The 283124-nt window shown below is 37.6% G+C and overlaps 31 protein-coding genes and 1 pseudogene across 47 annotated transcripts; 14 read left to right on the top strand and 18 right to left on the bottom strand.

The window, feature by feature from the left end:
• Positions 1-1776: 1776 nt before the first annotated feature.
• On the bottom strand, positions 1777-4615 carry LOC113502031 (pyroglutamyl-peptidase 1-like). The gene is made up of 3 exons (XM_026883400.1): positions 4058-4615; positions 3605-3843; positions 1777-2185 (listed from the first exon to the last, which is right to left on the bottom strand). Exons 1-3 carry the CDS (start codon positions 4283-4285, stop codon positions 1999-2001), a joined length of 654 nt encoding a protein of 217 aa, XP_026739201.1. The 5' UTR covers positions 4286-4615; the 3' UTR covers positions 1777-1998.
• A 5078-nt stretch (positions 4616-9693) lies between these two features.
• LOC113502036 (dnaJ homolog subfamily C member 2) lies at positions 9694-13643 on the top strand. The gene is made up of 2 exons (XM_026883413.1): positions 9694-10807; positions 11287-13643. Exons 1-2 carry the CDS (start codon positions 9938-9940, stop codon positions 12274-12276), a joined length of 1860 nt encoding a protein of 619 aa, XP_026739214.1. The 5' UTR covers positions 9694-9937; the 3' UTR covers positions 12277-13643.
• A 2303-nt stretch (positions 13644-15946) lies between these two features.
• LOC113502073 (glutathione S-transferase 1-like) lies at positions 15947-25766 on the bottom strand. 2 transcript variants are annotated; one of them, XM_026883457.1, is made up of 8 exons: positions 25623-25762; positions 25149-25287; positions 24946-25004; positions 24720-24861; positions 24314-24507; positions 24078-24175; positions 23919-23995; positions 15947-16201 (listed from the first exon to the last, which is right to left on the bottom strand). In XM_026883457.1, exons 1-8 carry the CDS (start codon positions 25664-25666, stop codon positions 16133-16135), a joined length of 822 nt encoding a protein of 273 aa, XP_026739258.1. In that variant the 5' UTR covers positions 25667-25762; the 3' UTR covers positions 15947-16132. The 2 variants fall into 2 exon arrangements, 1 of the variants encoding a protein (XP_026739258.1); XR_003401332.1 differs by having other exon boundaries at positions 16136-16201; positions 23802-23995; positions 25623-25766.
• Positions 21210-23795, bottom strand: LOC113502045. Its single transcript, XM_026883424.1, has one exon. The coding sequence runs from the start codon at positions 22771-22773 to the stop codon at positions 21457-21459; it is 1317 nt and encodes a 438-aa protein (XP_026739225.1). The 5' UTR covers positions 22774-23795; the 3' UTR covers positions 21210-21456.
• A 360-nt stretch (positions 25767-26126) lies between the features above and the next one.
• On the top strand, positions 26127-27609 carry LOC113502109 (glutathione S-transferase E14-like). The gene is made up of 5 exons (XM_026883492.1): positions 26127-26276; positions 26578-26734; positions 26808-27005; positions 27077-27193; positions 27304-27609. Exons 1-5 carry the CDS (start codon positions 26200-26202, stop codon positions 27487-27489), a joined length of 735 nt encoding a protein of 244 aa, XP_026739293.1. The 5' UTR covers positions 26127-26199; the 3' UTR covers positions 27490-27609.
• Positions 27610-27652: 43 nt separating this feature from the next.
• LOC113501223 (epidermal growth factor receptor substrate 15-like 1) lies at positions 27653-57415 on the top strand. The gene is made up of 17 exons (XM_026882299.1): positions 27653-28101; positions 28544-28588; positions 30349-30483; positions 37167-37265; positions 38462-38638; positions 38827-38937; positions 39022-39270; positions 39384-39631; positions 39704-39842; positions 44800-44967; positions 45204-45293; positions 45370-45567; positions 45969-46151; positions 46516-46632; positions 46835-46933; positions 47335-47430; positions 50317-57415. The coding sequence occupies exons 1-17, from the start codon at positions 28075-28077 to the stop codon at positions 51142-51144; spliced, it is 3009 nt and encodes a 1002-aa protein (XP_026738100.1). The 5' UTR covers positions 27653-28074; the 3' UTR covers positions 51145-57415.
• LOC113502119 (Ig-like V-type domain-containing protein FAM187A) lies at positions 40627-43633 on the bottom strand. The gene is made up of 5 exons (XM_026883501.1): positions 43414-43633; positions 43015-43179; positions 42765-42843; positions 41508-41614; positions 40627-41226 (listed from the first exon to the last, which is right to left on the bottom strand). The coding sequence occupies exons 1-5, from the start codon at positions 43549-43551 to the stop codon at positions 41032-41034; spliced, it is 684 nt and encodes a 227-aa protein (XP_026739302.1). The 5' UTR covers positions 43552-43633; the 3' UTR covers positions 40627-41031.
• Positions 43882-44769, bottom strand: LOC113502130. Its single transcript, XM_026883514.1, has 2 exons — positions 44309-44769; positions 43882-44127 (listed from the first exon to the last, which is right to left on the bottom strand). Exons 1-2 carry the CDS (start codon positions 44493-44495, stop codon positions 43892-43894), a joined length of 423 nt encoding a protein of 140 aa, XP_026739315.1. The 5' UTR covers positions 44496-44769; the 3' UTR covers positions 43882-43891.
• Positions 57411-66493, bottom strand: LOC113502052. 3 transcript variants are annotated; one of them, XM_026883441.1, is made up of 3 exons: positions 65467-66493; positions 58758-58988; positions 57411-58119 (listed from the first exon to the last, which is right to left on the bottom strand). In XM_026883441.1, exons 1-3 carry the CDS (start codon positions 66217-66219, stop codon positions 57931-57933), a joined length of 1173 nt encoding a protein of 390 aa, XP_026739242.1. In that variant the 5' UTR covers positions 66220-66493; the 3' UTR covers positions 57411-57930. The 3 variants fall into 3 exon arrangements, with proteins under 3 accessions (XP_026739242.1, XP_026739248.1, XP_026739234.1); XM_026883447.1 differs by lacking the exon at positions 65467-66493 and adding an exon at positions 60618-61453; XM_026883433.1 differs by lacking the exon at positions 65467-66493 and adding an exon at positions 59262-60174 and having other exon boundaries at positions 57611-58119.
• On the bottom strand, positions 63262-65460 carry LOC113502087. The gene has a single exon (XM_026883471.1). It carries the CDS (start codon positions 64516-64518, stop codon positions 63727-63729), a length of 792 nt encoding a protein of 263 aa, XP_026739272.1. The 5' UTR covers positions 64519-65460; the 3' UTR covers positions 63262-63726.
• Positions 66494-69486: 2993 nt separating the features above from the next.
• On the bottom strand, positions 69487-71551 carry LOC113501231 (annotated as a pseudogene).
• A 33-nt stretch (positions 71552-71584) lies between these two features.
• On the bottom strand, positions 71585-73356 carry LOC113502098. Its single transcript, XM_026883482.1, has one exon. The coding sequence runs from the start codon at positions 72618-72620 to the stop codon at positions 71850-71852; it is 771 nt and encodes a 256-aa protein (XP_026739283.1). The 5' UTR covers positions 72621-73356; the 3' UTR covers positions 71585-71849.
• LOC113501239 lies at positions 72678-74117 on the bottom strand. Its single transcript, XM_026882323.1, has 2 exons — positions 73365-74117; positions 72678-72704 (listed from the first exon to the last, which is right to left on the bottom strand). Exons 1-2 carry the CDS (start codon positions 74115-74117, stop codon positions 72678-72680), a joined length of 780 nt encoding a protein of 259 aa, XP_026738124.1.
• Positions 74118-79345: 5228 nt separating this feature from the next.
• LOC113502136 lies at positions 79346-85657 on the top strand. Its single transcript, XM_026883527.1, has 3 exons — positions 79346-80786; positions 84397-84627; positions 85061-85657. The coding sequence occupies exons 1-3, from the start codon at positions 80028-80030 to the stop codon at positions 85241-85243; spliced, it is 1173 nt and encodes a 390-aa protein (XP_026739328.1). The 5' UTR covers positions 79346-80027; the 3' UTR covers positions 85244-85657.
• Positions 85658-86813: 1156 nt separating this feature from the next.
• Positions 86814-87446, bottom strand: LOC113501249. The gene has a single exon (XM_026882334.1). It carries the CDS (start codon positions 87444-87446, stop codon positions 86814-86816), a length of 633 nt encoding a protein of 210 aa, XP_026738135.1.
• Positions 87447-91029: 3583 nt separating this feature from the next.
• On the top strand, positions 91030-102878 carry LOC113502140 (nose resistant to fluoxetine protein 6-like). Its single transcript, XM_026883541.1, has 12 exons — positions 91030-91164; positions 93175-93314; positions 95711-96044; positions 96119-96236; positions 96775-96862; positions 98030-98196; positions 98694-98879; positions 99342-99515; positions 100484-100628; positions 101604-101790; positions 102150-102292; positions 102712-102878. The coding sequence occupies exons 1-12, from the start codon at positions 91083-91085 to the stop codon at positions 102856-102858; spliced, it is 1911 nt and encodes a 636-aa protein (XP_026739342.1). The 5' UTR covers positions 91030-91082; the 3' UTR covers positions 102859-102878.
• Positions 102879-104390: 1512 nt separating this feature from the next.
• LOC113502150 (nose resistant to fluoxetine protein 6-like) lies at positions 104391-111253 on the top strand. Its single transcript, XM_026883554.1, has 13 exons — positions 104391-104462; positions 105904-106043; positions 106588-106921; positions 107307-107421; positions 107569-107653; positions 108068-108234; positions 108309-108387; positions 108596-108699; positions 108911-109084; positions 109298-109448; positions 110065-110251; positions 110632-110771; positions 110967-111253. The coding sequence occupies exons 1-13, from the start codon at positions 104396-104398 to the stop codon at positions 111162-111164; spliced, it is 1941 nt and encodes a 646-aa protein (XP_026739355.1). The 5' UTR covers positions 104391-104395; the 3' UTR covers positions 111165-111253.
• Positions 111254-111330: 77 nt separating this feature from the next.
• Positions 111331-124173, bottom strand: LOC113502154 (nose resistant to fluoxetine protein 6-like). 3 transcript variants are annotated; one of them, XM_026883568.1, is made up of 13 exons: positions 123916-124173; positions 122549-122685; positions 117174-117326; positions 116630-116789; positions 116146-116263; positions 115793-115880; positions 115292-115458; positions 114783-114968; positions 114196-114375; positions 113670-113811; positions 112907-113090; positions 112403-112545; positions 111331-112030 (listed from the first exon to the last, which is right to left on the bottom strand). In XM_026883568.1, exons 1-13 carry the CDS (start codon positions 124067-124069, stop codon positions 111833-111835), a joined length of 2010 nt encoding a protein of 669 aa, XP_026739369.1. In that variant the 5' UTR covers positions 124070-124173; the 3' UTR covers positions 111331-111832. The 3 variants fall into 3 exon arrangements, with proteins under 3 accessions (XP_026739369.1, XP_026739377.1, XP_026739385.1); XM_026883576.1 differs by lacking the exons at positions 122549-122685; positions 123916-124173 and adding an exon at positions 118939-119206; XM_026883584.1 differs by lacking the exons at positions 122549-122685; positions 123916-124173 and adding an exon at positions 119134-119192.
• Positions 124174-128439: 4266 nt separating this feature from the next.
• LOC113502173 (E3 ubiquitin-protein ligase Nedd-4) lies at positions 128440-159091 on the bottom strand. 4 transcript variants are annotated; one of them, XM_026883596.1, is made up of 21 exons: positions 158405-159091; positions 152401-152480; positions 150096-150177; positions 149341-149379; positions 148819-148988; positions 147033-147189; positions 145816-145896; positions 145050-145165; positions 143808-143916; positions 140356-140961; positions 138652-138739; positions 138293-138391; positions 137834-137995; positions 137361-137485; positions 136815-136956; positions 136197-136406; positions 135537-135643; positions 135007-135140; positions 132822-133050; positions 132127-132296; positions 128440-131789 (listed from the first exon to the last, which is right to left on the bottom strand). In XM_026883596.1, the coding sequence occupies exons 1-21, from the start codon at positions 158564-158566 to the stop codon at positions 131687-131689; spliced, it is 3171 nt and encodes a 1056-aa protein (XP_026739397.1). In that variant the 5' UTR covers positions 158567-159091; the 3' UTR covers positions 128440-131686. The 4 variants fall into 4 exon arrangements, with proteins under 4 accessions (XP_026739397.1, XP_026739415.1, XP_026739425.1 ...); XM_026883614.1 differs by lacking the exon at positions 158405-159091 and adding an exon at positions 157435-157828; XM_026883624.1 differs by lacking the exon at positions 140356-140961.
• Positions 159092-166044: 6953 nt separating this feature from the next.
• LOC113502199 (CCR4-NOT transcription complex subunit 11) lies at positions 166045-172001 on the top strand. 3 transcript variants are annotated; one of them, XM_026883657.1, is made up of 11 exons: positions 166045-166205; positions 166284-166374; positions 166458-166549; positions 166928-167151; positions 167620-167780; positions 168197-168356; positions 168749-168880; positions 169194-169388; positions 169755-169894; positions 170365-170530; positions 171065-172001. In XM_026883657.1, exons 2-11 carry the CDS (start codon positions 166331-166333, stop codon positions 171191-171193), a joined length of 1443 nt encoding a protein of 480 aa, XP_026739458.1. In that variant the 5' UTR covers positions 166045-166205; positions 166284-166330; the 3' UTR covers positions 171194-172001. The 3 variants fall into 3 exon arrangements, with proteins under 3 accessions (XP_026739458.1, XP_026739450.1, XP_026739467.1); XM_026883649.1 differs by lacking the exon at positions 166045-166205 and having other exon boundaries at positions 166213-166374; XM_026883666.1 differs by lacking the exon at positions 166045-166205 and having other exon boundaries at positions 166213-166374; positions 168209-168356.
• A 3711-nt stretch (positions 172002-175712) lies between these two features.
• On the bottom strand, positions 175713-177724 carry LOC113502217 (acyl-CoA-binding domain-containing protein 6-like). Of its 2 annotated transcripts, none has more exons than XM_026883689.1 (2): positions 177001-177724; positions 175713-176661 (listed from the first exon to the last, which is right to left on the bottom strand). In XM_026883689.1, exons 1-2 carry the CDS (start codon positions 177631-177633, stop codon positions 175891-175893), a joined length of 1404 nt encoding a protein of 467 aa, XP_026739490.1. In that variant the 5' UTR covers positions 177634-177724; the 3' UTR covers positions 175713-175890. The 2 variants fall into 2 exon arrangements, with proteins under 2 accessions (XP_026739490.1, XP_026739479.1); XM_026883678.1 differs by having other exon boundaries at positions 175713-177096; positions 177552-177709.
• A 335-nt stretch (positions 177725-178059) lies between these two features.
• Positions 178060-185012, top strand: LOC113502224 (3-ketoacyl-CoA thiolase, mitochondrial). Its single transcript, XM_026883718.1, has 8 exons — positions 178060-178165; positions 181081-181247; positions 181570-181701; positions 182134-182398; positions 182597-182772; positions 183138-183332; positions 183664-183818; positions 184626-185012. The coding sequence occupies exons 1-8, from the start codon at positions 178147-178149 to the stop codon at positions 184705-184707; spliced, it is 1191 nt and encodes a 396-aa protein (XP_026739519.1). The 5' UTR covers positions 178060-178146; the 3' UTR covers positions 184708-185012.
• Positions 185013-186252: 1240 nt separating this feature from the next.
• On the top strand, positions 186253-189771 carry LOC113502233 (3-ketoacyl-CoA thiolase, mitochondrial-like). Its single transcript, XM_026883732.1, has 7 exons — positions 186253-186987; positions 187221-187355; positions 187494-187758; positions 187921-188096; positions 188301-188501; positions 188737-188891; positions 189152-189771. The coding sequence occupies exons 1-7, from the start codon at positions 186856-186858 to the stop codon at positions 189231-189233; spliced, it is 1146 nt and encodes a 381-aa protein (XP_026739533.1). The 5' UTR covers positions 186253-186855; the 3' UTR covers positions 189234-189771.
• Positions 189772-189862: 91 nt separating this feature from the next.
• On the top strand, positions 189863-193745 carry LOC113502219 (3-ketoacyl-CoA thiolase, mitochondrial-like). Its single transcript, XM_026883705.1, has 8 exons — positions 189863-189975; positions 190956-191122; positions 191271-191405; positions 191493-191757; positions 191948-192123; positions 192517-192717; positions 193071-193225; positions 193549-193745. Exons 1-8 carry the CDS (start codon positions 189954-189956, stop codon positions 193628-193630), a joined length of 1203 nt encoding a protein of 400 aa, XP_026739506.1. The 5' UTR covers positions 189863-189953; the 3' UTR covers positions 193631-193745.
• Positions 193746-194022: 277 nt separating this feature from the next.
• On the top strand, positions 194023-197254 carry LOC113502255 (3-ketoacyl-CoA thiolase, mitochondrial-like). Its single transcript, XM_026883747.1, has 8 exons — positions 194023-194195; positions 194618-194784; positions 194867-194998; positions 195310-195574; positions 195668-195843; positions 196085-196285; positions 196640-196794; positions 196935-197254. Exons 1-8 carry the CDS (start codon positions 194168-194170, stop codon positions 197014-197016), a joined length of 1206 nt encoding a protein of 401 aa, XP_026739548.1. The 5' UTR covers positions 194023-194167; the 3' UTR covers positions 197017-197254.
• Positions 197239-199400, bottom strand: LOC113502261 (probable protein BRICK1-B). Its single transcript, XM_026883759.1, has 3 exons — positions 199160-199400; positions 198499-198581; positions 197239-197589 (listed from the first exon to the last, which is right to left on the bottom strand). The coding sequence occupies exons 1-3, from the start codon at positions 199278-199280 to the stop codon at positions 197563-197565; spliced, it is 231 nt and encodes a 76-aa protein (XP_026739560.1). The 5' UTR covers positions 199281-199400; the 3' UTR covers positions 197239-197562.
• Positions 199401-199496: 96 nt separating this feature from the next.
• LOC113502243 (focadhesin) lies at positions 199497-210482 on the top strand. The gene is made up of 19 exons (XM_026883736.1): positions 199497-200154; positions 200374-200577; positions 200837-200996; positions 201356-201498; positions 202035-202186; positions 202544-203106; positions 203475-203579; positions 203969-204090; positions 204593-204796; positions 205221-205413; positions 205611-205704; positions 206192-206397; positions 207110-207352; positions 207863-208141; positions 208422-208627; positions 208965-209084; positions 209388-209580; positions 209964-210091; positions 210432-210482. Exons 1-19 carry the CDS (start codon positions 199874-199876, stop codon positions 210469-210471), a joined length of 3636 nt encoding a protein of 1211 aa, XP_026739537.1. The 5' UTR covers positions 199497-199873; the 3' UTR covers positions 210472-210482.
• Positions 210483-210924: 442 nt separating this feature from the next.
• On the bottom strand, positions 210925-214156 carry LOC113502269 (uncharacterized protein C1orf43 homolog). Its single transcript, XM_026883769.1, has 5 exons — positions 213711-214156; positions 213159-213312; positions 212600-212819; positions 212042-212210; positions 210925-211554 (listed from the first exon to the last, which is right to left on the bottom strand). Exons 1-5 carry the CDS (start codon positions 213867-213869, stop codon positions 211450-211452), a joined length of 807 nt encoding a protein of 268 aa, XP_026739570.1. The 5' UTR covers positions 213870-214156; the 3' UTR covers positions 210925-211449.
• Positions 214157-221765: 7609 nt separating this feature from the next.
• LOC113502277 (glutamic acid-rich protein) lies at positions 221766-250914 on the top strand. 6 transcript variants are annotated; one of them, XM_026883782.1, is made up of 12 exons: positions 221770-222223; positions 223883-224194; positions 229143-229321; positions 236627-236764; positions 237152-237260; positions 237714-237734; positions 238852-238943; positions 243468-244175; positions 249053-249175; positions 249603-249675; positions 250005-250057; positions 250495-250914. In XM_026883782.1, exons 1-12 carry the CDS (start codon positions 222067-222069, stop codon positions 250624-250626), a joined length of 2097 nt encoding a protein of 698 aa, XP_026739583.1. In that variant the 5' UTR covers positions 221770-222066; the 3' UTR covers positions 250627-250914. The 6 variants fall into 6 exon arrangements, with proteins under 6 accessions (XP_026739622.1, XP_026739583.1, XP_026739600.1 ...); XM_026883814.1 differs by having other exon boundaries at positions 221772-222223; positions 229143-229276; XM_026883791.1 differs by lacking the exon at positions 238852-238943 and adding an exon at positions 240298-240377 and having other exon boundaries at positions 221773-222223.
• A 2076-nt stretch (positions 250915-252990) lies between these two features.
• On the bottom strand, positions 252991-254412 carry LOC113502313 (NADH dehydrogenase [ubiquinone] 1 alpha subcomplex subunit 11). Its single transcript, XM_026883833.1, has 2 exons — positions 253830-254412; positions 252991-253098 (listed from the first exon to the last, which is right to left on the bottom strand). Exon 1 carries the CDS (start codon positions 254336-254338, stop codon positions 253832-253834), a length of 507 nt encoding a protein of 168 aa, XP_026739634.1. The 5' UTR covers positions 254339-254412; the 3' UTR covers positions 252991-253098; positions 253830-253831.
• A 368-nt stretch (positions 254413-254780) lies between these two features.
• On the top strand, positions 254781-256763 carry LOC113502320 (F-actin-capping protein subunit alpha). The gene has a single exon (XM_026883846.1). The coding sequence runs from the start codon at positions 254811-254813 to the stop codon at positions 255681-255683; it is 873 nt and encodes a 290-aa protein (XP_026739647.1). The 5' UTR covers positions 254781-254810; the 3' UTR covers positions 255684-256763.
• An 8287-nt stretch (positions 256764-265050) lies between these two features.
• Positions 265051-280611, bottom strand: LOC113501259. Its single transcript, XM_026882345.1, has 25 exons — positions 280594-280611; positions 279751-279921; positions 279417-279532; positions 278680-278875; positions 278198-278323; positions 276020-276235; positions 275490-275666; positions 274755-275183; positions 274336-274561; positions 273703-273878; positions 273189-273335; positions 272809-272916; positions 272341-272543; positions 271881-271963; positions 271505-271617; positions 271236-271374; positions 270698-270822; positions 270439-270561; positions 269880-270234; positions 269280-269437; positions 268671-268848; positions 268350-268513; positions 267927-268044; positions 267414-267607; positions 265051-267187 (listed from the first exon to the last, which is right to left on the bottom strand). The coding sequence occupies exons 1-25, from the start codon at positions 280609-280611 to the stop codon at positions 265751-265753; spliced, it is 5496 nt and encodes a 1831-aa protein (XP_026738146.1). The 3' UTR covers positions 265051-265750.
• Between the last annotated feature and the right edge of the window lie 2513 nt (positions 280612-283124).

Consider the following 283124-nt stretch of genomic DNA (forward strand, 5'->3'; position numbering starts at 1 on the left):
ATTATAAAAATATATAAGGTTACAGTAAACGTTTAAATATGCTAAGTAATAACACACGACTGTAATGTTATCTTAATTGTACCTACAACTACAAAATAAATATTTAAAAACAATAGGTAAGCGCTGAAATTGCATAATAATCTGAATGATAAGGAACGCGACGTTAAATAAATTAACTTTAATCTGTCAGTAAACAAAACTATAATAATATTTTGGAGGTAAGCAGACTTATGTACACTCAATATTTCAATATACATAATAGGTACATACAAAATGTGAAATGCGCGTGTCACGGTAACTCCTCCAAAACGGTAAGACCGATTCTTATGGAATTTTATTTACGTATTCGGTAGATCTGAGGATATTTAATGTTTTTTTCTGCATCATGATGATGGTCATTTTGATGGTCAGCCAGTAATCTACATGTATAATAGTAATTTACATGTATATAATATTATAAAGCTGAAGATAGATCGGCGTCAATTGATTTAAATAAATCTTGCCTTATGTGTATGTTATATCAGAGCCACGTGGGCTCAGCTTAAATACCAAGCCTACCAAGCAGACATATTGTAAGGAACGACTTTCTATCTAAATTCTATCTTTAATTTTTTCTTTGTAGTTTTCATATAATGTTTTGTACGACCGCTGTGGGGACATTTATGATATTGCTTAAGGATAATTACTTTATAATTAATAAAGGAACAAAGGAGGTCTACATAAACACTACGCTTCTTCAGAGTAAAACAAAAGAAATATGCAAGGAGAGTAAATAATAGCAATATACACAGGTGTTTTAATTTTTTTTCATTCTGTATCCTCAAAACATAGTAAAAACTGTCTGCTACCCGCGGCAAGGTGACACATTTACATTTAATTTTGTTGTGACGGGTTTCTCCCACTGCGAGTTATTTTGATAAATTTACGCGTTTCGCAAAACGACTCTCTTTCTTGGGATTGTGTGATTTTAACTTTGTCTGTTGGTGCTGGGGTTTTGTATTGACAAACACAAGGATATCTATAGGTTGTCATAAGTTAATCACAATAAATATAATCGCATAGTGGAGTTCTACCGATGATAGAGTCAAAATTGGCTTAGAAATCATGACCCGTTTCGTGTTCGTGTCGTCGCGAAATAGCGAACTAGCTAATTAAAAAACAGTCTAAAAATACAACTTCAATGAACATATGTTTGAATCTGAAACTAGGTAGAAGAAACTTCTTGGATAGGGTTTATTTTCTTTAGTAGAGTCAATAAAAATACTTATTGATATGTTTTGACATTAACTTACGGACGAAGTGGTGGAGTTTGTTGCGCCTTTTGTTCCTCACAACTTTAGCCTTTAGGAAGAGGTAGTGTCGACTCTCACTTTCGAAATCTGAATAGGATTTTTGAATTGTTTTGATACAATCAGTTAGAGTTTTTTGATTGAAAATAAATAGTACCAGTATTAATCAAACTAGGTAGGTAAATATTGTTCGGTTTTCCTAATCGGGATAGAAATATCCAGGAAAAGTAGAAAATGAAACAAATAGTCATTTTTATGAATATATTTTATAATAATAGTAGGTACATAACAAAGTTAAAATTAAACGTACGGCATTGCCTCCTGCTGTCATCTATGGCAGCCTTCTGAGGGCCCAACTGGCAAATCAGCGAATAAACTAATCCGTTCTGTTTTATTGTATTAACAAGATTGAGTTTCTCGATTTTTGCCAGGAACTGATCCGCACACTTCATAACAAGTAAATTTAATGCACAACATATTTGCTTTGGGCCACTCCTGTCCGTCGTCCGTTAGACAACAAGTTTGTCCTTGGTTGGACCATACGCATTAAACTTAAACAAAGAAGGTTATTCGAAGCATCAGAGTGAAGTTCTAAATAAGCGTGCAATTTATAACTGCGAGTACACCGAGATAAACAAGGTAATTATAATCCTTGTCATTATTATCACAAGCGCTACATGGCGTTTCATATAATACTGGGCGGCTTATATTAATTCTGGTAAGATCTAAAATTGTACAGGTCCCTGCTCTGCACCTGCCGGAGACAGATCTCGAGGATGCGTTCCAGGCCTGCAGCTATCTCATCAGTGGTGTACTGGTCCAGCGGAACGTGGATGAATAAGGTCTTCGACGCGTCCCGATGCAACGACTTGTAGTATAAATATTCGCAGAGGAAACTGTAACAAAGATTAATTTGATAGTAATACATTTTCTGAAAATACAGGTAGGTTCTGGGCGTTCTGGAAAACGCTGAAATAGTAAATTCGAGGCATGAGTCGAACTCTTTCACGTAAAATATTGTTTTACGTGAAAGAGTTCGCGCTTATCCTATAATATGTCGCATGTAGGATTAACAAACACAAAGAGACCCAGACTGTGGTCAAACATTCGTGCATCCCACCCATGTTTGTGCGAGCCTCGTGTAGGACTGCCGCTCCTCGTTCTACGTACCACTCGGCTGTCTTTATCTCAATTTTTTGATAAAAAGAATAATTGTTTAACTATGTAAACAACATTTGTTTACCTACATAGATAATCAATATTATGTAGTAAATCGGTCAATTTATTCTGAATTCTAGCTCTGACCTTCAATATCTACTGAATAATACATTGAAAACGATTAAGCAGGCCATATAGGTAGATAGATTGTTTAAAATTAAATAAAAATGCCATTCCAGTTTTTTTACCTGCTTCTTAGTACACACAAGCAAGAGTCACGACAATCTTAGAAGTCAGCCCGAGCATTAATAACCTCAACTTTCCTATAAAGTCTAGGTTATTTCGATAATATTTTCACCATTTATCATTTATCACCATAAACTGATGATGATTGAAATTTAACTTACTTTTTTTTAGTTATTTCGGATGAGTTTTCCGAGTTTATTTATCATATTTATCTCTAAATAATTGTTGCGATGTTTTCCGGTCGATTTTAAACAGTTTAGCTCTTCAAATAAGAATATCTCTTATGTTTTTTTTTATTATTATTATTTGACTTTTGACCATGCTGGCCACGTGTTTAGCAAGCATAAGATTATGTCAAAAGAAACAGATTTTATTGTGTTAATTGTGTGCATGTGTGGCATGACTATGTTGCACTGGCACATATGATTTTATAATAGTTATCTCAAATCTCAGCATTCGCCACTAGGGTAGGGACCATCACACTAATATTTCAAACTCCTTAGGTAGGAGACGCCTTTCTTGTTATGAAAGGCGTCTGACGGATTCCAGAAACATCACTACATGAGAAATTAAGAATAAATATTTTGTCATTCGTATTCTTTCGTTCTCGACAAGTAGTTACAATTGAAAAAAAATTTTTGGAAGAGTTTTAAAAATAACTCATCCGCCATTTTAGGTATTTCAGCCATGTTGGAAATAGAATGACGTTACGCGCAAAACTATGCATTGTAATCCCTGCATGCCTGCACATGTATATAAAATTTCAGCTGAATCAATTGAATATGTATTCAATAATGAGTTGCTAGAATCCACCAAGAAAAAAAAAGTATTTCAGTTTCTATTAACTTAAATGCTTATATAACGAGTTAAATGAGAGCTTTCAAAGAGATTGAAAGAGAGCATGTACTTACTTGCCAGCACTCTCCGATGTCCTGGTTTCAAGGCCTTCCAAAGGAGGTTCCATATTGAACTCCTTGCTCAGGACATGCACGTCCAGCCTGGTCTTGAGCTCGTCCGGCCCATTAGCAGTGCACTGGTATTCATCTGGAAGGATGCCGTCCACGTCATCTATCTCATAACCTTTTCTATTTGCTTTCGTTTCCAGTAGGAAGCAATCCGTCTGGTCTGATACCCCAACATGAATAGTCAACTGAAATAGGGATAGAATAAATATATTATGAAATAGTTTGTAAGTTTGATAATTATCTATTTTTCAGGGAATGACTTATAAAACTAAAATACACTTATTACATCTTTTTATCATGCGATCCTTTACTTCTAGAAATTTCTAAGACACTTGGTAAGAATGCAATGTTTTATAGTAACCTTAAAGAAATCTAATAGTAATAAAGATGTTTACTCACATCAGGTTGCAATTCCCTCCACAGTCTTGGCACCGATTCATCGACGTGCGTGTAGCGCACTTCTATTTGCTCCTTGAATAATTCTATGTTGTGTTTCATTTCCACTTCTTCCTTCCTGATGGCATCAACCCCGTCCCAGCTTGGGTTCCTGTCTATCATGCCGAAAGGAGCGAATCCCGTCATTAAAACTTTTCTGGTAATCATATCAAATGTAACACCGTCTTCCATTTCGGATGCGTCCGTAATGACTGCGCCGTGAACTGAGAAACGTGCGTGTTCGCCGATGCCGGAATACTGAATGAACGTTATCACTGGCGACGCTCCGTATTATAGATTGATTTACTGATACACAAAAATAATACAAATCCACGACGTTCACTTGCGTTTATCGTATAACCCGGTGCTGCAGGAGGAGAGTTGTGATTGTAGGAGTTCTGTCGATTTAAACAAAGGAACCACGTGCCGTATTTGACAGCTTCAATATATCACATATAATCTTTAGCCGGCGTCTGTGAAAATGGAATGATTGAGCTCACAAGAGTGAGTGCGGTTAGACCGAAAAGAAAGCTTAAACTGAGCTCGCTGGCAATTGTCTCTGGATATGTGACTAATTCCTTTGTCAACGAGGGGCCTACGTGCCTCAGAGAGCATGAACGTTCCAGAACTTGTGACACAAAGTTGGAGCACACGAATTGATTCTGAATTTAAGCGTTGTGCAATTGGCTTTCCACTCAAATTTTTAATACATGTTTCTACGAAATTGTTATCTTAATAAACCAATAAGACATTTGTTTTTTGATGATTTATAAAGTATTTTCTTAATTAGATTCGAACTGTCATTATAGTAACCTAATACCTATTTACTTATAGCCAGACCTTTTATAATTGAGTTTTACAGAGTAAAGTAACATCCGTGTTAGGTTATATTTTATTTTAATAAGTTATCTATCTACCAACCTACAATATTTATATAACAATAATAAAGATACAGTTTCACTATTACTATAATTTTTTATTATAAAACGAAGTGACTCTCGCAGGCAGCGTGGTCCTATATACGTATCTTTAGCGTAGGTACGTATCTTTAAAACTACGAATCAGTTTCGGATGCAGTTTTATACCATATTATCATACCATATTACCATGCCATAGCAGAGAAACACTGATAATTTTACAGATTTCTAGTTTGATGACTATTTTTTCCGGCTTTCCTTGCAAATTCTGGCTGAACCCAACAAGCTACTTCAAAATAATGCTCTACAATATTATAGATATACCTTGTGAAGGTCTACAAAACACCGCGACATAAATTCTATCGTTTAAGGTTCTATATAACCATTCTTTATGTGTTCTTTGTTATAAATATTATTTTTTTTGTTAATAGGGGAAAAATGCTTGCCATTACAAATGTTCAGTATTAAGCAGAATGGCCTTTTACTTTTAAATTAATTGTTAAAATATTTAAATTCATCCTTCGCAACAAAATAATTATCATTTGTGTGCACTAGCGAGGCCCGTTGTAGGCTTTTGGAGACCCTAAAATGATTTGCTATCAAGTTTCCGTATTTACCTCTTGAGTGCAGCACTACTCACTACAATTTTCATTCACGGGTTAACTTTATAAGAAGAGAGGACCCTGGTCCTTTTTAAAAGCGTGCACGGGGACGTGAAGAGGCCTTCTTGAGACCTTTAATCTAAAATGTGATGAGGCATCTACCCTACCAGGGATCATTCACCCCCGCTCTATGGGAGAACGGACATGAAGAATCCGAAGTAGATGCAGAACTATTGCTAGTATGTGTGTAAAAACAATTAGGTTATTATATCTATAAATGAGACATTTTATGTGGACCAGTTCCTTAGATTTTCCGGAAAACTAGGTACATTATGGCACCTGCCGTTCAAAACATAGAAATGCAATCAAATTGGCTGGTTGCGACTCGCCTACTCAAAAATAGGCCCCCCATTATACCGCCAAAGGTATTGGGAGGCGGAGAGATAGATAGGCTAAGGGTGTAGAGAGGTGCGACACCGATTTCACCAAGGCGGGTCCCAGACCCGGAGTACCCACAGTAAACGAAATCTTGCCTGAGTCAAACCTGTAATAATGGGATTTTTTAAAGAATGAAAGGTGCAAAGGTGCTCATTCACCGCATGTTGATAACCTGCCTTAGTTTTATAGTGGCTTGTCAGAATCAACATGGTAACCATGGCAGAACTCAAAAGACCTATTGAACTCCAAGTGCCAAAACTCTATTATTCAGCTTAAGTAATATAAATTGCGACGTTACAATCGATATAACCTATTTTGTTATGAAAGGTCAAATCTATTTGCACTTGAGTAACTCAGTTTCTCCTTTGCATACCTGTCGTCTAGATATCGACTTATTTTAGACTAGGCGCAATGTATGATGATTTTTCGATAACATCACTATTATGATAAATCATTGCCGCTTTTACTTTGTCAAATTTAATTCATTTATTTTGACGACATTACCTAATATATTAGATTTGAAATTATAATGTATATACCGTCTGTAATTTTTCGAAAATTGCATTTTAATCGTATACAAATTTTGCTATTTTTTAGGGCTCCGCGAAGCGTAAAACCGTATCCCTATTTTTGAGGTACTGCTGCCTGTCTATTTGACAAATAATTTGAATGTGGAAAATAAAATTAATAAAGAATAAAGAGACAAAGGAAATGTTCGGTGCAGTCATAAATTTGATGGGCTAACCATTTTTTATTCCGAATCTGTTTTTGTTTAGTCTATGATGTAATACGCAAACCACGTTCTGCGAGACTGACTCGCACTTGGCCTGTTTTCATCCTACGGAGTAAGCTGATTGTTATTAACATTCGGAAGTACCTATTGTTCTAATAAGAGAATTAATATCTAAGGTAAGTATGTCGTAAGCTTACGATGGAAAAAATGATTTTTCCTTATATTCTATTCAATGAAATATTCAATTTCGCCCAGTATTCGGTTACATTTTCCTAATAATTTACATGGTTATAATAATTTACATAATTATTATAATAATTTAAATATCATATAATAATTCTTCTCTCTCCCCACACTTTCAATGAGTGTGAAGAGTGAAATTATAGAAAATGTATTTTTCTTTTACAGCCAGTCCTATTATTGGTTGGAGGCTGAGAACTGCATGGTTTGTATTGTATATAAATTTTATTAGTGACTTTAATTTGAATGTGTGGACTATTCAGTGCAAGTTTAGTAAAAAATATTTGATCTCTAAAAATCCTTGAGCAGCGACAGAGAGATATTAGAAGTAAAAAAAACACATTTCCCCGAATGAATGAATAAAAAAATGACAGTTTGACAATTGTGGAGGCAAGGGCGGTAAAGCCTATACCAGTGATTCCCAAAGTGGTCCAGGCCCAGGGCCCACTGGAGACTTTCTGGGGGTCTACGTAGGCGTGAATAAAAAATGGGGGTCCATAAGAAGTTAATGGGATCCACGAAAATTTATCTGCTGTTGATAGTAAAGAGCAGAACCGCAAGCATAGTTTTTCTAAGGGCCTACCAACATTGTTTTAAGTACCTAACTAAGCAGATAATATTTTAATAAGGCGAGCAACTGTTACTTGTCCAAACTTGCGTATTCGATATTACGTACAATTTCGTGTACAGATTTGCAAAGCGCTATGCGCCCGACAATGCTTAATGTTTGTCCAGACATGAACTTGATCACATCACCACTATAAATACTTGATTTTCGACAACTTTTTTTACGTGTACTACTCGCTTGATCACAAGTGCTTGTATATATAGGTAACTCACTGATATTTACATTGTCTTCTTTCGATTTGAAGACAAACACAGCACGTTTTATTCAATTAATTGTTCACGAGAGTAGCACTGCCTCTCTAAAAAGGCCGAATAAGCAATATTGCAGAGCAATTAATTTTGTAATTTTTCTTGCAAACAACTACTAATTTTATAAAATAGTAATTTCATAATCATTTTAAATTGATTTCGAAGAAACTATTTTATCAAAACTTCTTCTTTCCATTCGGGGCTTGGGCTTCGATGCCAGTTTGTCACGTTTTAAAAATGCTGCAAGTGCAAACAAAAAAATACGCAAATACACGAAGCACGCGAACTCATTGATTTGATGAAATGTTAGTTATCGTTTTTATGGACAATTTTAGATTTCACACCTCCGTACACTAATTTTTATTTCTACTATAAAAATTAGTGGTAAATTAGGTAGTTTAAAATTGATACCGTTTTGTGAAAACGTCCATATTTGTCTTAGCGGTTTATTCGTTTTTTTTTACGCTTTATAAGCCGTAATTCTATTTCCGTAATAGTAAAATAATATCCTATGCTGACGATGGATACACAACCATGGATCATAAATCCATTTCATGAAACGGAAGTGGCCAATGCCATATTACAAGAGGCTGCTCGAGCTAAGCATCCATGAGGAGCTGAAGGTGAAATTTGTAAAGGGCTACCAAAGATTTTGGTTGCAAGCAGAAATACCCGAAAAATATCCTGGACAGTGGGAAACGGCAAGGAAATTTTTAATAGCTTAGCTTGCCTTGCTTAATAGCATAAATTGTCGAAAGTAGTTTTAGTGCCGTTACAAACCTCTTAACAAAAAAAGAGCAAATTAAACATCACAGAGCGGGGCATTTGCGGTAATTGCTTACAAAAAATTAAGTCAAACATTGATCGTGTGCTGACACTCCATCAAACTCCTTCTCATTAATTATAATTATGACCTGAATCTATAGTACCTTATTTAATTTTTCTTGTACCAATTTCTGTTTTTTTTGTAAATAAAGTGTTATAAAATGTACCATTTTTCGTTTTTATTTTACCTATCGAAATGTACGGACAGAACTCATAAGCGACATAATTTTTATTTTTTGGCGACTTTAAGAATGTGGTAAAAATGTAGAAGCAGGGGGTCCACCGAAACCAATAAAAAGTGGTCCACGAGAAAAAAACAGTTTGGGAACTACTGGCCTATACCTTATTACAAGCTTTGCTTAGTTTGAGACTAGATGGCTTCGTGTAAAAGTTGTGGAATCCTTACAAATATTATAAATGCGAAAGTAACTCTCTCTGTCTGTCTATCTGTTACGTTTTCACGTCTTAAACACTAAATAGTTTTTATTGAAATTTGGTACAGAGATAGAGTTGACCTTGAGAAAGAACATAGAATATTGAAACATATACATATACATATACATGAACATAGAATTGGAAACGCGATATAACCGACCTCGACGCGACGGGCGAAAAGCTAGTATAATATAAAAAAGCAAAGTATTTATTACTGATTGCTTTTGCATGTCTGCTTTTTTGCACTTTGCCGGTTTGCTGGTCCATTGCCGGCATTGCCGCGCATTTAATTGCCTAACGTTCGGAAATAATATTAGTGACGTGCACCATAGGTAACGAAAATCAACTATGGTCACAAAGCATCTTGCATGCAAATAAAATTAACGATTATAATTTTTTCTGAACTTCAATATTTACTATATAATATTCCTAGACTATATAATTTAAATTAATTAATGATCATAATTATTAAGAATTTTGTAGGCTATCAATTATAACCTTGAAATTTACTTGTTCATTCATTCATCACTTCATTCATAAAGGTCCGATGTAAGGTCCGACAACGTCTTTGGTTTCATCGCGCGTTTTTGTTGTAAAATGAACATTATTTATAGTAATTGTAAATGAATTAGTGTAACGAAACAGTTTTTATAGTTAATTAGATAATTTAAGGCCTGCATAACATAATAATAGAGTCCAGTTAAGGTACAAGGTGTTTACCTTGTTTATAGGTTATGTCAGTGCTTGGTCCATATTTCATAATTAAAACGAATTTAAAATGACGGAAGGAGACTCAAGTGAAAATGGAAGGGTAGTAGCAATCCCTAGTCCATTTGTGAAGAGGAAAGTAGAGTGCGCTGGAGCAGCATTCCTTAGATATTACAACGTGAAGTGCCATGGTGGCGATGCATTGTTCGAAACCCTCAAGTCCAGCGAAAAGGCCGAAGAAGTCGTTTTTGACGATGATGTGGAATACCTCCGAAGCTTGGACCCCAAGGATTGGAAGATGCAGGATCACTATGCTGTTCTGGGTATGAAAAATTTGCGGTATAAAGCCACCGACGACGAAATAAAACGTGCATACCGGCAGAAAGTGTTAAAGCACCACCCTGATAAGCGCAAGGCGCAGGGCGAAGAGATCCGTAGCGACGACGACTACTTCACATGCATCACAAAAGCTTACGAGATCCTAGGAACCCCTGTCAAGCGTAGGTCATATGACTCAATCGACCCCACTATAGATGACAATGTCCCTACACAGAATGATATCAAGAAAGATGGGTTCTTCAAGTCATTCACCAAACACTTTGAGTCTAATGCTCGCTGGTCAGAGAAGAGGAATGTGCCTTTGTTAGGTGATGAGAACAGTACCCGGGAACAAGTTGAGCGGTTTTATGCTTTCTGGTACGAGTTTGAGTCGTGGCGCGAGTTCTCTTACCTCGACGAGGAGGAGAAGGAGAAGGGTGCAGACCGAGAGGAAAGGCGCTGGATAGAAAAACAGAACAAAGCTGCACGGGCCAAGCTGAAGAAGGAGGAGATGGCTAGGATACGGAATTTAATAGATCTGGCTTATGCAAACGATCCCCGGATCCAGAGGTTTAAACAAGAGGACAAAGATAAGAAGTTAGCCGCTAAACGGGCTAGACAGGTATATTTGTCTCATCTGTTTGACTGTATCATATTAAACACTTATTGGTGCATTTTAATGTACTCATCATAATTCAGAATTGAATCTCTGTTGTCCTAAATAAGGGTATCATTAGATCATCTAGTTTATAGTCATAACTATATTGGATAGGTACAAAGAAAGAGAACTGCATCGACAATTTTTCTCTAGACCATTTAAAATATGATTGATGTATCATTTTCATTAAGATTTTATAATATTACAAGAAGAAGTTAAACAATGCAATTGTGGATTCCTACGATCTTTGTTTTCAACTACTGGAATTAAAAAAAAATATTAGCTAATCTTTTACTTGTTTAGCTTTAGACTCATACATTTGACTTACTGTTTATTAACCTAATCAATAACTTAAATACGTGTTTTTTTGTTATGTGAAAATAGTAATTTATTTCTGAAAGCTCAATTATTCTTTTTTAATATATTCTGTTGCTCAATTTCAGGATGCAGTACAGGCGAAAAAAGCTGAAGAGGAGCGGATTGTAAAGGAAGCTCAACTTGCCAAGCAGAAAGCGGAGGAGGCAGAGCGAGCGCGCATCGAGGCCGCGCGTGCCGAGCGCGAGCAGCTCAAGAAGAACCTGCGCAAGGAGAAGAAGGCGCTGCGGGATGTGTGCAAGGCCAACAACTACTACTCCACCACTGAGGAGGAGGCCGTGGCCCACATGGCCGCCGTCGAGAAGATCTGCGAAATGATGAAAGTTGTAGAGCTGCAGGACTTCTTAAAAGAGCTGGAGAGTAAAGGTAGAGAAGCCTTCATCAATACTGTCAAGGAGACAGAAGACAAACTAGAAGCAGAGAGAAAAGCCATATTTGAGAACCGGAGAGTTGAAGAGCAAAAAGCTAGAAAGGAGTCTGCACTCAAGCAGCCTATGGAATGGTCGGTGGAATTAACACAACTCCTAATCAAGGCAGTCAACCTATTTCCAGCGGGAACTAACCAGAGGTGGGAAGTAGTTGCTAACTTTTTAAATCAACATGGCACTTTTACAGATGAGAGAAGGTTTGTTGCTAAAGATGTTCTGAACAAAGCTAAAGACTTGCAAAGTGCAGATTTCTCTAAAAGTAGTCTCAAAAAAGCTGCCAATGAGGAAGCATTTGATCAGTTTGAAAAAGAGAAGAAGAAGGGTTATAACCACATTGACGACAGCGGAATATCGAAGAGCGACAATCCTGATAAACAAGCAAAGGTAGTCAACGGAGTAGTTCCACCAAAAGCAGAAGAGGTTCCAAAACTAGATGACAAAGTATGGACAAAAACTGAACAAGAACTATTAGAACAAGCTATCAAAACGTTCCCAGTTAGTACTCCAGAAAGGTGGGAGAAAATAGCCGACTGCATACCAAACCGTACCAAAAAAGACTGCATGAAACGATACAAGGAGTTAGTTGAATTAGTAAAAGCAAAAAAGCAAGCTGCCAACCTTGCAAAATAACATTCACCCCTACTAGTTCTGTATCAAATTGTTTACCATCCGCCACCAAGTAAATGACCAAAGTAGATAAATATGGGTATTGTAAAAATATATTTACATTGGTAAAATTATTTGTTGGCTTGTGACAAAGACATTTCAAGAGGTATAGAAATATTGTATAATATGCTTCATGAATTAGTAATTATGGAATAAATTACTGTTTTCTTTTTAAAGAAATTGTAAAGCATGTTTTGTTTACTTGGTACCCTGATTATGATTGAACCAATCAGCTTACAGTTATTAATTGTGTCTAACTGCTTGGTACGACCACATAGAATAACTCTAAATTATAATTGATGATTATGTACCTAGATGGTTTGTGATATTCAATTTAGAAGACAAAATGTTTAAATATTAAATGTTAAGCTTAGCTTGAAGAAGTCTAGTTACTAGCGTGGCGGTTAAAAGGTTTACTCTAATTTATTTCTCAGGCAAAGTAGTTTCTAGTTAATCTAACTGAAAAAATACAATCAGAGTTCCATAAGTATCCTTTGATAAATTGCCATATGAATATATATTTTGTTGCAATAGTTAATTTTTAATCACAATTCTGTGAGCTGTTATGACTCGCGTGCCCGTCTCGGTCGCTTGCACACAAATGACACGGTCACTTAGTACTCTGCCTGCCCCGTAATCAACATACCTGTTGTGCAAATACCACAAAGATGGGAAACATTTGTTAATTCGTGACTAGAGTGATTATATTTTACTTATTTTATCAACAGAAATGTTAAGGACCGTTTATAAATAAGAAGTGTTAGTCTCATCAGATAATAGGATTTCATTAATTTAATGAAGTATTGAATACATGATATCAACCTCTAATTATATCCAGTCGTGCCTACCGAGCGTGAAATATTCTTTATACAATAGACAACTATTGCTCGAAGATTGAAAGATAATGTGCTCATTAACTATCGGATAGAGATTATTATAAACAGACCGACAGTAAACTTAATAGGAATTTGTTTAATATAGCCTTGACATGCAATGTGAGAACTGATGCGATATTCCGCATAAAAGCTAGTATTTATTGAAATAAAATCTATTTTCATACCTTTGCATACTATTAGCAGAAGAAATGTGTTATTATATAGGTATCTGTATGTAGATCCAGTCGATTATTTATAGTAAAATGTTCATCAATTCTTCAACCATAAAGCACTTTCTCGCCATAAGTTGCAAAATACTGTGTCTCTGGCGGGCGGCGGTTCACCCAGGACAACGGACTGGCCGTTTCATTAGCAGTCACTACAAACTCACCACTACATATTTTTATATTTAATTTTATTTGTTTATTGTGATGAATATAGTCAATTTGAAATTTTCCTTTGTTTTTCTTTAATACTACCTACCATAAATCTACAACATTCTTTCGCACTACGACCAATATTAATTTCGACAATACTAGATTTCTCTAATGTGCCTCTCCTTTATCTCGAATGAGTACTTTTGTCTAAGACGGAAGTGAAACTGTGGATTTATTCCATTCCCAGGATTTGTATTCTCACCCTCAAAATAGCCCGACAGGGGTCAAGGGACCGCGACGAGCCGTCATTACAATAATTAGGCCCTACGATAGTAAGTTGTGCATTTCCGAAGCGGAGCATTCAGAGGTCGGTTCAAGGTCGCTGGCCGACAGGTGTATCTACAGTGTAGCTACTTGTTATTTATATATTCCATACGTGAAGTATCTTCGGCCACGCATACCCAAGGCCGTTATAGACATTGTTGGCTATAAGTTCTTAAAACTATTTATGACTGATGAATGATAATTATTCAGATATTTACTGATAGCTCTATAAAAAGAGGCGATGCATTTATAGATTCAATGATCCTAAATTCAAAATCATCTCAAATATTTCCATATTATATTATTTGCATTAGCGGAAGCTCCCTCATTTTTTCAAGTAACAGATTCTAAAAGCGCCTTGCTACATTTGCTCCGTCAAACAACTTGCCGGTGGTTTGCCTGTAGTACCTATACGAAATTTACAAAGAACATAGTTTGTATTTTGGATACTGCAGGGAAGTGCAGTGGACTCCCGTCGCATATTCATGATATTCTTTAGTTATACCTATTCAGTTTTTTTCCAAACTAAGGAGCATGTTTGAGTTTGAGGCAGGAATTCCCCAATGATCGTCTTGGTCAAAATTTAAGTGCTGGGAATGTGCGGATTTAAAGGATAAAAATAGCAACGTGTTTCCTTTTTCATCTTTTTCTATACTGTGCTATGAATTTTACATCTTTTACTGAACAAAACCTAGGTATGTACCTAAATAACACCTTGCTCCTCATCTTAGAAATTGCTAATTAAGTAAGTATTATTATGCTCATACGGCTTAGAAGCTAGCTATTTTTGCGCGTTTGATCCATGAATACTTTTGCTGGCAAGTGGCCGGTTATAGCTACATTAATTGTAAGTAAGTAGGTATTACTTATATCTAACGGGGATAGAAAGAAAGCGGGTGACGTATGGATCAGCTAGTAACTGAGTCATGAGGTAGGTCCACATTCAGGAAATGATAAAAAGAAAAAATTAGTCGCCTGCTCAGATTACACCACAGTTTAGCGAGGCCACCCCATCACTTACAACGTAACATCCTGTTTGTGGATAGTTTACATTCAAACTATGGTTTTTTTTTACTGCAAGTTATTTACCATGGAGCTTGGAGCTTTTGATTTTTAAACTAAGTTTCAGGAGCTATCTAATACATTATGTTGCCTTATTAAAAACAACCTCGTTGGTCATTATCAGCACAAAATCAAATATTCTGTTATTAGGATGTTCTCTTACATTGATGAATGGAACATATCATCTCAGTATACATACCAACAAATAAACCGTATTGCCAACTAGCAATAACAACGCAATACCGAAAATTACAGGCATTGTCCAAAATATTCGGCCATTTAAAATCGCGGAAATAGGTAGTAAGGACCAGTTCGTTAGTACCTATTTCGTTGCATAATTAGACCTAGAAAATTCATATTTTCCCCAAAACATGAGTTAGAGCTATCCTCGAACGTTGACCTCGCTGAGCGTTCACCATGAAATGAGGCTATGTGTATGCATTTGTTAGATTGCATTTCAATATTCTTTTATGTTACTTTATTTGGTCACGGCTCGGGTGTGTCGAGCATGCACTATCGGTGTTTCATATAATCGAAATAACAAATCGATTTCTGTCGACTGACTGCAGATGATTCAACGTTTGTACCAGTGTGTAGTAGATACCTTTTGGTCTAACGCATATAAGATTTAAAAAAAAAACTCTTGGTCATCACTTTCATTCCTCATTAGACACCTTACATATTTAAGAATATGTGTTGAGCGAAACTTGTGAAATCATAGTGAGCTTGCATTTTTCACCATCGAAAGTATCATAAATCTTATGTAAAGCCGTTACGGTAAAGGGCACTAGATAAACTTCAAGAGTAATGGGAGTGGCGAATAGTAACTGGACATGCACCTCCAATGTACAAGCGACGCAATCAAAATCTGGAGTCTTGTCCCACCATCCAATTACTTCTACATGACCGAACACGGTGAAAAGTACAAATATATGTGCGTGTCCGCTGTTCGGGTCGCTGCTATAACAAGCTGATTAGCCATGAAATAACACCACATCCTGTTACAAAATCAAGGAAACATTTATTCAGACAAAAAACGAACATCATATGACTGATACCAAAAGTTTACATGTACATAAAAACTATCAAATGTATGCTGATTTACAACGGCTGCGATTTTGGCTGGAGATGGCAAACTAAAGGTCATCGATATCTTCAGGTTAGGTTGCAGACTTGTGTTCATTAATGTACACCCAGAGTTCGTCGAACGTCCCTCGAGGTGTCCTTAGCTAACAATATTTTCGCCTGCAACTAATAAAACAACAACCGATTACATTTCGCGCCGACCACAAGACCGACGAACTCTAAGACATGATAATACGCAATGGAATAATGATAAATTAGCATACATGTCGCGTTATGAGCTAATTATATCTAGTGATAGCTTACGGTCAAGATACAGCTTGGCGTATCTAGTGAGTGGATTCGCTCTATTCGCTGTTGCTGGGAGGAGTTTGTAAACGGAAAATTTCGTCATTCCATATAGAGCAACTCTTAATAATCTAATTAACAATTAGCTACCAGGACTAGCTATCTAAGGCGTAAACATTTCAGCAGTGCCTTTGGATTTTCATCCCTTAATATCCAGTTATCTGCCACAGTTTCAGAGAAGAAAAGAAAAGAAAAAAAAAGTAAAAGCTAAAGACTAGTTATCGTATTATCTGGACATAAATACGTTTAAATGCGCGCACAGCAACAGCAAATAAAGTAAAATCTAGATCACAACTAAAACAGTGACAACTAGACTACCTATGTGATAGTTTACTTTAACATTAAAGATTATAAATATTCGAGTTTGGTTCGGTTCCACGAAGGCACGATCAAGGCCATACATTGCGTTTAAAGCTTACATTTATTAAGTACACATTACACCATTAATTTACTTATAAACGTTACAGGAATATTTTTAACTCGCACATTGCAATAGTAAGGTAAAACTTATCAATTCTGTAGTATATAAATATTGTTATCGTAAAATTGTTTTTTGATTTGTAAATAAATCTGTTCTAGTTTCGAGGATATTTTAAAGCACCATTGAAATCAGTTAACGTTTATAAGTAATACACCTTATAAATATATGATTTACATCATATTCTTATTAGAAGACATTAAATTTCGGGGTATATAATAGTGTACATATATAGTACTACTTGAAACAATACTGTCAGATAATATACAGAGAAGAAACAGATGGAGTGAGTATATTATGATATGAAGCACTTCCATTCTTACACGAATGTGTGAATGACCTTTATTATTATGTGATGTCACTCGCGGCGTGCGATGAATAGTCATTTATACGCTAGAGAAAGTCATTGTGAAAGCAATTATATTTTCCAAAGTAATTTGCTTATAATTCTTGTTTCATTTTTACATAATATTGATACTCGGTATCTTCAGTCGCACAATTATTTTCTGTTCATCATGGAACAATTGATCAATCTTGTAATAAGTTTCACTCGAAACTTTTGTGAAATTAAGTGAATCATTCTTCCGAAGTCCGAAGAGATTGATATTCTATTCGAATTTACGACTTAGTAAGAGACTCCAACTGGCTGCCAGTAACACACTTAAATTAAATATCATTGCTTTCCAGACCACTCATATCTATACATATAATAAAATTGTAGAAAAGTGAAAACTGTACATTGAATATTTTTAAAAAAGAATAATTGCAGGGTGGTCTACGAACGATTCCGATGCCGAAAATATGATTTTTAGAATTTTTGTCTGTTTGTCTGTTTGTCTGTTTGTCTGTATGTATGTCCGGAAAGATCTCGGAAAGTACTGGATAGATTTGATTCAAATTTTTAGCGAATATCAACAAGAGGCCCGGTCAACATACTTTTTACTTATTATCCCGCTTTTCGTTACAAGGGGTGAGCAGGAGCCTTTTATATCTATAAACAAATATCAAATTATCTCATAAACTACTGAATATATTTCGTTCAAATTTTGCATGAACCTTATTGTATACATGATACAACAAATATACAAAAACCATAACGCTACTATGCAGGGGACATGAGCAGTAAAGTTTTAAATTTTTGGACTCACCCGTAACATCGTGTAATGCAATTATGAGGTGTATTTTCACCCCATTGAGTAGTAGGCAGCACGGTCATCAATTTACAAAAAAAACATCACGCTATTTATCTTAAGACTTTTGGCAGAGCAATAATAGGATTTTTCGAAACTAAATCATTTTCACAAAATTAGTCATTTTATTCTCTTTCAAGTCTGATATAGGCCTACCGCGACTATTTCACAAGTAAAATAAAAGAATCATAAACTAATACGTTTTTTTTATGCAATTGTTACCGTAATCAGTACATTCTTGAAAGAAAGGAACATAATTATTTTTATTTTTATTGATGTACTAAAATGACTCAAGTTAAAATGTGGAATGCCGTAATATGATTTTATATTTATTTACGATAGGTTTATATACCTGTCTTCAAGATCAAAACATTCGTAGTGGCACTCAACCCAAAGTTGCATGTAGTTCACATTGATCTCATCTATAAATATGCAACAATAAATTACTGAACGACACAGTTAATTATTACCTTGGTTCATCTGTAACAACTAGCAACATAAATATAAACTTTCAAACAAAAAAAAGCCTTTCAAACAATGAAATAATGTTTTCTTAAATTTGTAACATTACATAGGCCAAAAGTATTTCGGGTAAAAAAGCCCTGAAGACTTGCATAAAAACTGCATAATAGGTATGCAATGTAAAGATCTATAAGACTAAAGCTATCAATGAATAGACATTATGTATCTATTGATAGAACAATGTCTACTGATACCTGAGATTTTTCATATTTTAAGGATTTGATCGGTCTACATCCGCCATTACAGAGACCGCACACGTGGTTTTTCCAAAAAAATCCTTTAACAATTTGTTGTAATCTCTATTTGTTTAAAATTTTCTTCTTTCGTAGTCTGGTAAAAACAGGGGAAGGAACGAGACTGAATGAGTTTCTGAGATCCCAAAGCTAAGCCGACGAGGATTAGGAACATATTTTTGGAAATTTACCCAATAAGGCTGATAATAGCGTGTAGCTATCAGCACTTACATCATACAATGTCTGGAAATTTCATTTTGGCTGTCGGTATCGACAGCGTAACCTCATAACCAACCTCACGTAGTCTTTATTTAAGTTCTATTTTGCAGTAGGGATGACGGTATTTTACTTCAATGATCGTCAGGTAGGTTATCTAATAAAACACTTAATTTTTCATTGTAAATTGGTACAGTAAATAGAACTCATGCGCATGAAGTCAATTTTATGTTCATATTTTGCTTTGTTGTAACATCACAAATTACACATATCCTATACTTTAGATTTTTGTCATTGTCAATTTAAAAAGAAGCGGATTCTGATATTTTTTTTATTATCACGCTATTTATTTATCAGCAATTTAAAGGCAAATCATGACCAAAACACCAGGGGGCCAAGATAACACGTTTACCAACTTTTTTATTTTGGAAATATTCCAAATGTTTGTGAGGAAGATCAGTTTTAATATTAAGAGGACAATCAAACATAAAAGAAACCGTTTATCTGGGCGCAATTTTGCAAAATCTTTTATCTTATGACACTATATAAAATCCACAGTTACCGCTCCCGACTCTCACTTCACCAGGTCCGTCCACAAAAATAATTTGACATCTTCTTTTATCTTTATATCGTCAGAAAACATCGTGTGTGAAAATAACAACTATCTGGCTATCACTGTTCCTGAGAAACAGCCAGGTGACAGACAGACGAACGGGGCCTCAGTAATATGGTTCTGGTTTACCTCTTTGGTTACAGTACAATAATAATTTTATGATACCTCATAATCACTGTCAACATCCGTCTAGCAATTTCAGGTGTAGGCCGTCCCAAGAACAGACGTGCTCGAAAATCATAACCCACCCAAATAGAAAATGGAAAACCCACGAAAGTAAAACATTTTTAGCAGAAGTGCTAAGACTGAGTTATACCTTCTGTTATTTTTTCCTACTTGCACCCCCCCCCCCATTTTTAAACGGCCCGATTTGTCAAACATGTCTTAACGAACACTTGCACATAATTCACGTTTAAATTAAAATAGTTCAATTTGTTCGGAAGTTATGATGTCACAGACAGACAGGCAGGCAGATATGCCAAAGTTATAAACGCCTCTTTTTGGGATTAAATAAGAAAAAGTCATTAAAACAACTATAAATATTTGACACCAGGATAGTATCGTAAACGATGAAATGTGTTTGATTCAAACATTTGGTAGTCTTTGAGCCGCTCAAGATTCCTTATAATTTAGAAATAAAAAATCAAGTTTCATATGTAAAAAAAAAGTGTTTCATTTTCAATATTGCATTACATTTTTGCGATGATCGTTATTATTAAACTTCATAGTTTTTCACATCTTGAAAATCACGCAGACAAAGTCGCGGGCAACAGCTAGTAATTATATAAAACAGTGTTGCTACAAGTAATCTGTTATTTTTAATCACCAATAAAATTATAATTTTGGACAATAACACAATCAAATATCAAATAAAAAAACACATGTTGAGCAAGTTATACAAGTCTTTGTAATTATGGTTAAGGCACTTTTGTGTCAATAAAAAATTCGAGATTAAAAATAGTATAATATTTTGTTAAGAATAGGTACTAAATAAAATACCTATCAAATAGAGAGACAGCAATTGAAATAAAACCTTATTAAAAAAAATACAAAATGGAATGTTTTTAAATAATTATAACTTACACCTAAGCAAAGGCACACACTGTCCTTAGATTATATTAAAATGGCTCATTGGTTTCTGCAGGTACTCTGCATGTGCCCTGTAATGTCATTCATGTTGCTACCATGAGTCACTCAACAGCAATCTCAACACATTATCATGGATAATTATTCACAAAGTAGCTTACAAGGAAAGTGGCCTTTGTATATTATACACAAACCAGGTTCTTATCCAGTACCTAACTTTTATTCAATAGTGGAATATATAGTAATCTGAGCAAGTGTTTGTTGACAAATATAAGGTGTTTTATAAACAAGTAGTAATGGTACTACAGCCTATCTCAATTGTTCATGTAGTTTAGATAGAACTTGACTCCAAGAAAACTTTAATTACTGCAAGTACTCAATTTAAAACTGAATAATATTACAGGGCAAAATATAAAGAATAAATACTTACTTAAAAGTACAAAAATAAAAAAAAGTCTTAATAAACATGCCAACAACAGGTCTTATTTCAATAATATAAGTTATTAAATGTTCAATATAATATCTTAAAACTCAGTGTCGGTCTTCAAATGTAATAAATTCAGAATCTGTATAAAACCACATTAAGGAGGATTGTTTAATCCAATTTAATTTGAACACAGAGGGACATAATAAACCAGATCACTTATCGATCAACACAAACCTAACCTAGCTTTACTATTATACTGACAAATTATTCTTTGAGACAATAGTTACACACAGTATGTTACCGTGAAATTTCACTGTATTTTGCATCCCTTCCGTTTCTTATTCATATCAGCTTGCTTACTCTTTTTCTTGGCTAAACCTTCAGCAGTAATGTCAGATATAACAGACAGTCTCTTGCTTGTGTCGTGGCGCTCCTGCCCTATGAGTGGGGGACTTGCATCTGGAGGGTACGTGGCACTGTACAAATTGTTGTTCTCACTGTAACTGTGGGGTAAGTTGGCTGGAGGTACACTCTCAGGCACCATGTGGTCAGTGGGATAGTGTGATGCTGGTCTGATACTCACTGGGTCTGGAAAACGAGGTTTCTTGCTCACTACTGGGGGTGGAGGAGGTTGTCTGTGCTGGATTGAAGAGTGGTTGCTTGGTATTTGCTTGTCATCAAATGATCTGGAGTGGACATGGGATGTGTTACTGCCTGAAGTTCCAGCCTCAGACTGCTGGCCGTAATACTGATTGGACAGCTCTAAAGACTGCAATGCACTTGCTTTTGATTGGATAGATTCTTTTTCGAATGGTTCGACATAGTTCAAATCAGAGTCTACAGATTTACACAATCTGAGTCGGTTTTCACGGATCATGTCCCGTGGGTTACTATATGCATCACAGAGAGTGGCTTGTGGAGTGGAGGAGGGTTCTCTCTCTAGCTGCTGCTGTTGTGCTGCCATTCTCTGCTGTTTTTTAAGTAAAGCTTTCTGTCTTGCTTTTTCTTTTGCCCTTTGAAGTTTCTTATATTCTCTTTCTTGCAGCAACCGTGCCAGTTCACCATCTTGTGCCTCCACAGCACACCTCATGTCGGCTAGCAGAGCATCCTGGTTATTGTCTTCATGACTCAGTTCTCTAGCTATTCTAGCATCAATCTCTTCTTGTTCTAATCGTTTCCTCATTTCCTCTAGCTCTGCTGGTGAAAGGCCCAGTTCTTCAGGGTTGAGGTCTTCAGCAGGGCCAGTACTGGCAGGCAGAGGAGCTGGCGGTGCTGCGCGAGATGAGCTCGGCTGCTGTAACATGTCACTGGTACGCTGGCGACGTTGCCTGCGCAGATTGATCTCAGCCATTTCTCTAGCGATCTCTGCGTCGATTTCTGCTTGCCGACGGCGAGTCAGGTCCCGCAGATGGACCTCATGCTCGATGTCGCGCTGTTCGTTCAACGCTATGGGGAAGTCTTCACGGATCTGCTGATTGCGGTACCTGTTCTCGCAGAGGTGCGATGAGATCTCGCGGTCCTGCAGGCGGTGCGCGAGCGCTCCGTCGGCGCGCACGAGCCACTGCTCGCGCAGATCCGTCACGTGTCCGAACTTGGGCATTGTGTCGCTCGCCTGGAACCCCGACATCGCTGGTGCGCGACGATAGAAAGTATCTTCTACACTTTCCAAATAATGTCAACTAACTAGAGCACTCTGAGTAAACACGGAGTTACGTTAGCGTAACGTAATACCAGTTTATTGTGAGTTAGCACGACACAAGTGGCATGGTGATGGCACCAGCCTCGACACTCCACCATTCATAACACTACACTGCACGAACCTTTCACGTAGACTTTCTTCGTATTCCGTGAGAATCCCCAGTGAACTTTTTACTTCTCCCCTGTGAACTCTTAAGTGAACAATGGACGGCAATGTTTGATAATCTACATAATTAATTGCGTCGAGCCTTCCTCACTCATTCATCCCTCCTCCACACCACAACAAATAAATTTATCAAATCGAAATAAGATGACACTATGACAGACGGACAAGACACGCATGACAGCTACAGGCTTGACAGGTGAATTCCAACCAAGTGATGTGATTAAATGAATGAAAACATGTTAACACTCATAGACAATCGTTTCTTCTAAATCGATTAGTGACAATCAAACCACATCTTTTTTTAGAATATTTATTATTATACAGTAACTAAAACTAATACACTTCAAGCGCTAAATAAACAAAATACAAACCTGTGTATTAGCAATATTTCTTTAGTTTCGTTTTTCTCTTTTTTTTTCAAATCATTTCATTATATTTGGATTCTTGAGCTCCATAATATTAGACTTAAAACTTACACACAACGCAAAATATGGGCATGACCGTGGCTTCTTTTTGTGAATACAAGCTTTACACAAATACAAGTGATTCAAGGCGCTCTGGCGTGTCACTCCTTTTTTATTTTCAATTAAGCATGAAACATACACAATGGTAACTACCTAAAGGCCATGGGCGTAGCCAGGGTAGGTTATGACACATGCCTCCCTTTTACTTAAAAGAAAAATATTTCATAATTCGTTGCCTTTGAGATTACTTCATTATTTTGCAATCCTTTATAAGTTGAAATATCTAATTTTACAGTAATGTCATCTATTTTTCTATAGATATTTTACCTGTAGGTTTTTTGTCGACGACCACGGGTGAGGCATGCACCGCAGTTTATTTTCAACCTCCAGCCTTTACTCAGACCCTGACTACGCGCATAGTTTTCTGTTTGCAGCGGAACTTACGATTCCCGCTAACTTCCGACGTCCCAAAGAACTCCTCGGACACTTGAACTCTGTCTCATCACTAACACAGCCGCAATCTAATGTTGACAAACACATTGCTCGTAAAAAAGTGTTCTTGATTTTTAAATATTTATGACTGTTGTACGTGTGATAACTCGCCTATTCTTCTCGAAAACTCGCTGAGTCCTTTTCTGTTGGCAGTTACGAAAAACAGTTCTTCCGAAACGCGGAAAAGCCAGCTTGAAAGACGCGGGTACCTTGAAATAAGACGACGTATGTTTTGTTCGTAATTCAAAAGGAATAGGCGTCTAGCATTGACTTACAGTTTCATTAATTACTGCGCTAGGCCTAACCAAATACTTACAGCTTTGATACGAAAGTAATATGGTACTTACTTGGTTTTGTCAATTGGCACGAGTATATTAAGTGTGCTGACGGTGGAAGCAAAGACAATGTCACTAAGTGTCGCCCAGCTGCCTCCGAACCAGCAGCGGCCCAGCAACATGCATTCTAGGTCTGCGTACGCGCACTCAATGTCCGCTATTTGTTGCGGCATTACAAAATGACAGTTCTCATAAAGAATAGGATACTGGAATGTAAAATAACAATTGATGAACATTTTAGGAATACAACTTTTCATATACTACCTACTCGAGAGCGCACAATGTAAAGAAGAGGGAAAGAATTGTCTTGTTTTGGTAAATTAAAAAAAAGAAGACTTAACTGAGGACTCAGATAAATCTCTAACACTAATTATACTTAATAGTCTTTTGGATTAATATAATAGTAATGTAAGCTTACGGCAGCTGCTCGGAACCGCGGGTAGAGGGTCCCGCTGTTGTAGTGCATGTGTTGATCTACTATGGATCGGCCTCCCGGGTCTTTGGGCAAGAGCCGGCCCGCGTCGCAATACCGCCCCGCAAGGTACGAGCAAATTGCATGGCTGGAAACAAACATAAGTAATTAGCAAATCCAAGTATAACTAAATTGAAACAAAGAGTATTTTACGTACAAATAAAATATTTACCTGTCGCATAGCACAAGCTCCCTGTCTTTAAAAACTGGCAATGTTTGTAATGGATTTAGCTGTAGGAAGAAAATAGACCCATTAGAAAGTGGAATAATGACATCGGCGCGAATAACTTACATCCATTATAGGATCCTTAGAAAAATTGAGTCTACGTCCAAATGATATGGGGTAAAGAATTGTAATGAATTGAAAGTTCTTACAACGAGCATTTCAGGCGTTCTGTGTTCTCCCTTATCAATGTTGATATCCACCTCCGTGATGCTCAGGTTCATGGAGTCGAGCGCCATCATCACCGCCCGGCACGCAGGACTTCTATCAGCTTTCCATAACGTGCAATGCCTGCATGAAACAAAGATCCGTTAGTCAAAAGCGATTAATCAAGAAGCAAAGATGCCACGAGGTAAAAAAAACCGCATTAATTAGTCACCTTTTGAAAAAGCTATTGTAAACCTGACTTTGTTATTGAGAACTTTGCGTAAGTATTCCATGTAGGAGTTCTGCAAATTCAGCCTATTATTTAAAGTGCACATGAACATTCGCCTACAGCCACCGGGCAGAGTATCTTGATTGCTAACTTGTATTTTAAGTTTAAGGTTAAAAACGTCAACTGGACGAAAAAGAAAATGTCTCTGCACCATCCTTTATTCAGACAAAACATTATTAAAATTACTCACTTTAGCCCAGTTTCTGTAATTTTCTTGCTCGCAGAAGTCCCCATTAATTAAAAATAAAATTTAAACTCGTGATTTTGAAACTAACACTAAACATCAATACATTTTTGGTGTCTAATTTTTGAAAATTGTACTTCACACATATTTTTATGACTTAAGTATTCTTTTTTGAGAAAAGTCTGGTAAAAGTCAGTTATTTTTCTAAAACTGCCAGAAAACGGTAGTATATTACATACTTTTTAGAGTTAGAGTTTGAGGGGGCATAAAAACCGAGAGCATCAGCTAAACAAGATATTTTATTTTATAATTAAATCAATCAATATCCCATATTTAAACAGAGCAGTGTGATTTTCTTTGTAATGACGCACGAAGGGGATTTAAATGCATTATGCAGGAGGTAACAGGATCCTGAATTTGATCTCCTCGTGCGTTATCAAGCGGCATAAATTTACAAACGTAAGGTGTTTTTTCTACAGCGGTCTTGTGTCACAGCTTGCTCGACATTCCTGCGGACTAGGCGACTCGTCAATAGCAACTTTGGAGGTATCTTGCTGATTGTATCGTGACAACATTATTCATCATGTCCTTATTCCGGGGTAGCTCTTGCATACGATATACGATACAAAACATGTGCCGCCCTTACAGATGTCATGTCAGGTAAGTTATGACTTCATAAATTTAATAACATTTGCTTGGTTAGAAAGTTAAAAAAGTATTTTTTGAGTGCAATGTTTGCGATACATTATTTACTTATGTAAAAAACTTACTTTTATTAAGTAAATCAAAGAACCTGAATGAGATACTTAGGTACCTTGATATAATGGTTTGTACTGAAAGTCTTTGAAATTACGTGTCCATCCCAAAAAAATTTATTTAGAAGTGATAATTAATCTTTTCAAACTAGTAACTAGCTTTATCTAAAATTTGTCACATTTATACTTAACTGTGTTTCTTTCAGAACATTTTCTGTCGTCAAGAAGCCCATTCTCTACGGAGACATCGCGTCTCCGCCGGTGAGATTTGCCATGATGACAGCCTCTGTACTGAACATCGACTTGGACTTCCATAATATCGATTTATTTAAAGCCGAAAATAAGACGGACTCTTACAAAAAGGTACATCAAATAAATAAATGTCTCAAAATAAAATGTCTGGATTCTTTGTTTTAATTGCTTTTTTTATTTTTAGATTAACCCTCTGCAGAAGATTCCGGCTTTAGCAGTGAATGACGATGTAATTTGTGACAGCCACGCCATAGCCTTATACCTGTGCAGGAGTGCTGAGGATTATGATCTATATCCTGACGATGCATCGCTAAAGGCCAAGATAGACGAGCTGATGTTTTTTAATTCTAGCGTTTTGTTTCCGATTGATAGTTTCGTTTTTGTAAGTTTGGAATGATACTAATTCTTGAACAAAGTCACGTTTATGTCATTAAAATATTTAAAATATTTCAGAGCGAATTCTTCGTTGGAAAGTGGCCTGCAGACGAAAGTAAGCTGAACGATTGGAATATCGCTCTAGATTATTTGGATCTGAAGCTTAGAACACAAACGTGGCTTACAGGAGATAAGGTGAGGTAACTTGCTAATCATTTGTATTGCATTAGCAAGTGTAAAATCTGTATACCAATGATTTCATATTTTGAAACTTGCTTTAAAATACACAATATTTTCAATTGCAGATGCGGCTGTGTGATATTTGCTGTGGTACTACACTGAGCTCCCTTGAAATACTTATTCCAGTTTCGGATCGACACCCAAATGTAAAAAGATGGCTGGACAACTTAAAAGCTCTTCCCTGTTTCGAAATCAATAGTAGGGGTTTAAAACGCCTGCAAGATTTTGTCAAATTAATTGGAAAAAAATAATGCATTGTTCAAATTGTCGATAACTTTAAATAAAACATCTGAATGTGTTTTAATTATTCGCCTCTATTGGATGCAAGTTATTTGTATTAACAGGTAGTTCATAAAATTATTTTCGTTTTTTTTTAGTTCACCATATTTTTGTTACAATTAAGGTTACTGAAAAACTTAAAATATTAATGCAAGCATCTCAAATATCAGATTGATAAAACAAATAAGAAGCATAATTTTAAATATTTTAATTGCTTAATCCTGAACTACACCAAACCTTTACTGTACCAATTTTTATCCTTGGGGAACATCTAAATCTAGTAATAGCTAACTTTTAATTTACAATCATCAATTTATGTTTTGTAAAATAAAAGGAAAAGACTTCGAAAATCTTACTCTTCTGCAACACTCTTTTATTTAATTTTGCAATTCGGCACGATTTTAGTTTAATCGATACCATAAGCTCCACATTATTTTTTAAATCGACCTGACTAAATACAAAAACAAAACGTTTCAGTTTTTGGCAGTGGCACCGCTTATGTCAAGTTTCTTCAGTCTATGGCCGCTTATTGATTGGTCGACGAGGAGATGTAAAAAATGGCTGCCTTGCCTTCTCCTACTCAGGTAGAATTATTTCGGATTTAAATAGTTAATACAATTGAAACGGTTATACTAGCTGTCCAAATGTGTAATTAAATAATGTATCTATAGTTTGGTGCAGTGCTTTATTGATATCGATCGTGAAAACATTAAAATATTTGACGTTAAAGTTTAGTGTACCGTGAATGGATTACGCTGCTTAATATTGTTAAATTCCAAGTTTAACCGCGTATATATTCAAACTCTTGCTTCTTATACACAGTGTAGAGTTCCTATGCGGTGTTCCAATAAGGCTTAACAAGGATAACGTATTCTATAACACCGTAATAATATCAGTTTCTCGAAAAACGTTGGAAATGTCGTGAGGTGTATTGAAATGTCACACCCATAGCCGTTCAAAATAAGTTCGTAAAGTAATATTTATAGTGAGTTATACGGTCTGAAAATGGGCCTTGAACGGTTGCAGGTGGCAGGGACCCACAGCGCTATATACGAAGCATATTATCATCAGGTAAGAGCTTGTATTCTTTTGTTAATTCAAGTAATTAACTTAATTATCATAGTTTATAGTAATTAGAGGCAGGACTCGATAATTCACGCCAAGCAAACATAATTTGCGATCTATAATCAATTTACTACTGTCCAGTAAAGTGAAGTTCTAGGCCAATGTCTAATGGGACAAATAAAAAATATGTATTGGAAAGTAACTCTTATTGGTAACATTATAAAGACCACAATTATGTTTGGTTCGGGTTTTCAGTTGAGTTTAATTCCAATCAATATTTTAGTCTCTTAAACATGGAGCTAAATTAACAGATGAAAACCCTCATTACAGTGTTTCTGTATCATTTAGAAGATATTACATCATTGCAATTATAACTATCAAAATATTCTAACACTTGCTAAATCCTATTTGATAATTTGTTTTGTAGTGAATTATTATCCTGTAATGGTGAAAAGGGTACTAATCTAGCATAGCATAGATAAGCATTTACCTGTTCCTAATAACATGTAATTGTTTTACATACAACCTATTTCAATTTATTCACACACATCCAGTGTGATAAAACATATTCCTGTGAGTTGAGAGATTGATTTTGTACCCATCAATTACTGCCCTATCTTAATATTGTCTATTTATTACATATATTTTTTATTAACCATTATAAAATGACTAAATCATTCAATCATCAAGTCATTATCAAATCAAATCATTTCAGCCTATCTGGGTCCACTGTCGGGCTGACCATAGGCCTGCCTCAAGTAGTTATACCAGCTGCTTAATTATTTTCTCAATGACAGGTTAAAAACGCATAACTTACAATCATTAAGATATGTGTACATTCTATTTGTATTTGATTGATTAATAATTAGTATCTTATCAAATGATATCCTACTGAAATTTTTGGCTTACTTTTTACCTCTTTCTCATTTATGAAGGATATTTTTCTAATATAATCAATCATATAATAACTTAAAACCATGTGCAATTATTGCTTGCCTTTTTGTTAACCTTTCTCATTATTTGAAATACAAACCCAATTTGATAAGTATTGAATATTTTTAATTGCCTCAAAAACCCCCAACAATCCTAAATACAATCAAAATCAAAATTTATTGAGTGAAGTTGGACTACAAAGTAGCACTTTTTGAATGTGAAAGAATTATAATGGATAGCACCCCATATTGCTCAACCTTCATCTCTATATCATTATATATCTTTATTATATTCTCTCTATCTCTGTCACTACTTTCTAATGAGACAGAGACAACATGATAAATGCTACTTAAAAGTAATTATTATTTTGCTATTATGCCATCTACATATACTTGTAGTCTTGGCTATTGCTTTTGGCAGTACATTTACTGAAGGTGTGAAGGATCTATGTATTGCAGTGAACAAATCCTAGGAATTGTTAATGCTCTGGCAACCTGCCACACACTGCTTACTGCCATGCTGTTGTATAATTTCTGTCAAGTTTATTTCTGAAGGCTTTAGCTTTGCATTTACTGATTAAGTCAAATTACTTTTTGTGAATGGAATTCAAGAGGCTAAAAGAGCTTTTATGTTTTGAGTTTTAGATAATTTCTAAGATTAATTAAATCTTGTAAATCATTATAAATGCCTTGAATAGTCCCCATATCTTACCAACTTATTACACGACAAATATATCGTAATTTTAGTACAATATATAATTTGGTAACTCAGATTGTATTATGACTATGTATTGTTTAGTTAGAGTCTGTAGCTACATTGACTGGTGTTTACAGGTGGATCCCAATGGCGCTGGCACAATCCAGGCACTGGATGCCGCTCGGTTCCTCAAAAAGTCCCGGCTCAGTGATGTGGTGCTCAGTAAGATATGGGACCTCTCCGACCCCACCGGCAAGGGATACCTTGATAAAGTAAGCATAGTTTTGTTGCGTTACATAATTATGTTAAAACTGAAACAACTCGATACTACTTGTAGTATGTGCTGTGTAAGTTGAACAGGGGGCTCTATAATACATCATAATCCTATGCAGTGGGAAAACTTAAATGCTACCGTAAAACAGGGTGAATAAAGTTTCAAGGGGCAAATTGAAAATAGTGTTTTTTTAGGGAATCGCATGCATTTGGCGACTTAAAAATGCTTAAACACAATTATTTTTTGAATTGCTTGAGAATGTTCATATAGTTTTTATATTTTGTCTTGTTAAACGTCCAAATTTTAACAAAACCTCTGTCCCTATTCACCCCTAAAATACCTCTATTCACCCCATTTTACCGTACGTAACCATGTGGTGCTTAAGTCCTATTTTAATGTCCATGACATGTTACTATAGATCCACATAATTGAAAATACTTAAATACAATTAATTCATCTTTTTTTTAATATTACAATGAATTTGACATATTATCACATTAAATCTTATTGTGTAGAATAGAAACAAAGGTACTACCTACGTACTTGTGATTGTGGTATAGATGCCTGTATACTACAATTTATTTAACAAGATGTGTCAATCTTACTGATAAAGACCTCTTGTCTTATCATTCATACAAGACGCGTGGACACCTCCATTGTTTATGAGGAAAATATTTGTATATAGGTATATGTTTAATAATATTATCAAAAATAATTGCATATTGTTCAGTTTTTGTGGGTAGTACAAATCGTAACGTGAAGTAGTACTTTAGTGTTCTGTTCTGAAGATTCGAATGACGATATTGCGAAGCAAACTATTTCGAAAAAAAAACGAGTGTGGTACCCTAGTTCGAAAGTACATTAAGTCGAAAACCGCTATATCGAGTGTCTTTATTGCGAGACACGGTATTTCGAAAAAAAAGAGTGGTACGCCAGTTCCAAAACACATAAGGCGAAAACGTCTTAAAAAGACTTGGTATCGAAATCCACTGTTGCGAATAGCATATTCCAATCTGTATTTGTCTGGGGATTGACTTGTGATAGGAAATGTCGACTTCACCGTCCTCAATAAAAGACATCTAAAAGTGATGATATACATTACTTAGGTACAGAATAAATGATTTAGTTTTATTTCATATTTGACGGAGGATTAAATTTTCTCACCAGTTGAGACCATTACTTCTCCTTCTAAATGGGTATCAGATAGGAACACATTTATTACACTTTTCCAATAATCAGGGAAACCCCTTTCAGAAAACAGCGTGAAATACCAAGACATCTTGTTGTTGCATTGTTCGCGTTGAATGACGGGAAGAAACAGTCAACAAACAAACAGGCCAACAACAAACCAAAATATCGTAGATCGTTCATATTTTTGGAAAGACCATTCGTTATTCTGATTGTAACTCCCTTTATAAGAGACCAGGAACTAGCTATACAAATGTTGCTCCTTCAGAATGAAGTCCATCCAAAGGTTGTCTGTAACAGCTCGCGAACGATAAGCGATAAGACTGCATATTGGGGCACCATGTAACTTAACATTTTAATCGAAGTCTGTAATATCGAAGTGGTATACAATATAGAAGATCGTAATCTATACTATACGTTACTAGCTGACCCATGCCCAAATCGTTGGGCTATATTTAATGTGGCATTCTTTCAAAATCGCTTCACAAGCGTCACAAATTAGGCATCTTTATAATACTAATATAGATAAGACTTGTGCCGTTTAAATTTGTAATACTAAAATGAATAGTCCCACGTCACGTTTAAAACGATTAGGAGAGCACCCTGGCTGGAATCAACCCTTAACGAGTTTAATCTTATACGAAATTGTTTCGCAAAATAAGTGTTGCGGAAATTACCATTAATAACGTAAAACAGCATAACATCGTACGTGGACTCTAATTGATTTAGAATAACGTTTCGAGGAGAGAGGTTGATAAGTGCAATTGACTAGGGTCAAGAGTTTTCTAGAAGAACCTCGAAGCCTGTTATCAAGTGCTATCAGTTCAACATCAAGATCAATGTATGTAAATGTACAAGTAGTTGAGTAGTGTTTCGGTATGATTGACATCAATTAGATCCATCGATCGCCGTCGGCCGTGCCCTTACCACACGTAATGTGTATCGCGATACCCTTTACTTTGAACTTGGCTTTGCTAAGTTTTCCCTAACACTACCCTTTCTGTTACGGGCGAGGTGATAATATGATAGGTTTTGTAAAAAGAGTTGATGTGTGTGATTAGTTTATAGTTCGTCGATTTGGAATTGGAAACAAAACCTAAGGGCTTTCTTCATTACGCTAAACATGGTATACCGTTCTACAATACCCATATCCCTTGGGTTTATCCTTCTCGCGTCATATGTCAGGTATACTTGAATAATAATCCCGTGCGGAGATCGAACACGCATACATACTTAACCAACCAGCGCATATTCTGGCGTTTCAATACTTACTGGAAGCCCTATCAAATATGCGAATTGTTCTTGAGAAGTATTTATTTTTGGTTGACAATCCACGTCTTTCGACAAGTAAATAATTATTTTATTATCTAGATAGGGTAGTTAAATTAAAGATGAGACACAATGTTACCAATTTGAGTATGCTTGTTAATGCTTATGCATCGTCCGAATACGATAAAACAAAGCATACCCTTTAAATCCTTGGCTAATGTTCTCTTACCCATTCTCGGTTGCTAATGTGACACACAAAGAGATGTCGTCATATTTAACGGGCTGAGTTATAGGCAATAAGGCTCACACTGTGTCAGTCTACTTGGCGCGGACTGGGTTACGCAATGTCTAGACTCCGCACTCGAGACGCATTTACATTAAAAATTGTCTCGATGCTCTCAACTCGATAATTCACATGTATTTGAGGCGTGATCACATTTATGGAGGAGAGTTTTAGTTCAATCGATTGCCTCTAGTCTATTAAAAAGCTTTTTTCCTAGTTTCGTCTGTCCAAGAACAGGGCAAAGTCGTCTATGTCCTCTTTCCATCTTTCTCTCTAGGTCACCCTGACGTCTCTGTCCTTTGACCTAACTCGTCTGCCATTTAGAAGGGGGTTAGGTCTGCAAACTGTAAGGTTGATGTCTAATTTATGGAAATAACATTAAAATAAAAATATTTCCTTTAATTCTTGCAATATCCTGCCATAGTCGTCCGCAATAATTTGCAAATTTTATGTTACATATTATCAAATCGCCTATCTCGCCTTTCTCTAGAATCGAGAAACACAAATGGATGGATATGTATGTAATTTCCGGCGCATGTGTCTCTGCACACTTCATTTCCTAAGGTTTCCTTTATTTTAATTTTCTTTTCCATTTACACAGTGTATTTTCATTTACACATTTGTGACACACTGGTTTTAAAGTTTAATAGACTTATATTTTAGTTGTATGAAGAGGGTTTTTTGTTGGTAAGACGAATTAAATCGTACTCCTGAAACTGTTGGCAACTTGTTAGGTCGCTATTTCTATTCTCTGTATATTACTAACAGAATACAATCATGTATAACGATATTACAAATGAGGAGTTGATTGATGTTGTAATTACAACTAATTAATAAATACACGTGAGTCATATGTTACAAGTTGAACCGGAGTTCATTAAATGTTATACTTTATGTGCATTTGGTACTAAAGTTAATTAAAGTTGGCTAGCAAACAAAACGTAGGTCAAACGAAGGATCAATATTTATTGGTTTTGTGGAATATGATTAGCTGGTATTGTCGTAACGAATCTGTTGTTTTTGAAGACAGACAAATAAATAACCGTGAGGTAAATTACTTGGAAAGAAGCCTATGTCCAGCAGTGAACTGTAGTAGGCTGAAGATGACCATGATACCCACTTTCTTAAGTAGCAAACTTTTGAATATCTCAAGAATATTTTACTGTTAAACAACGAATAAAATGATTATTATCTTAGGCACACATCATGTAACCACTGCTTCCTATAAGCCGCATCGATTTTTCCGTCAGCTTAACACTTTGCACCTTGTTTAGTGGGACGTGAAAAGACTTTGTAAAGCTACGCCATCTAAGCCCGCGCACATGGTGCATAAGCGGGAGCGGGAGCGGGTAACAACTGGCAAACCAAACGATTAGTACTAGAACATTAAAAACTTCGATCGATGGAGTCATAATGCAGATACGCATAAAACTGTATTCGAAGTTCGAACTTAATAACTTTACCTTCAACAGTGCAAAGCTGAAATTCTCTACCGTAACATTGCTTATTATTTTCGTGTCAATAGCTTCGTTATTATTCAAGAACTTTAAGGCTGACTATTTGTAAATTATTTCTTGATCCACGCAACGTTAAGCGCAGGCTAAATGTAGCCCTAACATTATTTGTAATACGTATGTGACTATATGAATGTTTTCAAGTAATATGTCTGACGTATTGTATAGTACCTTCTACATGTGTATTACATCTATAGTATACAATGCCCTGACCTTCGGCTGCCCTTTCTCCGAAATTTTCTTTGAATAAAGACGTCGATACAACTTTCTCGAGAACATTTTCTTTCTAACTTCAGATAATATGTTCAACGGTACTTCGTCCTTTATTGATTAAATCTTCATTACAAAATCAATTCTTTGATGAGTTAGTAAAGTGCATTATTGAGTACACGTAGTATTGTTTTAGTTTCTTTATAATGAGGCCGTTACCTTGATCAGCAAGGACGTTAATTTTCTCTTAATACTACGTAGAAGGCAAAGTTCTATTGCTTGGAAACTGGATTTCCAATTTATTTTAGTTGAAACTTAAAATGTCTATTGGTAAGGTTTTCATAACAATGTAATGTTCTATAAGTAAAGATTCGCAATAACTTAAAATAATATGAATTAGTTTCGGTCACGGCATCGCAAAGTCAACTGCGAGGGTTACTGCGGGCCAAAGGTCAACTTAAAATAACTATCCCGTTGTTAAAGAGTCGGGTAAAAATGTCTTTGTTTATAAAGGTCTGTGGATTTTACAGAGTTGTTTTCTTTGTAAAGATCGGTCCCTTAGACGGGCACTCAGTTCGGGAGAAATCAGTAAAAACATACCACGAAAATGAAATTAGAATTCTTTATATAAGTACACAAGAAATCTGTATATTTTCGAGTTATTCTAATAATTCGCTATCCGCACATTTTCCACCCGGCTGTAAAAACCAATATCACAGACATATTCTTCTTACATAACGCGATTATCTGAGAGTATGGGTTAAGACATTGGTCCGGGGCGGCGGTAACCTACATGTTCGTTCCCAGACTTCATTTAACCTCATCTTGGCATTTAACAAAAAATATACCGAAGAAAGCGGTCGATACTTTAATAAGCTCTAGTACCGTCTGTCTCGGTCTGGGCTATGTCGACGAAGTTTTAAAACATTTTCTGTTAGCTTATCGGGAATAGTTTGCTCAACATTTTCAGTCTTCCGTTATAGGGGAAAGGAAAAATACAGCGTGTAATATTTCGCTACATATTTCGAAACGAAACCTCACAAAACGTTTGGTAGCCTACAGGTTGTTTGATATTCAGGCGTCAGCATTTTTGTAATGTTAAATTACAACTTTGTTTTACCGCTTTAATATCCTAAGGGCCCGGTCCCTTAGCGAAACGCTTTTATTCCCGACGTACCCTTATCTAGGGTCACCATCCGTCCTCCTTACTGCGGGCGCTGTCCTCCTTTAGAGGATGTTCCTTACCCTCGAGGCGTTCTTTGTAGTGAAACAGACCCTTATGTTTGGGCACTGCTCTGAGCACTCGCTACCTACATTGTTCCACGATGTCAAAGACGTACAATTACAACTAGCTAACTTGCCTGAAGTAAGTTGAGCTTAATTTACCAACTCAGCCGTATCTATATGAAATTAAAGTTATCCATATTATCTTTTAGACTATTGATGTACGAAACTACATCTTACATAACGTTCTAGTACAGTGAGATATATCATCTTATCAATAAAAATTCAAAGCCTAAATGACGAAACATCAAACACTGTACAGCGGAGGATGTATTTAATTACAAATTCAACGATAATGTGTTATCTGTCCGTACATTCATATGTGCGGGATAATGTGGCCCGGTGGCCGACCCAGCACACTAGTAGTGTAAAATATAGTTTCTTTACAATATACTGGTCTAGTTAAATAGTTAATGTTCGAGTAGTTAGGGTATGTGTGTGGACTAATTATGTGAGTTTGATAGTGAACTGGTTTGTTGAAGATTGTGTTGCATACGTGGTGTGTCTCTGTGATGAGTTGTCATACATTACGCTTAGCTTATTGAGTATATTAAAGGGGGCTGTGCTCATGTTTGTATTTTTGGTGTAGCTGTTTGTACGGTGTGTGTGAGTATATTTTTATGTTGAGAAAATAAATTAATGAACTTTCTGCTAGTGGAGACAGTTGTGTGCGTCATGGTGTACGCCAAATTGGATTTGTACGTTCCATAGGCTGATTTACAGCTATTGTAAAGTGCTAAAACTGAACGATCAAAAAAAGTAACAAGCCATTACGATTTATCAAAGGTCGGTGCATCATTGAATAATATTACACTCTGTACCTTTCTTCATAATTGTCTTGCTGATAAACAAAGACCTCTCACAAGTATTTCCTTACCCCGTTTCCTATTCGTTTACAATTTTATGTTCTAATAGAGTATATATGTTGTACAGTCGGGACTGTTCGTGGCGCTGAAGCTGGTGGCGCTGGCGCAGGCCGGCAAGGACATCAACATGAGCAACATACACTCGGAGGCGCCGCCGCCTAAAGTCGTGAGTATCATATAATAAGTATATGTATAAGGATAGCCGTCTGGTATAGATGACCACTCCAAACCCACTGTGGCTTGACGTGACGTGGGGTCGATCTCTGCGTAGAACAGTATTTGCGTGAACCACAAGTACTTGTTCTTTGGCTAAACGGTATTGTGGGCAAAATAATGGTCATATTTTTTTTAAACAGGGTTAAAATGTGGTTATTTTTACTTATGTTGATTGATGATGCAGTAGAAAGTATTGTTCTTTATTTATTTATTTATATCGACTTATTACTATCTACCTGCCACCATCGATCACTGTCGAGCACAGCAACTCGGTTCCTAAGAAAGCCAAAATTTGTAAGAATTTTCGTCCATAAACTAAATTTCAAAGAAAATAAGAGAGCATGTAATGTGTGTTTACCTTTAAATAATTTGTCCTTTAGCATTCGCAAAGAAGACATTAAAAGATATAACAAGATTCTAACTTCTAGGACATTTTATTTCCGCATTAATGCACAGATAAAGTGATAAGATAAATTCAGCATTTCTTCAAGTCACTTATCAATAAAACTATAGTAAGGTCAAGACCATCGCTCATTGTATAAAAGTAAAGGAATGAAATGGTCTACTTTGTGAAAATAATTACACATCTTAGTGATGACAGCGAATCACAAAATTCAGGTCCCTTTTCAATAAGGGACTAACCACACTCATTTGGTCCGGTTACCTTTAGCCAACGGTTATATATGGCGAGCTAAATATATGTGGTCAGCCCTTAATAATGACCTATATACCTGTGCCGTGGGAATTGTACTTCTACATATAAATGTAATTAGTTTTTGTGAGGGGGAGCTTAATTAATAGGAACGCCGTGATCAACTGTTAGTTTTGGACTATTTACTATTGGACCTTTTGGCAATTGGTTTGTATATTATGTATACAGTCACTGTTGCTTTTAAAAGTGAGGGTGTTTTAGGTTTCTATGAAAAGCTACGAGATTTGAGTTTGGGATTAATGAAAGAAATGCAATTATATAAAAAAAAACTAATTATTGCTATTTGACGAAAGAAATGGAAGAATGCATATTATTATTGTGCCATCCCCAAATGAATGGAAGAAGGGCAAGAAAAGAAGTTTAGACGTAAATGAATGCAGCATGTATGATTTCATTTCTTTTTTGTCTACCAAGATTCGTGTTCATAATTGTAGGGCGAGCTGCCGAAAGTGCCCCCAGTGAGCGCGACTCCGCCGGCGCGGCCCGCGGCGCCGTCGCCCGCGCCCGTCATGCCCCTCAGCGACTGGAGCATGAAGCCTGCCGAGCGCGACAAGTACAGCCAGCTCTTCGACTCGCTGCAGCCCAACAATGGACTCATCGCGGGGAACAAGGTATCATCCTGAGGAACGAGGATCTACCTCGTCACTGTCTATGACTAATATTACTGAGGTGTCTGTCTATAACTCTTCCCAAAATACAATCATATAATTTTCAGAGGTGATGCTCTGAAGACCTTTTGGCAGGTATTGATAATGTTTGCACATGTTCATTGGAAGTGGGTATTTTTTCATGTTTTCAGGTGAAAGGCATGCTTATGGAATCAAAGCTGCCTATAGACACGCTTGGTAAAATCTGGGACCTCGCCGATCAGGACAAAGACGGCATGCTCGACAGACACGAGTTCATGGTGGTCAGTACGATTTTATAATAGATCTGTGAAGAAAACACTCACTAGTCCTTTAGCGTTAATGTTGTATGTGGTGTGTGATTGCAGGCGATGCATCTGGTGTACAAGGCGTTGGAAAAGCACGCTGTGCCCACGACGCTGCCGCCCGAGTTACGTATGGTGGGCGGGCGGCCGGCGCGCCCCCCCTCGCGGCCGCCCTCACGCCCCCCCTCCCGGCCGCCCTCGCGCCCCGCCTCCCCCGGCGGGCGCCCCCCGCGCCCCGTGCCCCCGCACCAGCAGCACCCGCCCCCGCAGTCCAACGCCGCGCTGCTCGAGGGCCTGCTCGACCTCTCTAGTGTGAGTAACACACAAACATCAATACCCCCACTCTTTAAGTATTCCAGTTATGACTATTACTTGCTATTTGTGCTTTACGTTCTATGAGAAATGTGTTTGTGCTTATGTTGCAGCCACCCACACAAACGGCGCCTCCGATGCCTCCCATGATCCCGCCAGTCCCTGCCAGCCTCAACTCCTCGGTGATGAACAGTATCTCGTCGTCCAGCACGACGTGGGTGGTGACGGACGCAGAGAAGGCGCTGTTCGACACGCAGTTCGCGGCGGCCGACACGGACCGCGACGGCTTCGTGTCCGGCCACGAGATCAAGCATGTGTTCTTAGACTCGGGCCTGCCGCAGCAGACGCTGGCGCACATATGGTAGGGGGCGTCAGAGCGTGTGTGTCCGTCTGTGTGTGGCGGGTGTGCTAAGCGGGTGTGCGGTGTGTGCAGGGCGCTGTGCGACACGGAGGGCGTGGGCAAGCTGTCGTGCGGGCAGTTCGCGCTGGCCATGTGGCTGGTGCAGCGCGCGCTGCGGGGCGTGCCGCCGCCGCCCGCCCTCACGCCCGACATGGTGCCGCCGCCCGCCGCTGTGAGTATACTCTTTCTACTACTACACTAACTCGTCACGATTCTTTAACTAGCGCTTTTTTGACAGCTTCTTCGTATTGATAGTAAACATTGCCAAAAATGCGATCACAACAAACCAACATAGGCAAAAAGGAGTGGGACAAAAACTTATGCGTATAGGATACAATAGGCTTTATTGTACCGACTAGTATCACATGTGAGCGTACAGCATGAGGTTGTGCCTCCGCTGCACGTGCGCGCGCGCCGCCTGCGCGACGTGCAGCGCGAGCGCGGCCGCCAGCACGAGCGCGCCCAGCGACGCGTGGTGGCTCCAGCGGGCCGCCGGGCCCTCCCACACCACCAGCCGCACCGTGCCGGCTAGGTTGGCGCCCTGCCAGCAACTACACACGACCGATTTTCACACACGAACTATTCATAAAATGATTTTATTTCTCGAGTACCAAACGAAAATATCGAGTTTGGCATTATGGTCATTATCTTTTATAATGATTACTAAATATGGTCGCGATTACGAAAGAAATATCAACCCTTTCTAAGCCTAAGTTACATATTAAAAGTGTACTAGTAATATTAAATTTAAGCAAACAAGGGGATAGTAAGTACCTGTACAGGTTAGCGTCGGAATAGAGTACGCTAGCAAAGACAAGATGGTCGCGCGAGTTGAGGTGAAGCCGGCCGCGAGTGTCGCGCAGCACGCGGCGCGCGCGCAGCCGCCGCGAGCCCGCGCGCCAGCACGCCGGCACGTCGCGCAGGACCGTGCTGGCGGCGGGGGACAGGCAATACCATCAAATAGTTTCACACCTAACCGGAATCCGGATAATCGAATAGTTCATTGACCTTGCACTTATCCGAGTCCAATGTGCATATGGATTGTTTGGGATGGGATGGCAAACCTTATTTGATTATATGGGGTCAAGGATAATTCATCTTGAAAATTGGACAAAATAGTTCCGCGTAATGATAAATAAACTTTCTGACACAGGATAACTTTGTGCCTACAAATTTGCCGTCTTTGCATTTTTGTCTGTTTTTGTTAGTTCTTTTCATACTAACTTTCAGTTATAACCCATATTGATAGGGCAAAAAACCCCACACCATTATCGTTAATTTTGAACTGGAAATAATCACACCCAGGTCGGAAAAATATCCTATAGTCAAATTGACTTCGTACCATTTTTCTTCCCATAACTTTAAGTAAAACAGCCATACCCGGGGCATCTTATAGTGATCGGGCGTCCGAAATCAGCGTAAATAGTGTCCCGGGCGGCAAGAGGCGGTTGTTTCGGCAGCACTTCGTTGAGCGAGTATAGTAGGACTGCATCAGTTCGCATTGTCTTGTTGTCCCGGCTTGGTACTCTTGCCAAGGAAATGTCCTGGCAACTTACCTAAAAACAACTTAAATTTAGCGTAATATAGCCCTCGGTATATGGATGTTTTTTGTGCTAATGTATGTGATATATAGTACTCCTTATCAGTTACCGAAAATGGGCAAAAAATTGTTTCATTCAAATGTAACAAAAATATGTAATAGTAGTGTTTTTATCAGGACTTCACTTTGATCTCAGATAAAAGTCATAAAATTTACTTTCCTCTCTAAGTCTCGCTATCTTTAGATATATTTGTTATTATGTCTCGCTCCCTTTCTAAACGTGACGTCTCTACGTACCTTGCACATGGCGATCATGATCTCGCTGGGTCTCTGCTGGCCGATGTTCATTAGTTTAATTGGCGGCGGCAGGTACTGCGACCGGCATGGTATGCCGTCAGGAAAGACTACACACAGAACAGACATGTGTTCTTACTTGTACTACTAGTCTGTGAGTCACGAGTCTGAAGGTTCCGGACATAACGAGAATGGGGAATTTATTGGAAAATAATTTCGTAACAACGGCGATCTTTATTTTTCGTATTTGTTGTCATATCTCCAGCACAAATACGTACATTATCGGTAAAAAGTCTAGCTGTCTACCTATCATGGTTCCAACACCTGGTGACAGACGGACAGAGAGCAGTGATTCAGTAATGGGGTTTGCTTTTACCTTTTAGGTACGAAACCCTACAAAACTGTTTACAGACTGAAGTGATCGCTTTTCATTATAAAATCGTTTGTATAGATCAGACGGTGGAGTAAGCCTTCTTTTGCTGTTCATAATATTTATGGTTAATTTTCTCCAAGTTTACGTTAAGTGGCTAAAAGAAGAAAATATGTGGGCAATTTTGCAAAATATTTACAATAGCTGATATGTCTGATTCGGCAGTTTTCACTGTTTACTCCAGTGCGACAAGAATATGACGTACTTTGTGTTTTGGTAAACTAAATACGCACGATGCTTTATCATATAATCATAAGTAAGAGGGTATTATTTATTACATATTACTTATTCGCATTTTGGAATTGAAAATATTAAACCAATTATTTTCAATAATATTATTTTAGTTTTAATTCGACTGATGTAAATTTAATAAACGTATCTAATTGTGCAAGAAATCGTATTAATACTTGAACAGAAATATTATTAAGTACAAATTCCTAGTTAGTTTGCAACGTATATAAGTTAAATAGTATTCTTTCTCCTTTGTATGTTCGTAGATAACATTTTTATCAGTGTTATTTGTCAAAGGAACTACAACTTATTTCTTCACTATTTTGTTTTGAGGTCGTTTGAATTATTTGTATAACGCGGTGGATAACAACCGGAGTGTAACGTTGGAGTGTGTGCTACGTCTGTTACTTACTGTGATATTGTATACTTGTTGGATATTTAAGGTAATTTTCTTATATAAATTGAGTGTTGTTATACTCTATTGTAGGTCTTTTAGTGTCTAGGTGTCTACGTTTGTGTATTCCTACGTTCTTTAAGTCATGCAATATCAGGTGTATCATTTACTAACAGCATTGCTGATATAGTTATTAATGACTTACTCTTAAACAAACCGATGTCATTGTCGTCTAATTTAACAAAGTCTTCGATTTCGACTGTCTTTCTTGTGTGATTCTCCATCTGCAGCAGGTTTTAAATTAAAATTAACTTTCGTATTTTGTACGCGGATGTGCTAAAGTATTCAATTAGTCTTCTTTTCGTTTCGTTTAGCATGTTAGCTCTGACTAGTCCAAAATCTAGCCAGATCGGTTAGTTTTGCATTAGCCAAATTAATAGTGAACCTTCACTAACCATCTTGGGGTCCAGCTTGACATAGCACATGCCGTAGCGTCGCTTCCTGCCGATCTCACCGCACACGCTGCACTCTGTCCACGGGGACCACATGCTGAACGATTCGACGCCTTTGTACACCTCGGGGGGAGAAGCGTGCGGGCCTCGGGACTCTGGACCTTTCACCTAGACAATTAGCAACGTTAAGGTCTTCGATCCCAGTAGGTGTTTGACTGAAAAGATTTGGTGTCGACGTTGTGCCTAAAGCTTAAGACAGAAAGACCAGGCTTGTATAAACAAAACTAAATCCAGTTCCAAAAAAAAAAACATATGAAGGCGTTATTAAGATCTACCAAGATACAAGAGAATACTAAGCCATGAATGGCAAATTGTTAAGCAGTAAGGTGTAATGTGACTGACCACTCTGTAGGGCTCCTCGATGTCGACCACCTCCAGTATGATGAGGCTGCTGTTGCTGCCGCCCAGCTCGCACTGGAACACGCCGCCGTCCTCCGGCATCACGTTGTAGATCGTCATGTTGCCGTCCTTCTCCACCATGCGCTCGTGTTCCACCACGTCACTGAACACCAGCGACTTCGGAGACTGGACAGTTTAACGTGTTACAGTCTAATTTTGATTAGTCCCAAAAATGTTTCTATAATTCAGTGAGTCTTCAAATTGCATTTAGAAAAAATGATGGGATATACTAGTTCCGTACCGGACAAAAATATGGTTAATTCTAGTTTCTATCCTAGGCAAATTATCCAATATAGCTCGAGTAAAGGTTAGGCAAAACTATTATTGTGGTTGTCCCAGTACTAACCCAAAATATGGAATTGAAGTCTACCCCGTTGGCTTTAGTCAGGAACGGTCCGTCGTACTTCGGTAAGGATTTCCGCTATCCTACAAAAGAAGATAGTATTACCTTAGCCACCATCCACCTCCGGGGCTTCTTCTTCTCCCCTGGCGCGAGGCACGTCCCGCAGGGCAGGCGGGCCACCGCGCCCTGGAACACCGCCACGATGTAGGACGGCAGCGTGCGCGACCCGCTCAGCTGCGACAGCAGCCGCGCCGAGCACGAGTAGTACTGCCGCCACAGCGACGACATGCCCGACAACTTGCGCCGGTCGCCTTCTGAGGGGAAACACTAGGTGCAAACTGTCTACTTGTTAGGGGTATAAAACAACGGACACGGGACAGGTTTATTCATGGGGATAGGATTAGGATTTCGTCCCACAAAGAGCCTACAAAAACGATATAATTTTATACTCATAAAGTAAAAAGGGATTGTACAATAATAGGAAAAGTAATTTACTTGGATACATCAGAACATCTTCGACGTTATTCTTCTGAAAGTCATCTCCCGTTACGTCTCCGTACATAACTCTGCTTATATTATTAATTTCCTCCACTCTCTTGTGTATAGAGTGTCTGAAACTACATTTTACGTTGTTTATAACAAATATTACAATTAAAATTAAGAATATTTTGCGGTCAGCCATTTTGATAAATAATTTGGTTGGAAATAATGTCAGCTGACGTAAGTTTTGACTTCTAAGTACTTGACGGTGATTTTGTTTTGGATTCAAAATCGAATGTGGAATCACAAACGAAAGTTTTACAAAACAATAATGTAAGTTCGTTTCCTGATTGGTTGTTGCGGGAACGATTCGGTACGGGCGGTTTCAAACGCGTTACATCGGTGTTACGTCGAATGGTGTGGTAACACCCTAAGCATTCAGAAGTTAGGATAATTACTGGGAACAATTGAACGTGGAGGATCTAATTGTATATTTTGTTTGTTAGCAAAAGACGGAGCCGCTGATGTCGCTGGGCCCGCAGCCGACGCCGGAGATGGAGGCGATAGCGCGCGAGGTGGACGCGTTGGCGCGCGAGCGACTGGCGCTGGAGGCCGAGCTGGCGGCCAAGCAGCGGGACCTCACCGTCAAGACCGGGGAGGCGGATAGCTTGCAGGTACACCACCCAGGAATATGGAAACCAAGTCAACAAACTAAATTAGGTTACTGTACAAATTGGGACTGTTGTCACTGTGGCAGTGTTGTGTTTCTACTCAAGAAACAGTCGTCTTATAAGCTGGGAAGGGTGGTATGCTGACTGAGTTTTGAAAAAACGAGAAATCCGGGATATTTTATATAATTATTTATCTGGGATTTAACAGTTAATCGTATATTTGGCTTGCTTTTTTTCAGAGCGAACTAGATACCCTCACAGCAACATTAAAACAGTTAGAAAACCAAAAAGGAGAAGCACAAAAAAGATTGAATGATCTCAAGACACAGGTAATGACTAAATTGTCTTTAATTTTTCTAGAATGCCAGTTTGATTTGTTGCTGTAACTGTTGATGCGTGTGCCAGGTGGAGAAGCTCCGGTCGCAGGTGTCGGCGCAGGAGGCGGCGGCGGCCGAGACGGAGGCCGAGGTGGCGGCGCGCCGGGCGGCCGCGCACACGCTGCGGGAGAAGGAGCGCGCGCTGCAGGCCGACGTGGCCGAGGCCGACGCCGAGGCCGAGGCCATCACCGCGCAGCTCAGCCGCACCGTGCTCGCCGTCAGCCAGGTACCACATGGGATTCTTACATGTCGTTTAGCTGTTGTAACTTTTATCTCACAATAATGATTTAAGAGAAAAATGTTTTGCTGTCATGTATAGAATCATTTGAGTGTTAAGAAGCTTGAGTACAAAGAACAGGTATTTCTCATTGCACAGGAAACGTAGTTTTTGTTTTAATTGATTATATTAAACCCTTTGTTACTTGCAATCTGTCTAAAATCTTTTTTGCAGAGCTTCGTGTCGACTAAAATGTAATGTAATAAACAAACTTACATTCACATTTAATGTTAGCAGGGATGTTTGTAAAAATAGCGTTAAATAGTAAAACAGTACCAAATAGCAATACGGTAAAATTTTAAAACGTGGTCAGCCTTTGAAATCCTTACCATTATTTGCGTGTGTTGCAGGCGAACATAAAGATCGCGTACCTGGAGGAGCAGCACCGCCTGATCTCGGAGGCGGCGGAGGCGCTGGCGGGCGCGGGCGCGGGCGCGGGGGCGGGCGCGGCGGCCGCGCTGCAGCTGGCGCCGGGCTTCTCGGCCGCGCATCTGGAGCGCCTGGTGCGCGGCGCCACGCCCAACGACGCGCTCGTACGTCACACACACATACCGATACCGCCCAAAATGTTCTGCCGGACAATGCCTTACATAATATGCTGGATTCGGCTGCGATTTAGTGATTACAGATATTTAGAGTGATGTTCATTCCCATTGACCACCAGGCTGTTTTGTTTTTTGTTGCTATTATTGTAATGGTTTCGTTTATCCCTGCAATCAATTAGTTACCTAAGAAATCGAAATACGAAATAACATTTGCACGTGAAAATCTCCTTTCCAGCCTTTCTTATTAACATTATCTGCTCCTCGTCAACAATGATCATAATTTAATACATACCTAAAGTAAAATCCGTATACAAGAAAACTAAAAATGAAACATATATTCCATGTATTACAGGAAGACGAGCCTTTCGCGAAAAGCAACGGCTTCGCCTCGAGCACCGGCTTCGACGCGGACCCCTTCGCGGAGCGTAATGCTGACCCCTTCGCACCGCAGTCTGGACAGGTGAAGACGGTATATAATATACCTCATTTATTAATTAAGTTTAGATTGTTATCTGAATATGATCCGTAAAGACAAAGAGTATAGCATGTAGTTTGTTTGGCATTGTCTATTGTGTAATCCTACAGCCAATTAAAGTCATCACGTTTATTACGTCATATTATTTTTGCTGTATTATGAATTGATTTCAAATTGTGTTGATTATTTGTTATAGATGCAGGACGGTTTCGGTACGTCGGATCCGTTCGCGTCGAACGCGGACCCATTCGCCGGCGATGCTTTCGCCGCACAAGACAATAAGCCTATTGAAGATGTAAGGATTGTTGATTATTATTTATAAGTTAGATTCTTATCATATTGTCATGAAACCTCTTCTTTGAAATTTATTTTGACTGTAGTAGAAGAATGTTTTAACGTTCAAAGATGTGTTTAAAATAACTTTTGACTAAGTAATCCACAATACGACGGTTAGATTTTTTTTGCAATTTCTATTGTCGTACATTTTCGTAGACATACTCCCAAAGATTTGGTTTTGTTGCTGACTTTGATTCCGATTTGAACAAAATCGAGACATGATCCAGTGTTATCAGCGGCGTTAGCTGTTGATTGAGCGCAGTTCGAACTCGCGTGACTGCAGGAATGACTCGTTGTCCTGAATTGACTGATAGTAAATAGTTGTGTCGGAGCGAGTGAGTGACGCGTGTGGTCCCGCAGGACCCGTTCGCGGTGCTGCACGCGCCGGCGCTGCCGCCCAAGCAGCACAAGACGCCGCCGCCGCGCCCCGCGCCGCCGCGCCCCACGCCGCTCAAGGTAACCTGACACGCTGCTGCTCACACTTACTTTTCTTTGTGAACTACGTTTTTTAACATGTTTGATACCTTAGAAAGTAAAACTGTGTTAAGAACTTGTTTATGAAAATAAGACATTATTTCTTCTCGTAGTTTTAATCTTTGTGAATGAATGACTTAATCCAGTTTTACTGAACATGAAATTTGGCTAAATAACTTTTACATTCAAATCAAAAAGCAATACAATACCGCATAAAAACTACCCTAATATAAATAAATATTATACATATTAGTCAAATTTTACATTCCCCCCAGTAAACTCAACATATTTTAAGCTAACGTTTTATTTTCAGATTTTGTTATTTTTATAATTATTTGAGGTTTATTTAACCCCGACCCCCGTAATTAGCCGCATGAGGACGACGGGTAGTATCGTCGATAAGCTAAATACTTTTTTTTTATTTTGATCATGCAGCAGAGAAAGTAACATGTACGTAAAACAGTATTACCGCACTAGTTACACTAGAGGATGGCATTTTATCGTGTTTCCATTGCTTCCTATTTTTTTTTTTTACGTAAAATGTCAATCTCAGTTGCGCTGCTGTTTGAAATTATGTTGCAAGTAATTGAAAGCTGTGCTGTTATCCGGTATATATTATGGCAACACAATTAATGAGCAAAGCCAATGTTTTTTTTACATATATCTAAACTTTTAAGAATACAATTTGAATTATTTGTTTTTATCTGCCACGTTTCCTTAATATTCCGAAGACCAACTATTAATTCTTAAAATAAGATTGTTGTGGCATAACGCCGTTTCGCTTGCACGATTGCAACTATCTTTCTTTAAGGATTAATGGTGGGCCTCCTAATTTAACAATAACAATATGGGCCAAAATCTAGTCTCTTGGACGAGTCTAGTGTACAGTAGTGTTGCCATGATACAGTATCGGTATTGTTTACTTTCTCTGTGGCCACTCCGCCTGTAGCCTGTCACGTTCGTTTGGTTCGCTGCCGCACGCTTCGCACGCTTATTACCTTCACAATACATCATATACATTTATTTCATTAACTCTGTCGGTTGACCATCGTTGATGCGTTGTTTTGAACGATTATAATTTAACAATATTTAATGAAAGTATTTAAATCATGTTTAGAAAAGAAATGGTTGTGTGATAAAGATTATCTTAAATTCTTTTTCTCTATGCAAAAAGTATAACTTAAAAATCTAGCAAGAATTTTGCAAAATTTGGATTACAGTAATTTAACTCACGCATGTTCAAAGATTTTCATACAAAAATCTCTATATAATAAATAAATAATAAATAATAAATCCTGGGACAACTCACACACGGTTATCTGATCCCAAGCTAAGCAGAGCTTGTGTTATGGTAACCAGACAACTGATAAACTTACTTATATATTTCTAAATACATACATATTATAGATAAATTACACCCAGACACCAGAACAAATGATCATGCTCATCACACATCATTTGTCCTGGGCGGGAATCGAACCCACGACCTCCGGTATAGCAGTCAGGGTCACTAACCACTAGACCAACAGGCCAGTCAAATATCCACTCACTGCAAGTTATGTGAGAACATTTACCCAAAAGATATATTGAAATGGAACGCATGTTCAGTAAGTAGAAATCAACCGACTCATACACACCAACACCATGGCTCATGTATTGCACGTTTTATTTATTTTTCCCGCTTTCTATGTGTGTTTTGTTTATTTATATTATTTTAGGCTCTATTTGCTTAGTAAGATGTACAATTAATATTTGTGCTGTGTAGTTACAATAACTCTTTAGAGTTCCCAGCTGGGATAATGTGGTCTAGATATATTCAAAGTAAATCGTCAAATGTAATATCAACTTATTTAATACTCAATCAAGTTTGAAGTCTACGAATATACGCTTGGCACCGTTTTCAGCGTATTAAAATTAAAGAAGGTCATTGTAGTTTAATTTCGTAAAGTCTTCTTCTTCTGCTGGTATTCGGTATACACGATTTGTAATCCTGATCAGAGCAAAATATTTAGTACCCTAATAAAACTGTGAAACAGGCAATAATTCAATATAATTGCTTTGTCAGTGCGCCCGAATGCTAGAGCTATATATTTGCCTTTGTCACTAAGAGCTGGGTGCTAGTAATGCTGTATGTAGGACGTTTAGTAAATGCTGTGCTATTTATCTATATCTATTTAATGTCGGTGTTCTGTATCATGCAGTTTTAAATATAACATTATATTTCAAAATTGTTGTTTATGATGATTACATTTTCGTCGTCAGAAGCTTCATTTTAACATTATTTTTTTAAAAACATTATTGATAAGTTTCTCATCTCTATGTAAAGCCTATATCTACACCGTATAATTTATTCAACGCATAATCTAAATAATTTATTAAATAAAAAACGTAATTTTAAACCTTTATTTCAAAATTATAAATGATGATCGTGTGGATCAAATATTGAATTAGTGTTGCATGCTAGTCGCTTGGTGTAGCGCCGCTAGTACATCGTCACCCCCACTCCTGGTTCTTATTGTTTCATTTATATTTATTTGTTATCATTTCTATTATATGACCAATATAACTCTACCTGTATATACCTATAATGATAATATTATGAGCACACCGCGCGACTTTTGTTATTATAAGTTCAATGTAACTGCCTTCCTTTTACTGTATGATTGATGTCTCGCGCTGTGCTCTACAAGTTCATGAGTCATGTAACACTTGTCCACTAACATGCTAACCACTGCTCGTGTGCTTGTCCCCACTTGCAGCGCTAAGCGGACGCGGCGGCGGCGAGGCTGACACGTGCGTACAATCTGTCTCTCTCCCACACACACGCTAGCCCACTCGCATCCCACTCACACACACTTTGTCGTCCAGACCGACCGCCAGGCGGCCATGGACTTCGCCGACGACCCCTTCAAGGACTACCGATACGAGGATCCCTTCAACATCGAGGACCCCTTCGCCGACGTCACCGACAGCAAGCGCAACGACCCGTTCGGCCGGCCGACCTCCGTGGCCGGCTTCGAGACCGACGACTTCTTCTCGGCCAGCGCCGACCTCAACGGCGGCTTCGCGCCCCCCGACAAGCGCAGCGGCCGCGTGTCCGCCCCGCCCGTCGCCTACGACCCCTTCGCGGGCCGCGCGCAGCCCAAGCTGGCCGCGGCCGCCAGCACCGGCAACGTGGCGGCCGCGGGGGGCTGGGCCGCCTGGCCCAACGACAACTGGGCCGCCGACGACGCCTGGCCCAGCGCGCCCAACATCCGCGCCAGCGACGCTTGGCCCGACGACGCCGCGCACAACAACACCACCACCGCCACCAGCGACTGGAAGACCGACAACTGGGCCACCAAGTCCGACAACTGGGCCGCCGACTGGGGCCCCACCGACTCCAACAAGAACCTCAACGAGACGTGGCCCTCCAACACGCTGCCGGCCAAGAAGGAGAAGTCCCCGCGGCGCGTGGCCTACGCGCGCTCGCTCGTGCACACGATAGGCGGCATCGGCCGCACCAAGCAGAAGGACAAGAAGGGCAAGGCCGCCGCCGCGGAGTCCGCAGCTACGGGCACGCTGCCCACGGAGGAGCAGCAGTGGGCGTGGGCGGCGGCCGAGTCGCGGCGGCTGCAGGCCGAGGCGGACGCGCGGCGGCGCCAGGAGGACGCCGAGCTGCAGCTGGCGCTGGCCCTCTCGCGCCAGGACAAGTGACCGCGCCCGCTCCCGGCACCCTATTTATTGCATTTGTAATTCGTCCATGTTTGTTTTTCGATATTTTTACGCGAGAGATTGAGGGCGAGTGTTAAATTAGAAGAGTAATTTATAAATAAATAATTATACATAATTATGTTGTTAATAGCTAAAGTTCAACGCTAGCGGATGGCAGGTCACGTGACGTCACTGTATTGCGCGCGAGATCTGAACACTCACTCTAATGATAAATAGAACTATGTTCAGAACGGCGAAGAAAATCGTACAGTGATGTCGTACAATCACAAGTGCGGCATCAATTTGAAGTCGTACATATTGAAGGTTAGCTTTAACCATGCATATTGTGATGAAGTTATGGTTACATATGCTTCAGGCAATGATTTAGAACTATATTTAACCACAGCTTGGCACATCACAAACTGAACGCGATCGCCATCTATCATGTAAGGAAACTTAAGGTATATGTATATAAATTTGATATTTCACTCGTTATGTTTAGTTAAATTGTTCAGCATTCCAAATTGAGGCATGTAGCCGTACGAGCTAGTGGTATGTAATATAAATTGCATATCAGACTCATGTGAATCATAATCGGGTTGCCCCTTTACTAGGGCCCATCGTATAGGTGTTTGTTTATCAAGTACTTACAAATAGTGTCAATGTATAATAGAAAAACAAGTTTTAAATACCCGTGATCAGTACATATTAAAAATATTGAGATTAAAGCATAGTCAGTTAATGTACAGTTTTTCTTTAAATATACAAAAACTAACTGGCCGTCATCTTGTAACTAATAACGAAACTGCAATAACGTCGACCGCGGGGCCTCGTGTATATGTAACTGCAGTTTGATAATAGAATGAATGTCATAAAGTCAAAGCAAATACGGTTCACTTTCCAATGGCAAACTAACGTCATAATTTGATGATTGATGCGTAAGTGATCAATAAAAAGATTGGTAGTTACGTGACTTTAAAATATCGACGTCAAGCTCAAAAATACACTTGCTAATGCTGAAATACTCTCGCTAGCCTCGTCGCGTCTGGACCCTAATGTATATTAATTTATTTCAAATGTTTATAATACAATAATAGTCGGGCAACCTCGATTACTAAATAAATATGGTCTATTACATAATATTCCGCTTAGGCGAAGGGGTTTTAGATAGAAAATGCAACATTATCCTAATTTTATTGATTTGATCGCTGACTGCAAATCAACTTAATTATAAAAAGTATACAAATTGTTTCGCTAGTCAATTTGATTATTGCATGTTGAGGGCTCGATCAAAGCGGTGTCTGGTCGTGGATGGTATGCGCAGTCGTCTTGTGGACGCGGTTATTGTGGCTCAAGTAAGACAAGTGCAGCTCAAGGTTACTTACAAGTACACATGATCATATCACGAAGTTAGGCTTAGCAACTTAGAAATGATGGTAGTTATATATATATATTTATGCACTGGTGTGTAATGGCATAACATTTAACCGTAATAACCGATTCACTTGACGACAGTTATAATTATAAATTAATTAATGTTAAAGTGTAATATATTGTTGTCTGCAATCGAGGCCTAATGACTTCCTCACTACATTGTATAGTCTAGTTGTAATGTTGGCATCACTGGCGTTGTCGGGATACTAACGACATACGTATAACAGTGTTACAGTCCCGACATGAACACTGACGCCCAAACTTATCAGTTAAATGTACAATGGCTACCAAATAAACTACTCTTTGAACAATAAATGTTGTTGAAACGAGTAATTATTTGTCGCGTCTTTATTGCTATTTATCAATTTAGATGGTTCAGTATAATCCCGTGTTAGATCGAGGCCACAGTGTAGTGGTCTCCGTCACTTTGTAAAGTAACCATTAATGTTCCCAGCGTAAAATAGTAACGTGCCACCCGAACTGGTTCTTATTGATATAAAGGTCTGATATTTATTTCTATTAAGGCTTCGATCTTTTTAGAGCCGAACAGCCAAAGATAAGAAAGCTATTGTTTTTGCTTGTTATCTTTATCTTGAATTACTAACGCTAAAGGCTCATCATCAAATACAATATTAAACTGTAAAATAATACAAAAAAATGCTTCGATGTTAATACTGATTAAATGTAAGTTACGATACGACGATGTAGGTGTAGCAATGGTTGCATACTGAAGAGATGGTAATGTCATCAATACATCTTTATATTAACATTCATCTTTATAAGGTCCACTCTGGCCTGGCATCTGGACAGCTGCAAGGTGGCCGTTCAAGTCCTTGTAACACCGTCTCCAGTGTGGGACCGCTGCTAACACCTGCCTACCCACTGGTACTTGTATATTAATCGCCGCATATTTTTTATTCGGCGCTATTATTGTTTATTTTGTATGTTGTATAAATAGTTATAATGTCGTATGTGATATGTGTGACATTGATTAATTTTCTCTTTAAACTTTTGTATTTTTTTTAATACTGTATACCTTTTTTATTGTTTTATGTATTTATTGTTCCTTTTTTATTTGCGGATATTTTGACTTTGGATCAAATCTGTGGACTGACTTCGTCGGCAAGTGTGATCTATGGATCAGTAGAGATTTGATCTGAAGTTTGAATATCCAAACTTTTACGTAGGTATAACATGGTATCATAGTATTAACGTGCAATACTTTACTGTCTAAACGAAGGTAAATTGTCAATGTTGCAGATACATTACTTGTTTTGTATAAAATGTGTGTGAGTTGTATGAAAATATTCCAGTGTGCGAGTATGTATGGCAAAGTACAACAAGGTTTGTGCAATGAGTTACTGATTATTTGTTAATATTATGTTCAATAGTTATTAAATTGTTTTAGCGACATTTTTGGTATACTGACGCAACTGTCATATAGAGGACCATCTTTTTTTTCATTTTTGGTTATTCGAAATGTTAATTGTAGGATTTTGAATATTGTAAAAAAGGTCATTGTTACTAGTTATATTGTATCAGCTATGTTAGTATACTGAGGTGTCTGTAATACGCTGTTCGCGGGTTATGTTCGTTCGCCGTTTTAAATCCTAATCATGAATGCATTGTTTCCTTCGGACGATATACTAAAGACATGCTTTATCTCGGAGTAACATCGCTGTAAGGTTTGGCGCTGTGTGTGGAATAACAGCTCTAACAGTTTGGAAACTCGTGTAGTTAGGCTTGCAATCGAAGCCTTTTGTTATACTTAATGAATGTCGCAACATACTCAAAGTACTAATCAATAATCATGAGACTTTCTACCCTATTCGTAAGTGTCGTAAAGATATATTTCGTTTGATACTCATCTGTTTGGTACGCTTATTGTGAATGATATCAACCAGTTTGGTTACTGTTCCCGTCCCCCTCTTTTGCTATTTCTTATTTATATCTGATATCCTTGTCCTCGCTTCAGTTGTTGTATCGGTATACAAGATCAACACATAGTCTCTTCGGTAGTGCCTTTCTCTAACTGTATTAATCGTTGCTAATTTGTACAACATCTTGTACTTCGAACATGAAAGGGGTCATCTGCGATTATCATAAAAGGATCTTCCGATAAATTATATAAAAAAGTAATTATGCTTCGTAAAACAACGCCGCGACGAATTCGGAACTCGGTCGTGGTGTTACCAAAAAAAAAGTTTCTACCAAAATGGTAGTCGATTACTTAGCTTGTATTACCAATGAATTAGCTGTGTAGTAGCAAGTTGTTTGCTTGTGTGCGCACGGGCCCAGCGCAGCCTCCCATACAATAACTACTTTAGTACACAACGCTTGCCGAGACATTTGTAAAAAAGTAAAAAAAAAGCTGTACCGCGTATGAACACTTATGACTTCTGCATCGTGTATAAGTAAAAATGTCTCCGCAAGCAGCGGTTAGTCAATAGGTTATAAATTAATGATGTAATTGTAAAGTAAACGTGTAACTATTAAATACCGATGCGTTTATGGGTATTATCCTAATGTTGTTATCTCTTTCTTAGGCGCTGTTGTTTGTGGCTCGGCGGGCCGCGCGGACCTCGCGCCTTCACTAGCGACTGTAGATACCTCGACATATGCATGCCATTTGTGTAGTGTAAATCTATGAAAATATTTAAAGCTGACGATGATTTTATCAAATTTCTATTACGTTGTTGATATTGAAGATATATATATTTTCTCGTAGTCAATTACTTTTTCTAATATATTTTTGTACGTTCATGTTATAGCGTCCGCGCGGTCCGGCCGACCCTTGTCTGTTATCAAGTATACATTATAATGTATGTACCTTTCCGTGATAGCCGAATAAAACTAAACTTTAAATTTCATCGTTGACGTGTATATGTGTATTTAAAGCTAAATTAAAATAAAGGAAGTAAATTTGATAAATACAGGTTAATGTAAGCTTAAGGCGGTAGTGACGGTGCGCGGGACCACTCGCCCTGTCTCCAGCTCCAAGTGACGTGTACAGTGACCGGCGCCAACAGTCTGCGCTCACCGCAACTGCTCAGTATTAGGAGGGACCGCGCGCCTTAGCTTGTTAGTATAGACAAATATATAATCGTTCACGTTATAGGAAGGTTATAGAGACCAGGATTGTCGCGCGACAGTATGCTGTTGGCTCGATAGCGGAGCGTAGCGTAGGCGGAGGACTGTTGAGTAGGAACCCTGAACAAGTAGACGACATCCCGAACGTTGAATTTAAATCTCCCATCGTTGTTGTAACTATTGTAACTAATATTATCGCGTATGAAGATGTAATGTTTCGTTAAGTCGGTGTACGCTCTCGTTTTATATGATTAGCGACTTACTCACAGCTTTTGTATGTGCAACGAATATGTAAGATGTTTTCTATTCATGTTTCTCGCTGTTTCTGTGAAACAGTACGACTCTGACGGTTGCGCGGCGGCTCGCGGCTGCGCCCACCTCCGCGCTATACTCTTGTTATCTGTTACAAATTATTTATACTATAATCTTTATGAAAGTTATTTTTGTGTTAATGTTTTCTCATCGCTCGTCGATAAATTCATATCTTTAAGAACAATGTGAAGTTGTTGTTCCTTATCGGTTTCCTGTTCTTACTTATTGTGTAGCAACCCAGATACTCGTTTGCGAAGCAACGTTAAACAATCTATTATTATAGTACAATATCTCATATCACGTTTGCTTTACTAGGGGAAGTATAAATGATTGTTCTGACGGTACAATAACTATCTAATAATAATCAAATTCTTGTGATTTAGCGTCGTATTTATATATATGTATATGGGGTCTTGCCCGCGACTGTCACAGCGATCACTCCGTAGCATGGGTGCTGATTGCTCTAACTCCGGTGACAAGACCACGACATGTTCGTATCTCGCGCAACTCGGCGGTTTATGCTATTAAAAACGAAATGGCATTTTTACATGTAGGGTAGCAGTAAACACGTAGGGACACAAGTGCCCGTCATGTGTATCCATCGCCTCGTATCTCTGGGCCTCTACGTCGAGCGAGTAGCCCATGTCGTCACTCTGTCGAGCCACATATCGCCTGCAAGCCTGCATGCGGCGCGGCTCAGCTTTTAGTTCGCGCTATTGTAAAACGACTGCATTTTTTACCAGAACACAATTTTGTTTTTATACTCGAAACTGATTTCGTACTATACAACAATAAGCTTATAAAATAATATCAATATATATAATTGTTTAATGCACATTGTTCTAGTAAAATGCAAGAATAGAAAATTCTACTAAATAAGTAACCTATATTGATTATATAAAATTAAATAAATGTTTATATAAAGTAAAAGTTGTGTACGTTTGTAACAATTTAGCGTGTACGACCAAATTATTGATTCATTGTCAGTCACGGCGGTTGCGACGTCGTGTCGACGGTACTAGCACCAACAACACGACCTAATGCTCATTTGTATCATTTCTTGGCTGTGTTTTGTTGCGACATTATTATTTTCCTGCAGCGCAGTGGAAGTTTTTGAATGATTATACTGGCAACACTGGCCGCTTTTCAACTCGCCACAAACTTAGTATTCAAGTTCTTGTAGAAAAATAATAATTTATTATAGATTTAATGAAACATTTGTAATAGATTTGTTGCGGATTTGAAAGTGGCCAGCTGTGAGCCCTTATTATAATTGTGTATTTGTTGTACTCGTATCGTGTGTATGAGAAGCAGTTGGTTTCAGTATCAGGTCGTGCATTCGTCATTACCCGCTGACATGTATTCACTGTATGGAACTATGATATTATATTAATATGAAAACAAACAATTCCTGAGATAATAAAAGAGGAAAATATTATTCAATTGTTTTATTTTATCAAAAGTTACACATCAAATTCATCTTAACTATTGTGAATATCATAAAAAGGTACAAGTTAAGGCATTACATCAATTACAATATCATAAAACATACATTAAAATCAAAAGAATACTATTTGAATACAAATTGAATGAGTTCAGACACATCCGTTAGAAAATCATTAAGCACAGTCAATACAATAAAAACACACAAAAAATACAGCCACCCTGGACGCCATTATAACCATAAAATTGTTTGATCAAAAATGAAAAGTCAAAAAAATATTGAATTAATACTATTGAATTACAAAAGTGAATTACAAGAATTTCAAACAATGATTATTTCAAAGGAAGTTATTGGAACAAGCATGGCACTTCCAGTCAGGTGAGCCGCTGAACACATACAATTAAAAATACAATTAGGTACTAATGATGAACATCAATTACTTATAATAATGTCATAGGCTTACAAAGAAATGAAAGTGATGTAAAATGATATTCGGAGGCTTGTTGACCTTATTTGAGGACTCCCCAGCGCACGTAGTCGTTGATGACTCCGTTCAGCCTCTCCTTGTAGAGCTCGCTAGTGTTGCTGACGGAGAAGTCGGTTATCTCCATAGACTCGTTCACTTTTGGAGCCTTATCGGTGTCCACGGTGATCACCGGCAGAGTGAACACAGCCAGGGCCAGGCCGAATGGAAGTTTCTAAAGAAAAAAGACAAGTATTTATAAAATAATCTATATCACATTTCAATATTTATCAAATCATTTTTTTTTTCTTTAATTGAAAACTAATCGTATTCATGTCTGCATTGTGGACTCGCTTGTTTATGCCCTTTTTTAGCAAATAGATTATAAAAGGAAGCTAACTGAATCAGAACAGCAAAACGTACCTAGATAAGTACGTGTGCTAACGGAAATAGACAATCAGAGTAATCGTTATACGACCGTTGTACCTTGTCATTTTAAAATGTATTGTTTAAATTGAAGGTTGCGCTCATTTTACAAAATTTATGTAGGTAATTAAGGATAGGTAGGACAATGATTTATTAATTTTAAATCTTTGAGCGTAGATTTATAAGGAAGGCTCATAATGTCTTCCTGAGCAACTTAGGGTAGATAAAAATCTTTAAGTTAGGTTAAATAATGTTTTTTTTTTGCTACAAAACGTGTTATAATATGTTGAGTCAAACATAATGAAATTATTAACTAAATCGGTTTATCCATTCCAAAATAACTATGAATAGAAAATAACTAACAAAAAAAAACATTCAGTGGAATTGAGAACCACCTGTTTTTTGAAGACGGATGAAATAAGCACATGGGGTATGATATTAACTAACCTCTTTCAGCTCCTCATCGAAGTTCTGGCGGGAGTATATTTGGTCGGGGTTGAGGTGCAGCCTCTTGAGCGCGGCGCTGAGCTCCTGGTAGTAGTGGTCGATGAGCTTCTCGTAGTACTGCGCGCGGAATTGCTCGTCGGAGCCCGTGAAGATGAAGTACAGCAGGTCGGTGACCGGGCTGCCCCCCTGCAGCGTCTGCAGGTCCACGATCTTGATGTCCACCTTACCAGTCTGCGAAAGAAACACCAAGTTAGATAAGACTGAAATTAGTAATATGGATATTTTTGTAGTTGTAGTTTTTGTCTTTAGGTCAATAGATAGATAGATCAGTTTCCAATGCTCTCTCTGGTAATGAGAATTAAGTATGTGCCGCAATTATAAGTTTAAAATATAGCATTTCAACTGCCTTAAATAAACTTACTTTATAAGGATGTGACATCCTTATAAAGTAAGTTTATTAAATACCCGCTAGAAAAAAAAGATTAATTAGGTAGAATAACTTACGCGTTGGTACCTAATCATTAAATTATTAGGTCTATAGTCACTGTGCCCTATCACTACGCCGCGAGAGGTCTTATAAAGCGCCTTGAAGTCGTCCTGGTCGAAATCCTTAAAGTAGTCAGCTACTAGAGCCTTGTGCTTGTCTTGAACAACGTCCACCGCCCGACTTATTATCCTGGAGTAGTATGTCTTCATGTCATTTTGGTCCAGCTTATATTCAAATTTAAGTTTACCGACTACTTGTTTGAAGTCGTCCGGTCGACATTTTGCGTACGAGAATGAGAGGGCGTGCATCTTGGCGAGCTCCTCGACGGCGCGCTGGGAGTAGTGCCACGTGACCGACTTGAACCGGTTATACGACTCGTAGCCCGCCATCATGAGGTCCTCTAGCACCAGCGTCTCCTCGTGCTCTTTAGGATGGGCGCCATACAACTTCGGGAACAATAGTTTGTATTCGTCTTCAACTTTGTGCTCCTCTTGCAATTCCTCGTAGATTTTCGCCAGCTTGGTGTAAGCGAAGTGTTCGGTCTCGTAGATGCGCGGCGCCTGCGAGCGCATCTTCTCCCCGATGGCGGCGACCTTGGCGAACAGGTGCAGCACGCGCTCCTGCTCGGTGAGACGCACGCGGTACAGCTTCGACGTGTAGTGCGCGCCGCCCGTCGACACCGGATCGATTTTCAAATCATAGTTAACGAACTTTTGTTCCCCGGCTATTCTCTTCAACAGATCGCTGAAATGCGATTCTACTGTATGTATTTTAGGTTTCGTTGAAATAAATCTGATAGACTTGGCGAGCCTCAGGCACTGCATTTTTCAAAAGTTTAAGTATTGTCGTTAAGCACGTCGGCACGTTGGCACGGTGATACACCTGGTCGCCAATGATGCGCAAAAGAGTGAGCTTGTTACCAAAACCGATATTTATTCAACGTGTGAATGAATGAACTTCGAACATGAACGCGAAATATTGGCAGAGATTATTATTTTTTGTCAAACTACCTACATTTTCACAATACTTCGGCTGTTAACGACTTATCCCGTATCAGAATAAACAGGTAGGGAGGAAAGAATGTAATGATGTTTGAGGTCTACCGACACGAGTGTTAAGTTAGTTAATTAGTTGGTTACGTTGATAAAAACTAATTTTATTGTGTAATTTAAGCTATTGTATTAGGTTAAAAATAACCACCGAAAACTTAGTTCTATCAAGTTTTAAGTATTCTCATTTATTTCAATCAATACAATTTGTTCGAAATTCAGTTTGTACTTTTTTTTACATTATGTAATTTTTTAAACTATTTAGTAAGATCACCAGCAACGTTAATTCAAACATATTATACTGGCCAATCACGTAGCACTCACCTCGAGCACTCTGTGCATCAAGTTACTTGGTTTGTAGTCCGCGTGGACGAGGACGACGTGAGACATAGGCGCGAAACTATTAACTAGGACGTTCTTCAGTCTATCATTCAGATACCTCTGTAGCTTTTCCAGGTGTTCAGGGTTTGCATACTTCATCGCATCAGCCAGTCCTATCTGCTCAAAGTAAACCATAGCAGCTTCATTCCAATCCTTCTTGACATAAGTTACCACTGAGTCGAATTCCTCGGGGTTACTTTGGCGATATGCAAAAGAAAGTGAATGGAGTTTAGCCAGTTCCGTTATAGCCGTCGCTGCATAACTCCAGTCTACGGACTTGCGTCTGTCGAACACATCGTATCCTTGCGCCATCAGGTTCTCCAAAATGGCGGTCTCCTGAGGTCTGGTTAGGTCGAAGCCGTAGCTTTTCGTGAACCTCAATCTGTGTTCATCTTGCAGATCATTCTCTTCTTCCAAAGCTCTGTAAGTGTTCCACAGCGTCGTGTAACAGTAAGCTTCGGTGTAAAAGAACGATGGGGGCATAACTGCTCGTAAATTTTCACCAATGACACTCACTTTAGCAAATATATGCAGATCATCTTTATTTGTTGCACTTATGACAGCTGTGTATAGCTCCGACGTTATATTTGCACCGCCACATAACAATTCCTTTATATCTATTTCATAGTTTTCATAATGCTTTTCTTCTGCTATTTTATTTAGCAGTTCCCGTAATGTTGGTTTCTTGGTATCCATGAGTTAGTTTGGCCGTAGACAGCACAAAGAGTAACAGACTACACTAGGGGAGCTCTCCTAACAAACTGAATGACACGGTACCGTTCAGCAGGAAGTCATTATTGATTCAAACGTATTTAAGAATAAGTGTACTCTTTATGTGCAAACTTCAGTCGTATGCTTTGCCTCAAAGCTAATGATATATAAATTAATTAAAGGCAGTAGACACGATATCATGTCATGGTTAACACTAGACTAGGCTGCTGACGTGATTTGGGAACACAATCAGCTTTGACTAATTGTTTAAAAATAGATATTGAGGCTCTGGCCACATATGGGTTCGATTTGCCATCGCGGTTTATTCCCGCTAATTAATTATAATCTGTGAACGATTAATTAATAGCTCTCGGGTAAAACCCGACTGCAATCCAGCTTAAATTTTGTAAACACTAGTCCTTAGCTGTAGAAGTGTATATAAGTACTAGATGCCTAGCCCGCAATATCGTTACAAGTGGAAGATTCGCATGACCTCGGTCTATCCGACCCCTCTTCCGTTGTACCGTGCCTAGTTTCCGAGACTATACAGGCACCGTCGAACATAACTGGTACCTAATCATATTCGAAATGAATGTGCTGCTGGGGAGTTTGTTGCGCCGTTTCTTCTCTCACAGCAAAAGCACTTAGGAAGCGGTGAAGGGTGGGCGAAACTGGGTGCTGTCCAATGTAAATGGTGCTGACCTTCAAAAAGTGCTACTTAGTAGCCTAATTTGAATAAATGAATTTTGAATGATTGATTGATGTAAAGAAAGCGGATATATTCAATAACTCAGGAGCTATAGTCATGGTTATTAATACGATCATGTTGTATTGTAAATATGTAATTAATATAGTAATATTATGTTGTTGTGAATAAATATTGTAGTTTAGGAGGTCAACTACAAATTGTATTTAGCTAAATCTTAGTAAAAAATAAATGGACTTTATTTAGACACAAATCATATTGTGTTTTCGAAAGAACATCAATAGATAGAATATTGAAAATGGTCGCTAGACGTCTACTGACATATATGTACTAATAGAATAATCAAAGTCATTATTAAACTAATTAGATGTCCCCAAAAGTTATATTTTGCATTCATAACAAATTTAACACAACACTAATTCCTGTTATAAGCATTCCAATGGTTTGTTGGCGTATCAATTAATTTCTCTGCCTGCTATACCAGAGATCAAGGTTCGACCCCTACGCAGTACAAACATGATGATGTGTTTGTTCCAGGATCTGGGTAAACTTATTAAAAAAAGACTGTCACGATGTTGAAACGGAGGATTTTTATGTAAGTTAGCATATTTTGCATCTAGGTCTGATAAATCGGTTTCTATCTAGTTTCATACCTAGGTGTAGGGGCAGGCTAGTGCTAATAAGGGTTGCCAACCCCCAAACGTTTTTGCACACCAGAAATTCCCTAGACATATCTAATTTATTTTGCAAAACAACATCTACCGCGACAGCTAGGATCAATTTGCATTTATTTATAGTTACTATTGTACAGGCTTTGTTTAGTTCGGACTTGGAGGCAATGAGCGATTCACAGTTTAGGGTATGTACAAGCAGCTACTTCAGTAAGTACTAGATGGATAACAATATCAATTTGATAATTATTTCTTTTTGTACTGAATGAATTAGTAATGGAATATTCTTTTAAAATAGGAATCCACTGAATTGCATTATAGTCGTCATAATTTCTATAAAAATGCTCAGTTTTATGTCAAACTAGCTTTTCGCCCGCGTCGAGGTCGGTTATATCGCGTTTCCAAGAGAACTCTTCAAAAGTCCGGGATAAAAACTATCCTATGTTATTTCTCAAGGTCAACTCTATCTCTGTACCAAATTTCATTAAAATCAGTTCAGTGGTTTAGACGTGAAAGCGTAACAGACGGAGTTACTTTCACATTTATAATGTTTGTAAGGATATGTTAGAATAATTAATCTTGTTCCATGCCCTTGAATGTGGCTCTTACTCCTATGGATTGTAAAGACGTATTATATTTGTAATGATAGAAGAGAGACATAGAAGTTCATTTCCATGTGGGTTTCGGTATTATAAATTACAAACTTAAAAAAATGTGTCAATTTACTCAAACGATTTTTTAAACACAGTCACTGGCCAATAGTCAACATGTAACGGTTATAAGTTCTTTGTAAAAACTGGTAACACCTTGTCAACACAAGTGCTTGTGTTTTTTTTATAAATAAATAATAATCACTTCCGCATAGAATAATCAAACGAGCGAGTCTCACGCAACATAATTACGTTAATGTTACCCAAATAAATCTATTTCGTATTTGTAATGGCGTGATAGTAAGGAGAATATATTAAATTCTTCTTTTTCTTCGTAAAGAAGAGAGTGTACTTGCCTCCGTGTACCTGTGCAGCAAGTTGCTGCCCCGGTAGTCCCCGTGCACGAGCACCGGCCGAGCCGCGGTCGCGTAGCACTCACACAAGATATTATTCATGTACTTGTCTAGAAACGTCTCGAGTACATCTCTATACTCTGGCTTAACACATTTCAAAGCACTATCCTTTGCAGAATTCTCCATTTCAGCATTAACACCTGGTTTCCAAGACTTCTTGAAACGATCTAAGGCTTTTTCAAATTCAGCTGGTCGTTTTTCGCGGTAGGCATAGGAGAGTGCGTGAAACTTTGCTAATTCTGTGACTGCCGATAAAGCGTACGCCCAGTCAAAGGAATGAAACCTGTCGAAGTCATGATATCCATGCGCCACCAGGTTCTCCAGCACCACTGTCTCCTGGTAGCGCGTGGGGTCGCCACCGTAAAACTTCGCGAAGGCTATCCCATCCTCCACGGTCAGCCCACACTCATTCTCCAATTCCTTAAAAGCCTCCAGTAGATCCGTATAACAATACATTTCCGTGTCAAAGAACGACGGGGGATAATTCTTTCGTATATTTTCGCCCAAAACAGACACCTTTACGAAAAGATGAAGATCTTCTTTAAGTTTGTTAACGTCTATAATATCCACGGTATACAGTTTCGACGAGTAGTTGGCGCCGCCGCTAGATAGCTCGTTGATATCAATAGTACAATTGTTGAAGGCATTGTTTGTTGCGATGTTATTTAACAATTTTTGAAGCGAGGTCGACATGGTTCCTGTTGCGGTGTACTATGATAGTCGGCGACTAGCGAGCGCGGCGCCGAGTTCCAACTGCGTGGCGCTGGCGGGCCGCGGGTTCCCGCGAGTTACCTCGAGGTTATCATATCACTCACATGACAAGGACGATACCTTAGTCTAGTGTGCAGTGGGTTAGTAGAGTGAGCATCCACTGCTATCGAGTCGACACTTAAAACGTTATACAATATCTATGTACAACCAACAATACAAAAACGAACACTTAATAAATAAACAATGTTGCACTTTCTTGTATATATTGTTCATATTTCGTTTTAAGTTAAAATAACAGTTTTAATCTAATCATTAATCAATTAAGTAGTAATTCACGATTAATGTTTTCAAATTATTTTATAGAAAGCATTTTTCTCAAATAACATCGCGTCCCAATAACACGCAGTATTATTAGATAATATTAAACAACTTTCGTAACATGTTGATAGCAACCATAACATAATAACAACAAGTTAATTAGCATCATCATAGTTATGTAAAAACAGCTGATTCCCATTTAAACATCATCTAAAACAGTATCTACAAATAGAATTGGCGCTAGAAATTGTAAAGACATCATTATATTTGTTACGTAAGAGTTTCCTTGTGGCGAGTAGCGGCGCGCGGCGTGGCCGTGAATACTCGAAAAGAGCCTCGACCCCTGTGCGATGCGCGTGCGCACGTGCGCCTGCGCGTCATCTCTTAGCTAATAGTGGAGCCAAATCGAACTTCAACACGACGACGGCCTACTTATTATACGATATTGATTTAGTGTTTTTTTTACTGGAGTCCCTTTTGGTTTTGTAAAAAATAACCACTATTTCTCTCTTGATAATTTTAAAACAGGATTCAAGTCATTTTACGTGAACTATGTGTCAAAGTACCCACGGAGTATCTACAGTGTATGAGATGACGCCCAGTTAGCCTTACCTCGTCTACTTTATGCATGATGTTGCTCCCCCTGAAGTCTCCGTGCACGATGACGGGCCGGAAGGAAGGCGGAGTGGTCTTGATCACTATCTCCGTCATGGACGACTCGTAGAATCTCGCCAGCTGCTTCTTGTGCCTGTTGTCGACGTGCTTCAGCGCATTCTTGATAGAACCTTCAGCCATGACGTCCAGCGAGCCCTCTTTCATCTCCGCCCTGAGTTCGGCTAGCACAAGCTTGAACTCCTCCGGGTCCCTCTCGCTGTAGGCGAAGGAGAGTGCGTGCAGGCGCGCCATCTGCGTCACGGTGGCCTTCGCGTAGTCCCACTCCACCGACTTGAACCTGTCGTACGAGGAGTAGCCTGCAGCCACCAAGTTCTCCAGTACTATGGTCTCCTGGTACTTCGTGGCGTCACATCCATAATACTTCGGGAATGTCAACCTGTGTTCCTCTGCCAGACCATTTTCTTCTTCTATGTCCTTGTAAATTTTCGCCAGTTTATTGTAGACAAAGCTTTCAGTGTCGAACATTCTTGATCCTATACCTTCTCGAATTTTGTCCCCGACAATGGTTATTTTAGCAAACAGGTTGAGATCTTCTTTATCTGGGCTTCTTATAACAGCTGTGTATAATTTTGAGGTGTAGTTGGCGCCACCACTCGAGAATCCGTCCACAATCAGTTCGTAGTCTACATAGCCCTGCTCTGCTGCTATATTGTTCAGTAGAACGCGTAATGATTGCTCCCGGCTGTCCATTGTTGTGTTTCTGAAGCGTACTGGCACTGAGGTAAGTTGTCAATGGATATTTAAGATATTCAGCTATTTATTGATAAGCGAATTCAAGGTTTGCATTATCTATATCTAGCTATCTGTTTAACACTAAAACTAGTGAAGCACTGTATGTTCGTTATATTACAAAATGTTGTATGTTATTATATGTGGGTACTTCAACGTCAAACGCTTAAGTTGTGAACGTTATTTTTGTTAAATTACCGGCCAGTCCGTGTGCCACTGTCGCGGAAAAACGAATGAACGTGTTTAAAAGTGAGTTTTGATGATATAAGTTAGTTCACAGTCATCACTAAAGGTACGATAATCTATGGTAACAGAAACAAGACGTAGAACATTATCTATGCATCGCATAATGTGTATATACCTACAGTCCATCGATCTAATAACATGGTCTGTGGTAACACAAGTTGCAATGAATATTATATTCTTACGGAAAAGTATGATCTATGAGTGTATTATAAGTATTGTACGACTTTTTATAACAATAAGCTCTATTCACCCTACATTTTTTCTCGAAATCAATTAAATAAACAAGTGAAACCGAGATTAAAAGTTAGTATCACAAAAATATTTGGTGACCTACAAAAATGTTACAATGACACACATTGGGTCGTTCACCTACAGATTATGTTTGCCTCACGTTACCAAAACCTTATCGGGGAACGAACTTTTATCAGATATAATGTAGTTCAAGGAAACTGATATCTAGAATTATGACGTAGATACCTTTGTACTTTGGGCTAGGCACAGGTGTTGGGGTTCTGTAAAACTAGGTCAAGGTTCTGGGAATATTCCTTATGTTATAGTACCTTTGTAGCAATGATGAGGAAAGGGTTGGTTTGACGTAGACATGAATCTTAAAGACCCTGCTGTTATGAACCCCTGTAGTATTGACCGTCGTCGTCATGTCGTATTGACAGGATCAACCGCTATTATATACGTAAGGTGGTTCGATCCAACCAATACGGTTTGAAAGACCATTAAGGTCTGGTTTGGAACCTGACACCTTTAGTGGCTTTAGTCGATGCTGATTGATTGATATTTATTGAAAAAGTGGGATTGTATGATAGATACTGAGAATGCGGTATGAATGTAATTCGTATACGATTATTGGCCAAGTAAAAAAAATGCTCGTAGATAAAATGCTGACATATTGATGAGAAATTGTGGTATGCACCCCATTATAAAATCCATATAATTTCCGGGCCCCATGCCCGGTGCGACACAATTACTTTAAATGTGCTTTTCTATCGAAGTCCTCGATATTTTTGAAAGCAATCCCGTTTGTCCGTCGACTATAGGGAATGGAAAAGCCTTCCGATGATTTTGCCCCTTCGCCTTCTTCAGAGGGTATGTGGATGAATAAATTAGTGTGATTGATGAAGTAACCGTTTAATTTAACCGTGTTATGTCTAGTATTAAATAATACTTTAAACACTTCGTTTATTGAGCTAGCTGACCCAGCAAACGTTGTTTTGCCACACACATGAGTTCTAGGGAATAAAAATAAGGATTCTTGAAAAATATATTGCCCACAAAATTTCCTGAGAATCGGTCGAGTTTCGGAGAAGTTCAATTTTGTACACTGTGACACGAGAATTTTATAAATAACAGATTAAAATTGTTTATTCGTAGATAACAGGTCAGCCTTGGTAATTTATTATCATATTGCGTTGCGGTAAATTGCTATTTGTTCTCATTGCGATGCGTTTGCTCGCAACATTGCAAACTAGCATTAGTATTAATTTTACGGAAATTTTCATTTTATAGCATTGTACGTAACGCTTGAATTAAAAAGAACTACATTCATACCTAAACTTTCTGCGCAACTGCTATCATTAGTTTCGTTTTTAATGTTTTGGTGTTCAACCATATGACTGGGTTTCTTAAACTTAGTTTCGAAACCAAAGTTCATTCGTAGTGCGATGAACTCGAGCTTATATAATGGTTGTTGATTATTATAATCTCGGGTCGGAGACCTCGTGACGTGGCCAAGGTTATTGTTTATCTGCTTCCTTGTCGCATTAGGTCACTGGCGACAGCGGCAGCGACATAAATCGTGGTAATAATTATATAAGTAAAACTATGTTTGTATGGTCGCCTGTCAAAGTCTGTTGAAGTTATGTTGTTGAGTTTGTTGCGCCGTTTCTTATTCACAGCCAGAGCACTTAGTAAGCTGTGAAGGGTAGGCGATACGGGGTTCTATCTTTATAAGATGATTCTTTAACGTTCAAAAAGTTGAATATGGATTTTGAATTTGTATAGTTACTGACGTAAGATCTTACCTAAGTGTGAATACATTTTTTCTTGTTGATCTAGGTCAAAGTATTTCACATTTGTTGGACTATGTTACCGATGATTTCTTTCGTCAACGTGAAAAAATAAAGTATAGCTTGAGGTACGCTTATAGCTCAATCTAATAAAGTATTTTTATAGTAAACCGAACTTAGTGACCTCATCGCGGTCAATGCTCTAAAACTATTTGAACAAAAAACCAATAAGGAAGTGTTGTGGGTTAATCCTAGTCTCTTGTTTGACCTACAAAATGTCCGCATTAATCAGTTCGTTAACCCCGAGGTTAACTGCCAAAATATTATGACACGGCGATTTTTTATCAGTTTTTATTTGGCCGGGGTTAGAGACCGACTAACGCCAATGTGACTTATTGAAGGCCGTGTGTTATCTCTTCCTCCTCTTATCGCTTTGATAACACTGTGTCAGCTTTATTGTGTTTGCTCCCGATTTATCTGCATGTTTTCTTCTTGCATTGTTTTTAGGGCCAAGAAAATTGAAAACGTTTAACTGGGGAAGCCATGTTGAGAAATTAAAGGCATTGGCGCGAAGTGGTTTCGAAAGGAAAAGCCCCAAACACGAATGTTTGGTGTCATAAGCGTTTCTTAAGAGTGAAATAAGCCATTTATATGGAAGATAAGTCCGTGCATGAACGTGCGGGAAAAGGTGCACTCATTTCTTTACTTTATATAGCTATGGGAACTCAACGCCGAAGAAATGTGAACATGTACGGGGGAGAGATAGGCAGCAGGACCCACAGATTTCCAGCAAAGGAAGGAGAATAGGTGGATTTCATAATTAAAAGTCTGAAACTCGGAGTTTCATTTGATTGTTTGCCATCCGGAAAATACTTTCGTACGCATTTTGCCGAACAGAGCGCCGAGCCTTCGCACGAATGCTACATTACAAGGGAGTAATTAAAAAATAAACAAGGTTTTCTTAATCATAAGCTGATACGGCGGTGGCTTCGCAAGCCAAACTCGCGTACTCCGGTTGGTTACGAAAGTAGTCGGGCAATCTCAATAAACCGGAGCGAGAAGACCGTTCTGTACATTCTCTCTCTTAGGACGAATTATTGTTACAAAATTTCTAGGAAATGAAGTGAACTATATTGTTTTGCATCATATAGTTGTTGATAAAAAGTATAATCTAAACAAGTTATCAAAATACTTTATACCTAATTTGTCTTTATCCGTACACTAATATTTTTAAAGATAAATTGCATTAAAATTTAGCAGTGGGGTAGTTATGTAATTGTGTTGTAATAATTATATCAGAGAGTGACGTAGCGCGTATGTTCTATTCGGTGTATCTTGGTTATATATGTATGTTTGTGGAACAAAATAAAAAATAAACTCGCATCCTATAATTTGCAAGACATTGCCTAAAATAAAAATACACTTTTGAGCTATCCTATTGTGTACTTATCAATAAAGGAGGAGAGGCACAAAGGCGAGGAAATAAGAAAGTGCTCGCGACCCATTCATTTTTCATAAGGTACCTATGTTTATTTTTGTTTTTTGTACTTATTCCTTAATTGTAAAAAATACATCTTTTAAACTAGATAACATGCTTTGAAATCATGATGTAAGAGAAACTGCGATTTGAGCTTTTTTTGAAATTTTCTTTAGGCAAGCAAGAAGTGGACGAAACGAAATTATTTTCTTACAATATTATAAAGAACAATGCTTATAAAACCCAAGCCCATCAAAAGAGAAGTTGCTCAAAATATAGACAAAAGAAATAATTAAAAGCGCCTGACGAAATCATTGATTGTAAACTTGCTATTCGAATTATTACAGGCGTAATATAATGAAACAGCAAATGTATCGTATAACGCTTTAAGATGTCAGTCTGGGCATGAAAAGAAAACAAACAGACAAACGCAATACGCGTATTTAATTATTTACTTTTACCTACCTTTTAAGGTGCTTTTTTTGCTTCAAGCCTGTGTTTGGGACTTCATAAGCATTTTCCTTTGTATAGAAAGAGCAACATATAGGTAAGTAGGATTTTATTTTGGAAAAGACAAGACATTCTTGGAGAATGTTGAGTTTGAATAAGTTGGATAGTCAAGTGGTTGAGGTCACCACGCCAAACGACGTGTCGCCAGTGCGATCCCCACATTGATGAATGAATACTAGTTTTGAGTCTGGTTGCAGGTGAAACCGCCCGCGAGCGCGACACAAAGATAAAATTCTTTATTGCGGGAGTCGCTCTTTGGTTTTTAATTTTATCCCAATGAGGAATTACTACTATTCCTGTTTGACTATAAGGCATTTATAACCGTTGAAATAAGAGCTTGTAACAACTCACCGATAGCACTCTGTGAAGTAAGTTACTTCCCCGAAAGTTTCCGTGGATGATGATAGACCGGAAAGAAGGTTTCGGCGGGAACATATCGATGTTGGACATTATCGTCTTCCGGAAGTTCTCGAAGAGTACTTTATTTTTGGGTTGGACATTGTCCAGCGCAAGCTTGAACGATCCTGTGGCCATCTTTTCAAGTCCATCCTTTGGCACTTCAAAGCAAAGCGTCTTTAGAATTTCTTTGTATTCCTCAGGGTATATTTCACTGTATGCGAGTGACAGCGCGTGCAACTTCGCCAGCTCGCTGACTGCGGACGATGAGTACTCCCAGTCTATGGACTGAAGTCTGTCGAAGGCCGAGTATCCGTGAGCCTTAAGGTATTAGTTTTCCAGAACTAATACCTCTTCGTGTTTTCTGTCATAGTATCCAAAGTACTTTGTGAACTTTAGCCTGTGGAATTCAGGCATTCCACATTCTTCTTCAAGAGCCTCGAAAGTTTTCGCCAGTTTTGTGTAAACGTAATTCGCGCCGCCACTTGATAAATCATTTGTAATTAATTCATAGTTTTGATACAAATGTTGCTCCTTGTGCTCCATTTTTGGCTTCTCTTTGCGCACTGAGCTGAAGTCTCGCGGGAATACAAAGATATTCGAGTATTTATAGATAACTGCATTACAAGCTAGCCTGACGTAAAGTTAAGCTTATCAAGAATTTAGTACAAAATAATTGCTTATACCTGTAGATAGCCAAACCGACAACTACGTCTTGAAAAGATATCATCAGAGAAGACTAACCCTGCTTTTACGAGGAAAATGTTTGAGCCGCAAAAATACTCAATTTTGTAATTTCACTAAATTATTTTCATTCGTTTTGTAAAGGATGTTCCTCAACATGTGACGGTAATTTAAATATCTAACCTAGGAACCTCGGTAGGTAACTTGGTTTTAAGCAAAATTGACAAATGTCAAGTAAAACAAGGTTTGCATTATAATTAAATAGTATAACTTACCGGATGCACTCTGTGCAGCAAGTTGTTTCCGCGGAAATCTCCGTGCGCGATCACGGGCCGAAATGTTGGTGGCTGCATTAATATAACCTTTTGGCCCAAAAATGAGTTTATATAGTTCGCCAGTGATTTCTGGTATTGAGGCTGCATATTTTTCAGTGCAGTTTTTAATGTCGAACGGACAAACTTATCCGTATCAATTAGGCTCGACTGATCATTATGAATTTCTGCTAAAATACTTTTGAATTTCTCCGGGTATACTTCACTGTAACCGAGTGACAGCGCGTGAAACCTCGCCAGTGCCGTGAAAGCTGCCGACGCGTACTCCCAGTCTATGGATTTGAATCTATTGAAGGACGAGTATCCACGAGCAAACAAGTTATCCAAGACCAATATCTCCTCGTTTTCTCCATCGTAGAACCCGTAACACTTAGCTAACTTCAGCCTGTATTCTTCAGGCAAATCATTCTCTTCTTCAAACACTTTAAAAGTTTCACAAATTTTTGTGTACAAATAATGCTCTACACCAAACACATTCTTTCTATATCTCTTCATATTTTTCCTGTAAATCGCCATTTTAGCAAACAGGTGTAAATCATCTTTATTTTGCTCTCTTAAGATCACGGTGAATAATTGTGAGTTGTAATTAGCGCCGCCACTTGATATTTCATTTATAATTAGTTCATATTGTTTGAATCCTTGTTCTGCGGCTACTTTGTTCAATAAATCACGTAAGTTTTGTTCCCTGCGCTCCATTTTTGCTACATGCGTACTGAGGTAGACTATCGACGGGAAATCAAGACGTTCAGTTATTTATAGATTAGCTAATTGCATGGTAGCCTGACAAATTGTGAAAAGAAATTATAAAATATGCAATATGCATGTGAAAAGGAAACAACTGCGAGAGCGAGACGCTTACCAAGGATTTAGCACAGAATAACAGCTTCTCGAAAAAACACCATGATCATTAGTTAAGATTAGTTCTGCTAAAGTTAACTTAAGTAATTGCTTAAGTCAACTTTCTACAAATTTGTAATTTTGCATTAGTTGAACTTATCCCTTTCGTAGGTACATAAGTACATATGTAAATATGTTGTAGTAACTATCGTGCGACTGATTCATTATTAAATAATGCAACGGTTAACTTACGCGGTTTAATTTCAGGAGTAGAGTTGAGTATTGAGTATTACACTTGATACAATGTGTTCAACTTGACACAGCCGGGACACTAATTGTTGTGTGTAAGATACATATATTAACGAAATAAGGTTGAGTTACATTGAGTACTTGAGTACTAAGTTGAGCTGTATAGTGTTGTAGTCTAATAGTACCATAACACGTTCATAACAAATTTATCCACGCAAAATTAATTTCGCATTTTTTTTTAATTTGATTCATTCTAAAGGAATCATTCACTAGATTTGAAACTTTTGACGATTGTTATGCTTGTGAGTAAAGATACCTGTATAATCAAATAAAACTTATAGCATTGTAACTTACCGGATGTACCCTGTGCAGCAAGTTGCTTCCGCGAAAGTCTCCGTGCACAATCACTGGCCGAAAAGAGGCTGGCTTCACTAATGTGAAATTATTGTCCAAATACGTATTCAATATGTTCTCCAGGGACTTCTTATATTTAGGCTGCACAGTCTTCAGTGCAGTTTTAATCGTCGCCCCGAAGACACTGTCAAAGTCGACTCCACTCAAATCCATGAAAATTTTCGCTACAATTTTTTGGAATTCCTCAGGGTATACTTCACTGTAACCCAGCGACAGCGCGTGGAACCGCGCCAGGTCTCTGACTGCTGAGGACGCGTACTCCCAGTCTATGGATTGGAACCTGTCGAACGGCGAGTATCCTTGAGCCAACAAGTTATCAAGGACCAATATCTCCTCGTTTTCTCCGTCGTAGTACCCGTAATACTTTGTGATCTTCAGCCTGTACTCCTCAGGCACATCATTTTCAGCTTCAAATGCCGCAAAGGTTTTGAAAATGTTTGTGTAAGCAAGTTGTTCAGTAGCAAACACACTGATGTCCATTTGCTTCGTCAACTTTGCCGGCAGTATCGCCACTTTAGCGAACAAGTGTAAATCATCTTTATTTTGTTCCCTTATGATCGCGGTGTACAATTGTGACGTGTAATTAGCGCCGCCACTTGATATGTCATTTATAATTAATTCATGGTTTGCAAACCCTTGTTCTGCTGCTATTTTGTTTAACAAATTACGTAAATTTTGTTCCTTGTGCTCCATTGTTGATTTCTTGATGCGTACTGATGTGACTTTTTGACTGACAATATATATAGATAGCGAAATATTTGTAGATAAGTTAATTACAAGACGATATTAACTACTTGAGACATATGTGCGTAGTACAATCAGTTTTGTTTTGCGCGACCATGGTTCAGCACAAAATTTGTTTTGTTTTCCTTATCACTAGACACTGTATGCCATCTAGACGCATTGCTTCAGTCGAATTCGTTGGGTGCTGGTAAATAACCTGTAATAGTAATAATGATGGTAGACTAGACTAGACTTTTTACTTGTTAGTTGTTACCAGAACATCAAACCCTATCACGGACAGCCGGCGCGTTTGAGGTCCGTTTTGTTACAACACAAGCTAATTTTCTAGTCCAGCAAGCGATTAGATGTAATATTTTGGTGATCATTAGCACGAGTGCATACGATGCGCTCCGAGGTTTAATTTTCCAGCAACATATTGCTAAAGATTGCATTAGAAATAGTGTCTGTGTTGACGATACATAAAATGAAGATCGTGGTATGATATTATGACATTTAAATTTGCTTGGAGGATTTGCTTGTTACAGACATACAAAAAGAAAAAGGGAGAGCAACTTAGTTTATAATGACTTACGGAGCACTTGGCCGTAGTTGTTTAGAGGCTGCACTGAAACGATACTACTGATATACATATGTAATGTGGCAGATGATCGCTAGATCAGGCCAAAAGTGAGTTGGTATTGCCCATTGAACATGTTCAGCTAACTAGTCATTTTCGCAAACAATTTCTCTGTAAATTTTTGCCGTTACTGTAATTGTTGTTTGAGTTTTGTTCCGTTCCGTTCCACGGGTGCGGAATCCTAAAAACGCATACCTACATAATAATAATACCTAATTACAAACAGCTGTTTGTAGGTACAACATTATCTATATAAAAAACCTTAATCACGATGAATATTCCTTCACTTTTATTAGACTTTATTGCGTTATTATTTGGAATTTTGTATTTAGTTATTTTTGTGTAAAGTTTTAAGGCAGTCATTAATTCCAGATGTTATTGGATCTAAGCCGATATATTGTTACCGAATCCAGGTATATCACAATAGTGAAATGAGAGGAAGCGTGCTGTGCTGTGGAGTTGGTTGCGGCGTTTCTTCTCCAGGGGTAGAAGTGCTTACTAAGTAGCGCAGAGTGGGCGATACGGGATGCTGTCAAGAGATGTTTTTGTGAAATTTCAATAAGTACTGCTTGATAGTCTGTTTTGAATAAATGATTTAATATTTTGATCATGGAGATGGTCTCATCAAATTTCGGGTCATACCGTTAACTGTAAAAAAACAGTTGAAATACATTTTATTCTAATCGATGTTGTGGTCGCTGTGAATGTTATAAGTATATAAGTAGGTATATTTTCTATCGTTGGTATGTGCCGCAATAGTCTTGAAGGTTTAGGATAAAAGATGCTAAATATAAATTAATATAAAAAAATATAATTAAGACACACAAGAAAATCGGAAAAATTACGACAATTCATGGTGACTGCAAAAATTGTGGGATTGGGTACCAAGTCATTAAAGAGTGGCAATATTTGTTTTCGTATAAGTAGTATCTAAGGATTAGAATCAAGTCACTTTTAGGTACAATCTTAATAAATGTTTGTAACGATGATAATTTAATTTAAGAAGTGATAATAACTAAACCATTATAAAATAAGGGATTATTAGTACTCAATCATAATTCCTTAGATAAGGTCGCGTGGCTCGGGATGATTTAGCAAATAACACAAAGTCAAATTATTTATCTAGAAAACATTTCGGTGTTTTACGGCCACATCAGTAGAGAATTAACCGCATTTGATAAAGAAATCTTGCATAATGATTAATTTGCATGAAATTTTATATTTTTGGGGAATTATTCTAATCAACTAAATAAAGTAGATGTCGTAACGTGGTTTTTTTTATTATGAAGATATGAACAGTGTGGAAGGCGGGGACTTTTAGAGGAGGACAGAGGAGACATTTTTGTGTCTTGTCCGTGTTTCATCATTTTTAAACAGATTACATTTTTAGACAGAACTACTTTGCATCAATAGAAACTGTAGTTAAGCAATAAAAATGTTCACATTATGTCTCACAGGACAGGGAAATGATTAAATTATATAATGTGGAGTTTGTTGCGCCGCGCCGTTTCTTCTTTACAGCTAGAGCACTTACTAAGCGGTGAAGGATGGGCGATACGGGGAATTGTCTGTGTAACTTTTACTTTTTAGAGGCTAAACAATTTATTTATTTGTATTTCCTGGTGAGGGATCCTGTAACTCGACTAATACCTCTGGATTTCAAATGAAACAACATAATTAATTAACGTCCTCCAAGCTATTTTGGGTTAACATGGAGTGACTGCCTGTTAGACCACCAGGTCTTACAGTCGCTCCATGTGCAGATGATTACTAGTACCTATTGCAAGTTATTAACGAAATTCTTTAACGTGTCACACGACTGTAATTCTTGAGGAATTGATAAAATTTCATGAAAAATTACTTAGTCCTTAATTTTAACGATATTGCTAGGTTGTTATTACCTATAGTGATATGTTATCAAAATCCGTTAAGCATTTTTTCAAAGATTAAATGTACAAAGCAAATAAACAAAGATTTTTTTTGCCGTCACAACCGTAGACCAGCTGAAAAAGGCCATTTTGACATTTACAGTCAATTAACTAATTTCGTAACTAGTTAATTACTACAGGCAGAAAATATAAAGATAGAAAGGTGATTATCGGAAAGTTTCCTATGGTTCAAGACGTCCTACAGGTTTAGGTCTCCGCTTGAGAAACTAAGGAAATCAAGAAAGTGAGAAAACAAAATAAAAAAGTATGTATTTAGTATCAAGAGTTTGTAAATAATAGTTACATTAAGCGTATTTACTGAATACATATATCGATAGATCACTGAAGCCTAGTATATTATGCTCAAAAATAATAATAATGAAGGTTCCGAAAGAAGACTACTTATTTCCGGAATTCGTTACACATTAAATTTGCCTCAGTTGATGATGTTTATCCCCATGCAAAAATACAGTATTTCGAATATATCTATTGAAATATGTTAATGAATAACAAATTCGTTTATAATATAAAATAACATTAGCTCTAATATTTATACCGTCGCATATCTTTTGAGCCACGCATATGGCGGACAGGCACGCGACTGCTCGAGCCGAGTCACACTTGTTTTTCCAAGATAATGTTAATATCATCTAATAATTGTTCATACAGGTGTATTATAGATAATTGCTCTTGTGATTTGATAAAAACTTAAGTTATCGTATCTGGTTTACAATAAGAAAAAATGGTCAACTGCGAGTTGGAATCGCAATTACTAACGGCTTCGTACCTTACCGTACGACTTAGGTACCTTTGCTGTAAGTAGTACCTGTAGTAGACCTTGTACCATACAAGGCCAGCACCTCGACGCGGACATAGTTGACAGCGTGTAATGATAGACTACACAAATAATAAACGGATGTACCCAGTGATTGTGTTGTGTTAGACTTCCTTATTCAATGTTGCTGTTTTTTGGGTTCCGCACCCAAAGAGTGAAAACGAAACCCTTTTATTGAGGCTACGCTGTCTGTCCGTCTGTTACCAGTCTGCATTACGTAAGCTGTGATAGCTGGAGAGTTGATAGGCTCAAAGATCGACAAACAACAACGTGGAGGTTAAGCAGCGTGTGTGCCTTCATAAATATGATGAATATTTTTTTGTTTGTACCGAACAAGTCTGATATGCACTTGACAGACAGTTTAAATATCGGGTATGTTGCAAGGGGTGCAAAACTGTACAAGATTGTTAATTCAATAAGTTTATCCAGAGTTTCTTACTTTTTTTTAAAGGAGGTATAAATCGCAATTCGCTATGTGAATTTAATGTTTTATAGGAGGACAAAAGTCTGGCACTATTTCCTTACCTATATTTATATCAACACATCTGTTACAATCCATCATAATTGATCAGTTTGCTTTCCAATTTAATATACTAACAAACATCGTGGCATATATATCTATTTTATTTGATATTGTTCCCATTGTATTTACTAGGGGCGCTGTCATCGCACACACAGCTAATAGACAATCTTATGTACTATCAAATTTCAATTTATTTCGTTCGGTAACTGTGACTAAAATACAATTTTGATAACTCGCTGAGTACCAGATAATTGACTGGCTGAAACGATGGTTATTCCCCTTTCGACAGCTGAATTATGAACCAATGGCACAATTTTCAGTTCAGATAAGAGCGATCATTGATGTTCACAATTGTAGTCCTGCATAGATATGGTCAAAATAAAAGAATCCTTATCGTCATTATCGTTATATTCGTCCTAATTGTAACAATTACTATACGTACACTTATGGATGATGGTCGGGCTCCTATGGACTCCAACCAGCCTACTTAAATCGGTCATTGACCTACGATGTGTCCATATTACTAGTATGTGGGCAACGTCTATGTTATTCTCCCCCTTCCACTCTTTTTCACAAAGTTGGCTACTATCCCCTCCGCCAATGACGCTGACATAATCCACAAATAGTCTATCTAGGTCATGGTCTACAGTCAAATTTCATCCAAACCCGTTCAGGCATTAAACAGTCATCACAACTTTCACCTTTAAACCTACTAACCGTGTTACTGTAGACAGATTTGACTGCGTTAGATAGTAAGTTCCTTGGCTGCTTTGTTGATTAACTCGCCAAGCCAAACTTACTTACTTACTCTGTTGGCTCAGCGAAAAAAATTGTGTCTTGGCTTCTGATACGAGATAGTGCCACTTTACCTGATCTTTCGCCACTTCTCGCCAGTCATCGGCATGAAGCGCCCGAAGATCCGCCTCAACTGTATCACTCCAGCGATACCTGGGTCAAGCCATTCCGGTGACTGTTACTGATGATGGGCTCCTTTTTCCGCACGTAGGCTCCAAGTCGGCCCATTGGGCGTCGGGAGGTTTTAAGAGGCTGTCAGTCTAGTCATTTGGACGTGTCAAAAATGTTAATCCTGAAGGACGCGGGGGGGCAAAAACGGAGTCTAAATCTAAATACTACTTTTACAAAAAAAAAAATATTAATAATGAATCCATATTTTATAGCTCAGTATACGGATATTGTGTTATCGTCATTTGAGTGGCACATACCATTCACGCAGCAGCCATTTGAAGCATAACGTTGTCGAAGTTCGCAGTCGGTTTATTGATGTAATTATTCTTGTGACCTGTTAGAAATCGTCTTAGAGTTTCTTAACAATGGGCATTGTAACTATTTATGTTATCTTCTGCCGTCCAGATGTGTGTCGGGAAGCAAAACTAAACTAAATAACGCGACAAGAATAAACAGATACGTTAAATTCAAATCTATCATCGTAGTACTCATTTATTGGGTGTGGTAATTGAACCCGTGACCTCCGAACGGAAGAGATAAATCGCCTCCACGACAATTGTGTCGACTCTAACACTAGTACAAGCAATGTTTTTAAATTTTAACCAAAGGACCGTAACTTGGTGCAGCAATAAAGTTAGAATGCTTTATTAATGTTGTATTTAAACTTAGGTCAAAGTTTAAAAATAGTTGCAGTAATTAACAACAATACAAATAAACATCCTTATATTCACAGCAAAAAATAACCTGAAGATACTCGAACTGGTTTGACTGACAATTAAATAATTATAATTAATTAGTCAACGCTCTGAAGTACTCGTAGATATGTAAACAATGTTATTTCTACAGTAGTTTACAACAATTAACCAGCTAAACACTACCAATTTAATGTGTCGAATAGAATGTTATTAATTTGGTGTGAGCCTGTGAAGTACGCGTTGTCTCCCGCCACCGGACCAACCGTTTTGGGCCAGTCGCGAAACACACCGCAACCATGTCGGACGCAGAGATCGAATTACGTAAAATACTCGGAAATGTTACCAAACAACTAAACTATACAGATGCAGAAATATCCATCAAGGATTTGAGTAGTGGCGGAGCTAACTATACGTCGGTGTTGTTCTCCGTGACCATCACGAGCCCTGGCCGCGAGCCCTTGAAACTGTTCGCCAAAGTGGCCAGCGCCAGCGAGCAGCTCCGGAAAGCGATTCACATCGATCATCTGTTCAGCAACGAACAGCTGATGTACAATCACCTGGTCGATATGTTTGAGAAAATACAAGACAAATACAACTTGAGCCCGGAGCATCGCTACGTGTTCCCAAAATTCTTTGGAGGTCAATCCACATACGGTAAGGAATGTGTCGTGATGGAGGACCTGACGCAGAGTGGCTACTCCATGTACAGCAGGTTTAAGTCCCTGGACTTCAAGCACGCCGCCGCCGCCGTGGAGGTCCTGGCTAGCTTCCACGCGCTCTCCTTCGCATTCCAACACGAGGATCCTGAACAATTTGCTAAAGTAGCGGACAAAGTGAAACATGTCAAACATCCTGAAAATCCGGGTATGAAGGGGACCTTCATGAAAATTCTGGGGTCGGCCATCGAAGCTACCAGGGCTGAGCATAAAGAGAAAATGTTGAAGTTTTTTGATGAACAGTACCTGGATGAGTTCAACAAGTTTAGGATGCCGCTGGGCACGACCGTGCTGTGCCACGGCGACTACAGAGCCAGCAACCTGCTGTTCAGGACACAGGTGAGGCTTACTATGATAAGTTATATGTTATGTTTTCCATGAATACGGCTTAACCTTCGTACTTATAAAAAATAAACAGTGTGTTGCGGCGGATAGTAATAACATTAATCAACGCACTTCCATAACTTGAATTTAATTGGTTTCCGACGTCATCATAATAACAACAGCAGAGGCGAAGCTTAAACATAAATATCTAGTATTCTCTTCATCTGTTGTAGAAAACTGATTTTTGCTTTAAGGTACTTTCTATAAACCAGGCGTTACTAAACGAAGTGTTGGTTCGCATAGACCACATAACCCAGATAATTGTCAAAAACCTTCCCCACGATAAAAGGATTCGTTTCGCTTTCCGACAAATCATAATAATGGTTATTGTGTTTATTCAGTCATTACTAAGTACTTGAAATTATGATAAAATCTTATCATTTCTGTTGTTCAAACAAGATTTTATGCTTTATGAATACTCATTGACTATAGACTGGTAGCCGACCCCAACATAGTTGGGATAAGGGCCAATGATGATGAATGATGAATACTCATTATAAATTGAGTGGTCTTATTTTTGTTCTTCCTTATGCAAGAGTTTAATCACTGTCCGTTCAGACTATTGTAAGTAGGTATTATTAATGACAGCCATGTACATGAGTAAGTATGTTTCCATAATGCGTTGTTAGAATAGCAATAAGAAACGATTATGTTATTTTTAAAGTATTTCAACCGTTACGACCAGAGTTGTTGACCTGATTATCTAATGATGTTTGTCAAAGATAAGGGAATATAATTATTTGTATTATCTGTCGTTTAGTGTGAATACTTCGTATACCAAGTAATGAGTAACCGATCTATCTGTGGTTTTCTAAAATTAGAATATTTAAGATTATAAAGTCAAAGTCCATAACTTACTCCATTAATTAATTAATAAAATTCAGAAGTAAAAATTGAAAAAACAACTTTAATTAGTACAGTGTGGCCGTGATTTTTATGTTTTTCCTTTGTCATAATGAGTTTTTATAAGCTAGGTCGTAACAATTCAGCCATGTTCAGTCCATTTGTCCTATCTTGAAAACCACTTTACCATTTTTGATGAAACTCACTATTTCGGTTACTATCGTAGCCCTCAAATTGTGTGGATTTTTTTTTCTTTATTTATTTATTTATTTATTTATCTTTAAACAAATAGGTAGGTAACTTATTAACTAAGCCCCACAAAACCGTTGCAATGGTTTGACTGTGGGGTCGATGAGTCTCTAGACATAGTTACTATCTTACTTAAATGTACTTATTACTAAATATATATAATAAAAACATAAAAACATAAATTTGCGTTTAGTCACTTGACTTAGATATGTCATTTTCATATGAGCGTTTTGGGTAAAGGGGAAAGTTGTGTAATATAATTGTAAATTTACTTTGACCACCTTCTTGCTCCTCCTTAATCCATTAGACCACCAAGATGCATTGATTTGTGTTTATAAATATACTTGGCTATATCACGTGTGTATCTGTATTCTCACAGCGTATCATCTGTCAACGACCAGTCAGTAGGCTACGCAAACTAGGAGGTTGTTTGTTGTCATTAATCAAGATAACACTTATAATAAGTACTATATTATTATTGTATTGTCATACAGGTACTGTAATAAAGTACCAACTCAATCATTATTGCTCATTTACCTATAAGTGTTAGTCCATTTATCAATCGTATTTAAAGTTTTTTTTTTTGTAGGAGAGGTCAATGATCTTTCTTATTTTGTGTCAGTATTATTTTAATAGCTGTTGACTTTATGCAACTTTTTAAATTATAATTTTGTCAACATTCCCACAAGAGCTAACAGGGCCCCGATTCGGCTATTTTACAATGGCGGATGAATGAATGGCAATTGGATTAAAATTGAAATTATTCCTATTCTCTTAAACATTTTACCAATACAGTAGTTGAAAGTCGATTGTATTGACCTTGAGTCTACCGTCCCGTACTTAATTTACAATTATTGTGTAGAAAAATGCTTAAGAAAATACGAAAATTGTCATTTTAAGCCAAATTGAATCGGCCGTTGTAAATAGCAGAATTGGGGCCCAGGTATCATGATACTTATTTGGATATCAATTTTAAATAATAGTCTTTTTTAATTAGGAATCGTCAATATTTTAACATAGTTTTTGAGCCTCAATGTAAAAAAGCCGATCATAACGCTTCACTAATCTACGAAGTTGGAAATCTGAAACTACCTGGGTTTTTGTTAAGAGTTAACCATTTTTTATTAGCTCCAATGGAATAAAATATGTTTATATTTATAGTTTAAAACAGACAGTTTAAAGCTATGAAATTACACCTTTTTGTAGGACAAAAAACTTACATATTATCGTTTTTAAAAACGTATTCTAAGACCTATTCGTGTTTTTTCACTGACGATAAATTATAATTTTGTACTTTAAAACCAAATTTTACAGATATTTAATATTGACTGGTTTTCATGAAAATTGTTCTTTCCATGCAGAACACACAAAACAGATATTTAAAATAATTATGTCTGTTATACCACGTTGTTTACTACGTGACCGAATATTTTTTGCCGTTGAAATATTACTAAAAATTGTTTAACAGAGTTCAATTGCTAAAGTCGTCGTCTAAACAACGGCCTTGGCACCTGATTGTCGTAATCTCAACGTAAAGGAGGTCGATGGCCACAGAGTTTCTATTCAATATGGTACACAACTGTCAAAGCAATGTCAACTTAAAGAAAAGAGGTCTTGATTCTTTTTTTCTGCCATTTGAAAATGGGTTTTTATGTTATCACGAAATATTTTTTATTGTGATTGACTTCAACTGTTTGATTTTTAACTTTCTATTTCTTACACGTATGTCTTTGGCTATTGGCAGTCCTTCGAATTCCGCAGATAGTAAAAATATTGTTTTTCTACGTAAAATTAAAATTGTTTTCAATAACAAGTATCGACTAAAATTCAACTAATAAGTGGCATAACCATTGTTAGAGACACCACACCCGCTTGCGTTGAAAAGTATAAGATTTCGATTTCTGTCGGATTTAATATACCCTTACACCCTAACAAACCTAAACAAAAAAATCTTTTCTCATTTTTTTTGACGTTATATGACTTCTATATTGTAATTTGCGAATATAATTAATTGCTATTTAAGCGGCAACCGCGCGGAAAAAAACCCATATCATTTTGGTGTTTAATCTGTGAGGTAGATATCTAAAGCAAACAATAGTACAATGTCTTTATTGTTCTTGTATAATATCCGTCAAAAATTATGAAAGTTCATTGTAGTTGGTTAATGATTGCTAAATACGAATTCGCTATACCTAGTTAATTATATTTTCGTATTTAGGAAAAGAGAAAATATGTCGCAGAGGCCAATCAGATTTTTGCTTTATATAGCCATTTGATCCACTAATTAATATGTACTTATCTTATTATTTGAAATGACCTACATGGTGTAAACATGTTTCATTCTCAAGGATAGTCTTCAATATAAAACATTCTTCTTCATTTCTCACATTGTCACTGGTTACATTATCTATGTAGTACCTCATATCATATCAGTAAGGGACTCTTTATTAAAATTCCTCGTTAAAAATTTCAGAATGGACGCATCGAGCCAATCGTTGTGGACTACCAGACGCTGCACACCGGCTGCCCAGCGGTGGACGTCTTGTACTTGGAGTTCATGAGCACAGACGAGGAGTTCCGCAGGGAGCACCACGAGGCGCTGGTGGACCACTACTTCCAGGAGTTCACGGCCGCGCTGGACAGGCTCGGCCTGGATGTCAACCAGGTGTATCCCAGGGAGACTTTCGACAAGGAGTTTCGAGAGGTAGAGTTTAATATTTTGAGAAATGTAATTGCTCTTGCGACTGATTAATTATTCTTGACGAGGATAGCTAACACCTGATTGGGTCGATGCTATATTAAGATTTATTAAAAAAAATATTTGGGTCAAAATCCCGCCCAAGGAAGTCGGTTACAAACATACGGGTGAAAAACAATAACAAAATCGGTTCATCCAGTTAGGAGTTCTGATGAACAAATACTTAAAAAAATAGTACTACCGAATTGAGAACCTCCTGTATTTGAAAATTTGTTGAAAAGCGTCCAATCTCAAAGAGTATAAGTTCATTAAATGGTTTATGCTGTATTGAATACCTTAATAAGAACATACTAGAATTACTCTTCAAAATTTGTGAACTGTCCATGAATAAAACTTTCATCAACATGCTATTTCACTTCAAAACCCCATTCCTCCCCAGATGCTAGGCCCTGCACTCCGCACCGCGTCTGTGGTGCTCCCGCTGGTGCTGGTGGAGGAGAGCCAGGCTCCCACGATGAGCACCGCGTCCGGCGTGGAGAGCTTCGCCGTCTCACCCAACGAGCGCTTCGCCGAGCGCTTTGGCGGCGTCGTCAGCGACTGCGTGCGGTGGGGGGTACTCTAACACACAGTTGACGGTATACGGCATTTTGTAGCATAGAAATAAGGTTGAAATTCAACTGTTTGTTTTATAGTTATACCGCGGTATTTGTTTGTTTGTTCTTGCAATTGCCATGGTTACGTAAGGTAGATGAAGAATAAACCGAGAGAAAATCTGTTAGTCTAGCCGGATGGTTCTTAGTGCTGTTCTATTTTAAAACTTAATATTTGTGGAATTTCAGAAATGAAATTTATGGTTATTAATAAAATAATTACCTCAATGTGTGTTGTGTAGGTCCATAACATTTTAGTCTGCGTTTCTGCCAGAAATGTGTTGGACTATTGCAACTGCAACTGTTTTTAGCATGTGTTATTGTATGTATATATTAATTATGGACCTATTTTATTACTGTTTTGTATTCTTAGATAAATTGATAAATAAATGAAAAATTTATGAAAACTTCATAAATATAATATATACATCAGAGGAACACAATATTGTGGCCTATAAAATCAGAGTTTATCTCGAATATCTGTTGTTATAATTAGAATTATGATCAATATATTTTTATAATTCAATTAATATTGAGTGTTACATAGGATCTTTGCGACAGATAATCACAACCTCAAATCTACCTGTATATTGCTCATCATTTTTATTGTGTGTGTAATCAGATTTACTGAAATATTAATAAGTAAATACTTTATAAAATAAAGTATTGTGATCAAGTTTCTAGTGTATTTGGTGACTGTAATATTATTCATAGTTACAATACGAAGCCTGCGGTGTTTATCCGTCCGTCTGTCAGGTTATAATCTCATGAACCCCAATCAATAAGAGAGCACACATTTTTAGATTCTGTATTATTTATTAGAGTCAGTTTTGTAAAGTATTTTACAATTCTACAACAAATAAACAGCTGACACAAACTAGATGATATATCTATGGGATCAAATGACAGCTATTTAACTTTAAATGAAGAATCAACAAAATCGTTTCATGCAGTTTAGCGGAAACAGACATAAAATAAATATAGACGAATTGACAACTTCTTTTTTAAATATTATTCTACAACGACATTCCATTCTCATTGATCAATCATTTATCAAGCTGTTACATTATTCATACATACATAATGTTATGTTCATAATCTTAAGTACGGTTGAGGATACCTATTGTCAATTTAGTAATGTTGTTATAATGCAAGTCGTTAATTAAATAAACGGGTTAAAATCCCTGCAGCTCCCCTTTTTTTTTTTTTTTTGGTTAGGCGGGGGAATCCTCATGGACACCCACCTCCTCGGGGGAGGAAGTGGGTAGTGTCAGACTCTTACTGACTAAACCTTAACCGCCGTACAGCGTCCCCGTATTTAGTGGGTGCGCGGGCATGCATAGCATTTCAACACGCACCGACTGCGGGGCACCGTCGGCTAATAGATGCCGACGGCTTCCTTCGTTTCGGAGGCCGACGTGTAGAGAGCGTTGGCCTCCCCACCTGGTACTAGGACCACATCCACTGCACAAAATGTGGCCTCCCGTCGGGGTCCTATAAACAGACGACAAACACCCCCGTGCATGTCGCCTAGGGCCTTAGTTAGGGCGGGAGAGCGCGCTCATGCGCTGCTCTGCGCCGACCCATCCGACGTCTTCGTATTTGAGGCGCGTTCGGGTCGTTTTCCCGCGCGCACTCCGCTACCTCCTTCTGGGACATAACGGTCTCGCAGAAGAAGGACAACGCGTCCCACGCTGTGCGTCTGCTGAGGGTAGCAGCGACTACAGCTGACAGCGAGGCGACATCGACGCCTCCCAGCGCCAAGGTGAGCTCGGCGCGAGGCTCCGCAAAGGCGGGACATACGGCTAGTGTATGCAGTGCGGTGTCATCTTGATCACCGCACTGATGGCACGCAGTCGTCACCTCCCTACGTGCAACTCGGTGCAAGTAATGGCCAAAGGCCCCGTGCCCAGTCAGCACCTGCGTGAGGCGGTATGTTAAAACGCCGTACCGCCTCTCCACCCACGGTTGCAAATTTGGGCGGATTGCCTCCACCGTGGCCCGCCCAGCTGTCGGATTCGCTAGCCGGAGCTCCCAAGTCCGCATTGCATCGAGTCGGGCTTCTCTGCACCATATCTCGCGTTCTCTGGGCAAGGGTTCCCTGCAGCTCCCCTGACAGGTGGTTTCCAACAGGCTGTTTAATTTTCGTCTAATTTCGAGGATGTTTTGACACATAATCAATTAATATTGGTATCGATCAAAATACTATAACCTCATGCAATTGTATTTCAAACTATAGAACTACAGAAGTGTATTTTATTGTAACTTTCGGTTGTGTCCGACTGTATATTCTGAAAAAAACAACCGAATATCAAAACATATCGAATTTAATGTATAATCATAATGTATTGTTTTTATTTTAAATATATTTTTAAGATTTTTTATTCAATAAGTATTTTAGATATTTGTTAATAAAAAAATGTTTATTATAAAGAAGTTGTTTCATTTTACTTTTTAATTATTTTTAACTGTGTGATCGAAAATAACAAGGAATTAGAATCTATGTCTTTCAGATGGAACTTACTTGTAGTTATCAGGATAAGGTTTGACATATAAATATTTAAGCTAATATATAAATGTCTAATTGCACGTCTTCGGTTATCATGGGCTTTTAATGACACGTGTAGTAGGAATATCTCAATAGCTATGAACGAAATAAATTGCTAGAAATTGATTGTAAAAATGTTTTATGTGTCAGCATTGAGTACCTGTTTCGAACGTTATAATATGACATATTCTGGAGCTCATACATGTGCTACGAACGCCTACTTTAAAACGAATGTCAAGTGTGCAACGGAATCAAGGTGTGCTACGAATGGAAAATTTTACACTAATATTAAGTATACTCCATACTATGAAAATTTCAAAATTGCAAAAAAATTCCAAGGTTGTCTAAATTGCTACGGATATTTACGTAAGTTAAAAATTGCTACGAATGTCCAAGATAGTTTTAAATTGCTAAGAATGACCAAATTGGGTCAAATTGCTACGACGGCCAATGTTGGCTCAGAATTGCTACGAATACCTAACGTACCTTATACTGTGTTTATAATAGTTTATATTCATACCTTCTCCAGCGTGTCAATAATACATTCAAGTAGTAACAAAGGTTATATAATAAGCAAAACCACAAACATCAGGTAAAAATTAACCATTTAATCCTCTGTAAGCGTTTCCTTGCGCAGTCTATAACAATAGGAGTTATTCTAGCAATTTTCTTTATATTCGTAAGATACATTCTAATTTATACTAAATGGTACTACTACTTATTACTAATAACTCGATTAATAAATCTTTTGATTATGATATAGTAAGAGTTAATAATTTTGCCCATATTTGGCTAAGATAAGTATATGGTCGTAAGATAGAAAGACCAACAATGAATGTAACAAGCAATGCAAAATCAATAGTCCTAAAAGGACGATATGTTTTATGAAGTTTACAGTACAGAGGATTTGTTAGTTTCATTATAATTTTATGCACAAAGCAGTGCAATGCATAGAAAACTCTGAGATGATTTTATTTGGGAAAACCAACAATTGTACAATTTATCTTACAACTAGATATATAATAAAGTTAATAAATATTTAAGTACAATCCACAACGTTTCCACAGATTACTATACAATTAATTGTTACATTCAGTGAAGGCTATTTATGTATGTTTTTGGCCTTATTCTAGTAAATGTTTGTGATGTGATGTTAGACCTTCTTCCTTGGGCAACTCACCTAAGACCGGTACAGTTTTTCAAACGTTAACGTTTATTGTATTCAAAATGTTAGCAGTGCAAAATTTACACATAACTTATCAAAAAGAAATGTCGTTGCCTTAAGTTTGACGTTTGACGACCTCCGTGGGCGAGTGGCGTACGCACCGTTTTCAAGGTGAAGCTCTGAAGTCCCGGGTTCGATCCCCAGTCGGGTCAATGTAAAAATTCACATTTCTACATCGTCTCGGGTCTGGGAGTTTGTGGTACCTTCGTTGTATCAGAATTCCATAACACAAGTGCTTTAGCAACTTACTTTGGGTTCAGACCAAAGTATGTGATGTTGCCCGCATTTATTTATTTAAGTAAGCTGGAACCAATAGCTGTTAGTGGTCGTAGAAACACCACACAAGTGTTTCTGTAGATAATCTGAGCGTCCGTTTTAGATAATACGTAGTAGGTATAGGCTAGACAATGGTTGGGAGATATTTTTGTATAATCGGGCTCCAACCTAAGAGATACCCCTTTGTCTGTAAGTTAGCAACAAGACCGACCAAGTAATTAAAACTAACAATGTAGAATATAATTGATAAGTCGAGGTCATGTGTAATGGGAATCCAATACTAAATAAAGGATCGTACTCATGAATTCATTGTCAAGGCTAACAATACAGTTTGAGGGGTCCTGTCAGATAAGTCTTACTAGGTAACGTTTCAAACAATACCCTTTAGTTATCAGTTGAGCTATGTGAGGGATAGCTTAGCTGGTAGCTTACAGAAAAATGTTTAGTTGCCAATTTTTGGTGGGCACTTTTCTACACTTGGGATTCCTCTATTTGCGGGTATTATGATTTGAGAACCACTCGGTCAACCCTTTCTAATACTATTAATTTCAAAATACTATTTTCAAAAGCGTGAAGTTTAAATAATTAAAAGCTAACCAGAGCAGTTTTATTTTGCTTTTGCTATAATAATTTTGCAAGGTATCGTCTAGTAGTAGTCGTCTGTAACAATAACCAGTTAATTTGTTATACCGACTGGTTAAGTTTGAATGTGAGGTTAATAGACTACTTACTACCGTATGTGCTGATGCCGGTTCGATACAGGCATGAGACAAACTGCTTTTTCACTCCAAGTCTGGGCTTTGATGAGTTTGTTCATGAATTGTTAGTAACCCCCTCGTAAAACGGATTTTTCCGAATTTCTTCTCGGATTTTTTAAACGACAACCGTAATTAAAAAACAAATGTTTGAAGAAGATTTAAAAACTATCTTTACTGTTGTGACATGAGCACTGATTGATAAATTATACGGTCGTAGAGCAAACAATTATGTCTCGCCATGGTTCGCGCGTAATGCACGTAATTTAATACGTGAGACGTGTTTTATGGGCTGTAGAACTAGAATCTACACTAGTTCTAACATTGGAATTTTCTTGACAATTATTTAGGAACTTTTGATCCATATTTTCGTTAATTTTGCCTTATCCTAAATGTATACCCTCTATCCGTTACTTGTTGGTAGATGATTTTAGCTGTAGTCATTCTAGCAACAAATTCGCTTTACTTTAAAGTTGAGAAAAAAAGAAACAGAAGAATAAATATTCAAAAAAAGTGGCTTAATATTGCAACCAGCCAGATAAAAAACGTCAGCCATAATTAAATACGCCCCGCAGTTAATCACAACAATTACAAACCGACAAACAATATGATATTATCCGACGTCACTGCGACCCTGCTCGGTTATGTGGATCAAACAAGGATATCTTGCGGCTCAAATGACAGCTCCACTATTGTAACTGCTGACTCGAGCCAAAGCCACACGTTAACAATCTTCTGACATCTTAAAAAAAGAAGATAAACATTTTGTAAAGAAGGAAGCTTGAAATAAGTTTTCATGTAAATTCGTGTGGCTGTATGTAAATTCCATCGTCTTTCACGACTATTTAAAAAACGAAAACGAATTATGGCGCGAAGTTACATTGTTTTTTATTGTAAATAATAACTTCATTGTTTACATTTAAAATCAATTAAACCAGTGAATAATATTTAAAAAATATCTAAGGGGTTTCGTTAAGGGAAATTTGTTTTAATTTTAAATAAGTGAAATGGAGTCCACAATGATGCGACTATCAGTGCTGTTAATTATTTTATTGGAGGGATCTTCGGCCGTCATTTATAAGTTAAATGGTGAGTAAAACATATTTTCTTTTAACTTAAAGGAAACAAGTTTATTTCATATCATATTGTATCTGGGTATTTATCCGTAAGTATTAATTCCAAAGCTTTGCAAAACTTTGTGTATAATTTCCAATGTTTCATAAAATACCTAGGCAATGTATAGACAGCCTCAACATTAAAATAGGTAAACTTTTATATATTGTTCTGTTAAGTTTTGAAAAATAATTGATTATACACTAACTGCCCAACTCACGTTGTTTTTCCACATATTTTTTTAGGAGTTTCTGGTCTAGAAAAATCACAACATACAAATAAAAACAAAAAAATAGGGACAATCCTAATCACTTAGTATATAAAATGTCATGAAAATCAGTCAAGCCATGGGCACGAGATTTTAAATCTATGAATGACTTAATATTTCACATTTTTGACACGTACAAATTAATTTGCAATGAGTATCAAAGAAATTAGTTCTAGTTTTATAAGTTACAATATATAATTTTTTAACGGAAGCCCTCGAAGATGAATAATTTTCCCTGTTTTTCCACATTTTCCATTGTATCTTCGCTCCTAATAGTCGCAGCGTTATGGTATATAGCCTCAAACCTTCCTAGATGAATGGTCTTTTCAATAATTTTTCAATTTGAACCCGTAGTTCCTGAGATTAGCGCGTTCAAACAAACAAACTCTTCAGCTTTATATATTAGTATAGATTAGAATATTTATTTGCTACCAAGTTATATTATTTCTCGAGCAGGTAGCGGGCTTATTTTTGTGTGTGAATGCACTTTAATTTTCCTGGTGCGGTAGACAAACATATTTATTTCAATATCGATATAGGTATCATAGGAACCGACCTATGACAGCAAATGTAATATTTGCAAGTTATACTGTTCTAAAAAAACAAAAACTATAATTTACGACTCATTCATAGACTTCAATACTGACATAATAATATCTGCATGATCCTAAAATCCATTATGGAAAACGATTTAATTAATAATTTATAAAATTTTTAAAAATTTATTTATAAAATAATTTATGGAAAATTCCAGAAAAGCTTGCTCTGAGGTGCTGAGTCAACACACAGATTTTAAGTAGCACTTCTGCATTCAGCCGATGTAACTTTGCTTAACACATCGCGGATCCCAGAATACACTTTCTGCAGAACATGTACTTGTAAACAGATCAAGGTATCATAATACCCAAATTAGTATTCTTGACAGGTACTGTTTCAAACCTAAAATGTACCGAATGCTTCATAATATTTATAGTTCAGGAAGTTTTTGCAATTGCGACGTGAGAAAATAGTCGGCACCGACTTTGAACCGTGGGTCAAGTTCAAAAATACAGTCTACAGGAAAATCGAGCAGAGCCGAGGAATTTTATGATGACCCGTATGACGCCGAGACTTGTCACGGTCACATACTTAGATCCCCGTATTAGGGAGTTAATTTGCCTTAAAAGTGTTTGTTTCTTATTTGTATTCTATTTAAGTAAGCTTAAGGTTTTTGTCTTGAAGTTACTTGATATTATTGCAAAGGCACGCTTGGTAAAGCATGGTACACAAGGTTGTCAGAAAACTATAACATAGATTATAATACTAGGTATACCGAAGATAGAGAATACCGTCTATCTCCACATCTGTTTTCTATCTTTGGTAGATGTCCACAACCTGGATTGCATAGCAAAGTCTTTGTTTGCATAGCTAAATTCTAGAAATGGCAAGCGTTGATCTGTAAAGATTAAGCTAAAATGTTAATTTTTGCGAATATTAAATAGATATTACTATAAACAACATGTTTAGTGCACATAGTAATTATTGTGCAAGGTTATGTCAACGATACAATGTTGCAAAATTACCGCTTTATGCTACGAACAGTATAAATTTCAGCAGAACTAAAGCTTACTGTAATCTCTTGTAATCTATATAACACAAAGTACTATATTTCCTTTTACAAATCCACCAAAAAGAAAATCTCATATAATTGACATATCGTGGGTACTTTTTTTTTTCAGTAAGTGAATATAAGAAGATGCCACCGTTGTACGCGATGGATGACTACGAGGCGTGCATGGCGGACACGGGAGGCACCTACTGCTTGGTCGACTTCAACCTGAGGGCCGGGAAGAATCCTGACCTCATGAGTATGATACAGGTAACTTAGAATTCTTCTTTGTGTGTGTCTCTGCGAATTAGCGAATTTTTGCAATCAGCTACTCAGATTTCACTCGCTTGCGAATCTAAATAATTCTGGTCGCTTCGCTTCTTCAGTCCATTCCTTAGTTTGCATCCTGAATTTGTTTCCGCTTAACTAAGTTAATACCAACGATTTTTTAAACATTAACATGTAAATAGTCCAAACCTGCCCTTTGGCTATTTGTACATTTCTTTTAAGTGAAGCTCGTCATTAATTATTTCGTTTTCTCTTTAATAGACATTCAGGTATTAAATTCTTCATAGGTAACTATTTTATGACTATTCTGAACAAGAAACTAGTTTATTATTGTAAAAATAATTACTTCAATAATAAGGAAACTAAATAAACTATATTATCCATTTTACTTATGTTCTTTATGGTTGTTTGCAATGTTAGGTAGCGTACATGTATGTCCGTATTTATGTTTTGGTCGATCTTTGAAAAACAAATTACCTTCAATAAGTTCTATCACATATATCATAAGTAAGGCCTGATTTCAATATTATGATCTAATGAGATTACAAACATTTAGTTATTTAAATGTCTTTAACAATACGGCACAAACGTCGGCATGATTGATTGGCTCTACTTATGGAAGCTGAATACTAAATCGATGATCATTAATTTATACCAATGTTAAATACCTTCCGATCTCTGGAACGTTAAAGCGTAAATTAGCGAACATTTAGTAGCACTCCATCGGAGCCAAACTGTAAGAAAGAATACATGATCTTTAACAAAACCTTTTCTCAGAGGACCCAGTTAGTTAATGAAAGCCAATACAAATTGTAAAAAATATATTGTAGACAAGGTATATAAAAGTATCTTAGCACGCTAATAATAATTAATCACTCCAATATATTAAACTTTAACTCAAAACCCAGACTCTTACATATTTGAAATTCCTATTGTAATGCCTATAACATTAGAATATTAAACGATCATGAATAATATATCAATACATAATAGCACTCGTGTGTCAATACTGTATGCCAATAGTATAGGTGACGCAGATTAACCGCATCGCCCTCTTACCGGTCAAGTACAAGATAATTACTTCTTGTAAGCAATTAAACCTATTAAAGCGTAAATCTCATGAATTGAAGGTATTCCCAGTATGACAAGAATGGGAAAACCTGACGCATGCGCTGTGGTGGACCTTATTGCGATGTTTGTAAAGGTCATAACAAATAGATTGAGTCTTTATTGTTTGGCAAGTAGAAAATGGTCAAAGAAAATGAACTTATTCTACGAGATTATATTGAATGACAATGAATTAGGTTAACAGTATAATGGCGATGCCTGTTGAAAAAAGCAACGACATTTTTGTTCAGAGTGGCATTTTCATCAAGGTTTTTAACTCCCGTCGCAAATACCGGGTGTTGTAAGTTTGACGTCTGTCGGACTGTCTGTGGCATCATAGCTTCCGAACGTACCTATTGAGTGATTTCAACTTAGTTTGTTTTGTATTAAAGGAGAATGATATGCAAATGATCTTTATTTGACATCTTTGATAAAAACTGGTCGACTATTTAAAAGTTGAGGTGGGTGAAACTTTTGAAAGTCAGGGGTGTTATTAGATTTCGGAGAGCCTACAGACAACCTATACAGCACAGTCTGTCTTACACAACTAAAATAATATTACTTTGATAGGTGGTGTTTTGCTCTTAGAACTCGTTTTTTTATGATTATAATGCTAATGAGACCATCATGTATGCTTTAGACTCTAACTAAACCATATCATAGGGCCCACAATGCTCCAAAACTAATGTATCTTGTGTACCTACTACCTAAGTTCACATTGTGGAATGCGATAAACGTATTGAGTATTGAGTATAGTTCAACTAGGAGCAAGCTCAATTCTCTAACCTTTCTACCCACTTATGTTTAACAGCCATGGTTTTCGCATTTGACTGCACCTCTGTTCTTTGATCAACCATTATAATTGCTATGAAACATTGTAGCACTAAACATAGGTATCAATGTTCCACATTGAAGTATTCGTCTTTGGAAAAATTACATCTTAGTAAACAACTTAATTGTATCCATTAACGTTTGACGTAATTATTCAGTCATTTACAAGTTGGTGCCTAGACTTATGCCATGAACTGGCCCCATCAGAACACATTGTGTTTAATTAAAGTCTATAAAAATAATTGTATAACATTGTACGAAAAATCATTGTATACTACATGCTAAACGATCAGCGTTTACGCTTTTATGGTTATTAAATGTGCTTTTGAAATACAAGTATGCAGAAAGCAATAAACCTTTGATTGAAATAATAGCTTAACCATAAACATTGGTCCATAATTAAGTATCTAGGAAGTATTAAGGCGTTATTTTTGTTCCAGGGATATTCTGACTACAAAATGAAACACTTCAATCACACACAAATACATCGAGGGGTGTGTTTAACAATAACATGTAAAGATTACAGAGTCCCTAACGCTAACGGGACAGAGGCCCTACAGGAGTCCCTTGAGGGATGCCTCAACAATTCTATTTTCCTACAGTACGGACTTGAAGGGTCGATAGATAATATTAATTATTGTGATAGAGAAGGCGAAACGATCCCAATAGACACTGGTGATATAGTCATGGCTGTGGTTTATTTACTTATTATAGTGCTCAACGTTGCCGGAAGCTGTTACGACGTCTTGTTATTCAATAAAGAGGATAAAACAGGTATCAAAACACATTTATCACCATCTTTAATGTTAGCTTTACGATCTAGATTTTCAAAGTTCATACATTTTTAGGAAATCCATATTTAATGGCGTTCTCGTTACGAAGAAACTGGGCCAGGCTGACAGCACCGGCTTACAACGAAGATCAAGATCCTCGATTAGAAAGACTGAAATTATTTCATGGATTAAGGTGAGTTAAGATTAATGTTACCAAATTGAATAAGATGAGTATGTTTGGAAGAAAACAAAGAAATTATATATGTGAAGTACCTATTAGGAAAAAAGTTACTTAAAAAACAATCTCGTACTATCAAAATCAATAGTCATTTATTTAAATTAGGCTACTAAGTAGCACTTTTTGAAGGTCATATTACATTTGACAGCACCCAGTTTCGCCCACCCTTCACCGCTTCCTAAGTGCTTTTGCTGTGACAGAAAAAAACGGCACAACAAACTCCTCAGCAGCCTATTAAATAGTCTATTAAATACAAATCTACAAATCTTTGTGTCCAGGGGTTTCAAGTCACCTGAACTAAAAACCCAAACGCATTCGTGGATCACACGATATTGGTCCCACGCAGGTATCAAACCCGCGACGCGCCGCTAGCAATAGCATTAATCAAGGACCAAGACGATATAGACGTTGTCCCTAACACCAAAAAAAGAGTAAAGACTAGTTCCTAGATATTATAGCATTAGCAAATCACCAACTATTTGTATAATTTCAGAACCATGACGATGCTGTGTGTATTCTTCTCGCACACAGTCCTTATAATGTCCTACTCCTACGTGGACAACCCGCTTTACATCGAAAACGTAAGTAAAAACCTTGTACCTTAAACAGAAGAAGGGTTTTTAAAGATAGATGATCCGTGTGGAACAAGGTATAAGAAAGAGTGAGAACGATAATAAGTAAGCAAGGACAGAAAAAAAAACAAAGTGCAAATAGACAATGCAAGAAAGAATATAAAAATACAATTAAATAATGAGAGAGGCGGCGTAATAATACATGTTCAGATGTATAATTAGGAACAACTTAAGTAGCGCGACGTAATGAAGATAATTATTGAGGATGACTTTTTGTTCCAATGATTAAATCTGTTACTAATAACTTTGGCGTTTAAAGAAATTATAGGAATAAGCAAGGTTATAGAAAACAAAGAATTAGACTAAGATCAAGCATTCGCAAATATTGTTAAAAAGAAATAGAACATAAATATATATATATATATAGAAATAGAACATAAATATATATATTATACATAATAGACTTTGGAGTAAAAGAACTGCGTCTTGTATGAGAGTTTAAAGATGATTTTCTCAAGTTGTAATTAATAAATGTTAATTAAACAAACATAGAAAAGCAATGTACAAGAAAATGAAAATGGAATGCATGGAATGAAAATGTATGAAATCTACTTACTTTTCAGTAGATTCTGGAAACAAAAACTGAAAAATTACTTATTCTAGAAATGTATTGCAATGAAAACTATTTTAAGTTGCGTGTTCTTGTTCTTGGATCTTGTAATATTACACTCGGCGCTGGCTAGAAAGGACCCCGATTTTGCTTTTTACAATGGCAAATGTATTAAATTCAAAACTGTTCCTAATCTCCTCTCTCCTTCTTCAGCATTTTGCCAACATAATAGTGTGAAATTCATCGTATTGACTGTTAATGTTCTGCCCCTTACTGAATTTCCAACCAAAAAAAAATATTTATTGCACTATGGAAGACTTATATAGCCATTATTATAAAAACTAGAAAATAACAAAAAAGTCATAGTCAAAAGAAAGTCAATTAAAAGTCCTCGCTTATAATGATAGCCTAGAAAGAACTGCTTAGAATAATACATAGGAACTTTATCCAATTTCTACTCGTTCATCGGCCATTGTAAATAACAGAATTGGGGCCCAGTTCCTTTCCTTGAACTTGGCTTGACGCTGAAGCGTTCCACTTGTTAACAGCAGGTTGTACAATTCTAGGCATACGAGGACCCGCTGAAGCAGATCCTGTTCAATGGCACGCTGGTGACACACACGTTCTTCGTGATGTCGGCCTTCCTGCTCGCCTACAACTTCCAGATGCACGCCGAGAAGCACGCCGTCAGCTGGCTGCAGTTCCCCAAGGGAATCCTCTTGAGGTGCCTCAGGTAAATCACCCACTTTGATGATTAAGGGTGTGTTATTCTGAAAAATAACACATTGAGGAATATGTACATCTTTAGCTAAATTTTCTCCATGCTAATAAAAATACATCTATATCAGATAGTTTTACTGAATTAATTTTGATACTGTATTTTCGGATTATTGTCTACTGACATAATAAGTGGAGAAAGCTGGAAAAGATCAAAGCAAAGTTAATGGGCAGGGTTAAGAAGGAAAGCAAAGCAGGTTGACCTAGGAACAAAAAAGAGAAGAGAAATTGTTAATGGAACAAAGTATAAGAGCAAACTTCATGCACTAGTATTATAAACCCAAAATTAGAAGAAGTATATACTCATATTCAGGCTCAAATGTCAAGACTAATTTTAAATTCATTCGAAGAGGAGTTAGCTTACCATCTGGTTGAAGATATTTATCGAGGCTTCTATCCGACTGTTTGAAAGCAATTATTGGATATTTAGGAGTATCGTTGTGGTGGTTCCAGACTGAGCCCAGTGTACGCGCTCATGCTGTTGTCGGTGTCGACGTGGCTGCGGCGCGCGGGCGGCGGCCCGCTGTGGGCGCGGCTGGTGCGCGGCGAGGCGGCGGCCTGTCGCCAGTACTGGTGGGCGCAGCTGCTGTACCTCAACAACTACGTGTACGGCGACGCGCTCTGTCTGCCGCAGACCTGGTGGGTGCACTGCTGATAAAGTGTGGTTCTAAACTATGTCGTGCAGATGGTGATTTCTGTCAGAACTATCTACGTGTCTGAACTAACTAAATGTGTAGTTAAATTAAAGTGCATTATTTTTATTTTCTAGTCACCTAGGCCAATGTTTGTGTGATGAGAAAGGGCATTTTCTCTGTTTAGGGACAATTCATCTAAATTAGTGTGTTAATCAGTTCTCTAGTAGTCATCATATAATTTTTGCTTAGTTTGAGATTTAGTTCCGATGTGTGTGCGTGTCAAATTACTGTATACTATGGCTTAAGAGCCTGACGATACCAGCTTCCTCCCCCGATTAGATATCCTGGGTGTGAGCAGTGAGTATCATGAGGATTCCCCCACCCATGAAAAGTGATGATGTCTGAAAGTTGCGAAAAAAAATCACTTTAACAAATGTCCACCCCCCCCCCTCGCCGCCCCCCGCAGGTACCTGGCGGCCGACACGCAGTTGTTCTGCCTGGGCCTGGCGGTGTGTCTGCTGGCGCGCAGCGGCCGGGGCCGGGCGCTGCTGCTGGGGGGACTGTTCGCCGCCGCCATCGCCATCGTGGCCGGACACACCTACTTCCAGGACCTCGACCCGGTCGTTATACAGTCGCCGGAGTAAGTGGAACTTATTTTTAATTTACAGTTGAACTTCATCATCATCATAAACAGGATCATCATCATCATCAGTCCATATTCGTCGACTGCTGGACAACATATTTCTCCCCGATTGCACGCCATCGAGATCTTCGGGGGCTTGGACTCAATTCCAGTCAACTCTGAATGTGGAAAGGGAGTTAGAGCCTTCGGCAAACACGATAGGCGATGCAATAGCTATAATGACCCCGAGGTGTTGTAACGTTTTGACGTGTTCAGGAGTATCACACTATGGACAATGATTTGATATTTACTAAAGTCCGATCCTGAGATTTAAAGACGTGTTGAACATTCGAGATAGTAGAATGTAGATTTTTAGACAGCTTTGATGAAATTGAATAAAAAAAAACTTTAGGTACCGCTATTTTTTAAGTAAACGAATAAAGAACTACAACAACAAATATCAATACCAAAAACCCAATTGGTTGCGCGTAATATGTGTGTTTATTTTTTTAATTGCGTCATCTACCGGCAAAGTCCCGCACTTCATAATGGCCCTGCGGCTGTTTGGGTTCCGACAGAACCCAATAGTTGGCGCTGCATCGTAATCATTGACAATCATCGTGTTAAAAAATTCAAGATGTCAAGATGTTAAATATTTTTCCTTCTTCTCTGGTTGATTGTGCCTCCGCAAATGTCGTTCTTGCTTTTTTGTGAAAAATAACCTTGGATAGACCCGCAAGGAGTGCAGTGTTCCACAACTGGAGTGCCGTGATCCTGCGACTGGTGAGTCCGTGTAGTTTGACGTAGTTATAATATTTATCATATATATTGCCGCACCGCACCGCTCCGCCATCAAATTACGTTTCTTACCAGTCCAAATCCCTCCACTTGGCCTGGAGCTATTTACACGCTCCACCACCAATTATTTTTTTCTTTAACCTTTTCGTACCGACCGCGTTTCTAACTCGATGGTCCCCTGTTATCAGGAAGTACCGCAACATGTACGCGACGGACCCCACGTTCCGCCTGCTGTACATCCGCGGCCACACCAACATGTCCACCTACATCCTGGGGCTGGCCGGCGGCTTCCTCGCCTACCACCTGCACGGCAAGGACATGCAGAAGTATAAGGTATGACCAAGATGATTCTTTATTAGATGCGACCCTTTATTGCGAGATCGCCTGACTAGTTAAGGACCCAACCGGTCTTTCATCATGAGCCGACTCCAAGGCGGGTCGCGATTTGAACTGGGTTCATAAACCGTTGCATCATGTAATACATACAATACTCTTTTTCTTTGCCGTGTTTTTCGATAATTTTGGGGTCCTTGCATGTACTCCTCTTTTTGCTCCTTTAATTAACTTTCAAAAGTCATTTTATTAGTTCATTTCATTTTCTTCTTCTTCTAGTCTTCCTTTACATTGATTGTCATACCCTACTACTTATCTCTGTTCACTGCATGAGAAATGCATTTGGTCTTTAAAAGTTTGAACTATTTTTATCTGGTCGAACGGCAGTGCCCCGCCATGTCGAGTGCGAAGCAAACACTGCCGAACCGTCCTTTACTGGAACCATTTCGCTGCATTTTCGGGCCCCTATTTGAGAACGTCTATATAAGACCAGAATGCAGAAGTTCCGAAGTTAAGCGAAAGCAAAGTTTCGTATTTATGACACTCACTCACTCAGGATCATCAAAATAGAACTATACTTGACATTAACTCAGAGAGCTGAAATTTGGTACAGAGTTAGGGTTTATTTAATAGCCTCATAAGGGAAGACTATAAAAAACTAGGATAATCAAAGATTGACCCTTTTTGGTAAGGCGGGGACCTCGTGGACACCCACTCCCTCAGGGGAGGAATTGGGTAGTGTCAGACTTTTACTGATTAAACCCGAACCACCTAATGCGTTACAATCCTTCATACACCGACCGTGGGATTCCACCGGCCAGTTGTGTGAGCCGGTGAGTGGTTTCTCGTGTTTTGTGGAGTTCTCGAGTTGTCTCCTCGCCTTATCCATAGCACCGAATGAGGCCCTCCACCATGGGTCCTATAATCGAACGACCATCACAAGGGTAGTAACCCCCTGACCGTGGCTGTCCGCAGCGGAAGTTCCGCGTGCTGGTGTGGCTGGTGTTCCCGGCGGGGCTGGCCATCATCCTCTCCGGCGGCATGTTCTACGGCTCGTGGCGGGCGCCGGCCGCCGCGCGCCTGCTGTACGCCGCGCTCTACAAGCCCGCCTTCCAGACCGTCATCATCACCCTCATACTCGGCTGCATCTTCAAGATTGAAAGTTAGACTCTTGTTCTTTTTTGTTTTTCTCCATGTTTTTATAAACTGACTTTCTTTACGGTTTTATTTTTGCAACTCAATTTTAATACAGTTCCCGATAAGTTAGCACGCTGAAATTTTCAGATTACCTTCAAACCCAATGACAATGCAATTTACAACTACAAAAACGGCTGAACCGATGTCGATAAAATTTGATTAGAGTGACATTTAAAAACATAGGTATTTAGATTTTTTTAAATCTATTAATTTATAAGTTACTCTCGCATTCAGGAACTTTATTCTTGTATCTACCACGACCACAGAACGAGAACGACGTGTCGTGGGTTCGATCCCCTGTCCCTAACCTGTGTGTGTGTGTAGCGGTGTACCGCGGGCTGGTGGAGTGGCGCGGCTGGGCGTGGTCTGGGCGCGTGTCGTACAGCGCCTTCTTCATCCACACGCAGTTCCAGCGCGCGCTCGTGGGCGCGCAGCTGCAGCCGCTGCACATGACCGACTACTATGTGGTGAGTCAGGGGTAACGCCTATGTGAGTGTGTGTGTGTGTATTACCTCTTCTAGCAAATAATGCTGGACCAATTTTGATGGAAATTGATGTAGAGGTAGATGACTCCTTGGATTTACACATTTTCGAAGACGAGTAATGTTTTTGCAGCTATTACTGACATCCTGGCGAGCAATCAAGGCCAGATCTAGGGGCCCAGGGGCCCCGAGGCCTCGAGGCAACAAAGGAGTGGGGGACCCCCTGGTTCAAGTTATTTTCATTCAGTGGAAAATTTATCGAGCTTTTTTTAGATGCATAGTGTCTGGCCTAAAGTGCCTAATAGATAAGTTGGTTTTGTAGTAGCTTTCTGAAGAATACGATTATATAAATTCTTGTCTCCTCCTATACCCACATACTGTCTCACCTACGGCCTACTCCCCAGATGATGATCCTGGCGGGGACCATCTTCCTGACGTACCTGTGCGCGTGCGCAGCCTGGCTGCTGCTGGAGGCCCCCGCCGCGGGAGTGGTCCGCGCGGTACTAAACCGTACTGACAGACAGACAGGACAACACGACACTAAAGTGTAAATATATGGCATATAACATTACAATGACTTTTATTTATTTTTGTCCTAGACCGACCTAATGAATCTGTGCAAAGTGCATTTACCAAAAAAATAACAATTAGCGAAAATAAAGTCTTTAGAGTATAGACCGCATATATAACGAAGGCTTTTCTAAAACCCTTTTGTTTAGTTTTTTTCCGAAATTGGTCTCTTCTTAGAGAATTTTAAGGAATTATTTGTTTCAAAATCTATAGGAAAACACAAAACAGACAACCGAGAAGTATAAGTTACCAAGACAACCCTCTGACGTGTTGCGAATTCGATCCCACTATACAACAAGCATTGCGTATCCACGAGGGCTTGTTCTGAGTCTATCCTCGCGACACAAGGGTTTAAATTTCTCAGTACGAGGGTCATCTAAAACTCCTTAAGTTTGGTCGTCAGAGATCAACCTTTGGTTTGGTTGCGGTTTGAATAGTGCACCTTGTGGTATGAATTAGGTTTTTACGGCATCTGAAGTAGCATTTTCCCAAATCTTTTTCCTCGGATTTCCTTATTTGGGACCAAGACAGCCACACCAACCAGTGATGTATTAGTACATTCATCGTCTACAGGTCAACAGTGAACGTGGCGTCGCCTGTATCTTCTATTAGACCTTACGTTTATGTACATTAGTGTCAATATCGTTCGTAGATCCAGTTTGGAGTAATCTATTTGTAAAGTTTTCATTACAACCACAGACAGACTACTTGTCACGGCTATTACATTTATAACATGTACACATGCCGCCAATCATCGTACATGTATCGAAACAATTATATGTACGCGTTAATTACTGTTATTTGTGGGTCTTTAAACGCCCCTGGGTTAGGGATCAATTGTACTACTGCGGAAGTGTTGAGCAAAAAGAGAATCAATTTTTATGGTTTATTTTATCAACCTAATTAGTTCTTAACAGATTTACTATTTATATAGATAGTTTGAAATCAGATTAATGCAACTTTGATCTGGTAATGCTGGGATAAATATCATGAAAATTGCCGTTTAAATACAGACAATTTAGCGTGCCATTTTATGCGCTGGTGTGTAATGTCATCAGTTTTCATCAAATCCAAATAGCAACGACGAATACTGTCGCTTTAAAAAGCCCGTTGGAAAAAGATATACCTACTCCTCATACTTCCGGGTTCCTCGTTAAGATCTTTGCCAAAGTCTATTTAAGAGTAGCTTTAAATATTTGTCGAGGATAACTACAGAACCGCTACAGATTGGTCCATGTAGGTGCGACCCCTAAGGGCACGGGATCATCACCGCTAATGACCATATTATGCAGGTGTCTGACGCTTCGAAAACAATTAATATTTCTTATAATGATTTTCTCGACAAAGTATGTTTGCCATAAAACTTAACTACACTGCATACGAGATTGTTTCAACCAGTCATTGTTATAAAACTATTGCACCAGAAACAAAAATATAAAATAGTTCAAACTAATATCAGTTATGCAGTAGTGTTTCTTAAGAAATATCGTGTATTCGTTTTACTGCTGTTAAGAGAAAATGTTTGCAGTATTGAGTGCATTGTTCTTCATTGGAGGTTCGGGAGCCGTGATATACAATCTCGAAGGTAAATGAATTAATTAAATAGTGCCCCATTGTACTGTGAACTCAGAACATTAAAACTGAAACTCTGAAAATATACGTTTCAAATGTTTTAAACTTTGATCATTTTAGTTTAAAACTTAAAAATCAAGCTTAAATTATTACCTCGTGAGATAATCTTGTGGAAAAGGTGTAAAGAAGTGCGAAGTAATTATAATAGAAATTGTAGTTTTACGTCTCGATCATACAGCGACCACATTTTTTAAAAAGGCTTCCATATAATTTACCAAAGAAGTGTGCACATTGCAAGTGTCATCGGAATTTGGTCAACTAGTTTCGGAAATAAAACGGAATTGTCAGCTGAAACGAACTTCGACTATGACGTCAAAACTAAGGGTGCAGCCTGAATGAAAACATCTAACAATAAAATTTGATGCATTTATGAGCTCCTGTCGGCCATTTACCTAACTCTTTGGGGCTTCTTTTCAATTGATCCTATAATTGACTAAAATATTTTCTTTTCTCTGTACGAGAACGGGCCTCTACCCACCACTAGGACATCTGTAATCTGGCGTTTTTGTTCAACCACTTGAATAAAACAAACAAAACAATACTAACTTTTTATAAACACTTCACTAACCAAATGCACCAGTTTCTAATCATTTACATTAAATTTAATGATAAGTAAGTTATCGGGTGTGGTTATTAAGCTTGCTGTAATCTTGAAACAAATTATAATTACAGCAGTTACAGCTCAGTGTGCTAGTATTTTATATGTAATTTAATCTGCAAATGTCTGCTCCCATTTTGGGTTGAGCGGAGGAGAGTTTCAGACGATTACCCTGCGTGTACTTCGACTCAGGTTACCTTTCGAACAATCCCTCTGAGTATGCTATTCGGAGATCATATTCTTTATTTCCCTATTGCCTATTTGAAAGTAACTCTTAGCGTTTCGCCTCTGACTCCCACTTGGCTGGTTTTTATATAAGCATTCGTATCAAGTCTACACTTAAAGATTTTAAAATACGCCATCTACCTGTGTGTCACTTTAAATGACCAATATCGATTATTAGTTTCTTATCAGTGCAGTATGTTATTACTCTACCACTTAAGCATTGAGGGACATCATTTCAGGATTTTTTGTGATATGTTGTTAATTGTAATCACTCGAATAGTCACGAGATTCAAGCATTTGCTTACAAAGTATTACGATAATCACTACCCAGTTAGGTACTGGTCAATAACCGACGATCATAATAATTAAATCATGCAACGGTTTACTCACGCGTATTTACCGGGATTGCCCGACTAGTCTCGGTAGTCTAATGGCATCGGCTCATGATTAAGGACTCCGGTTGTGTCGGAAACTAGTCGGGCAATCCCAATAAACACGCGTCTAATTTAATAATGAATAATTCTCACGACAGTTACTATAAAAAAGACTCATTGAATAATATTTATCGTAGACTCGGATTATGCCCGCATGCCGCCAATAGTGCAGCTAGATCCTTACGACGCCTGCTTCCGAGATCCCGATGACTTGTACTGCACTGCAAGACTGGTGCTGGTGTCGGACGAACCCAGCCCGTTGTTGTCGATGATAAAAGTAAGTTGTATCTACATATGTTGTGAACCTCTAACTAATAGTTGAGAAATATAAGGGGATTATTTCACCAGGTACAAGCGCCAAGATAATACTAATACGGTACTAAAGGAACTAGACAGAACATAAGCTCTTCTCGATAGAGAACTAGTCTTTGTTATAACTTTCATAATTGACCAATGTTTTAAAAAGGTAAGATCGCAAATCCAGATCGAAACTTTTCCTCAATTAAGTACGGTATATTATATGGAACAGTTCATAAGCTGTAAGTTAGCAAATTGCTATAATCAAAGTCGCGATAATGACAAGCTACGGTGACGTCACTTTTAATTTCCTTTATATAAGTCATTAAAATCCAATTAACGGTAATAAAGCTGCAAGTAACAAGTAATAATTGTAAGGTCTCAGGTCAGAGCACAGGCTTTGGTCAAAGTGATTAAGTCCAGTACGCAAATATCATAATTCTTGTAACTAATAACAATAAATATTTTACTAGGATAATATAATCTCCACACTTGATTCTTAAAACTACTATATTATGTTACAGGAATATTCAGCGCACAAATCGACACACTACAACTACACAGAATTATACCGCGGTGTATGTGTAACCCAAAACTGCAAGCAGTTTCACGACAAAACAACAGAGAACCTAACACTGACCCTTGAAGCATGCTTGAACGAATCCTTTTATAGCAACTACGAATTGAAAACTAGAGTGTTCGATGACTATGACTGTACCAAACGTGAGAGATCTATGAAATTAGATGATGTGCATTGGTATGTTGCGGCTGTTTGTGTGTTAATCTTATGCGCTAACATTGTCGGAAGCTTGTATGATTTCTCTTTTCGAGGAAGAAAAAAAACAGAGGATAGTGCAAGTAAGTGAAAACTGGACATAGTTACACAATTTTCATTAAATTTTGTATAAAGTCAATTCATCATCATCATCATCTCAGCCTATCGCCGTCCACTGCTGAACGTAGGCCTCCCCCAAAGAGCGCCAACCATCCCAATTTCAATTATCCAAATTTATTTAGGGCCGATTTTTCAATCGCCAGATAACTTTTATCTGATGAATATTTTTGACGTTTTGACAGCTTTTGTATAGAAAATATGTCGAACAGCCATATTTATTCCTCAGATAAAAGTTAACTGATGATTGAAAAATCGGCACTTATACTGAGTTAAATATTTTTGTTGCTATCAGACTGACATTTAATGTCCCAGAAGTGTTTGAATTTGATTAACACCGTATTTAATTAGTTCTTAGGTTTCTCAATTGCTTCTCATTGCGTCGAAATTGGAAGAAACTCGTAGGACCAGCTTCAGAAGACCGAGACCCACGTCTGCAAAAACTGCAATGTATTCACGGCATCAGGTATATTATGAATTAACCATTTACTTTGTAATAAAGTCCGTCTTATCATAATTAGCAATCTTACGATAACTCATGACATAATAATATGACAATGAACTCTTTAAGAATAAGAGTATGTAATTTAATAAATTAAAATGTAACTTTCAGAGCGTTAACGATGGGCCTGGTCATCTCGGGTCACACATTCTTGATCCTCATCGTTCTACCAGAAAATCCAAAGTTCATGGAAGAAGTAAGATATTATGCAATCTGTAATGATTATTTTTATAGTTAGCTAGTTATTACATGCTATTGTAGTAATAAGATTTATGACAATGTAGAAGTGGGCAAACCTATTATTTTACCCTTTTTTACAAAAATGTCCCTCCACAAAGTTCATCTGACATAATGGGAGTCCTAAATAAATACTAAAATACTAGACTAACAATCATTCGACATGTCAATAAACCACTTAAATATTTATATACCAAATACTTCAATACTTGTGGGGGCTTAACATACACTCAAATCACCTGCAACGAGCCACCCTGACTCAGAACAAACATTTGTAGATCACACAAATACTTATTCTACTCGGGGATCTTTGTGTGAAGTGGGTTTGGCGATATTTTAAGTTCTGGTATTTTTAATGGCGAAATATCCTCAGATGTACATGAACAATATTATCCGGATAATCGTGAACGGGACAGGCATCATGCAGACATTTCTGTTGGTCTCTTCCTTCTTACTCGTCTACACGTCACTCATAAACATGGAGAAGAAGCAACTGTCATGGACGATGCTGCCCAAATACATCATCATGCGATGGTTGAGGTAATAAGAAGTTGGACTTTTTGAGAAACCCCATAAATGTAGCCTTTGTGTTATAAAATGGGTTGTACTTGCAGACTGACTCCGGCCTACGCCCTGGTCGTAGCTTTAACCGCGACTTGGTTTGGTCGTATTACAACAGGCCCATTATATAAGGTAAGTTAGACCCCTAGCGAAACGGTTCAGTTATCACACGACGAAAAGGTGACTTAATGCAATGATATTGCAGTTCAGGAAACGCCTTACATGGTATACGTAGAGTTGTGTATTTTTCTAAAACTGCAATAATATTAGGTACTTTAACTTGACCTTGATTTAATATAGTACCATCTACTTAGGTTCAGACATTTTATTACCTTTTCAGAAACTGATTGCGGATGAAGTAACTGACTGCCGCAGTAGCTGGTGGCAGAATATTTTGTACATCAATAACTATGCGGATAACTCAGAATGCATGGTGCAGTCCTGGTATGTAGCTATCTGAACAGCAACATAAAACTTTCGTATTTTATTTTGTGCCACCTCAACAGACATGTTTACATGGTGTTTGCCATAAGTCAATTTAAGTACGTCTTCCCGACATTGCTTACTATAAAACAAGGAAAAACAAATTTGGCTGATGGCCAAAAACCAACTTTTCCCGGAGCATTTTGACGAAAAATATCTTTTCTTTTTGTAGGTATTTAGGAGCAGACACGCAGCTGTACTACTTGGCAGCTTTCGTGTTCGTAACGTGCAGGACGAATCGCTCCAGGAAGATAGCTGTGACGCTAATGTTTGTCTTGGGGACGATCTTCGCTACCGGACACACTTACTTTCAACAATTAAATGGAGTTCTCGTGGTTTCTCCAAGGTAAGTTATAAAAATCGTGTATATAACGTGTAGGAACAGGCATCCAAAAACCATAGCCTTGTTAACAGAAAAAGAATAATTGTTATTTCCCACTATAAATTTCTTTCTCACTCCTAATTATAGAACGTCTTCGAAGGTTTACAGACAGAAGAGAATAGCTAAGACCGTAAGTTATTGAAGTCTGATAAAGATGTATCCACATATTCCTTACAGCGTGGTCTTGAAAATGTTTATCAAAGACCCTACCTTCAACCATCTGTACAAGAGAGGCCACACCAACCTGACGGGCTGCACCATCGGCATGGCTATGGCCTACTTCGTCTACCACTGGCAGAAGAAAGGAGTTAATAAAAAGAAATTACAGGTAACTAAACAGATTATGTAGATGCGTTTTTCTTCCTATTATTATTTTCAAACAAAAATATACTTTATACAGTTTTCACAAAATTCTTATCGTTTTAAATACACTGTGGTTTCTTAGGTTTACGCGAATGTTAGACATTGAAATGAAACTACTTTTACGGATTTTATCGCGGTTTTAATTTTAGATTTTTGTTCCCGACGTTTCGAAACCTTTGCAGGTATCATGGTCACGGGCAGACTGAGATGGTGTTCGTCTTGACAGAAGATTTTGCTCGTTCTACCTTCATATTTTAATTAATTATTTGTGGTCCGACCTACGCAGTATGAGCTCACTGTGTCTTGATGTCTTGCAGCGCTGCTCTTGGGTTTGGCCTTGAGTTTATTTATTATTGGATCCCAAGTAGGTGATATCTTCCAGCCATCTTCTCTATTGAAATTAGGGTGTTTTTTAATCTCAATAGCCTCGCGAAACATCCTAGGTAGGAATTTGGATTCTTTAGCGAGGATCTGTGGTTGGTCAAATCTAATATAATGGCTGGAACCTTCAGCATGTTCGGCGACTGCAGACTTCGTTTTAGTTTTAAATACACTGCTATAAAACTAACTTCCTTGATCAGAGCTATCGCTTCTTATACTGGACGCTGTTCCCGGTGGGCTGCCTGATCTGTCTCTCCGGCAGCATGTACTACGACGACGCGCCGCCTCCCCCGCCCTACGTCAACGTGCTGTTCGCCGCACTCCACAAGCCTCTGTTCGGAGCTATGGTCGCTTCGGTTATCATCGGCGTTATATTTGAAGTTGATGGTAATGGATATTTGCATCTTTATCCTCTTAGACAAGTGATGACACTACCAGCCCAAATTAGCAAATCTTAAGAGAATCGAGATTTTGTATCGTAAAGTTTGTTGAAATTTAATGTTTACTACCTAGCGCTTCCAGATAATAAATACAACGATAAAGCCTGTCGCTATTATCTAAAAAAAAAATTACTCTCTACTTTGATAGTGTCTTCTCACTTACACTTATGCAGCAAAGTTACACTTAAAAATGTACTCTAAGACAAGGCGGCCAGACTTAGTTTCGAAATGAAAGCATTTTCAGAAAGACGAACCCCTGTCCCGTTTCATATAACATCCCTCTCTCAATGTCATCAAAAAGTGAACACCAACTGTTTCCACCACCAGACCTATACCGGTCTATCCTGGAGTGGCCCGGCTGGACTGTCCCGAGCCGGCTCACGTACAGCACGTACCTCGTGCACATCGCCTTCATCAGGAACTACGGCTGCATGCAAACCACTTTAAGAATGTCTTATCTGGTTCTAGTAAGTTTGATCTACTTCTATATCCTTGTGATCTGTTTTTTTTAGGATGACCATTAATTATGGCAGAGTTCAAATGGAAAATTCAGTCTCTTGATATCTAGTACATTACTTTTGATCGAAAACTTTTTACAGTTATTTATAATTATTGTTTTTGACTCTGATACAGTGCAATCTAATTTTTTTTGTATTTCCCAGATTCGTGTAGGACTACTAACTGTAGTAGCGTCCTACGCATTGGGCTTGACTATGTTCATGCTGGTCGAGTCTCCCTTCGCAAACCTCGTCACCGAGTACACCAAGAAGAAAGCCATACGTGAGTCCGGAAAGGAAAACGGATCAGCCAAACACATGCCAAATAAAGAAAATAAAAAAGTTTCTAAAAAAGAATTGTGAAGGAATAAAAGTGGAATTATGATCGAAGATTTGTGCTAGTTGCTCTATTGTGCCAAAAGTGAGAAGCGGTGAGCGTAAATAAAACAACTCTGTGGTATAATTTTCTCGTTTTATTTTTATAAAAACTAAATTAGTTTAAGCCTAATCGAGCTATATAAATATTTTTAATATAAAAACATTTGTAACGTCTATAATTATTAACTTAAGATATTAACTCTTACTTCAGGTACACCTTAAGTGGTAACTGTGTTCCGATGACTATCAGATATCGTTTCTTAATTTGCTGCACCATAGCTAGGGCATAATTTCGGATTAGGGTCTCGGACTCAATATTAGGGACTAATTTCGCTTGTTCAGAATAAAGATTCATCATCCTCCTGTTACGAAGCGATACTTTTACATAAGACTAGGTTTCTTCTACACTCTACGTATCCTATACATACATGTATTAGTTACAATCTCATCATGCACCTTAAATTCGACGATGCAAATATTTAAACCAGCTCATATCTACGGACTAAGGACTTTTAGGAGCATTTTCCCTCATTGCTCTTGATCGATGTACAAAAGTCTATCTAACTCATCATGCTCAAAAAATTTTTTTCAATCGAGCTTTTACTTAAAATCCTGCGTATCCCTAAAACATTAGCCATTAAAACAGTCAAGTACTATGCTGCCTCATGTCTCCGCCTGATCTGCGCCACTAGGTCGAAGGGCTTGGCGGGGGGCTGGTCCTGAGGAGTCCGCTCCGGACCCTCGCCCTCCGTGACCGCCTTCCACAGCTGGATGAGGGGCAGCTCCACCAGCAGGCACAGAGGCACCGCCGCGATGTAGCTCAGCACTGATGATGTTATTAGCAAGGAAGCCTGTAGGATGTAATATAATATTTGAAGTTGGCTTAAATAATTGCGAAAAAAAAATGCAGTTTACGATCTTCACCTGCTAACAAACCACTATTAATTGTTTTTAAAGAAATATTCTGACTTTATGAAAAGTTTTTTTTAAATATAAGTCATACTCCAAAACAATGTAGGTAATTTAAAACCTAATAATCCGCTTTACTTTATAAGTATTTTACAAAAAAAAATGCTTTCACAAATTCAAAGAAATAAAGAAGATTCTATGGAATAGGGATTTCTTGCGGTTTTCCTCTACCACGCATCTAGAACCATTAGAACTGTCACGTTTCGGAATAAAAACTTTTTGATTTGAATTCTGCCATAAAATATGAATATGACCATGGAGAGTAGCGAGGCGTGTCCGAGCTGCGTGTTGCTGGCCAGCGTGATGCGCAGCACGATGAAGTGGATGAGGAACACGCAGTACGAGAGCCGCCCCAGCGTGTGGAAGCCGCGCCACTCCAGCGCGTCGCGGACAGCCGCTGACACACACATTTTATACATACATATACAAAGCAATATTCAAATGTAATTTTTCTTCAACATCTTCTATCATCAATTAATTTCTTCCACTTTAGGTTGACCGGATAGGAGGAAAGAAGTGTTGTTTGTGTGATTTGTCCGTAGGAATTATATGTAGAAACTACGTTCATGTTATATTTAGATAAAATGAAATGTTCTAAAATCTCGATTCTGAAACTATAAGACAAATAAAAAATATGGAGTTCAATCGGTGTAATCTACTCGAATCTATCTGGTCTAACACTTAAACTTCACCAAACCATCAAACCCTCTTGAAATGGTGTATAATATCGTTGTTATAAAAAATATACTTATACTTACACCAACACCTAGAGAAGCAGCCCAGCATGAATATGCAGAAGAAGACGGCGACGAGCGTGCGGTCGAGTGCGGCGTAGAGTGCGGCGGCCCAGCGCGGCGGCGGCGAGTCCGACAGGAACACCGCGCCCGCCAGCAGCACCGCCGAGCCCAGGAACAGCGATGAGTGGAACAACAGGTTGAACCACTGGGAGGGGGGAAACAGAGTTACTGGATGTACAGCAAAAATGCACGGATAGCCGAGTGGTTGAGGTCACCACGCCTAACCCATTGTGCGCGTCGTGTCGCGTGTTCAATCCCCGCGTAGGACAAGCCTTTGTGTGATCCACAAATGCTTGTTCTGAGTCTGAGTATGTTTGTAAACCCCCCGCGACACAAGGATTAAATTCCTGACTGCGGGAGTCGTTTAAAAAACAAATGGAAGTATATTTGACATATAAGGAATAAAACTCGGCTATCACAGTTAGATTTTCGGGACCAAACACGTTGAAATTTAATAACCTGACAGTGATCAGATAGTTCATTGAGTTTTGCTGCTTGTAAGCTAAGACACCTGAAAGCCCTGAAGAAAGACTTTTTGCGCATGTTATGATTCTATTAACGAGTGACTTAAAGGAAACCTTAGCTAACTCAAACAGCTGCGAGGTACATATTCTAATATTATAAAGTAATTTTTAACATCTCAGATTTGTAATGGATTGCAATATATCACGTGATTGGTTGAAGATGATTTAATTTATAGTGTCGATTTCGTATATTCGCTTACCTTGCTATCCTTAAGCTTGATGTTGTTGTAGTAGAGGATCATGGCGGTGCCCATGCCGCCCACGTACCCGGGCAGGTTCATCCAGGCGGGCAGGTACAGGAGCGTCAGGATCTGGGAGCCAGCGAACATGGTGCGGAGGACTCTGTAGGATGAGGAACAACGAATTGTACAAGTGATAGTGATGAATGTTAGAGTGGGTTACACAGTTCCGGTCGAACAAGTTATGACTCATTCCCATAAATAGACAGGGTTAATAGAATATTTAGTGTATATAGCTGCCGGTTGAGATTATTCTGACCACGTATTGGTCGAAAACAAGTACGTATCCATAGTTCCTTTTATTAACATTAAAATTTGATTAGAACGTAATCATTCATCATCGTAAAAAGTTGCTTTCATCCTGTCATCATTATTCTATAATTTAGGTTTAGATATACCTAATTATTTTGTAATTCAAAGTAGACTAACTGTCTGCTCTGAAAATGTGATACTAAAAAACACAGAAAAGAAATAAGGGTGTGCTTACTCGGGTGTCTGCGCAGTGACGATGGGTGTGAGCTGGTAGAAGTAGACCACGAGGCCGGCGGCCAGCGCGGAGCCGGTCACCAGCAGCAGTAGCAGCGGCAGCGCCGCGCCGCGCCAGCGCCGCAGCAGCAGCAGCACGAACACGCCCAGCACGTGCAGCTGCATGTCCGCCGCTAGGTACCTGGTGAGAGGGGTGTCAGCAGTGAGAAACGATACAAAGAAAAAAAGAAAAGTATGATAGATAGATATAGAACGATATAACGACATTTGTGAAAGAAAATTGTCTTATGATTGTCGTGCGGTAAGGACATTAATATAAGTAGTTCCCGATGGTATGGAGCATTGAAAACTTATTGTAGTTCGAAGTATTTTTTTTTCAACTAACCCAAATTTCCTACTGGAAGGACACGAGAGGAGACTCATATAAAAAAAAATGGATTGGAATTGTAATTCACGAATCACAAATCACAAATCTCCGCTTTGTGACCGAGAGTTTATGATTTCATTACACTTGTTGCCAAACTTTTCTCCTCTTGATGATTAATTAATTAATTACAGACTTCTTCAATATCAATAGTGCCCACTTACCAGGTGTGTCCCATACAGAACTTGCCGGTGGGCAGATGGTTGTGCACGTAGAGCACGTGGTACCACCAGCGCTCGGAGCAGTCGTGAGCCTCGCGTGTCACGAGCCACGACCACTGCGGCCCGCTGCCCAGCAGTGGGAACCACGCTACCGTGAACCACAGCGCGAACACCGCCAGAGGGGTCAGTCTGACAAACAATAAACCAAATTTATTAAAGGCTTTAAGGCAAATGAAGTCCAACATTAAGAAAAATAAAAAGTAGAAAGATTGAATGTTCTCAAGTAGAAGTTTATCAGATCCTTGAGAGGCGTGTTTATAACAATAGTGGCGTGACAAATTACAACGCACTGCCATACACCGACACAAAAACGAGGAAGCAAGCACGGAGTCTGACAAGTCCGACTGAAGAGTCCGACACTACCCGTTCTCTCCTCCGAGGTGTAATACGGTGGTAAGTATAAAAAAAGAAGGGGATAAAACATATCTTAGCAAATTGTAATATGAACTCACCTAATCCACCTGTTTACGATGGACATGAGACACTTGAAAAAAGTGATTGGTTTGGTCTTGGAAGACAGGAGCGTGGCGTACGCGGTCAGGAAGCCCGACATAGCGAAGAAGGCCTGCAGCCACAGTGGGGAATTCAACACAGCCTGCCACGCGAACTTGTCGTATATCTGTAGAAAACATTTTTATTTCAGTACAATATGTGGAAAAAAACTGAATTATAATCGCTTTATTTGTTCTTTTTGTCTTGTGTTCTCATGATATTATATCTTGGTCTAAAAAAACTACTTATAATATAGAAGCAAATAGTTTTTGGAAGATGCAGACGACGACATTAAAAACGATTCTGAGTAAAAAGCCTCTTGAAGTTAACTATTTTTTTTTAAATACAGGGAATTTGAATTAGTACGTTACAATGCCAGGTTTCGAAACTTTGTTTTCATATTCACAGATACAAACAACGTCACCAGTGGTACTTTATAAAGTGTTAACAATTGTCATTACCCTCTCAACAAACTGCGGGTTATCGATGTACGAGTAGATGTAGATCAGCATGACGTGAGAGAAGATCACGCACTGCATGCCCAGGAACCTGGAAACATAGAGAGGTCCAGCAACATTCATGATTCGTGTAAATAACTAATAAATTTTCTCCATTTTGGCAAAAACCAAACAGGGGTATTGTTTGCTTGTTGGAAAATGTTATTTCGTTGGTTACACTCGCTTTAAACGTTTCTGTTTTTTTATATTTTTTTAGGTTTTCGTGCCTAAAAAGATAGAAACGAAATTGTCACATTGCCCTTACGTTACGGATTTTTTAAGTCAAGACGTCCTAGATAATGAAGATAAAGCCGCACCTGATCCCCTCGATGCAGGCGACATCCTTCATGCGGTCGTCCGTCCGAGGCTTACTCCTGTCGTAAGTCAGGATGTCGTAGTTTCGCTTCAGGGAGAACGCCAGCAGATATCTGTTACCTGGAAACAACAAGATTTGAAATATACTTACTATACGCTTATTTGAATGAAAGAGTAGAAAAGACTGGGTTTCCTCCATAGGATATATAGGTATAGGATAGGAGCCTGTCTGCATTAAAAGGTTCTTTAAAAAAATATAGGTAATTGACTAACACATATTTGTAACCCAACTAAGTAGTGTTCGATTCATCTGCTTAATGGATACTCAAATGATTTGAATACTGGTTGTGCTCCCTTTTACAAAGGCAAACAGAATATACACCCAGCTTGCAGAGGCGTTGACAGAGTAAAAGAGAACAAATGAAGGGAATAGAAACATATCGAAATCAGAATAAGTTCTGCTGTAGATAATATAGTATATTTTACACTCGGCCTTAGCGCAGCGGTCTCCCAGCACATGCACGGCGGTGGCGAGGCAGGCGAGCGCGGCCAGCACCGTCACCAGCACCGCCAGCGAGCGCCCCGGCCCCGAGCTGGCCGGCGGGGAGTCCGCCGACATGCACCAGTCCACCGACAGGACTTCAGCCTGGAAACAATTCGATTGGGGTGATAAAATTTCTCATCGAGGGATAAAACACACAATTGTAATTGAATAATGCTGTATGAAAATTAAGTGTAAGATTAAAACAACTACTTAGGTTATGTAGTTTTGCCCCACAAATTATTTAAGAAATCATTTTATAGACTGTTTCGTACCGAGGATGTGTTTAATTTAAAGCATCTTAGATGTCATTATTTTTTATTCAACACACCGGAGTAATGAGCATGGTAGGGAGCTTATATCATCCCGGAACCGGGATGATATAAGCACGTCGCGCTCAGTGAGTTGGTGACCAGAACCACTCGGCTGTGCATGCAGTCAAAGTCAAATGTATTATTTTTAACACTTCTTTCTACGTGGTCTCCATACCTCAAGTCCATACTGAGCCACTCCAGCGCTGACGCAGGCCTGCGCCGCGTCGTACCAGCCGCTGGTGACGTTGTGCTCTCCGCAGCGCGAGACGCACACGCCGCGGTGCACCTGCGTTCTGTTGTAGTGCTTCACAGTCTGCTTTGAGTAGTCCTGGAAAGTATAGATGAAATCTACATGAGCTGGGTGTAAATTAAGCTTGAACTTAACTTTTTAGCCCAATATCAAGCGGCATACAAATAATTTTCACAAATTGCTGACTGTAATTTTCTTGGGCGTGCCTTTTAACATTTTGATAAAAAATGATCATTTTTAGGTCGCTTGGATAGCATCAAATCTTTGAACATAAACGTGTTTTTACATTTTGTTGTGGAGCTGTAAGGCAACAGTCACAACAAAACTACATACGCATCAATCCCTTTCCTAAATTAGTAAAGATTTCCTAAACCAGTAGGCGTATACCAATTATCATTCCTAATCCAATAATTTCTACACCCACACTTACTCCATAGGTCAGGGAAACAAATGACTGCAATGATATCCAAATATTTACCAACTATCAGTTCAGCAGTGACCTTGGGTTACCACACCACTAGCGGACGAACTCGACCCCAGCCCTGGCTCAGCTGTTACATTATGAAACGCATTCGATCATATCTATGTAATATCGCTCTCTGCCGGTTGCGTCGCTACGCGGAATGCGAAAGGTCGTGATGGATGAAAGTCATGAATTAGATATGATCACATGACGTGTTGGTCCTCATCTGTTCTTATTACTATATTGGTAACATTATAATAGGTATCAGCTCGCCCGATCCCGCCGCGTCTGCTCATGATGAAGGACTCCAGTTGGGTACGAACTACGAACCTAGCCGGGCAATCCCGATAAATAGACGTGAGTAAACCGTTGCGTCATTTAATATAATAATTATAATCGATTTTTATTCAAATTTGAAGGTGGTAAAAATTTTGCGTATTATCTACATAAAACATTTTGTAAAAATTAAAAGCAAGAATATTTTAATAAAAAAAATATAAGTGTGTGAATGTTAGTTTAACCTCCTAGCTATATTGGGTTTAAAGCCTATACTATACATACACTTTGCTTTAGGTATATGTTTAGATTTATGTTTTACTTTCCTTTCTGAAAGGTCTTCGAAGTAGCATCTCTCGCGTTATAGAAATGAAGCGACCACGTGCGAGGTACAAATAAAGGGACGGACAATGGAGCCGCAGTAATAGGGTTCCGTATTAACGCTTTGGGTAAAAGAACCCTAAAAACTAGCTATTTACTCTGGGGATCAGACAATGATAACTCCAAACCCGATTTATCGAAGAAAATCCTTGATCTCCACTTAAGTATATTAACATTTTCGCATTCGAACTACTATTGACATAAAACATATCTATTTACAAACACGATGGCTGTAACAGTGACCTTGTATCACATGTAAACCCGCCAACACTTTCACACGCGGCTTGCGACACATCCACTAATGATATTACATTTCCTTTATCACGACACTAAACGTTAGCTAATTTAAAAACGTGTTCAAAATATACAGATTAAAACCAGACGTTTAAATTTAAATAAGTATGATTCTTTTGTTTTGTCCAGTTACGTGTTTTTTTTGTACGTCGCAGTCTTAGTTTAGTTTTTAGAGAAAATATGCTTGGGAAATATTTTACTGGTTATGTCATAAAATGCGCAGACAAAAATCTTTTATTAGTTCGCGAGGAGTACAATTTGAAGACAATTTATCACTTTGGGAATTTGATGTTTAATAATTAAAATTATTCCACAACTGTCACACAACATCATGAAGTCGCAAACTAAGTAAAGCTTATATTATGAGTACTAGGAAATAGATAATCATGTTTTTATATTGCTAAATAATACATTAAATCGTAGATACATTTTACCCAGACAGAGAAAAAATAATAGTGCAAACCACACAACCATTTGCCCTGGATGTGAATTGAACCCATGTCCTCCGGTATAGCACTCACAGCCCCTAAATCAACGGAACATAAATCATATTTACATTTGTTTTTTTAAACGACCAAAGAATTTTATCCTTGTCACGAATTACATAAACATTCTAATCACACAAATGCTTGTCCCAATTTAAACGTTCAATTTCGATAGATTCTCGTTAGTCGAACGGCAAGACAAATATACACAAAGCGATCACATTAATTATAACAGTCACCCACATCTATTAGCGATCAAAGGTCAAAACATTTACTTGAGTACCTTCCCTAGTTTCGACGCTCTCCGGTGTATCAGCTTATAGTAACCATCGGACACTCAAATGACCTATAGGTTAAGTTAGCTAATACTGAACGCACGTGAAATGCGCATTGAGCTTGTGTAATTAACTTAGAACACGTGTAACTATCAGGGTTTGGCGATCCTATTAGTTTCCTGATAAGGATGTAAACAGTCCCACATTTTATTAACGTTTTTTTTAATAGAACGACTCCTGCAGTAAGGAATTTAATCTTTGTGTCGCGGGGGTTTTACGAACATACAATTCACATGCACAAAGACACCCAGACTCAGAACAAGCTTTCATGGATCACACAAATGCTTGTCCTACGCGAGGATCGAACCCGCGACACGTGACGGACAGTGGGATTTGGTGTGGTGACCTCAAGCACTAGGCTATCCGTGCATTCCCTGGACCCTGGTTTGAAATGAGTAGCTCGTGTTAAAAACAAACATATTTGGCTTGACCCAATTGAGGTGAATTGAAAGCGACCAAGGTGTACCAAAAACGTATTTAATAAATCAGTAATAAAAAATGAACTGCACAACAACTGGATGCCAATTCCGATATACATACCTATATATGAAATAGCCGATGAGGGAATGACAATTGTAAATAGCAGAATTGGGACAGAGCAAAATACACTTAAATAATTAACTGTTCATATTTTGGTTTCAAGACTTTTCAAGTTGAGTATTTTTTTTAAACCAAATCTGAAATTATGCAACCTACTTCAAATAAATAATTACTGAGCCGAACTCAATGAATTCTTAAGTGGGACTAAATGACACCTATTTCATTTTCAATAACAATATAATCAACAAACTCTGTTCATAACATCCGAAGTCCTGAGGTAACAAAGAAAAAAAAATACAGTCTAATTGAAAACCTCTTTCTTTTTTACCTACTTACTTACTCTGTTGGCTCAGCGATCCAAATTGTGTGTTGGGCTCTTCCTTTTTTAAGTCAATTAAGAATGTATCCATTGATTTTCCACATTAAGGACATAAATACTTGGGTAAGTAGGTACTGTAGGTAGTTAGATACGACAATGTAACTCTACCGTTACATAAATAACATAATTCTTGCCAGTCTCGATACACCGGCGTGCCGTGGACTGAATACATCCGATACTATTGCAATACAAACTAGGAAGCTTTACGGTAATCAGAACACATCGCACTGTATAAATATGTAGACTCCATTAATTGAGACGTAAAATGCATTGATTTATTTTATTTATAAATCTTTGTCCTTCTGTAAATAGATGATGTAGTACCTAATGCAACCGTTTTAGTTATGCAAGCTTTATAATTATTATTAATGTTGTTAAAGTTCGTGTTAAAGTTATAAAAATGCAGTTCCGAAGCTAGTGTTTGACTGCACGAGTGCACGCACCATCTTAGTCATTACGAATTGTTGTCCCTGAATACGTAATTTAACTAAACTTTAACTAATTTTACCACTCACCCGTTATAATAATGTTATTGTTGTTTCATTGCCGTTTTATAATAAGCACATAGATATAACATTTAACAAAACATTATTTAAGGCATTGCGGTGTAAGTAGGTCATAACGAAATGATTTCCGCCCTCCTACAAGCGAGGCCTGTCATTAATTCATATTATTTAAAAAATATTTAGATAATGGCAGTCAGGCGAAGGTCCCCAACGATGGGAGTCAGTAGATGGATGGCGATGCCTGACCAAGTGGTGGTGACGCGCTGGCGACATACAGACATCAGGAAGGACAGACAACTGAGCCTCAGAACTACGATCCCGATTAACCATTTAGGTACGCGAACCTAAAAATCTAATCATCAAAAATATTAAACACTAGCTGTTGAGCGCGACTTCGTCCGCGTGGTTAGAAGATATAAGCTAAGATTTATATCTACCCTGTTTTTTCCACATTTTCCATTGTATCTTCGCTCCTATTAGTCGCAACGTGATGGTTTATAGCCTAAAGCCTTCCTCGATGAATGGCTTATTCAACACAAAAAGATTTTTTCAATTTGAACCAGTAGTTCCTGAGATTAGCGCGTTCAAACAAACAAACTCTTCAGCTTTATATATTAGTATAAGTATAAATTGAGGGCAAGCACCCATCTAAAGGTTACACCTACCTAGGTATACATAGCAACCTGTTAGCTAGGTTTATTATGTACTAAATAAACAAACAATTAATCTCAGCAGTTGGCAGCAAGAACTAGGCCAGAGGTATTCTCGTAAATTGCCAATAAGCAGTAAAATACGTGTTTGAATAGATTTTCCCTTTAACATGACAAAGGTAAATGTTGTCTGTAGTAACTGCGAATGTGGCTTCACCAGCTTAACTATGTACTATTCAAATAGAATGGGTTGCAAATAGTTAAACAAATATCACAATGTTATAGTTTAAAACTTAAATAGTTCAAAATAAACCTAATTATTTACTAAAGAAAACCCTGAATTTTAACACATGATTGCATATGCGATATTTGCATGGTGTTGCCATTAGCCCTGGCTTCCTCGAATTTGTCATAGTCTAGTGGTCGTCTGAAGTTGAAAAGAAAGTATTGGGGCTCTATGAACATTGGTCGTGTCTTGTCCTGGTTGCCAAATTTTAAACATAGCAACCCTAGGTAGGCCTAAAAGCACTCAAAACTCATTAAGGTTTTGGTAACCTACTATATAACAGATGAAGTACCTATGAAACTGCGTTGAAAAGGTTAAAGTTAAATGAAGGGCTTCTATCATCAACAGTAAGGTAATACGAGTCTATAACACATCATTACTCAAATAATATCTACGTATTTAGTTTTGGACCACGGCTTCTTAAGTGACATTATTATGGTTGAGGAAGCTTGACTTAGTAAAAAATAACATTAAAACAACTTACAACAGCCTACAAATATATACAACTATAATTAAAATAATAATTTTATGATCATTGGTATTTACTAAGCGTTTAATATTGAACCTCTTCACAACCTTGTGCTATACGCAGTGAGTTATTCCGTTTATTTGTTACGCGTTACGGCGCCACTTTTCCTTTCGTTCTCGCTCACATACGGCAACGTATTACTATTTTCAGCATACAGCGGTCTTGTTTGTACATACCTGCAGCAGCATGAGTGCGGGCGAGGGTTGTGTGGCGTACAGTGCGGCGTCCACCATGCAGTACACGTCTCCTGCGCGCTGGCACTGACTCCACTCGTCCAGCGCGTACAGCGCCGGCAGCGACGCGAACTGCGTGTCTATAATAAATAGCAATAATTTCATTGATGTATTAAAACACCTGAATTGTTATTGTGATAGAAAGAGGTGAACGGTTAGGTGACCGTGCTAAACCGATGTGTAACGGGTTCGATCCCCACTTAAAACAAGCATTTATGTGACCCACGCAAGTTTGTCCTGATTCTGGGTGTCTTTGTGCAGATGGCTCGAGTGTTTGTGAAATCCACACCACAAGGATTAATTCCTTGCGGTAGTTGTCTTTAAAAACATAAACTAGACAAGGTGTTTTTAGTGATTATGTAGAAATAATGCACCTAAATTATTATTTACGAATAATCGTATAGTTTAGTCCCGCGCTATGTAGCCGGCTCATGATGAAATGTTTCGGACATGGGCTCCCGTTTGAACCTTATGTTAATCACTCGATGGTGGTCATCAGGATCCATCCCTAAAATACCTACATTATGTTAATTCAGCTTCAGGTTTATGCAGTTGATCATTGTATGAATGTTGAAGCCCCTTCACATTTAAATTCAAACAGTTCAATCAAATTATTCTACACGTACAACATAATCGATATTATTTCTAATTGTCGGCACCTGCTTTGGACATAGCTTATCAGAAACACGAATCACGCGCGATCTTCCAAACTGGGAACAATTACTGGTAGGCCATCTTGTTATTAATTGGCATCATGACCCTGAGTGAAATTCCTTTTGATTCATAGGAATTTATCAGTAGTAGGTTTAGCTATCAAAGGATGAATATTGTTTACTTTTTTTATCCCTATCACCAGTATTTACTTCATTTCAAGTGTGAGTAAAATAAAATAAATAAATAAAAATACCGGTACATATAACAAATACTACGTCTTTCGAGTTCTCTTACGAGTCTTAAATCCTTCACTTTATTTATTCAATAAAACTATTCATTTAACTGCCTAATACACAACACAAATAAAAAATGTACTTAATTAGGCTGAATTACTTAAATGTAGCATATTGATTACAAAGCGTTCTCCCAGCTTCCAGCACTATAGAAACCTCCCTGGATACGACAGTACAACACAAATATATTTTTTCAATATGGTCCACTAAACTTCTAAATTCGTCCGAAAGCCCTTCAACTAAACAAACGATGACGAAACAAAGTGATTGAAATAAAACTACTTTTACGGATTTTATCGCGGTTCAATTTTAGATTTTAGTTGCCTGTTTCCCGTTGTTTATTAGTATTTATGTGTCACTTACCATTGATATCGACGACGCTGGCTCGCACAGCACACAGACTGGCCACTAGCCACACGGGGCGCCACATGTTGAGGTGTCGGGCGAGCGCGCGCGCAGCCTCTGCCAGACTCGGCGCTCGCTGCGCTTGGGCAACGCGCCTCCCTACCCACAGCATGCGTTACAACAGATCATCTCGCTTGCATTGTGACACCATCACATCTACAAGACGGAATCTTAACTAATTATAATAAGTATTATAAGGTAACTACTTAATCTGATTAATTCTAAGTTCTGGGTGTTTTAATCATAATTATGGCATTGATCGGGAATCATACTAACGCTGAATATTAGCCTGCCCTCTGTGCAGCCCCAGATTTCCCTAGTGATTACAATACACACCAAAACATTGTTTGTTACTATTCTTGCAAAAAAGTAAATTTATAAAAATTAAGTACATTGCAGGATTCGAACTCGTAACAGCTTGAGTGATATCATTTAACACGGTGGCAGTTACAGCACTCGGCCACCGAACTCTTAATCAGCGTAATATGTGTAAAGCTATCGTAAACTAAAGCATTTTAGAAAAATATCACACATTTTTTTATCATTATTACACTTGTAAACACTACTCACTATGACTATAAATATTTCCTGAACAGAGAATCAAACCAGCGCCTAGCACAGATAAGCGAGTATCGATGACATAAGATTTTACATATCTATTGCAAACATCATATTACTAACTTCTCGCAATAACTTAGAAACGTGTATGTTGCAGAATACCAACTAACCTTCGAAAATTAGGTTGATATAGCTAATAATAATTAAATTTGTAATACATTATTTTGCTCTAGTAACTTAAAATAAAAATAAAAATTCTTCTATATTCTAAATTCTTCTATTCTTAATAAAAAGTCTTGATGAGAACTTGAAAATCTCGTTTCGCTTTCTTAGGGTTTTATTTAAGACGGTCTTCTTTATAATAGCACTTCTGCCTTCATCTGTGATGTGGCATTATTGAGGATTTATCAATATGGTCAAGTGTGAGTTGCGGAATAGAAGGTATGTGTTAACGTTACAGGTTGTGTACGCAACAAGCCAATAGTTTGGGGATATGTGCCGCTGTTCATCGCTGTTAATAACTTAATTGTGTAAACTTAAGATACCTATAATTTTTATTACTTTTATGTAAGTTACATATTGTGAACAGCATTTGTGTATTTTTTGTCACTTGTGGTATAACGTGCTTAGAGTAAGTTGACGGAATTATTAAGTTTTTATAATTTAATATCTTTAAATCCGTGTCGCGAGTTTCGTAATATTTAAATGTTATTCACCGACCGGCGACCACGTAATGATTACGGACGCACCCTAGCTCTAGGTTTGATTCCGCAAGTAAATTGAACAAGATTTTTTGACCTATGCACTCAATATTAGGAGCATAACTACGTAGATAATAATAATCCTTATCCTTATCCTTATCCTTATCCTTATCCTTATCCTTATCCTTACATATTATAAAACAAAGTCCCCCGCCGCGTCTGTCTGTCTGTCTGTCTGTCTGTTCGCGATAAACTAGAAAAGTACTGAACGGATTTTTATGCGGTTTTCAACAATAGATAGAGCAATTCTTGAGGAAGGTTTTAGTCTATAATAAGTTTAGGTTTTGTATAAACTGACGTTATTACAACGATATTAGTTAAACATGTCGGAAAAAATTAAGCCATTCGAGAGCTTTCATCGGGAACGCTGCCAAAACCTTTTGAGTTACAACAAAACAATGTATGGCGGGTTTGTACCTCTTTAATAGATCTACAAAAAAGTCCGCGGTGGTATATGTCTATCTTCCAAGGATAACCCACAATAACCATTTTTATGTGTTTTCTTAATACAGTAAAATTATGGGTTATTTACGAACCTCTTTTTAACAATACAGTATAAATCCTTATCCAAATAAATAAGTTAGATATATTATGCATGTAATCTAGAACAAAATTGCCTTTTACACTACGCCAAAAAAGTTAATAGGTAATGAGTTATCGTAATATTAAAATCTCCGCGCGAGAAATTAAAAATCAATGAAACGTAGCGAAGATATCGTTGGCATCTATATACTAATTGTACTATATATATATACTAATTACTATGTATATACTAATTGTTTGTTTGATTGTTTGTTTGTTTGTTTGAACGCGCTAATCTCAGGAACTACTGGTTCACATTGAAAAAATATTTTTGTGTTGAATATACCATTAATCGAGGGAGGTTTTAGGCTATATATCATCACGCTGCGACCAATAGGAGCGAAGAAAAAGTCATAACTTATATCTTCTAACCACGCAGACGAAGTCGCGGGCAACAGCTAGTAATAAATATGCGAAAGAACAACCAAATAAATTACTTTTTTTTTCAATTATGCGTTCAATTAATGAACTATTTTGTGCAAGTCACCGATGCGACGGGTGCACAGAAACATTCTCTTGCGCACGCGCCGACCCTGGCGGCAGAAGAGTTCACGGTCGCCGTGTGTTACCACACCATCTGTGAATGGACTGGTAATAGCCCGCTCCGAACTCGAACAGTGTTATATTATAATTATACATTTAGATGTAAGTATAATTTTAGAGAAATTTTCCATAATTATAGAATAAGAAGAAAGTACTGATTAGTTATTTGTTTTTTTGTGCGAGTGTTGAGAAATTTTTATCTCGTCGTGGAGAGTTTCACAAATATTAATTTCATATTACATGTGCATATGTTATACACCCACACTTAAGTTGAAGTAAACGATTGTTTTGATTGGCAATCATCTTTGACCAGTATCATGGAAAATTGGACCTTTTATGTATTCTCGTTCCCTATCAACAAGTACGAGATATCATTTAATTGCAATTATTTGATGGAAAATAATGACGAATCATCTGCAGAGACCTCTTTACCGATCACCAACTACGGCAACTCTTGCGCAACTGTTGGTAATCAGTTATTGTGGGAAGATGGTTAGCCTTTACGCAGGGTTCACGGTCTAACTACAGCAGTACTTATGTATTATTTGATAATGTTAGTACCATCGGTGTGATTTGTTAAGGTCATGAAAATATCGTTAGGTGAAGTTGTATTTAATCTCAAAAGAACAAATCAGATTATGGAGTGATGTGCCTTTAAAAAAAAAAGTTCCAATGTAAATAAGTCATCTATACTAATCTATACCAATATATAAACCTGAAGAGTTTGTTTGTTTGAACGCGCTAATCTCAGGAACTACTGGTCCAAATTTAAAAATTCTTTTTGTGTTGAGTAGACAATTAATCGAGGAAGGCTTTAGGCGTTAATAGGAGCGAAGATACAATGGAAAATGTGAAAAAAAAACAGGAGGGGTATAAATCATAACTTACATCTTCTTCTACCCACGGGAACGAAGTCGCGGGCAACAGCTAGTAAACAATAAATAGAGCGTCAGAGTGTACATGGTGATTATACTTACACCGCAACCTAGGGTGTAAGTTTCTTCCAAAGAAATGTCGGCTCCAGCTAGATTAAAAAATCCATGTAAAAGTAATGAAGTCTATAGGTATCTTTTGCAGATTTTTTTCATTTCAATTCTTGGACGACTGTACTAAAGTAAAACAACCCTACCATTTGGGCACTTATCGAATATAGTGTTATGCCACAAATCTTAATAAGTCGTAGCATTCCTGAAAAAACAAACCCAAAATAAAAGACAAGCATCAAAATAATGACTTTTTAATGATTTTTTTTCTCAAATTTCAAATATGTATTATATTTACATGAATAATCTTATCGTAAACATAAAATAAAAATATCGTTGATTACGTTCGACAACACCGCGCATTGTTCATTGTTAAACAACCCCTAGCTTATCATCGCCAACACATGAAACATATTCATACAGATTAATTGACAGTACTTCGATAAAAAGAAAAAAGAAATTGTCGTCAGAGCCACTTAACATGTGACAAAATAATTTCAACAGAACCGCATCCAGTATCTTCAATAAATGATTGCAAATTATAATCCCACCTAGTGTGCAAAGTCCTTTATAAACCTAACCTTAAATAAATCAATTAAATAGACTATATCTTACAATCATTATTAAAAGCATTTTAATACGCTTTTTAGGATCACTATGGAATAAAATCAAACCTATTAGCATATAAATAATTGTAAATAACATTTTCAATGTGTTGGCAATACTAATGTACTTGCGTACGCGCACATTATATGTTGTAAAGAACTTTGTAGGATAGCAATGCTTAGTACCACGTCACTTTGAATAGTTTCATATTATTATAATGTTTGATTTGAATTGAATCTACACGTCGCAGCTGCCTCACCGGTGCTTGATAATGGTATCAATAAATGCTGCTTAAAGCATTAAACTAAGATCCGAATATAAATTCAGCTCATCTTTAAATCGCTCTTAAGTATTAAAGTGTCTGAAATATCCCACAAGTGGGCAAACGGGGGAAACCTCTATCTCTTTCGAATCATAATTAAGAACGTCTCAAAGACAAGTCACATTTAAATTCGGCGGTACACTAAATATAATGGGATAACTATTTCACTAACCAGGGTAGCTATCTGCGCTAAGTAAGCTCCTTTTCATTACCTACTAGTGCGGCGAGGGTCGGCCATTGAAAGATGACGTATGTCCTAGCGTTACTATCTCTATTACTATGTAAAATATCACGATGTTTCGTCAACTTGTTACAATCAAAACGTTAATAATATGGAATTATACAAATTTTATTGTTTTTTTTTGTATCTTTATAATTCTGGGTCTATTTCTGGAACTACTATAATCTTTTGGCGAAAAGGTTTATTAGAATGGCATTTTTGATAATTGTTTATTGGAACCATTGATTGAAACGCGTGAACTTTGACATCAACCAAGGTATAATGCACAAATAATTGTATTTTATTTAACGATCGCCTCTGTACAGCCCAAAATTATAAAGATAACAAACATTGACATAACTAACTACTCGTAAATTAAGTAAACGATCATAGACGAAAACGCAACTTGAGTAAAAACTAAATAAATACAGGGTGTAAACAATTGCTCCATCAATAAATACTTTAGCGTTTTTTAATTTCTCAAATAATATTTAAATATTTTAATTAGCATCCATTTCATGGATATCATTCGGTTAATCTAATTTATATTTATACATATACCAATAGCAATTTTTTACACCTTATACTAACAATTATGTACAAGTGTGCTATTATTATATATGAAAATATCTTCTTTATATATCCAAGCGAAAAGCAAATTTATCTAACGTATAGGACGCAAAATTAATAATTATTTAATCACTAAAATGTCCGAACAAGATGGCTCCCTATTGCCCTTCTAATAATTGAAACTTTTCATAATCTTTACACATCGCATCACCTTGTTCGGGTATATCACGTTATTTAGAATATAAAATAGTAAATAATGCGCGGAATAAATTATCAACATCGCACATAGGCATTAGTCACATGGCAACGGAGTTTCGACACCTCGTGCCTACATTGACAGCTGTCACATTTGACAGGCCGAACACGAAACGCCGTTGCCTACATTATAAAATAGTATACATTTTCAAACTCCACCGTTTAATTTCCGTATAATTTAAAAAGGTCTAATACCGCAGGACCAAATAAAATAAATTGAATCTTTATATTATTGCATAAGGTTCAAAATGGTGCATTTCCGTTGTTACTTTAACTATGAATATAGCGTACAGTTTCTTATTGTGGTATTTTGCAGTAAAAGCAATTTATATCGACATTAGATTATTATGGCTTAGTATAAAGCTAATTATGTCATAGGTGGATAGACTTAGTTCACATTGTACCGACAGGTGCTGGGACCCTGTGGATTATTGACAAACAAAAGTTAACAATGACAATACCCTATTTCTGAAGGGCGCATCAAGACCCGACACTACGTCAAACATTAGCTGTCAAGTCGTTAGTATCGGTCAACGAAGCGGTACCAAATTGTAGATGAAATTAATCAGCCTTTCAGAAAACGGGTTTAGTTACTTATATTTCTTTCTAGATACTGAGTTATGACGTCACAAAGATCGTTAGCTGAGCAAAGATCACAGCGTGATGACGTCATATGGAACAAAATACATTTGAGCATCGATTTAGCATGTGTTGGTTCGTTCATTATTATGTACTTTTTAGCTATTTCGTGATTTTTAATATACTTTAACTTAGAATTAGCGGGTTTTGTGATTTCAGAACACATTGGAAAGCTTTGCGAAGCAATAAGATACATATTAGGTGCTTTTTGATTCCAACACATATCATACTACTTATGTTGCTAACAGATGCTCAAATGTTTATCAAAATAAAGGTACCAGGTTTAATTCTAAGTTGTGGACACAAATAATTATTGTCGTTAAGGAGAATATTAATTAAAAAAATGCAGTTTATACACCAATTAGATATAGGCACTCGTTTAGAATTCTAATCACACGAAATACTAGATCATAATAATTTATCTAGAATTATTCAATTTGATTTATAACATATCAGTGTTAGATTTTTTATAATTAAATTAGACTTTTATCTACATTTAAATAATTGCCTTTTTTATATTAGCTATTGGGACAACAGTTAAAAATAATTGAATTTGACGTTTTTTACTTTTTATTAGCAGTGTTTTAGGGTGATTCGTTTTAATTTTTTTTTTAAGGAACAATGTTTGAAGCCAAGTTTTTTAAGGTGATATTTTAGAGATCTTATTTGTATTTAGATTTTATTTATTTAAAAGATAATCGTCTAGAAATGCAGTTATATTTAATTTAGAATAGTCTGTCCAGTCTGTTGTGAGTGTGTTGAGCTGGTTGCGGGCAGGGGGCGCTAGCTAGCAGAGATCGTATCATATAATACTATTTGTCTCTTTTCCTCTAAACATTTGAATAAAGGAAATTTAAAAGATATATTTATAAAACTAAGAACGCAAGTCACTTACGAAGTTCACTCAATATTGATTTGCTGTTAGCCATATGATATAATATGTGTGACCTTTTAACTGAATAATTCTACATTACATATGTGATTGTATTTTCTGCTTTTTGTCAATCAATAAAATTGTATTTTTTTAACAGATGAAGATATTTTACGAGTTACTTAAATCGCAGAATAGTCTACTATCGACCAACATAACTTGACACACAGTTTTTAAAATATAGAACTTTGGAAGTGACGTTTTCATCACATGACGGTTTTTTTTAGGAACTAGAACATTTTCCTAATTAAACAAACGAATACTTGTATGCGTGACAAATTAATTCTCTTTAGATAGTGTAGCAAGTTGTCTTGCAAATCATAGTGCATTATGGTAGAAGTGGGGAACAAAAATAGAGGTGTAAATAGAGTTTTGGGAAAAGGAGATTCTTTTACGTTATTGAAGGGAATAATTTCATAATTAATAAATTATTTGGAAGTAAAAAGTGTACAAGCTGAACCCGGTTAAAAGTTTGCGTTTCAAATCTATATATATTTTTTTAAATGAGTAACTTTTGTTTATGAAATTATATAAATATTTGGGAGACCAGACAAGCGTCGTTCTAAAGCATGAATTGAACACCATCAGAATTATTCACCCCACAATTATTTACCATGGAAGCGTTCCTCATCATCTATACCAGGATAGCTGGATGACTTCCAAGATACCGATTTCCCCCATTTTTCATCCCTTTTTCCCCCTCTATCCTCCTATGTCCCTCTGTCGTAGTGAGTAGTACGTGTTGCGGAGTGTTGGTTCTCAGTCGACGCCGGCGAAGCCCTGCGAGCCCTCGATGGCCTTGATCAGCTTCTCTCGTAACTGTTGGTAGCTCTCGTACGGCGGGAGATCGATACGGTTGAAACTGAGGGAGGAAGAACGTTCATGTGATTTTTTTATGATAGAAAAGTTTTAAATATTGTTGAATGGAAACTAGCTCGGTAACAATGTGACATAAGTAGCTATCTATTAAGTACAAATACATTCGATGCCTTTTGTATTTTTTTGGTGTTTTATACTGTAAGCATGTATTGAAAATAAATAATAAATAAATAAATGAAAAAAATATATCGTCCTTGCATGCCCAGCACATGGCGAAATGAAGTTTAATACAATGCACCTAACATTCACTATCTATTGGATTTAAACTACTTTAGTACATAAGTCGTAAGTAAGTAAGAAGCCTCTCCGTCCACACTGACCAGGTGTGTGCCCTGGGGTAGTTGTCGGGCGCGCCCCACTTCTCGATGGTGAAGAGTTGCGGTCCGTTGGACCCGTACAGCTCCTTGAACCCGTTCATGGGGACCCGCGACGTGCCCGTCACGAACTGCAGCAGGCGGGAACGCATCTCGTTGGAGAACGATAGCACCACCTGGGAAAGATTAGCAGACCGTTAATACACTGCTATTGTAGCTGTAATAAATAATGAGGATGTTTTGGTAATATACACTCAAAACTGGTTGTTACAGTTGTACAGCTAGATCCCCGCGTAGGACGAGCTTTAGTGTGATACAGGAACGCATGTCCTGAGTCTGGGTGTCTTTGTATGTGACTTGAATGTTTGTTATCTCCCCGAGACCCAATAAGTAAATTACTTGGGTCGGGGTCGTTCGTTAAAAAGAATATTTTGAATGGTTGTCAAATTATGATATTTGTTGATCAACATATGATATTATACTACTGTTTTTTATACCGTATAAATAGATAAGTATTTTGTTATTACAAATATGAACTACGATTAAACTTTTGCTATTCATGATAAATGAGAGGAATGAGCTCGGCTTTTATAAAGAGGGAGATAAACATGTCAAAAGTGGGGTATTTTTCCAGCAATGAGTTAATGACTCAATATAGGAGGAACGAACGAATAAACCATATTGATAAATGTCGTCCGTACCCTCCAGAACCACTGCACGACGAGATGGTTGGCGTGGTAGTCCCCCTTGTAGAGCGTGTTGTTGCGCCAGTCGCGCACGTCGATGTGCTGGATGCCGCACAGCAGCAGCTCCAGCTCGTTCTCGTCGAAGATCTTCAGCAGCGGCAGCGGCACGAGCGCGCCCAGCCCCTCCAGGAACGCGAACATCTGCTCCTGCACGCGCGACACGAAGCGCCACTGGATCACCAGTCTGCAAGACACAAATATATACACTCTATATATACGTATATGTTTTACGTACTTTTATGTGCAATTTCGGGTCGATTATTTGCATTATTAGTAGGGTAAGTCCGGGGTAGATGGCCATAAGGGAGAGATGGCCCATCGAAATATTTCAAGGAACCATTGACTAGATGCCGCTGTTTAGCGTTTAGTTCGACGCGCGTCGTGCGTGAGGGCAAAGGTACGGCAAAAAAATTGACAAAAAAAAAGAAAATGTAAGTTTATCCCTTGTTTTTTGTTTCGTATGATGTGAATATTTTTTAGATGATAATTGCTTTACATGGTTGTGGTGTTAGTTTCTTAAAAAAATGGTGATATTTGTATTTATTGTAAAGTATACGAACAATACTTCATTCTAAACTCAAAATTATTGGTTTCGTGTTTTTACTTGTTTTAGTTTTTGTTGTGGCCATCTCTCCCAGAAAATAAGGAGAGATGGCCAGTTGTTGTCGGTATATGATGGCCATAGTGTTATGGTATATAAATGATGTCTTATTAAAATAATTTGATTTCTTTTCATATTTTTTTAGATGCCTAATAAATACAAGAGAAAGGCGGTAGCTGTGAGAGGAAATTGGTCAGAAGAATCACTGAAAACAGCTATTAATGCTGTGAAAAATGATGGATTATCCGTACGTGCTACAGATCTCCAATACCAAATTCGTCCTAGAAAGACGTTAGAAAGGAGTTTAAAGAAAAATAATGACAAGAAAGGACCTATGGGACCTCCTACTTTATTTGGAGAAGAAAACGAGAAGAAATTGGTTTCCCATATTAAAACAATGCAGGCTTTCCTTTAACGATGGATAACGTGAGAAAATAGCTTACGAATTTGCAGAACAGTTAAAATTAAAGCATCGATTTAACAAAGAAAATCAGAAAGCAGGATATGACTGGTTGGATCTGAAAGAAAGTTAGACGAAAAGGACAACTGTCGTGGGTGTGGTGAAAACTACTACGAAACACTTCTCGTTGAATACTGGCTTCAATGTACAGTGTGCCAGTTTTGGGTTCACGAACACTGCACTGAATTTGACAGTATGTGCTCCAGATATGGTTAAGAGAAAAGAAGATTTAAAACTAGAAAATATGATTAAAAAGTAATTGTGAAGCTAGAATTAAGTTATGGCCATCTTACCTCTAATGCCATGGCCATCACGCCCGGACACCTCGGGAGAGATGGCCAAATGTGATTTAAAAAAAACTTAGATTATTAAGGTGATCTCATTAGAAATTGTTACTTTTATGTTCAGAATATCATAGTTGATTGTTCAAAGTTTATTAAGAAATAAACATCATTATTAAAACTTATGTAATTGATTTCTGACAGAGCCTAGAAAAAACTATGGCCAACTACCCCGGACTTACCCTACTCAATCTTTATTGCATAATATATCTTCTTCATCTTTATGGTAAAGTTCGAATCAAAGTATAGTAATATTAAAATACCACACAAGAATTATCGAAAAACATATTAAGCGCTTACTGTTTACCCAAAAATAACATAGATTTAAATAAGACATTTTTTTATTTTCTCAGTGACATTTGTAAACATTTGTGTGTTCGGAAGGCACGTTAAACTGTGGGTCCCGACTGGTATTCCTACATATTCCTACATTTTAGTCCTTACAGGTAGTCAGAAGCTTGAAAGTCTGACTGACCAGCCTAACCAAAGGGTATTTTCTTACCGAGATAACTGGGTCGAGATAAGATAGGCAGACGCTCCTTGGGCAACACTAGTACTTAGCTGAATGCGACCGATGATGATTTGTGTACATTTATTAACATACTTAGTACCATTACTTGTGGTACTTTCAATTCTATAGCGGGATAGACCTTTTATGCACCCATTATAATTTTAAATAAATAACTAATCCAGTGAGTTTTCAGGAAAATGAGAATGTAAATCCAGTTATGTACTAACTTGATGTACTCGTCCTTGTTGTCGTTATCGACGGCGATGTTGGCGCCGCCGGGCTTCAGGTCCCGCTGGATGGTCTTACCGAACTGCTCCTCGTCCACGGAGAACGTCAGGTACAACTCGGACGGGTCGTTCTCCTGCAAAAAAAACATATTGAATAAAACACTGCACTATTCAAATGAAATATGAAATTTATTTAACGCAGGTATGCAATTTTGTTGATAATGTCACTTCAAAGTATGGAGTACAAAAAAAGCAATTTCAAAGTATATTACGAATCTTTTACATAGTAGAAAATTATTTGAAATGTGACTTCAATGTAAAAGAAAGGGATATCTTTTCTAGCGACGTCTCTCCGACTAGTGAAGATTAGCGATCAACTTGTTATAGACCTCCTTATCAGTAGCTCAGCGGAACAGTTCTTCTACACTACCTATAAAAGTAGGGACATAAAGCCTTTTAAAGACGTTCTGGGCGTGGCTAAGAAAAGTCGTTCTTAGAAGTATTTACATGTATATCTATGTAGGTGTTACCTTGATCCACATGAGCGAGTTGTAGTACTCGAGGTCGACGGACTCCATGTCCAGCAGCTCTATCGTCTTGCCCAGCATCATCTTGTAGAATGGACGGATGAAGAATGCTGGAATACAATGAACAAGTGTCATGGTTTAGATATTACGATTGTGTCTGATGATACTTATAATAACAAAGATGAAATGCGAAATGAGGAATGAAGAAGAAATTTTAATCCACATTATCGTCGAGTGTTATATTTATTATAGGTAGTGTATAGGTTGTATGCACATCACCAATTATATTATTACTAACGCACACGATGTGCTGTGGGTTCGCAATTTATGAATAAAAAAATCTAAAACTAACGTGCTACTTTTAAGACTATTTGAGCAACGTGCTTTAAACAAAAATGTTTGTAACTGATTAAAACTGTAGCTTTATTTATAAAATAAGACTGTTTCAGATTTAAAGAGATGATGAAGAGCGGCATCTCGCCTCTACAATTACAAAGACTTGAGGCACCTAACAAGAGTGGAAACTCTTCCTAGATCAAATAAGGTCGTTTTTAAATAAAAATACTGTTTACTATTTATTTTGAATCTAGTCCATCCAAATCCATAAAATCCTGTACAAATGTGATGTGCAATAAAGAATATTCCATCTATCTATATATGTACCATCGAGCAGTTTCCCATGGTAGACGGCCATGCCGGCGACCCTGCCGATGAACTTGAAGTAGCTGAGGTGCTCCTCGTTGCAGACGCCGCTGTTGGGGTTGATCTGCAGCGTGTAGTTGTCCATGGCCGAGTACTCGAACAGGCCGTAGTACGGGTTGAACATCTCCTTCGACAGCAGGAAGAACCACTCGCGAGCGAGGCCGCCGTAGTCTGGGGAATTACAAAACATATCCTGATCTTTAGTGGAGAATACAAGGAAATAGAGAACATATATTTTTATAGCTATAAGATGAATGGATAGAGAGAAGAGCAAAGAGAGTGGAGAAGACCCTGTAGGGTAAAAGAAAAGGCTAGAAAAAAATAAAGATATAAAATTATTATTCGTAACTTTTAAAGCGGTCTTCCGCCGACGCTTCAACTCATGATTAAGGACTCCGGTTAAGTCAGAAACTAGTCGGACAATCCTAATAAATACGCTTGAGATTTAGAAATGAATCACCCACACGAAAGTAAAAAAGAAAATGACATTCCTTCGCACAGTAAAACGATTTGCCTAGCGTTAGCGCCTGATCTATTGTAACGATTGGTAAATAGGTATATTAATAGTAAAGTCCTCACCAAGTCCGACTTCGGACTCGAACTCGACCCAGAGCTTGGTCTTGAGCAGGTCGAGGCGGCTGACGGAGCTGATGATGCGGTACGAGTCCTCCAGGATCGAGTTGCGCCGGACCTTGATCTCGAACTTGTTTGGAACGTTGCTCTGAAAACCAATTTATCAGATTTTTTTAAGTTTCCCCTACAAAAATGAGGTCATCAGTGTAGAGGTAACAGTATACTCTATGGTGAAAAATTCCAGCAGCGACATTTGAGGTGTCATAACCACCCAGTCTGTAGGGCCAAATTAATCAACATAAAGAGGTTCATTAAACATGATCCTCTTTGGACGCGAATGGGTAACAAGCTAAAGATAAACAGAATCCAAACCATTGACTTCAAGAAGTTAAACAGGTTATAGAAAAAAAATATAAGCCATTCTCACTCCTATTCTATTATAACTTTTGCCACTTTTTTACTTTACATTACAATAATATCATGACAACGAAATGACAAAAGGCGAAAATAAGACCGACGAATAGAAAAATAAAATAAGTGAAGGTTACATACCGGTTTACGCAGCTGGCTCTTGAGGTACTCGTACTTGCGCTTGTAGTCGCGCGAGTAGGGCACGGCGGGGCCCGCGATCTGCGGGTTGGACAGCCGCGGGTCCTCCCACTGCGTCGTGCGGGTGTCTGTATACAATCAATATTAGATTTTAGAGCTGTAGCTAAAATATAAATATGTAATTTTTTATCAGCATTATATATTACCAAACTTACGAGCTCTGCACTAACTTGCTGAATCGATTGGGCGTATCTTTTAAAAACAAGATACGCCCATTGTATGCATTGTGTGTCAGTCATTGTATTTATTATACACGTATTGTCCACTGTTTTGTAGATTTTGCTAAATTAAAATGCAATAACAATGCTTTTGAATATAGGAATATAGATTTCATAGGTTACGCTACTAATTAAATTTACAGGACCAAAGTGTGTGAGTTCGTTTATGTAGGTATGTGGATGTGAAGTAGTACTGACTGTGGTCGATGAAGAAGATCCTCCCATCAGTGTGCACGCGCTCCTCCCAGCCCTCGGGCAGCGCGCCCAGCTCGTCGGCCTCGGCCGCGCCCCCGCCCGCGCCCGCGCCCCCGCCCGCGCCCCCGCCCGCCGCCGCCGGCGCCGGCAAGCTGGACGCACAGCCTGTCAACACGACACACAAGGTAGATCCACTTTTAATTGCAGCTTTTCTTGTGTGATAATCAGTTCATTCAGGAAATATGGAATTCAAGCTAGATTTCAAGAAAACACTTTTTAAATGAAGTCTTGCTAACTGCGTACAATGAGCACGCCAGCAAAATACAAGTATCTGTTGTTATTTGCAGTTAAGCTTATTCATTCAAGATCTCTTATTTAGTCTACATTACAAATGATACAGAAGTTTTAGAGCAATCAACAAAAAAATAATACATATAAATTAGACCAAAAAAATCATCGTACCGGTTCTTGGGTCTATCCACGTGGTAGTCTTTTGGTTGTGGTCAATAAAGAATATCCTGCCGTTGGGCGCGCGCTGCATACTCCAGCCGGCCGGCAAACCTAACACGATACGAAGGGTTACTATAGTTATACAGATGAGGCCTTTTTTCTACAAATGGGACTTTTAGGGGTTTGATATCAACATGAACTTTTTGTCTAATTCTAGAACTTTCAAACAATATTTTTGATAGCAAAAATTATTATTTTAGGAATTTCCTCTCATCAGCATAACACTTCTTCAAACTGTCGAGAATAAAGTAATATGAGAAGGACTTATCCAACTACAATACGTTAGAGTAAGATAGACACAAATCTCTCACCTTCACTGTTAGGTAGGTTCTGGCTCTGCGTACTGCTGCCGCTGCTGCTGCTAGTGCTAGAGGTCTCTGTCGAGCCGTCTGTCTCGTCCTACAACACGACACCGTCACAACAACGCATTCTGTACCTTATGCAGATACGAATACAGTTCAATTTTGTAAGAGCCGCGAGATTCGTGTACTGAGCTTTGGAATTGAATTTTAAATAGACTTTTTTATTTCATATTATTTTTCAAAGAGGTTTGTTTAAATATTATCAGTACACCTATTATACAATACTCGTTATATATATTATGGCCACACAGCTTACATATCCACGCTTCGCCAAAAAGCTATTTACAATATTGGAAAGTAGTCGATTTTTTAGTCTATAAATCGAGTTTATAATAATGTGGCTTGCTTGGTTGCGGTCTGCTATTCATTTCGGCAGCGACGGCAACCAAGTCACTTACTTTTTAGACGTTTATTTTTGCATAGCCACAATAATTGGAAACATAAAAACAAAGAAAACTAAAAGTTACATAAATGTACTCTTCAAATATAAGCATAACCTAGTCTGCATAATACGATATAAGTTTACCATTACTTAAATGTTTAAGTTACTGTTGACTCTCTCAAACTTATAACAAAAATAGTAAGAGCAAGTGGGACAGACAGTATCTTAGACATTTTTTGCTTGTTTAATATTAAATACATAAACATACTTTACATAACTTTTAAGTTTTCATTTCCAAAACAAAACTACCCGAACAAAATTATAAATATTAAAAAGCGCGTCGAAAAATCACCAGAATATGACTACATAGGATAGAAAATCACTTATATACATAACAAGCCTTATAATACCATAACATTACAAAAAACCGCCAAAGAACTACGTCGAAGCATAAAAAATAACTATCTACATTATCTACGGTTCCTAGGAACTAGTTAAGCGGGACAGCACAAGCAAAAGTCTACAGTGACCAGTTAAAATGACAAGCGTTGGAAAATTAGTTCGGTTATTGTAAACGCGTTATTTTGGTGAACTGGTTTGAGATATTATAGTTATTGTTCTACAGTTCGAAGGGTGTTTGTAGCACAAGGTGTTTTTAAGCGAAGAATACATATTTTAAGATTGATTTTAAAAAGCATGATATATTTACACATATTTATTTTGTATTTAGCTTTTAAAAAGAGGCTCTTATGGCATTTATTCCGAAGTAATACACCGCATACACTTTATTTATTCAATCTAGTCATATTTAAGAACTTAGTAATTTTTGACATGGAATTATGAGAACTTAATTTGCAAAATAAATCTTTCCACTAACATCTTAAGTATAAGTTTAGATTGAACTTCAATAGAGCCCTAGGCGAGCCAGAAACAGCCTAAAGCTTAGCTCTCAGCCGGCAGTGCGGAAGCTAAGTAAAGCTTGTGCTACAAACCGCGTCCGGAGCCTGATCGAGTTAGACGAGCGACGCGTGGAGTCGCGTGTTAGTGACGTAAGCAAACATCACAGTAGCATGTTGTGCCTCACACTTACTCATAGACAATTTCCCAAAGCACTCCGCAGTAGGCTCAGTGCGGGTTGCGACGCGCAACTATATACCCTGCTGCGTTGTGATAAGGTCTGTTGGTTACCGCTGACCGCAGCCTCATATGTACAAGGCAGTATGTCGGGGCGCTGCAAGCAGTGTGTCGCGGCCCGCACGGCCGGGGCTTACCTCGGAGTCGGAGTGCGCGGCGGAGGCGGCGGGCGAGGCGGCCGTGGGCGTGCTGAAGTGGTTCTCGTCAAACGTCAGCGAGTCCTCCACCAGCACCGTCGTCAGCGCCTCGCTCTCCTCGTCAGCTTCACTAGCTTGAGCAACTTGTGTGTCGGTGTCGTCTGCCTCGGCTTGAGCGGGCTCAGTCTCTTGTGTGTCTGTCGCAGTCTCCGTGGGCTGTTGCCCGCTTGTGTCTGTCTGTGTGTCGGCGGTGTCGGCCACCTGGTCAGCCCCTTGTTCGGCCACCTGGTCGATATCTTTGCTGTCGCCGCTTCGTGTGATCTCGTCCTGTTCTATCTGGGCTTGTTCCCCGGGTGAGCTCTGACTAGTGCCCGCGTCACTCTGAGCTTCGCTAACCTGTTCGTTAGCGCACACAACATCGTCCTCCTCGGGTATAGTTTTGTTTCTTAAATTATTATCACAGTCGGTTTCGTCACTTATACTATTAGTGTGTGTGTCGGTCACCGTGTCCGGCTCGGGTGCGACCGGCTCCGGCGATCTGATCGGTGTGGAAAACGGCGTGGGTTCCGTCGAATTACTGTCCCCACTTCTATTGCTTATATCCTCCTGTTAGACATTTACATTTGATAATATTTGACGCACAAACTTATTCTTGCAGTTCGCAAATATTGTATCTACATGGGTTTCCGAGGATAATTTGTTTTGTCAACTGCGCGTATAAGTTTGCAGTCTGTACTCAACATACCCCAGTAAACATTGGGCTTGTAAGCGTGAAGCATCAATGTGCTGCAGAATTGTCTATGAAAGTGAGGACAACACAGTGGATGTCTATGGAACACCCGCGCACCGATGACAACAGACTATAAATTAGTGTTTGCATGTATGAATGGCGGTCTGATACTTCCTGAAAGATCTTGTAAAAATAACACACCGGACCTAATCTATATTTAATTTCACAATAAATACAACATCAATGTCCTTGTTGAACTTTACAGAAAAGTCAGAACCTTTCAGAAATGTTCCCTAACATGAAACCATGTACTCATTATTCCACACGACGATTTGCATCTCACATTGCGTCATAATAACAATTCCTAGGACATGATAGCATATTCTGTGCATTCTTAATAGAGATAGAAATGACGCAGGTCTGCAGGAAGCAAGCATGCGTCCTTACCATACATGCAACAACATACATATTTAAAGAACCATTTAAGTTTAATGAGATAAGGTACCATGCTGTGAATCCCAGAGAAATGTTAAAATGTGATTTTTAAGGTGCAAATAAAACAATAATGAATGAGTACACGGCTTGAGAATGGTTACTGGGAGTCTGAATAACAGAGGGAGGGGAACTGATGACATTTTACAGTCTGAAAATGAATATTTAAAATTAAAAGTTGCCAAGTGGGACTGGTATGTTTCCACTTCTGGGCACAGAAGTTTTTCACTGCGGTTTGGCAATACCAGATTAAAATATTACTGGAAAATGCCTAATTATATTCTGAGCAGGTATAGAAGTGTTGTTCAGACTCCCAGTAAGGAAATATATGTGTCGAAATGTTAGTCTGTATCGCTGAAGCCCATGCTGCGAAATAAAATATCTAATAAATTAATAACTATCGCTACGTCATTGAATAATAATAATAATATAGATACGTTTATACGCAAGCATCTGTCAATTTACACTATAGTTTTAATACTCATTAAATGTAATAACTCTCTTAAGTCATGATAACTGTTGAAAATTTATTAAACAACTGTACTCACGGATAAATAACAGAATCCAAGTTTAGGAAACTCTTTTTTAATGAATAATAAAATATAATTATTATGTATTTTTTCTTTGTTACCTTCAAGCTTAAACATTATCATTACGTGGTGGGTAACTTATGTAATGCCTTTACTTTTCAACTCCCCTCTTCTAAAGATTAAAACAGTTTATCTTTTTTTTTAATTTTTATTGTTCAACATCGATACGGACTTAGGATTTTAACTTTTGATACCCAGTTTTCATCCCTACTAAAAGGGAGATGACGTAGACCGGTAATTAACTCCCATTAACGCGTAAGTACAGTTGGAAAACTTACTTTCACCAGAAATATCGACTTCGTTAAAACATAAGTCATTAAATTTGTACTTTATTATTCTCTTGAACTGAATTTTAAAGGTTATCTACTATAGTGTAAATTGAAATAAATGCACTTAAATAAATATATAAAACCGCATATTACCGTAATGGGCTGAGCAAATACACTACACCTTAAAAATACATCAAAAAAGATAAAATGAATTGTTAATTGATGGTTGTTAATTTTTTTGCGTCTAAAATTATCCTACCTTAACGGTATGCCTACTTACTAATATATTTTATACTGTCGATAGAATCTATTACTTCTAAATATAAAGAAGCGAAAATCCTTACTACCATGCAATATAGAATTCCTATTGTATGTTCATTATATTTGCTTTAAACAACTACATAATAATCATGCATTACCCGGCCATGAACATTATCCTCATCTACAAATATAGGAAAAAGAATTATCTATCTACCTCTAAGCATATTCGGACAGCAAATACTACAATAAGACAATTTTTCTCCCTCTGTATACCTAATTAAAGCCCAAAAGCAGAAATAAATAAAATCCGCATCAGCTCATTCCAGCAATAGACGATAAAAATAAACTATTTTCTGTAAAAACTAAAAATATTTATAAACGAATTATTCATGGTGCCTTTAGGGTACTTTTTTAATTGACGCAGAGTTGGACAGAATGGAGCGGAGCAGGTCGTGAATTGGTCAATTAATCTCCACTCTGAATGAGTGGAAAAAGTCAAAAATATTGTTGATTATTGACCAATCCAAGATCCACTCCAATCCATTCTGATCAGTCTTTTACGTCAACACACCCTTCGTCAGTGCAGCACATGAATAAAGGCCCCGGTCGTGTCTGAAAGTAGTCGGTCACCCTCAAAATCTATTTATCATTACCGTATACATTCTATCAACTCCAAAAAGTTCAAATCGTTCTCCCATTTACACACTGTTATTAACACAGTCATGTCTGCATCAATCTATATATTTTGACTCCATCAAACTTTATATTTTCACAATCATTATTGCACGTCGTTCCAAAATAATACAAAAATCTGTTTATCAAGGGTGCGATGCATGAACAAAAATCATCGGTTTCTCTTTAAGGCATTCCTTTAAGGAATGATTCATCAAGCATTCGTCACGCCTGGCAAAAAGAGGTCAGAAAAATGTTAATAACAGTGTGTATTGTGTAAGATTTCCGATTCCCCCTACACCCCCCCCCCCCCAGTTTTACCAAAGCGGACAGGAGAGGAGACGAGAGATTTTTCTTTGTATTAATGATAGATGTCACTGTAACAACATTTCGTCTACACTCGTATCACTGAGACACGAGTCCCCGCGTGTAGCGTACCTGCCCCGGGCCGGCGGCGGGCTGGTCCACGCTGATGTGGTACCGGCGCTGGAACTCGGTGGCCGCGGTCTCCATGCGCTCGGCCTGCGACTCCGTGCTCATGTTGCGCCTGACACACAACACACGCCATATACACATCGCACACAACACACTTACAATAATACACACTTGTACTTAATAAAATTCGACGTAACACATTCACTTGATTTTTGTTCTTTTAGCAGACGATATGGAATAATTTCCATTGTATGTGACTGAACACAATATGCACTGATTATACTACAATTTTAGTCACACTGAGTTTATTGAAGCGTCATCAAGAAATTCGTAAGTCTTTACTGCTTTTGTAAGCGTGTGTAAAGTAAGAAAGCCTCAGATAGGAGAATGCACAATACAATAAATCCATAGCCGACTGCTCTTTTAAATTATAATCTAAATTCTGATAATGTATGTAAATTGTTCGAAATATTATGTGTGACGCTTCAGACGTGTGAAAGGGCACTATCAGCCAATAGCCTAATGTTTTGCCTATCGATATCAGATGGCCTTGCGATACCCTTTATAACAAACAAGTGAATGACCGGTGCGATTAGCTTTCTACGATCAAATACTGAATAATGTAATATCAGAAGGAATTGCGTTCCAAAGTTACATTCACACAAGTCTAGACTGTTTGTAAAGAGTGTGTTTGGAAACAATTGGTCGTGTTTAGTAATGCAAGCATTAGCTACTGAAAAAAAGATGTGACGTAGTAACTAATTTAGTTATCAATTGATAGGTAGCAATTATTAAGCGAATTTTTATCGCTTTGATTCTTCAAGATACGTAATAATGTTGTAGGCTTAATTATCGAGTCACTGGAAAAAAGGTTTGCCAAACTCCTCTACTCTTTTGATCTGGAAGATTACCACCAGTTAACAAAGTTGCCAGTTTTATAGCCAGTGTTGCCACTCTACACCATGTAGTTTCTTCCACTACTACAATATTCTTACTTTAAAAGGTTGTGGTAGACCTCAGACTGTAGTCTTTATCTCACACACGGCGTCAAGCTACTGTTTCGTATTATAATCACCGCAAAATAATAACGTGCCTGGCGGCTATTTGGGTGACGTGTATTGACAATTTAATTCTATTGCAAGCTGTTTTTCATCTTTCTTTTACGTCAATATTACGTCACTTGCCCTTTAATTTGACAAAGTTCTTGCACTTTAGCAATTTGCGAGGATTAGTACTGTGACTTACATGAAGGTTGGTCTCTCCCACTGCGTGGACCTCTCGATGTGGTTGACGTAGTAGGTGCGGCCGTTAGCGTCCTGGCGCTCCTCCCAGCCCGGCGGCAGCGGCTCGCCACCGATCGTCTGCAACAAACAGGTCTGTAGTACTCAACTATGTTAGAGTAGTCAAGCGAAAGCTCAGGCCGTTTAAACAATTTTTGACCTTACTTCACGAAGCATAAGAGTCATTTTCATCAATTAAGAATAGAAGAAAAAATATCGGCGAATATAAATCAACAATTTAGCAGTTTACCAATTATATTCGTCTGAAGATGAAGTATGTATATGCATAATGTATGATCGAGAAATAGAAAAACAGAACTAACAATTTATTTTTCGATTTATCTGCTTTAAATAGTTCATATATATGATCATTATATTTTGCACTATATATTATTGTGTTAGAACTAGCTTTTTATAGGCAACGTTGAGACCACAACACTACTAGGTTCTATATTCAGCTAAGCTTTAGGATTCGAAGCAAGCATTCCATTGGCATTTAGGCATTAAAAAAAATCGTTGCCATTGTGGGAGAGAGACAGAACGCTACATATTGCGAAGCGTCTTCTCTTTCACAGCAGATACCATGGCGACTTCTGGAAGCCTAATACCACCCCTTAAAATATGATAATAACCGTTATAAAAAAGCCAGGCTAAGGAGTTAGAAGTAGGCTTCTAGTGGTCATACTAAGCTGGTATTGTATAAAAGCAAATAATAAATAAAAGTGACATACTCTAGCTGTGTGTGGCACGTGTGAGGTGTCCACCAGCTGCCAGTCGCCGCCCGTGAGGGACGGGACGGAACACGACACGACCTACCGTCAGGCAACCACTCTACAGTGTGAACTAACCAAACTATACACTATACTAAATATCAGAGACCAGGGAAAAGTGGACAGATCAAGCATTCAGTGGCAAACCAAAACGGATTTCTTCGTCTCTGATACAAATGAGTGATATCTGAAGGTTTTTGTTTTCAGTATTTTTGAAGGATATGTTCATTTAAATATACACTGAGTAAGTGTCTTAAATAAATAATTACTGGACTTTAAGGGGCTTTTGTTCGCAAATGCTTCATCTATCATTTTTCGGGTCTATGTCTGAATATTCTGTGGTGCAAAAACAAGCTTAAAACTGTAGTGTTAGGCAAAAACCATATGTTAAAAATCACCGCATCTAAGACAACTAATTTATAAAAGTTTTAGCTTATTTTGCGATGTCCCCGATCCAAGTTGTTATTTTAAATATTATTTGACGTTTATTATCTGAGCAGTCAAGTTATTAATTATGCAAAGAAAATTAATGGGCGTGAAAAGTAAGAAAAAGAAAATTGTAAATCATGAATTTCTACGTAATGATCGTGGGCAGGCGATACATGAGATGTCATCACATGAAATCTTTTATCATTGACCCTTTTTAGATATTAAAATACTTGGGTCACTGAAAAGCGAGTTGTGATTGTAAAATATATTGCTTATCCTATGGAAGCACAGACATTACAAAAAATAGCAAATTATGTACTATTGTTGAACACAAATGGCAGAAAGAGAGCGATAATTAGCAGGGCGTGATTTTAATTGTGATAATTGACTTACAGTATTAAACGACATTGTTATGGAAAAAATTAAAGCAATAAAATTGCGTTTGTCGGTTCACTTTACTAAGTAATCTGTACTATACGGGGGGTCATTGAACGAGTGTCCAAATTTTTCCACCACACGTCTTATCATGCATGTCGCTACAACTGTGACATCATTAATGTCATCATTATAGCGTCATGCTGTACAGTGTAGTAGTATGTAGTATGCGCACAGCATGCGCGAGCGATTCTGTGACTCTGACTAAAGCGGTAGAAGGGGCCCGGAGTGTTTTTAGTCGGTGGAAATCCGACATATCCCCACTTCGTGCCCTCGACGTGGTTTGTAAAACAAAGTGTGTAGTGCATACTGACCGGCGGCACGAGGCCGGTCTGCGGCGCGGGCTCCACCATCTCCCAGCCGTCGGGCGGCGCGGCGGGCGCGGCGGGCGCGGCGGCCGCGGCGCCCTCCCCCACGCGCCCCACCAGCGCCGCGTACACCTCGATGTGGCCGCGCACGCGGGACCGCGCGCTAACACACACACACATTGTACTATGGAATGTCATGCTGATATAGTATCAGATATACACAATAAAAATACAAAACAGCTATGTAAAAAAAAGATATAAGTTACAATTTTCACAAAAAAAACCGACTTCAAATGAAATGGTGACAATGGGACCACACGGGAAGCACAAGGTTTCAAATAAAAAAAGAATCATGAAAATCGGTTCACCCAATCGCAAGTTACGAGGTAACAAACATAAAAAAAAAATACAGTCGAATTGAGAACCTCCTCTTTTTTTGAAGTCGGTTAAAAATACTTCGTACGTCAGCCTCTTTTGCAGGTTGTATAACATCAAAAAATCTCGTAAACCAATATTCTCGAATAAAAGAATCACACACAAAACAAACACACTCAAAAACAGGTATAGACACAGATTGAGTGCTCACAGAAATATCAACTATCTACTTATATCTTCAAGCACACATAGTCTAGTCCGGGGTGAGCAGGGATGCAAGCACCAAGCGGAAGGGCGCAACAAATAGTCAAATTTTACTTTAGACAAAGTCTTACTATTTAGTTTTAGAGACTATGGTCATGAGTTAAAATATAATGGTTGAATTTATAACGTGAACCCATTATTTACTCTTAGACAAATCAGACTATAAACATTGTGTATTTATAGGAAAAGAAAACTAAAAATAGGGTTAATTCCTGCTATAAAGGTCAATTTTGAAAAACATACTTGAATCACAAGAACAAAGAGTAGCAAGGGTTTATAGCATCAATTAATAGGGATTGTTACAATAGCAACACACACTCAAATACACACAAACACACAGATACACATTTGTTAATATACCACACAACACAAAGAAAATATTAAAAAATATACCTTTGGTGTTAGACGGGTAGCTAAATCGTTAAGGATGATTCATACTGTCGTAGTCCAAATATATTATTGTATAATTTTTGCCTATAAACTGTATCCATTAGAATAAATGAATATTTATTGAGCTCCAGTGCGTTTCTGGTACACAATGTATTTTTAGATTGAAATATTTATACATTTTTTTATTTTAATTATAATTATGCAACTAATTAAAATTTTATATAACGATAGCTTCATTACATGTTCAAGGTGTATTATTTAATAAACTAGCTCATATAGTGTCTAACATCTGTATCTAACTAAACACATATATATATATATATATATACAATCAAAAATACAAAAAAAAATCTAGTCCTGCTTAAGGTTCAAATTTCTCCTACACAATGTGTATATTTGAATACAAGTAACCTTATATTTCAAAACAAAAATATAATTAACTACCAGCCCCTGCTCATTTCGTTGCCCATGACAATCAAAAACAACATAGCTTTCTATTGGAAAATATCAAAATCAATTCAGTAGATTTTGAGATTACTCCCTACAACCACATAATTTTATCTATTTGTAAATTAGCTTAGAAATTAACTTAGAAATTATTGCATGAATAGTCTGTTTAAGCTTGATAGTAATCTGTATCCTTGCCAAGGGCAATCGTTTCAAAATAATTACAAGCAAAACGTATCAGTCCAAATCATCCTTGTGCTGTAAAGTAAAAAAATAAATAGTAAGAAGCTGCGGGCATGCTTAGAGCGCTACTTACACGGACCTGCGCGGCCGGAGGGGGTACTTAACGAGGGCGGGGCGCGCGCTGGCCGCGCTCTCCGTGGCCACGCCGGCCAGCGGCAGCTCCACCATGCCCAGGAAGTCGTCGCGGGTCAGCCGGTTCTCGTCGAACACTTGGATGAGGAGCTTGTGCTCCGAGGGTTTCACCTGACGAGGTACAGTAGATGTAGATCAAATATGAGAAACTGTGGTGCCGTGGTTTTGTTTGCTCGAGATGTAGGTTCAATCTCAAATCAAACATAATACAAATTAAATGTGGGTTTGTTAAAGTTGCATGAGCTTTCTTAAGTAGGTAATCTTAAATTCTAAATGGACCAAATCTAGATTCCAAATATTGGAATCTGGAGTAGCAGTCAGCTAGCGTGGTGATCAGCAGTCAAACGATTATAGTCTGGTATTATACATAATATTTTGATTTATATTTTCAGAATTAAATTTGTCAAATATCATTAAGAAATTTAAGTTAAATTTAAGTAACCGAGAAGCAATTTCGACTCACCCTAAATACAAACTCCTGATTCCATGTTGGGTTTAAAGTCTGAAAAATAAATATAAATAATTAACTGAAGTGCACACAAGCAAAGGGGCTACATAAGACCTCTCTTTTGACCACTTTTGAGCTCTCTATTTTCCTATATTTGGGTTTTGAAACAAAACTTTACGTGATAAATTTCGGACTATTATGCATTTTTACATCATTTCTGGCTTATAACAAAACAATGCCATTAATCCATAACACATACCTACAATAAATATATTTTTCCTATTAAATATGTAAATAAGTTCCACAAAGATGACTGTCACAGCATGTACAGATATCGCAGACGATCAGCCTTGACTAATCAATACTCAGATAAGATAAAGAACATTAATTTCAAATTTACTATAAGTGTCGCTTTCAGCTTGACATATGGGTCTAGAAGTCATCGAAAAAAAGTCATTTTGGTTTGCACTTCATTGCTATAAAGATTTGTGACCTTGAATTTAACTTTATATAAGCTAACGCATTGACGGGCTGAAGCCACGAAAGAAAATATAAACATTGGATGCCGTTTTTACCTCACGCCTTGTCCGCTGGTGAAGGAAAACCATCCATAAATGAATTTGCCGTATTTTCTCTACTTTGCGTTCAATCTCTTTATATTCTCAACCTCCCTAGCCTCTGCGTTGTTCTGGACTTTTAAAACCTATATTTAATAACCCAGATTTAAGACAAAAGTGTACAGAATAGATAATTATAATGTGGTAGCTTACCTTTTTCTTAGTTTTAGTGAGAAAGGTCTCGATGGTGACGTCACCGTCCACCTTTTGCAACTCCACGCGTACATAAGGGTCGCTGAAAAACAGACACGATACGTATTATAATAGTGTACGAAAAACCAAAGATATGTATTTATTTGGACCATTTTATTAATTCATGAGAAATACTATACACAGATATAAATAAGATTTTTCGAAGAAGTAACGAAAAAGTCTTCCAATTTTCATAGAGGTCTTAAGTCATGGAGTGCAGCTTAAACAGTATTGTGTGTATTCCTGTTTAAAACCAGCCTTAAACCTGACAATTTTATTAAAGATTAAAGCTAATCGGGTAAGAAATAGGAGTTGTACAATCCCTATATCGGCGTGCAATCTATAAGTGGCGTTATCTCGATATCTCGGCTATCGAGTGCTGCTATTGTTTTCATTTACAATTTGATTGGAATTCTGGGGACAATTGTGGTTTTTTAACACTGTCCTTAATACCATACTAGACAGAGGTTGATAGAGTCCATTATAATATATGTAAAACTTCTGTATTGATAACGACTAAATTGGTTGGTTAAGGTCAATATACATAGGTGGAATACGTCGTATTGCAGACAATGACATGTAATTATTAGTAACATGGTGCCACGATTGGCGATCAATATAATACACACAGCAACGCATGTTTAGATTTTAACTATGTATATATTTCTTGAGCCAATCCAACATTTCTAACTACTTACAACATAAATATGTAAGAACATTTTTCATATAATAATGAATACCGATATCACCGATGCAAATATGTATACAATCATGAGGCACATTGATCTCTGCGCGCGTCCATCAATTCCTTGACAATTGAGAATCAAGGCGAGACCTGTTGTACAAATTGCAATGAATGCCGAATCTCCGAGCGACGTGACATTGATACGCCCTAATGGCGAGATTTATAAGACGCTTGGACCTATTGCAATTGTATTTCCTTACAATTTAACGATAAAAACTACTAAGGCGTAACTTTATACTGTGATGATTATTATAAGATTTGTAAAGGATCTTTTAGAGATCTATTGTGATAAGGAGTTTTTTGTATTTTATTTTTTTCGTCCTACTAACGTATTCTGTTTACCTGTGTTTAGTTTTTGTATATTAGAGTGTAAAGAAGCGAAAAAGGGTTTAAGTGCAATTGGCAGCCTTTAAAAAAAGAGAGAACCAATTTTAATTTGCCGTCTATGATGGTCCACAAAGGAAAACTAATACTGAAAATAGACCAACAAATATACGTCAAATACACTGCAATAATAATTCAAATTAATACCAAAGTTTAACTACGTTTCTAATCAAAAAGCAAAGAAACTTCGCCAATCGTGTTTTCGAAAAACCAGTTCTGTTAAAATTACCCGTTGGCGGTTTTGTCTAGTTTTCGTGCAATAGTTTCTAATGTTATCAAAGTATGTAAGGTGACTAATCCCCCTCTAATATAATCCCTATGTGGCTTCTCGCGACACCCACCCGCTTTGGTGGAGTCATTTCTTCAAAACTGAAGTATTTCTTTGTTTACTTGCCTGACTATCTTTCCAACATTAAAACATTTTTTTCACATGCACTAGTAGAGGTGGTTTTTCGGTTTTATTTATAGATTTTTACTAACGAGGATTTTTAGGTTTGATCCCTATTCAAAGTTTCATTGTAACTTTTTTAGAGGTTATTCGTGCAGTTTTAATTATTTTTAACCACTACCGACAAAAGGTGAAGAATTTTTTTAAACAACTCTTATCTACATGAAAAGCAGCCTGTGCCTAGCAGAGCAGTTTTTAGTCAGAAATACACGGGTCTAGGTACTTTTTTGGTAAGGCGGGGTATCCTTATGAAGGATCCTTCTGTTTCAGAGAGAATACATTCATTTCTCTGAAATAGTCTAGTTAGCTAACCTAGCTAGCTATACGACGCTTCTAAAACGTCATACACACAGGTGCAACTGCTAATTAGAAATTAGCAAGGCGATTATTCATTTATTAACACAGTAATTACTTGCTCTCAGTACACGACTGTCCATAAAGACTATTATTTCATTATAACTAATATATAGTACTTGACTTTCTATTATCCATACATTTTCAAAAAAATTAAACGACGAAGTATTTTCTTTTTTGGAAATATTTCCTTATTTTTGTATTATGTTATATCAACTCCCACTACTTTCATGCCAATAGATAAAACTAATAAAGCATGTAGGTAATTTTAATTATTTCAGTCTTTCCTGTGGAAAAATCTATATGATAATATATGTCAAAAAGGCTTTACTCACCTAGCACCAAATATATCCTTTTTCGCTAATGATTGGGCCCCTACAATCTTCAGACGAAGTAGGAAGCTGTTTTCATCAGTCTGGAAACAGAAATAGGCAACTCATAAGTATAAATTTAACACTACTCGCATATCGAGGTAAGCGCTAGTTTTATACCACAGGCAGACACAGGCGAAAAGCAGCTTGGTCCAGGTCTATGAACATCCTCTAATTTAAAGTGTTAAAGAAATCATAAAGTAGACTTTATACCAATTCCGATAGTTAGGTATATCAAGGTTTTTCTCTATTCCTTTTCTATGAACAAACATCAGTGTAAGGCCAATAATAATAATAAAGCAATTCTTTGGTTGTCCCGCGTTCAGTCACGTCAAGTTTCCACTAGTACAATAACAGTAATTTAACAGGCGGCAGTAGACCTTCTGGTGTAAACACAGCCTAAGAATGCCTTATAGTTAAGGGCACTATTTCATCCCCATAATCATCTCCTTAAAGCTTCAAATTTTGAAAAGAAACTATGAACTCGAAATTACAAATGTGTTTAATCGGATACCGTAGCGTAAGCGAGATCAACGAGACATGTGTGGTCAATTTTTTAATTAATAATATTTCCTACATAGAATAGGGCCTTTACGCGAAATTATTCAGCATTGCATTTCTACAGGCCGATATACTTTCATAGACTCGCTATAGTGGTAAAGTCTTAAAAAAATATGAATCAAGAAACTGTGTGTAAAAACACAGCCTCCGAAAGCCTCATAGTTAAGTGGTTTTCCTGAACTTTTGGATAGGTACCAGTTTTTAATCTCTGGTAATATCAAAATGCTGTAGTCTCGCTAAAACTCGATAACGGCTGAACCGATTTGGCTTATTTAGTCTGGAAATATTCGTGAAAGTCTATGAAAGGTTTAAACGGTGATAAAATTTGGTAAAGTGCAAAAAGAGTATGTATTTTTGTAGTTAGCCAGGACAGCTAGTCTCTGATAATTGTGGACAGATCGACTGTGTCATCTCTAACTAAATTGTTGTATATGTAAGTTCTCTTATTTTAAGGTCTCTTAAAATACAGGACTACTCTGGTTTAAGGGATAGGGGAAAATTACTAACTTATATTGTCAACAGATGTGTTTTTGTACGTAACAAAAATATCCTGTCATTCATAATCTTCTAAACCATCTTACTTGTAACTAGTTTAAGTCCTGTTTTTGCACCATCTGTACTTTCTCAACTAATAAACAATTATTATTTATTATTTAGTTTTCCAACGCCACGCAATGCATTGGATGCGGAAAAGAGAAATAAAACGTGTGATCAATAATAATTAGTAGGGGACGGGGACATTTGCTCAGCAGTTATAGTATAATGGCCTATATTATTATTAATTTATCATCATGCAGACTCTTTCAACTAACGAAGTGCAGAAGCATTTTGTATCTTTGATCTGTATTCTACAGCATTCAGTTAAACACCGTCTTACTCTTCATTTAAGTATCTTTATTCATGTGAATTTAATTTAAATAAATAGACGAATATATATAGAATATAAAAGCAGAAATCGAATCAAACAGGATGTAATTAAAATCTGTTCTGTAATCAATTGTTTTCCTCTACGATCCGTTTTAGGATGACAATATCCGGCTAAAATATAGGTTTTGGTTTATTTTTAACAAACAGTTTTCATAAAACCAATCACAAAACATAAAACAAATTTCACATAAAGATATAAAAACTTCTCCAAACTAATATCTGCTTTTTATAGTCAAAACTCAAAAAATAATAATCAGAATTTCTGGATTCGGTAGTATATTAGGTTTCCAAAATTTCCGATTCTATTCTACTCTCTAATATTTAGGTAGAAGAATGAATTCATCGTAAAACGTGGCTCGTGGCGTCCTATGAGTCACCGGCGACGCGTGCACCTCGCCTTATTATCAAAAAACAACTGCTTGTACATAACAATTGCCTTATTTACGTAATTTACCGAATTGGCTTCGAAACAAAATCGAATATGGGCAAAATTTCTCTAGACTAAGAAATGTTTTTTTACTTGAAATTGGAAGTGTAGTACTAGGTGACCCTTGGCACGCTGGGGTGATATTTTGGGGTTAATTATAGCTAAAGACAATCACAAATAACGAGGCTAAAAGCAGTTCTGTAAATCCTATGATTGCCCCTTTTACTTTTTGTCATAATATAAGTAAAAAGGACACAAAACCTTCATAACTCTGTACAACAAAGAGAGGAATGTGGTATCGGTCTCTATAGATTTGAATAGTAAATTTGGTCAGGTAAATTTATAGGCGAACTAACGAGGAATGTAATTGAGTCATAAACTTGTCAGGCGATCCCAAAAATGTTATAATTAATGTTTTAAACCCTCAAAAGGTTAAGTAATTATTTTCTGCGGATCATTTTTTCGTTGAAGCTATTTCTCGTCATAAAATCAAGGATCAAATTAAAAGTACTTATTTATTTGAAATAGGCCGCTATCAAGGCACTTTTAAAACGTCACAATATTCAACGAGAGCATTGCCTTAATTTCCACGCTATCATTGAAAATCCACACAAGAATGTAGAACCGGAAGTGTTAACAATCGGCCAAAAAGATTACCCAATTAAAAAATGAGTCAGCCTCAATATGAGCTTATAGCATCTTCGAAACAAACTTACAGCTTTCTTATCCATACGGATACCGGGATACCGAGACTTTTCGCGAAAGTACAAACACGCAATACATCCACCAATAGATACGTCAAAATGTTTATGTTCTAAGCTTAGTTTTATTGAAATCTTGTTTGATATGAATAATCGATGTTATCATCGCTAAACAATTCGATAACGTAAATTTTGATACGCCGTAGTACAGCTCTATTCGAATGTTGGGTTTCAAATAATATATCAGAATTCAATGAACTTGATAACATTATGAAATATCGAGATTAGAGTATGAACAAGTGCGAATAGACTAAACCAGTGCATGTATTATGAGTTTTTGAAGGAAGATCGCACAATCGTAGAAGCGCGACGACGCTATGAGCAGTACAATGCGCTGTCACTCTTTCACAGTCGCAGCACTCCTAGATTAAGATCTCATTTTACTAAATTAAACATCAATGTAATTTTTTTGCATTTTACATAATCATAGCTTTAAAAGTCACTTTTTTCAGATGCATTTTTTTAAATAACATTGGCTGACAGCAGAACTAGTTATATTACCCAAAACATTGTATAAGTTGCTTCAGTTTTTATCTACCAATGTTTATTAATGGGTTCCTTCCAAGATAGAAGATTCAAGTTCTTGAGAAGTGATTGTTTTATACTTCATAAATATCTATTGTTATATAAACAAAAGCAATTACAAAATACCAAGTAATATTTGTAATATACATGTATTAATGTGAGGGATTCCCTTTACAATTATCAATATAAATATATAATATTTATTGTCCGTTAAGCACTCTACATTTATAAAGAAACTTTATCCCAGGAAAACCTAGTACAAATTCTTGGCAATATAATTTTAGATTCATTGACTATTTTGAGAAATAATTTCCTATTATATTAAATGAGAAAAAACTATTAATTTATAAAACTAGATATTATATTGTGATATAAGTATCATGATCTTCAAAATACCAGAATAAACTTGATAAAAAGAAGAAAATGAAGCTACAGAGCAGCTGTTTACTTACAAAACAAACCAGAAAAAAAAACCTAGCTTAACAAATCTGAGTAGCGACTTTGTCTGTATGTATATGGGGACATAGTAAGCATTATTTCAAGTTGATCTGAATAAATTTAATACAGACCCTCTTTACAATATGAAAATGACTATTTAAACCTTTACATCTAGCAACACGGTTGTTTTAAGATTTGTTTAACGGCAACACTAACACCACCATCAAGGTTTTACTTCAATACAATAGTGTAAAAAGTTAATTCTAATGCATTGTTGTCTGAGGTTGTGTAAATGAGTATTTTGCTAGTCAGAAACATTAAGATCATTGTTTATGATACTTCTTATGTTTTGTATGAACTTTGAGTAATAAACTATAGAGCATATTTTGAATCTGTGATAAAATCAACTAAATATATGGAGTAGGTAACCCGTAAATTACTATTTAATTAATTAAAATTAGTAATTTTTAATCATAAATGATTAATATAAACATACCTGAAACATTAACAATAATGGAAGCTTATGAGAATCAAACTGGATGTTTGTGTAACAATTTCAAGTATTTTAAAGTTTGAACAAAATATGTTTCAGTTCAATCAATTCATGGAACATTGACCCCATGAGAATTATTACAATTTAATAAAGCAACATGTACATAACAAAACAACCAACATTCCCACCAAATACAACAGTAAAAAAAAATTGATTAAAAAAATATGTTACATGATTGTATTTTGACACTAAATAGTGTGTTAAGTACACTTCTGTGTGCAGATTGATTAGTTCTGCATCATTTCTCATTTTCTTTATCACTAATGACATGTTGACAATGTTTGTTGTGATTCTAACTATCTGCAAATGTTCTGGCTGTCATAAACACATTGAGTTTACTGTAATGTAGCTAATTGAGATGCAAGCTAATCATTGACAAGTCATAACATGTCATTACAGAGAAAAACAACATTTTAAAAATTAAAATTAATAATTCTCAACTACAATAATAATAGCTACAGGAACATCACCAAACACAGCATAGTTACATACCCATATTCACCAATAGCACTAAATTAAGCTGTGTTAAGCACGTAACACTAAGTAGTGAAGTTGAAGGGCAAATCTCATTATGTATCAACCTTCTTACATCAACTGTATCCAGGCAGTTCATGGCAAACTTTAAAACATTTATGTTTACTGTCATACAAAACGCAACTGAATAAATTAAATCACCTCGTTCCGCAAAATAAAACGCATTAAAATGTTAATCGTTCACAAGGACGAGTATGTATTATTTGTTAAATAATAAGATGTGAGACATACCAACTTCGAGATATACTAAAATAACAGTTTAAACGACTTACACGAGTGTCCGACTGCCAAGCCATCACCCATGTGAAAATATACTAATAATTAAATAAAATTAGACACGATTCACATTCCTAAAGCGACGTATCGGCTGAAAACAACTGTTTGTAAAATAATAGTGACACGTTCCTCTAATTATTGTTCGCCAATATATTACACTCTGTTCTATAGTTTATCAACATCTGTAATAGTTTTTTGCACGACTACATAAAAATCTAAACACCAAAACTGCAACAACTGTCTGGAAATACGAGATACACAAATAAAAAAACTAAAATATCACGGGGGACAATAATTATTTTCTGTGACAGGCTGTGTATGACAGTTAGTCGCACATTCCAGACCGATGACTATTTAAGAGCATAAGAAATGTGCCTTCCTCTTCTCTCATAGTCAATTATCGGTAAACTGCTAAGTATTGATGCTTATAAATCTAAATAAGTAGAGCAGAAACGCTTGTCATTTGCAAATGATTCATTTGCGCATTACGCTCCAATACACGCAATAATCTGCTTTTCTAAATAACGTTGTTAATAAACACTCTTTACTAAAATGTTAAATTACTTGAAACCGTTCCACGAAATTTATAAATACGAATAATGGTAAACATCATAAAATAATTCGATTAAGACCAATAAGACCCTTCGTTACAGACACTAAAATTATCTTACTTTGAAAATAAAGTAAGATAATTTTAGTGTCTTCTAAAGAATGACAAGGAAAAACTAACAGATATTGATGAGTTCTTCTACATACGATTAGTAGGCACACGTGTATTTTATAAAAATGAATAAAACAAAATATTGTTGTAAAACCACCGCTCATTTATTCTTCGATGTGACAGTAGTAGTTCCCAAACAAGCGCTTATCTCCTTTGTTTTAATGGTGTCAAAGATTAGTTTTGCTCTAGCTCAACATTCTTTTAAAATTGAAACAATTAAAAGTGTGCGTGAGTTACAACTTTACCTGGTATTGTAATGAATATCTTGGCTCATGCCTTGCTAGTCCATTTTGCATATACCGCAAGGACATTGACGCAGATCTGTTCCGGTGGGGATGTTCTCCTCCTCCGGGGAAATCCAAGGACCTCAAGTTTTGCATTACGGAAATCACTCGAGCGTCTAACATATCACGGAAACACCAACAAAACACTGCACCATCACTTTATAGCATTTATATTTTTACATTATTACAATAAAACCTATAATATTTACTAGATAGGTTCACTCGCTAACTAAAGATGTAGAGGTGGCGCTGTTGTGGGCCATATGACACTGTAATCTTATCGGGACAGAAACTGGTATGATAAAAAGTGTGAGTTTGCAATTAGCGCTGTGATAACTTCATTCGGGCGAGTCATGTGAAGCGTAGAAGATTAATGGATTCTTTTTCATTTAAAAGTCTGATAACTGTATCGGTCCTCAAAAAAAAAATGAATGGTTTTCTTGTGATGGCGCGTTGTTACTTGGTATTCATAGTTCTCACGACGTTTGATTGTTTGTTTTAAATAATTTCTCACTTGTTTACTTTGAAAATTGACACCATCATTCTGTTCCTATTATGTAGAGTAGGTCAAATAAAACATGCTGTTTGCTCGAACCTATTTTAGGACACGCTGACAGGAATGGAGTTACTTTTCTCTGTTTACCCGCAATACCACTTGTATTCATTCAACAATACCTGCCAAGAGTTACAGGTACCTAGAAAATGAACCAACAGTTTTAAAACATTCCTAAGTTATGCTACTACAACTTGTTAACTTAGAATTTTAATTTACCATTATGCTATGATGCACTAGTAGGTACTAGAAGTCTAAAAAGGGATTAGTATAAACATTGACTTATTTAATATCTTCTTCACTTCTTCATAATTCCTAGTTTTGTAAGATAACAGAAACAATCAAATTCTTAAACAAACTGCGGCATGAAGTAGGATGATGTTTTTTAATGTGCATCAAGGCTATCGGACCTAGAGGCCATTGAACTTTAGTAACATTATAGATCCATTCATAGAAAGAGGAGAGACATGTTCTCTGGCTGACTGATTATGACCTAATAAGCGTAACACGACCCTATGCCGTGTCACAATGTCAACTTTCTTACTTTAAAGCTCAGTTTCCTCAAAAGCTGTGCTAGCAAAATGAATTGTTCTTCTTCTTCTTAGTCGTTGCACTCTTGGCAGAGTGGTCGTGGTCGTCATTTCAGCTGTTAGTGGCTCGCCTAACTATACGCCGCCATTCCTGTCTGGTGGACGGACCAGATAAGAGCAGCTGTGGACAGTTCCCTGCACGTCTGCACCAGAAAAGCGGCCATCAGACAAATGAGTTGTATGTCGATAAATAGGGGAGCTGTGAAAATGCTCATTAATGTGTGAAGCTTCGTTGCAGTCTTGTATAGCACGTCACAAACCTCGCAACAAAATCTTCTGAACACAGTCAGAACCCTCGCTTATTTTGTATGCGCAAAAGTCAAGGTTCGCTAAGCCGGTTCCACCAAAACTGTGCTGACTGAGACAAAGTAAATTGAGTGATTCTCTTGGTTCTTCACAATCATCCCTCGCGACACACACATCCCTCGCTACACATCCTTGTACATCTATACTAATATATAAAGCTGAAGAGTTTGTTTGTTTGTTTGAACGCGCTAAGCTCAGAAACTACTGGTCCAAATTGAAAAAATATTTTTGTGTTGAATAAACCATTTATCGAGGAAGGCTTAAGGCTATGAAGATACAATGGAAAATGTGAAAAAAAACAGGGCAGGTATAAAACATAACTTATATCTCCTACCCACGGGGACGAAGTCGCGGACAATAGCTAGTAAGGGATATGGGAGGTAATAGGTACCCTCACCCCATGCAGCTTAGCTTATAATTTAAACAATTAAATAGTATAGGGCATTCTTACCGAGTTAGTCTACAAATATCAACATTAGATGATGATTTTCATTGACTGCACACTTGTTGAATACGTATGAGTAAACAGTTGACGATAAACCAATTCCGAGGGGCTGGCCGGTTAGTTTTGTTGCCAATAGAAGCTCTTAAGAATAAACATAATGCATTTACGATTGAAAAATATATTGAATACAACATACTATCTATTTTTTATTGTTTTAAGACCAACCGGAAGCACTAAGCTCCAATTAAATGTTTGTGACGCCTTTATGAAGATAAACTTCTTTATATAAAATTACTTTCCAGCAAAACAAGGTCAGATCTATTTTACTCTGGCGACGGGTCTCATTTTATAAAAGAATTGATCCTTCCGATTGATGTAAGGCCTACAATTCAGAAAATATTCTTAATCCAGAAATTATCTGGTACTTTGTAGTCAATTAAACACCTCGTATTGTGGTCTAGATTAGGACAGAATCCATTTTTTTATAATTATATAGGACAGAATCGATGAAGACATGAGTAATAAATATTATCGTAATTCCGGTTATGCACCCTTTGCTATCAGTAAGCTAATATTATTATTCTATTGTTTATACCTACATTAGCGATCAAATGACTACAGTCATATTTTAATGATATCTGCTTGTCACTTGTAAAATAAATATGAATGTGTGATACAAATTATATCTTTCAGTATTTAAAACGACCAAGGATTTTATGCGGTGCAAAACTGCACCTGGGTATCCAGCCAAGTAAATTTAAACAGTTATATTTAAAAACTGATGAGGAACACATTTTAGTTATATTCGAAACTAATCAGGAAATGTAAGTAGCTAATCACCTCATTCAAACTCCTTTTAGACGAGTCGATTATTTTTCGCATTATAAAAGATCCTACGAAGAAACCTTTTTTTTATTTAATCGTACACACATATAAATAAAAAAGTTATGTAGCCCTTAACTGGTAATAAATGTTGGAAGGTGTTTGTTTATAATATCAAAATGAAGTTTGTTAAATATGCTGTAGCAACCTATTATGTGAGGCAACACTTATGTTTGATATATAGATGTTTTTTTGTTTTGTTACACTGGCAACTCTCTCTCTGCAATCGGTCATGGTGGACGTCGGGCGTTTGTAAAACTTCATCTAAATAAAAATCCATTGTGTGTTAACTCTGCATCTGCATTTTATTCCAAAAGTCCTAACAGGTTATGGGCCCAGGCCCGTAAACGTATTTAGGTGAAGATTGGCTTTGGATTAATCGTCTGGAAGGAGCTTGGTCGGGTGTCGACAAGCAAGAAGGAACGCGGTGGCGGCCGGCATTTTTGGCGTCACTCGGTTTGCTTTGTTATTGCGAGACGAAATATCAAGATGGAAAAGCTCGGCGTAATACGACTGGAGGGAGCAAAGAACTGGAGCGTCTGGAGATTCCAGATGGCGGTGATTTTGAGAGAACAAGGATTATACCAGGTTGTAACGAATCCGAATCTCAAACCCAGTAATGGCAGTGCAGCGGCAGCGACAAAACCAGATGAAGTGTCGGCGAAGCCCGGTCAGGCGTCAGCGGAGCCCGAGCAGGCGTCGGCAGACAAGGATTTGAAGGCGATGAGTGCAATTGTGACAAGATTGGCGGAACCAGTTCTACATCAAGTAATTACTTGTCAAACAGCGCATGAAGTATGGAACCGGCTGCACAGTATATATGAAAAAAGTGGAGAAACGTCACTGATGCTGCAACAGCAGCGATTCTTTGCCCTAAAATTTGAAAATGACATGAGTGTCGCGGACTTTATTTCCAAGGTGCAGGAACAGCAGCAGATCTTGAGGCGACTGGGAGAAGCGGTAACCGACAGGATGGCTATGTCGAAAATCATCATGTCACTTCCATCGAAGTATTCTCACTTTGTTAGTGCGTGGGAATCATGTGCAGAAGAAAAACAGACTGTTGATAATTTAACGGCACGGCTCTTAGTTGAAGAGGAACGGCTAAATAATAAGAGTAGCAGTAAGGTAGACGAAAGTGTAGCATTGTTTTCTAAAGGTCAAAAAGGTAAAAACAAAGGTAAAGGTAAAAATAAATGTTTTTTATGTAACAAGTCAGGTCATTTGAAGAAAGATTGTAAGCTTAAAGATGTGTGTTTTAACTGTCAAAAGCCAGGTCATTTTAAGGACAAATGTAAAGCTACTAAAAATAATAAGAAAACTGAAAATGCTTTTGTGTCTAAAGTGCCAGTTAGCGCAAGTGATCGTTTAATAGATGAAAAATGGTTGGTAGACAGCGGTGCCAGTCACCATATGACATATCAGAAGGAATTATTTTGTGAATATGAAAGGTTATCCATTCCTAAGGTTGTGATGATAGGTGATGGACGACACCTAAATGCTCTAGGTATAGGCAAAATAAAATTAATGGCATTTGATGGTGAAGAATATGTCAGTTGCTCGATAAACAATGTTTTGCATGTTCCTAAATTAAAGATTAATTTATTTTCTGTAGGTAGTGTGGTATGCAATGGTTTTCAAGTGAGTATGACTAATGATCAGTGTGTATTTTCCAAGGATAATAGAGTGTGTGCTATTGCTAATAAGGAATCATGTTCGAAGCTGTATGTAATGGACTTTAAGTCAGAATCTTTGGCGGCCAATGTAGCTAAACTTGAGTTAAGTGAATGGCATGAGAGGTTAGTACATCAAAATTATAAGGAAGTGAAACGAATTTTAAAGAAAAATAATATTGATTTTAGTGAGTCACCAGTTGACACATGTACAGCTTGTGTACAAGGCAAACAGCATAGATTACCATTTGATAGTAGTAGAAGATCTACAAGTAAGACAGGTGAGTTGGTGCATGCTGATTTGTGTGGGCCAATAGAAGAAAAGTCAATAGGAGGGTCAAGGTACTTTCTTTTATTAAAGGATGATTTCTCAAACTATAGGACAATTTATTTCTTAACTTACAAGTCGGAAACTGTTGAAAAGATTAAAGAATTTATTATGAGGGCAAAAACATTAAATAATCCAGTTTGTACACTTCGCAGTGATAATGGGACAGAATTTGTAAATGCAGAAATGAAAACCTTATTGGCAGAGCATGGAGTGACACATGAGACTACAGTACCTTATGGTCCAGAGCAAAATGGGAAAGCTGAAAGAGATATGAGGACTCTAGTTGAAGGAGCAAGAACTTTGTTGCATGCAAAAAGAATGGACAAAGTATTCTGGGCTGAAGCGATTAATACAGTTGTGTACACTCTAAATAGAACTTACCATAGCAAAGAAGAAGGAAAAACACCATACGAGTCATGGTCAGGGAAAAAGTTTGATGTAAATGGTTTACATACATTTGGCAGTGAAGTCTTTGTGCACATACCAAAAGAAAAAAGGAGGAAATTTGATGCAAAAGGAGAAAAAGGTATTTTTGTAGGTTACGGAGAGTACACAAAAGGGTTTAGGATCTATTTTCCAAGGAAAAATGCAGTGGAAGTAGTGAGAGATGTTACATTTGTGAAGAAACATGATAAACCTGAAAAAGCAGAGCAGGAAGAAGAGTGTATATATTTAGATATAGAAGAAAACTTGAACAATGAAGAATACCAGTCTGTGTCGAACACTGAAGAAAATGAAGAATTTGAGGATTGTGAGGAAAGTGACAATATCATGCAAGAAGTGGAATTTCTAGAAGAGGAAATTATAGAGGATGAAGAAATTCAAGAAGTAAATGATAGTAGAAGAACACGCTCTAGAAAAGCACCCAATTGGTTTGATGATTATGAGGTTGGTTTTATAAGCATGCATAATGAACCTAGTACCCTTAAGGAAGCCATGGAGTGTGAAGACAAAGAAAATTGGATAGAAGCTATGAACAGAGAAATTACCACATTGAAAGAAAATAATACATGGAGTGAAGTAGCAATGGTGCCAAAGGGAATAAAGGTAATAAACAGTAAATGGGTGTACAGGATAAAAGAAAATCCAAGCCAAGAAATTCAATACAAGGCCCGATTAGTTGCTAGGGGTTTTGAGCAGACTGATATGGATGGTGCAGAAGTTTATGCCCCCGTTGCAAGTTTGACTTCTTTCCGTACTTTGTTAGCTGTAGCAGTAAAAAAGAAACTTCCAGTATACCAGATGGATGTAACAGGAGCCTTTCTTTACGGTGACATTGATGAACCTGTGTACATGAAACTACCTAATGGAGGAATAGGTAAATTAAATAAGTCTATATACGGATTGAAGAAAAGTCCTAAGTACTGGAATAGAAAGTTTAATGATTTTATGTGTAGTGATGGTTTCATAAAATCCAAAAATGATCCATGTTTGTATTTTAAATGTTGTAAGGAGTATTCCATTTATGTGCTAATTTTTGTAGATGATTTGCTATATTTTAGTGATAGTGACATACAGATCAGAAAGTTCAAGGAGAAATTGTGTAAGAACTTTGCTATGAAAGATTTAGGTATGGCTTGTAACTATTTAGGTATTAGCATTGAACAGGATGTAGAAAATGGAAAGACTGTTATAAATCAGAAGGATTATTTGTTAAAAGTATTAAGAAAGTATGGGATGTCTGATTGCAAAGCTTGTAACATACCTATTGATCAGAATTTTAAGTTTGAATTGTTAAGAAGGGAAAAATCTGAAAGTAAAGAAATCGAATTGAAATGTAGGCAGATAATTGGAAATTTGCTGTACGCTTCTAATGCTACAAGGCCTGATTTGTGTGTAGCGATTGGTTTCTTAAGTAGATATCAGCACTGTGCTAGTATGTTGCTATTAAAATGTTTACAGCGTGTATTGAGATATGTGAAAGGTACAGTAGATTTGTCATTGGTGTATGGTTGTAATGGTAATGATAAATTGGAGGGTTATGTTGATGCTGATTGGGCTGGTGACACAAAAGACAGAAAATCTACTTCAGGATATATATTTAAAGTATTTGATTGTGTAATATCTTGGTGTACTAAAAAGCAATTATGTGTATCTTTGTCATCAACTGAGGCAGAATATGTAGCACTGTGTTTAGGTATAGTTGAGTCATGCTTGTTAAAAAACTTATTATTAGATTTTGGATTTAAATTGGAAGTAAAGATTAATGAGGATAACCAGAGTGTAATCAAAATAGCAGAAAACAATTTCAGTAATAAGAGGCTTAAGCATATTGATGTAAAATATCATTTTATCATAGAGAAAATTAATGACGGTTGTGTAAGTCTATCCTATGTTAGTAGTTCTGATAATCTTGGAGATATGTTTACTAAAGCATTAGGTGGACAGTTGTATGTAAAACTTAGAAGTAAGATTTTAAAATAAGTTTTCCATTAAGGGGGTGATATTTTATTAGTGTTGCTTCTGAATTTGTTTTAATTTTTACTGATTTTGTTAAGGGGCTGGATGTGTATTATGTTGTTAAGGCAAGTGTGTCCACTGTGTTATAAAGGGGTAGTTATCTTTGATGTTGTTATGCTAGAGTTGCTAGACATAAAGGTAAAGTTAGATATATTAGTTTAAGCAGGTTAATCAATCAAAAATTAAGTGTTGAGGGGGTGTGTTAAATATGCTGTAGCAACCTATTATGTGAGGCAACACTTATGTTTGATATATAGATGTTTTTTTGTTTTGTTACACTGGCAACTCTCTCTCTGCAATCGGTCATGGTGGACGTCGGGCGTTTGTAAAACTTCATCTAAATAAAAATCCATTGTGTGTTAACTCTGCATCTGCATTTTATTCCAAAAGTCCTAACAAAGTTTTCTAATATCAATGAAGAGATTAATAAAAAAGAAAAACCATGATTCATGTTTTCTACCCAAAACTTACCCAAAATCGTAATCATATAAAAATGTGCAACATTGTCATTGCTAACGTCAAGTAAATGTCAACAACTTGAAGTTTGAAATTGAAGGATGCATGACGTTTAAATGTTTTGAAAATTAGTTTTTATTTCAGATAAACATCAATAAATAAAGTTAATAATTGCTTGTTATTTGGCAAAAATGTCACAGCATTTAGTCAATGAAAACAGCAAATACATATTAGAGTAAGTGAAGACAGTTTTTATAACCTAACCTCTTTTCTTATTCAAACGTATGACACATTATTTATTTTGTTTATTGTTTACAGCTTGTTCTCTGAGCAGACTGTAGACCAACAGACCTTAGACTCGATATGCACCCAAGTGCAGAAAAAGTTTCCTAAGTCAGACCATTTTAACTGTAAGTACTTCATAAGTTTTTTCTCTAAAACTTAACATAAGGTATAGTTTTTTTCAAGTTCATTAAGTGATGTTACATTGTAATTGTAATTTGTTTTGAGGCTTATTATCCTTATTTGAATGATAACTTTTATAAAAGAAGTTACTAGAAACTGAGTTAAGCCATGCATGTTTTGCTATGAATTACTTCTTTGACATTTTCTAAGATCATTATCTCATCTAATACTTCAACCATCCCCATATACATAACATACCTGCGTATTACAAACCATAATCTGTATAGGCCATAGTGCTATCAGGAAAAGAGGGTTGTTTTATTTTTCCCACAGAAAAATATACTTGTAGAAATTGATTTGATCAGGCTATCTTTCTATTCCAGTATGTCTTCTCCTATCTTCCCTGATCACGGGTGGGGATCTGTCCCTGCCTGGGCAGCGAGTAGTGGCCATAGCCCTTATATTTGATGTGTATAAGCTGGACAATCCCTTTGCCTCTCTGTTCCTGCACCTTCTGGAGGGGAAGCCGGGCCTCCTGCCTCTGTTGCCTCAGGAGAGGCTGCTCATAGGACAGCTGCATGGCTTCCTACCAGTCAATATTAAAGATGTAAGTTACATGAACTAGTGTATTAGTTAAAGATTGTATATAAACCTATACATTTTGATCTACTTAGACATAAGCATTTAATTTGTGAAATCTTGTTAAATAGCATAAGCTTATAAACTTTGGACAAGGCTTTAAGCCCCTGTCATTTTAAAATGCTATATTTACAGTTTAACCTTTTTTAGTGCTAGCTTAATCCTACTAGTTTCACCTGGACCAAGAATTCTCCATACAAAACAGAGACACACCACTAAAAAAAAATACTAATATACCTATAGCTATCTTTTGCCAATTGCTTCACCTATGCAAGTGATGACATATGCGAAAAGTTCTATTAGTTCTCTCTATAGTCTGTGTACATTAGCTGTATGTATTTCATTTTCATTCTGGGTTGTCAGGTACCACTTTACCACCTTTAGAACCACAACCTGCCATTCCATGCTATTTATTACATAAGTACATCTTTCCCAGGTAATGAAGAAGTCAGCAAAGCAAGTGATGCTTACAGAGGTGTCGCCCAAAGAGCTGGAGTTCGACTACTCGTCGCTGCAGACGGTGGTCGCGGAGCGGGTGGCCGACATGAGCTCCATGGCCCGGGCAGCGGCGCCCGCGCTCATACCGCTGTGTGATGGGTTCGTAACATATTCGATACAGAATTATTTGTTACGCCGACCTGGATGTAGTTTATGGCTGCAAAACATACCTCCCTACCACCTACCTTCACCATTACCTTCCTACCATACTTTAACAAAGTCGGGTAGAAGTTGCCTGTATGTTAATGCTGGTTGTCAGCTAGTTCCATGCAGATTTCGTTGATTTCATGGTTCAGCAGTTTGGGCTTGAATAAAGATAATAATTATACACAGCAAGCCATTTGTACATTAATGCCATGCAGGTTGTTTACAGATAAACATGGCTTTATATTGAGCAAATAATTTTCGACATTGGTTATGATATTGGTATCATTTAATACAGAGATATTTTTGAATCCTAAATATATACCTGATATTGACCCTCAGTTAAAGAGCACAACTTAAAACCAAAACAGCAATATTTTCAGGACGCCACCGAACCGCATGGCGATGAAGGAGCTCCTAGAATCTTTGATATCGAACGACTACATGCCGCTGCACCGCACTCTCAAAGCCTCCGGACCTATCCCACTGCCGACCTTCTTAATGGACACAGCCGAGATAACAGCTGATAAGGTGAGTACAACTCATTAGTTTTTATACATTTGCCATTTTCATACCCAGGAAGAGGCAGCTAAAGAATTTCAGTTTGATTATATAAAATCTTAAAGCCAGCGTATAAGTATTTTTATCTACTTAGTTATAAATTGATCCATTTTTAGCGACCTCGTGCTACCCTCCCGCCAAAAAATACCTAATCCTATTCGAAAACTTGCTGCAGAGAATTGCCGTATGCTCCTAATTTTAAAATTTGCCCGCAATAGTACTAGCGAAAAAGGCTTTGAACAACAACTAGAAACCGTTCATCTCTAAAAGATTTTTTTTTAAGATTGTATAAACAAAGTGATTTCATTAATTTTTCCACAAGGTGTCTCAATTACATTAACTATAATATATCTTCCCTCCAGGCGGTATGGAAGTGCCTAGTGAACCGCGGCGCGTACAACCCGCTGTACGACACGGACTACGAGGGGCTCACGGGGCTGCGGCCGGAGAAACTCGACAGGAGGCAACACTCCAACACGCCGCATAAACCTAAGGCAACATACTTTATTGTACTAGCAGTCCAGTGTCTGGGTGTTTTTGTTCATGTCTTCTTCTTGGGTTCGTGTTGTTCATGTTAGGCGAAGGAATACTGTCATGATGCATGAGGACATTCTAGGGGGAGGAAACTTGTTGTTTCAGATTTCTAACACTAAACCCGAACCACCCTGCAACTTCTCCTTTATTCTTGGCAATGCGTAGCAATTCATTAAGCACCAATAGTCGGCCAATAGAGGCCGGAGCCGTGTTAAATAACGTCACGTTGTTTTCAAAAGTATGACGTATCTAATAAATCGATTACCTTTCCAGCCAGAAGAAAAGAAAGAAAAGCCCGAAGAGAAGAAACCAGAAGAAAAGGACCCTGTGAACGCTGTAGTTGAAGCAAAGGAATTGACAGCGCTAGCGTTGAAGGGAGCGCTGAGTGTTCAGCACCAACAGCGGCTGCTGGCGCTGCTGGACCAGGAGCCACACGTCGTCTACGAGATAGGGGTCACGCCCAACCAGGTGCCAGTCATAATAGTATTAGACCCTATGACTAACTAAGCAATAACAATATTTGCCGAGTGCGGTTTGACGATGTCAATTTTCTGATTTGAGAGTTCGTTTTTGCTCACAATGCTATGACTCAGCGTTCGTCAGTGATGGTCTTAAAATTATTAAGAAAGAAAATATAACTTTGCCAAGTCGTATTAGTCCATACATAGAACAACAATTTCGCCACGATAGATCCGTGCAATATTGTGTCTTAATATGTACACAAAAGACACATTATATTAGCAGCACAGAATCATTGCTCGCTCTGCTAGACTGTACAAGGCGTATTGCACCTTACTACAATACAAAAAAGTAACATATTCCCTCTGTCCGCAGTTGCCGGAGCTGGTGGAGAACAACCCGATGGTGGCGATCTCAGTGCTGCTGAAGCTGATCCACTCGCAACACATCACCGAGTACTTCAGCGTGCTCGTGAATATGGAAATGTCGCTGCACTCCATGGAGGTCGTCAACAGGTCAGAATAATAGAATATTACCTTACACATTGTTGGGGCTGTGATCTCGTACCGGCTTGTGTCAAACGTAGCGCCCGCTCGTGCGAGCGAGACCGCCGTCTGGAGAGTGCGCGTGTGAGTGAGACGCGTGATTCTTCGCCCGCGTCCCTCTCATACGCAGCAGAGGCATCTGTGCGTACCAACACACATGTCAGAAAGAAATAAATAAAAAACAGTTTTATTAAGAAGTTAGTTTAGACCCTAGATTTTGTAGCCGCTCTTATTAATCGTATAGTGATTGGTCAGCTTAATAATATTATTAAATTTTATGTTGCTTCTTGTCGTGCACTCAGTAGGTTTGACGTGATGACCTCAACCACACAGCTTTCCATGCTGGTATTTCCTACAAACTAATCAAGTTTGTCAGTCTTGTAAACCGCTATAATTATAACTATAAAACATAATCCTAAGTACATCCAACCCGTCTCCAGACTGACAACATCAGTGGACCTGCCGGTGGAGTTCGTGCACCTGTACATCAGTAACTGCATATCGACGTGCGAGACCATCCGCGACCGCTACATGCAGAACAGACTCGTCAGGCTGGTCTGCGTCTTCCTGCAGTCGCTCATCAGGAACAAGATTATTAATGTTAAGGTATAAGACTTGTTTAATTATTATAGTAGTAAAATGAAACTTTTTAGCAGACTCCTATCGTCATAGCGAGATAATAGTGGAAAGGTGGATGGAAATGTCTTCTATTCCGAAAGTATAATTTATATACAATGTGTAAAAATTTAATTCTTGGAATACAACATAGCTTTTTGAATTTTTATCTGTGTTTGTAGCCGTGTCGGGGCTGTATTCGAAAATTATTGAACTGATTTTAGTCAAAACGTTGACAGAGAGTCTAGACAACATATTATTATCACGGTGTTCTTTATGAAGACAGTAGTAGATGCCCGCGGGCCCGCCCGCTACAAAACGAAAAAGATCCACGAAGAACCAAACCAAAAGTCAGGATAAAAACTATCCTATTTATTAATACTGGTTATTAGCTATCTGTGTACCAAGTTTCACCTAAATCCGTTCAGTAGTTTTCCCTGAAAGACCAACAAATATCCATATAAACAAAATTTTGCGTTCAAAATATGAGTAGGATTAATATTTTTTTTGTATAAATCCTTCCAGGAACTATTCATAGAAGTGGAAGCATTCTGCGTGGAGTTCTCCCGCATCCGCGAGGCGGCGGCGCTGTTCCGCCTGCTGAAGCAGCTGGACTCCGGCGACGGACTCGCGCACAAGGACGCCAAGGACTAGCACAGGCCTGGCGCGGACCACGCCCACGAGTGAGACCCGCCGGGACCACCCGGGACCAACCGGGACCACCTGCTGCAAAGTGTAAACTGTTCGCGTAAATAACTGGTGAATTTAACAAGACTATAGGGTGAACTGAAAATGTTTTGGTGTTAAATTAATAGTTGTTGTGAGGTAAAGTTTTGTGGTATACGGTGTTATAGATATATACTGATTGACTTGTGTCTGTCAGATTAATCTTATCTGTAGTTGTTTCTTTCTATTTGAGTCAGAATTTTGATATTTTTTGTTCGCCGTTGTCAAATTCTAACTGTTATGGGTGAAACTATTCATGGATATGTTAATTAAAAACTGCAAAGATAACTGTCACTGGCATGACGCTTCTGAGACTAGCACCACATTGGTCCGACGAGTTTGAGACCAACATTTAAGGGGGCAAGCAGAAATGGAAAGATTATTGGTGACTATATATTATGCCCATTTAAAATTGAAAAAGTTTCTGAAATATGGCTGTTTTATATTTGATTAACTGGGATCGCCTACCGCCACCTCTGCAAGTAAGATAATTGTAGTTATTGAAATGTGACAGCGCACTACAATGCGTCTTTAATTAATTCCTCCGTATTTTTTTTCACAAGTACAGTTATATGACTTGATGCAGTGGATGGTAGGACTGGTAGGCCCATGTGATCTGAAGATAAAAAAAAAACAGGTTTTTAGTTTGAATTGAAAGTATGTACAAAGAATAAAAAAATCTTAATGTCTGAGTCTGAGTACCAATATAACAAAACAAGCCTAATTAGAAAGGTAATTTAAAATTAAAAGATCTTTTGAGCAATTATATTTGAATGTTGCAATAACCGCGCAACGAAACACTAAAAAAAATAGTAAGTAGGTACGTGTTTTTCTAAAAGTGTATAGGAATGTCACGTAGGTTATGTTTTTTCTTATTTATTTTTATATTTAGGCTATTGACTTGACTTAAGGAAACTTTCGGAACTTAAGAAAACTACTGACTAGTTTCAAGCAAGAATGCTTCGACATTTATCAGACGTGAAAAAAAAGAAACAGATTGAATCAATAGAATCAAAATTATTATCTTTTAAACACTATTTTAGCTATAGGGTTCGAAACTAGTCGGATAATCCGGAAATGTGAGGTTAGCAAGGTCACTATCCCGAGGGCGTTTTATGAGCGTTGGCGTTACGCAGACGTAACGGTAATGACTAATGTCACTAGTTTCTTTCTTCTTAGCATGCCTTTACAAGGCTGTATTATAAGAAGCGTGATGGCTACACACTTGAAATATTCAGGATCCATTTTTTTTATAGTTATGTATTTTTCTTTATCTGTTAATAGAGTATGTGTTAGGCTTATAACTGCAGTCGAGCAAGTAATTCAAAACTATATCTACGTATCGTTCAGAAGTTGGGGAAGCGACAACGCTTCTAAAACGCCGGTTCAATAGCATTCTAAACTCGTATAAATCGTTTCATAAGTACGTTTTGTAATAATAAAAAAAAGAAAACTAGTAAGTACTCATAGGAAATCGTCGGTTAGTGTATCGTTATCGTTGTAATATACTAATTTATAAAACGTTTAGTGTAAGACCAAGCGCCCGAGAATACTATTCGATACAATACATTTTGAATCCCTTTTCTTGCACTGGCTGCCCATGGAGGCGGAACGTGACGGGCCGTTAAATGTTTAAATCCCTGAAAACGTCGGAAAGAAATGTAAAATAATTTATTTTGTACGTAGGATATATCGTCAATTGTATTTTTTATGCTCGCTGGACTTATCAGACTACCCTGAAAAATATGTCGAAACAAACTCGGGTGAGGTCTTTTTTAAAGTCCGGACAATTTAGAAAGTATAAACATATGTAGGCAATTTCCTGGATCTGGACATAAAGAGGTTTCAAATCGATTGGATCAAGCCAGTGCCAGAAAGCGGCACTCAGGTATCGTTATAGGCTTTTTTAAGGTCATTTGCTAAATATTCTCGGCCTCAAGTACTTTCACCACTTCGTTTAATTATTTTGGATTATAACAAAAGGAACAACACAACTGATACTATTCATTTTATCTCCGGAGGTAGTTCGCCTGGTAAATAATAACATAAATTGAACAAATTACAGTGAGTGGATCTTAAACGTGACGTCACTTCGTTGTATAAATTTTGCTAAGTTGTTACTTCACAGGTCCTAAACATTAAGGCATTTTCAATTGTTATTATTCAGATGTTGGCTACAATACTCATCCGTCTATTTGAGGGACGAAAAAGATTTAACTTCTTAAACCCATTCGTCATACCTATTAATAAATAAGCTCCTAATAATAACTAGTTATTTCCAAAAAACACTATTTTTTCAAAATAAAACCTTAAGATCTTCTAAATAAAGCACAAAATAAATAATAATGTCTGATTGTGATACTAGTAATTGTAAATATTTTTTTAACTAGACACAATACTAGTTTTTATCTTGATGTGACTTCCTTGTACATTACCTAGATCTATCTCGTTGGGAATTTGAGCCCTTAGCCTCGTGTGCTAGAGACTCTTGACTCAAGCAAGGGTATTGGAAATAAATCTAAACAAAAATTAATTAAATACAAAATTCCGCTTTGGTAATGCAAAGCTAGTCTAATTTGGTAATGATGAGGATTATGGCTCAGTTTAGGTCCTTAACTTGCCGCAAATCCTTATACCTTTACTTGAGATTAATCTTTGTGTTCTAAGAATTGAAATTTATTATTCACTACTATACTTTTCTTAAACAATCTAACTGTAATGATAAACTGTCTGTATAATTTTAAGTATGTCTTTTATTTAATATTTGTCAATACGCGAACAATTTAATGATCTGTCCAGCCCCCATGAATGGGAAAGACATTTTTTCACGGTCACGTGACTTATACCTGTCAATTTCATACATCAGCATGAACGCTTGTAGAATTGACTGTTGTATAGTAGGGCAAATACATCAGGTGCTAGACACATGATTTTCAATATGTGAAGTTTGTATACTCCTATTAAAACGACACAGCAATACTTCCAATAAAATCAGAAATAAACTAGTTATATAAATAAAATAAAAATGTAATATTTACATAATTTTAAGAATCATAAAAGTTATTTTCTTAAAGAAGTTTAATTGTAGCTTGTAATAAAGCAATAATTTTGCAGTATAGACTTAATAATAGAGACATAAATAATTAACAAGAGCATAGGGCCTGCCCTTACAGTAATTCTGTTGCGGTTGTGAAAGCGGCGCGGCGGCGTTGCATTGCGAGGCGTAGAGCAGAGAATCTTTCATAATTGTAACTGTCTCCATGTAATTTAGACCCACAGGCGGGTTTTACTTTGATAGGAAATATTAAGCTGTTAAAATACATAGCTGCCCTCTTTTCACAGAAATATATATAAAGGAATATAATGCACTATACATAAATAGAGGCAGAGGGGACTACCATCATGTCTTGAAGTAATATTATTGTGAAAGTGTGCAAGCGCAATATAGCAGCGTAGAGCGGCATCTCGGCATTCCACAACGGCCCCCTGGACACAACGATGCATTATAGCTATCTCTTGCATACTTTTGCCCCGCTCACTCTCAAGACAGAGATAAAAAATACGTTAGTTATTCTTCAGAATACTGAAATAAAACATACTATATACGATTATCTTACCCACTGTATTTTTACCTGTAAATAATAATGTAAACTTGATTAGTAACTATATAATGTTACGACTGATAAACTATGTTACTTAGATTTTATAAAGCGTGTGAGTTTTGTTGGAATTTCATTGTTTTGTAAGCAATAAATCAAATTAATGTTAATAAGGTTGCGTCATTGTAATTTATAACTGAACAGTTGAAGATAAGGTCTAATTTTGTACCTATTAGGCTAAGAAAGTCTCTACTTCAGTTTTTGTATATGGTTAATACAGGATAAGTTATAGTCAATTGGGTATGTGTTAGATTACAATGACCCACGGTAATAATTTAGCTAAACAATTTTTTATAAATCAATCGTTGACTTCACAAATACCAAGGTATACACATTTTTAAGATACGCCTTTGTACATGTCTAACGGCTGGTTTGAATATTATTTATACCGATGAATTTGACTAGTAGAGAATTAGACAAACATTACGAAGAAACTATTTTTTAACGACAAAAAATGTACGAAAATGTCCTCGAATGTCTCTACTAGCAAAGTGCATTGATAGATACAATACTGAAAACGGCCGTTGGCTACCCTTGCCGAGGAGTGACGAGAATCAATAGAATTGCTTCAACCCTAGAGAGGTCTGAGTAAGCCTATAGCCTGTCACCTATGTAGGTAATGAAAGCAATTCTGTTGGTTAAGATTGTTGTGCTTTAATATCATACTGTAATATTTTCGTGCACTATTTGTATGCCTATTCTATTATTGTTTACTGCAAATGAATATAGAATATTTGTTAATTAATTGTTGATGTGTGGTGTGTATGGTTGGCAATAAAACAAACGAAAAATATTCAGTGTTTATTATTATGAATAACTACAAGAACCCAATGTTAATTCTAACTAAAAGTGGCATAGGAACTTTACAGATGCATGAATGTCTTTAAACTAAACTTATATTTTCGACTAAATAGAAAATTACATGACAGCCTTCCTGCCCCTGTAAAGTTCATAAGTCTTCTTATACTACTTAGCACCTTCCAGAAGTTTCTTTATTTCCTCATCTGCAGCTATGTCTAGTGGTGTGCAATCATCCTCATCTTTCAACAAAGAAGCTCCAGCATTTAATAACAACTTGGTTGACTCAACATGACCGCAGGATGCTGCATAGTGTAGTGCTGTTTGACCACTTTCATCAGTCATGTCGACGTTACACCCTCCATCTAACAGGGCTTGCAATGCTTTCGTGGCGTTTCTGTCTGCTGCCCAGTGCAGCGCTGTCAGACCATCGTCATCACTCTCATGACGCATTTCAGGGTGCTTGGCCAGCAGCTCCGTGATGCGGCCAGGGCAGTTCTCACGCGCGGCGTCCAGGATAGACAGCTCATTATGTATTAGTTCCGGTTCAGGAGATTTACGCATTGAAGACACCGCTACCCAGGCTTCTTTCATGCCATCATCCGATAGTTCTGTCAGTTCCGGAGCATACTTCTGCACTAGAACTATATATTTGTGCTTAGCTTCATCACTGGGCATATCGCCGAGAGCCCGCCAGGCGTCCCATTTCCTGCGGCCTCTACCATCCAGCCAGCCGGGCTTGGGTGTGTTACATTTCCCTTCAGTTCCTTGTTTGTAGAGGCCATACAGTTCTAAGAGTTGGGTGTTGTCTAACTTGCTGGTTAGTTTCCTGACATGGTCAGATGCTTTGCTAAAAGATATGTCTAAAGGAGACTGGTCATCATCAGAGAAATCTGAGTCGGGGTAATCTGGAAGTGCTTCAGCCATTGTAGATACTAACTATGACTGTCTGTTTAACTATTCTGAACTTGAACAGTTAAGTTCAATCCCTCTAGTGTATGCACTTGCTTGTTGGAGACATCTGCAGCAGCAGAGGGAGTTGCAAACTCTATGAAACCGTAACCTTTACTGAGACCTGTGGATCGGTCAAATACTACTCTAGCACTTTGAACTGGACCAAATTGGGAAAAGTATTCTTTGAGCTGACGATGACCTACTGTCCAGGGTAGATTGCCTACGTAGAGGCGAGCTGCTCTCGCTGTGCTGGCCATAACCTTAGACTGACACTATTTCAAGTAAATGCAAAGATCGGTCTCCCACCAACGCTCTGTAGTCGACACCTGAACTCTCACTCAAAGAGTCCAAGTCCAGAAGAGCTCCCTTCAGTCCCCACTTCTTCAGCAGAGCCTCAATGGACCAGTCCGCGCTGCGTTCCTGGTAAGAACATAAAAATCGCCCGTCAGTGCCGTCTAACAGGTAAGCTACAGTCGATAAGACTTCCTCAAACTGAGAGGGTTCGTAAAAACAGTCTGATGCTAGTAACAAATCTACGGGTCTTAAGGCATGAACCTCCGATAAGAACAAGCCCCAAGCTAATCCAAGGATCTTTACGTCTCTATTAGGGACGAGGCCGTTGGCTTCGCAGCACGCAGATAGGTGCCTCAGGGAGCGCGGTAAAGCGACGCTGTCAGTGAGCGTAACACGGGCGCCGCACTTGGCGGCTAAGATTCCTGGTAGCCCTGTGCCGCAGCCGAGCTCCAGGACGCGGAGCCCGCGTAAATGTCGCCTTTGAGTCCACAAATACCAAGCTAATAGCGGCGCCGACGGCCACGTGTAGAACGAGTAGCCAGCCGTGAGAAGCTCTGGTATGACTATCTCCAAATATTCACCTCGAGTGTCGCCGTTAGTCGAAGACTTCCCACGAAACACAAACTTCTTCAGTTGGCCACTCACAGATCTACCATCGCTCATTGCATAAGCATTATTTGCGATAAATAAAGGAATTAGTTTTTCTATGCTGTCGAGAATTCAGCCGTCAGAATTAGTGTTGCTAGTAAATCGAGCTAAACTTGGACATCTCAGATATTCAAAAACATTTTTTAGGCTTCTATGTGGCGTGATTGGTACATTCATCTATAGATATGTGTTTTGAACATTATTATATGTTCGCAAAACAGACTTTTTTGATTGAATTTGTTTTTTTAATTTATACGTTGTTAAATTAGGGTATCGATTTCGCTCCTAAACGTAAGGAAATATTTTATTTCTTGTAACACTGACTCGTTCAATTATCAGCAAATCATTCAATTATTTTTTTCTTATCAACTTGTTCAATCGGTCTACACAAAGAAGACACAAAGCATACATGAACATTATGAAAATAATTGGTTCCATGTTCACTCATTCATAGAGAGAGTCGTGTGTGGTTGTGTGACGTGTTTCTAATTTTTTTAATAATATTTTTTATAATATAATAATACAAAAATGTCTGTAGCAGCAAAAGGTGAGACGATTTAATCGACAATTTTTTACCTAAAACCTTATAAAATTATAGAAATTTGCAAAATGACGACGGGGTCAAACTCCAAAGTTTGATCAAGTTTGACAAACAACTTTGATCTGTGAAATTACAATAATTATTTTAGTCTGTAATAATGATTTAATTATGTAATTGATCAAAATGTTTATCAATGTCATGAGGTCAGTGACCGGCGTGTGCGCAACTTTTTATCCACTTCTTTAGTTTTAATAGGGTTGTCTAAAGTCCGATTCAGCATGCAACATTGGAGTTGTGCATTTATTTTATTGCTTATTATTATTATTATTTATTCATTAATTGTTAGAAATCATTTTGTGTTTAGGTACCCAGGAGAAAAAAAATCAGAATGTTTTTAAGGTCCGACATTTATTTTAAGAATGAATTTTTATAATGTATGCTATAGCGATATCATTATTAGATTACTTTACCAAAGCACGTATATTTTTCTTTTACCCAATTTTATAAAATTTCGACCCATACTTATTGCGGATAAACTAAACGAAAAGGCACCTTTATAGAGCCCAAAACATGACCTTGAAAAGTTTGAACTAGCTATTAGGCGGGTATGCGGAATATGGCGAAAAGGAATTAAATTGAACTATAAACTAAAACCGCGCCCCCGGCAACAGATGGGGGAAAGTTATAAACGCTTATCAAATTGCAACCACCCTCCCACTGGCGAATATAAGGGGAGATGGGGAGGGGGTATATATCTAGACTCTAATTGCTTCTTAATAAAATAGAGAAAACCTCAAAGAACATTATCTAATATGGTCATTGTTTACTAAGCTAGTTTAACCAGCGCGGCGTCAAGTCCTCTCTGTCCTTCGCATTAATTAATCCCCCACTGAACCACCCTAATGAAGTAATGTGAATTCGGGCAGGCAGTGGTGCAGGTCTACAAATTGCAGAACAAATCGAAAACAGTCTGCGATTATTATTTCCCCCAAACAATACTGCATTTTCAAATCGTTCCTGTTCTTTAAGCGTACTAAATACTTACTTACTAAAAAAATCGATTCCCTTCGGGCTTTCACAAACATTTATGTGCACAAGACATAGAACAAGCATTCAGGATCACAGATACACTAGTCCTGTGCGGGATTGAACCCACAAGACGATGCCACAGAACATTTAAAGAAGGAACCTGCTTTATACGTTCTGTGATCTGTGCAGTCTACATCTATATTTCAATCATAATTGTATTTCTTCTAGTACCTAATATTCAAATTATTTTCAAGCACGAATAGAGCAAAGTTGCTTTGTGATTATTATTGTTGCCAGGCCTCCTTGCTATCAAAATATCTAATCAACGAGTTTCATATTCGTTCATATTTTGTGATCACATATTACTTGTACTTTTGTAGATTAGATATATGTATTTTTAATCGACAAAAAGGGTAGGTTACAACACTAGGCTAGTATCGTCCAACTTCACTATTTTAGTTAAAAATAAATAGAGCATAATAGCTGATGATTCTATCATCTCTTGCAAAACATAGGTGTTCTTAAAAGATTTTGTGTCACGTTTTGTATTGTAAGTAGGTGCTTACTTAATAACAAGGCAAATTTCGCAAAAATGTCTTAAAGTCTTTAGAAGTATTGGCAATCAATATAACAATAAAGACAATTATAACGGAATATTCTAATTATAAATTTCAATTACATAAGAATCGTACTGAGTATAAAATATAGGTATGTTTGTATCTAGGTATCTACTTATACATATACTAAGTATGGGGCGGTGATGTTGTTGAGCTCATTAAAATAAATTGAAACGAACGATCACTGTACGATCGATGCCAAATGTTGTGATAGGTCAAGGGAAACATTTTTAGTTCATTAACACATACCTAGATCTTTCACCGATGTAACTTTCCACGTCTTATCCTATCGAGAGATATTTCGAATGATTCACGTGCGCAAAGGCACTGAAACTTAGAAGAAGTGTATAGGTGTTTAGGAATCACACAAATGCTTGTCATATCCGAGGATCGCAGCAGCCATAGGTCGTGCACTAGTGGTCATACTGGTCATTTACATGGTGAGCTGACCTAGCTTTCTGTGCAGTTAATAAGACGAGAACTAACGACAACTGAAATATTATGATGACTTGGTTGGTAATCCGGGACTATCTATTTTATTTACGAAAAAAATAGTAATTTAATCATCGTGCGACGTTAATGACATTGAAAGTATAAAGGAGTAATGATCTTCGTTAAGCTACAATTGTACTAATGAAATAAATAATCTTAGTCCAAAGTCCAACATACCTTTACTTGTTGTTTACAAGAGATAAAACCGACAAAATAAGTATGATGGTGATAGCAGGTAGGCATGGATTAAACATACTATAAATGTTTAATAATATATAATCCCAGAATGTTATGCCTTCAGGTGAAACTAATAAATAACTTCGAGTAAAATGTTATCATTTAGTTACACTGATAATATAAAATATCAACTAAGATGGATTTTCCACAATTACCGGTACGTTAAAATGGCTGAAGACAGTTCAATGGGATTAGGCACACATAGTTTTCGTAGTTTTGTTTTTACGTTTGGGTACTTATTATTGTCCAAATAGCGTCTCAGAAGCCGAAAAGGAGAGAATTGAGAGAATGTTACTGTTCAGAAAACTGGTCGATTGTATTCTATGGCCACAAATCGAATTAAATAAATATCTACGTAACACGAATTTTTACAAATAGTACGCTCAAATAAGTCTGAAACATAAAACTTATTCTCAAAAAATTCTGCCCAAGAAGAAAAATTAAAGCACGACGCGCAGTAGTAAATACTGCGACGACCTTAAAGAATCGACGCCATATTATGAAGGCAGTAGAAGGCAATCTGTTATATCCTCTACGTGTATCCAGGTATCTTCATCGTGGGTGCCAAGCGCACGCCATTCGGTACGTTCGGCGGCGTGTTCCGCAACACATCGGCCACTGAGCTGCAGACCATCGCGGCCACCGCGGCCCTCAAGGAGGCTGGAGTCGCCCCCGACAAGGTTGACACTGTCGTCGTGGGACAGGTCATGTCGGTAAGTAACCAAGACCTCACAATCTAAAAGGAAGAAAAAGACTATGCCAGGATAATTAGTTTTTACAAATTACCAATTGAACAACGCAGGGAATTTTACTTTTCGCTACCAAGGCAACCGATCTTCGTTCTATAATATGGTCTTTATGTCCATTAATTAGATGGTTAGTGGAAAAAAAAGAGAAAAGTTGCAGGTTTTGTCAGATTGAAGATGCAGAAAGTAGACCGTAGATTCCCCAAATTACGTTCAAACTTTGATGATAAGTCTTGCTATACAATCGAAATATTTCTTCTGCTAATTCAAAGCTTTGTGTTTTGGGCAGGCATCTCAAACCGACGGTATCTACACACCCCGCCACGCCGCCCTGAAGGCCGGTATCCCCAAGGAGAAGCCCGTGCTCGGTGTAAACAGGCTCTGCGGCTCCGGCTTCCAGTCCGTCGTCAACAGCGCACAGGTAACTTGTCTCTCCGGCTCTATTTATTATACGAATGAATATTAAAGGATTACGTTACTTTGTCACTTCTCAGGTAAGCATGCAGAAAACTTTTGCTCACTTTTATTAATCAACTAGCTGTTGCCCGCGACTTCGTCCCCGTGGGTAGAAGATATAAGTTATGATTTAAACCCGCCCTGTTTTTTTTTTCACATTTTTCATTGTATCTTCGCTCCTATTAGTCGCAGCGTGATGGTTTAGCCTAAAGCCTTCCTCGATGAATGGTCTATTCAACACAAAAAGAATGTTTCAATTTGGACCAGTAGTTCCTGAGATTAGCGCGTTCAAACAAACAAACCAACTCTTCAGCTTTATGTATTAGTATAGAGAACTCTTCAGCTTTTTATATTAGTATAGATTAACTTCAATATAAATCGAGGGCCTTTCTTCTAGGACATCCTTACCGGCGCTGCCAAGATCTCTCTCGCTGGTGGTGTTGAGAACATGTCACAAGCGCCCTTCGCGGTCAGGAACGTGAGGTTCGGCACCATGCTGGGTTCTAGCTATGCCTTCGAGGACACCCTCTGGGCCGGTCTTACTGACTCCTTCTGCGGCCTCCCCATGGGCATGACTGCTGAGAAGCTGGGAGCACAGTTTGGCATTACCAGGGATGAGGTCGACAACTTCGCTCTAAGGTCCCAGCAGAGGTGGAAGGCGAGTGAGTATTTAGAGATATTCTGTAAAATTATTATTTAGACCTGGAAGTTATTTTTTAGTGATTGGTTTTATATGGACTAGATTAAGACTTAATTGCTGCACTGTACCCAGGCTCATAAATCTTCGACCAACAAAATTTCTTCAATACCAAGTTATTTTTCCAAACCTTCTTTTTCAACCACATTTTATCATTTGAAAGGCCACGACGCCGGCGTGTTCAAGGGCGAGCTGGCCCCCGTGACGCTGACCATCAAGAAGAAGGAAGTCAAGGTGGAGACTGATGAGCACCCTCGCCCGCAGACCACCATCGAGGGGCTCAAGAAGCTGCCCCCCGTCTTCAAAAAGGAGGGAATCGTCACCGCTGGAACTGCTTCCGTAAGTTTAACTGATATTTTCGTAAAGATGTTTGGTTGTGTTTTCCTTTTGCAAAGGTTTAATCAAAACTGACTTGGTGCCTCATATCTTTTCCCAAATCTACATACATACAAAAATAAAGTAATACGATAATTGAAATTGATGCTATTGCTTGATTATTTTATAGTTACACAACACTGACAACTTTAATAAACTGGTATTTTAAACCTAATACCTACACTTAATACTTTTATAAGCCACCTGGATTAAAAAATAGGATATTATTTATCCCTATTTTATCTATTAGGTCACTAGTAGATAGTAGCTGGCAGTCCCTGGCAACATCTAGAGTATACAATTATTATACTACCGTCTTCGTCCCTCAGGGTATCAGCGACGGCGCTGGTGCCATCGTGCTAGCTGGTGAGGAAGCGGCCAAGAACCTCAAGCCCCTCGCTCGGCTGGTGGGCTGGTCCTACGTGGGAGTCGACCCCAGCATCATGGGCGTCGGCCCCGTGCCCGCCATCGAGAACCTGCTCAAGGTCACCAAGCTGACCCTCAACGACATCGACCTGATCGAGGTGAGATAAGAATGTTGTTTTATCTTTATCTGTGTTTATTTTTGAATTTAGTGATAAGACTCTAAGATGCAAAGTTGTGGTTGGTCACACAGTATTTGATATTGTATTTTTGTATGGAAAGAAATAATTTGATTATTGATTTTTGGTCGAAAGGTTGAAAAAAAAATGAAAACTTCCAATTGTGAATAACTTAATAATAGTGAAAACAGCCTGTATCCGAGTGTTACCCAAATTCTCAAAACCTTTAAACTAATTTGTCTCAAACAATATTAATATCTTCTAATCCAAACATGACAAAAACTTGGATAATTACTTAACACATCTCCTCCAGATCAACGAGGCGTTCTGCGCTCAGACCCTTTCGTGCGCGAAGGCCCTGAAGCTGGATGTGGAGAAGCTGAACGTGAACGGTGGAGCCACCGCCCTCGGACACCCGCTCGGAGCCTCCGGATCCCGGATCACCGCGCACCTGGTCCATGAGCTCAGGTCAGTACCATAAGACAAATATTAAAAAAAGAAGTTAAAAAATTTTGTTACATTCATTTCATTTAAAGTTAAATGAAAATAGGGATTGTTATAATATGAGGATAGTGATAAATTAATAGATTTTAAAAAACTTAATATCCACGTTTTTAACGACGTCCACTCGATTCAAATTTTATAAAATCGGTCCAGCCGTTTTTAAAGTTGTATGTTGCGTTGTCGTCGGGCTTGAAGCTACCCTGAAAATTTCAGCCTACACTTTATCGGGAAGTGCTTCAAAATTGAGTTACAAAAGTCCAACTAACAACAAACAAGAAAGTGAGTGTATAGTGAGAAAAAAGTGGGAAAAAATTTAATGAAGATAGGGATTGTTATTATATGAGGATAGTGATAAAATTTCTTTTGTGCTCTTGAATTTTGACCACATACGATACCGGCCTGTAGGCTAAGGTACAAAAAAATACTACTAAACAAAAGGACCATTGATTCCCACGCTTCCTTGTGTTATTTACCTTCACAGTTTGTCCATGGTCAGTACTGTCTTAGAATAGTCAGAAAAGTAATTGTTTAAGTAATTCGTAGGCATTCATTATTTGCAAAATGCTGCTCATTACTTCCTAGTAAACGTTCTCTTAGGTTTGTTTAATATTTCATCTCGTTATTGAATGAGATTAAAGGTAATCGGTTTATTCTTAACTTACACGGCACAATGCACATAGACTTTAACGTAAGGCGTTAGAGTCCCTTTTACTCAAATATTTTTAGGTTACTTTTGGACTTGCTACTAAGGATTTTCTTTTCTGTCCACAGACGCCGCGGTCTTAAGCGTGGTATCGGCTCAGCTTGCATCGGTGGAGGACAGGGCATCGCCCTCATGATCGAGGTCGTCTGAACAACTGAACCAGTGACCGAGTGAACATAAAGAATGAATGAGTGAACCTAATCAAAGAACTTTACATAATTTCCAAGCGAATTTGACCGTTGAAATTCGTTCACGGATTGTACATAAGTCTATTTTATATATAAACATGTATTTCGTCCCTGTGTTTGTATGTCTACGCCGTTAATCAAATATTTACCAACGTGTACATACATGCGTTATATCAAATTGTAACCTAAGTCAATAATATTTTGATAGCGTTTATTTTAAGGAGTATTATCTTTTGGAGGTTATTTAATTATATGTTACAAAGAAAATACTGTTTTTTTATTTACAAATCCTATTCATCATGGGAGAATTTACTTCTTCGATATAAAGCGTCACCACTTAGTTATATCCATAACTATGTCCCATTGGTTGGTAAAGACCCCTTAAATCTCTTCATAATTTCCTGGATCGATGTTTTGATCATTTATAAAGCTGATAAACACCTATAGAGGATTGCTTACTTTCAAGGTACAAGTTATAAAAAAACGCTTCAATTCCGGCATTGCGTAATCATGCGCATGTGCACCCATCGAGTTAATCCAGCTATTTATCTGGCTATTAAGTAATTGAAAGTTTACCTAAATAAATAATGCCCTAAGAGTTCACCTCTAGTGATATGCTGGGAGGGAAATATTTCCAAACGTTTTCACGTAGGTAGGTATGTATTTTTAGTCATTCTTTTTTTTAAATTCGCGTTTCTCGCTATAAAAAACACGTGCACAAAGAAACCCAAACTCAGAAAAAGCGCTCCTGGATAAGACTTGTCCTACGCGGGGATCGAACCCGCGACACGTCGCGCTCATTGGATTTAAAGAAAGAAGAAGAAGAAGAAAATAACTTTTATTACGTGCTTGTGACCCAGAAATACATAAGGACGAATTGTACAAAATTGAGACATTAAGGTAAGAATATGCGTCGCAAACACGCAATACGATTTGGCGTGGTGACCTTGATTTGGTAGTCAAACGGTCATGCATGGAGGTCTGGCAGTCAAAATGTGCTTTACTCGACTGTGTCCACTTATCTGCTGTACCAAGTTTTCTATTCTGAGACCAGATTAGCTAAAAGTTTAATTGAATAATATCAATGATGTAACTGTCTTTTTTTGCCCCTGCAGCACTGCTCGAAGCGACAAGTAAACGATGGAGGATATTGATCTGGATGAGGTTGTAATACGTTCAGCGTTGTACAAGTGCTACATAAAGCCAGACTTAAGCAAGCATTCGTGAATGGTACAGAGGATAGAACCCTCAACGCGTCGCCCTCAGTAGTTTCGCGTGGTGACCTCTCGACTATCCGTGCAGTCTCTAAAACTCTAAACACACTATAATACTTTTTTGCAGTCGCCAACATATTAAGAGAGCTATTGCGGCGATCTCGAGTGCAGGTGGTCAGGGCTGATGATCGAAGTCTGACGATGTTGGACTCTTTGTCTCCACTAACTACTAACTCTTATCAGTATTATGGTAGAAATTAAAATTGTTGAGCATTTGTTTTTGTGAGACCTATATATTTTTAGACATAGTTACGTTTAGATATGTTTTAAAATAGTTTATGTAAGTGCGTTCATGGCGTGAACTTGTGAAGACCAAGGTTTTTCAAACAAGGTCTTGGAAACAAAGCAAGATTAACGCGAATCTTAGATTACCACTATTTGTGGTTTGAATATGCAGTATTTGAAAAAGATAACAACCTGTAGCAATGGTAACCTTAGTAAAGCCACTGTGTCCCAGTATGTTGCCTGCGTGAGATTAATATTCAAATTATCTGTGTCTACTCGGGTTTTGCATTTCAACAAAACTAATAATAGTTTTTGTCAGTCGTTCTTGAAACACTCTTTTTCCTTCCTCTTGATCCAAAAATTAATTTAAACAATCAGTTCCTGAAAATGGCAGTCTTATTGAATAAGGGTAAGTCTTACATACGATTATCTAATAGGTTTACATCATACATGCGTAAAGCCAATTCTTTACAGAAATAAATTCAATTTCCTTAAGCATAACTTATAATACGTTTCCTTGACTCAATTTATTTTACTTCAAAACATATTTAGTGTCTCGTTTTGACAATATTTCAGGTGTTTTCGTAGTAGCGGCTAAGCGCACGCCGTTCATGAAAATGGGCCGAGCATTCAAAGATGTCCACCCTTCAGAATTGTTCGCTGCCGCCGCAAGAGTTGCCTTCAGAGACTGCGGACTATCTCCTAATGTAGTGGACACTGCTAACGTGGGACAAGTTTATACGGTATGCCAGCAGAGTTTGGAAGATATGATATCCAGACTATGAAATTTAGCCTTTTTCATATTTTTACATAAGGTACAGATGTGCGAAATACATAGAGTAAGTATAGGTACCCACTTACTCTCTTAACCAGTTTTTGTGGGACCACTATCACAAAAAGGAGCCGTATAGCATCAGGGATATTTGTAATATTTATTTCATTTAGGTATTCAGTAGCTTCATTTTGTCTGTATTAGATAAGTGGATCAGCAGACGGAGTGCTGACTCACCGACACTCTGCTCTGAGGTCAGGTGTGCCTTACGAAACTCCCGTTTTAGGAGTAAACCGGCTATGTGGCTCTGGTTTCCAAGCTATTATAAATAGTGCACAGGTAATTATAACTTTGTAAATCTTTTGAATCCTTCTATTCCATCAAGGCATTTTTTTAATAACTATGTGATTACATAGTAAACACTTAAAAACAGACCAGAATGATTATGCCTATACTGACAAAAAGATACGTTTTTAGGATATTCTCTTAGGAGCGGCGGAAATATCATTAGCTGGTGGGACGGAGAACATGTCAGCCATTCCATACGTAGTGAGAGGCGTTCGTTTTGGATCCCACTTCGGAAAACCTATTGACTTTGAAGACCACTTAAAAGCCGGCTCCGTGGACTCATATTGCAACTTTACAATGGCTCAAACTGCAGAGAACTTAGCTGAAATTTATGGAATAACGCGGGAACAGGCGGACGAGTTCGCTTTTAGGTCCCAAATGAAGTGGAAAGCTGGTTTGTTTTTCCTTAACCATTTTACTTCCTATTTAACCTTACTTACCTTATAAAAAGCGATTAGTTTACTTTTGCATACCTAGCCTGTAGGTATGCGAAAGTTGTCCAGTTTAAATCAACGAAGTTCGTGGGAAGGTTAACGTTTGTACAAAATATTCCAAGGTTACGAAGCCGGTGCTTTTGAAGCTGAGATAGCACCAGTGACGGTGGTTATTGACGGGAAAGAAGTGACAGTGATGAAGGATGAGCATCCTCGCCCGAACACCACGATGATGTCACTCAGTCAACTGCCGGTACTTTTCAGAGAGGGTGGCGTAGGCACTATTGGGAATTCTACGGTAAGTACCTTCATTACCAACCTAATTTGTTATTTGTATTAGTTATAATAAGAGGTCTTAACAGAACCGTAGCTGAATGCTTAAAGCGATGACTGGTTTCGAGAGGAGTTTTGCTTAGTAATTGGACAAAATAGTCTAGGAAAAAAGTTTCAATAACATTATAACAGGTGTTGAACGTAATCGTACCTAATTACTAATTTAAAGGGTGTCAATGATGGCGCTGCAGTTCTTATCCTTGCAAGCCAGGAAGCTATAAGGACACATGACTTAACTCCGCTGGTGCGAGTCGCAGGCTGGTCGGTTGCCGGTGTGGAGCCAAGAGTCATGGGCCTCGGACCGGTGCCGGCCATCAGACAGCTGCTGGGGGCGGCTGCCTTAACAATGGATGATATGGATATGATTGAGGTGACTATGTCTATGTCAGCAAACAGGGTGCACACACTGCACACTTGATGTACACCAAGATTTCTCTTTAAACTGACATTCGTAGCACAATTGAGTTTCGTAGCAAGTTGACGTTAATAGCACATTTATGGCTCGTAGCACAATCGAGGTTCATTGCATACTTGAGATGCGTTTCAAATTTGACGTTCGCAATCCTGATATTTATGACGCAATTTTACTTTTGCTTTTTTACCAGATTAACGAACAGTTTGCAGCCCAAGCCCTGGCTAGTGTAATAGAACTGAATGTAGACCAGGACAAGCTCAACGTGAACGGAGGAGCCATAGCGCTGGGCCACCCTGCAGGTGCCTCTGGGGCCAGAATAGCTGCACATCTTACACATGAGCTAAGGTAAGTATACACTACCAAACCTGACTCTTGTGTACTATTTTGCGCCATGTTTTAAACGCTAGAGAATTTTTCACTAGAGATCTGCTGGACACGCCCTACTTTTTTTTACAGAGCATTTATCGCAGCGAGTCGCCATATTCGCAATCATATTATGTATAGATAGTCATAGCTTTCGATTGAGAAGATAGTACTCTTACTTTACCTCTATAGTATAATAGAGATATACATTGTCCATTATTTTTTTGATTATTTTGTTGTAGGCGCCGCCATCTGAAACGCGGTATTGGGTCAACATGCATCGGCGGCGGTCAAGGGATAGCCATGTTAATTGAAACTGTATAACTGTTCTGTTCAAAACAATGCAATCTTGCTTAAATCTCTTGGTATCTTATCTTAGTTTTTATTAAACACCTTCATGGGGCACGTCGATTTAAGATACGTTAGCAAAAAGTCGAATGATAAGGCCCTAGGAGCCTTCTATAGGTTCCTTTTTTATTTTTCTATAGATTTTTACGGTGAGACTCTTGTACTACGGAATTTAATCATTCGCAAACATTCAAGTTACATGCACAAAGTGCTTAAAGAAATAGTTGCAGTTCTGGAAGTACCACAATTGTAGCAGTAGTGGAGAACACGACACGCGCCGCTTCACCCATACGTAGAATTATATCTTTTCTGAGATCCTATAAAAAAACTACACAATTTTTTTGTTGCTTTTCATTAAACTCGTGAAAATTCTAGATAAGCGTACAAAGTACAAAAATATTTTTTGTATTAACAGTACATTATTAACGATACCGAGGTACGACTATATAAATAACTAAATATAAATATTAAAGACCAGTTTAACTTTCATCTACGAATTAAAAACGGGTTTTCGCTCCGCACTTTGGACGGACTTTCAGTCTGTTATCAATCACTTACGAAGCGAGCGTTGTGAATCTAATAAAATCCACAAAGATACTATAATCTTTGAAGCCGGTAACAAAGTGGATTTTCTGTTTTACAAGCAGTGTTTATAGATAGCGTGGTCGGTATCGACGTGTTACATTAAGAATTAAAATGGCGGTTGCATTAAATAAAGGTTGGTATTATTGTTTTATTTCGTTTATTTTTACGGCATTTTTTTATGCCTTTCTTGTTTGTTTGAATGTAGGTGTTTTATGAGGTTGAGGTTAGGAAATATAAAATGGATTGTTGGCAATATTCATGAGAATTTAGATTAACGTGTACCTAATATTAAATCATACTTTTGAATGAATGAGTGTATTTTAAAACGATTAAATAAAACTAAAAAGGTACTTATTATTATGTTATCTGTCTATGCATTAGAAGTTGACGATGATATACCCACTCTATATATTGTAGGTATTATAATATTAAATATTAAAAACACCAAAGTACTCATTAAATAACAAAAGCCGACACATTTCGCTCAAATTTTCTTTAAATTTATTCTTATGATGACAAACACTGTTTACAAGGTTACGAACCTAGTGAAATCAATAGTTTATCGAATTTGAACCTTATTTCACAGTCACAAGGACTAAACGTCAAAGAACGGACTTACATTGTTGAGGTCAATGTCCACATTATAATCAACAGAGGAGTATATTCACTCTGTGTACATTATAGAAACATAGTAGCATAGATATTTCTATGTTTATTGATTTATGGAAGACATTGATTTATATAGAAGAAGACTATACATATATATATATATTTGATAAAATATAATACTTATATATTTGTACAATGTCGTCTGTTTTTTTAGGTATTATTAGATACCTATAATAATGTGATATTCTTAGAAAATAGTTAGTTCCAATGCAGAAATTTTCTATTTGCTATCTACTCGAAAATCACAACGAAGATGTAAAATTATCATAATCATCTTCTCATAATAGATTAACCTTGACTTGACGCTAATAGTATTTTAATTATCAACACCTAAATTTTTTGCTCAACGCCCGTAGATCAGTTTCCTTGGAACTATTTGCAATGACTTACTCCACAGCAGATTTTACAGCATCCACTTTTGTGACTATTATGTTCGACCTTTAGGGATCTTCATAGTAGCGGCGAAACGTACGCCTTTCGGCAAATACGGAGGTGCCTTCAGAGACGTGTTCCCAGCAGACCTGCTGGCTGTGGCCGCTAAGGATGCACTGAAAGCCGGCAATGTAGCCGCCGAAGTTGTTGATACCGTCAACATCGGACAGGTTTATGGGGTAAGTCCAATTAACTGATTTATAATTGAGCTTTTCTTTCCATCGCCTATTTCAGTTGCTGCCAAAATATTACCAACTACAAGAAATCAGGGTTGCATAGCTTACTATTTGGTATGAATGTGTGCTTTTATTACATTTCCGATTTCAGGTGAGTGGTTCATCAGATGGTGGTCTAGCGCCCCGACACGCCTCCATCAAGTCTGGCATCCCTATTGATAAGCCAGCTCTGGGTGTCAACAGACTCTGCGGCTCCGGCTTCCAAGCTGTTATCAACAGTGCTCAGGTATGACTTTTAGTTAGATACCTAGTTGCTATATAAAACTACCGTAACATTCGATATTAGTATAGTATCAAACGTTTTTGGTTTCAGGACATCTTAACTGGAGCTGCCCAAGTTTCTCTAGCTGGTGGCACAGAGAACATGTCGGCAGTGCCCTACGTTGTCAGAAACGCTCGCTTTGGAGTACCCTTAGGTGTCAAAGTGCCTTTCGAAGATGTCTTGACTTCGTCTTCCTTGGACACTTTCTGCAACTTCACAATGCCACAGACTGCTGAGAACTTGGCCGAGAAATATGGACTCCAGAGGCAGGAGGTCGATCAATACGCACTGCAATCCCAGCAAAGATGGAAAGCAGGTAAAGCTGCTTGGTCATAACTTTCTATTCATTTTGGTTACTTTTGGTTCTTAAAAGCAGACCCTGCTTCTAAACCTAGCTGAGCTTTCTTTAATGCGCCTCTTTTTTATCTGCATTCAACGCCGCAAAATGCCGGTTTGGCAAATCTGGATCCGAATATATTAACCAACCATCATCTCACGACTTCCAGCTCACGACCAGGGTGTGTTTAAGTCGGAAATGTCCCCGGTCACGGTGAAGGTCAAGAAGCAGGAGAAGGTGGTAGAGGTGGACGAGCACCCGCGCCCCGATACCAACAGCGACATGCTGAGCAAGCTGCCCGTGCTGTTCCGGAAGGGAGGCGTCGTCACTGCAGGAAACTCTTCCGTAAGTTGTACCACACAAATCTCATATTTGAATGAGCCTATCGCCATCCAATGACGATCGTGCGAATACCCCGACAATGCGGGTTTTATAGATATAATGAGAAATACTTAATAATGGTCAATTTAGACACATGTTTCTGTTTACCAAATTAAATCATTCTTGAAAAAAATACAATAAAGCCATTACTCATTAAAGCAATTATTTATAGCCCTATTATTTAAAAAAAAAACAAGTTTTAATATTTTTGTATAACAGTTTCTTCTAAAATTTTTGTAACGATCGTGCGAAGCTGTCTAGTTTTAAAACACTCTTTTAGGGTGCTAAAAGCTCTATGCGACTTACTCGAATATTATTAAATGATTTACTCGAATATGATTTTTATTTGTATTATAGGGTGTTAACGACGGCGCTGGAGCTATTATCCTGGCGACTGAAGAGGCAGTAAAGCAGCACAACCTGACTCCACTGGTGCGTCTGCTCGGCTGGTCGTTCGTGGGTGTGGACCCCGCCGTCATGGGCATCGGACCAGTGCCAGCAATACAGTCCCTGCTGCAAGCCACGGGACTCAAGCTTGATGATATTGATATGGTTGAGGTAAATCTATGGAAATGTCGTCTTTGTTGATCTTACGTAAACGCACATTTGAAAACGGTAACGATAACTCTAAGACGATACAACCGATTTCTCAAAATCCTACCAACTGAAACTAAAACTGTCAAAATTGCACTTTTACTTACTCCGTGAGATATCTACAACAGTTTCCAGTCACTCCCTTGAGGGAAGAAATAGGTAGTGTCAGACTTTTACTGAATAAACCTGAACCGACGTGCTACGTTCCGCGTTTTTGTGCCAGAATTATGGCAATGCGTTGCAATCCTTAATACAAAGTTTACAGTCAGCCTACCAACGTGTTACATAGTCTTCACAATTATTTCTTTACTTTTTAGATCAACGAAGCCTTCTCAGCTCAGACTTTAGCGTGCGCCAAGGAGCTAGGTTTGGACCAAAGCAAGTTGAACGTTAACGGTGGAGCTATCGCTATGGGCCACCCAGTGGGCGCGTCTGGGGCTAGGATCACTGCACATCTCGCTCATGAACTCAGGTTACTATAATAATTAAGATAAGAAACAATTCTACTTACTACTGCCTAATAATAATTAGACTTCGCGGATTGCAGAAGTATTGCTCACCATGCCGAATCAATTATAGGATAAGCATTTGTGTGATCTACGAATGCTTGCTCTGTTGTGGTGTCTGTGCACATGACTTGAATTTTTGTGAAACCCCCGCGGCACTAGGATTAAATTCTCTTCTGGTGACTTCAATCAATTAAGCCTTTCGGTCCAGTGCTTGACATAGGCCTTCCCTATGTTAAGGAAGCCTTTGTTAGCCAAAAAATAACTAATAATTTATAAATTGTTTCAGACGCCGTGGACTGAAGAGAGGCATTGGATCAGCTTGCATCGGAGGAGGACAAGGAATCGCTCTCCTTCTCGAGACTGTTTAAATCTTTCATATACTATTAAAATGCAAGACTGTAAACACATGACGTAAAATAACAACATTTTCGTCTGATTGTATTTATTTTTTAACAAATCACTTGTAAATAATTGTGAATATTATAATTATTTTTGTTACTTTGTTTTTTTTTTTTACCAACACTATTTGCATTTTCCTGCTTCCTTCTTTCATCTTTTCACCTCAGCTAGAACTCACTCAGAAGTTTATACCGACTTTTTCAACATTTTTTTATCCAGGACGAGTCTAAAACATCAAGATAAGAGTTCAAACAGACAGAGGCACAAAAGACCCTAACTGAGACCAGAGATCAAGTCTCATAAAGTTTACAACTCGTTTTTACAGAAACATACTTATTTATCTTAGTCTTTAAAAATACGTAGATATCGTTAAATTCCATAAACACGTAATATCGTTGTATCAACAAGCTTATGTACTGATAACAAACATCTACCAACTATTTAGTGTACCAAAACAAGTTTTAAATAACGCTCGTTTCAATTTCATACATTGTTATTGCTTATTTATGAAATCCAAAATGGCGGCTACTAAAGGTTAGTTTCTTTTGTAATCGTGTTATCTCTTTGGCAGGAATTATCAGATTGATAAATTGTTATCGATAGCTCGATGTTGTCGATATAAATATGCAAGGTATCTGATAGGTACTGAGCTACTTATTTTAAGATTAAATTATCTTCTAAGGGGGCCTAGGTTATCATTTTACTGTTATTCCTTTTTGATATAGGTTGATACCCAAGGGATTTCACAGAGGTATTTCGTAAAAAGATTCTATTACTGCCTTATTATTTGAAGAGTGAGGCATATAATAATTTGAGGTTATTATTAAATAAATTACAATAAAATTCATAGTAATTATGACAGAAACCAATCATGTAATGAAGATATGTAGATGATAACCGTTCTCTGCTACGAGTTATTGAAATATTTATTTAAACTAGAGACTTCCTTGTTTCAGCCATATTCATAGTTGGCGCGAAAAGGACGCCATTTTGCAGTTATGGCGGACCACTACGAGAGTTGCCAGCTTCACATGTATTCGCAGCTGCAGCGAAGGAAGCTATACAATCTGCCAACTTAGATCCTGCTTTGATTGACAATACAGTCGTGGGAAACGTTAATTTTGTAGGTTCATATTTTATTTTATTGGTAATTTTATTCTCTCTTACTCACTCTCGTGATCTTTATGCACTCTCATCATTTACAGTTGAGTCAATGTGATGGAGGCAAGACGCCGCGTTACTGTGGTATATATTCGGGGGTGCCTCTCGTGAGCCCAGCGTTGGGCGTCAGTAAGGCTTATGGTACTGGGCTGCAAGCTATAATCAATAGTGCATTGGTAAGAAAATATGCTTTTAACAAGTTAGTTTATAGGGAACAATACTAAACATGTGTACCTAACAGTTGCGAATCATTCTATAGGACAAAGCATCCTAAATTACAAAATTTTCTATTGACCATATAAACGATAAAATTTTTGAAGGACCAGCTCGATTTTTGTGAACGCAGAACTTTTTCTGCAGTGGTCTTTGAAGTTATCCAGACTATCCGGCTTTGAAGGGATCCAGTTATCCGGCTTTGGGTACTTCACCGGACTTATGAAGCAATATCTACCTACCTACTAAGTCATATAATTATGTTCCTTTTCAGGATATTATAATAGGAAATTCAAAGATCACTCTAACTGGTGGAACAGACCTCATGTCTTCATTACCAATGCTAGTCAGAAATGTACGCTTCGGAACTGCTTTAGGCACATCCTATAAGCTAGAAGACCATATACAGAAGCTGCAGCCAGATAGTTACACTGGGAAAACCCTGCAAGCCATGGCCGAAGATTTAGCAAAGAGGTTTGGGGTAACAAGAAAGGATGTCGATGAATTTGCTGTTCAAAGTCATTTGAAGTGGAGAAAAGGTAATTTTTAGAAACGTTTTGAATGCCAGTATAGGCTATCATGAAAGTATTCTTCTTTTACGTAATTTACGACTTTAAAAATGTCTGTAACAGCTCAAGATTCAAAAGCATTTGACGAGGAGGTAGTCACGGTAACAGCAAGCATAAAGAAAAAGCAAGTTGTTGTCACCACCGATGAGCTCCCACAGCCGGCAATAACGTCTGAAGATCTCAACAAGATACCAGCGTTGTTAGAAGATGGAGACGTCATCACTTCTGGAAACAGTGCAGTAAGTCACAAATTCTAACTGAAGGAAAAAACAGAATTTAACAGAACACCCGAGTAGAGATTTTTGAGCTTGTGTTTAGCACTCCTCACTCAAGGATACAAGGCGGACATTAATTATATACTTAAATAAATAAAATGAAACTAGGGGGCGGAATTCAACTAACTTAAAATATTGTGTTTTTACTCTACGAGCACGATAATTATAAAGCTCGCCATCTATAACTATACTCCTGACATTTCAGGTCCCAGCCGATGGAGCAGCGGCGCTTATCATCACAGATGAGGACTCGATAAGGAACCACAACCTGCAACCATTAGCCAGGATAGCAGGCTGGTCCTGCGTAGGAGTAGACCCACTAGACGACGGTATAGCAGGAATTCACGCCATCAGAAGGCTGCTAGAAGAACAGAAGTTGTCCTTGGACGACGTGGACTTATTTGAAGTAAGTCTGGTTCCTACTAGATTTCGAATATATAGACGCACTAGCTGTTGCCAAAACAAATCGGAAATGATCCTACAGGTACATACAATCGGGATAAACACTATCCTATGTTAATCTAAGGTATAAACTATCTGTGTACCAAGTTTCGTCTAAAATTGAAATTAAATTAAAATTTTGCGTGCAAGAGGAACTTACATCCATATATTCATAAATATAAACTATCGCGTTTCTAATATTATTTGCATGATTTTCAAAATAAAAGATTTATTCAGGGCCCAGATATTAAACAAGTTCCTAAACTGTTACTTGGTGGGTAGTTGGAGATAACATTTTAAATTAATGTGAATCTTCCAGATTAATGAAAACTTCGCGTCCCAAGCGCTGATAGCCAGTAAGGAGTTGAAACTTGACCTCAATAAGGTTAACGTAAGCGGCGGAGCGCTGGCAATGGGAGACCCAGTCTCCGCGACTGGCGCGAGGCTGGTAACACATCTCGTTCATGAACTTCGGTAAGATACATACGACAAAATATCTGAACAATATCAGGGATCATAGTACTGACGGTTTCTTTTAAACTTCTGGACAATTATTCACGTGGTACGTAAACGAATCTGACTGAACAAAACATATTTTTAATTTCCTTTTTCAGTCGACGAAATTTGAAACGAGGAATCGCAGCTTCAAATTGCGGAGGTGGTCAAGGAATAGCTGTATTGTTGGAGAAAATGTAAAGCTACAATTAAAAGATTACATAAATGTACAAATTACATCACCAAACGACGGGTCTGAATGGACGGAAGGGAGTTTAGTACTGTTTTGTAGTACCTTTGTGAATAATGTAATAATACGTCGATAATGTATGACTTTCTATACTGAAAATAATGTGTTAATCGCTGACTTACTTACGCTTCATGAGGACGGCAATATTAGAATATAAAAATGTAAAACAAAAATATGTTTCAATAATATATTTACGCAGTCACATTACATTTTCAAATTTATCAGCTAAAAACTGCGTACACGGCAGTGTCTTATATTTGCGCTTATACATTGTAATGGCGACCAATGTTTCACAATGATTGAGTAAAGGATGCGACCGAATTACATGATACGACTACAGTTTATTATTTAAATTAATTTATATATAAAATTGTATACTTAAGAATAATTTATAAACTATACCTATCTCTATAACAAGCATTAAAAAATGGAAATTAAAATTAATACAATCTCGTTAAAAAAGGTTTAATACTCTGTGATTGACTATGGTATTCAGGTTATGTCAGTGTTTCACCTTTAGTTACCTGTAAAGAATAAAAAACAGTAAAATAACTGAAAATCGAGTTTTTTTTACATTTACATAAAAAGCAGAAACTAAAGACTAACCTAGATTACATTACATTAAGTTAATACTTTTTTGAATAATAATTTATTTGTCATTGTATATTTTTATTATCATCAGATCCAAAATTCCAGTCCCAACTAGATCCTACAGTAAAATTTTGACTAGATTATTCTATGTTAAATATATTTTATTAAACTCTGAGATAAAAATTATAGGTCTTTTTAATATCGAATTTAAAAACGAAAATGCAAATAAAAATAAATAATACAACTAATTAGCTTAATTCCTTACTATTTTACTAATTCTAAAGTTCTACTGGTTTTGTTCCATCCACAATTTTCAGGTCCTGGGTTTGAATCCCAGGCTGGCATTTCTGTAGAAATTTTGTTTTGTTCAATTTGAGTTAGTAGAATCCAATATTAAAGTTAAAATACTACTTATTTTAAAAATATGTGCAATATTTTTTTTCCACTGAGTGTCATACCCAGATTATAAAGAGAAGTTTTCCTAATATACATCACTGAAAGCAATCTTAGAGTAGAATTCTTGTTCAACTGAAGTTCTATAGAAACTGAATTTGCAACAACAACTTTAAGTCCTGTGGAGTGAAGGATGGCTGAAACAGGGTGCTGTGCTATGTTCATCTTGACATAAAAATGTGGTACTGTTGTCTAATTTGAATTGAAGTTTTCTTTTTAATGTCTTTGTCACTTCATATAACTTTACGGTAACTGAGACAATCTTGCAAAAAAAAGAGACTTTAAATTAAGTGATACAATGGTGTTAATGATTCTGCCCCACAGGAATACTTTAGGCTTTTTGTCCAATAAAGGCTAAAACTAGGACAAAACAAATAATAGGTACTTACGCAAGCTTCCAGATAATCAATCTTCCTTTCCAGAGATGTTAGTTTCTCATTCAGTGTGGCAAGACGGGATCGACACGACATGTCTGTAAGAATAGGAATTGACAATTAATTTATTTAAGGAATAGTTTTTTCAGAGTGGAAAAATGGAAGGATGGCCTTTGTCCTTATAACGCTGGTTGAGCAAAGACACGCAGGATTATTAAAGACTGAAATAAAAAACATTTCAGAAAACTTTTTGTTGACTTATGTTGATGAAATCAGGAGTACTCAAACAAAAGGAACAAGGCTCATATTGCCGATACCCTGCTGTAGGTACAAAAAAACTGCCAGTGATGGTGCTGATGAATGCATGGGAAGGAGGATTGAACAAAAATTCTACAGAACAGCTCTATTGTTAGTATTATTGTATAAACAATAACTAGCCATTCATTATTATTCTGTCCATAATTGAAATTAGAAAATGCATATCCATAGGATACAGGAACAATATTGACATAAGGATCCTATCGCAAGTAACATGAAAAACAGGATACGATTGTGTGGCAAAAACTTTACAAAAAGGTGTCAGAATAATCTCATGTTGTTTTACACAAATTTAATTGTACCTACATAGAACCTCCTCGATCCTGAACATAATAATATTAATTAATTAATTACTCACCAAATGAATTCAGGAAATCTGTGATTTTCTTTATACTGCCAGTTATAACTTCAATGTATTCCCTGTTTGCCCAATCCTGTTGGATTTGTTTCTGTATTGTCTCTTTAGGCGGCGTCGACATTTTGGCTTATGTTGTTATTTAAAATACTGATTTGATAACGTTTCAAATTGTTTTATTTGTAATGCAAATCTCCGCAAGCTGAGGCACCGTCGGACCAAGGACCAAGCCTACACTTTGACAGAAATATGTTATGATATTTTTAACATACGATCACACAATTAAACTGTGAAACTCGAATGATACGCTATAAATTAAAACGATGGTACGCTGGAACGCAATAAACTTTGACAAAAGAAGTGATGCTGTGTTGCCAAGGCACAAAGATATTTCGCATCAAGGAAGTCTCCTTAATTGAATGTTTCAATAACAGCTACGCATAATTGTAGAAAGTCGGTGATTTCAATTTATTATGCAATTTATTTTAAGTCCTAACTGCCTTCCCTTGCGGGTTATTTGTTATATTTCACAGTAGACGTAGTAAGACCAGTTAGCGAAAATATTAAAAGAGAAGCTGGCAGTACTGTTGGTCAATTGTCAAAATAGTGTCATCGTCAAACAAAATCAATCGCTGTCAGCTCCAGCTGTTTCGCCATCGCCGGTGAAAAGTACAACTTTGTAGAATAGATTAGTTTTAATAAGTCAAATAAGACGAAATGGACGAGATTGAATATAAATTAAATACTAATAATAGCGTTCTTATCGTTAATGCCATTGACAAGTTAATATCTACGATTAAATCGAAATACAAACCAATTGAACGTCAAAGATTTGTTAACGAAAATGAAGAGTTGAAGTTTTTGAGAGAGAAATGTTCGTCGAAGGAGGCCAGAGTGAGCCTGACGGCGTGTCAGGGTCTGCTGGCGCTGGTGGAGCTCGGGGTGCTGGAGATAGCGCACACTATGTCCACAGTCGTCACCTTATTACCGAGTGCACAGTAAGCTGTTTTATTATACATAATATAGTTGCAATATAAATGAAACTATGCGTATTGTAATTTTGCTTACGTTATAACCGGTTTATATTTTAATATTCTATTAGAGCTTCCTAGTCTTCCTTCACAAAAAATAACATCATACAACTAACTCCACACAAAAATCCGAAATCCACTAAATTTAATAGATTCATTAATATCCATAATGATTTATCGTTACAGCAACTACTCAGCAATAATATCAACAATGGCTGGTCTCCTGATCCTGGACCTGAAGGCCCGCCTGGTGCCTGGTCAGCAGTACAAGTGCCAATTCTCTCTGAAGTCACCGCAGCATCCATTCATCACTGTCCTGGAGAAGAACAAGGATGCGGAGGATGATGTACTGGTCCAGATGCATGCATTGTGTACTCATCCAGATTATACGTAAGGATATTTATTTTACTTTAAAGTGCTGTATGAAATGTTACAAATTACCATAAATTTATAATAAAAAAAAGTAACTCAGCAAAATTAGATGAATGATGACTAAACTACTGACTACTTAAATTTGCAGTGGCCCTAAAATAACCAAGACTTTTAAATAAAATGCTTCAAACCATAAAATAAACCAATTCTTTAATCTACTTCTCTCTGTAGATGGCAAAATGATCCTTATCACAACCACATGGTGTTTAATTTCCAGTGTGTCATCAAATAGTCTAGAACTGCTCCGGCCAGTGTTCCTCTGGCTGACCTGCCACCCTCAGCGCAACTGCAGCATAAGACCCTGGCAGCTCCTGCTCAGTCTCCCACAGACAACTGCCCAGTCTTCTCTCCTCTTAGCCTGTTTGAGCTGTCAACAGGTATGTATAATAATAAGGCACAGATTAGCTCAGCAATGGGAAAATAATGAAAAATGACATATTAAAATAAGACAGTGGTTCCATGTAGCCCTGAATAGAGAATTGTGGAATGATTTTGGGGAGGTCTTTGCCCAGCAGTGCTTATTAACCGAAAGTTAAAGCTACTAATTAATTATGTTACTTATTGTGTTAAAATTGTTCACCCGTTTAGTTTCAAAAGCAATCATGCATTGACGCGGTGGCGGTGTCATTGAAACTATATTGTATTGTGATTGTACCTATAAATACAATTTTATTTTGGTTGTTGTCCTCTTTTGGTTTTATCCAAATTCCAGTAATAAAAATGGTTTTTTTTTTAGATCTACAGCCCTGAGTCGATCGACCGCTCCCTGTCCGCGTACAGCGCGGTGGCGGAGGCGGCCGTGTACCAGCAGCAGCGCGACCGCGTGCTCGCGCTGCTGCCCGCACTCGCGCGTCTGGCCGCCCAGCTCACTCACATGCAGTTAGTATATGCTACCTGTTATATATAGTAGAATGGATAGGGAATGGACAGGTTAGGCCCCTAGGGTCGATGCATATTGGCAAAGTACAGCGCTGGGTTGTTATAATGGCACTCGAAAAGAGACTTTAAAGCTAGCCAAATATAATTCATTATTGTTTGAAAAAGTCAGGATTGAAGATACGCGCGTTTTAGTTATTTTTCGTTGTACAGTGCAAATATATTCAAGCAATAACAATAACGAGTAGGGAATAAAACCCATAAGCCCGTCAGGTATAATATTGTTAACTTTTACATTAATATCCAAAAAAAGGAGTCAATCAAGAACTTTTGTGACATAACAACTTGTTAAAATTTGTGTGCCATAATGCGGAAGTCCTATTCCCTTGCAGAATCTTTGATTTGGGTAAAAGAAAAAATGTCTAATGGTCAATAAAGTCAATGCCATCATCCCCCTTACAGAAAGAATTGGTGCAAACACTCTTATTATGGTATAAAATACTCTCATAATATGTATAAAGCTGCACATTTCCCGCCAGACGCGACCCTCGCTCCTGCTACAACCTGATCGAGCGCTGCTTCGCTCTGGACGCGCCGGAGTTGCGCGCGGTGGCCGGCATCACGCTCATGCTGCTCGCCGAGAACCTCACAGACACGTCCGCACTCTACCTGCACGAGCTGTTCAACTTGTGTGAGTATTCATAAGATACAAGTCACGTAATATTTATACAATGCTATAATACTAATGAAATCTAAAAAAGTATCTACTCATATGCAATCAATCAGTTTTTTAGTTGTTACTGCCCATTTTTGGGCAAAATAAAAATGTCACCTAGCTGATTGGCTTCAAGGTCTATTAAACCACTGCTTGTCATAGACTTTACGGCCTACTACGAAAGCTCATGAGCAAAGTCAGATGCAATAAGTATTTGCTATTGTACACAGATACAGCGTACAGCTTTGACAAAAAAAGACTAGACTCGTTGTGTGTATAGTAAACATACGTATTTGTATCAATAGCGACATAAAATGTGCATTCTCTCCACAGGTTTAAATATAATCAGCAAATACGAATACTCCGCAATCTCCCTCAACGTTTTCGTCGCTCTCTCACTCCAATGGCTGAACCTCCCGTCCTACCTCACGGCGGCAGCATTAAAAGTAGCTTCCAAAATCCTGGACACGTACCAGGACAACTACAAAGACGACGCGCGCCTCCACACACCTAACTTGAAAGCAAACAAGACATTCCAAGCTCTGCTATTCACAGACAGCCATCTGTCAATAGTCTTCAAACTAAACCAAAACTGGGAACGAATGAGGGACAGTCCAGACAAAATAAAGACCTGGCTGGATTCCTTATCAACAGTAAACGAAGAGGTCAAGTTAGAATTGCTACCATTCCTTCTCGGCATGATTTTGGAGAAGAAGGAGCCCTGGTATGACGAAATAGTTGTGAAAGTGATTAAAATTGTGGTGGACTTGGTTAATTATAAGAAGGAGGTGTCAGTGCAACTGTTGCCGATCTTAGTGTATAAGATAGCTAGTGATAAGTGTCCGAGTGTTAAACTGGAGTGCCTGAGGGCGCTGCCGTTGATGGCGAAGACTAAGGTAAGAGAGAATCATCAAGTAATTGTGATAGGGGTTGTGTACAACCCGTACTTGTTTTACTTTATATAGACGAAACTGTCGTTCAATTAAACGTCAGTTACAAGATAACTATAGTTGTAATATGTACAACGCGAATTTGACAGGAAAGATACAATCAGCAGCTTCAGTCCATTTTTTATGTTGTTTTTCACAAGTTATTAAACAAAAAAGACGCGATTCTCAATTATTCCTAGTCCATAAATATCGATCTACTCAGCCTTTCGCGGTCCACTGCTGGACATAGGCCTTCTCCAAGTTATAACTCACGAATGGATGGATTTACATCTAAGACGATTTCGTTTCGTAACTTAGGATATATTTTCTTACAGGAAAATGTGCCAACCATAGTATCAGTTCTGAACAAGTTGAAAGCCAACAAGGGAGCGCCGACATCCTTCCTCATCATGTTGTACACCACTTTAGCGGAAACTCAAGTAAGTAACGAACGCTATCCCAATTGAAATATATTGGAATTGTAATTAAAAATATTTTTTGTTTTGTTTTTCGAATTCACATAATATGGACCCAGAATGCAACCCTGATGTACACCATCCTCAAATATAAAGTAACATGACTTAAAAATATTTTAAATTATTCTGTAGATTCCAAACTTTTGCAAGGATTCCTTATGCCAGGATAGATTATGACAAATTTTATAGAAATCCAATGTTTTTGCAGAATTACAATGATAAACAGTGAACCAAAGGTTTTTTTTTTAAATCATTACAGATTTCTTTAATTTTATTATTAATTTAGTGCCTGTCGAATGAGCAATAATTACAATGTTCCAAAAAAGATATTAGATCCTAATCCTTTATCCCAGGTTCGCTGTTTCCCGTACCTACAAGAAATGTTAGTGGACTCTGGTGTTGGCAAGCCAGACGAATTGAAGTGGGAGCTGGACATTGCTAAAGCAGTCGCTGTTAACAGGATCTGTGAGATTCGGTGAGTTGTATACCGTAGCATAGTAATAGTTTCATAGGTTTCTTAGTGCAATATTCATTTTACGAGATATTGCAGAACAGATGGAAGGAATAAATCTTGAAGATCTACAGTGGTGATAAAAGGAGAAAAATCGATTTATTTTTTGTCAGATTACATTTTTTGCTATTACGTGAGACACTATTTTATTGAAATGAAATGAAATCATTTATTCATTTTAAGTAGTATACAATATCACTTTTACATGTCTTTTTTTGAGTTTGGAGTCCACATTTCCTATCTGACTAACCTGAAAAAAATGTCGAAAAAAACTCAGGGGTCACTCAGAGTCTTATTGAAAAGCAAACAGTTTGTGATCTACATTGATAGTTCGACATAAAAATCAGTTTGGAATAAAATAATCTTTGTTGCCTCAATGTCTTTTGGCTTGTGATAACCCTTGGTCGTATACTCTTGGAATAAACTAATCTTTGTTGCCTGAACGTCTTGTGGTGTTGTGGCCCAGCCCCACGAGCCACGGCCTGGAGCTGGTGTCGGTGATCTCGGGGCTGCTGAACCGCTGCGGCGAGCGCTCGGGCGCGGCGGCCACGGCGCAGTGCGTGCGCAGCCTGGCGCGGCTGTGGCGCGGCGCCGCGCTGCAGCCGCACTCCACGTGGGCCGCGCTGCAGCCCAAGCTGGCGCGCGACAACCGACACGCTGTGCAGATCAGGTCACTTACCGCTATCACTTGCAATATCAACCTTAAGCGCGCTCCACACTCGTGGCGTGAAACTCCATGAATTCACAGGAAGAATCGCGCTCGAGTGTTGAGCGCGCTTTAGTTTGACTAGTCCTTTTTAATTGCGTATTTAATTTCTATGACTCGCCTTCTGTGAGTAAAATGGGTCGAGGATATAGTAAAGGTCTGGATGAGGCTGGCACAGGACCGTAGAAATTGGCACGAGAAAGGGGAGACCTATGCCATTCTCTAAAGATCCATGATGAATCAATTGTAATCCATCTAATCAAAAACTCTAGGGTCTCCTTCAGATATAAAAAAATAATTATAAAAAATGATGCCTGATGGATGCCTGGAATATTTTTAAACGATGGAAAATCTAAACCTAAACGATTTCTTACACTCCCTTACCCAGTATCTGTAAGCTTCTGAGCGAGGTTCCATCACTCCGCGTAGCGACACCAGAATACGACAAGCTGGTCTCCGAGAGTGTCCGCAAGCTGTGGGGCTACATAGCCGAAGGGAACAGGCCCGAGCTGGTGGAGGCTGCCTGCGATGCCCTCGCTACTTACAAGATCGATGATTATAAACTGAAGGATGTTCCTGAGGTAAGTCAAAGTGACATTGCATAATTAAGAACTTCTTCTTTTCTTTTTTGCCATCCAAAATAATGAAGATGGTTTTTCTTCCAGCTGTTGGACCCTTTTTCAACGTTTCATGATCAGATTTTCTGTATTAGAGTTTTATGTCCATTCCGGGTGTTGCCAATTTTTCATGCATTTTTATTTTATTATTTTTATTTCAGATTTACAGGAAGACTGTAAAACTACCGGCATCGTTTTGCAAAACACCAGCAGATGCCGCCAGAAAACCTGAGGATGTGCTTGACTATGTTCCATGTAAGTTTTTCTAGGGTTCTTATAAATTTAATTTAGCATTTCGATATTAGCCTCAAAATTAAGCTAATTTTAGCTTAGAGCTAGAGTGAGCTCCTGTCGCGGATTCGATGCCATGTGTGATTCACGAATGCTCGTCTTGAGACCGGATGTCTTTGTACATGTGACTTGAATGTTTGTTTGTTTGAACCCACCACGATACATTTATTAGAGCCCCAATACACGGGCCGCTCGAACAGTAGCCCAGTGATCAACATACACGGACGCTCTGGCAGTCAGAGTCAACAGTAGCTGCCATTTATAACCGCCCGAAGCAGTTGCAACTGCTTGAGCGGTTCGTGTATTGCGAATGACTATTTTGTATTGAAACTGCAGATGAAGCAACGGCGACCGTTTAAAGATGCTGGCACTGTCTGCTCGAAGCAGTCCGTGTATGGCGGCTCTTAGTGTGAGAGTAGTTTTCAAACAGAACCATAAAACAAAATTTTAGGCGAAATCTGGCCAGAAGTGTTCAAATACACGAACCAGAGCGCGTTGCCGGGCGTGCAGCGGCTGGCGGCGCGCCTGGCGGAGCGCGAGCTGCGCGCGCTGCGCAGCGGGGCCTACCTGCACGCGCCGGCCGCCGAGCCCGCCGGCCTCGCGCGGCTGCAGCCCGCCAGCGTCCTCAGGGGGCTCGTGGACTGCTTCAGGAGGCAGGTCGGTTGTAAAATAAATATATGTTACCACTTGTTCCTTTTCAGGCAACTAAGGCCCATAAAAAGACGATACATGAGTACAAAAAAATACTTTTAAATTAATACAAAATATTATCACAATAAATACTTTTAATAATACTATTATATTTAACAGCACCGTAGAAATGGGCACGAGAAAGGGGAGGCCTATGCCCAAGAGTAGGAGGATAAAGGTTGTGGATGATAATAATATTTAACAATTTAATATTAGTAACACTTTAAAATGAAATATTTAATTTAGGTTGTATGTTTAGATTACTGGTAGCATAATTAATCTGTGCCGTCTGTAATAGCTTACAGTGGAATTGCGTGCCGTAAGTTAAACCACCAAAATCTTAATAGCCATAAATTATGCTTTTTTGGTTATCCGCGATGAAAAACTTATTTTGCAACTTTCAGTATGTGATCTGAGCTAACTTGAAAGAAAGAAAGCTTACTTCTCAATGACCTTTGTTTTTTAAACCTCGGTCTCTGCTCCAGATCAAATATCAACTACTTACATAAACGATTTTAAGCAAAATACCTTTTAATTACTAATTAAAAAAAACTATTTCCTAAAACTTGCATACCTTAGCAATGTATAATATAGTCGTTTAAAAGAAAAAAATATCCTAAAACACTACAACCCTCTACTTCCAGATCAACAACTAACCTTACCAATATTGTTCCAACAGGCAACAAGTCCATCCTACGAGTACCCGGACATAGTCCTGCTGTCCATCCTGGGCACCCTGAGCTCGGAGTACCCGAAGCCGCTGCCGCCGTTCGAGCTGAGCTTCCTCGCGGAGGTCCTGGCGCGCGGCGCGGCGTGGCGGCGCGCCGGCGTCACGCTGGCGGCGCGCCAGGCGCAGGTGGCCGCCTCCGCCAGGCGCCTCGTGGACGACTATCTGCAGGGGGTCACGGCGGGGACTGCTGAGGTAAATTAAATAAATATGTCTGGACGACAATATAGGGATAGTATTTCATTTCATAAATATATAATATGAATTGCTGATGAATTCCTTAGTCTCGCTAAAACTTGAGCGCATCTGCACCGATTTGACTATCCTTAGCTGTCTAGGGAGGGTGTAAACGGTGAGAAAACATGGAAAAATTACGTAAACGGCAAAAAAATATTAACAAATTACAATACTTTCCTATACCTACTTTTCTGTAAAACTTTTGACATATTTTAAAGGCTGTCATAGTTTTGAATATACATAAAAAGAAGTCTGATGTTCAGGATCTAGTACTTCGTGGTTGAAACCGGGAAATAGCTAGTATTCCACAAATATTTAGAAGTAATTTGTGCAGTGAACTTAATCTATCTGATGTGATTTAACAGATCCGAGACACATTTCTTATAATTCATGCTAAGCAATATCTAAAGAAAAACTTAACAATATTTTTAAAATATACTTATTAATAACCTATTTTCTATTCTCAAGGAATCAGACATCGCCCTAATGTTTGAGATCCTACCTATACTATGTCGGAGTATGCCGCCCAACTCACTGCGGGCGCCTCTCGAGCGATGCCTCGCCGACTCCTTCGGGACCATCGTGAACATCAAGGCCAAGCCCAAGGGCACCGAGCAGTACCTGTTCGTTACACAGATGGAGAGGATCAGACAGTGCCTCGAATGTGATAAGATACACGATGCTAATAGAACGCTACTGTCGCAGATTGTGGAGAATTACTTCTCAATGATTAATGATGATAATGTGGTAAGTAATTACGTATACAAACTATAATATTTCGACGTATTTAATCTTTGTGACACAAAAAAAACACTGTACTCTTGTTTTCGACTAAAATAAAAGATAATGCTTTAAAAGTTTAATATTGGAGCTGGCACCAAAAACTGTAGCCAGATCACGCAAAATATTCAAAGTAATCTAACAATTGGCAATTACTCTTTTCTTTCTTAAACCTTGCTACTTATCTTCACCAATTCAAAAACCAACTTTTTTATAACCTTTCATATTTTGGTTGTCCATATCCCAGGCGTGGCCAACATTCGTGCAGACCTGCTGCAGTTTATCCAGTAAGCACATAGAGCGCATGTCTTCGCCGAGCAGCTGGTGGGAGGTGTCCAGCGTGTTGCTACGTAAGGCCACGGCTGTGCGATGTGCAAAGACTAAACTGCATGACTGTGATACTGCGCTCAACTGGTTGAATGAGATCATTGATGCACAGGCTACGCAGATAACGTAAGAATATTTTACGAAACTTTTTATAAAACTTCAGACACCAAACAAGGTTCATAAACACTTAGATTTACAAGATATGGCAATAAAATACAATAAATTAATTTTGGAGCTATCAAACGATCTTAACACTAAATATATATAGGTTCCTGAATTATGACGGCAGCACCCTCGGTTTTGGCTAACCGTGCTTTGGTTTTAAACCAACAACTCGGACGTTAAGAACCTAAAAAATTCCCTAACTAAGACTCATAATATCACTCTTCACTCTAGCCACAATATTTATAATTATTGAGTATCATTACTTTAATATTTATTTGAATTGCTATCTACTTTACAGTGAGCAGGACTTCTCATTACGCTGCATGCTACCAGCGCTGAAGGCGGCCAAACCTGACGCACCCGCCACTAAGGAGTGGCTCCTACAGCTCATGGGCCGGACACAGGTCGCGTTCAACGAGTAAGTGACAATATCTGTGGTCAGCACAACAGTTTGTGCAATGCACATACAGACAAAATTGGTTGGCTATTGAAAAATACTATGATAGGCATTCATTTTATACTTAATACCAATAGAAAAGCAGAAAAAAGCAGGCAACTAAGTAGCACTTTAAAACGTTAGGATTACACTGGATATGATTGAATCACCTACTTTGCATTGCTCCCTAAGATTTTTGGATGTGTACTACAAAATCTGTAATAGTTATCATCATATTAACATCCATACTAGGCTTAATTCTCCATAATTCCTTTTCTTTTATAGAACCGAAGACAAATCAGCCAAGCTGTACTTGTGCGACGTGTTCATGCTGTGTGTGATAGTGTTCAGCGGTCTATGGGCGCTGGAGATTGAGGCGGAGCAGGCGGCGAGCAGTCGGTCCGCGAGACATGCCATGTTACCTGCCGCGGCCGCTGTGCTCGTGCGCAGGGAGGCTTGGAAGGACTGTGCACTGCAGGTACTGTGAAATGTGCAATGTGCAGAACACTTTGGTGCTTATTTAATGTTGCAACGGTTTACTCACGCATATTTATCGGACTCCGGAAGGGTCCCAAACTAGTCGGGCAATCTCGATAAATACGCGTAAAAAATGAATCACTTTTGTCCTTATTGATTACCTGAGTAATTTGAAGACTTATTGAGCATAATATTATATTCGAAGTATTAAAGTATGACCTAAACCATAAATTGAATACAGCTGTCTATTAAAATTAAAGTAGATTCATCGGATATGAGATTAATGTTCACATAAAATCTTTCTGTTTTTGCAAACATTATTCGTGCCAATATCAAAATACATTAATTTTCTAAAAATAATACTATGTTTCTTTTCTTCTACAGATCTTAGAGTGGCTGAGTCACACCCGCAGCGTGGCGGCGGACGCGAGCACCGCGGCCAGCTGCCAGCGCGCGCTGCTGGCCGCGCGACACGCGCCGCACTTCGCCACGCACAGGATATGGACCAGGCTGTGAGGCGCTCAACACCTACTTGTTCATTTATAGTCATTGGCTCAACATTCTGGATATAATTGCACTCGTGGATCACTCAAACGCAGGGATCGAACCCGCGATACGTCACGCATACTGGATTTGACCAACTCTGAAAACTTGGAGTTCTCCATTTTAATTACTAAGACTCCGCTTAACTCCGGGAAGCTAAAAACATAAAAAAAGAAATAGACACGTGTCAAACCGTGTCTACTATTGTCAACATATAGGTCCTCTGTGATATTGGTGATCAATTAATTAGGTTTACTAGTTAGTAATGTCTGTTGCACCAATATAAAAATACTTTTTGTTTTGTTTCAGGGAAAGCCATTTCGGTCGAGACATTATTATTGATGAATAATTTAACAATTTATATATTTGTTTTATTTGACAAGTGACCACTCACCTATTAACCACATAACTGACATTGTTCCTTGTATGCCATTGTCTATGATATTATTGCCAATAAAATAAATGTACTATAAAAATAGCCCAGTTTATGGTAAAGCAAGAGAAATAAAATGACTGAAATCATGACTGTTTCTCAATGTATATTTCTCATCTAGTCTTGTAAAAATGTTGAACTGAATTAATATGTTATATTAATAATATGTATAGGTATATTAACTATATCAATGTGTATTGAATGACTTATAAAAAAATAAAATTGTCTACATTTTTTTTGTAGTTTTGTTTTTATTTTAATTTGAATATTCCAATATATTTTTAATACAAATAAATAAGTTATTTACAATCCTAGGTTTATTGATGTAATTTTAATGGCAATTTGCTAATGATTTAAAACTACAAAATAGAGCTAAACTCCTTCAGACTTCATTATCAAATGAATTTATTGTAAAGAGGATTTATTTGTATTTAAATTGAATAGATTACACATGTGTGAACACATACAAATCCTTATTAGTCAATACATACATGACTTGATCATTGCTTTATGAAGATATCAACTTCAATAATCACCATCATACTAATAAACATTTCATACAGTACTACTTGCTTTGGCTTTAGATATTTATACTTATTTCCAATACATAATTCACTATACCAGTTTCAATAATCACCACTCTACTTATAACCATTAGCATTTACTATTAAGTAAAATTGATAATCACCAGTCAACTTTCTGTTCCTATATTTAACTCATTCTACTAACCATCATTAACTAACTTAGTTCAGCACTGAATGCCCTCATGTACTCACACAGTCACTAGACTACAAACGCTCACTTCACTGATCACCGCCTCACTAATCACCAGACTGCTTATGCAACGTTCACCCCGCTAGAGCGTCTGCGCGGGGTGTCTGTCTGCAGCCGCGCTCACACGGCCGTCTCGTCCGCCGGCGCCTTCACTAGGGGCTCCGTAGGGCTCTTCACGGGAATGCGGATCACTTCGTCTTCTAATTTTGAGTCTATCGGCATATTCTGTAAAATAGGAGAATTAGTTTTATATTACTAAACTTTTTTAGTTGTAGTTATCTGAAGCGTTAGATATTTAGTTAGTTGGAGTACGGCTATCACGCCATATTAAATTAAAATAAAGGCGGTTTGTAAGCCTGGGTATGTTAATACTTTTTGTCAAGAAATCGCAAAAATCCTTATTTCCTTCGCCCCTTGGGAAGGCGGAGAGGTGTACCTGTCTCTTACCAGCTAAAACCACTGAAGTGTTTTGCCCTCCCCTTTTACTAGGGACCACAGGAGCGCGATCAAAACTACTGCAAAAACGCTAAAACCTTGCTCAAAATGTAGACTATCTTTTTGCAACGATAAGTGACATTCGCAAGTGCGAAACCGCGACTATAATGTATTATTCCTGACATAGCATATGAGTTTCATATTCCAATATTTTTATTCCTCTAGTATTCATAGTGAGTGTTCTCTGTCCCCTGGTTGTCAGTAGTGTGGTATGTACCTCGAGCGCGGTGTAGTGCTTGTGCAGCGCGGCGGGCAGCTTGTTGTGGCGCGGCAGCGCGGGCAGCGCGGGGCGCAGGCGGGCCGCGTCCAGCAGGCGCGCGCGCCGCACCGGGGACCCGCGCCCCGCCGGGACCACGCACGTGCCCACGCTGGCCAGCAGCCGCGCGCTAACACACACATGATGCAAGCTTTCATGATGGCAGCGCGATAAAGGTTCAAGTATTCAAACAGAAATTCGTGATCAAGGAATCCCAGACATGATTAGCGAGGTTTAGTATATTCCAATCACATGCACAATGTTAGTCTCACTCATTCATAATGATGACATTTTGGTATGATGAAACTAGAGGCACAGCCCAACTAGTTTAAAACCCAACTGGAGTCCACAATCATGGACTGACAGGGCAGCGGGGTCGCAAGTATATGTAATGTTTCAAAATAATGAGCTCAGTAAACTTTTGGATTTTGATGAATTAAGCAACTTGCCAAGTTAAAGCTCTCTCATCCACAACCATATTAATTTTTACAAAATCAAACTTCATAGCAATAAACTTACGCATCCAACAGCTTAAGCAGCAATCTGCTGTATGCTGTGTATTCGTCTTCCCCAAACTCGCCGGGATGGTGTCTGGCGAACTCGTAGGTGTCACAGAATTGATGCACTAGCTTCTGACCCCTGCCGTCCAGGGGCGCGGCGAGAGACGAGAGAAGGAAAGCCCGCAGTGACTCGCGTGGGTGACGCCGGAGACCAGGGTCTTGACGGGCTATTTCTTCCTCTAGAAAAATAATTTGGTTCAAACTTAAGTTTAACTTTCCTCCACTAGTTCTAAAAAAAACAATGGAATGTCTCCACATATCATCTAGATTTGTAGAATAAAAGGAGCTTTCATAGTTCTATTATTTAAGGAGTCAAATGAAACGATTTAAATCAATCACAACCAAGCTACAGTATAAAATATTTTCAGAATGTCAATGCAACTTTTTTGCATGAATACAAAAGCAGAAGAATGCAAGCAGTTCTGTTGCCTCCATTGTACTTCAAAAGAATTGATAGGATATACCTGCTTTAAAAACATCTACAAGTAAAGGAATATAATTGACTAAAGAAATCTCACCTAAAGTCTTAACATCATCCACGGCTCGGAACCGATAGTGGTATGGCTGCTGGGGCTCCAAGATATAGTGTGATGGCTCCATGCTCAGCAGCCGTGGCTCGTGCATGATCCGAGGAACAGCCTCTATGCGACGCTCTATCTCTTTCTTGAGGCACTGCAAAGAGATGGATAGATTTGTTAGTATTGTAATATTAGCGGAATGTAAGTCTCAATGTCTCGAATGAGATGGCGGGATGAGCTGGAGGCATACCACAAGAAATGGATAGCTAAAACAATGGACTGGACAGAGTGGATAAATTCTAAGGGAGGCTTTTTGAGGACAGTAACGGCTGAAGAAAAATATCTCACAGGCACTTTTAATTCAAACAGATGGAAGAATATCTTATTGCTACATCTCACAACTGAATAGCATATAGAAAAAAGTCCTGAAAGTAAAAACAAAACAACATCAAGAAAAATACTGATAAGAAATCACTACCTAGATATCTTTGACATCAGATATAATATTAATCATATTACGTATAGGTAATACATTTAACAAGTTAAACTTACTTTTTTCGCATCCGTACCGATGGGAACGTGTGGCCCTCTTCGAGACCGAAGGGCAAACCTTGTAATTTGTCTCTTAGCAAATATGAACAGAATTACGAAAGTCAACACCCCACCACTAATTATGAATATTATGTTCAATATACTTGTTAGGTCCTGCATTGTTACTATATTTAGTAAAGAACTTGAAACGAGATTACTTCAAGCCATAATATTTGTAGTCAAACCTACACAGAATACGACATTCTGTAGAATGCAACTACAATACAAAGCTCAAGCTAGCTATATGCAAAGCCGAATATGCGAAAACATCGTTGTATGGAATCAATAACAAAGTAAATGTTTTATAACTTTGCTTTTATTATATAGTGTAAGGCAAAAACAATGATTCGCTGTGATATTTGTCAATCCATGCTTGACAATACAGCAAGTGTCAGAACAGTGTTGACGTTGGAAATATCGTTCGGAATCAATGGAATACTTATTAGTATTCGTTTTATCTTACTCGAATACTTATTATAATAGTTATTCGTTAGCATATTTCCAGACGAAACTTCGACGAAATAAAAGTTTAAAAGCGTTACTTATAATTTAATGTTAAACCTAGTATATGAAGTACTCGTATACAGAGGCACTAGAACGGTAATATAGAAATGATTTAAGTTTTTTGTGATTTAAACCTGATCTGCCGGTAGCTCATTACCAGCGCTGTTGTATTGTATTATGCGTTGTAATGTAATTAACTAAACTGCCATAGGTCTATAGTAAACATTAATTACTCTATCATTCGCATGTATATATGGTTGTACATTGTACAATTTGAATACGATTGTTTATCGACACTCAACACTGAGTAGGTACCGTTTTTTGGATAGTGTAAAGTGATAAGTACCCAGTGTAGTCTTTGTTACACAATAACAGTGTGTTACACAGCCTGACGACCATAGCTGAATGAACTACGAATTGCCTAATTACGGTACTTTGGTTGTTAAATAGTAAAACCTTTAGATTATAAGTATTATTTAAAGGTATAGGAATGCAGAGTATACAAGACACCATAGTATGTAAAACATAAAGCCACCGAGTACTTTAACCCGATCAGGTATCTGCTGTCATACCTAGAAATGCTTATTATTTATTCATCGTTTATCATACGCTGTCGCGTACACAAAACGAACATAAATTCCTTCATCATGATTCTTTCTATTGAGGAGTTGGGCGCGGCACGAATGTCTTTGGCGGGAAACGCGGCTCGCATACTAATTCAAAAATGGCGGCGACGTGCGATGACCAATAGACGTTGTTCAATTATGGAAAACGAATGTCGATTGTCAATCGACTGCCCACTGTGGCTACAATGGGTTTCTTTACAAATTTGGTGTCGTTATGTTCCATGCGATGCAATTTCGATTCAGTCCACATGGTTGCATTACTTAAATAGGCGCGCTCATAGAAATATTGTTTTCCTTTCATCGTAATGAGTAATGGAAATAATCGTGATTGTCTGCTTGATAGCTAAAATTAACCTGAATAAGGGGGGCCCTTCGTTAATAATATTCAGGAAGTGTACCGCTAGTAATACTTATAGCAATAAAATACTCCTTGGAAATGTGACTCATCGATAAATATCAAAAGAAGTTCTGAAGGTTTAACGTTATACGTTCTACTTACTAAAGATTTTGCATAGATTGATAAAGCATAAATGTTAGATACTTTAAGGATCCAATGATACTACCTCTCTCAAAAATTCTATGACGATCCTATTATGTAACATAATGTGACTACAAATCATAATCAACAAATTGCTTCTTCCGCTTTAGGTGGAGCGGAAAGGAGTGTCAGACTCCTACTGACTAAAACTCACACAGTAAATGTTCCTTCCTTTGCCCTTCCTGTACCATGACCATAGAGTTACCCTTTCGGGCAATCCGCTAGTCTGGTAGGTACTAGAAGTACCAGCAGAAAAATGTATTACGAACACGAATTGTTACGTCTTTCGTAGACTACTTAAGCAAAGAAGTACTAAAAGCGAAAACCATTATACCGCTTATCTGGAATGTTGCTGAAAACTTACAAATATATAAAACGAGCATTTTTGTTGGACGACTTGGGCATTTTGTCGTGTTTTTCCATTTAGCGTATGCGATGCGTCCTATTGACGTGTCTTTGCTAAAATGTATCACCTTGAAACTGAAGATGGTGTCATGAAATATGAGTTGTTCAGTCAATTTTTGTGAAGTTGGGCCTAAAGAAGGTGTATGAATATTGGATCGTTCCGGTTTGCTAGCTTTATTCTATTAGGAGTTTTAGATCATGTAGCTACATCATCAAGATAACATTTTATCCCAACATCCCTAGGGGATAGATGAAGCGAGGGGAAAGGTGTAAACTATAACATAATAAAGAGTATTCTATGAACTGGCTAATCTAACCGCCCCCATAACCACCCTACGCACACATGCAAACGTATCCCTACTATTCCTTATCAGAAAACAGAAGCAAGTAAACGGTTGTCGTAAACAATAAGACGCGACAACATTTGGACGACAAACAACCACAAATTTGGACTCAGGCATCAACCAAAAAGCAAAAGGATATTGAACATCAAATAAAATAACACTTTCTTAATTTCGCGAGCAAGTGTGCTGAATGAAAATGCTTCAGTGTTTTCGTAACTTCGGACACGGCAGCTAGGTGTTCACGTGGGGTAAGTTAATATAGAAACACACGGTCTCAAAGTTTGGACGTAACCGCTAGGACGCTCTCCAACCACCTGTTAAGTATAGTATGGGTGTTGCAAGCGTAGAGGGGAGCCGCAGCTCTATGCCTCTATGCTATAAAGGCGCCGTCTGGTTTCCACAACAATGAAAAAATCTTATTTTTAGATGTAGGCTCAATAAACTTTCATCACGCCAACAGAGGCCTACTATAGTTACTGATATATGGATAAAGACAAAAAAATAGCTTGATCTAATGGTTGAATTGGGTGGGTACCCAAATTTTTTAATCATAATGCACCTACTACATACCTACATAGGAATACCTACATACATGATTAAAAAATCTAGAAAAGGTTGCTGCGCAGTGAATAGAATTTTTTATCAGCAGCAAGCTTTCCAATAAAGTTCGTGTTAGGAAGAAAAGAGGAAATTGTAAGTAAAGTATACATTTTTTATTTTCGATTTATAAAAACGAACAATCAATCCGTGTCCGTCAACAAAGTGTGCCCGTATATCAATCTGCGACACCAATGCGCATGAGCATTCAAATCGCGTCGCTCCACCACAATGGCGGCGGCACGCGAAACTATGCGCACGCGACGAAGTTAGGGCATGATAATTTAACAGTGGCGAAATATTGTTTCGTAAAAATAGGATCGGCAGAGCTTTGTACTTTGTTACTTGGTATTGGTATTATTAAAACAGAACCTTATGTTTCGTATCACCTCTTAAAGAGTATTACAGTTGTGAAAAAGAGACGCCGATATACCCCGTGTAGATCACTGTCTCTGTCATCTCTGAGCTGTGGTTTCCCGTCTGTCTCTGATTTATATTCTAACTGATTCGTACATGTTTAAATCAAAGCCTCAGAAATTATTTTGAAAATGCTTTCAAGTTCTTTTGCAATGGCTGTCTTTGGTGCAAAAAATCCTTAGTACTATTCCATTGTTGGGTGATTCCTGAACGTCTGAAACTAACGTAACACAGGCAAAACTGCGAGCTGCGCATGTAGCTATGCACGTAGGTCACCAATTGTAATATGACAGGCTATTTCATGTGGTAGATAGAAATGAGTGTAATAAGAAGGTAACCGGTGAATGTCTATAGTAAAATAAAATCAACATGGTACGGGTATTAGTTGTTAGTTAAGTACTTAATTATCAGTCTGTGTAACCAGAGTTTCCATTGCTGGATGGAGGCCTCAAAATATAGCGAGTATTAAAGCCCATAAGTATTACTCTTGTCAACTTCGTCGTGGTGTTAAAACAAGCATCACAAATCGTATCTAAATGGAAAAGACTTGATGGAAGACCCGCCATAAAACCTCTATGTTTTCGATGTTCCGTTTAAACGAACGAACTTACAAATTTCATCGTTATGTCACGGGGTTTCACAAACATTCAAGTCGCATGCATGAAGACACCAATTCTTCAACGACAATTCGTGGATAGAAAATCGTTTTATTCCTACTCGGGGAACTCGCGAAAAGTCGCTCACAGTCCGCTTGGCTTGGTGACCTCAACCACTCGGCTATCCGTGCAGTCAAAGGTACTAAGCAAGCCTGCCTCCGTTGTTAAAGCGAGATACCTTGACTTCCATTTGCATTTCTAAAATTTAATTTTTATCGACCTTTGCGTAACTTCAATTTATACCCCCTAATCTTCACTCAAAGACTGATCAGTTTACTATCAAAACAAACAGCCGATCACAATAATTGTAATCCTTGACCCGTCTGCACCAGAGTCCCCCACGTGAAGATGAAAGCCGACGTAGGAGTATGATGGATGCCGGTGATGTAACTACCATGACTCACTAAACGTAATTAAGCCCTCTAAATTATACTAATGAGTGTGTAGTCATTCATGTGTTGCTTTAGATTCGAATGCGGTTACATGATAGGCGATTTAGGAAACATTTTGGACAATTCAAAATTTCTAAGAATTTGTTAAATCGCGTTCTAGCGTTTTGAGTACTTAGGTACCTTGTTAATCATTAACCTACAGTCAGTCTATTTCAAAGGTTAATAAAGCGCCTTTAATGTTGTCGTAAAGTTATGTTATTGTTATTAAAGGTATTTGGGAAGTTGTAATACTAATCACAAGCAGTAAAAAAGCACACTCTGTATTGGCATAGACGCGTTAAGTGTTATGATGAAAAATAGCACTCGAGCAGTGCCTGAATAGGTTATCAGACCACTGTTTTTGCCTATAGCTACAAACTAAGTATGGACAGTACGTCATTGAATAAGTAGATAAGGACCAAACAAAAGGCCTCTTCGTATTGGGTATCTACTTGAACATTCAAATATACGATAAATCCTCACCGTTGCTGTGTGTCGTTTACGAAAAGATCTATTAAAACCTTCCAGCCAAGTGATGCAGGGCCTACATATTTTTTTAATTCGACAGTTAAACCATTATTCCGATAAGTATTCATGTCACACGCATCCCCTCCCATAGAACAATGGGTAGGTAGCCGTACCATTTCGACGCAGGAAACGACGTACGCGCAAGTTTTTAAAATGGCCGCCGCTACCCGCTGCACGGCCAGGTAAGGCGTTATAAGTTCGTCTGGATGCCAAGGAGACAGCATACCATAAATAAAAAGGATATCCTGGCTGGTTTCCGTTTGATAGTTTATATTTCTTAACGCGTATCCTGCGCGTGATTCACATAAGTTTTGTTGTTCTTCCTTCCGTGTGAAAGGTGAGAAAACGGTGATGATTACACACTGTTTTGTTTTTTTTTATAGTTTTGCAGGTAAAAAATACCAACCCTTTATTTTACTAAATAGTAGGATGTAGTATACTTCATTTCATGTAGTTCACTTAATTATAAAAAAATAATAAATATAGCCTACGAATACTCAAAATTATAGCAAAAAACTAAGTCTTGCAGTTGAAGAAGTCACTGCTAAGCAGTCGCAGGTTCGAGTTCCGTGTGAGGTTCGTCGTTTTCATTGCATTATATGTATTTAATTGCCTATATTTATACAGCTTTCTGATATCCCTCATATAACTTTTTCTAATGATTCACTTATTAAGAAAAAGATTTCGAGATCAATTCAGACTGTATACTTAACCGCCAGTGTTATACTGAAAATAATAATAAAGATAATTCCTTATATCGATTTCTAAATGTCAGAGAAATTGAGAAGGAAAGGTTTATCCAGAAAATCTAGATAATTATATTAGGTTACGTACCTATACATAACAAATTGAAATTGCAAACACAACACCAAATAAATCATGTAGCAAGTTAGAATAATGCGTCCATAAATGTCACAATCTCCTTTGATGTTTTTGTTCAAAGAGGTTCTGGTTTTTATTAATAGATTCATCACTTTATATTAGAACAATTTATTTTGGTAAAAAGGAATTGTTCTTGTCTATTTCTCGTCAGCTGCAGATTGTAAACAGGTTTTTTTTTGCATACAGACCTAATATAGGTACTTTGGATTCGAGGATTTCTCTTATGTTTAGTTTGTGTGAATTTATGTGGTATGCGAATGCTTGTCCTGAGTCTGGGTGTCTTTGTGCTTGTAACTTGAATGTTGACGAAACCCCCGTATTTCAAAGATTAAGTTTTTCATTGCGGGAGAAATTTAGAAATAAATTATTTGATTGATTGTTTGTTAACAACGTTAGACAATATATATTTATTTTAAGTATTATGTAATAGAAAATTTCCTTTCCTGCTTGAGGATCGGATTCTACGCCGCAACTTGCGGTAGGGCATGTGCCATGTACAGCAATGAAGGGTGAGTTTATTTAATGTAGATTTAGGTAGTTATATCCATGGACAATTTACCTCATAAGTCTAGTTTTCGAATCAAGCCGCAGTACCTTAATGAATTCACCAATAGTTAGTCCAAAAATCCTTGTTCAAAATTTTGAACTATTTTACTCTCAGAATCCAAAGTGCTCTTTATTAGATTAATATTTTTTTGTATAAAACTTCCGGCCAAACAACAAATGTTTGCTGAATCTACCGAAGCGCAGGTTTAAGATAAACGGTGTTTGTTTTGGGCACAGATTTCCTTTGCTTATCTATATCTGCTGAGCCGTGACTATCTCATTAAACATGTTAGTAGCAGGTTTTATGAAATAGTATGACTTAGAATCGAGACAGATTCATTAGATAAGTATTTAGGCTAGTTCTGAGTGACCATGTCCCCGAGTTATTTACTTGTAGTTCGTACTTACTTAAACAATCATTTCAGAAAATAAGTTATTTTTGTCGACGTTATCAGATATGATACGGTAGGTATTGAAGGAATTTCGTATATAATGTTTTTTTTTAATCCAGTATCTAGTATGATTATTACAGAATAATGACTAGCCTTTTAGGGGAAAGGCTAAGTCTTCATTGTGTGACTTCGGTGCAGTTTAAGGTAAATACGAGTAAATGGTTGTAAGATTGACTTGAAAACTAGTGTTCAGGCGTGTTTGTATTTATTTGACATCTACTTGCATGCTAAAACCATTGACACAGAAGTCGAAGTCACAAATAACTAAAAAGATTTCGTGGTGGCCTTGCGGGTTTCTGCTGGAATTTAGTTGCATAGCGCTTCAGTCTAATCATGTCATTGTATAAATAAATAATAGAAATATTCATGAATTTATGTTCTACGCGCTGACACACCTTAAAGTGCCGCCTAGTTAAGGCACAGCCTACTAATAACTTATCACTTTTGTGTGGACCTATGTTTACCGACTGCATAGTAAGAATGGCTATTATAAATTAACGCATAGTAATGAGCAAGCGATAAATACAAGAATCAATTGAAGTGTGCATCCAAGTGTGTGTAGCATAGAAAGGAATAATAAGACTTCCTCTAACGTTGGAAACCCATTCATATTATTGTATGAATGTGTACTGAACAGAGTGCACGTAAATAATTCATGTTTTCCGCAATACAGTAAAATTTACATTACACTAAGTCACACTCTGACCCGATTTGACACCGGTGGCTGCGTAGGCGTCGCGTCTGTTCAAATAAATATTTAAAAATCAGGCTCACACGTGGCGTGGCGGACACCAGAAATATTCCAGCCCTTTGCATACAAACTTTTTCCTCAGGCATACTCGTCTAAACGACAAGTACCTACACAAAGTGTCTAATTAGTATTCATCTGGGCGCGTGTAGTCCTCATCGCGGTGGGGACGGGTTATTAGCCGGCGCCGCCTCCGCGCCCAGGCATATTGTTCCGAGTTCTGCCCACCGAGCGCCGCGCTCGCCCGGCAAACGTTAATTCACTCTGTCAATATTTGAACTGCAATATCGTACACTTGACTTGGACGCCAGAGGAAGTCGAGCCGGTGGCTGGGAAGGCAAGAAGTCGGCATAGCTGTTTGATGTTGGTATACGGCTGTGTCACTTCGAGCCAGCTCAATCCACCGGCTTTCTGCGATTGAAGTTTGAAGATTTGCGGACGCTCCCGTAACGAAGAAAATTCGGATCGCTCCCGTAACGTTTTCGCCGGGAGAGGGCGCGCCTGACAGCTGTCATTGCGCGCTTTCTTCACGGGCGAGACGTGGGACGAAAATCTTTATTTTTATCACACACGACGATGTTCCCGTAGAGTGCGACCGGCTGTGTACGTGCGTGACGAAACGATACGAAAACACGACGACAGAATGGCGAACGAGGAGGTGTTGGGTCCGCGGAAGACGATGTTCGTACTTGTGATAGTTGTTGGGTGTTTCGCTGTGTTGTGGCCTAGGATCCTGTCGCCGCTGATCCTGGGCGCCGGCCGGGAGCAGCTGAAGCCGAACCAGTTCGACCGGGACGCAGGTAATGTCGGTATTTTTAACACAAGCTCAATGTCAATATCGCTGGACGCTGTGACGAAAGCGAGCGTTTTAGCTCACTTTATGATGATTATAATCTAATTATACGCCTGCTACGGCTAAGGAATTGTCACTGTATTACGGTTGGTCACAGCTGATGTCATATTTAAGTTGAATTAGCGGTTAATTAAACGAAAATGCGAGTTAATTCGGTCTGCTCTACAAGATGTATTTTTGCGGCTCGCAAGAACAAGATTGCTCTGCAAATAAGTACCGCTCCAGCTGTTGACTCTGTGTTTGTAATATTTACGAAGATCTGATGTATCAAGGAAATACTCCTATGTACACACACAAAAGTATATCATGTAGTACATATCCCAAAAATGTTAAAAAGCTGGTGATTCAATAACTAGATTTTTTTTAGACTATACAAAGCACATATTTCTAAATTAACAAAATTGTGTTTGTTTAAAAAAACTCCCTAACTACAACTATTGTATTTACAGTGATTATGTTTTAGTTATTAAGGAACAATCCTATCAAATAAATTTATTAAATTAAAGGGTTGTAAGTAACAAAATTTTAAACAAACAGAAGTTAGCATGCAGGAATAAACATAAAAATTCAAAGATACCTTGTGATACATAACTTAAATATTTAGATAAAAACTTCACCAAAAATATTTATTCAAGAATGGAATCATTTGTTATTAATAAAAGATTTAAGAATTAATTTTCAGTTACCGTTCCATCTTTAAATTTTATTTGATGCAAATTTTAATTGAATGACAATAGAATTATGTTTAGTATCAGAATGTTAATAAAGCAGATTTTATCATAGAGAAATAAATTACTCAGCCAATAAGTATAAATCATTAAAACAATAGAATTGATAACAAAACAAACAATGCATTACAATGCTATAAGTTCTCTATTCTATCTTGTTTTTATTTTAATGTTTTATAACATAAATATTGACAAAAATTTAATGATTTTCAATTCCTGCTAAAAAAAAGTAATAATTTTTGCTTTAGGGCTGATATCAAATATTGCATTTTGCATTGTCAGGATGAATACAAATCTAAATTTATTTAAGAAATCAAATAAAACACTTGATTGACGATTTTGTGGATTTAAATTTGTCATGTAAGGATAATATCATTACTAATTTTTTGAGCATACTTTAATCAATTAAATATGTACACTGGTAATTTCAAAACCAGTTTAAATAAGAGTTTCTCTAAAATGTGTCCGTGTTTAAAAGAAAATCTGGTCAGTGTATAACATAGTTATTTTCCTATAATTTCCAATTGTTGTATCGAAATCTTATTCAATTTCTCAACAATTTTTATGATAACTATCAGCTATTAGTTTAAGTACTATAACTTAAGGTTATTTGCTGTCTTGAATCTATAATAAAAAAGTTTTAATTATTCGGTAATGAGATCAAGATTGTTTTACCGATGTAGACCACCTGGCACTTTTTTAGTATCTAAAGAAAATTAATTAATAGATAATAAAGTAGGTAATTTTTTCTTAAGTTGTAAGATTAGTAAAAATTAAGTGTAAGTTAGAATGACAAGTGTTTGTTAAAAAAATGTTTCCTGAGCTAAAAATGTTCAGTAATATTGCTATCAGTATGTTTCTACCGATGAATCCTACAGGATGTTGCGAGGTGCTGTTCGAAACCGACATGGTAGTACTGGAGTTAATCAACGAGGTCTGCAGCTCAGCGGTGCAGGCTGACGGGAAACTCAACCCTTACGCGGCGGCCGAATGTCGGAAAGCTGTCAACGAGACCTGTGGAGTGGACTTAGCAGCCTTCCTCAAACGTAACGAGAACGTTGGGAAGACGTCTAAAATGTTAGTCGAGACGATGAAGAACAGCAACAGCTCCTGCCTCAAGGAGCACTTCGGTGTGCCTGTCTGGAGTCTCGGCGTCCACTCCTCGCAGAACTCTTGGACTTTACAAGACAGTTAGTTCTGGATGTTTCTGGAATGTTCTTGTCCTCCAGTACGGTGTGCATTCGGTTTGAAATTTTGAGGTTGTGTTTTGTGGCGCCAAAATGCGTTCGATAATCCGTAGATTGTTCTTGTTTCAAGTAAGTATGATTAATAGAGCTTAAGACGACAGTGCGTATTTCTTATCATACTTGTAGGAGAGCACGAATCGTTATAATTACCAAATTACGACTTTTATCTAGTTAAACGTAAGTAACCGAATGCACTCTGAACTGATGGAACTGCTTTCAGGAAACTAACACGCATGGTGTTACAGATTTTGTGAGATATTGTGTAAATTAATTGAATTTGTGACTCTTGACTAAATTAATTTTATTGGACCTTATTTAATTGATCTGGTTTTTTAATGTGTATTTCCAGGTGCCTTTATTATTGACACCCTTTGATCTAACTACGAACAGAATGCTATTGCAACCAGTTATCTGTGTTCACGTTTAGTTTAAAAAACGGATAAACTTAGAACATTTTTAAGAATAAAAAGCGAACCGACTACCTTATAATACTATCAAGTATATAACGTTTAAAATTATATTAACAAGGTATAAGTCATCAAACGCAACACATAACAATCGTTAATCATTAAAACCGTACAAAAAACTAGTATTTGATAACGAACGATAAATATTCAAACATCGGAATCTATCGGGGTTACAGTGGCATGTGCATAACGTTCAAGCAAATTACGTTGTTCTACTAAAATTAGCCTGTTTATCTGATAGGCAGTTGTTTTGTATCCTCACGGGTTAGGCAATGCGTGAATATTCCAGATATATGGTACGTACTTATATTCATCCTAGAGTAAAGATGGGGACTAAAACGAACGGACTTCGTAGATCGACTTACTATGGACCAATAATTCGGAGATCGGTTTGGGATTTCAGGGCCTTGTCTGGCCTACAGGAGCTAGTTGTGCTTGATATCGTATTGGCTATGGATGCTTGCATCAGATAAACTGACGGCCTAGTCTGGATTTTTTTTTCTAATAAGTTTTCAAATTTGTAGCCTGTGGACTCTAATTGGAGTCTTTCGTCGAATAGCACGTCGTAGTAGTGTTATTCTCTAAAAACCTTTTCAATAATAATACCAGTGCTACGTAAAGGCTCTTCCCACATAGGGATGGTTTTGCTCTACTTATAGTTTTCAAGCTAAATATCCAACACTATTTACCACAAAGCACTATTACCTAGAACTGTGAACTTACACATTCACGTATTTCACTGAAATTATCGCCATTATTTACAATTGCTAATATTGTACGACACAACACGGAATACTAAAACACATGTAGGTTTTATGGTTGTTTAAAAAAGTGTTATTTCTTCCCACGCTGTAAGCACGCCGAGCCGTTACTCTGACTCATCCTTTAGGCCTAAATATAATGACAATGTAAACCTGGTTTTTATTGAATTAATCCTTTTTAAGTGACTGCTTCACAAGGGGGGGAATTTTTTTCATGTAAAGAAACCTAGATATTAAAAAAAAAACAGTTTTTAAAAGAGTTGTTGTTACCGATGTCTTATGGTTACACATGTCCTGAATGCCCGACATGTTTGTAAAAAAATATTTTCGCGAACTGCATAAATTCTGAAAAGATTACAGCTAACTACGCTAAGAAAAATGAATTCCCTTGTATGTGCGTTTTATTTTTTGACAAAAACTGACTGTTCTGAAAGCAAAAATGAGGCAAGTGAAAATTATATTTTTTCCTACAAAAACTTGACTTTTTAAATAAACAACCGAAACTGGACAGTACGTGTAGATTTACCGACTTTCGCATGAAGATTTCAACAATCACTTGTTCCGTAAATGTAAATATACGACGTTAGCTTTCACAATGTGTGAGGAGCGGCATTACAAGTAATACTCGTTTAGTGGCCTCTAAGATGCAAGAACAAAAGTTTTGACGCCACATTGTCACATAACTAAGGTCATATGACTAACGGTGGGGCAAACGAATCATTTTATACATGGCTTCTTAATGAGGAATTATTTTGAACTGTCTTGAAGTGGACGGTACTTTGGAAAGGAGGGAAAATCTTCTGAAGGCGTGAACTAAATAGCTATTTAACTTGAATGAATACCATTCATTTCGATTTGCTATAACTAACTGAGGCCTGTGGTGATGTTTGAACGCCTTCCAAAGAAAAGAAACTGTCTATAACAAAAGTATATTTTTGCAAATCGTAGTAGCACCAAGGATTAGCGTGATCAACAAACCAATCTATCATTGGATTAAACCAATCTATCATAATCTCACATTGGATTCGCTCTGTATAATTTAGTATCAATACAATCATCGTTAAGATTTTATTAATGCTAATAAATCAATCTTTGATATTAATTTTGAGGCATCGCAATGAATTATCAAGGTAATTTTATTATTAAAAAATGACCTGCACGCAGTCTGCGTGCATGTGTATTCGTGCAATATGATATTTTAAAATCATCCTAGTTAACAGTAATAAAACCAGGGAAGTTTAACAAGTTTGGCTAATTAAAATATAATTTTGCAATGATAGAAAAGTGTACAGGATTTTGATAGAAATGTCTCCCTTACACAATCGCAATATGACTTTAAGAAGAGGCTGAAGGTCTTCAGAAAGCATACTGGTAATTCTGAACACCTACATCTAATTCACCTCACAGTTTGGCAGTGTAATTATACCATTTAATGCTCTGACTCCTAATATGACAAGTCTTGGACTTGCGTGTGCGCATGTTCGGATTTTTAATCTTATTTCATGGCTACTAAAACTTGTTTATCAATTATGACTTCAGTCTAGATTCAGAGATCTGAGCCCTTGACTCAACCTACCTAGAATATGTCGTAGATAAGTAATATCTAGAATACTGTTTGCCTAAATCTGATTATAATTGTAGACCAGACGAGATATCCGCCTGGTCTACAAAGATGATCAAAATTGGAAATTGATTACATGAATGGAATTTGCATTAGAACTGTGTGACGTGGAAATGTTTCAAAAGTTTGTGAGGCGAAGGCGACCTGCCAGCTTCTAATAAGTCCGAAAAAACAGTTCTGAAGCGTTAGTATTGAATTTAAGGTTTGATCAACTGCTTTTGGTGTCGCCTGTTGAAGTCACGGGATAAACAGTGCTACGTAATGGTTTGACATAGATGGAGAAAACTAATTACTATTAGACCCACATACAGTAATGCGGTTTTTCTAGAGGCATCCACAAGACTATTCCATTGAAGCAGTCAAGGGCTTCGCTCAGGTTAACAGCAGACAAACCTTCACCAACAATGTTTGAAAATGGCTTATGGTTTCTCTGCTCATTAAATCAAATCTGCCCCTAGAAACACCGTTATACCAAACTTGACATTATCTCAGTTCGAAGTTCTCGGTATGTTGGTAATAAATACCATATGCGTATACATATGTCCAATGTTTGTTGAGCTTACATAACTTGTCCATCGCACTCGTTAGCGCCGTCTTACAGACCTTGGACTCCCATATGTTAGTTTTTTAAACAAATTAGGTAATGTGCCAATTGATGACCGGCTTATTGGTACATGTGTGCAGTTGACATGTGGTTTTATATTATGCCTAGTCACTAAGGTTTTCTTTAAGTTATAGACCTTTTTTTCAGTCATGGGTGAAAAAACTCAATTGGAAGAATACAAATAAATAATCAGACCGATCAACTTTGCATTTTTCATCCCTAGTTTCTTTCTTTCCTTGTTTTGACGATACACTTGTGTTATTCATGGATTGTTTAAATGATTATACGATACGCAAATCCATTCATCGACCCGTCTTGATACAGAAATACCTAAACGATACGGGTTCGATTCCCATCAAAAAAACATTGTAAATATGGAGTGATATTAAAATTATGTAAATAAAACTCAATTTTTAAATCGAGGATATATGTTTTCCCACGGTCGAATAACAGCCTTGAAACAAGCGTCTGAATTAAGTCGAATTAAAAGACCTGCGTTCAACATACTCGCACTAAACTCGCACTTTCCTCATTAAATTTAAAAATAGAACTGTCTAAAACGGCTGACCTAGCTGTCAATCAGTGACTCACGCGCACCCTTTGTGATGAATTAGGAAGTTGTTGGTTACCGCAACTAGGTTACAATTAACCTTGCGTCATGTTATGTGCGTTATATAGAAAAAGGACGCATGTTGCTAACCGATTGAATTAACTTGCATATTTTGGCAGCCGTACCTATTCCAAAAGAATACGTCCTGTCAACAGCGGGAACAGGAGATTTTGTCTTGGTTTGTTAAAAAAAGAACTTAAGAATTGAAACAGAGCAAATCCTTAGCATTTTTCTTAATTTTACATCAAGGATTCCTTTACTTACAAATTATTTTTTTATTCGTATAACATTAAATGAAATCAAAATCACAGTATTCTGAAGTTCTTATGATAGTCGACGTAGTAGTTTATTTAATTTAGGTCCTGTGCTTGACTACAATTGCGACTAACCCAGTGATACACTTGTTATACTATGAAGCAGTTTTGTTGAACAACTTTGCGTAATCAATTAAATTGGCCAATAGTAAGTAAGCAACAACCTTTAGTTGGCCAATCAGACGTGACTGCAATGGCATGTACTTGTTTTGCCGCAATAACTTTACCCGTCTTCCTAACGAATTTATAACACTGAAATTGGCATGATGCTAATCTGAATATAACAGCCGTATGCAAGAACTGAACTCAGCTAAGTGATGCTTACGATAAAGACGTCTGTTTGTGTCTCTACATAATTAAAATTATAAACCCGAAACCTAAAAATACAGCATGACACAATAAGGACGAATTTTTTCTGTGCGTCGTTCGTTAATAAAGCTGCAATTCTTTTGAGTGTGATTAATCTGAAGCCGAAATCTTTTGAAGCATACTCATCTGGTCCTTTTACCCCCAGCTATCAAACAAGAGCGTCCTGCGATCCGCGGCGCGGGACCACACCCTGCCCTCCGCGAGAGGGGCCGAGCGATCCCCCCTGGAGCACCCCCAGCCCCCACCAGGAGTCCCGTGGTGATGCCTCCTCACGCCAGGGTACGATCCTCACCGCTATCAGGGTACTATGAACTGGATATCAAGGTCAGTCAGCTGAGAGATGACGCTTTTGACGCTTTGCAAGGTAGGTCGGAAGTTTCTGGTGGTGTTGCCGTCCCAAAGTATTAATGCCTAGAAATACATTAAAAACAAATATTGCATAACTGAATACTTACAAGTATACTTAAAATCACTACAAGTTGTTCTTGCTCTAATAAATATTTAATTTAATTAACGATAAATATTTTTTTTTAAAACTAATTAATTAACAATTCACAATATTGACTTCAACTATTTAGAATATTTGACTTTGGAATGGCAAATTTACTGATCATTGGAAACCTCCGCTATATGTACTAATACTAGCCACCAGCTTCGCCTGTGGTCAGCAACGTCTAATACCTGGTGAGTAGATATAGATAAGCGCTGTAACAACGTGTAAGCTTTATTATAATAAAGCTTTATAGTAATCTAGTAAATAAATTTGGTAAGTGATGTTATACAGAAATGTGCCGTACGTGTCATAACATTAAGGATCATAATCGTAACATTAAAAATTATCTTAAGATGTCTGGATCAAAAGACCAGGCGTATTTTTGTCCTTTGACTTCTGGCATTACGATAGCTCACTATGCAAGAACTGCTGAGATACATTATCATTATATGATGTCTGCCGTCTAATTAGGCATGACAAATTCAAGATCAGCTGATCTATAACAACCTTGTATATCTTCATCCCAAACAATACGTGGGTAGATGACTCATAAATGAAGATATTTCGCTTCAAACTTTACGTAATAACTCATGTTGAACCATGAGCTATGAACTGGCTTTAACAGCTAGTTTCATAAAACGGTGGATTTAACCCAAAGTTAACTAAAATAGTTGATCTTGCTATTTATAAGTACGTAAGTCTGTTGGCACATGACAATGTAATCGTTAAAAATGTCTTTAAATAAGTGTTATGCAGATGATGTCATTCTAATATCGTTAAAAGTCTCAGTTTTAAGCAGTTAAGAATAAAAGGGGTGATCTTGTTTGTTATGGCTATGAGTGATAATAAATTGCATGAGAAACTTTTGATATAATATTTATACTTTAACTTATAGTTTTAGCCCTGCCTGTTTTTGTTCCTCTTAAACTGACTTACTTGACCAATAATAAACACCTGAAAGGTCACAACGAACTGATCTAAACAATTATTTGTCCCAAAGAGAAAACAATGACATCAGACAGACACAACAAGTACTTGGCATGCGGTCAAAATGATTTAAAACGTGTGACATTCTAGGGCCTAATATTAATCTTATTGATTTACTCATCACAGTCATCGTTATTATTGACTGATGATCGATGGGCTTACAATCGCAATGGAAATGATATGAGGGCAAAAGTGTCTTAATAAAGTATTATTATATTGGGAGTGGAAAAGAGATGCTGCTCTTCGTTCTGTAAAGGCCATCTCTTTTCCACATCCACAATAAAATCCACATCAATTTAGGAGGTGGTGGTAGACTCACATGTCTTTCTTCTGGAGTATTTAGCTCGTCGAAGGGCATTTCTAACGTTTCTCTATAAATGTATTGGAATGGCTAATACGTGAAGCATTTTATATCTATCACCACAAAGCCAGTCTTTTTAATATCTTGAGCTCGCTGGAGACGAAACATTTAATATTGGTGCTTCCGTCAACCCTGACAACAAATAATGAAACCACCTCAAGTCTAAAACGGACAAAAGAATTATCAAGTTGTAAAAAATGCCTGTTTTTTTCCAAGAACCAGTTTATGTAAAATTCAGACCTTTTTCACAATTTTCCAAGCAAATTAGCAAATTATCGTAAAGCTTAATACAACCCGGCAACCTCATAGCGTCGCTAGAGTGCCCAAATGCAAAACTAATTGCAAACGGAAGAGATGGCTAGAGTCAGCTGCCAAGTATCAATGTTGTGTGGCCCGGAATGTCAATGTGAGAGTCAGTCAAGGCCGGTTACGTCAACGGCCGCATACTCTTCAAAATAACAGTATGAAAATCGACTACAAGGATTAATTTAACGATAAGGGTAACTATAAGCCATAAGATAAAGTCATTTTTTCAGATCAAAATGTCCATTTAGAATTTGTACGTATTTTCTCATTATCCAAAAATAGCGAGCCGAAAGTTGCACTATTATTACGTAACGTTTATCAGTGGAAGTCAATAAAAAAAAATTGCGCACACGGTCTATAAAATGACGTAATAAATTTCGCATCCCAGCAAAGTTTATACAACAAATATTTGATGATTACGAAAGAAGATTTGGCTGGAATATTGTAGTGATTTGGAATGGAATGAGATATTGCATACGTTTGAGGAGAGATAAGTTTATTTTCGTAATGAAAGATCGATGATGTTTTCAAGTCTTTCAATTTGATTTCTACTACTGTTCCTGAACTGCGAACTCTTTAAACTGGACTGTTGCTGTTGTGAAAGAGAGATGCCGCTACGTGTAGTAACGATCGCTGTCTCGCTCCATCCACGGCACTAGTATTTTAACAGCAAGGATAGTGGGCGTGTTGTACCTAGTAGAAAGCATAAACCATCTTCTGTGCCAAAAATAAGGTCAATGTTATATTTACTTTTGACATACTCGTATTATAAGCATCTAGCGAGACGGTAAAACGACAAATTATCACTAAACCACGTACTAGTAATACAATTACCCTTGAAACTGGGCCAGTTTATTTACCTGTTAGCAACAATTTAGTCAAAGAGGCCAATAGGTACAGTTATGTTAAGAGCAAAGACGAACTCCGAATGTCTTTGAAAAACTAACATTTGCATGATAGAGACATGAAAATTTAAATTTATTGTTTTGTTTTAAAGTAAATGACTTGTTGAATATGTGCTGGTGGACGGTCGTGTGATGGCTTAATTATGACAAACAATTGTTTCAAACGCTGGAGTAGAACAAGATTTTGTTGAAGAAGTTAGTAGAATACATATTGTATGAAATTTCCGTCTCAGAGCCGAATTTTCATCTAAGTTTTTGACAACCGATCACTCGTAATAGTCCCTTGTCAATTTGCATACTGTAAATTCTGAATAGACCAACAAATAAGCAACTAATTTCTTGGTAGAAATATTTTCCTCTGTTCCAGCTTAATTGCTGTTAAGCTCCATTAAAATTAGTATGTGTGTTGTATTACATGTAAATTCTACTATTTTTAACCGCGTTTAATATCACTCGGTCTACTTACTTCTGAGAAGATTTGTCATGTACAGCCTCAGTTTTAAGTAGGTAAACAAATGTGTGGCTGGCATTGGTCGCGGCGACCCACATGCGCGGCCTAGACACACTGCGCAGAAATAGCCCCAAGTGACACTCCTGCGCATGCCGCACAGCGCCACCGTAATGCACTGATTTATGGACTTTCTTTTTTAGCTTCTTTTATGTAAATTATTCAGATAATTTACGCCTCTGTAAAAGGTTAAGACGGAGACTGTATTTGCATAATTTTATTCTGAAAAATTGTAATGGAATAAAATTTTGTTGCACGTTAGAGTTTGAAAGGCATCTTGAAAAGATAGCTTATAAAACCACTTTTACGTTCTTCCAGAAGAATCTGTCACTAGAAGTTTTAGTTAAATATGTACCAATTTATAAATGTTGTTTTTGGTCCTTTGATACGTATTTTATTGTAAAAAAAAACCTTTACAATCCACTGCTTTTATTTAAATTGGTTTAGTAAAAATATACCAATTCCATCTCATTAATATTATGCAAGTATATAAGTAGCTATATCACAGCGTTAGCGTCACTTGGACATTGAATCATTTGTCAACATTGGGCTCGGCTCGTAAGACAATAATCTCGTCTAGAGGCCACCTACACACGTGCACAGTACATTGGTCCTAAATGAACATCTGTCGTTTAAGTAAAACAGTTTCACGACAACTGTCTACTCAAAAGTAAGGAAAATTGGTTTAAAACGAGAAAATTGTCCTTATTGAAAGTTAAAATTCAAGTCCGAAAAATATCTGAAGTTAACCTGAATAAAAATCTCATGTAATTTGAACTTCACTCGTGAATCGAGACATGTAATAAAATTTAATTTTAATATAATAAAAATAAAATCCTGCAATGCTGTCTAGCGAAAGCAAAGAGTACAAAATTAGGTACTGACTATAACGACACCCGGACACAAGAAAAGTGGGTATGCAAAACAATTTATTGTGTCTCTGGAACAATAGAAAATCGTGTTGAAGCATATAAATGAAAAGTTCTCTTCGTTTTATTACCCAGGAAGGATGACAGTCGGCGCCATATGCAATTACTTGGCTTTCACTATGCTAATTGATATTGAATAGTCGTGGCCTACATTATGAAGGGATAGCCACCCCTTGAGCTGGTATTTGCGTATCTAATTGAGTATTTAGTACTATAGGTGAGGCCGCTACTCTATTTGTTACTGGTGAATGATCATATACCTTGACTATTCTTAACGCTTTAAATAAGTCTAGTTTTGAGTATAGCGAAAAAATTATAAGCAATCAAAATAATTTGCTAAAAATACGAAAACGTTGTATGTAATGCATAATTTCAGTCCTTCTTTCCTTTGTACTCACTACAATTTATCAAATTAAATATGTAGCAGAAAATAAATTTTGCTAAATGAGCCATACGGATTATTATTTCATTAAGATCTTTGTAATTATTTGGTCCTGTGGTCCTTTGGTCCTCATCTTCATCATTTGAAACGTTGAATTATGACGTCACTGTTTCAATTTAATATCTGAACAGCTGAGTGAGTTAGGACAGGCGTATCGGGCGATCTCTCGGTACGCGAGGTCGCCTACATGCGTCCCAAACATTTTGTCATAGATTAAATTATGTGAAGAAGCTTTATTCTAGGAGGGTTAAGGAAAAACGAGTGTGTGGAAAGTATCAGACGGTTGCAACTAATTCCTATAAACATTTATCTTCTCCAGAAACCTGCTCTTCCAAATGGCAGTTAAAATCTTTCGCTAAAGTTGTTTTCCCTGTTTCTGGGTTCCAGTTTGAGATTCAAACCTTTTTACTTGACCTTTCTGTGATCTAAATTTTCATCGTGAAACTAAAAAAAACAATAACTTACCATATACCACCGTTTTGCCATATCCTTAAATATCCTATTCCTAGAAAGCAGTCTCTCTCGCCTCTACACTCATTGCGATTTTCAGCGACCAACAAAAATGTTCATTGCATTAATCAATTATGTGTGCCTCAAAGATCTCTGCCCTCTGGTGTTACTTGATCTATGATCAAAATCTTGTTGAAGAGGTCGCATGTAGGACGTTTTCCCTTTCTATGTGCATCCATACTATAATAATACGTAATGTATGTTTGTGTATAATATTTACCATTAAACAGAGAGCGGTATTGCATTGAGCCCACATCGTATCAAAATATTGCATGATCAGATTTTCGTGGGAATTTATATAGAAAGGTACTTGTCCTAAATATTAAGCTGTTCATCAATCAAAGGCAAACAGTTTTTAGGAGATGGGTTAGCTATACATTCTGGAACCTGTAACCTATTAAGGTTCCGAGAACAAAGACTTAGACTAGCGAATAAAATAATACGTGAATACATTTGAAATTCTGACTAATATCATAAAAAACTACATATTAATGTAAACATGTATTTACAAACATGAGCTAGGTTTTACGATAGGCGACATGAACCTATAAAACGATTAACTACTGTTTTACCACCGGAATCTAATCGTAAAGTGTAAATTCTAACATTAAAACATTACGTCCCAACAAAAACATATTATAAATTTATACTTATTTTGATACAAATGCAATTTCAAGAGAAAATAAGCTGTCAAAATAACTTGATAGCTTGAACACTCAATATGATGCGTAGGTCTTTTACTACTGGAGGTAGACCATGAAGGGTTTATACAAACTGACAATTTGTGCGACAGATCACTTTCCCAACGTCGCAAATAAAATGGTCCTTAGTTCCGCAGGTAATCAGAGGCCGACAAACTGTTCTATTGTTCCAAAACCAATATTTTGCCACTAAAACGATAGATTAACACCAAAACCGAGATCCAAAAACATTTCCTTTGACACAATACATTAACTGAATCCGTCGTGAAAAAAACGCACTGTCTAAAAGCCAGTAAATACAGGAAACCATTACGCCGCGTCGTAAACGAGGTACCGACTACCGGCTTGATTTGATTCGGTATCCACAAATACGTCAGTAACGTCTTCGGACGCTGAAACGATAATCGTGTCATTTCTAATTGAATATTCGATAATATTCCAAATTCACGAAGATTTTTTTGGGATTAGATATAGTTGTGAAGTGATTGTGAAGCTTGTGTTGGATAATGCAAGACCTATTGTCCGAAAAGGTATTGATTTATCTACTATTGAAGCATTGATCGTTGTCTGTCTAGAACAGGAATAGATTTCTGCATATATTAATATTCAGTTTACTGGCTCGGATTTGCAATTCATCATTTAAAATTAATGTGGTTCGAATTTTCCGCTGACGATGTAATGAGGTGTCGATATTTCCGAACGCTAAAGATTATTTTCTCGATAATATTTTTGACGGACAATTTTCGGAATTCTATTTCAGTCGAACGATGCCATCGTGAATGTTAAAAGTATTTAATCTTGTGTAATAATTGAGCGGATAGTATTTGTTAATTAGAGAGCGGTTATTGTAGTTCTAATTACTCTTGATTGGGGTTTAGGAGGGACAATAGCTGCCAGTTGGCCTTTGCTCAAAAGTTGTGACTGTCAATGTTTAACTAAATGCTTCTTTCTAATCCCAGTTTGATGATTAACATTGTTGATTGACTTTCGTAACTAATCAAAGGTATTTTTATTTTCCTATGGTTCTTAAAATAATTAATGTGAGTTAAGTAAGGGAGCCATATGTGCCGATACTCGATTACAAACAATAATAAACCGATACACTTCTAAATCTAGACTTCTATAACCATCTTATACACTTCTATATTTTCTATATAGTCTTTCTTATAGTCTCTTTCTTATAGACTTCTATATAGTCCATTCGATGGACATTTTGCCCAATTCACAAATTACTTCTTCATTTTAAGTACATTCATAAGAAAAAGGGGCATGCAAAATGCCCTGGTCGCACGATTATTAGGCGTAATCCTCTTTCTTCATCACTAGGTATGGCACCTGTTTTGTGTCGATCATATTAAAATTCCACTCAAAACTTAAATGAAGACCTCTTGCTAAGGCGTCTCTGTCTAGCAAGATTAGTAACCATAAAAAAATTGCCACATTACCATGTTCTTGCTTCTTCTTACCATTTTTTCTCTATATTATAGCCTCCCCCGATCCCCGGCATGCGGCCCCCGCTCGGCTCGCCCGGCGGCCCCGTGCCGACCCCCAAGTCTTCCATGGGCTTCGTGATGCCCATCTACACTATCTGCATCATCGTGTTCTTCGTCTACACATTGAGCAAGGTAAGACTTAGTAACTGGAACTAGTATTTTTTGGTGGGTTAAGTTTTTCTTAGAAATAGTACCTACCTCAAGCACGGAAACAGAGCGCTAATAGAATCACTTGTTTTCCTGCCAATGTTATCGATCGATCATCGATGTGCCTATGTCTGAAATGTTCGCAATCAAAAATCGTTCTTTGATCACCCGTTCGTAACTATCAGAATTCTTTACTTACTGTGCGCTTGCCTGAAACAGGCTCAAACATTTTTTCAAGTTTTTTTATCGTTACATTCTTTGTAGTTTCATAATAAAGTTTAATATTAACAATTTTGGACACAGTTACAAAGTTTATGTATACATTGTCTTGTAAGTGTTTAGTGTACAACGTAATAACCTTGCTTTTCTCAGATTCTTTTCAAACGTACCGGTACATCGCCGTATGAGACAATCACTCCAGACCCACAGTTCAGGAGACGAGTCTTCAGGGACGACTCCAGAACAACCCCTGACAAATTGGGTGAGTTTATAAGGTCTCAGTAGTAGTATAGGAAATGAAATCAGTGTTCCTACGATGAGCTCTTACAGCATCTGTAGCCGTGACATCGCTACGCGCCTTGCTCAGTTCCACATGCCTATTATTTTTTCTTCAACAGCTCATAGTTTAAAGTCAGAACATGATAAAGTTACCAGTATATGCTTTACTTCTTATTTTGAAATAGCTCTCTACACGAGGTAAATTAAATTTATTAATATTTAAATACTTCGGCGTGTAATACACTTATTGGGCAATTCTTGTACGGTTTTATTTTAGGTAATATGAAACAATTCTGACAAATTTAGTAATTGTATCGTAAATCTACAAAAATGACATTGTATCGTGTTAAATTCTTAATACTAGCTATAAGTATTAAATTTATAAGGTAGTTAGTTAAATATGTAATTTTCTAACTGAAACGTATTGCGCACGCAGGACCAAAAGAGCGGGACACAAGTAAGTAAAATGTTGTTTTACGTATATTTCTGTGTAAACAGGAAAACTAGTGGAATCGGGCGGTAGTTAATTATTGTAGCCAGTACTCGTTATACCGATTGATAAGGGATACCTACGTATGATAACAATACGTTATGCAGTGTGTGTGGTTGTTGAGTAACGTAATTCTGGTCGTATATTTTTTTATGGATTTTTCAAACATATTTAGCTTAGTTCAGTATTCTTTTTTTGTAATGAAGTTAAGTAAGTATTCAGATAGCGGGAAAACGAATACAAAAGACTCTATCTTAATCAAACAAATATTCTTTTGTTGAACAATACTTTTATGAACTATAAAAACTACAGCAAAATGGCAAGTAATGTGACTATTAAAGCTACACTGCGGTAACATCGCTGAATCTTTGAAATACTAAAGAACTGGTAATTTAGTTTACTCAGTAAGCTATTTACACAACCCCATATATACGTTCAAAATTATGCTACTCGACCTCCAGACAAAACATAAACAAAAATATTTGATAAACGGTTCCCAATCCAAACTTACCGCGGATAAGTATGAGCAATGTGTGTACAAAATCATCTCACACGAAATTCCACGCAAACAAAATAGAATATTAGATGCAGCGAATTGGCACCGAGCACTAGAAAGCAACATTACATTCAAAAGATCTTCATTTGTCAATAATATAGCTTTCGACCGTTTTCATCTTCACGGCGAACTCGATCATTACGTATTACAAAGGTGCTAATGTGGTACTATAACTACTGGTGACGTATTTGAAATGAACACAGTAGGTTTATCATGTGCGTAGTTTTTCAATCACTCACGCCTTGTAAAGATTTAGAATTGTTTAAGCATTTTACTTTGTGTTCTACAAGGACCTGTTTTTGGTCCTTTGTATCTTATTTTATAACATTGGCAGAAACTAAAACTTTACTGGAATTGGAAAAATATTTATATTATTTATTCCTTCTCATCTTTTTTTCTATCAAAAATCTATTCTTATTCAAAATTATCTATACAAGTTATGACATCCGGGTCAAAAGCTAAAGTTAGTTGAAAAGATCGAAATGTACGTATCCAAGGACCGTAAATACATGAAGGCTCGATGCTCAGGGGACGTGGAACTGGAAGCGCTGAGAGCACGCCTGGCGGAGACAGAGCGCGCCATGCAAAGGATCGTCAGCCAGCTGGCGCAGCGCGACGCGGTATTGGTGGCGGCCTCGTGGACTGGCCTGGGGTTGGGAGGAACTCTCACAAAACTGAAAAACTGGGATAAGCTCAAAACAATTGGCTTTTGATGACTGAAGTCGCTTAATAAGTGAGAAATTTAATTTGATACTGAAAATTTTGTTGCGAGACTAAATGAAAAACAATACGCACTGTAAGCCCTACTCAAAATTTGATGGAATTATTCGCTACATCCAAGGATCAAAATAAGATGTTGGGTTGTAGTAATAATATTGGTATACTTAATGCAATATTTTATAGAATTAAACCAACCTGCTACCCCAAAGGCCAGTTCATTAAATCCGCCAGAATTTCTACGCTATAAACCGTATTATTTAGCTGTGTACCTAGAAGCTTGCGGCATGGTGACGGTTGAGCCCTTTTCTAGTTATCCGGGTTTTCTACCTTGTGACACGTCCGTGATGCATCCAAACGATTGTGGACACCTATGTTATAGAAATAGTATATGTTTAGATTATAGAGTGGATTTTTGAAGGTAGATTTATTGAATGTTTTCCTGTTAACAACGATAAAAAACCAAGGAACGTCCTAATAACATAGTAAGTGTTCAATTTATGTTACACGTTTGTTTTAGATGAAAGAATTCACTTGTGTATTGTCTCCTTAACTTTATGTTAATTGTATATTGTGAATTAAATAACAGAACGATGTACTGTGATAAAATTGTGGCTGTCTTCCCTATAAGCTTCTTAACATATGAAAATGCTAAGACAGCGATTTTTGAAAGACATTGTAAATGAGAGTTATAGAATTATGGAGAGATATTGACGATCAAAAATTCACTTTATAAATCCGCAGTGAAGCCAAGTTTGAGTCCAGAGATAGTTAAGTGTTGTTTGGCGGTCGTCCAGCGCTAGGAGCATGCCCAATCGTCTGATGCATCCCGTTTATTTTCGTCAGCGTCCTTCGTTGTTTGTTTTTATGTCTATTTTTACTCTGGTTTCGTTTTTAATTTGGTTTTCTGCTAAATTTGTTTAAGATTCATTCATAACTTACTGGAGAGTTTTATATTCGATTAACATTATGGAGTTGAAAATCCGTATTTTATTTAAAGCTATCGCTTTATTTTCTGCACCTACTAAAGTACGTACGTTGGACGTAGATTGTGGTGAAGGTAGCTTTACTCAATGGACAATGTACTGTACACTTAAAAAAAAAACTCCTTTAAAATAAATGTGAATACGAAACCTGAAATGAGAAAAGACCAATCTTGATGCAGTCATAAAATCAAACTGCAGATCAAAGGAGTGGACTTCCTTAAGTTTTGCCTGAAGTTTAGCACTTAACTAATATTGATATTGTCGGGCACAGTTGTTACCGCCATATCAGGGCTGGTAGCCGAGGTGCAGCAGCAGATGGAGGCGAGCTACGCGCAGAATCAGCAACGACAGGTCAATGCATGAAGCAACCCTACGTACCTATACAACGTCACTTTCTACTTTAGTTAATGCTGAAGATAGCATAGGATCGACTGGTCCTTCGAGTCAGTTTAATCAAAAAGTTGGATCTTTTCATTTCCCAAATTAACTTACTTAGTACTATTACCATCATTTTTCGGCGCTAAGTGTATGAAAAGTGAGTTTGGAAATAAGATTATTTAAATTCAAAAAAAATTGTAGCCCTTTAATCTTATGCACCCTAGTTAATGGTGCATCTACACACGTTTTCGGAGTGTAAAGACCGCTGTAGAAAGTGACATTGTCTTGGTCCTCCGTCCCTAGTTTCCAAGATTGGACAAGTCCCTTGTTTTGTCTCGCTATTTATATTTTTTTAACCTTGCTACCTCATCCTATTTATCCTGTCTTGCTATTTGACTGTCTTTTTGTTGCTTTTCTCTGTTTATTGTTTTAATATCATGTGTTAAATCATATCTGCGTTTAAAATAAAAAACAATATTAACGAGACAATAATAATCATTAAACGTTTTAAGTGACTTTATTTTTTAACTAAATGTGAATATAAAGACGTTTTGGAATTACAAACATGTGAATCAGCTGCAGTTTGCTCGTACATTACAAACATTCACCTCATAAAGCTTTGATGTAGGGCAAAGCGCGTCGTTATAACAACAGTATTTCATGCCAATAACTTTTGACTTATTGCCGGCTGCACTCGTAAGCTTAGCTTTACATCTTCCTTTATAAATTGTTTACTTTCCTATTCTGCTGTAGGTAAGAACGAGAGTTACTTTATTCTTATTATTAGGTAATGCGATTTGAATCCACTTTATGCACTTCATCGTTCCTTAGATTCAAAAGTCAACCTTGAAATTTTCAAAGAAATCCCTCAATTGCTTCAGAACTATTGTGCAAAAGTTATAAACAGAAAATTGATACGATACATTGAAATACCTGCACATATGTATCCGGCTGATTCTTTGTTTTTGTGACGAGTAATGCAGTATTTTCATGGTTCTGGTTACTTTGGTGAATGCCAACGCGTGCCAAATTCTTCCATATATAACTTTGGCAAAATTCGTTTTCAGATAACTTTAGATTTAGGAGCTTTTTGATGAGTAAATATTTGTTAAACATATGTTATTCAAACGCGTTCATATTGCCAATAAACTCTTTCATAACTCGACTATATTATTAGGCTGCTTGTATAATTACTGTTTAATATTCTCGAAAATTCAAATAGAATAAAAATCCCAATAAATTGGAAATATACTGCAACTCCAATCCCTTAAACTTTTAAATGACTTATTTTTATAATAACTATCGTGAGACTGATTCATTATTAAATGATGTAACGGTTTACTCACGCGTATTTATCGGGGTAGCCCGACTAGTTTCGGACCCAACCGGAGTCCTTAATCATGAGCAGACGCGGCGGGATCGCGTGTCGAACTCTTAAATGACTTAACGACTAAAATGCACTGTTTTCTAAAACACACTTTAAAAATCTATTATGTAATAATTTTAATTAGAAATCTTTAAATATAAAACATTTTACTCTCATCTTCCTTACATTCTCACTCCTTACTTTTTTTTGCATACCTCATGGCCTACCACCACATTATAAAGTAAGACGATTTGGAATTGTGGGAAAGAGATGCCGCTCTACATTGTATAGTTGCTATCTCGTTTTCGCAACCACAATAGTCTTCCTCTAGGATGCGTTGGTAGGTCCCTTGTCCTCCATTAGCATGCATATGCAAACTTTACCGTTTAGTTGTCGCTGTCGCCTTTGTCTGTCTGCCTGCACCTGAGTTACTCGCCGATGACTAACAAAATAAACCAATAACTAAAAATGTTAGGTGGAATATAAATAAATATGATAGTAATGTTGGACAAAAATTAAGCGATTGATGTAAAGAATATCATTATGTTTGGTTTAGTTCACTGTAGTTTTGTGACCACCGCTGAAATCAAATAATTAAGTCAAAATATATTTTCGAGAGGGAAAATCTGGGAAACTATAGAATAACACCTGGAGGGCAAAACATGTTGAGAATCGCTTAGCATAACCTCAAAACACCTTTTTTTCATTGTCCCGTTTAAACAATTTGGAGTAATCTGCAAGGGGGACACTTTAAGAGATACCCTATATACCCTTTAACATATAAACGAAGACTTAATATTAAGTATAGCCTTAGTAGAGCAATCTCTAAGCAAGGGGTATCGCGTTGTCTAGGTATCTGGGTTGAGGAGGTCAGATAGGCAGTCCCTCCTTGTAAACCCCTGACTTAGCTGAATCCGGTTAGTCTGGAAGCCGACCTCAACGTAGTTGGGGAAAGGTGATGATGATTTGTAGAGCGATGTCCTTGTTCACACAGGGAAAGCTTATCTTACGAGGTGGTGATACCCCTGATGCTGACCTGTGTACTATCCTGTAGTATCTCAGTCGGTCCTCAGGTTTAAAGAAGTGCCCATGATTCGAATTATTTAACGGTCAATTATTTTTACAGTACGCCTTTCACGTTTGCTTTTAAATCTTACAGACAAATATAAGTATTTTTTTTTAATATATGTTTTATCCTTAATATTGATTCCAGCGGTGTTATTATTAAAATTGAAACGTTTTTCTACTTTTGTAATTCATTTTAGTTTATTTTTAATAATATAATCTAATGGCCTGATGTTTTCATTGATGTGTTTTTTTTTCTAGCTAGATCAGAATTGTTTTGGTTTTAAGTGTGGTAGTTTCCGTTGCAGTTTCAACCCAGATAAAGCGTTGGTTGTCTTGAGTTTGCTTTAGCCGTATCTGACATTAAAAGACATTAAACACTTACAAAGAGAGAAAGACATTAGACACAATATGCCTTATGTGTCAGATTTAGATGTAGACTTAAAGGTCAGGATCATACAAAAATGTAAAATACTCGCGTTGATGTCTTTAGCTTACTTCTAAAAGTGTTCAATGTTTCAAGAACAAAATAAGCAATCGACGCTTAAATAGAGCATGCGTTTCCAGTAGACAGCGTTTTTATTCCAATTCTATATTTACTACATATTCATTTATAACTTGTATGATTTCAGGATGTGCAGGATAATCAAACTCGCCCATACACGAACGGGACAATCTTACACAACAGTGGCCCGGTACACATAGTCGCTAGCGAATATCGGGAGCCATCGAAAAAGAGCGTTGAAGAGAAACAGAAGGAAGAGTCTCCAGTACCTGAAGAAAAAGAAGTAGCTTCCCCGGCTACCAAGGAAACCTCCCCAGAACCACAATCCAAAAAAGTAGTAGAAACACAACCAGAACAATCTGACTCCACACCTGAAACTAAGCTTGAAAAAACACAGACTGAACCAACGAAAGAAACAGAAAGCACAGAACTAGCCAAAGAAGATGATAAAGAAATTTCACCAGAAAAGGAAACACAACCAGCAAGCTCTCAGGAACAAAAAGAAAAATCGCCAGAAAAAGAGTCTCTGACGAAAGAGGAAGATGAACAAGAGGAGGAGGAGATAGAGGAAGAAGAAGAGGAGGAAGTAGAAATAGAAATAGGATCAGAAGAAGAGAGTCCAGAAAGGGAACTGAGCAAAGAACCAGCTTTAGTACCTAATTCTGTTTCCAAAGATGTGCGTGATCGTAAAGGAAAGAATGGAGATTTGAAGCATACAGAAGATTTCTTGAGAGAAGAGTCGAAAGCGTTAGCAGAAGAGAAGGAGAAGCAATCGACGCCGGAGCTGTTGGAGGAAGCCATCAAGGACGATGACCAGGAAAATGCCAGTGTTAAGGTTAGTAAACTTCAAAAACTTTTTAACTTGAAATAGTCAAATGTGAAAAATGAATGAGTAAATAAGAGTTCCAAGGATTTTCTGCCAATATTAATGTTAAAAAAAAAACAGTTTTGTAAAAGCACCCTAATGAGTAAATAATATTGCATTACCTATAATTTGTATGTGTGTGATATAAAGTGTATGTTCATAATACCTTTTTGTGTCTGAGTGAAATATAGTCTACACTTAGAGGATTCACCACACTAGCTTTGTAGCTCACAACTAAATTATGTGTATCACTTGATTAACACTGAGGTACATAGATTTTGTTCAGAAAATATAATCAAAATTTAAATTAACAGTGATGTCGATTCAAGAACGATTAATTTTATAGGAGCAGTTTCTCTACTACTTACATGTTTTAAAAGGTGGCCTTTGTGGGTGCTAGATGTTGCACTATATTGTGCGTAATGACATATTTGTATGCCAATAGCACGTCATTGTGTATCCTTAAAGACCGATAATTATAATAGGACAACTCGTAGCGTTAAAAGGAGCATGGTTTAAAGCATCATTTACTACCGCCACAGCTTAATGTAATTTTATAGCGGTTGTAAAAGAGAACATCTAGCCTACTCTGTTATTTTCGCTGTCAACAACCATAATAGGTGGTAGATCTTCTGGGCCTTTATTCAACATTATTTTTGATTTGAACAAAAATCCGTGTACCTCTCATGAAGCACCGTGCAGTTTGACTAGAGGAAGCTATCCTTAGGTGGTAGGCATGGAGGTGAGGGCGCACGCGGCGGACGGCGGCGCGTGGGGCGCGGCCCCACTGCCGGCGCGGCCCGCCGGCGCGGCGGCGGCGGCGCGCGCGGTGAGACCACACCTTACCGTGCATATTGTGCAGACGGTTTATGAATGAGATTGATGCTGGAGTTTCTTGATAGCTTTGTTTGTTATGGACCGTGGGTGTGTTCAATCCAGTCTTTATTGAAAAGAAAGAAAGACTTAATTTTACTTTGCTTTTCTTTGGCAATATTGAACAAATATCACAACTGACAGGCAAAACTCAATAAATAATAAATCCTTTGAACATCCAAGTTATTAATTTTAAGTATCTTAAAAAAAACATACATTGCGCTACAATGGTGTCGTTAATGATGCCACTACCGTAGGGGTGTATAAACCTAAATCTCTTACCTGAAACTCCAGCTCAATCACTTGATGTAGTAAACTTTCTCTTATTTATTTTTGACTATCTTTACATAAATGTATGTTAGCATACATATTATTTCCTAGTGTATGTGTTGACCTCCTGTAGTTAGTGCATCGTGTCTATCGCTTTACATTCCAACGCATAGTATTTATTAGGTCTACCTCAGTAGCTGTATGATAAAATTTATTATTATGTTTTTGTGTGGATGTCAAAATCAAAAACATTTAATTGGAGTAAGCCGTTTTTCAGGCACTTTTAAAATGTAACATTAATGACTAGGTGAACGGTTTTAAAATTTTATTCTCATGTAGAAGAGCCTAAAATGATGATGATGTCATTGTTATATTTAATGTTATCATGCTTTTTGCTCTTGTTGTCCAAGTATGGCATGCACTTGGTTAGTAGAATGTCCTTGTCTTGAATCTTTGGCAGTTTCAAATAGTAATTGCATTCTGTGAAAAACATGAGCATAAAATTTGATAATCTGTACAGACAAAACGATGGCAGTGGTATGAATCTAGGAACTGCTTTGGTTAACAATCTGAAAGCCTTCTATGCTAAAATAAATCATGGCATTTACCATATCATACAGTACCATATCATCGATAAAAGTGAATTTATGTAAAAAAGGTTTTATCTAATTTTGATACCCACACAAAAATATTCGCATTAGATAGAATAAAACTGCTTGCATTTCTCTTTACACACTGTTTTTTTATATAATAAATCATTAAAACTTCACAAAAGCAGTTTTATTTTAACGCCTCCACAACTAACTTCTCTATGTTGTAATATTTCATTCCTATGATTTACTAAAGTTAAAGAACAGAAGGCCAAGTCCTCACACAAAGAGAATTACAGTTTCTGTCATTTTTACTGGCTCATTGATTGGTATATGTATAAGGGTACTGTTAGTCTTTTACTGTATTAGGTAATGCAAGGGGGTCTATCCCAGATGCGTTTATTCTCTAATGACGCATGCGTATGCATGAACCTCTTTAGTTACACTAAATTATTATGTCCGTATGGATTGAGGAGCCACTATCGATTTAAAAAGGAAGCTCGCCCCCTTATTTAGAAGAAAGTAAATATTTTGTAGACCGAATTCTGAAATTTGTAGTATAATATGTCTAAAGTTATGTAACTGTGAATGTGGCTCCTCAATCCAAACATCTGAATTGAGGAGCCACCTGAAACACGGAAAGTATTCCATGTATATTTTTGAAAATTTTGTATCATTTAGTAGCAATTGTGTATAGTGTCTACTAAAAATTTGAGCCCAGTACTGTTTATATTCAAGAATATACAATACTTTTAATGTGGCTCCTCGATCTATACACAAGAGCATGAATTGCCATGAAAGTTATTGGTCAATTTATATTCCACTCTAAAGACATTTAGTAGTAAGTGTGTTCGAATTTGTAGTATATGGACAAAGTAGTAGACTGAGCGAATTTAATAAATAAATGCATTTCATTTGGCTCCTCAATCGTGACGTCTGCATAATAAATAATTGACTGTACCTACCTGAGATCAAAACGGAATAAAATACCAGAGACACTAACATTTAGTATAAACGGTCTACTAAATACATATGCACAGATCAACATTGTATATGTTCGGTATCTGAAAAACAAATCACTTCTAAATATTCCTTACGAATTCGCTATTTAGGGTGACCATGTTATATGAATTAAACTAGGATGATTCATTTTTGAAATTTAATTTTTCGACAATATTCGGTACAAAGATTCTTCATAGGTTTAGGATATTTAGTATCTAGTCAATTTCGACATAAGTTAAAGAATGAATTAATATTGGTTGGTCGGTGCTTTTATGAATTTTACAGTGAGAATCATAGTCATCATAACAAAACATCTCATCATTCGCTGGGTAGTGACATTTATAGTGACCCATTCCAGCTTCGCTAATCGCAGGGATAAATTCTATAACGCCTATTAAAGTATATAAGCTACTTGAAATCATTATAGTTTCTGGTACCTCGTTTACTCTAAACCTCGTAGAAACATTTAGTTCAAATGACACTGTTTTTGATACAGTATATTTACACACTGTTTGGTGGTTACAAGATGTGCAAACGTTATTTTCTTCTACAATACAAATTGCATCTTCTAAACTTTGGATTCCAAAAACATACCGAATATTGTCGAAAAATTAAATTTCAAAAATGAATCATCCTAGTTTAATTCATATAACATGGTCACCCTAAATAGCGAATTCGTAAGGAATATTTAGAAGTGATTTGTTTTTCAGATACCGAACATATACAATGTTGATCTGTGCATATGTATTTAGTAGACCGTTTATACTAAATGTTAGTGTCTCTGGTATTTTATTCCGTTTTGATCTCAGGTAGGTACAGTCAATTATTTATTATGCAGACGTCACGATTGAGGAGCCAAATGAAATGCATTTATTTATTAAATTCGCTCAGTCTACTACTTTGTCCATATACTACAAATTCGAACACACTTACTACTAAATGTCTTTAGAGTGGAATATAAATTGACCAATAACTTTCATGGCAATTCATGCTCTTGTGTATAGATCGAGGAGCCACATTAAAAGTATTGTATATTCTTGAATATAAACAGTACTGGGCTCAAATTTTTAGTAGACACTATACACAATTGCTACTAAATGATACAAAATTTTCAAAAATATACATGGAATACTTTCCGTGTTTCAGGTGGCTCCTCAATTCAGATGTTTGGATTGAGGAGCCACATTCACAGTTACATAACTTTAGACATATTATACTACAAATTTCAGAATTCGGTCTACAAAATTATTTACTTTCCTACTAAATAAGGGGGCGAGCTTCCTTTTTAAATCGAAAGTGGCTCCTCAATCCATAAATTATTTGGTTAAAGTAACTTAAAACTTTATACAATTTTTTCCTAATTAATATTCTGTGATACACAATTCTGTCAGTTCGACAATAGTATATTGGGAAAGCAAAACTTCTGAATTAATTTTGTTGCTAGATTGCTGTAGTTTACAGAAATATAAGGCGTTGTCTAGTGTCTTATTAAGCCTATCATCATTAATCACTATTCCAAACGTTATTATCTGACAACTGTATTAAAATATTTACTGATTGAAGAATTGAAACTTGTTCTAAATTAGTGACTTTAAATTTCGATTTATTTAGTGTACAGTGTAGTTGGTATAAGTATTAAAATTCATTGTTTGAATGGTGTGAGGGATGGGATTTATTTCTTGTAAGCTTCTTTTGGCACAATGCAAACACGTGTTATCATGTCGGCGGCATCTTATTCCCTTAAACACCTTCATGAAACAATCAAAAGTCTAATGGCAACATCGAGTAATCAGGAGAATTTTGACAAATAAGCTATCTTCTAAAATATTTACTTTGTTTTGAATAAAGCTTTCAGTTCTAGGGAGTTAAGATTTTTACTTAGTTTTCTTCTAATATATTCATTGAATTCTTGATTCTTTGATTCAAAGCCTGTTAAATAAACTCATGAATTAGAACTCTTGCCATTTTAGAAGTGCGACCGCGAATCTATTTTCAACCGTCAGCGTCTCGCTTTTAAACAGCAAGAATTATTCTTCAAATGTCTATACCGAGTCAGCGTGCTGTTGTTTTGTAAAATAGCTTTTATACTCATAAAAATAATGTTCATTTCAGCATGAAGCGGAGAAAGTGCAGTCGATATTCTTGGAAACCGAGATCCCGCAGCAGTCTCGTGTACTCGTCGCTGACTTCGCAGAAGACAGGCCCGACAGGCCCGCGCCCACCAAGCACTCGCCGGTGTGTATTGGAAATTATACCTTAGAGTCATGTGGATAAGGTTTACATTGGAACAAACTTAAGGCTTAATTTATGTCTTACAGAATACTTAACAAAATATCACTCTTAGATGTTACGCTGACGTTGTAATTATTAAGTGCAATGTGCACGAATAGATTTTTCAAAGTATCACTTACGCACGAGTCGTTATTAAAGAAGGTAGTTTGTAAAATCCAATTGTCATAATTATGTTGGAATCAAAACCCTTTTGTCACTGTGGTTGACTAAATCTGGCTTCTACGACTGGTTTAGCCTGATAAATGGCTTCTTGTTAAATATGCTATTCTATCGAATCCGGGTTTACTGGACCGCTAGACATCGTCCCCAACATAACTGGACTCGGTCATCAAGAAGTGGTGTATATAATAATAACTCGTATTATTCACAGATGGTGGTGAGTGGGAAGATGACACTCTCGCTGATACAGGACGCACCGCGAGAGACACCTGACAGGGATCTAGGTGATTATTAAGAATTTATGAAAGAATAATCCTAACATGTACTTCCTTATTCAGCCGACCAACTTACCTACTTTGAACGTTCTACGAAAAGAAAATTTGTTTTTATTATAATTATATTCGAACTCTTTTTCAGTGACATTACCATTTGGTAAATGTGTGCTTTTAAATAGAAGTCGCAGGTCCGAGTACTGTCAGTTTTGAATTCGTCTACTTTAAAAATATGTATATTTTAGAATTTAAATAACCTACTAATAGCTCGGTCCTTAAAGGGAACAGTTATAGGTTGGAGTTACACTGTTATGTTCACTGATTTATGAATACCATTTCAGAATCGACTGTAGATGACTTCACCACAGCGAGTGCATTGACGCAGAATGCTGAGGTAATTACTGCTTGAAAAAAACTTTATAAATATTTTTTATAATTACTTAACAATCTTCTTTGTTCGAGTTAAATCATTGAACAAGGATATGATCGCCAAAGAGCAAAGCCTAAAAACGATATGCATTTATTTCATTTAAAAGAATCTTGCACCTAAGTAACGTGCTTTGTATTGCGGGAGATCCACAAACATTCAAGGCACCTGCTCAAAGACACATAACAACGACATACACACAAGCATTCGTGGATCACACAAATGCTGGGATCGGAGCAGCGACAACAACAATAGAAGCTTATATTAATAGCTTAGAAAAGTGCAATGCATTGCATTTTTAAGTACCAAAATAAATAAAAATAACACTTTATAAATAAAATAATTTAATTACCCAACATCTTCACTAGTAGTTTCTACTATTTATAGAGTCATTAAAATTGCAGAAAGAAGACGAATCAGAAGAGGAGATCGAGGAAGAGATAGAAGTAGAAGAGATTGAGGAAGAAGTAGAAGAGATTGAAGAAGAAGAAGAAGAAGAGGAAGATGATGCGAAGAAGGTCAAGAAGACAGAGTGAAGTACTGATAGATTTATAATCGGGGTTAATGGCGGTTGTGTTCTGTGACTATTGTAGAGGGATGGCCTAGTATGGACATTATTGTAACATTTATAAAAGAAATGAGTGGCAAGTTCCTCAAAGTTGGGACTTGGATTGTCTGACATAAAAATAAAAGTGAGATTTATCCAAATAATAGCCTAATGGATATTGGATTTACTACCAATGCATTACGGCAGAATATGAGTCTGGCCATCTTGCCAATCCTAAAACTCGAAATGTCAAAATGATTACAGGGAAACAACATAATTATAAAAACCTCTTTACAATGAAAGCCCAGTGAGATATTTTCGCTGATAACTAATCAAAAAGTTTGTATAAGTTTGCAAAATACAAGATCAAATCAACAAAACCCAAAGGTTTGGCTATACACAGTCACAGAACACAATTACAATTAAAACAAAATAACGTTATTGTCTATGAAACTGCAATTTATTAAGTGTGTATTTATTTTTGTCTATGCTTCTCCTCCAGTTTGTTCGTTGAAGATGTATATTTCATTCGACATTGTTTTTATGCTTTTGACGTTAATTAATACTGTTGTTATAATTGGGATAGTTTTTAGAGCGTGTTCAGATATAATTAAGTAATAAGAAGGGAAATGTTTGCTTAATCTATGCAATTTTATAAAGCTGGGGATTTTATTTCTTTGTTTGGACCCACTTTTGCCAAATTGACTTTTTTTTCCGCGTTTGCTGTTTGTCCGTTTTAAGTCACAGCCACTGTATACCCTAGATACTCTACAATGGATATTTTCTTAAAATACAAGCTTATTAATTTAAAATAAAGCTTATCGCCCGTCTATATAAAAAAAAATACTTTCTGATTTATTCAGTACCATATTTTTATTAACAGTATTCTTAGAATAATCCCACTATTGGGAAAACTTCACGTAAGTACCCACAATAGAAATGTTGATAAAGAGTAAGGATTATGAGGCTACTTAGAGTATTGTAATTTGTAATGCAAGGTCCTTCATATGGTAGCTAGTACGTAAACTTTGCGATCTTATCGTATGAATGTCCAAAATATCTGAACACGCTCACAATGTTGCCATTGGTTATATTATACGAATTTAATACATTACAAGTGTTCGATAGTTTGTGCCAAATATTACTTCAAGCTTATTAGACTATTTCGTAATTTATTCAACGTTAATACTCACGTTTATTTATTAAGTCTGTGAATTAGCCAAATTTATATTATACATGTCTATTGTCTACATATAACGTAGAATAACACACGTGCAAAAATACTGCATGATTTTAAGAACGAAAATGTTGCCATTAAAAGTGGTTTTTCATATTTTTAATATGGTAATTAAAATTAATGTTACTATTAATTTGATGTTTTTTTTCGAAATTGACAAATTGGCTCAATGAATTTGGATGTAATTAGTGTGATATATAATAAATTATAACTCATTATACTGTGCAGTTTTTTTGCCAGTAATCAAAAGATGCCCCAATCTTGATGTCTAAAGAATTAGTGTAAACATTTTGCACCAGTGTGAACTTATAGTTATAATTATGCATTTAAGGTATTTCGTTAATTTTTTTCTAGTAAATGTGAGTAGGTTTTGGCAGAAATAGTGTGCTGGTTGCCATTAATTTATAACAGCTACTGAGTTAAATTGTAGCCCAACTTGGGGAGGTCTATAGTCAGCAGTAGAGTGTGATAGGCCAAGCTGAAAAATTTAAACAGGGGTATCTTAAATTAATACATCCCCTTCTCTGTTCAGTCCTAAGTAGACTGTGCCTGTATGTGGCAAAATGTGTCCATAGATAGACATGTGAAAACGCCTTAAATTAGAATGTCATTTGTTTTCAAATTCTACATATAATTAATGAAGCAACCAGCACAGCATCTCATGTTATAATTAGTATTATCGTTTATTTCTTAATTTAACATTTACTGTAGCATTTTTGTTATGTCATGCTTCTGTTTTTTAGTTTTAAGCATGTCTGTAGCCAAAGTTCTATAATTTTATTCTTTCAAGGTTAGTGTTACATGAATATTATAAGTAATTTAGTTTCATATGTTTCTAATGTTGATATTTAAACTATTTTGAGGTTTATAGAAAAAAGTTTTGTTATTATTTCCTTTGGCTACAGCCCTGTTTTTAAGAAAATAAAAATAACTCAAACATTTTTCTTGTTTTATTTTTTCTTGTGCATATTATTAATAAGTATTTACCTTGTCATTTTCAGGAATTAGAATAATTATGTATCAGTATTATTGAATTACTTTGATAATAATCACACATTTTTAAGGGACATAAAATGTTCTGTTTTGGAACTCTACATGCTGAGAATAATCAAACAGTTTTGTAAAATAACTTTTTTTTTATTTTAACACTTAAATAAAGGTAATTTTACAAACTGATCTTATTTACATTCTACTGAGTTGCACTGAATTTGTTGTTCTAGGACCCTGAAATATAAGAAAACAATAAATATTAATACAAATTACACTGGGTATACACTACATTTATATAGCTGCCATGGCCATGGTATTTAACTAAAATACCGTTAACCAACACCTGGTAAATTTTCAACTTTTGATGCCACATCAATGAGAAAACATTTGACCAGATGTTGGATAACGGCATTTTAGTTATACCACTGCAGATAGGATCTATCAACAAATCTGAAGAATGCAGATTGCAAGGACACAAGAAAATCTATAAAGTTTCAAGTTGTCAAATATGAAGTTTTCAAGAATTCAGGTCTCAAACTAATTACTTTGAAAAGCCATATTGGCTAAAGTTGGAATCAGCGACCAAAAGTACATAAGCCCTTTTTTAGAATTGGTAGGTAATGAGAATCAGTCTTAGTTAAATAACCTCTTTTGTAATATGCTGACAGCTGCTGATATTGTTAAAAAGAGGTTTAGTACAGAGTACCCTTTAGTTAACAAAATATTGACAATAATCTTTGCATTAGTTTGTGCATATCGCAGAAATGGTAGTGAATGCTGCTGGGGACACAACAACACAGCTTTCTTTTAAAACCTGAGCAAGAATAAGTTCTACATGGTGTCATTTAGATATAACTCTTATTAAACTTTCAAGCCAACCTCAAATTTTAATTTACTAGAAGCAAATTACTTTCGAAATATTTGACTCTATTTACTAATCATATTAAATTATTGATGTTCAATACCTTTACTTAGTAGTCCAGTTCTTCAGTTCCTCAATATCTTTGACCATAGTCCAGTCATTCCTAACTGATGTGATTGTCTTAGTAGCTTGGGGCATATCAGGGAAGAAGTCCCACTTTTCGTCTACGGAGGTCTTCTTAACGATGCCAGCAACGCCAAGGATCAACATCGCGGGTACGGCGAAAATGGGAGCCTTTGCCCAGGCGGATAAAATGCTGCCAGCCGCGGCACCACCCAAGAAGTAGTTGATCTTATCGTTCTTGCCTCTTATGTTCTGCATGGCGTTGTGGGTCACCACATATCCTGCAGCCATGCCGACCAGAGGACCAACGTACCAACCGAATCGTCCGGCTGTGCTCGCGAAACCCTTGGGATGAGAAAACATGAGCACATCGAGAGATGCGGCTGCAACACCAGCCAGAGCGGCATATTTACCAAGCGCGACCGTCTTCAAAAAGATGTCCTGCCCTTCGGGCGTATCGTAATATTTATATTTCAATAACTGGCTCATTATCGCAAGCTAAAAATGCTTTTTCGATAATAGTTACACAACACAGTGCGTGAACTGTCAAAAAGTTTTCATTCGAAAAGAGTAAGATTTAGATAGTCTGTGCAGAAATTAGAGAAAATAAAGTTTATTGTTAACTTATCTTTTTGCAAAAACCATTATGTTTATCTCTTTCTTTAGTCTTTCTTTTAGGTGTCTTATCATTATCGATTATCGAAAACAGAATTATCTGTTTTTTTCAAGTAAAGTTTTAAATTGATTTAAACTGGGTTTTGTAATTTTAAAACTTCAGACCATTTAATATTTTTAGTCAGAAAAATAGTTTGGATGAAAAATTTCAATAAAATGAAATATAAATCGAATCATGTAAATAAGGAAGTGCAAGGAAATTGTTTATGAACGCGCCACTGAACGCACCCAATGCGATAACTCTTGCATATCCGACAATCCGTCACTAGTGTCAAAAGTATCAAAAATGGCGGCGGACGGTGACGAAGTGATTAGTGATCAAGAAAAAGTTAGAATCGTTTCAGATTTCATATTACATTCGCCACCTGGTGAATTTAACGAAGTGTTCAACGATGTAAGGGTTCTTCTAAATAATGACACCCTTTTGAAAGAAGGTGCAAGCGGAGCATTCGCGCAATACAACAAGGATCAACTAACGCCCGTGCGCCTCGAAGGCTCGGAGTCGGAACTCCACACGCTCATAACCGACCATAACGAGCTCGGTGGTGGCAGGTTCTTTGACCCACGATCCAAACGTTCATTCAAGTTCGATCACTTACGCAAAGAAGCATCGGATTTCGAGCCCTATGAACCTGACCGAGTGGCGGAGCCCTGGCGAGCTGCGCTCGACGAGGAACTGACAGCGTACGTGGCTGCACACTTTAAGCACGGCGCCAGCTTAGTAGTTGGCCGTACGCTAGACTCAGGTGCTGTACAGCTCGTTGCTTGCATCGAAGATCACCAGTTCCAGCCGAAGAATTACTGGAACGGACGATGGCGTTCGGTGTGGTCGCTCACAGTGGGTGCCGGTGCGGCGGAGCTTCGCGGTATGCTGCGTGTGCAAGTGCATTATTATGAAGATGGTAATGTGCAGTTGGTGAGTTCGAAGGAGGTGCGTGCGCCCGTGACCGCGACTGGAGAGGCGGCCACGGCCAAGGAGTTCGTGCGGCTGGTCAGCGACGCGGAGAACGCTTACCAGACCGCCATCTCCGACAACTACAAGACCATGAGTGATACGACGTTCAAGGCGTTGCGGCGACAGCTGCCGGTGATGCGCACCAAGGTGGACTGGGCGCGGCTCGTCTCTTACACGATCGGTAAGGAGCTCAAGAGCCAATGATGTCCCGCCGCTGCGCTCTGAGCCGCAGCGGCCGCTCCACGCCTGTACATATTCGCGTAAGAGTAAATCTTGTTCAAATGTTTACGGGCGCCGGGGTGACGTCGCGGCGGGCCCCGGCGCGTATTTATCTATGAATATATAGAGAAATCGCTATCGTAACTGTTAAATTTTATTGCATTTTGTTACACTCAGTACGGAATGATTATTATTGAATAGCCAAGTGTCTGAATGTGGCTTATTTTTGGACTGTACACTCTCTTACGTCGCGAGAGGTTGATTCAACGAGTTTGTGTCCATTTTTGTTGGTAGCAATGAGATTATACAGAATAACGTTGTACTTAGGTGTGGGCATGGTTTACACCCAACTAGATCTGTAGAACTTGACTGGACGTCACACTTGATCCACTTATTTATTTGCTTTCAGGGATGATTGATTGTTGTGTAAGCAATATGACTGTTCAATCTATGATTTAGCTTTTTGTGATTATTTGGAAGACGCATGTCAATTACAATAAGATTATACTATAAAAAAAATCAAAATATCTAGTTACGGATGTTGAAACTAACTCTTGCATGTATTATTTTGAAACTTGTACTCCATCCACTTGTATGTTTTGTTCTATAAACAGTATTATTTGTTTGATATTGCTTGCATAACAGAGTATTATATGACAAAATTGTTCAGGAAAGGTTACATAGAAGGTCTCCAATGGTGCATTTAATTGTAGTTAATTTAACAAATTGTCCACGTAGCTTTAAAGCAGCGTTTATGAGTGTAGAGCACAAGATATTCAATATATTTCAATTTACAATAAATAAAATTGGGAGTGTTGCTCAAATGGTAACTAATGCAGTAAAGAAAAAATAAGAAAATTAGAGAATTATTGTCCATATTATGGCTTTGAGAGTGCGAATGATGCGTAACTTTTTTTTATATAATGTGTAATAATTGTAACGCCAATAAGGATTATTTTGTAATTATTATAATTATTATTTTAATAAAGAACGTACATTAAAAATCCAAGATAATGTATGATTGGATTCATTTCAATAAAAATATATATTAAAATGTTGCTAACATCTGTTTTCTTTTATTTTTGAGCTGTTTAGAAAGTGGGAAAGATACATTGAGTATTAGGTAAAGATTGAGTGTTATTTTGTGATATCACACGATATCTGTGCGCGATAATTTAATTTAATTTTAATTTAATTTATTTATTAAGATAACATAATCCACTTGTTAGTAATACATGAATAATATGGTTAGTAAGTCACAATCACAATATAAACATATAAAAATACAGCAACATACAGAATAGATTAGACATGAAGTCTTATAACATTATTCATGTACGGGGAATCTACCCTATAAGCTATCATGTTCAGGATGCTGTTGGTGCTGGCGCGTACTCTGCTGACCATTGAAGCGATGCGTTTTCGCATTATCGCGCTAAAACCGTCAACATGCGCGTCCGCGAACATGCCGGAGGCACTACAATAACGCGGCAACCCCAACAGCATCCTGAACGCATTATTATACTGGATCCGAAGGGATTCGTACGATCTTCGAGTATATGTAATCCATAGGCTGCACGTGTAGAATGTTGTGCAATACGCTCTAAACAAGGTTGTTTTAGCACCAGTGGAGCAACGTACAAACCTACGAGATACCATATTAGCTCTTACCGATAAAGCCCTTCGTTCCCGTTCCATGTCCATGTCGTCACGTAAATCTGAGGCAACCACATGACCTAGGTATTTAAAACTATCTACTCTTTCTAAGGAGGTTCCATTTATTTTTAGCGGGGGAATATTGGTGGGATATTTAGTTCCGGATTTAAAGACCATAACCTGGCTCTTTTTTTCATTATATTTAAGTCCATGGGTTTGTGCATACCCCTCACATAAACAAAGCAGCCTCCTTAGACCACAGACTGAGGCGCTCAACAGCACCATATCGTCAGCATAGCTGAGATTATTGACGCATACGTCATCAATATGGCATCCGACATGTTCGTTGCTGAGCGTGACAATCAGTGCATTAATATATAAATTAAAGAGTACAGGAGAGGTCAACCCTCCCTGCCTCACACCACACTCCATTTTATACGAATCAGACAGTTGCCCTGCCCACCTTACATTGTTGACCTGGTTTCCATACCAATACCTAAAGATATTTATGACTTCTGGAGGCGTATTCTCCTCTTTTAACTTTTTCCAGAGTATGTCGTAGGAAACCAGGTCAAAAGCCTTAGAAAGGTCTAAAAAACACGCATATATTGGCGTTCCCCGATCTGTATAATATCTGACAGTTTGCTTGAGACACATAATTGCACATTCGGTTGAGAGTTTGGGCCTAAACCCAAACTGATTGTCATGTATTTGAAGATGTTTATTTAACTGTATCTCAAGCAATCTATCAAGTACTTTAGCTATAATGGTGGCCAAGGATATCGGCCTATAGTTGCCCAGATCCGACATGTCCCCAGATTTATTTTTAACAACTGGTATCACTATGGTTTTTATTAAATCGGGTGTAATAACTATGACTCATACATAGGTTACAGAATAGTGATAACACTCGCGAAATATGAGCACCACCGTACTGAAGGTGCTCAATGCTCAGACCATCATGGCCAGGGACTTACCTCGCGACATGTGTCTGATCACGTTCTCCACGTCCTTGGCCCTAAAAGTAAGCCACCTTCTTCAGTTCTCAGCATTGGCATCTCCCCGATGGTCCCAACTGAACGCACATAGAATGATCCTGATAAATAGCATATCTCTCGATACTGCGCCATTACACTCACAGCAGACCAGGCCCACTATTCAATTTACTTGTGGATTTCAGAACGAAAATTTTCGATGCATGTTTATGCAATGATATCCATTTTTATTTGTCTGATTATTTTGCACCATTTTAAAGGGATTTGAATATCTTCTACTAGCACACTTTTTTTCATATTCACGACCACAATACGGTTTTCCACTAGACCAGCATGAAGTTTAACCTGGCTCTGTAGATCTCTGACATGCCTTTCCATAGATAAACTCGTGAGTCATTCTTTTATTGGGATCGCCGGTGACGAAGTCGCGACTCGCGAGCGCGCCATTAGTGCATGCATTCACTTATTTTATATGCCGCTCTGTCTAAACCTGCTGACCCTGTTTTGATTGGCTCCCGTAATATCTCAAGTGGCAAGTATTGTTAAATAATGACGGAGTTTTATGGTTGACTATTTCTACGATAACAATTAGTCATACTCTGGTTTGTTTACATCATATCGTAATAGACTTGAGCGCGCTTAAGAGTATTTTACAGCGTTTTCCTTGATCCATAGGAGTTATAATTAGGCCACCGTATAATGATGTAATAACATCAATTATTTTGATAAATTTAAATAATTTACCAAAACAATCAACATAATTAAAAAAATAGTGGCTCGATTTTTCATTATCCAAAAAACGAAATAAAATAATTTATAATGTTCGTGTTTATCTATGCTACCGAGTACCAAATGACGGAAGTAGTGAAATAATTTTGTAAATAGAACGCAGTTTGTGCTGCCAGTTAATATACTACAGTTTATTATATTCGTGTCGCCATGCGTATTTAAACAAGAGCAAATAACGGTATTTGTGCAAAGGATTTTTCATAAATGCGCTTTAATACATGACCGATTGCCCTTGTTAAATTTGGTCATCAAAGTAAAAATGAAAGAAGGCAATGGCAAATTAATTTGAAAACTGAAAGAGTCGTTCGGTTTGAAAAGTCGGAGAAATTATCAAGAAGACGCACAGAGCAAAGTCAACGTATGAACGTAGCCATAACCTGCCTATTATAGTCAATCCTTCAAAACTGTTACCAGCATAATTTAAATGGCGTTGGCTCGGACTAGAACGAAACAGTCCTCTACACATCGCGATCGTAGAGTTGCGACTCTCTTTTACAACTGCAATAGGTACTTATTAAGAGGTGGTAGTGGTCGCTCGACCGCCATGGTATTTGTTGCAGACTGGTGATGTATATCAAATGTTTTTGTATTCACTTTTATGGCTACTGATGTCATGATCTGTGGTATTCGTAGTAAATGTGCGTGAGACATTCATATTCCCCATCAATTTTATTGCTGTTCACGGATCATAGACAATGGCTATAACTTTTTATGACACGACTTGCGTGGAAATTAAAATATCGTATTTTTAGTCTTATGGTTTATTCTCACTGAAGAATTTTCTAAGTTATCTAAGAAAAAGACGAGAATTGCAAAATTATCCTCTTCAATAGTTTAAGTAAGTTTACATCATTAATATTTCAATTTTGACGACCACCATCAAATTTGACGAGCTCCGTGGTCGAGTAGCGTACGTACCGGTTTCAAGGTGTCGCTAGCTCTGAGGTCCCGGGTTCGATCCTCGGTCGGGTCACTGTAAAAATTCTCATTTCTACATTGTCTCGGGTCTGGGTGTTTGTGATACCTTCGTTGTATCTGGATGCCATAACACAAGTGCTTTAGCAACTTACTTTGGGTTCAGAACAATGTATGTGATATTGTCCGCATTTATAAAAAAAATGTTTAATTTTACACATTTATAAATACATAACTTGAGTAAAGTTTGTGTAACCGAAAACTAATACGGTATAGTTTAAAACCGTATCATGAAAAAAAACCTTATTCTCGTCCCTACGCAGCACATTTACTGAGTAAGTAATCAAGAAATGTACAGAATGCCCCTCGTTTTTGCGCCAACGACGATAAAACGAAACGAGTACCTACAACGACAATATTAGGTACTGAAACGACAAAAAGTTAGCTCAGCTAAAAGCTTTACCGATAACATTTGGGTCAAACCACTTGGAAATTCAATATACGCTGTCAAAACAAGAATTGAGTTTAATACAGTAAAAATACCGTGTATAACTGACATTTACGGCAAAGGCATTTTGCATTCGGCTGTAAAAAAAAAATTCGTCACTCCCAAGTCCGTGCTTCATAAGTAATTAATTTTATTATTTTGTCTGCAATAATAATTAATAAATAGAAAGTGTGTTATATGCTTGTCTTGTAAATTTGCACTTATAAAAATTAATTAAATACAGTAAGATTCTAAGTAACATATTTAAACCAAATGAAACCTTTTTGTTTTACCTAGTAGGTAAAACCTTTTTCGTACATTAACATTAATTTTACCATAACGCTAAAAAAGAATAGACTTCATTTGAAAAGAGTGTTTCGTCATCGACGTTCCAGTTTTGACGACCCATTTGGCACAGCAGCTAAGTAATTAGATTCCTGAGCTTTCGGTGTGGGTTCGAATTAGGTAATATGAAACAAATTTTTACTGAGCATTTATATTTTAGGGTCCTAATGTAGCAAATAATGTAGGTTAGTATGTAGGTAGTTAGTTAATGTAGTTTAGTTTACAACTTTTATTTAATTTTTTATACTAAATGATCCATTTTCTCTACTGAGATAAATATCTAAAATGCAGGTTAGTACTATAATGCGATTTTTGTCCAATATTTTTCTACCACTGACTAATAAGAACCGAGACATTTTCTTCAAGTGCATTTAGGTACTAAACTTGGAATAATTGACGGACTACTTACGATGGAAAAAATATTGTAAGAGATATAATTTATTTTTATTTACATTTCGTGCGGCAATGTGTTTTTAAAACACTAAGGTCCTGTTCCTGAGTTTTAATTAACAAAACCTGCAGACATAAGAATACCTTTAAACTGGCTTGATCCTTGAAAATACTACCGGCAGGTGCAACTGCACACCGACCGCATTAAGATAACATGATACTAATAAAGCAGCTAATATGCTGCTATAAATACTCTGGCGTAGTGCCATAATTATGGATGTTAGTGTGTTTGTATCAGCAATATTATAAAATTGTGCAAGAAGGTATCCAGAGAATGCTTTCTCCAATTTTCGCCCGCGGCTTCGCCCGCGTCGAGGTCAGTTATATCGCGTTTCCAAGAGAACTCTTCAAAAGTCCGGGATAAAAACTATCCTATGTTCTTTCTCTAGGTCAACTCTATCTGTCGTAGACGTGAAACCGTAACGGGCAGACAGACAGACAGCTTACTTTCGCATTTATAATATTAGTAGGGATGTTCATGTATGCTCATTTTAACATAACCTGGTCTATAGGTATAGAGTGTTAGGTTGGTGGAAGTTAAAAATGCGTTGCATGTAAAATTGACTACTTAATTCTGTGAGACTATAAGGCGACCCCAAGGTATCTTGAGAATAGAAAATAATATTCTCTCTGTCTAGTCAACAATAGATCACAATAGTCTCAGTAGCAAAGCTGTTGAGTGTACAGCAAAACAAGATTGGACAGTTCAAGCAGTACAGTAATCGATCGAGGGGGATTTTATTGCCTCAATTCGATGATTACGGACCCTCTCACTAGACAGCGTGAACCCAATCAGAAAAGATTTGTGGTCACATTGATCGGGCTTCTCTATAACGGCTAAAATGATTTTTTCTTCAATGATTTGATTAGAAGATACGGTTAAAGTAAAATTGAGGTCGACTAAAATAGCACTTATTCTATTAACTTGAAATCTGTGCATACAGATTGAATCAAGTAAAATAGACAACATTTTTTTAAACCGCACGGTAGTTGAAAAACCTAATGGGGATCTAACAAAAAGGTGCATAATGTATCTATTTATTTATTTTAAGGCGAACAGGCGTGTTAAATGTGTCGAAATGACAACATTGTCACACATCAGACACCAAAATTCAAAATACGCTAGAATCTTGTACCTATCGCATCTTCTGGACAGCAATTGATCTCAGTTAATAAAGTTATGAACTACCTACCTGCAACACGTTGCAGATCGAAGATAATCTTATTGGTCGTCAGAGGTTCATCGGGAAACTTCCTGCGGAATAATCCTAATGCAAACTATCTTAAAATTAGTTTAGGGGCCTGCCATCATAACTTAGGGTAATACCGTTGAATTTGTGAAAGAGAAACACCTTTTGTTGTTTAGATCACGTTTTTGCTTTTGCAGCTGCAACGAACATACTTTGAGTGAAGGTAAACGTACCTACTGGAATGAATGTTTTTTTTTATTAATATTCCACAACTTTCAAAAGTCGCCATCTAGTCTCTAACTAACCAAAGCTGTATTATGAATACTAGATAACTGATAAACATGACTTATAAATTTCTAAACAAGATAATTAACGCAAATATATTTTGTCCTGGGATGAATTGAAATCCGCAACCTCCGGTACCTATAGCAGTCAATGCCACCAACGACTAGACCGACAAGCAAGTCAGTGTGGGTAATAGTCTACTTCTAGAATATTATCTACATATCTTCATGCCTATTCACAATATTTTCATGCTTTTCTGGTCCATATACCGTAGCTACCTATTTAACATGTAGATATTCTTAAATCGTCCACTCGTCCTACAGGCAGACGACAGGTCCATGCGATCGATATAAAATCTGTATAACCAGATTGATAACCTGTTACAATTGTGGCCCTTTTACACTGGTCTTATTTTGTCGCCACGATTTGCGCGCTCCTCGCATTACAAAACGCCTCGATATCTCCGTCCTTGCGCAGATTTTATGCTGGTACGTAAGTAAGTATTAGTCAAGACCTTTAAACCCACTAATTTCATATTTTTCCGGTGCAAATTCTGTTACTAATCTAAAATTATCCAATATAATACGTTAATCCATCTATCCAAAAAAACTTTCATGTTTATTGTATTATATAGTAGGTTGTTTTTTCTACTGTTTTATGTGTTCATAAACTATTAAATAAATAAAGTAAATCTCGTTTAGCTTTATGTAAACGGTTCCTTACAAAGACCGCGGAATGTTAGCGGTAAACTTGTTAGCATATTATATCGGTTATCAATCCACAAATAGCGAACCAGATATGTCACTGATAATATTATTTACTGTTTTAACGAAATCAAATGTGAAACGATAAAAACCTGCTTGTCTTGAATATATTGTCATCAATGATATGTAGTTGTTTTTAGAGTGCCATATCTAAAGGGTAAAAATAACGGAACAAGTTACTGAGACTCCGTTGTCTGTCCGTCCTGTCCATCCGTCCTGTCCATCCGTCACTAGGCTGTATCTCTAAATTAATAAGGTTAAGGTTAAACTTTCCTTTTGTTTTTCAAAAAGACACTAAACTATTTACCGGTAAATCACTGTCCTTTTGGTACTAAATACAGGGTGGAAGGGACGTCATACCGATCCCCGTGGTCCAGGGGTTCTGGATATGATTCCAGACTCCCCTGCGTTAGAATTTTCATCGGTCTTTTGATGAATCGGTTTATTCATGCGGTATGCTCGTGACCCCGCCACTGCTTTAGCTTATGATTGAATGATGAATTGAACATTTTGACGTCACTTTCGGTTAGATTTGCCAGAGAGCGATGACCGTCGAGTACCTTTACGAATCAGCTGATCGGGAGTAGTTTTTAGTGTTTTATTTACATTGCTTTTTTTCGTGAAAAGAGTTAAATATGTAATGATTTTCGTTATGAAAATATTATTGAAATACGTAAGAAAAATGTTTTTCACAGGGTCGGTATGCTGTCCCTTCCACCCTGTATATCTAAGGTTTTTGAGTTACAAACACACGGAGACTTCCACATACGTTTATCGATTAAATATTCTGCCGTCTCGTGCTATTCTGATCTAATTATGTACATTTTACCTAAAGCTTCTCATTATATTGGCGTTTTTAACTGGATTAGTGTCACTCGGCTAGGGAGAGGGATAAAGGTCATTTGTGACGTCATTACAGTGACGTAGGCGACATATGTTGGGGATATTTATGGACTACTATAGATTTATATCGTGTCGAATATCGAATAATCGTCTTCATTTAGGTTAATAGAAATGTTTGTTTGTTTGAATAAATAAATAATTGCGGACAACATCACATACATTGTTCAGAACCCAAAGTAAGTTGCTAAAGCACTTGTGTTATGGAATTCAGATACAACGAAGGTACCACAAACACCCAGACCCGAGACAATGTTGAAATGTGATTTTTTTCATTGACCCGACCGTGGATCAAACCCGGGACCTCAGAGCTAGCGAAACCTTGAAACTGGTGCGTACGCCACTCGACCACGGAGATCGTTAAAACGTCAAAACAACTGCTCTAAAAATACTGTAGCAATTTCAATAGGATTTTGAGAAGCAATTATACGGCTGCATAGGACCCAAAATACTACTTTTATAGCATGCAATACTCGCAATTAATGCGAATAATATGTTGAGATACAAACAAGTCTTAGTAACACAACTCCATTTTAATTATATAACTCCACAACCTTCCTCAAGGAAAAATAATACTCATACCATATTAATGTAGTTTATTCACAGCCTAAAATAACATGACAAATGATTTTATTTGAAGTTAAATAAATAATTTCTTATGTTAACTCTTAGTAATAATTATAAACACTTATTCACTCAATATTCGTTATTTTTAACATAAATATAAGTACTAAAAACGTATTACATAACTATTGTAATTGTCTATTCATATTAGCACCAACAATTTTAAATTGGAATCCAGATTATTTAAAAAGGTGTACTGAGTTTTGTTACAGGACCTTAAGGTTTGGTCTTGACTCTTAATTTTTTTAGAATTATTTGGAAAGAAAGCTTTTGTTATGAACGAAATATGTTTTAATTTTTGTAATTTATTGTTGTGGACAAAAACGTATTCATGAATTAAAATTAACGAAATTTTACTGTATTGTTTCACGTTCGGAGACATTTAGCATACAATGCCTTACCGTATTCGGTAATCATTACAAAGTCGATGCCGTTCCAACGAATAACGCAACGCCTTTTTAATTAATTAATAACGATTAGTCAACAATTCATTCCGGAATTTGAGGACATAAACAATATGTCTGCTTTTAATTCTATAGCTAACTTGCAGAATAAATAACTCTACATTAACCAATATCAGTCAAACTATTAATATATTATCACTACACTGAACTATAAATGCAAAACTCTTATTATGATTAATCATATAAAGTTAACCTACAGGTATAAATAGTTTCTTTGACATCATGTTATCATCTTCTTTGAAGTAATAGTACGGGCCATGTGCGGTGTATATGCTTTGCAGACTTCTCAAGTCACCGTCAGCCAATCGCGGCTGGAAGGGCTGCGGTGGAAGAACTATCGTGGATATTGGTCCTTCGTAAGTCGAAGGCGCTTGGTTGCTACGGTACAAGGGATGTTGATTCCGGAAATTGGCATTTATCAGCGGCGGCGGAAGATTAAATTTCAAAGGAGGAATAATTATATCAGAAACTGGTCCTTCGATACCGAACATACCAGGTTCCGAGGGAATCCTATTCAGTCTTCTTGTGTCCACGCGTGGGATTGGTTGGTTGATGTAATGCTGTGGCTGGAATACAACATCGGAATAAGGTCCCCTGTCCGAAGGCGCGTGTGTGTACGTGTTCATGTGTTTGTATTGTAACTTCCTCGAATCACTTGCTGACGCGAGGAGCGGTGGGATGAAGTCGGGCGGCGGGAGCACCACAGTCGGCACCGGTCCCTCCACCCCTGAAGGAACTTCCAAGTCTTTGTCTGAATCGATCACGTGAAAGTCTGTTAAAATTGGATTTTCTGCTGGTTCTTGATCCTTCAGTTTTAGGTGTGTTTCTGATTTCGCTTCCGATTTTGTTTCTGGTTTAGTTTTTTCTACTTCTGCGTTTACGGGCTGCGATACCATTTCTTCGTCTGTAAAAGACCTTTTCACTTCAGACTCCTTGCTTCTCTCTTCTTCTGGTATAGTCGGTAGGTTTTCCACAGCATTATCAGTATTCAGGTTGTGGTTTTGGTGAGATGGATCATAATTGTTGTGGTATACGTTCAGATCACTGTCTTCTTGGTCATCACTGTAAATGTTTTTCCGATCCAGAAAAGTGAAATCGTATTTCGCTTGCGTTTCATTGAAAAGTTTGTGTGCTACATTGTTCAGGGAATCAATTTCATGCACAATGTTGTTGCGAGTATCAAATTTGGACTCATCTTTTTCTTTCTCGTTGGCTGGAGCTTCCTCGACAGCGATTTCACCTTTGGTTTCCTGAGCCTGCATAGATTCGCTTTCTTTCTCCTCAGGCATTTCATTCCCTTTAGTTTCATCGACAACTAGTTCTAGTTCCTTCTGTTCTTGAGCTGGTGGAGTAGCTGTTTTTGAGTCTTCAATGAGTTTTTCTAAGTTTCCGATGTCGTCATTGACTCCTATGCTGATTTTGTCCTTTTCTTTTTTTGTCAAGTTATCAAACAGTGGATCCTCGAGAGGTATTCCTTCAGGAATGTCTTCGAATGAGAAGTCTTGTGTGATAATAATGTCATCGGAATCCAGAGCTCTGGCTTTGGTAAATAGATTATCAGTCGCACTGTATTGGTTGGATTCTTGAGCGATACGGGCGGGGCAGTCTTCGGGTATCGTGTATACCTAAATGAGAAAGAGATTTCAAATTAATTCACATGAACAGAATAGAATAGAATATCTATTTTGACTGACTTTTTAACAATCGTTTTGGTTCTTAAAAGTCGAAGATACATATCTGTCATTCGAAAAACTTTGATTAATTTAGTGACGCCGCTTAACCTCAGTATACGAAAATATTACCTAACTTTCGAAAAACCAGTTATTCAAGAAAATCTACAACTGCTAATACCTGTGTATCATTATGCGTGGGTACGTAGTAGTCTTGCACGCGCACGTAGGCGGGCTTGGTGTGCGCGCGCGGTCCGGCGGCGTGCAGCTCCCAGCAGGCGTGGCCGGCGCGCGCGCGCACCGCGCTGCCGTCGCGGCTGCCCAGGTACAGGCTGGCGCGGCTGCTGCTCGCAGTCACCTCGATGCGGCGGAGGACTGTGCGACAGTGATAAGGAAGTGCAAGGTTCGAAGGATGTTTACAGTTATGCAGGTAATGGTTCTATTAAAAGCGTACCAGGTCAAATATGTCTTGCTCATCAACAAATCACGTCAGGGGTCTTTTAAGGTGATAGCGATAAGCATGGTTATTTTTTTTATTATTAACTAATTTTAAGGCTTTTTAGTATCAAGTTATCAGCGACGATCAGAACTTTTGCTAATGTGATTTTTAATTGATGTAGTATTGTCCTTAACAGTAACGTGATTGTTAATGGTGTTCAACTAACTGACTTGGAAATAGCTTCTTTAAACTTACGTGAATCCTGCTTGTTGAGTTGTGAGTAGAGCAGCTGTGCGTCAGCTCCGAACCCTCCCGGGAGGTGCACCTCCAACAACGCCATCTCGGGGAATGTTCCGCTCCACATCACACAGGCCTGCGAATGTGAACCTTATCTACTATAGTATAGGATGTCAAAGGCACGCACGGACTTATGACTTCCCGCCATACGATCAATGATTATCGGACCAGGCTTTATCCCCCTACTAACAGCTCTTAAAGTAAGTTTGCTGCATTCGTAGAGACGAGACAATGGACTGCACTGCACTCTGTTCCCCCTCTCTTCCATTACATTAAGAAGTGGTAGAAGGCCCTCGGCGTTGTCCACAGTGCTTCTGCCTTCATTTCCTTACACATCAAACGGAACCAAATATTAGTATTCCATAGTAGCTTCACACGTACCTCAACAACGGCCGCGCAGAAGCAGCTGGTCCCGTTAATGTCGCAGTTGAAGGGTCCGTCCGTGTGTACAGACACTTGGACGGAGAGAGGTTTGTCTTGGAACGTGCTTTCAGGGGCCAGGCTGTTGTAAGCTCGTGTAGCTTGCACCAAGGCACAACCAGCACCTGTTAAATTAATTCGAGATGCTCAAATTTTCTACGGTAGTTTTTCAGATGCATAATCCGATTTCAAATTTATGTTTTTGTTTTGTTGAAGTACCATTATGTAAAAATAATTTTTATATACGACTTCAAAAAGAAGGACTACTAGAACAACCCCTACCTTCCAAAGTAACAGTGAGCGTGTCTCCCGGCTTCAGCTTCATGACGTCGGGTATCTTGACTCCGGGCCGCAGCACCGCGGAGTGCGCCTCCTGGCCGACGCTCGCTGTCACGTTCAGGGTCGCGTTGGAGGTGTTGGACGACCATGCTGTGAGCGCCTCCAGGGCTACTAGTGTGTCCTGAAAGAAGGATGTTGGAAAAATAGAATCTAATCATAAGATTTTGTATAAATTATAAAGTGAAGTTTGCACAAATTGAGAGATAGAAGACTTTAAAAAGTCCGATATTAAAAATTCATAACCTTACTTTTTCATTTTTGAAAGGAACCGTTTACCTACTCAACCATTTTTCGTTATGATATATTTTACGAGCATATCTTATTGCTGTAGCTCTCCTTATTTCTCCCTTACACCCAATCAAGAGGGAGAGAATCTTAAAAGATGGTAAAATTGTTGCAACAACCTTACAAATTTATAGACTTAAATCTTATGCTACTATCGAGGGGCGCGGAAAAGCTTTTTAACTTTATGTACAGTAGGCGAATTAGGGTGCTGCCAACTGTATTTTGAAGTTCTAAACACTACTCATTAGTGTAATGAGTGTTGTATACCTGTGTAGACACGAAGCCCCCTCCCGGTCCGCGATGCGCGGCCAGCCAGCGCGCGGCGGCGGGCGCGTCGCGCGGCCCGTAGTTACTGAGCTTGGCCGGCGCGCTGTACAGCGCCAGCAGCGCGTACGCGGTCGCCTCGATAGACGTGGACAAACTATCTGTGGTAGGATGAATATTGTTTAGGATGATCCTTCATAGTCTTCTAAACAGGTAGTCATAAATTTTATAATGTTTCTCTTTCTGACATTCAATCTTTTTGCCCTGATAGTACTTGGAGTTTTTCCTCCATTTCCCTTAGAAATTAAAGTAGGCTATCGCTATTTAGGTATAAGTAAGTATAGCTAACCAGATCAAGTGTGTAATCTTATCTTGTTGCGATTAAATTCTCGTTAGTGTATGAACGTAAATAAATAATGATTACAGTGGCATTGTTTATCATTGCACTTTTAACGTCGCAAATCAAATAATTTAATGTATTTCATTATACTCCATCCTTACAAACAAATGCTAATGTGAAACTACTGTATTCCATGAAACTTCAACCTCAGACAATTTTATGTCTCATGCTTTATCCACCCAAATCAATGATTATATACTCACTGGCTTCCCACCACACATATCCCTCGCTCCTCCTGGCCAGCTTGAGCAGCTCCAGCAGCTGCCTGGTCCCCTCATCCTGCTCTATGTCCCAGACATTCCTCCTCAACATACTGGCCTCGTTACTCCTCATCAGCTCCTCCTCATACACCCTCAGCCTCATATAGGCGTAAGTCAGGAGCGCTTGGGCGTAAACCCTTGTATGTGTCTTGGCCTTTAAAGGGGGGAAGGCTCGCAGACAAGAGAGAGTGCTCTGTATAACTCTGTATGGGAGGGGGGAAGTGCTTTCAATGAGGGATGTTATGACGTAAGCAGTGAGCGCCACGCTCGCTACCTCGCCGTCGTCGTTGAGACCGCCCTGGAAAAGAATTTACGGTAAAAGTCGAGAGTTAAAATTAGTCAAATTGCTGAATCAATTTGGCTAATTTTGGTTATGTCGATAGAATTAAAAGTAAATACTTAGACAATATCTTACACCCATTTACCAGACTAACTCGGGTAACTAGATTTTTTAGACCTGGAATTAGAGGTTTTAAATTGAAAACTGCCTTGCTACTCTTACCCTCAGCTCTCTATGGAAGACTTGTCCTTCGTTCCGGAAGCAGCCGTTCTCCATCTGCTGGCTAAGGAGCCATCTCTCTGCTCGAATAATAGCGGACGGTACTTGCAGGTTCGGCCATAGGAACTAAACGAAATTAAAGAAGTTATTACTGCCAAAATTAAAATAAATATCTGATATATAAAATTCTCGTATCATGATGATATATCATTTGAACCCCTCAGAAACTCGGTTTGGTAATTTAACTGTAACGTTATGATACCTGATGAGCCCTCCTGAGATGTCGAACAGCGAAGGCGGTGAGCCACGTCGAGGAGACGGCGTCAGACGGACCGAAGGCACTGAACCCGCCAGACGGGTGCACATACTGCAGTTGGCGAGTGAAACCTGGGGCAAGGTGTTTGTGACATTTAAACACTGTCCACTACTAAGCTATGAAACTGCGTTACGAACTGCGAACTGTCATTATGTCTAGTTGTTATCATTAATGTGTATATGTTTGGATCTTTTTTGCGGTGCCAATACTGTTATTGAGTTTTAGTGCATCATAAATCTTGTCAATTGCTCTGATTGATCCGCACGTGAAGAAGTGTTGTGATCTACACTTAACATTTTAGTACAAGAGGCCTTTGTCTCGCTGTGAGAAATTTTCTGTAGTTTTTTTGTTGTTTCAAAAAACAAACGAAGGACACGCACTAAGGAATTAAATCCTTGTTTCGTGGGGTTTTCACAAACATTCAAGTTTCTTGTAAGTGCAGTCATTATTGACATTAATTTTATTTAAATAATGAAAATACTACCTCTAGCAACGTGTTCCCTTGCAGTAATGGCGGCGATGGAGGTCGGTTCCAGTTGCTCCAGCGCCAGTAAGTTGGTAGCAAGCTGCGCCATGTTTTGCTCCCCACAGCCTCGAGGTATCATTAGGAGGGAGTCAGCATCCTGCAGTGATTGAGAGGAAATTAGTCTAAACTCTACTATCTCTGGATAGAAATAGGTGTTACAAAAAAAAAACTATGAAAAGCTGTATTTGAATTTCTTTTTGAAGCTGTCCTGCTTGAATAATACTTACAGCCAATAGAGGCCCAGTTACGTCACTGACGGCCCATACAGTGAGGGTTTCAGTTCCCGGCGCGGACAACACCGGCGAGAACTCCCACACCACTTCTGATAGACCACCATTATCTGCAAATTTATGGATTTTTGGTTCTTTGACATTTTGTAATAAATCTAAGGTAAAAGTATAAGGTACCGCTCTCGGACTGGATGCGGTAGCGTGTGACCGAGTGTCACGGAAACTTAGGGGAAGCTGATAGAATGATGATTTGGAACAACAAATAGATTTTATCGTGCTCTAGTAGAATTCCAATAGGCCTAAAGTGGTGCGTTAAAAAGTATAACTTGAAACCTGAATGTTAGATATGATAGTGTATTTTGAAGTATCTTACCATTTCCACAAAGTAGTGTAGATCTCTGGTCCTGAATTGGAATTCCCTCAGGGTCCACAGCAATGCGGAGAATGACTTCATCGCTGTAGGGAAAATAATTAGAGTTTAGTGGAAGCCAAGAAAATTGTACCAAAATTTATCTGGGATCTCTCAGTTTTCTTCGAAATCTTAATAAGCCATTTTAAATGCAAATAGACAAATGGCCTATACAAGTGTGAAAATAAAGAGCATTTTTTTAATTCTGAAAACGTCTACCACGCTAAGGAATGTCATTTACCCTACTTTGTCTAAAATTTAAAAAAAGGCTATTCTCTGAGATTGTTGCGACGTTCTCAGGGTAGTCAGTCAGGAAATTTCGACTCCAGCTAGCTAAAAAATGACTTGTAAAAGTGGTGACGTCTATCCTATTTACAGAATACATGATTTCATTCCTGACCCCTTACTTATTCCTCTTACTAACCTGACCCCTGTCTTCCCGCTGGTGACATTCCCGCAGTTCCCATCGCTCACAGCCTTGGCGCGGATGCTGACGCGCGCGGGCGCCGCCACCCTCGCCCTGATCTCTGCGCTGCGGGCGATAGAGGAACGCGAGTTGACGCACGCTGTCTCTACTAGTTCTTTTGGACCTTCCACGTTGGGGTCTGTTAGGATCTGGATTTGAATCTGTAATGAAATAACCAGTGTCAAGAAAAATAAAATTGCCCAAAATCTCATGTCAGCTTACTGCAGTCCACTACTGGATGGACTGTGGGCGATGAATAGATAAAAGCAGACGCCTGACTTATTCTGGTTGCTACTCCTAAATGAAACAAATCTATAACGATGACTTTTCAATCCACGCCAGAGTTTACATCCTCAAAGGAAAAAAGAAAGCATTTTTGATAGAGGATACATTTATAGTCACGTAGGTAAAAAGTGTTCTACTCACACTGAGTGGTTGATAAAGGTAGTTGAAGATCCGGTAGCGAATGATGGAGGAGTCACCGCGCCGCAGACGTTTGGGGCTGTCAGCGTGGATGAAGAACTCACGGAACACCTGGAACGGAACAAAATAAATACTAGTAAACATGTTTGCCAAGTTATTAAAAATAACTGATCAAACACAGTAACTGAATAGATTCGTAAAGAAAGAAAACTAATCTGTAGAACCTGGAGAAGGTTTACTTGTTCCAAAGTGAGCACAACCAAAAATTCGTTTGGAAATTTTTGTAGTACCTAATTGCATGTATAGCTTGACCAGTATATAGAATCTGATTCATTCAGCTCAATTATTTTAGGCCACATACATTTATGAAAAATATAATTTACCTGCAGTACGGCTGGAGTGGATACAGCGAGTCCGTTACGTGACAAGCAGACGGCTGAGGCTTCGAACCTGCTGATGGAGTCCGGAGCGCGCGCTGTGGCTACGCCCGTGCCGGATGAACTGACCGCTAGCAGACGCCATAGCCAAGCCTGGAAAGGGAACAATGACCAATGCGATTTTATTAATTTAGGTATACTTACGAAAATTGATCGAATCCTATAAATTTGTGGAATAGAATAATACGAAAGAGACAAAAACGGAAATTCCTTTTTTAAGTTCTATGGCAAAAAGCTTGACGCCACCTTGAAGACCACTTTGCCAAGAGTGTCATGAAGTCCAAAAAGTCCAAAAAAGAAGATGGGGAATAAGACAAATGAAAGTTACAATAAAATTATGATCAATTAAACGCCATACATACCAGAGTCACATACCGCCTAGCTACTAGAAACGAACTGTAAAGAATTACCTATACGCTGAAAAAAATCTTATCCTTTGTATATAAGTAAATGGCAGTACCTCAGAAAAATCACTCCTAGGCACAGTAGCCTCATCGGTGACTAGCGAGGCGGGGGGGCTGGGCTTGCAGCGGCTGGGATTGGATGTCTCCCCGCCAATGAGACGGAGACCAGCTGCAGCCAGCCACGTGGACGTCAGCTCTATACTGCTGGTCGGGATCTCTGGACTGTCCACATCTGGAAAATAATAATAGGCTTTTTTAGTAGCCGCCTGGAAATGTAGAAAATAATTGTAGGTAATATAAAAAACTAAATTTTATTTCAAAATAGGTATTTTTTTTCTTTCCATCGAAAGTTATTACGAAGGTATTTTCCAATTTTATGCTTAAATCGATTTATGCAGAGCAAAAATTTTCACGCTATGAAGATTGGTAAAGACGTAAAAATAGTATGTTCGCATAAATATTTATATTTGAAAGTTAGCTGTTTAGTTTGAATGGGGAGATGCATATTTTTATTATCCTTGCACTCCTAACGATTGGAGTGTATAAAAACCATTTCAATGTATCTACAGTATGATGGTAGATATGATCAAGACAGTCAAGCAGTAAAAACAATATTAAAGTGAATAAATATTGTTTCTCAGACTACTGAAGATTGAAGAAACACAAGTAAAATGAAACCGATCACTTACTAAGGAAGCACTCCCCGGCCGCATCATACTCCGTCAAATTCCTGTGACTATCTATTAGCTTTCTAAGGCCTCCCATCAGCTGTTCTTTGACTGTGGGCGGTGGCTGGGCCCACTTGGCTGCAGAGTCCAGGACTGTAAGGGCACAGAGCGCTGGTCCCGGTGTCGATATCTTCAGGGCTACTGTGGATCCTGGTTGAGCGTGACGATTGACCCATGTCGCTTCCACCTGCGTTCAAAAGACTTAAAGATTCTCTAGGTTTTGTAAATTGGTTATACAAAGAGTTAAGTATTTGCAAAGTATCTAAATAGATGTATGATGATAAGTAATTTTATTTCGAAAAATGAATAAGTTAACAACGATTCAAAATTTAAAGATATTTGATGCTAAAGTTTAAATAAAGTTTAATGAACTATCGTACCTTATTGGCAAAACACTCGTTCATCTCAAAATGCTTGCTAGCACTGACCAGTTCCCCGTTATAATAGAAATAAGCTATCAGATGACTATCGGGGCACATCTGATGCGACATCTTTATCGGCAGCATGACCCTCAACTGGTGTCTATCCAAAAGCGAGTCAGACAATTCTGTAGTATTAAGGACATCACTATCTTTCTGAGTTTCATAGTCCTTGCTGTCTACTTTATTATCACTTAAAGGACCATTGATACTTCTGGTGTATTTATCTGGTCCTTCGTTTGAGTCCCGTTGTGCCATGACCACGTCGTGTTGCAGGCTAGTGTTGCAGATGCTGTTACGAGCTGTGACGCGGACCTGGTCGGCGGAGTTGAATGATGGACATTGCGTGGTTGCTCCCCATCGCTGTATGATGCCTCCACGAGTTACCACCTGTAAACAGAATGGGATGAATAAAATGCTTGTCTATATTTGTCTCCCACTGCACGGATAGCTGAGTGGGTGAGGTCAAAAGGCCAAACCCACTGAACGTGATGTGTCGCGGATTCGATCCCCGATTGGACAAGCTTTTGTGTAATATACGAATGCTTCTCTTGAGTCTAGATGTCTTTGTGTCTGTGATTTGAATGTCCATAAAACCCCCGCAACGTAAAGATTCAATTTCTCAATGACGAAGTCTTTTTTTCAAGCTTAGCCTGGTTTTGGACGGGATAACTGCCTCTTAACGATAATACTCACAACGAAATGCACAGTGAACGGCGTGGTGATGTTCGCATGCAGATACAGCGGCACGTATGTCCTCGCCTGGCGGGACTCTGCGCGCAGCGGGCCGAGCGCCGCGTGCACGCCGCCCGAGTGACGCACCGGCAGGGCGAGTGGGGCCGCCGAGATTGTAGAGTCGTTTGATAGGGATGCCTGGAATGATAAGACGGTAAGTGATACTTGGTAGCTTCATTTGAATATAGGGAGATGTAGTTTTGAGAATGAAGTGTTTAATTTTTATGAGCTTCTGTACACCTTTTAGGTACCAAATACCAGAAGAATAAAAACGGAATCCTATTACTAAGTCCATCTGTCTGTCACCAGACTGAATCTCATGAACTGTTCCAGTTTGAAAGCTGTAATTTTATCTATATTTGGTTGCTGATATAAAAATGAAAATCACCTCTTGATGGCTTGACCTTGATAGAGATCGTCAAGTTTTAGTTTAAATTACTAAACAGAGTTACTTTCCACTATTTCAAAAATACAATATTTCAATAAAGTACCTCAAATCTATAAAACGGTGCGGAGTAATCACTGGCCGCAAAGAATAGGCTGGCGACTCCCGCTGCGTCAGTGGCGCCCTCTGCACAGAGCGAGTCTCCCGCCCTCTGCTCCTTCTGCGATTCCTGTCTATCTTCATTGGTCTCACTCCAGGGGTAACGGCAGACCCGCACTAGAGTATCCGCTGCCGGCTTATCATCCCAACGTGTTGCCTTCACCTAAATCAAATATGGAAATGAAAAAACTTTTGTTTTGTTACGTCACCTATATATATCACGTCACGTATAGTGTCGTGACTTGTCAGTTCAATGCTTTTTAGCGATTCTTCAACGTTAATTGCTCGGAGTAATTCACCTTATTACTAATTTGAATTTATGTGAATATGTTTGTTACTTCGTCAAGCTCAAAGCGCTAGACTGTTTTCGATGAGATATGGAAGGAGCTGACACCTAGGATTACTACATAGGCTACATTTTATCTCACTGCATCAAAGGATGGTAGTGTATTTGCAGTCATAAACGACATAAAGGCAGGCGAAAGCCGTGGGCAACAGCTAGTTTGACATCTAAAGACACGGTTCTTTAGGTTATAAATATGTTAGGTAAATAAACACAAAAATCAGATGAGTAATATTAGGGATTACCTCTACCTCAAAAAATATCGTCTTTACCTCTATAAAATACTTAAAAGGAGTGTGTAGGTAGCAACCGTGATGTTTAGGAGTTCGTTCCGATTTCTCATGACTTTTAAGTCATAAAGGTAGTATTTCAGTTTCCCAAACAACGAAACTTGTATATCAATTAAAGTCCAAGTCAGTGCCCCTGTGAGAACAGATTCCCCGCCGATGGAGATAACAAAATAATAACAATTTTAATGTTTTGGGTTTCATTATACAACAATGTTTTCAGATCTTTTAGATAACACGTACATTGTTTTGTAAGGTAACTTTAGGCAAGTTATACATGAATTAAATGTTTTGATTTGTTTGACACCAAGATTGTTGTGAAAGGAATAAGTCAATTTTTTAGGCAAGTTATACATGAATTCTTGTTTTGATTTGTTTGAAATTAAGATGGGTGAGAAATGAATAGTTTAATTAATCGGGACTGGAAACTAGTTGGAAGTCAAAGTCTGGAATTACAATTTACAGGAATTATAGCTTTGTGATTGAGCAAATTAATCTGAAGAATAAACTGTTGGCGGTGTCGAAAGGGGAGGGGAACTCACACAATCGCCAAAGCAGATGCCATAATATTTCATACTATGTAAAGTGTGTTATCATGCCTGTATCTTGAATGTTTGTGAAACTCCCGCGAGAAAAGATTTAAACTCCGAGGGCCATATATTTTTTGTTAAAAAAATAACTCTCTACTGCGAATAAATGTATTTTTTTTATTCTTGTGGTTTACAGCACAAAATCAATATATGTAAAATAAATATGGAATGACCTGGAACCTACTAATTACTTAAAAACATATGCTAGTTAGTACATTACAAAAGGAATACAAAAACATTGTTATTTAATCACATAAGCAACAAAAACTACACTGAATATACATAACTTGCTAAAGAAACATAATTATCTCATGTAATCGTAGGCTCTCAATAAAAACAATAACTAATTGTAATCTAATTACGGTATTAATTGCTTAAGACAACGGCGCGCAAATATACGACAGACAACTAATTACATTTCAAAAGCGTTCAATTGCTCAAATATATGGATTTTTATTATGTGATGACTTTCGTTCTTAACCCCCGACGCAAAAAGTGGGGTCTTATAAGTTGTCTGTACAACCATAGCTTCGAAACGGAATGAGTTTGTATTAAAGGATCGTGGCATTACAGGCTAGTGTTCTTAGACATGTTAAGAAAAAATAATCAAGAGAGTTTTTAGCTGTTTGATTATAGTTTTGGTAGTGGGGAGATCCGATTGCTAAGAGAGAGTATCAATTACTACTGATAAGGATGATTGTTGAGGGTCATAATGGGTTATTGTCGTGTATTTTGTTTTTATTTTTGACTTCTTAACTGTTAGAAGTATCACTTGTCTCGGAGGGCTCCACTTATCCTGTTGTGGAAGCAAGATGCTGACACAATAAGTGTAATGTGCTATCCTGCTTGTGTGATCAAAGTCGTGGATTAGGAGGTCATGGTTATAGGCTAGGCTAGGTACTGACCTTTAATTTAAATGGTAGCTTTGCGGAGATGACGGCGCGGTGCTTGGTGAGGAACTCCAGCGATATCGGCTTGTCCACCACCTGGGAGACCACCGTCGTGTTCTGCCAGATCCTGGTGCCATCCTCCTGAGGATTCATACAGATTTGTGAAAGGTGCTATTTAACGATTCTGGTCGATTGATCGATATTAGGTGCTATGTTGATAATGTTTGTGAATTAACCTACCAACTACGGCCGACCGTCTCTTTTTGACAGTCATTCAAAGGTTGTATTAGATTTTTTGAAATCGAATACCCTGTTATCATCATGCTGAAATAACTATAGTATCAAAGTTTTGGAAGAATATCTAAATGCTAAAACTGGGTGTCTAGTGGATGCGACTTGAATACATTCAATTTTATTTCAATATTTTTTTTTAATATTTAGAATCAGGCGATACTTTGAATACTACTTCAAATATCTATGTTTTCTTATAATCTAACCTGGAATGAGAAGTCAGCGACCACCACATCAGGTGGGTTTGGTCCGTCCAGACCCACTCGCTTGGCAGCCGTGGCGTGGCGGTGGCAGGCCTTTGGAGCCTTCAGCTGCACGGCGGTACGGATCCCCACGCTGCCACCACCAGCACCACGGAGACGTATCACCAGCATACCTTCTACTGCTTCTGACCAAGGATACCTGCAAATACGTAATGAAGAGGAGACTTTTAATTATTGCGTCACAAATAACCTGGAAAGCAAATACGTATAGCCGGCGAATACAATGATGGGGCCAGTGTAACTTTTTATGGCGAGAAAGAGCTGCAAAATATCCCCAAATCTGTTTCACACAACTAATTTGAATACTTCGATCTTGCTCTAGCAAACTTCGATATCTTTTCTGAAGTGCCGACATCAGATGTACTATATTTTGGATATTAAAAAAATATTTGTAGATTGTGCTATCGTGATATTATGTCTTAAACGCCTTAATGTTTTTTTGCAGACCATCTGTTACAATTCGATGACCATCATAGACTAGTGACTATGGTATACTATGACCAATGCGGTTTTTGGTTATTACATCCATTAATTATAAGTTAGTTTTACTCAAGCATAATATTATCGAGGGACTCATATTATATAGTAGTGACATTACCAAATCGTAACCTCCCCTCACACATAGTTCCCTTAGAGTCTGTTACCATGGCAACCGGTTACCTTTATTATTAATCTCTCACCTGACACAGACAGTCCAGACCAGTCTATCGCTGGTCCTCAGAACTCGTGGCGCGTGCCTCACGCTGAGCTGGAACGGAGGGAGCTCGTAGTTGCCCACCCAGAACACAGCAGTACCCTGCACATATGAGAATTTTCCATAACTACTCACTACTTACGTTACTTTGCAGGTATTTAACCTTTTTCGAAACGGATTGGGGTTTTTTGAGTCTAAATCCGCGCAGAAGATTTTGTAAAAAACAGCAACAAACATCCATAAATCCATACATGTAAGCATACAAACTTTCGCGTTTATAATTTAATATTAGCAGGATTGCCATCCCTCTCATATCATACCTGTGAGCCATCCCCCAGCTTGGCCCTGAGCGTCCACTTCCCGCTGGGCGCCAGTTCGTCGAGCTGGTACTGAAGCTGCGCCAGCCCCAGTCTCGTGCGCACCCGCGTCCACTGCGTCACCCTCGTGCCCTCCCACGCGCCACTCGGACCCTCCAGCCAGACCTCCTCGATCTAGAATAAAGATCATCAATATAAATAACATGCCTGAAAACAAAACAAAGGTTTTTTTTTTAATTTTGTTGTGACTTCAAGGACAGTCAATTGTTTTTGTGTAATACCAGACCAATTGTGTGTGGTGTTAGTTGATCATCATTGGATTCTAGATTTCGGTGGTGGTGCTATGCCTTTTAAAGAAGACCAGCCATGTGTGAATCGAACTCGCAACATTGAGGTCATAGAAACAGGCTGAACAGCAAATTAAGGATGGATTGGGTACTCAGAAATTTGTTTATCATACAACAAATTAATGATCTATTTGCTCCACCTCGATGTTTATTTGTTGTTAGGGTGACAACAGAAATATATCATCTGGCAAAATTTAAACTATCTAGGTTTCAAATTCATAACATGCAGCTTGTTGAATACCGGGCAGACTGCGGTGCCTCAGTAATAATATTCCATTTTTACCCCTTGGATAGGAAACCCTAAAAACCATTAAAGCTCTACCAATCTGATAAAAAACACAACAGCAATTAATAGCTGTTTGGCTTTTCATTAGTCACAAGTACTTACTCAAATAGTGACTCATTCTTACCTAAGGCAGAAAATGTAATTAAGTGGAACAGTGTTCCAACCGTGACTGCATGGAGGTCTTGTTACATGTGATGTGACTAATTATCCTACCTGAAGATAAACAGGCATTTGCTTTTTTCGCCTATTTTGAATCCAAAAGTCGGTTTTGTATAGAGGTGGATATAGTAAAAAATGTTGGGTGACATTGTGATGTTCGAGCCGTCTAAGTAAAATTCTTTTGTATTTTCGAGTTCTTCAATTCCAAACCAAAAAAGCAAGTTAGAAGCTTGTTTTTAGTCCTTGTGTATAAATTTTGGAGTACTTATTAATATACATTATCCTCACCCAAAAGCGTCACGAAAATTTTCAGAAGTTGGTAAATTGCGCCAATGCGTTCGATACCTTAGCCAAACTCTTCAATATAAATAAACTCATCTTAAATAATGCATGGCATTGAACGCAGAGGTCTTGGTGGGTCACGAAGTAACATAATTTAATAGGAAATATATAAAGATGTCGAGTTGTCCGACTACCGTTACATCCTTAACCTGGTGACCCTGTTAAAAGCTTTTTTATGAACTTGAGTTTATACTTTGTTTATGTTTATAAAATAAGGTCGATTTTTGCTTGGCATGGTGTGCTGGCTGGGTTATAAACGTTTTAGGTTTCTAGGTTTTAATAGAATTCGTATTTAGCTTGAGTGCCTCGGATTCTATTTCCAGGCAACTCAGGGAGGCTAGGTTTCTCCTGTCATAAAGAATTTTCAGATTCCACTGGCAAATATTTACAAAAAAAAAAGATGACGAAAGAATTTTTAGATTCCGCTCTGGCAAATATAAAAAAAAATCGATGACTTAATTTGAAAATCTGAAATTTATTTTATATATAACCTGTACTTTCAATCTACTCAGTGGGATTTGTTCCCCAATTATTAACATATACAAAAGTATTTCAGGTCGAGATACGCAGCAGAGATCAAAATCAGCAATTAAGGCCCGGTGGCCGTTGTCAATCGTATCTGATCGCTTTTACATGCAATTCATTACTCAAATTGCGCAAATGCTGCTGCACGGCAACAACTGCGTGCATCTAGGGTTGTCAGAGAGTGTCTTTGAAAAAATAGAATGTTACGGAAATGTTTTTTCTTCAGTCAAGTTCTTCAGTAAATGGACAGACAAATGGTAAATTCGGAGTCTTGGTAATTGGGCTCTGAATTACCCAAAACCCTGAAAAGAAGAAAAAAATAAACTAAATTCCAACAATGGTCAGCCCTAATTACATAAAACATACCTACAAAAAAAGCATTCTAGGTATATAACAAAATGGCTTGTTATACAAAACTGTGTACGTAACTCTACTGTTAGTTAGCATTGTTATATTACCATGTTATTGTTCCCCGCCCTATAGACCTGTTTCAATGCTTTGATTGTGGCTAGAATTTTAAGCGGCAGCTTCCGATGATTTTGAGATGAGATGGATAGGATAAAGGGAAGTGTAATTGTGTTTTCTTTGCTAGTATTATTGATGGCATGTTTTAAATATTGATCCTGTGGAAATGAACAGCATAATTAAAGAAAAGAATTAGATTTTTTTTTTAAATGGGATTATATATTCCCGGACTAATCTACCTAAGGCTCTACCACCAATAATTATGGTTGTGTAAGCTTGACAGCTAAATACTCGGCGTAGAGCGGCATCTGTCTTCCACAATGGCAAAAATATTAAAGGGGCTGATTTTTCAATTGCCAGATAACTTTTATTCGACGAATATGTACATTTTGACAGCTTTTGTATGGAAAATATGTCAAACAGCCATATTTATTCCTCTGATAAAAGTTATCTGACGGTTGAAAAATCGGGCTTAAGACGTGTTGATAGATCCATAACTGTAATCCACGAAATAAATAAAAGTTTCATCGGCCCGGTCGCAAATTCAGACTTGTCAAGCAGCACAATTAGCCACAGACAGGGACAGTCCATAAACTAAAAGAATACACATTTGTTTTGCCATAAGAAATTAATTTTAAACGGCCGTGACTAAGGGCTATATTTCACCGGGACACCATGGCGGCGCAACCAGTTGCGCCACCGTGGTGTCCGTAAGCTACCAAACTAGACACCATACAGACACCAGAGTCGCCACACTACACTGAAGATAGAGTCAAAATGGACGTTGAAGAGACAGCACTACTGCTGTATGTAAGTAGGAAAAGAGCGTTAAAGAGAAAAAAGAAACAGTGGTGGGTTCATCCTTATTTAGCCGATCGCTGTAAGAAAGGACAATTCGTTAACATATACGACGATCTAAGAAGATATCCGGATAAGTTTTTTGGCTATGTGAGGATGTCCTTGAGGTCCTTTGATGAGTTGTGTGAACATGATTTGTTGAAGCAAGACACAATATTAAGAAAATCAACCGTGGCGGCGCAACCAGTAACATTCTGTGCACGCGTCCGAGTTGGTCGCGCCGCCAAATTGGTTGCGCAACCAAACGGACACCAGGTGAGTAACTCTCTATAGAGCTGTATACATTTTGTTGGTAGCGGCGACTGGTTGCGCCGCCATGGTGTCCCGGTGAAGTATAGCCCTAAAGCATGGCTCATCTAAATGACTCCAAAGCAAATGATTTACAATTTTACGGG

This window comes from Trichoplusia ni, chromosome 2 (assembly GCF_003590095.1).
Source record: "Trichoplusia ni isolate ovarian cell line Hi5 chromosome 2, tn1, whole genome shotgun sequence".
NCBI lineage: Eukaryota > Metazoa > Arthropoda > Insecta > Lepidoptera > Noctuidae > Trichoplusia > Trichoplusia ni.

What these genes read in the sequence shown, in the direction of transcription:
- LOC113502173 (XM_026883596.1), bottom strand. Translation starts at nt 158,566, where the DNA reads ATGTTAGACGCTCGAGTGATTTCCGTAATGCAAAACTTGAGGTCCTTG. An exon ending in CCGCGCACTCCGACTCCGAG is followed by an intron (nt 138,740 to 140,355) that starts GTAAGCCCCGGC and finishes GTCGTGTTGTAG; the next exon opens with GACGAGACAGACGGCTCGAC. An exon ending in GAACCTACCTAACAGTGAAG is followed by an intron (nt 138,392 to 138,651) that starts GTGAGAGATTTG and finishes GTATCGTGTTAG; the next exon opens with GTTTGCCGGCCGGCTGGAGT.
- LOC113502052 (XM_026883433.1), bottom strand. Translation starts at nt 60,068, where the DNA reads ATGCAGTGCCTGAGGCTCGCCAAGTCTATCAGATTTATTTCAACGAAA. An exon ending in TAATGATTAGGTACCAACGC is followed by an intron (nt 58,989 to 59,261) that starts GTAAGTTATTCT and finishes TTTCTTTCGCAG; the next exon opens with ACTGGTAAGGTGGACATCAA. An exon ending in TCGATGAGGAGCTGAAAGAG is followed by an intron (nt 58,120 to 58,757) that starts GTTAGTTAATAT and finishes TTTTTTCTTTAG; the next exon opens with AAACTTCCATTCGGCCTGGC.
- LOC113502313 (XM_026883833.1), bottom strand. Translation starts at nt 254,338, where the DNA reads ATGAGCCAGTTATTGAAATATAAATATTACGATACGCCCGAAGGGCAG.
- LOC113502036 (XM_026883413.1), top strand. Translation starts at nt 9,938, where the DNA reads ATGACGGAAGGAGACTCAAGTGAAAATGGAAGGGTAGTAGCAATCCCT. An exon ending in CCGCTAAACGGGCTAGACAG is followed by an intron (nt 10,808 to 11,286) that starts GTATATTTGTCT and finishes GCTCAATTTCAG; the next exon opens with GATGCAGTACAGGCGAAAAA.
- LOC113502109 (XM_026883492.1), top strand. Translation starts at nt 26,200, where the DNA reads ATGTCCTTATTCCGGGGTAGCTCTTGCATACGATATACGATACAAAAC. An exon ending in AGACGGACTCTTACAAAAAG is followed by an intron (nt 26,735 to 26,807) that starts GTACATCAAATA and finishes TTTTATTTTTAG; the next exon opens with ATTAACCCTCTGCAGAAGAT. An exon ending in CGATTGATAGTTTCGTTTTT is followed by an intron (nt 27,006 to 27,076) that starts GTAAGTTTGGAA and finishes AAAATATTTCAG; the next exon opens with AGCGAATTCTTCGTTGGAAA.
- LOC113501239 (XM_026882323.1), bottom strand. Translation starts at nt 74,117, where the DNA reads ATGGAGCACAAGGAACAAAATTTACGTAATTTGTTAAACAAAATAGCA. An exon ending in TGCTGCACAGGGTACATCCG is followed by an intron (nt 72,705 to 73,364) that starts GTAAGTTACAAT and finishes ACAATTTGTCAG; the next exon opens with GCTACCATGCAATTAGCTAA.
- LOC113502140 (XM_026883541.1), top strand. Translation starts at nt 91,083, where the DNA reads ATGGAGTCCACAATGATGCGACTATCAGTGCTGTTAATTATTTTATTG. An exon ending in CGTCATTTATAAGTTAAATG is followed by an intron (nt 91,165 to 93,174) that starts GTGAGTAAAACA and finishes TTTTTTTTTCAG; the next exon opens with TAAGTGAATATAAGAAGATG. An exon ending in ACCTCATGAGTATGATACAG is followed by an intron (nt 93,315 to 95,710) that starts GTAACTTAGAAT and finishes TTTTTGTTCCAG; the next exon opens with GGATATTCTGACTACAAAAT.
- LOC113502277 (XM_026883782.1), top strand. Translation starts at nt 222,067, where the DNA reads ATGGCGAACGAGGAGGTGTTGGGTCCGCGGAAGACGATGTTCGTACTT. An exon ending in AACAACCCCTGACAAATTGG is followed by an intron (nt 237,261 to 237,713) that starts GTGAGTTTATAA and finishes TTGCGCACGCAG; the next exon opens with GACCAAAAGAGCGGGACACA. An exon ending in GACACCTGACAGGGATCTAG is followed by an intron (nt 249,676 to 250,004) that starts GTGATTATTAAG and finishes ATACCATTTCAG; the next exon opens with AATCGACTGTAGATGACTTC.
- LOC113502045 (XM_026883424.1), bottom strand. Translation starts at nt 22,773, where the DNA reads ATGTCGGGGTTCCAGGCGAGCGACACAATGCCCAAGTTCGGACACGTG.
- LOC113502269 (XM_026883769.1), bottom strand. Translation starts at nt 213,869, where the DNA reads ATGCAGGACCTAACAAGTATATTGAACATAATATTCATAATTAGTGGT. An exon ending in GGATGATGTTAAGACTTTAG is followed by an intron (nt 212,820 to 213,158) that starts GTGAGATTTCTT and finishes TTATTTTTCTAG; the next exon opens with AGGAAGAAATAGCCCGTCAA. An exon ending in AGCACTACACCGCGCTCGAG is followed by an intron (nt 211,555 to 212,041) that starts GTACATACCACA and finishes CCTATTTTACAG; the next exon opens with AATATGCCGATAGACTCAAA.
- LOC113502130 (XM_026883514.1), bottom strand. Translation starts at nt 44,495, where the DNA reads ATGGCTGACCGCAAAATATTCTTAATTTTAATTGTAATATTTGTTATA. An exon ending in AGATGTTCTGATGTATCCAA is followed by an intron (nt 44,128 to 44,308) that starts GTAAATTACTTT and finishes GTTTCCCCTCAG; the next exon opens with AAGGCGACCGGCGCAAGTTG.
- LOC113501249 (XM_026882334.1), bottom strand. Translation starts at nt 87,446, where the DNA reads ATGTGTCAAAACATCCTCGAAATTAGACGAAAATTAAACAGCCTGTTG.
- LOC113502199 (XM_026883657.1), top strand. Translation starts at nt 166,331, where the DNA reads ATGTCACAGCATTTAGTCAATGAAAACAGCAAATACATATTAGA. An exon ending in CTCATACCGCTGTGTGATGG is followed by an intron (nt 167,781 to 168,196) that starts GTTCGTAACATA and finishes AAACCAAAACAG; the next exon opens with CAATATTTTCAGGACGCCAC. An exon ending in CCGAGATAACAGCTGATAAG is followed by an intron (nt 168,357 to 168,748) that starts GTGAGTACAACT and finishes TCTTCCCTCCAG; the next exon opens with GCGGTATGGAAGTGCCTAGT.
- LOC113502119 (XM_026883501.1), bottom strand. Translation starts at nt 43,551, where the DNA reads ATGGTGGAGAAGGACGGCAACATGACGATCTACAACGTGATGCCGGAG. An exon ending in TCAAGCTGGACCCCAAGATG is followed by an intron (nt 42,844 to 43,014) that starts GTTAGTGAAGGT and finishes AACCTGCTGCAG; the next exon opens with ATGGAGAATCACACAAGAAA. An exon ending in TGACATCGGTTTGTTTAAGA is followed by an intron (nt 41,615 to 42,764) that starts GTAAGTCATTAA and finishes TTCTGTGTGTAG; the next exon opens with TCTTTCCTGACGGCATACCA.
- LOC113502224 (XM_026883718.1), top strand. An exon ending in CCGTCGTCAACAGCGCACAG is followed by an intron (nt 181,702 to 182,133) that starts GTAACTTGTCTC and finishes CCTTTCTTCTAG; the next exon opens with GACATCCTTACCGGCGCTGC. An exon ending in CCAGCAGAGGTGGAAGGCGA is followed by an intron (nt 182,399 to 182,596) that starts GTGAGTATTTAG and finishes ATCATTTGAAAG; the next exon opens with GCCACGACGCCGGCGTGTTC.
- LOC113502255 (XM_026883747.1), top strand. Translation starts at nt 194,168, where the DNA reads ATGAAATCCAAAATGGCGGCTACTAAAG. An exon ending in CAAAATGGCGGCTACTAAAG is followed by an intron (nt 194,196 to 194,617) that starts GTTAGTTTCTTT and finishes TCCTTGTTTCAG; the next exon opens with CCATATTCATAGTTGGCGCG. An exon ending in ACGACGTGGACTTATTTGAA is followed by an intron (nt 196,286 to 196,639) that starts GTAAGTCTGGTT and finishes TGAATCTTCCAG; the next exon opens with ATTAATGAAAACTTCGCGTC.
- LOC113502073 (XM_026883457.1), bottom strand. Translation starts at nt 25,666, where the DNA reads ATGGGGACTTCTGCGAGCAAGAAAATTACAGAAACTGGGCTAAA. An exon ending in ATTACAGAAACTGGGCTAAA is followed by an intron (nt 25,288 to 25,622) that starts GTGAGTAATTTT and finishes TGTTTCATGCAG; the next exon opens with GCATTGCACGTTATGGAAAG. An exon ending in GAGCTTGTGCTATGCGACAG is followed by an intron (nt 24,862 to 24,945) that starts GTAAATATTTTA and finishes GTTTGTTTCCAG; the next exon opens with CCATGCAATTTGCTCGTACC.
- LOC113501223 (XM_026882299.1), top strand. Translation starts at nt 28,075, where the DNA reads ATGGCTGCCTTGCCTTCTCCTACTCAG. An exon ending in CCGTGCTCGCCGTCAGCCAG is followed by an intron (nt 45,568 to 45,968) that starts GTACCACATGGG and finishes CGTGTGTTGCAG; the next exon opens with GCGAACATAAAGATCGCGTA. An exon ending in CGCGCCCCACGCCGCTCAAG is followed by an intron (nt 47,431 to 50,316) that starts GTAACCTGACAC and finishes TTTGTCGTCCAG; the next exon opens with ACCGACCGCCAGGCGGCCAT.
- LOC113502031 (XM_026883400.1), bottom strand. Translation starts at nt 4,285, where the DNA reads ATGGAAGACGGTGTTACATTTGATATGATTACCAGAAAAGTTTTAATG. An exon ending in GGAGGGAATTGCAACCTGAT is followed by an intron (nt 3,844 to 4,057) that starts GTGAGTAAACAT and finishes TCCCTATTTCAG; the next exon opens with TTGACTATTCATGTTGGGGT. An exon ending in ACATCGGAGAGTGCTGGCAA is followed by an intron (nt 2,186 to 3,604) that starts GTAAGTACATGC and finishes TCTTTGTTACAG; the next exon opens with TTTCCTCTGCGAATATTTAT.
- LOC113502261 (XM_026883759.1), bottom strand. Translation starts at nt 199,280, where the DNA reads ATGTCGACGCCGCCTAAAGAGACAATACAGAAACAAATCCAACAGGAT. An exon ending in AGATTTCCTGAATTCATTTG is followed by an intron (nt 198,582 to 199,159) that starts GTGAGTAATTAA and finishes CTATTCTTACAG; the next exon opens with ACATGTCGTGTCGATCCCGT. An exon ending in TTGATTATCTGGAAGCTTGC is followed by an intron (nt 197,590 to 198,498) that starts GTAAGTACCTAT and finishes TATTCTTTACAG; the next exon opens with GTAACTAAAGGTGAAACACT.
- LOC113502154 (XM_026883568.1), bottom strand. Translation starts at nt 124,069, where the DNA reads ATGCTGTGGGTAGGGAGGCGCGTTGCCCAAGCGCAGCGAGCGCCGAGT. An exon ending in GCCTGCATCGAGGGGATCAG is followed by an intron (nt 115,881 to 116,145) that starts GTGCGGCTTTAT and finishes CTATGTTTCCAG; the next exon opens with GTTCCTGGGCATGCAGTGCG. An exon ending in ACCCGCAGTTTGTTGAGAGG is followed by an intron (nt 115,459 to 115,792) that starts GTAATGACAATT and finishes TGTTTTCTACAG; the next exon opens with ATATACGACAAGTTCGCGTG.
- LOC113502217 (XM_026883689.1), bottom strand. Translation starts at nt 177,633, where the DNA reads ATGAGCGATGGTAGATCTGTGAGTGGCCAACTGAAGAAGTTTGTGTTT. An exon ending in CTTTGAGTGAGAGTTCAGGT is followed by an intron (nt 176,662 to 177,000) that starts GTCGACTACAGA and finishes AGACAGTCATAG; the next exon opens with TTAGTATCTACAATGGCTGA.
- LOC113502136 (XM_026883527.1), top strand. Translation starts at nt 80,028, where the DNA reads ATGTCGGACGCAGAGATCGAATTACGTAAAATACTCGGAAATGTTACC. An exon ending in ACCTGCTGTTCAGGACACAG is followed by an intron (nt 80,787 to 84,396) that starts GTGAGGCTTACT and finishes TAAAAATTTCAG; the next exon opens with AATGGACGCATCGAGCCAAT. An exon ending in TCGACAAGGAGTTTCGAGAG is followed by an intron (nt 84,628 to 85,060) that starts GTAGAGTTTAAT and finishes ATTCCTCCCCAG; the next exon opens with ATGCTAGGCCCTGCACTCCG.
- LOC113501259 (XM_026882345.1), bottom strand. An exon ending in GTCTGGACTGTCTGTGTCAG is followed by an intron (nt 278,876 to 279,416) that starts GTGAGAGATTAA and finishes ACGTATTTGCAG; the next exon opens with GTATCCTTGGTCAGAAGCAG. An exon ending in CTAGGAGTGATTTTTCTGAG is followed by an intron (nt 273,336 to 273,702) that starts GTACTGCCATTT and finishes TTCCCTTTCCAG; the next exon opens with GCTTGGCTATGGCGTCTGCT.
- LOC113502243 (XM_026883736.1), top strand. Translation starts at nt 199,874, where the DNA reads ATGGACGAGATTGAATATAAATTAAATACTAATAATAGCGTTCTTATC. An exon ending in CCACTTTAGCGGAAACTCAA is followed by an intron (nt 203,580 to 203,968) that starts GTAAGTAACGAA and finishes CCTTTATCCCAG; the next exon opens with GTTCGCTGTTTCCCGTACCT. An exon ending in AACTGAAGGATGTTCCTGAG is followed by an intron (nt 205,414 to 205,610) that starts GTAAGTCAAAGT and finishes TTTTTATTTCAG; the next exon opens with ATTTACAGGAAGACTGTAAA.
- LOC113502233 (XM_026883732.1), top strand. Translation starts at nt 186,856, where the DNA reads ATGAAAATGGGCCGAGCATTCAAAGATGTCCACCCTTCAGAATTGTTC. An exon ending in CTATTATAAATAGTGCACAG is followed by an intron (nt 187,356 to 187,493) that starts GTAATTATAACT and finishes ATACGTTTTTAG; the next exon opens with GATATTCTCTTAGGAGCGGC. An exon ending in GCACTATTGGGAATTCTACG is followed by an intron (nt 188,097 to 188,300) that starts GTAAGTACCTTC and finishes ACTAATTTAAAG; the next exon opens with GGTGTCAATGATGGCGCTGC.
- LOC113502219 (XM_026883705.1), top strand. Translation starts at nt 189,954, where the DNA reads ATGGCGGTTGCATTAAATAAAG. An exon ending in CTGTTATCAACAGTGCTCAG is followed by an intron (nt 191,406 to 191,492) that starts GTATGACTTTTA and finishes TTTTGGTTTCAG; the next exon opens with GACATCTTAACTGGAGCTGC. An exon ending in CCAGCAAAGATGGAAAGCAG is followed by an intron (nt 191,758 to 191,947) that starts GTAAAGCTGCTT and finishes CACGACTTCCAG; the next exon opens with CTCACGACCAGGGTGTGTTT.
- LOC113502098 (XM_026883482.1), bottom strand. Translation starts at nt 72,620, where the DNA reads ATGGAGCGCAGGGAACAAAACTTACGTGATTTATTGAACAAAGTAGCC.
- LOC113502087 (XM_026883471.1), bottom strand. Translation starts at nt 64,518, where the DNA reads ATGTCGACCTCGCTTCAAAAATTGTTAAATAACATCGCAACAAACAAT.
- LOC113502150 (XM_026883554.1), top strand. Translation starts at nt 104,396, where the DNA reads ATGTTTGCAGTATTGAGTGCATTGTTCTTCATTGGAGGTTCGGGAGCC. An exon ending in CAACAGGCCCATTATATAAG is followed by an intron (nt 108,388 to 108,595) that starts GTAAGTTAGACC and finishes TTACCTTTTCAG; the next exon opens with AAACTGATTGCGGATGAAGT. An exon ending in GAATGTCTTATCTGGTTCTA is followed by an intron (nt 110,772 to 110,966) that starts GTAAGTTTGATC and finishes TGTATTTCCCAG; the next exon opens with ATTCGTGTAGGACTACTAAC.
- LOC113502320 (XM_026883846.1), top strand. Translation starts at nt 254,811, where the DNA reads ATGGCGGCGGACGGTGACGAAGTGATTAGTGATCAAGAAAAAGTTAGA.